The 288,358-nt window shown below is 34.5% G+C and overlaps 3 protein-coding genes and 1 pseudogene across 5 annotated transcripts; 1 reads left to right on the top strand and 3 right to left on the bottom strand.

Moving 5' to 3' along the window:
* Positions 1-45,035: 45,035 nt before the first annotated feature.
* Positions 45,036-67,161, bottom strand: LOC149771580 (uncharacterized). Of its 3 annotated transcripts, none has more exons than XM_089948326.1 (9): positions 66,805-67,161; positions 65,508-65,584; positions 63,527-63,727; positions 58,633-58,891; positions 49,511-49,624; positions 49,113-49,205; positions 48,484-48,663; positions 47,550-47,610; positions 45,036-45,907 (listed from the first exon to the last, which is right to left on the bottom strand). In XM_089948326.1, the coding sequence occupies exons 4-9, from the start codon at positions 58,694-58,696 to the stop codon at positions 45,829-45,831; spliced, it is 591 nt and encodes a 196-aa protein (XP_089804452.1). In that variant the 5' UTR covers positions 58,697-58,891; positions 63,527-63,727; positions 65,508-65,584; positions 66,805-67,161; the 3' UTR covers positions 45,036-45,828. The 3 variants fall into 3 exon arrangements, with proteins under 3 accessions (XP_089804452.1, XP_089804453.1, XP_089804454.1); XM_089948327.1 differs by having other exon boundaries at positions 66,897-67,161; XM_089948328.1 differs by lacking the exon at positions 49,113-49,205.
* LOC149771581 (uncharacterized) lies at positions 49,925-55,434 on the top strand (annotated as a pseudogene).
* A 29,933-nt stretch (positions 67,162-97,094) lies between the features above and the next one.
* On the bottom strand, positions 97,095-99,779 carry LOC149771579 (uncharacterized protein KIAA1958-like). The gene is made up of 3 exons (XM_089948330.1): positions 99,235-99,779; positions 97,445-97,633; positions 97,095-97,149 (listed from the first exon to the last, which is right to left on the bottom strand). The coding sequence occupies exons 1-3, from the start codon at positions 99,777-99,779 to the stop codon at positions 97,095-97,097; spliced, it is 789 nt and encodes a 262-aa protein (XP_089804456.1).
* Positions 99,780-111,494: 11,715 nt separating this feature from the next.
* Positions 111,495-233,971, bottom strand: LOC149771578 (uncharacterized). The gene is made up of 62 exons (XM_089948329.1): positions 233,861-233,971; positions 230,699-230,812; positions 226,475-226,588; positions 225,823-225,936; positions 218,196-218,309; positions 215,418-215,531; positions 214,759-214,872; positions 213,828-213,947; positions 202,284-202,411; positions 200,901-201,233; positions 199,964-200,162; positions 198,121-198,380; positions 196,477-196,690; positions 195,055-195,297; positions 194,067-194,225; positions 193,210-193,404; positions 192,672-192,920; positions 191,938-192,142; positions 190,794-190,966; positions 189,989-190,159; positions 186,836-186,958; positions 183,456-183,581; positions 181,725-181,853; positions 179,269-179,385; positions 178,336-178,590; positions 177,424-177,552; positions 176,699-176,824; positions 175,978-176,109; positions 175,462-175,599; positions 173,853-174,107; positions 173,334-173,453; positions 171,975-172,097; positions 166,432-166,563; positions 165,730-165,852; positions 161,306-161,563; positions 160,282-160,548; positions 159,902-160,018; positions 159,235-159,345; positions 158,736-158,849; positions 155,342-155,455; positions 153,032-153,145; positions 151,861-151,974; positions 149,215-149,450; positions 148,821-148,885; positions 147,008-147,165; positions 145,579-145,692; positions 141,782-141,895; positions 139,224-139,459; positions 138,832-138,896; positions 137,012-137,169; positions 135,882-135,995; positions 135,079-135,192; positions 128,706-128,941; positions 126,239-126,303; positions 122,577-122,734; positions 121,902-122,001; positions 121,429-121,448; positions 120,980-121,121; positions 120,033-120,229; positions 118,147-118,232; positions 116,577-116,627; positions 111,495-113,177 (listed from the first exon to the last, which is right to left on the bottom strand). Exons 1-62 carry the CDS (start codon positions 233,880-233,882, stop codon positions 113,166-113,168), a joined length of 9,033 nt encoding a protein of 3,010 aa, XP_089804455.1. The 5' UTR covers positions 233,883-233,971; the 3' UTR covers positions 111,495-113,165.
* Positions 233,972-288,358: the final 54,387 nt, after the last annotated feature.

Genomic DNA, 288,358 nt, shown 5'->3' with positions numbered 1-288,358 from the left:
TTATCGACCAGCTGATACACGGCGGCAAAATATTGACGTTGATATACTGGGACAGACCGAGAAACAGAATTTAGTATTAAATGATATTATCACAGTTGATGTTGATGTTGTTGAAGATGCATTATCGTTTAACAAATCTTCGTGGACACTAGGATATGCAATGACGATTCACTCATCTCAGGGATTAACTATTTCTCATACAGTTGTTTGGATTATAGATGATCGTATCGAGAGGTCAAACTTAGTTTATCTCGCAGTGTCTAGAGTTAGAAGAATATCTCAGTTGCGGAGAATTGTCTTGGACGAGTCAGTGACTAGTGATGATATTGACAATGATATAATAAGAAAAAAATTAGCTGATTATAAACAATCTGATAAAAAAAAAATAAACGCGACTTTGATCTTGATGTTGAATTTATCAGCACGTTGAAACAACAACAGAATAATCATTGTGCGAGCTGTAATTGCATAATGTTGTGGAGATATTCGAGTAATAATCCAAGACAATTTACCGTGAATAGAAAAGATAACAGTCGTGGTCATACACGCGAAAATACCATGTTAACCTGTCTTGAGTGTAATCGACGTAGAGGTGCTAGTTAAGTGATCACGGTGGTAATTGCGTATCCCCAGGAATTACTTGTAATTGTTCACGTGTAAATCCACGTTGAGGAGCAGTTGAATCTAATCTGTAGATTGCAGGTCTACCTGAGGATCTTGTCACAGTGGATATCTTATGTGTGGTAACACTTCAAATAGAATCAGTCACTCTTTTTTTTTACCACCTTCGAGTTCACCGGGTTCATATAAATACCTTACAGTAACATTACCTAATACTGGCTGCGCTGAAAAATCACGTCATTGTATTGGTATATTTTTTTTTGTAATTGCATTAATAGGTTTTTATGTTGGTCGTTCGAGTTACTTCATTATTTAACGTAGTTATCACACTTGGCAATCTTGCAACCCATTCACGAGATCTCGTCTTGAATAAATTCCTTCGCGTATTGATATCCAAATAACCGCTCAGCTAGCGTTCGATTAAATCGTTCAACAATTACCTGATCACGATGAATTGCGGTATGTCCTCGTCTGATGGTGACATTATGTTGCTTCATCAGCGATGATACTGGACCAAGAAATTCCTTGCCAGGATCAACCTGTAGCAGCTGTGGCCATTGCAAGGGTCCACGTTAATAAATTCGTTTAAACGCAGAAGTTACTTCAGCAGCTGTCTTTGTCAATAATGGTTCTGCTTCCTTATATCTACTTGCAACATCAACAACGGTTAGCGCGTATTTGTATGTTTCTCTGCGTACAGTATCGTGTGGTAAAAATAGAATATCAGCTTGATGAACTTCATTAGGGACGCTGACATCGAAATACGCATACTGAATTTGTTTCGGTGGTGGTAGGTAAATTTGCCATATTGCCTGTTTAGATAACCATTTTTTAGCGGTAACGCGTGTAACTTTTGCTGCATCAGCGAGTTTACTAATTGCTACGTTACCTTTCCTGTATCCTCTTGGGGAATAATAAATTGATTCCACCTATAATTAATTACCAGCACCTAGTGCTAATTTACCTTTCATCGCGGATCTTAATAACCAATTAGCTAATGATTCTCTGATATTTTTATTTTTTATAGAATTTAATGCATGAATTGATTTCACATCTGCAATATGTCTGTCTTGTAGGTGTTTGCTTTTATACGCTACATCATGAACATGACACGCTTTATCAATAGCGTTTATTGGTTCCTCGTCTGGTTTTGGTTGATCCTGATTGTCAAGCCTGATATCAAGTCGAGTCCCAGGACCGCAATAATTATATCCTGGTAGATGTTTTTCTCCTTGGTATTTAGCCCACGGAGTTCCTGGGAAATTTGACATTAATGTAGCAATATCACTACCATCTTTTATAGGTAAAAAAGAAAACGTTTTTCTGTTACATACCGCACATCTTCCACCATATGCTATTCTTGCATTTTTTGTTGTAACTGTGGATAGATCATTAGTTGGGGTTTTAATTCTACAGCGTAAACAATATAGATTCATGTATTTATATGATATGGATATAATTGATTTCTCAGCGACTCGAAAACAAGAGCCAGTTAAACACCATCCTGCGTTGCCAAATTCGATCAGAATGAGAATAATAGGTCTATCTGGATCAGGTAAGACACAATTATTACTTAATCTTATAATGAGATGGTTGAAATGGGATAAGTTGTATTTCGAAGCACCATCAGTTGATGATCAACGATGCTACTATGTGCTTAAAGATTTTAATGAAAACGCGACACCGTTGAATGACGAGAACGTGATTGAATTTATAACTAACATTGATGAAGCTCCGTCCGTTGATGATTTAGATGGATTTATTAATAATTTGGTTGTATACGATGATGTGATGCTGGACAAACAATCAAATCCAGCTAGAATATTTTCTCGAGGAAGACATAAAAACACTGATGTGATATATGTAACACAACGGTATACACAAATGCCAAAAGTGATCAGAGACAATTGTAATGTTTTAGTTGTGTTTAATGGAGTTGATACACACACGTTGTGAAATATTCATCAAACTTGGTGTAGCGGAGATATGGATATAAATAAGTTTAGAAATTTCTTTTCACAAGCGCAGGCTACTCCACACGGATTTATAACGATACATTTACATGATCATAGAACAAGATATCGTGTGGGTCTTGATAAATTTTTTGGATAAATTAATAACAGCAGAGGAGGCACGACCTCAATTAAGACGTAATTGCATAAACAACGTGCATAATAAACTAGAAAAAATCACCAACGACAATAAAGTAATATTAATTAGAAATTTCACAGAGACTCTCTCAGTAAAGTGTCAACGCTTTTTTAAATTTTGTCGATGCTTTTCTTTTTTTCGATCATTTGTAGGAAGGCTTATTTTCGACATTTGGACGTTTTTCGACCATTGGTCTGTTCGCCTCCTCTGCTACTCCTCTCTTGCTGGTAACTGGTTTGTTTTCCTTTAGTAAAAGATGGTGTAAGTAATTCTGCACTACAAATTGTGGCAAAATCATCTCTAAGTGTAAATCCTCTATCACCAAGTATCTGGTCTCCTGGCATGTGGTATTTTGGACCAATAAAGCCAGACTCGCGAACTATTTTAATGTCTGAAGCTCTGCCTCCCCATGCATTAGATTTGTAATTGATGGACCCAAGAGGTGTACAAGAAATAAAAACTTTAATGTGCAGTGTTTCTTGTATGAACTATAACATTGGATCTTGCCAATAAATTTTTGGGCGCTTCAATGAATATTTCAAAACAATCTATTATTGAAGTCAGACGAGGAAATTTGGATTTGAACACTGGCGGTATTGTGCTAAATATTGTCTCTCTATCAGTCCCCTTGATCATGAATCCAATTTTGGCATGCATGAGATCAATCCATTTCCAGAAGCAGTCAATTGTCGTTGATTTGGGAGTTCCTTTTATATGTGCAAGTAACTCGAAAGACACATTATGACGTAGTTTCACAAGTGTTAAAAACAGTTGTTCCTTTAGTGGCAAGCTGGCTTTACTTGACCATTTACTTGTATTGCATGTACTTGAAAAGGTAAACAGATGTAAAAATAAATCCCAACTAATGCCAGTCATCATCTGGCAGCCATCATTGTTTCCTTCTACAGAAGCTGATGAAAGAGAGGTAGCACTAATTATTTGTTCTAGACTTGATGTTTTCTGTAAGGCATCATTTCTTTCTTTTCTGAGATTGTCGATTTCCATATATAGCATTTCTCTCTCAGATTTTTCCAATGGTTGTTTCCTTGGCATAAATTGTGGTGCAGTTGAAACTGACTCAACTTCAGGTGACTTTGTTTCCAGGTGTTGTGATTCCTCTTCTAAAGTGTTATGTCATCTGACAAAGTACAAGATGGTATATCCATTTGTGAGTTGTCATCTATTAACTTCAACTTCTTCCTTGCCTGACAGGGTTCAGCCAATTTCACTGTTAAAAGAAGCAAATATATATAACTCATGGGAACGGTATGAAGTTTCACAAATCTCAATATTTACTGACAAAATTGTTCATCTTGATTAATTTTAAGTTATATAATATATACAAATGTGTACCAATGTTTTGTAAATTTGTGTGCACATTTCATTCAAATCTGTTTAAAATAGAAAATCTTAAATCGGCTGTACAAGGTCATAGTACTAATAGACACACAAGTGAATACATCAAATTATATATATATATATATATATATATATATATATATATATATATATATATATATATATAAAGAGAGAGAGATACTTGCACTACTTGCTTGATCTCTTTGTAGCCCGTTTAAAGCGGTCAACCTTTACTTTTGACATTTCTTTCCCATCATCTTGTCTTCTTGTGGTGCTTAGAAATATGGAGGGCACATAATCTGATGTGTTGAGTCGCTGACTTTCAGACCTGAAAAATTAGAACAGAAACTTATTTCAGATGTAGAACGTTCTTCTGCACTATCAAGAAATTTATTGCAGAAACTCCACTTTAGTGTTGTGAACGGGTACTTAGTGAAACGAAATTGACTTCAGGGTGCGGTAGAACACGTTATATTATAAACATTTTAATTCCATTTCTCGTCATTTACAGTAAATTGGTTAACGGTTTAAATGAAGGGATATAAATTAGCATAATACTTACCAGTAATTAAATGTGCTGAACAAATGTAACAGCGTCCGGATCTTGGAGACCAGCGTTTATTTTTGTTAATACTGCCGTCAGGATTTAGCTTTGCTCTGCTGATTGCATGTAACCATCTTTCTCTTCGTGAGCATTCACTGGGTATTATATAAAACTTTAGTGCCTGATTCTTCCTCTTGCTGGAATGACAACCTGGTACACAACAGCTCTTAGGCATTTTACAATAGATATATGATTACCTGTCTTCCCCCAAACAAATTTGGCGGCCGCGTTGTGATGAATGTCACGTGACAATTCCCCGGATGTCCGACTGCAAGAATCTCACCTGTCCGCGTGGGTTCAAGTCTCAGGCTTGGCCAATGTGGGTTTGTAAGTTGCCAGTTTCCCTTGGGTTGGTGGATTTTATTGGTATTTTTCCGGGTTCTTCCTCCACCAGTTATTCTGTCCGCCATGTATAGCTTACTGTGTGCTGAAAATGATGTTAAACACAAAGCAACATGATCTCGCGTACAAAGCATCAAGTGATATCCGTGTGCCTCAACCTACTAATGTATATTTCAACCACGGCTTCAACACAATCACGAGGCCAGGTGTCAGAAAAAGAATCTCTAAAGTGATCATCAAGGCAGGTATGAAGGCAAAATTTGCACTTTCATTTTACTAGCATGACACTCATTAGAGGTAAAGCATATTGATATAAAAAAACATGGACCCAGTTTACCACTGTACTTGCAATTAGTGGGTGACACTGCTATTGAAAAGTTAGTGGCGTACATATAAGAATTCGTTAATCATTGAATGAAACAAAGCTATTGGCGTTTAAACATTCAGTATTGCTGATGCACTTAATCGTATTTACACACGTTCATCACCAACATAGCCACCGAAGCCATTGCTATGTTCTTAATAAAACATGCATCGCCTTAATAAAACATGCATCGCGATGATGCCATTGTGGATTTAAGTGTACACTTGTGGAACGATTATTCGGACAACAGTAAGCGCATGAATTCTTAATGAATCATAAAGTGATGTTTCGCAACTTAAATCAGTCATAGAAGTGCAAATAATAAAACCACACGCACAATTGAGTTAAAATCCACTGAGACGGCTCGACTGAAGACTGTCACCATTATCTACACAACAAATAGACCACCAACAGTGTTTAACAGTTTATTTCGTTGTTGAATGCACAGGTACCGATTCACCAACGTTGACGAGTTTTGCAAACTTCGGCTTGGCTTCTTAGCCTTGTACAGTAACGAGACTGACATCGATCACTTCGTGTGACTCAGATGCTGTAGCCACAACTGATCAGATCAGTTTGTTTTGGTTACACATGCACCTGTTTGTTGATTTGCATGTGATCCACTAAAACTCAATTAAGGGCATTGGTTGAATCATCGCCCATTCACATAAGTTGTGGGTGCAAGATACTCTGTACAACTGTTTGTGACAGCGAGGTCATATCCATCTACTACCAGATTGTTGGCTTAAACGTAGCAACGACTCACCATGAAAACCCCACCTTGGATTCTATGTTCCAATGTCTCTGACCTGTTCCAACTCGACCTTGCTTTTATAGAACAATGCATCCCAGGACATTCCTTTATGACTTCTGTCTTGCATGGGTGCCTCTTGGCAACTCTGCTTTACGGGCTATTGAGCGCTTGATAAAAATCACGTACTCACTTGTGATTTAAGGGTTAAGTTACAAAGTATAGAAGGCTTTGACCTAGTTCAATAATAAAATTCCCAAAGCCCATAATGATACTAGTGGGTACCATAAGCTCAAATTTCTACAGAAAATAGTGTGCGACTCAGATGTAGCACCTTAGTTTCATAGACATTAAAAACCGATTAAAGTTCAGAAAAGTTCCTAAGGGAATGATGCTCTAGCACCCATAAAGAATTTTCATGTGTTCAAGATGAGACCATTGGTACTTTTTAAATACAGCATGTTTAAACCATTGCTGATATTACTGAGCAGTAAGATTTTCAAATTAGCCACTGTGGTGACCATATTGGATTAAAGATCGGTGCCATTTTCATTTAAGATACACTAGACACCATTAGAAGATTTCTAGTTGAAACTGCATGTTAGTATGACCATCCATTCAGGAAAATTAGTGAAAAGATTTTCAGCATGTTCGCTGTGGTGGCCATGTTGGAAATCTGCTGGGCACAATTTTATTTGGACATGATATCCATACATGCTACCACCCCGTCAGAGGTATAAGCGTAATTGCTAATAAAAGTGACAAAGAGTGTAATTTGGGCATGGCAACTAATCTATATATTACATGCCATAATTACAGCACACTCTACTAAAAGGATACGTTTACTTCTTCTTCTAACCCGGATCTGCAGCTGGTCCAAATTCTTGTCACAAAGGACAAAATCCATGTGGATTAGAATTAGAATACAAACGCAAAATATACTGACAAATTATTTATCTTTAGCACTCACTTTAACTAGTCGATAGTCGACATGTGTTAACCTTCGCTGAATGATCATGAACTTGAAGTTGTCAGTTCTGCAATGAGCATGGCATGCTCAGTCCAAGTGCTGTATTACATTACTCTCATAGTCTTCTTTTAAAGTTTGTAAAACAGTGCTGATTTATCACTTTTCTGATCTGACATGTTTTGAAGTTTGAAAATATCCATTTCTCTAGCATTTTGCGTCATACAACATTCACAACTCACCCAGAGGGGTTTCACTTAAACTCTGTTGCCATATTGGTTAAAAATAGACTGGTCCACTACGTAACTAGCTTGTCAATATAATAATCTGTGAGAATAAGTTCATATTTTAAGAAACCCATCTGTTTTCATGGAAATTGTTCATATAAAGTTGATATAAATAGGAAATATCTGAGGAAAGTACTCTTAAGCAGCAGTCATCTTTTTCAAGAATATTCTCAAATATATGAGTGGAATTAAAGAAATGATAATACAATGATAAAAACAACTTTTTATTGCTTTACTTTCATTTTATTTTCTAATGTACCATAAAGTGTAACCCACATACAAGCGATCATAAGACATAATCTGGTGAAAACATGTAATGATTATGCAAAAAGAGTAATAGCTGGCATGTATGAATTAATTGTAAGAAGTCTTTTGGTGAAAACCTTTGTGGATATGAGCATAAATTCTTCTGTAGTAGTGATAACAGTATTTCCAAAGTTGACACTTTGGTTGTCATATTGATATCGTACTGGCATAATTTACATTCAGGCCTAATTACATGTAGATTCAATAAGATGTATCCGGCTAAGAAACCCAATAAGAGATCTCATTTAAGAGACGTATTGGATAAGATTTTCAGGATGGCTGTCATAATGGTCATATTTGAAGCCAGATTGGTACATTTTCAATAAGGACAAATAGATGTAATTAATCTTATGCCCCCCCCCCCAAGTAAAAATGACTTTCCATTTATGTAGTCATGATAACAAGATAGTGGATAAAGATATGCACCATTTTCATTTAGTTCAACACATTTTTTTTCTCAGGACCAAGTCAACATCTTACAATGTCCTATAGTAAAAACTCCATGGTGATATTCAGAAGTAGCAATAAAAAGAAACGTAACTGTCTTCGTTTAGTTAGTCAAATTTCATTCATGAGGAGTAGCAGTAATATTTTCAAGATGACTGCCACATGGGATATCAGACGTTCATGATTTTCATTCAGGACATAATATGTTTAGTAAAAAAACATACTGATATGACTATCAATTCAAGATACGTTGCAACAAGATTTTCAAGATGGTCACCATGGTGGCCATATTGGATGCATCAGCAGTACCATTCATTTAGGACCATCCATACTTTGGAATGACTGCGTGAAATGGCTATCCAAGTTTCGGAATCTTGTTGACAACCTTGTGCTTTACAGACAGAAGAAAATATAACAGACTATCTTGTTAGCTCTCCTGGTCTATGACTAATAGAGCTAAAATCTAAATACATGTATATGTACTATAAATATATATAAACTACTTAGTATAAATACAAATATTTTGTGTCTTGTTGTTTATGGATTAATTTTGTTAATTTTTAATTTCCAACAAAGATTTTAGTTATTTTGAGTATACACAGCTGAACAGCTGCAGAAACATTAATATGGTTGCACTGGACATCCCATCCCACACTGACAAAATTAAAATCAAGAGCATAAAAAAATCCCCAAAATCTGATTATATGTGTCTATGTGTGTTTTTATCCACAGCATTCTCATGTTCGCCATACACATTATGTAATGACATATGTCTTCATCATCATGGGACCAACCTTTAATTTCTCAGACTATGTCAAAACTAAAACTTTTGCTTCAGCTGCCGGGTACATCATTGCAGTGATGGTGGTGCAATTACTTTCAAGATGGGTAAACTCTGACAAAACAAGTTTCAGATCCATTTCCAGTGATTTTTGTTTGTTTGCAAACCGATAGAAAAATGTATATAACAGAACTGATTCAAGACTGCTACTAAATTCACAAAAATCTCTTATATCAAAAGAGCCAAAACTAATGTCACTAATTAGATACAAGATTCTTATATTTTTCAGGGTTTTCAAAACTATCACCCAAGATAACATGTAAACAACAAATGAATGTGAAGGGGACTTACTCTCCCCTGCATTAGTTTGCAATAATGCGAGAACACTGTTCCCAATTCAGTAACATTAAGGCATCTTATAAGCAACTCAAGTTATGCCATGCAACTATAATGCACAGGTTAATCAAGAAAAATAGGTCATTATAATCAATTTCTGGTGAAGCATTGTCTTATTATACAATTGTAATACAAAATAGTTGTTAAAAGAATTCACTGATTTAATTTCTATGAATGTGAGAAAATATATAAGGCCAAAAACAATGTTTCTTCTTGCACCAGTTTTATTATTAGGGTAGGTATTTTTGTTTTTAAAAAACATATTTATATAACTTTCAAAGCAACCTAATTTGTGCAATTTTATTTTAACAGCCATACCCTTGTAATTGTCAGTCTTTCAAATGTTAACTCAAGTGAAACATGTAAGCCCAAACAGGGACTGCTCTGGTATTATGATAAAGTTGTGAATTTCTTGAGTATTTGTAGATATAGGCCAAAAAGGTCTTTAGGTTACTGATAAATTTTCAGACTGCTACATATATAAGTAAAATCATAACTTAAGTCCTGGAAAAAGAAATTTTGAAAAGTTTCACATTAATCTTAGCAAGATTAAAATGTACAGACGTTTTACCATGAAGATGATTTTTTAACGATATCTTAGTGTTTTAATCAGTCTGACTGTACAGTCTGTAAATGTTTTAATGCTGTTTGTGCATTACAGGTACTGGCGTTCAGGACAAAATATATATAAGCAGTATGAAGTTAATTCCACAAAGTCCATTCCTTAAAGCACCATGTACTGGAGGAAGAGAAAACAATGGTAATTCCAGGAGTATAATAGTTTTTTCATATTTTAAATTATGTCTGCAGCTGTCTCCCACAACAATGTTTATTTGTGTGTTAATTTTCATTATCCTTTATACATTTGTTCTCGCATCTTAAAATGGCTCATATCTTAAACACCGTTTCATTACCATATCAATAATTTAAGGAATAAACAAATTTCAGTATACAATAATGAATGTACTTTTAAGAGTTCAACAAAATCTGAGTATATGGTGAAATCATTCAGTATTTATAGACAGAATATTCAATGTGCATGTGAGAACAGAACATTCCCTCTGTATGGGTTATCCAACACACCATACACAATACATGCACAATGTACACCATACACAACCAAATCAGGCAATTACAGAAATTCCAGGAAATATCTGATCAGTATTGATTCTTGCAAAACAAAATATATAATAATTTATTGTTGTGCATTGTCATTTAATCATACTTCAGTTTTTAATTATTTAAAATATTAAATATAATTTTTACTTTCATTTTTCTTATAACACCCAAAAAAGTTTTGAGTTGTTTTTCTGAAAACATCACATAAATGTATGAAGTGTATGTTGTATCACATGTACTTTGTATGATTGAGTATATTATTGTGTATCAATTACTTGTCATTTACATACATTCATTGTGTATCATGTTTGCGTTACCCATGTTTAAATGATGCATGCATTAACATTGGATTTGTCGAACTAAACTATTGTAACAGTGTAATATTAACTGTACATATTCAATTCCCACAACAAAACAATAATGTTTGAATGTAAAGATTTCAATATTAATTTTACATGTTCACTAAAATCTGTATTTCTCATTACAGTGTTGTTGATCTAGGTGAATCCAGTTGGTCTTGGAGATTATGAAATTGGTGACTGTATGAGCCTAAGTAGAGCTGACTCTTCAAATATAATGAGAATATCAACAGATGAACCAACTAGATATGGTGACAGTGACATGAGTTTTTCATCTGACTCAGAAGAAAGTATCGAGTTTGAATCAAGTTTAGACAATGAACATATCCTCATGTGAACGAAGCAACTCAGTCTGACCCATCCCATGTCACAGATCCCCCACTTTATTCCATAGCCCCACAACAAGATATATACAGTGGAACCCTGCTATAACGCACCCCGCCATAACGCGAATTCGGATATAACGCGGTCGTAGCATGGCTCCCGAAATTTTGTATATTCATTCACACATGGAGAAAAAAAATTTGGAGAAAAGTAAAAAAAACAAAACAAGAAATTAACTTCATTTTGGGCATGAGATTAGTTGTGACTTTTAAAATAATATGATCGTGGCATGGTTCCTGAAATTTGAAATTCATTTACGTGTATTTTTATCGGACCATGAAAATATTTGTTTAACGTACGAGAAATAGTGTGTAAAACGTTTATTATAATTTGGTGGAAGAATTCGCGTATGACTTTTAATAATAAACGATCGGAACTTAACAATTTATCCAGGTTCTTTAAGTGATTTTGGAGAAGTGATCGTGTATGAATTCTAAAATAATACGATATATATAACGTACGAGAAATAGTGTGTACAACGCTTGGCTTCTGAAATTTATCAATTTGAACAGGTTGTGGTGAAGCTCCGTATTCTACTCTAGAAGAGAAAACTGGTTTCATTAGGTTTTTGAATTGTTAAGCCGAAGTAAACATTATCGGAAGTGTTACTTATTACGGATCCATGAGTAAAGCCAGTAAATCGTCTTTGTGATTGTCTTCCATGAAATCTGTATACAGTCATTGCTCAAACAATAGCCGACATGGGCTTCTTATTTAACTGCAATCACAGCCAAGCAGCAGACAAAGCTGTGGTTGACACAAGAGTCGCACAATTTAATAAACATCAAAGGATGAAAGCCGCCAACATGTATGCTGTGCTTGGCGGTGTGATCAAACAACAAACAGTTGAAAGTAAATAATTTCCACTTTATTATCTGTAAATTAAAAGGGTATGAAATTGTACATCCGTTCAGCTTAATTTTGTTTTATATAAAAAGTGATTCGTAACCATTGCAGGCCTTCATTACTTAGTTATCGAGCTTTATCTGTGTACGTTGTTTGCTTATATAAAAAAAATATTTTACTGTTATGGAAAAGCAAGTTCAAAAACGCAAGTCGTTTTCTGCTAAAGAGAAACTGTATGCCCTAGATCAACTAAAGAAGGGCAAACAACAAACTCAGCTTGCCAGAGATCTAGGAATCAGCGAGTCCACTTTGCGAGGGTGGAAAACAGATGAAGGAAAGCTCCGTAGTCTACCCAACATTCTTGAAGAGGAAACTGGTTTACAGCGTAAAAGGGTTAAGTTAGCTAATGACAATGTCCTAGATTCAGCTTTGTACCAATGGTTTGTACAAGCTCGCTCAGAAGGTGTTCCAATTTCTGGCCCAATTCTGAAAGCCCAAGCAGAGAAATTTGATCGCCGTATCAATGGAGATGATTCCAAATTTAAGGCGAGTAATGGCTGGCTAGACAGATTCAAGAAAAGGCACGCTATCAGCCAAGTTCTTGTGTCGGGGGAAATCCGCTCCGCTGACAAAGAGGCTGCCAATTCCTACCCGATTGGGCTTAAAAAGTTGCTGGAGGACGGTTGCTACACAGCCGACCAAGTTTACAACTGTGATGAGACTGGTTTATGTTATAAAATGTTACCCGATCGCACCCTTGCAACCAAGACTGACAGTCACAAACGAGAAGGTTTCAAGAAGAGGAAGGACAGAGTGACTCTCTTATTTTGTGTTAACAAGTCTGGCAGCCACAAAGTCAGACCTCTGATGATTGGAAAATCGAAAGCTCCCAGATGTTTTCATCATGTAAATATGAAGGCACTTCCATTTCAGTACACTTACAGCAAGAATGCTTGGATGAATAGCTCCATATTTGACGACTGGTTTCACAAAACATTCGTTCCAGATGTTCGGGCTCATTTACGAAAACTCAAGCTGGAGGAAAAAGCTCTCCTCCTGCTGGATAATTGCCCTGCCCACCCCCCAGCGGAAAATCTTGTCAGCAGTGATGGCAAGATCAAAGTTTCGTACCTCCCGAAAAACACTACGTCAGAAATCCAGCCACTTGACCAAGGCATAATTTCCGTATTTAAACAAAATTATCGCCGTGAAATGATAAAGGGAATGGTAGCAGATAATAACGCATCCGTCGACACATCATTGGCATTACTCAACTTAAAAGAAGTATGTCACCTTGGAGGTAAAGCCTGGGATGCTATCACTGCACGCTGCATTGAACGATGCTGGATAAAGGGTCTTGGGCCAGCTTTTACGCCTTCGACACAAAATGATAGTGACGATGAGCTTGAATTTACAGGATTCACTGAAGACGATGTACGTTTAGCAGAAGAAGCACTCAAAAAATACGAGCACAATCATCATGATATCCTTAACTGGTATTCAGTAGATGACATCTGCCCTATATACGAACACATATCAGATGACGAAATTGTTACAAATGTCAGCAGGAAGAATGAAGCTGCACAATCAGAACCTGAAACCAGTGACGATAATGATAACGATGACGATGGCACCCCAACTCCCCCACCAAAAGTGTCTGAAGCAGTAGTACATTTAGAAGCAAGTTTAAGGTGGCTGGAAACACAAGATGTTGACAGCGTCAAAGTCCTTCAATTAAGAAACATTCTTGACTTTGCTAGAACCCAACAGTTCGCGGCAAAGAAGCAAACGTGATTGGATATATTTTTCAAGAAATGATGAAATTTAAATTTGGAACCACACTGACTTTGCACTTTGCACAACGATTAATTTAGCAGTTTTCACATGTTTCTTTTGATGTTCACAAAATCTGAAATAAAAGTTATTTGCACGCTGAAATCATGCGTTGATTGTTAATTATTCTTGCAGTTGTCGCATATGATAAAATTTTAGCGGTATGAAATTTGTACAGACACCGTATGTAGACCCGGGAATAGCTGCATGCAATGACCATACGATATCAGACGGCAAGTGAATGGTTTCAATATTTTGTTCATCCTATATTTTACACGACGAATTCAGACTATTACAAAATTATTGAATATTTTAAATCTGTACGATTTTCAATGAAATTACATCCATTATGGATGAACTGCATGCCACGACGGCACGGTAGCATACGGTGTTGATACACTTTTCATGATATAGTGATAGTCTGGTATTATCGGTCAATCTGTATTATCGTTCAAACAAATAAAAATTAGTAAATGTTTTTAATGCACAGTAATAACCTATAAATATATTAGCCATCGATTATTTTGAATATATCTTAATTAATGCATTCCAGTTAATATTCATCTGATGATAAGCTGACTTTTGATCATTGTACATGTATACACGTATATGTTCTCGGAAAAAAAGTTAAATATTGTAAAACCCCGCATTAACGCGACCCCGCTTTTAACGCGATCCGATTTTATGGACCCCGATCATTGCGTTATAGCGGGGTTCCACTGTATTGTAGTAAAATCACAAAGTCTGAACATGTTATGGCCCATGGGGCTTTGGCAACAAGACATAATTTGCCAAATGCTAATAGGTGACTTGTTGGACTTAATTCAGTTGCATCTTCCTTCAGCAAATACAGGTTTGACAGTTGTCAAAGATTTGAAAAAAAAATGTGGACTCAATAAGGAGTCTCTCAAATACAATTTTTATTGTGAGATCTGCAAAAAACTGTACTCAGATAAAGAAGAAATGTGTGAAACTGGGGCTGTACAGGTTCAACTAATAATTATGAGCAAACATCTCTTTGGAATGAAGTTGGCTCCAACAAGAAACAAGACTTCCTTTTGTCATCAAAAATAGTTTGGATTGAGTATCTCCGAGAACCTATTATCATTGTTTAAATTGGAAATGACATTTATGGTGCTGTTCTTCTCAATCATCATGAATAGGACTAAAATGGCTCTCACCATTGCACAGCAGAATTTCATACTTATACACTGTAGTGTCAAGCTCATCTGGTGTATAGATTTGGATATATTTATGATTTTATATTCACCAGATATTTTCTGATCAAGTTTTAACTAATTTTTCAGGATATCTTTTCATACATGTATAGTTCGTGTTACACCAACATTTTTGCATAGTGATGTTCTTTTGATCATGAACATTTAATTACATATGTGGTACATAAAACAGATGATGTACTACTTTAACACTTGTGGTTTGTCTTTTTAAAGCAGGGGTCAAGTGTGTGTGTGTGTGTGCATGGTTTAATTTGTTTATCTCACTTGCTTCCTCTATTTCTCAGTATATATTTATGATAGGTTTGAAATATAAGTTTAGTTTCAAATTGAAAACTCTGTGTTACAGCGCAGTTTAGTCATGATTGCTCTTTCTTTAGGTAATTAAAAATAATTCTAAGTACCAATCCTGAAAATTGACTAAGTTCTTTTCCAGGGTTTTCCATGCTATAATTTATACAAAAAAAATTTGAAGTCCAAAATGTCCATCATTTTCCATGCTGAACAAAAATCAAAGTCCAAAATGTCCAGCATTTTCCATTCACAATGTCCAGGGTTTCCATGCTAAATTCTGCAGAATATTTCATTTTTCCATTGTTTTCCATGATTTTCCATCTTTTTCCAGAGTATACTATGGAAATAGTACAGCAGGGCAGTACTATACACATAAATGTCAGTAGACAACAGTGATGCTGCACCCATAATCTTGCCATCAGTTTCCAACATTGTATTTGACTCCATATTACTGTTCTGTGAATATTGTGTTTGACTCCATATTACTGTCCTGTGAATACTTATTTACATTGTTGTTGTGATAATTGCTAAGCTTTTGAGTAACCATCGTGGAACGCATATGCCTGAAAATACTATTTCTGCAAATTTTGTAGCTATCTTCATTTAATGAAATTGCAAAGCTTATAGCTCAAAACAAATTATCACCTCATACAAATTGCAGAGAGGATGAGAGAGGAGAGGAGAGAGTGAGAGAGGAAATGAAAGAAAAAGACATATAGGAAAAGAGAGGAAGACTGGAGAGAGATTAAAACAGAGGAAGTGAGGCGAACACAAGGAGGAAAACAGAGAAAAAAAAAGAAGAGAGGAAGAAAAGAGAAAGAGACAAGAGAGAGAGGAAGTAAGAAGAAGACAGAGATAAGAAAAAAGGGACAAATTTCAAGAGAGATGCACAAAGACTATGAAGGAGAGAGAAAAGAGGCAGTTTATGCAATGAATAAAATGAGAGGCAGAGAGAGGTAAAGAAAGACAGAGAGGAAGAAAGACAGAGGAGGAGATAGAGGTAAAGTGAGAGGAAGACAAAGTAGATGACTGAAAGGAAGAGATGTTGACATGGTGGAAAAGAGGGGGGATGATATAGAATAAATGAAAGAGGATAGGAAACAGATAGGAAGAGAGAAAGGAAGACAAAGAGCAGAGACAAACAGAGAAAGACAGGAAACAGAGGGGAAGAAAATGAAGGAGAGAAAGAGAGAGGGAAGGAAAGAAGTGGAAGAGAGAGACTAGAGAGAGAGAAGAAGAGAGGGAAAGACAGATTAATTAACTTTACACATGATAACAAAATTATTGGGGACAATCATATTTATTTCAAGTGAGAACTTAAAATAATTATATTTCCTCATTTTATATTCTAATTATATATAAAATCCAAGCAAAGTAGTAAAAACATACAAACCCACTTGATGACAAATGGGCATTAATATTATTTTTGGTTAATATGGTAGTTTCTAACATTAATATTAAATTTAATATGGTTGGTTTTAAAAAACAAATATATTCATTTGCAGTGGGGAATAAGTTCTTATTAAATTCTTAAAATAAGTTAGTATCTAGTTTTATAAATTTTCATCTTTCATTTTTTTTTCATGTATAACATGTTTAGTTGGGGGAAAAATAATTGGCTAGCCAGTTGTTTTTGGAGGGGGAGAAAGAATCACCTAGACAATTCTTTCCTCAGGAGAAAAACATTCAGCTGAAGGTGGAAAGAATTTTTTAGCTGATTCTTTCCCTGTGGGACAAAAATCAGCTGGCCAGTTTCTTTCCCCAAGAAATCTTTCAGAGGGGATACATTTGACTACTACACCTGGTCATCATGACTCATGTGTAAGACTAGTGTATGATGAACACCAACTTGTCATGAAACATATATGAACTCATGGATATTTTTAGACCTCTTGCAATAAACCTTTATAATGTTACAGGTGGATGCATATTTGTCAGTTATACAACCCCTAATGAAAATAAAATGTGAACAGCAATGATTTAGAAAAGCTCTTTTGTCTCCAGCAGCCATTGTAAAAATGAATTGCCTTGTGGAAATTCATTCAGTAACCCATCATTGTAAGTATACATGGTGTAAAAACCTAAGTGGTCATATGAGATGTAGGTTACAATGACCATATTTCTTGAAAGGGTTTGGTACTACCAGAGATGCAAACATTCATTTTGACTGATGATTCTTCCATGATCAGAGCTTGAGAATGACAACATTTAGATAATCAGTGAAGCATGAAACAGAGGCAAACAAAAATGTATGTATAAACTACATTGCTTATATATATATATATATATATATATCACAAATTTATAACTTTCTTAAGGATATGCATGGCAGACATATTTTGGATATTCCACATCTAAGACTCATTTATGATTCCATTATTATCAATATGCAAAATTTTCACTCTGAGGAACGTTGACTTTTATAAATATTGTTGGACTTGCATCACCCCCATACAGGTGTTATCATATAATGAATACATATCAAACCTGCATTTCCTGAGAGTAATTGTCCTGTGATCATCAAGTTTTTCAGACACGGGTTATTATGGGGTAGTTTGATCGATAATAGTGAAACCAATCAAAACTGAAAACACTCCAGACCAAATTAATTTTTAAGGTTTTCAGTTTATTGAGGGTATTACATATTTGTAAAATATACTTTAAATTTATTTGTAGATAATAAGCACATGTTCCTTGACACTGGCCTTTTTAAAAAAGTTATTTACAAAAAAGTTTCATTATAATAAATGCTGGTAGATAATGATTGTACCCTAATGTTAAATGAGAGCAAGATCTGGAACAGAAAACATTATTTGATGTTACCCGATATTCAAACATGTTAATTTTATTCATGAATTACTTGAGCACTTGATAAAAATGTTCACTGCAAGTACATTAAGTGTCCAAGGAAAATATAATGGTATGGTATAATGCAAACCAAAAAGTTAAGGTGGCTAAACTGTCAAATCAAAAATATAATTATTCAATTTTTATAGCACCATTAGTGTCCCATTTTCATAGCATTATTAGTGCATTATTTACTATTATTTTATTTTATCATTCTAAAATGTTGTTTGCAGCCAAATTTGGAGGATGTGTGTGACTGTGTCAGTTACCCATGAGATCTTATTTGACACTGATTAAGTCCCCTTTGTGCAGAACTATATATATATATATATATATATATATATATATATATATATATATATATATATGTTTGTGTTACTACAAATTAAACATTCATGTATTACAAGTTTTATAAAGTAACTTGTTTTTATTCATTTGACAGTAATTACATTCTGCTGTCATTTAAATAATTATTTTCCTTTAGTAGCAACCTTCTAAAAAGAAACAAGTACACAGTAGGATTAGAGAATGGTCTGTTCTATAACCTGGTTCTATAGTGGCACCATTTACCATTGTAAAATGAGTTTCTGAAACTAGGAAGAAATCTAACCATGCCTGCTCAATAGGTTTATTCTTTCTCCAAATGGATATTTTTGAATCTATATTTCTTTCTCATCAGATATAAATTAGTATATATTCAACATGAACATCAATTACTGCATATCTTGCTGTAGGGTTATTTAGTGATCTGTAAATATATACATCAAGAGCTTGTTTGAAGTCTCCTCCAGTAATTATATGCTGTAAATATATGCATCAAGAGCTTGATTGAAGTCTCCTCCAGTAATTATATGCTGTAAATATATGCATCAAGAGCTTGATTGAAGTCTCCTCCAATAATTATATGCTGTAAATATATGCATCAAGAGCTTGATTCATAACTTGAATGAAGTCGCCTCCAATAATTATATGCTTATTTTTAAGTCCTCTATAGCATGCCTCACTTCAGTGTAGAAATTTGGTGTGACATTAGGATGATAAATGTTCATATGTTTTGTGCCTGTAATTTTTAATTTAAATATCTAAAACTATCTTGTTGCCATTTACACCTACTTTTAGTCTATGTATAGTAAACTTAAAAGTTATTGTTCAATACAATGGCTAGTCACCTTGAGTTTGAATGCAAAAGAAATGATAAATTTGTAACCCAGAATGATCTGTCTCCCATCATTTAATAAAATGTGCATCTTGCAATAGATATACTGAGTATTCCTTCTTTTCTTTAGGTAATTCAATATATCCCTACTTTTAGCTGGGTCCTCCAACCTCTGGCAAATAATAGAGGCTGTCCTTATTGTAAAATTCTTGATATTTGACATTGATCAGTACATTACTGTACTTCTAGAATTTGCACATACGTTTTTATCCAAAACTGCCATAGTGAACATTTGATTTGTAAGTTTTTGGTTACATATAAAAAGATAGTTCATATTGTCAGTAAGAGTGAGAAAAAACAGAGAATGTAAACATAGCGAAAGGCAATTTCTGAAACAAAAGGATAAAACTAGTAGCCAAAGATCATTCAATATTACTGATAGAAACAGAAATGCAAAAGTATTAAAGAAATAGTAAAATCATTGTCCAGTAATTAAAAAAAAGTATTTTTGCAATTGTCGTGATTGTTGTTTTGCCACAAAAATGGGTAACTTATCTTTTTCAGACATAAAAACTGTGCTCCACAGAATTTCTTACTTAAAATGTGTAATTGATATGATACGTCATGTTAGTCTGCTTCATTGTCATTCACTTGATCTTCAAGAAAATGTTGCTTTTGGCTTACCGACATATACCCCTAGTCAACCTCCCTTGAATGTATTAAGACTGGTTTTTGTTTTACATGGCGTACATCATAGAAGTGGATTGTATGTGGTCTCCAATCAAGAAGACTTTAAATGATTTTGATTTATAAAAGCAGGCTGGTTTTCTAATGTTTTTTTAAGTACATAATCTAGAACTCAAGATGTGCTAATTATTGCTAAAAATAGGTATGTTGGGGCGATCCTGTATATTTTTGCATGATTAACAAGCATTATCTTGTTCAAGCTAGAATGAAAGATTAATAGTAAATACACTATTCTGCAAACTATTTAGAAATTAAATATCAACACTTCCATATATGATTTTTTAAAAAACTTACTATAATAATAGTTTCGATAGAAAAATCCTTGAAATGTCAGCTTATTTGCAAGATTTTGCAAACTAAACATTTTGTGGAAAGAAGTAACATTTTTATTAGATATTGTTTATCTAAATAAGGAAGTAAATAATCACCTTTATAATTGCTAATTAAACATTAATTTGTTTGAAAATGAGAGAAAGGATATAAACAAAGTCTTTGACAGTCAAATTCTTTTGTAGCTTTTATGTCTTCAAGACATTTACAAATTTTATACATATTGATATAGTAAATTAAATTTAATTTATTGATCAATTAATGAAAGTAATTTTGTGAAGTTAATAATTATTCATTAATAAGTGTGCTTATCAGTATATATAATTCCGTTATGTAGCTAAAGATGTTATATTCTCAGAAAAATGTATGAGAATATGTGAATGAAAAAATATATGAATGAAAGTGAACATATGAAAACTATTACTTATTTTAATTGGTGTGTTTTGGTAAGGACCAAATAAATTAAATAAAATCTTTTTAATACAGTTGGATGACCTATTCAAACTTTAGAAATCTGAAATAAATAACTGATGAAATTTAGAATATATAATGAATTATAATCTTGGGGTAAAAATGAACTAATTGTACAAAATTACACTGGAATAGTTCAAAAGTAAAACAACAATGAAACTTTATGGCAATCAGTTTGCCAAATACTTTTTATTGGATGCATTGTGAACCTAAAAGCTTGTGGAAATATTTACAGTAAATGTACGAATATAGATTACATAGTACAGAGTGCTGGGTGGCATCAGTATCATAATGGCAAAATGTCATGTGATACACACCTTGCTGCACCCATTAAAGCCATGAAGGAAAGGTGTATTACTGGTCTATTTACTATAGATTAAAATGCATTAAGATAGCATGGTCCCATCCCGGTAGACACTGTAGAGTCTAAACAAAGTAGACTACTCAGTTGTAATATGGCTGTAGACACAAAGCGTTTAGCAACAGATGGTTGAAAAGACAAATGTCAGCAAATGCCTGAAGATACAAATGTCATTCACACTTGAAAATGAAGTCATAGTGACCTGTTTTCATATGACAGAATTACTCACTCTGTGATATACCCATATTTTGAATTTCATAAATGTTACAGTTGATAATTATATCAAGTGTGAAGCAAATGTAGAGTTCAAAATACTCTATGTATGAAAGTTACAAAGACCTATCCTTTGTGTGGTTGAGTAACTCTCCCTGGGATGCATATATATGCTAATTGACATGAGTATAGATAAAATAGGGCCCAACATATTCACCAGTTAAAAAGACAAACAGTTCCAAAGCATGCAAACTAGTCAACAGTGACATATTTTTGGCATGGTGGAGTTTATCATCTGTATTACTGATGCTCATGACAATGTGTGAGTGCAGGTGCAATAGGGTCCATGGCATTGAGGGTGTAATGAACAAATAGCTGAAAATCCATATCTCTGAAGTATTAAATTTGGGTCACAATGATTAACTTTTTTAGACAAGACTGAAACATTTTTATTGTGGTATATCTATAAGCCATAACAATTCTATAAACAACTCACATACCAAATTTCCTGAGTGAGTGTGAAATAGAATTTAGCAACGCAAGGGTGTAATAATCACAGCTGAAGCAAATAATGTCATTAAAGCATGAACATTAAGTCACACTGACCTAATTTAAATTTTGGAATTGCTGAACTGCTTGGATTCACCCTCAGATGCATCGATATATACGTATCAATTTTCACAAGACTAGATGATACTAGGTCAAAGATATTGAGGGAATAATGAACCAATAATGAACCAATAACAAGGAATCACATGTCAAGTTATTTCAGTATTTTACTTCTCACAATTTGCTAAAGACAGAATTCAGACCCACATAATTTATTAATTGTACCTAAATGCCCCAAAATCCACTTGGTAAATCAGTTGTATCCTGCATGTGAGTCATTAAACTTATCTTGATTTAGTCTCCCCACCTGCCTACCTATCTATCTTTGAAATAAGTAAAGAATGAATGTTATGATGTTAGTCAGTTCAAGTTTAATTTTTATGTTCTTCCTTTCATGTAGCCCAATGCTAACAGCTTAATTGACATCTAACAAGGGTCATCCTGATTAGCACCATCTCTCAAAATTTCACAGCCTACTTCACTTGGATGAACATGGTTAATTATACATTGTGTAATCTAACATGATGGCAAGGCCTTATAGCCAACCAGGCCTTGATGATGCCCTATGGACTATTTGTTTGCTATTAACAGTCTCTTACCAATGTTATGGTTCCTGGATGATTTGGATTTTGTTTATCTGAAAATTTCTAGAATTTTTTAATGTAACTTTATATGCATGTCACAACAAACTCAAGATCATATTAAATAGGATTTTCATATATCCATATGAACAGACAAAGCAGAACAATGATATAATCTTAATATAGTGATCAGATGTGAGCACAAGTGAAAATATTAAATGTACGTTGTTTGTGATACAGTTCTGTATGCACATAACATAATTTTCACTGGCTAATTGTTTTGTCAACTGAATTTGTAATTAAACAAACTAACTGAATCTTGAATGAACAATATTTAAAAGGTCTGTTAATGTATATTTGAATAATTTTGACATGTACAATCATGGAACATATGTAAATTTAAAATGGGTCTGACAGTGTTATGAACTATATTTTAATAATCTACTTATCAGAATATATCTAAAGTTTGCATCATAGAAAATGAAAGTATCTTGTAGGATAATTAGACATTATGAAATAAATAGTAGAAGCATGTGTAGCTTTTGGAGAAATTGGTTTAAGGATTACTTGAAAAGTGTGCACAATCTGTATGTTATCTTCACCACCTGTTAGGGAAATATAGTATTATGTTTACACCCATGTTTGAATAACCATTGCACTACTCTTCCAGGCAGTCTGTTGATAAATTTTTGTTGCATGTAAATTATAAAATTAATTCCTTTCATGAATACATGTGTGACATTATTTTTTCTCAACTGAACCTGGTATAACAATGCAAACACCAAAATTTACGTTGAGACAGTTTGTGAAAAAAATAGTTTGAATTGTTCATATCATACAAGTACTAGAACTTTATTACAGTGCATCTTACATGTACATGTATATAAATAATACAAAGCCCAGAGCTTTTTCACATCTGGGAAGAAAGGCTGATTTCCCTCCAGGTCAAAGTTCACAATTTAATAAAATAATTATAAAATACTTTTAAACAGTCAAGAGAGACATATAATTGTCTCTGCTTTGCATATAAGATGAATAAATAGGATCATGATATTAATAGTTGTCTTGCCCATAAAGCTAAAGTGCAGCGCAGACATTTTTGTTGTCTAGCATCAATATTTTAAATTGCAAGATTATTTTCATTTTGTTCAGTTTGGGATATCAATAAAAAGACATCATCATGTCCAAGTTTTGAAAATTTTATTGAGCAAAATAGTATGAAATGAATAAAAAAAATATAAATTTCTGGATCAGTAAAAATATATTATTAAGATATTTGATCTAAATTATTATTATTATACAATATGTGAGGACAATCCATCCAAGCTAACTTAAATGATGATTAGTTTGCTATTATTCACAATGATAATTCCTCAGATATATTCTTGAACTTGTAGTATTTCTCTAAATTCATCATGAAGGACCCACAATACAGATTTGATGGAACAGTGGGCACCAGTCAAGAAACAGGTGGAATATATATATATATATATATATATATATATATATATATATATATATATATATATGTATGGGTCTGGCTGGACATGATTGGTTGATAATGAATGCAAGATTTTATTTTTTAAATGTTTTGAAAGCTGATCATATTTGCAACTGAAAAAAGCTGAGACAGTGTTTTGAAAATACAGCTGGGAGATATCACATTGCTTACCACAATTACTCAATAAATGGTAAATTGTATAAACTCTATACATCTGATTGAACTGATATTAACCAGTGTGCAAAACACTCCAACTACCAGTCAAAAATACCCACTTATTAAGATCAACCTCCTCCCTCATTCATGGCAATAATTGCCATATTTTAAAGTTTGTGTAATACCCTACTGAAAGTCACTTTGAAGTATACAAATGGTATTCATTTTGTTTGTTACACACAAATAGAACCATAACTTTGCATTTATGTCAAGTTAATTGCTTATGCATGTGTTGAATTACTGTAGGGCTGCTGTTCTCTATAGGACTGTAGATACTAATTCAACTCCCACAGTAAACCCATGCAAACACCATGATTTTAAAAATTCGATAACTTTAAGTTTCTGAATGTATACGATCATATCTATATTTATCAGCATAAATGCATCCTTAGTTTCTGCTTATCTGTAGAGAAAAACCATACAGGGTTGAGGCATTTTATGGCTCTAAATATGTTTGAAATGTTTTTCAGTTCAACACCAGTTAGGAACTTTAGAAAGGAGTCTTCCAGTCACATTCATCTGTAAAAGGATTGAAATTCCATCAGTTAAATACTGTCTACTTTTTTCAGGTGCAACTAAGATAACCACTCAGAAGATTCCTTTGACTTAAAGTTTATTTTATCAGACAATCATGGCCATCCAAAGCCATTATACTATAAGTATGTTTTGTTCATTAATTCCTAGACTGGTTTCAATTCTTATATATCATTAGTACAGTGAGTCGTGGTACTAATTATGACGGAAGAATGGGAACCAATTTAAAAATGGATGAAGATTAAATAGGTTACACAGGTCTGGCCAGGATTAGTTGATAATAAAAATATGACTTTTTAATAAAAAGAATTGTTTGAAAGCTTATACTATTTGTAGCAGAAAAGAGAGGCTGTCTGCTACTAATGGAATTTCAGTCCGTTAAATATTTGGCTTTAGAAAATTCGTTACTGAAATTAGCACCCAATTATTTAGTGCAGAATTGAAAGCATGTGTTTCAAAATCATGTAGATCCAAAATATGCTGTGACTCATTTGGTTTTCTCTCTACACATGAGCTGGAATTAAGGCTATGTCTATATTGATAGATTTGATCATGAGCATTCAGATATTTAGAGTTATTGAGTTTTTTGTATTACAGTGTTTCCATAGGTTTACTATGGGACCTGAATTAGTACTGCAAGTCCAGCAACATTTTTATTAAGACCACTACCATGGTGTAAATTTTCCTTCTGTCCAGTGACTACTTCATTGGCCTTGTGGTTAGATTGTCCACCTCTGATGTGGGAGGTTGTGGGTTCGAACCCTGGCCAAGTCATACCAAAGACTTATGAAATTAGTACTAACAGTGCCTTGCTAGGCAAGAGGTTAGTGTTAGGACTGGTTGGCCTGATGTCGGGATAATGAAACTGGGTGGAACATGATGCTACATGTCTGCAGCATGATGCCCCAGCACTAGATATCACTATAAACTGCCATGCTGCAGATACCATAGTGATATGACCACAAAATTGTTAAAACTATGTTTAAAATCCAAACCAGACACACACATCCTTCTGTCCTGCAATACCAGGGCCAATACAGCCCATTACACATGCTCAGTGTTAGGCTAATTTTAGCTCATTTTTGCAAGCCATTTTCATCATCCATAAGACTGCTTTTGGGAAACAAAAGTACATGTATAATGGAAGCATGGTGGATTTTATTCAGAGAGGCATAAACCGTCAGAGAGATATCATTGTTATGTTGCAACATTGTGTTGCAACTTTTGCAAACTGTACATAATCCAAAGAATGACCATTTTCTTTCCTGATCTAGAGAGCCATATACCAGGTATGAATAACTTTTATAGCCATATACTGCTTTTTTACAAAAGTATCTATAATGCCACTTCAACAGTGGAATTTTATTCCTTTCACCGTCTTATAACTGTGTTTTGTAATCATTAATTAAAGATGGAATTTTCATACATTCAAGTTGTAGCTTGTTAATTGTTTCCTCTGTTGTGTATGTTTAATAAATATTGTGTGCTTGATTTTTTGTCTATGACTTAGAGTTTAGGCCTACCTGTCTTTTCTCATAGTTTAAAAAAGACGTTTTCTTTGAGTTTAATACCTGGGCTTTTCCTTGGAAACTCTACTGTTTCTTGGGTCAAGTGAAATAGTATATAGAGGGTTTGTAAACAAAGTTCTCAATCCTGATTTTAATATCAGTCTTAGGGAGTCAGTGATCAGAGTTTATAGTTGTGTTCAGATATCATTTGGATGGAATTACTTGAATTATTTGTTGGAACCAACTTTTTAGACCTTTTGATTATTGTGAATTCATATAAAGACATTATGGATTATATAAGTGTGATACATTAAGAATAATGGTACATCTGCACATTGAAGATTATTTGAATTAATTGGTAACATTTTCTGTGTTTGCACTTGTGATAAAATGTTTAGGATTATTGGATATTTAATTTGCAATACTTTAAGTTCTTTTTAAATTTAACTCTTAGCTCAGAGAAATACATTTCTTAGTTTAAGACCAGAGTCATGACATTTCATAAGATATCAAACAATGCTAATTTTTTATACAGGTGCAATGCTGATTTGTGTGAAATGTTTGACGATACAATGTTGTTTTAAGGGCTCATCAAATTGCACTTTACAAATCTGGAAGTCATTGTAGTGATGAAACATGTATCTAAAGAAAGACAACAATGTAACCAATCATGTCTTTATAATTCTCGTAAAATAGTTTCCTTCACAATTTTGTTCTTGTCATCTATCAAATAATTAGATTAAGGAACTTTACACATTTGTATACGGCTATGACAGTTCCATCCTTATTTTTAATGAGATATAGACTTCAGAATAGTATGCAAATTAAAACCAGTTGAAGAATGATATTATTTAACAACCTGACAAATAATTCATTCCAATCTATATTAATACATAATATGAAGTCAGTATAATGGTACTATATTTCAAATATTTGGATAATAAAAGACTGGTAAATCATATAATAAACTACCAAAAAAATCATTGGCCCATTATCCCAGTTGCATCAATTTGTAGTGTCAATTAATTTTTTTCAGTTTTCATTTCAAAATATATATTCTAATGACCATAGTCTACATAAATGTTACTTCTGATATACATTTAGTCACATATATTATTACTATGTACTGATCCTACATTTTTAATATACTCAAAAACAATATCATGCCTTAAATATGTCTTTGTTTATATGCTTTGACCAAGAAATGGTCAACATATGACAAAATAAAACAACATGTACCATATTTATTTTTTAATTTGAGGAGGCTAACAAACCACAGGGTTTAATATTTGGAGAGGATTCTAGTGTTCATTGATCTTAAACTAAGTCAGTACTGAACAGTTAGATGTTACTGTGACATAAAATTCTCTCTCTCTCTCTCTCTCTCAATATATATATATATATATATATATATATATATATATATATATATATATATATATATATATATATATATATATGCTGTATAAATAATGAGCTAATCATTATGCAAAATACTGAATACAAATAATAGTTTTTTTTTATACTATTTCTTCATCCTGAAAATATTGTTTTGGTCACCATACTACATTTTCTGCAAACTGACTATATATTTTTACAAACTGTTCAGACCTCATTGTTGGAGTGATTGTCAAAAATATAACAACAGCAGTCATTGAGTCTCATTTGTTACACAGTACAGACCTACAATGTAGTAAACCCAATACAGTATAGAAATCCAAAAGGCTATCTTGAATACATTGGTAACTCAAATAAAGGCTTTATAGCTGGACAGTTAGCTGGGGGTCTAAAAGCAATTAAATCTGACTGGATTGAAAATCCCACTTGCTGATAACAAGACTGATGACAGATCAAACAGACATTGGCAGTCAAGAGGCAGAATCAGAGATACAGAGCTGTGACTAGTCCTAGGAGTAGAATGGCATTAACCCAGGCTATAAAAGTCCCATTTAACAGCTTGAGCCTATCACATTGTCCAGCTCTCTAGTGTACCTTGAAATTGAACAGGAATGATGAAAGTGTGACACTCCTTGTTGAGAAGTACAGTCTGTTGTTTTATGGTATGTTTTTTTTTATACAGGTTATTTCTATAGAATTAATACACATTTAGAGAGGATTGTCCGGCTCTATAACCTTAAAAAACTAATTAGAAAGTAAGGCACTATAGAATCAGTAGTGTGTGACCAACTTTCGGTTGTTTTCACTCAAAAGAAAATAAAAAAGAATCAGGAAGAGGGACACACCGCCCCAATCCGATCCAAGATCAGGCAGTATTTCCACACCATCATGGAAGAAAACAGGTTGATTGTAAACCACCCGGCTGGGTGCCAGACGGTAGACTTTGAGGGGGCAACAAATCCACCCAGACAAAACGAGGTGCTGATGCCCCTGCATACCATGGGAATCTACATCGGGAAAATTGAAGCGTTACAGAATGGAGGACTAAATAAGTATGTTTTATATCCTAAAGGAGGTGAGGCTTTGTTGGAAGAAGGAGAAATCAACGTAAAGGGGATGGTTGCCAAAGTGTACAAAACCGCGCCCTTCATTAGGACAATGGAGCCCAGATTGACGGAAGTTCATGTTATGGGCCTGCCAATAGAAGTAAGCACACAGGAGTTGATCGAGAAACTAAAGAAAAAAATGGGAGTGACAACAGTAACACATAAGATGGCAACTGTATGGGGATTAGCCCCTATAAAGTCTGGCAACTCTATGTGAGTAGGGAGGATGCCAGAAAAATACCCATCTTCTTTTAGGTCCTGGGTTTCAGACTTAAAACCTGGTACAGGGGGAGTGAACAGGACAGAGTTTGCCCCCTGTGCCACCAGACAGGCCATGGACCCAGGGATTGTCCAGGGGGAAGTGAGCAACCAAAACAACAAGGGCCCACATATGCTAGTAAAACAGCGGGCCAAGGACAGAAACAACAACAACAACATCAACAACAAAAACAACAACAACAAGCAGAAGAGATCCTGAACCTAATAAAACAAGTCAGGGAGGGAAGGGAAGAAGAAATACAAAATCTCCCAGAACTGGACATAACAAAGATCGAGGGACACAGGACCCTAGAATGGGAGGGATACCTGAGCCCTAACAAAACAACCAGAGCTGAAGTACAGAGAGATGAAGACATACCTACAAGAAATCGGTATGATATCTTGGAGATCGAACCCACCCAACAGGAAGATAGCCCCCAGACAGCAACTCCTTTAACGTCAACACCCATGCCTAAGAGGGGGAGGTCAAAAAGGAAGACAGACGTTATATCACCACAAGAAAAGTCAATATCGAGAAAGAAACAAAATAAACAAGAAAGAAAAAATAAAGAAACAGAGATCCGGGAAGAAGAAACGGATCCAGAAAGCCACAGCGAAGGGGAAGGAAAAGGATTAACGGAAACGGAAACGGAATATGACACAGAAATGGAGGATGACACAGGAAACAAAGAGGCAACAGAATTCATTCAAACATGCGATACAGAAACAGAAAGCACAATACAAACGACAGTCACCAGTGCAGCCGAAAATGGAAGCACTATAATTTCATCAGAGGGGGGTGGGGAAACCAGTGCCCCCCCCCCCCCCCCCCCCCCCCCGAAAATTCACTACTAAGTATATAATTTACAATCTAATAACAATCTGTAAAATTAATATAATCAAAGAGCAACACCCTGGTAAGAGACAGGAATGGAGGGAAAAAACTTGCAGCTCCTGTCTATTAATGTAAATGGTATCAATAGGGAAAAATTTTTTAAATTTCTGAAGGATCTAAATTATGATATTATATTCATACAAGAAACACACAATGGTTTTAAAAATGATATGAAAGTCACATTTGAAAGTCACTTGGACGGAATTTTATTAACCAGTAATTATGAACATACAGATATAAAGGGGGGTGGGGTGGCAACATTAATTAAAAATAAACGGGGATTAATATGGGATAGAGTAGAAGAAGATGGGTTTTTTAAAGGTAGGATGCTACATATTATAACTGAAGAAATGCACCTAATTAATATATATATGCCAGCAAATAGAGAACAAAAGAAAGTCTTTTTAGAACATTTAACCAAATATATGGAAAAAATATGCTACTGAGAATGTTATCATAGGGGGTGACTTTAATTGGGTGGGAGAAAATATAGATAGGGAGGGAAACCTGGCACCAAATGACATTAGAATAAAACCAGAAATGGATTTTTTTATTAAAAAGTATAAATTGACAGATGTTCATAGAATACAAAATTTGTTAAGAAAACAGTTTACCTATGACTATAAAATAAAGGAAGTCATCTAGATAAATTTTATTGTAACAACTATAATGTAAATTTGCACAAGGAAACAAACATAACCGATTTTAAAATATCTGACCACAAACTTATAAACATGACCATAAAAACTAAAAGTAAAATAAAATGGGGGCAAGGAAGGTGGATGTTGAACAATTTGATTCTAAAAGATGTAAATTTTATACAAGATATCAAACAGGAGATAGAAAGTTTTAAAAGTAGGGAAAATATATATATAATGATGGAATGGGAAAAACTTAAAGTTAAATTTAAAGAAATAGCTATAAAACACTGTAATCTAAAAAGTAAGAAACTAATAATGGAAAGGGAAGCAATCAGACACCAACTTCAAAAACCAAACACTAATGATCTAGAAACGAAATTAAAAAACAGATTGGAAGAGATACAAAAAATAGAAAGTATGGGTAGGGAAATTAGGGCAGGAAAATTCATGGGCATATACAAAAAAGCAGAGGGGCTGTATAAAAGAGAGGAGAGAAGGATGGGGGGAGACAAAACTTTAGATAAATTAAAAATAAACACAACAACAACAACAACAACAGCATTAACAGAAAAAGGGGAAATTATGGAACATATTCAAGATTACTATGCTTAACTTTATAAATCGCAAAATATAGCAGAGAATAAAATAGATAAGTATTTAGAAAAAATTCCCTGTGATAAAATTAACAATGATTTTAAGAAACTTTGCGATGAATTTATTACATAGGATGAAATTTTAGAAAGTATAAAGAACATGAATAAGGGAAAATCACTGGGAGGAGATGGACTCTCTGCAGAATTCTTCATGAATTTTTGTGAAGAGTCGTTGCCCGCTCTCGAATGGTTGTACAATAATATTCTTTTAAAAAATAATGAAATGTCAGAGACAATGAAAGAAGGAATTATAATTTTGATATATAAAGGTAAAGGGGACAGAGAGGATTTAAAAAACTGGAGGCCCATCTCCCTCCTTAATATACATTATAAAATACTGAGTAGAATTTTAAGTAATAGGATAAAAAAGGGAATAGGAGACATAATTAATATAAACCAAACTTGTGGACCAAAAAATAGGGATATACAAAGTAATATATTAAACATAAGTACAATAATAGATTATTTACATAACAAGGGACAAAAAGCTGCCATGGTACTTTTTGATCAGGAAAAAGCCTTTGATAGAATTGAACACAACTATATACAGAAAGTCCTAAAAAAACTTGGATTCGGGGAAACTTTCCGAAAATGGACCAAAATACTATATACTAATATAACATCTAGAGTACAAAACAACGGAGCAATGACGGGGGAAATTTGACGTAAAAAGATCAGTGCGGCAAGGGTGCCCACTATCTATGCTATTATACGTAATAGCAATCAAAATGCTAAGTATTAGCATAAACTAAACAAAGAAATCAAAGGTATAAAAGTTCCAAATATTAAAGACGAAGTGAAAATGCTACAACATGCAGATGATTGCACCAACTTTTTAGATGATCCGAAATCCTTTGAGCACTTAATAAAGGAATACGAACAATTTGGACAGGCATCGGGATTGAAAATAAATCAGGATAAAACAGAGATATTAGAGATAGGCACCTGGCGTGGTAGGCGCTCAACCATACCAGCCCAAGTATTTAAAGATACCGTTAAAGCACTTGGGGTATGCTTTGGGAAAAACGAAGAGAAAGATAACTGTAAAAAAATGGAAAGCGAGATAAAACGGATTGTTGATATCTGGGCACTTACGCCGTTATGTCTAATGGAACGAGCCCAAGTGGCTAAAACATATATGTAAGTAAACCTCAATTATAATATGAAATCCAAAAACATAAGTAATATAATACTTAATAATATAGATAAATTAATAATTAACTATATATGGGACTTTAAATTACATTATGTTATAAAAGAAACTCTATATAAATCAAAACAATTGGGGGGGATAGGGGTACCGAGTCCCATAATTTTAAAAATTACGAATATTTTAAATAGATTCAAACGACTAAATGACGACCCTAAATTACCGTGGGAAGGGATTTATATATATTGGTTTGGTTTCGTTTTACGGAACAGGGTGGGGATATATAAAAATAATAAAGTTATGAAATTATTAGAAACGCCTAAGAAATTTAAAAGTGTTAAGGACTTACTATTGAAATATCGGGATAAAAAAGAATTTTGGGACCTGGACGAAAAACTCTCATATAAATGGATTCGGAACGACATTACCAAAAATATACAATGTAAAGTAGAAAGGGAAAATCTATATGTCAATTGGAAAAGAGCGTGGGGGCACTGGTCCCAATTAGGTTCTCTTAAAATACAAAGCCTCGCCTTCAAATACATGCATGATGCGTGGTTGACAGGAGAGGCTGCAGCGAGACGGCATATGGTCAGAGTACCGCCAAAATGTCCGCTGTGCAAAATAGGCCCATATACAAAAAGGCATGTTATTTTAAGTTGTAGGAAAACTTTCGATACTAGGAAAATCATAATAAATGAAATCAATTTAAATGATAATTTTAAACCTCAATGTCTATTATAGCTGGATGGTAATTTCAATAAACAAACATTGTACAAAATTTCAAGTTATATAGTTAATACGATTAAAATCTGTGGGCCAATCAATTTTAACAAATAACAGCTCTCAAGAGGGAAAGTACAGATAATGACGTCATGGGGCTATGCCACATGGTGCTACGCGAAGTGAACAGGCCCATGGAAGAGTCTTGAAAAGAAACCTCTTGAGACAGTAGAAAACTTAAAAATATATAGTGAATATCTATCCTCCTATACTAACAACTTTTTATGTAAAAAGAAATCTGTAAATTTTAAAATCTGAAGATTTTAAAATTTGTAAACATTTTTTTTTTTTTTCTTCAAACAAATCATTATCAACTATCACTATTGTGATGAACTTTTGGATCAATTATAGTTAAAACATAGACCTGCTCCATGGGGGAGACACACCAAAAATAAAACAAAAAGTGTGAACCCCTCCTGGAGCTCAGTCTCATCTCATAGATAGAAAGGTGATTTTAATACACTATATAAGAATCACTAAGATTCAAAACATTAAGAGAATATCACCAATCTTCCAAATTCAAAATTAATAAAAATTTCCATTGTATTATAAACACGGAATATAATAGGAAAACTTATACAAGACAAGAATTTGATGGTAAATGCTATCACAACAAATACACATTTATAGCATATATAACATATAGCACAAACATATAACAAACACGGGATATAGGAGACCCTAGCAAGGTCACCAAAATACTAGGGGAAGTAACCCGAGAGGATAATTGAAATCACTCTCGGAGATACACCTCTATAGATACACTAGGGATGATACAAATACCCAAAATCCTAATTCACGTTACAAAAAAAATGATGAAATAATACAATACAACGAATCGGGGGGGAAAAACAAAACACATAAAATAATTTATTAAATTAGGATGGGGGGGCATCTGTCTGGTGCCCCCCCACCGAAAGAAAAAAGGACAAAGCAAACTGATTAGCAGTGTACCAGTGGACAAGATTTATCGTGAGAAGTATTTACATTTATTTACATTCTGATTGTGTTAAGTGTTTTTCACAAACTTTTTTGCGTGCTAGTACCCAGTTTGGGGCTAGTAGGCATCCTACAATTTTGTATTTTTCATCTATATGACTTGTTTTGCCTACGTTAAATAGGTACTTTGTTTCAATAAGTATTCAAAAAAACATATTGACAATCCCCATTGATAAGCATCACTGCCTTCAAAATCTCCAATTACGTCTAGTTTTATAGTTATCCATATAATAGTGGTGTGAGACCCACCTTGGTGAAATTTGTTCACACTAAGACTCCAAACAATGGATACAGATACCATGCCGGTAAGGGCAGCACAGAAGGGATCAAAGCTCGGTAGATTCTTCCATACAAGAGTAGAGGAAAATAATCTCATTGTTAACCATCCAGCAGGTTGCCAAACCTTAGATTTCGGAATTGCACCCATGGCACCCAAAGAGGCGGAAGTACTAACAGCGCTCCATACAATGGGGGAAAATATAGGCAAGATTGACGGAATACAACTTGCAGGGATAAGTAAGTAAGTCATTTATACTAAGGACCAAATACCCCTACTTGACGTTGGAGAATTGGAAATAAAGGGAGTGAAAGCTATGGTGGCGCCCACTGAGCCCTTCATCAGGCAAATAGAGCCAAAGCTCACAGAAATTCAAATAATGGGACTACCATTAGAAGTGGACAACGAAGAATTAATATAGAAACTAGAGAGGAAGTTCAAAGTGAAAATAGTAACCCACAAGATGGCAACAGTGTGGGGTTTTGCCCCAATAAAATCGGGCAACAGAACCATATATGTAAATAGAGAAGACGCAAAAAAAATCCCGATTTTCTTTTATGTATTGGGTTTCAAACTGAAAAGTTGGTATAGGGGATCTGAGAACGATAGAAGCTGCCCCAGATGCCAGCAGACTGGACATGGGCCAAGAGTCTGTCCGGGCCAGGGATCACCAGCTGAAAACACCAAAGAAAAAGAGACCTACGCAAGTAAGGCAGCATCACCCAAGAATACTTCAGGAAAAATGTCGCAACAACAACAACAACTACAACAACAACTTTGGCAACATCAGGAAGAAATACTGGATATGATTAAACAAATAAGGAAAGAAACAAAAGGAAACAAAGAAGAAAAAACATATACAATGCTTCCGGAAATAGATGTAACAGAAATACAAGATCTACAAACAACCCCAGAATGGCAACAAATTTTGAGCCCTAATGGAACTGGGGCAATAGCAACACCAGCGAAAGAAGGGATCACAGTTAAAACTAGATTTCAAGGATTAGAACACAAAGAAATTCAGAAAGAAGAGGAAAAAGAATTAACTGGAATAGAACCCTTAGCACCATTGACATCTACACCGGTACCAAGAAGACACAGAAAGGCTGAAAGCGGAATAGAATCGCCCCAGGAAAAAGAAGAAGAAAGGGAAATGGACAGGACAGATATAACATCACACAAAGAAAAAAAATAAGGGAAACAAAACCAGGCACAAAAGAAAAAGAGGGAACAGCAATTGACGAAAGCGGGACAGAGAATGAAATGGAAAAAAATGTAAACGATGAAGAAGATGAAAGAAATACACAGACGGAAACCGAATATGAGAGCACAGAAGAGACTACAAGTACGATAAGGACCGAGACAACAAACCAAGAGACTGAAATAACGGAAAACATTACAACCCAGAAGGAAAATGAGACAATGGAAATGTCACCAAATGACACTAACAACACCGGGGGGGGGGGGGGGGGGCTAGTACCTCCACCTGAAATATTAAATATAAATAATATAGCCAGACCCAAAGCAAATTACAAACAAATCAAAATATAAAAACCATAATGCGACACCCTGGAGAAGCGGAAAAATGGAAGGAATGAACTTCCAAGTTTTATCTATAAATGTAAACGGCATAAACAAGGAAAAAATTAACAAATTTAGTCCAAACTTAGAATACGACATTTTGTTTTTTCAAGAAACTCACAATGGGTTTACTGACGAAATAAAAGCATGTTGCGAGAGTTACTTAAATGGGATTTTAATTAAAAACGATTATGAAGGTAATGATATGGGCGGGGTGTAGCCATTTTAATAAAAAATAAACGGGTTATAGCTGGGAAAGGGTAAATGAGGGGAAAGAATTTAAAGGAAGAATGATTCATATAAGATTTGGAAAAACACATTTTATTAATGTTTATGTACCCGTAAAGAACTATAAAAAACATAGCTTTATAAAAGATCTATCTAAATATCTAGAACAATACAACATGGAAAATGTAATACTAGGGGGAGACCGCAACTGGGTAGGAGACAATATAGACAGGGAAGGGGAGTTAACCACTAATGACCTGAAATGTAAATTAATAATGAAGGACTTAGTTAATGCACATAAACTTACGGATATATATTGTAAACTAAATATACTAAGGAAAGAATATACTTTTGAATATAAGAATAATAAAGGGAGTAGGATAGATAAATTTGTATGTACTAACTACAATGAAAATATTTATAAAGAAGCAAAGATAATAGATTTTAAGATTTCAGATCACAAATTGATATATATTAAATTAACTGTACCAAATAAAAACAAATGGGGAAAAGGTACGTGGAAGATAATAGATTTTAAGATTTCAGATTACAAACTGATATATATTAAATTAACTGTACCAAATGAAAATAAATGGGGAAAAGGTACATGGAAATTAAACAATAAACTACTTGAGGATCCTAATTTTATTTCAGAGATTAAAACATTAATAAAGAAAATGATAGAAAATGAAAATATGGACATAATAAAGAATGGGATGATTTGAATATAAAAATAAAAAATATAGCAATCAAATTTGCACAAATAAGGAGCATGAAACTAAAACTAGAACAAGAACCCATATAACTACAACTTAAAAAAGATAATTCAATAGAACTTGAAAATAAACTTAAGAATAGACTAAATAATATATATGAAGAGAAAATAAGGGGTAGAGAAATAAGAGCTGGAAAGTTTACACAAATATATAAGAAAGCGAGAGGGCTATATAAGCGTGCGGAAATTAGAAGGGGGGGGGAGAAAGTAATGGATGTCTTAAAAATCAATGGAGATAAAACAACAAATGATAAAAATGAAATTTTAAAGTATATAGAAGATTACTATACCCAACTATACACATCCCAAAGAATAGAAGACAAAGAAATAGATGAGTATCTAAAAGACAATGAATGGGAGAAAATTCCATCAGAACATAAAGACTTATGGTTTCATCTCACAAGAAGAAATAATAGAAAGTATCCGGGACCTTACAAAAGGAAAATCTCCAGATGGACTCAACATGGATTTCTACACAAAATTCTGTGGTGAGCTGTCGCCAATTTAGAATGGTTATATAACAACATTTTATTAAGAAATGAGGCTATGACAGAGAGTATGAGAGAGGGTGTGTGAGTGTGTGATTTTGATTTTTAACATAGCTTTAACAATTTTTCAGTCATGTTGCTACGATGTCTGCAATGTGGCAGTTTATAGTGATGTCTAGCACTGGGGCATCATGCTGCAGACATGTAGCATGATGTCCCACCCAGTCACATTATCCTGACACCAGGCCGACCAGTCATAACACTAACCTCTTAATGCTGAACGCCATGCAAGGCAGCTGTTAGTACCATTTTTGTAAGTCTCTGGTATGACTTGGCCGGGGATCGAACCCACGACCTCCCGCTTCCGAGGCGGACGTTCTAACCACTAGGCCACCGGAACGGTCGTATGAGGGAGGGAATAATAACATTAATATACAAAGGGAAGGGTGATAGGGAAGAGCTCAAAAACTAGAGGCCCATCTCCCTCCTAAATACTGACTACAAAATACTTAGTAAAATTCTAGCAAACAGGATAAAAAAGGAATGCGAAATATAACATATATAAATCAAACGTGTGGACCAAAAGGCAGGGACATACAACCTAATATCTTAAGTATTAAAACTATCAAGAACACATAAACGATACCGGACAAAAAAAAGCTGCCATGGTACTTTTTGATCAAGAAAAAGTTTTGACAGATTAGAACACAACTATATACAAAAAGTGCTAGAAAAATTTGGTTTTGGAAATAACTTTCAAAGATGGACTAAAATCCTGTATAACAAAATAACTTCAAGGGTACCGGTAAATGGAGCCAAAACAGGCAAATTCAAAATTAAAAGATCAGTGAGGTAGGGATGCCCACTATCTATGCTATTATACGTAATAGCCATTGAAATTCTAAATAGAAATATCCAACTAAACAAAGATATTGAAGGTATTAAAATACCGAACATAAAGAAAGAAGTCAAGATGTTACAACATGCCGATGATTGCACTAACTTTATAAAGGATGCAAATTCCTTTAAGCACCGGACTAAAGAATTTGAAAAGTTTAGTAAAGCGTCAGGATCATGGATTAATCATTAAAAAAATGAGACACTTAAAATAGGCAACTGGAAAGGCAAACACCCAGGGCTGCCCCCACATCTAATCAAAAAGCTGGTCAAAGCGAGGGATATATTTTGGAGAAAATGAGGAGAAGGAAAACTGTAAACAAATAAAGGAAGCAATTGAACAAAATGTGAAAACCTGGGCTCTAATGCCGTTATGCTTAATGGAAAGAACACAAGTAGCGAAAACGTATATGTATGTGCAAATGAATTATATTCTAAAATCTACCGATATACGTAATGATATTTTAAATACAATAGATAAAACTATAATAGATTACATATGGGACTTCAAATTACATTATATAAAAAAGGAAATATTGTACAAGACTAAAGGTGGGGGTAGCACTCCCCACCCCCATTTTAATGAAAGCAGCAAATATTTTCAATAGATTTAAAAGAATAAGAACAGACCCGAAGAGTCCATGGGAAGGTATCTACATATACCATTATGGATTCTCCATGAGAAATTGAGACGATATATATATAAATAATAAATTAATTAAACAGTTAGAAGTCCCAAGGAAATATACAAATATTAAAGAGCTTATTTTAAAAGATAGAGACAAAAAGGATATATGGGAAAAAGAAGAAAATCTAACATATAACTGGATTAGAGAAGAAATTACAAAAAATATAAAGAGCACAACAGAAAAAGAAAATATATATGTTAATTGGGATAGGGCATGGGGTAATTGGAAAAAATTAGGATCTTTGAAAATTCAAAGCCTCTGCTTCAAATACATGCATAATGCATGGTTGACAGGAGAGGCTGCAGTGAGACAGCGTATGGTCAGAGTACCGCCAAAATGTCCACTGTGCAAAAAAAGGACCTTTTTCTAAAAATTATGTTATGTTACTATGTAAAAAAAACACTTGAAAACCGTATAAAAATTATAAATGAAATTCAGAAAACTAATGCATGTGTGAAACAGAATATTTTATATTTAGATGGTAAATTCACAAAAAAAAGTCATTGTATGAAATTAGTAATTACATTATAAAAACAATGAGGGCCTGCGGTCAGGTGATAGTTATCCGGACTTAAGGCGGAGGGGCGAGTGCAATGAAAACTATCCATCGGACAGTTACCTTAAAAGGACTTGCACTCGCACCAGCTGCCCCTACTCCCCCCTACCCCTTTATTATTTTTTTTCCATGTATACGGACACTGCTATAAAATCATATTCTGGAAAACTTTTGACTTTGGAAATAAAGAAATAAATATTCGAGAGAGTGAAGTATAAAAAAATTAAAGAAAATATGGAGCTCTCTTGAATACGGCTAAATTTATATAAAAACCTGCGAAGGGCAACACATATATAGCACACATCAAAACACTAACAGCATTTTTTAAAATAAAATGTAACACACCGCCACTTCGCCTAAATTCCCAAATGTATTAAATTAATTTTTGAATAATTTCATAAGATCCGATTATGAGGATCATAGGACAACTGGGTATGATGCGACATAAGGCTATCCCTACACGAAAACATTCATAGCACAAACAAACATATAGCATAAACACCTATAGCAGACACAGGATATAGGGACCTCTAGCCAAGGTCACAAAATAAAAATAGGAGCGGGACTCCGAGTTAGGTGATAGAAACCTACTCGGAAGAACAAACCTATAAAATACACTAGGAAATTAAAATACCCCGTCAAAAATTCATTAAATTTTTTAACAAAATTCTTTTTATAAAAACACATTTCAACATATCGGGGGATATCACAAACCCCACAGGGATTAAAATTAACATCATATAATAAACAATTAGAAAATAAAAGAAATTTATTCTAGAAAGAAATATTGCATGCAACCCTGTCACACAAATGAAATTAATGAGAAAACACTTAAACAAATGGCTAAAATTACTCATTTGGCTTATATAACTTAACAGTTGGCCATTTCGCTATGGAGTAGTCATGTATATCTAGTATTGTAAGAACAGAATCTAGACAATAATCTCCAAACCTTTATCAAATCAACTGCATACTTAGGTTTGGAAAGTACTGCATAGGAATTATGCTAATTTTTAAAGATCAAAATGAACCTGCATGTTTTGACCCTACCAGAACCAAACTAAAGCTGGTATTTGTGCAGCTGCTTTTGCTCATCACAAACACAATTGGGAGTATAAATGCTAACCCCACCCTCTAGCACACATTTAAGATTTTATGAGTTTTTAAATAGTCATTAAATTATATGTTTCATTACATTTGTCAATAATTAGTCACAAGTGATGACACTTGTAAATAATCAAACCACAGCCACCGAGAGCAGACTAAGCACTGATATTTACATGGTAGTGTCAATATCCAGTCTGTCTGCTGCACAGTTAACCTGCCCATTAAACTGACAACATATGAAACAAACTGGACAATTCTGAAAGCCTTGCATTTGACTTTATTTATCTGCATAATAGAACAGAACCTCAGTTGAAAAGCTTTAATGAAAGACCTTGATATCAAACCTAATAATAACTGCAGGAGTTATATTATTGTAGCATGCAACCAGTCTAGATCTTACAATGGACTCTCTTAAACTAACTTAACTTCAGATTTTCTCAGATTTTTCCATCCTCCCTATAACTGTTCCTGACAGTGACATATTACAATCTTCTCCAAGATCACAAGGTCATTAACCTTACATCTGAAGCCTATAACAATATCACTGCCTAGAGAACACCACCAGCCAGCCTCTGTCCTATTCAGATCATCTCTCCATTTTGGCACCATTAGAAAACACACTGACCTAGTGTGACCTCTATCACTTAACAGGCTAACCTTGGGAACTATTTACAAAGTCAGCAAAGATACCTTGCTACATTATGGATACTTAACCATTCTCTCAGTTTCAAACTGGGCATTCCATCCCATGGGGCTCTAAATGTAAACCAAGTGTAACTGATATCCTAATGACCTGTCAAGATTGTAGCAGCACCCCAGCAGGGGACCAGGTATGTCCAGATCCAGGAGCCATAGTCCAGTTTCAAACTGATAATGAGCCACATAACAATTACACATCTGTTAGAAATTAAGTGACCAAGATAACTACATTATTATTATTCCTCCTCTTCCAGGCGAAACATACTTTTACATTATCTTCCCTTAAATTGTATTTATAGAGCAGTATACTCTGCATTCATTAAATTACTGAAATGGTTAATAATACAACATATACTGCAACTTCCAGAACCACAAAAATGAAAAGCTTAGGACAAACACTTCCCTAAATGTAACAACAATTGTCATTTTTATAGACAAAAGCTAGAAGATTTAGGACAGGATGTTAACAAATTAGGTATTCAAGTTAAAAAGAAAAATACCAAGAAAGCCTCCTACCAAAAAATCAAACAATAACAATGAATTTTAGTACATTCCCAGCAAATGGAACATATGATTTTTCTGAACTTGATCTGATACCTCTTAAACTTATAGAAAATAATTCATATTGTATGATTAAAATATGATGTAAACAAAAATTCCTTCACTTTTTTCAGATGTAACATGCATACCCCCACCCATCTTTCTTGATCATGAAGTATACCTGTATTCTACTATAAGATGCGGAGCTGTAGTGGCTCAGTGTTTAGCTTTCTGGACCTGTGAAATAAGGTAGGTTCAAATTCTACCATCAGACCAACCTGGGTTAGCTACCATGGTGTGTCCTTGGGCGAGGCACTATACTTCAAGTGCCTTGGCACTAAATAACTTACTTGTGTTGCTGTACCATAAAAGGCCAAACCAAACAACAACAAAACAAGCTCTTTAAAAGGTGAGTTCTGTCACTGCTAAGTAAAGCAAAATATACACTGGAGAAAATGTTTTTGTTAATACAGTTTAATGGATCTAAAAACCTCTTTCTTCTGCAGGAGTTAAAAAATTAAATAAAAAAGGTCATGGCACTAATTGTTTTGCTCGCACACATCAGGCTCTGTAACCCACATCAAGTTAAGACTTTCAGTAGCGTCTGAATAAAAAATAATTTAACCTGGATGATAATATTCTTTCTCCATTCATATATTACAAAACCAAGATTGATCCAAATAAGATTACATTGGACTGTAACACTGAGGATGAGTATGCCTCTTAACAACTGACTAATGTGGGGAGAATGGAGTTAAACTGAACTTTGATTTCTTTTCAACCATAACACAAGATGATCATGTATTATGAAAAGAAACTGAATAAAGTTGGAGTTTATAACCACGACAGTCTTGATATAATACAAAGTCAGTATATTATTGTTGTCTTGAGGTACAGTTCTGTATGTTACAATCTTACACAATATCAGGGTATATTTTAGTACCATACAGTTAATTCATGATTGTATTAATACATATTCTAGTGAATGAAAATTGAATAAGATTTACTATTTTGGATTCAGGTGCAATACAGTTTACTACAGAAGAGAAAATATGACTTGACTGTATTATCTAAATGGTAAAATCTGCAAAGGGAACACTTGCTTGACTATACACTTAAAATATATCATAATACATATTTGAAATGAATTGATATAAATGGCATTAAAATGGGTTTCAGGTTGGTAAGGACAATGGTCACACTGACTTAGACCCAGGGTGGGAAACCAAAATTGTCACCAACTGCCAAAAGTGGCAAACTGGCTATGTAAATTTGGCTCAGTTTTGGCATGGTATGATGTATTTCACTAGTCATTCACCACACCTGTGGCTACATTGAAAAATAGTTTGTCCACCTCAGACTTAGAGACAACTAGTAAATTATGAAAGAAAAATGTCAATAAATTATGCTTTTCTGGATTTCTAGATTAATCAATTATTGTTGACTTGAAGTTAGAATATTACGTCAGTGAAGATAACACTCACAGTGACTTGGACATTTTGAGCTTTTTGTGAAAATGCTGTTATTATGTGTCTGAAGTGCTAGATTAAGTGTGTGTGTGTGTGTGTGTGTGTGTGATTTGGATTTTTAACGTAGCTTTAAAAAAAATTCAGTCATATCATAAATTAAGAAATGATCAAATTGGATTGCAAATATCAAATCAGCAAGGATAACACAATGACTTGCATGTTCTATATCCCTAAGAACATTTTTGGATCTAAACTTTAAGAAACTGAATCATATATTGCAGCATAAGAAAATTTCTCAGGCATAGAATTAGATTCTTAAATACAGAAAAAAAGTACATACAAAATAAAAGTGTTGTTATGTGAAAACAACACTCACTTGAGAACATAGCCAAGTTCTTATAACAAATGATATAACAATGTGTAGTTTGCTCGTAAAATAAGTTAGGAATGAATATTATTCATATAATTTAGAACAGAGCAAAGCACATTAAATTCCATCAATAAATATTATTTTGTGCTTAAATAAAATCTTAAACAAAAATGCACAAGTCCAAAATATAGTCCTACAATGAAAGACATTGCACATATTGTTTTTGTTTTAGTGCTGTGTCTTACTACCCAAATATTGGCCATGTATATCGTGTCTCAATGTTGACTGACACCGGAATAAGTAGTCAAAGTTTCAGGAATATCTTACACTTTCAGCCTATATCGACACTCTTCCATTAATTTATGTGTAATTAATATACTTACTGTTCTGTCTTTATCCTGGTGGAATGAAAATATGACATTTGCAAATGGACGCATTTTCATGTTCCATTGACAAACATTTGTTGCAATGCGATGGGATGGTAGTTGAGGTATGCTAAAGTATGTTTAGGTAGGTTCATGTGGCGGATATATTTCTTGAATGAAACAAAACGTTGCTTGCATTCCTGGATTTCATCGCTCTCCAGCCAACTGAAATGTAGGCCAACAAAACTTGAAAACTGGTAAATTTCTTTTGTGAGAATTTGAATTTATTTGAGTAAAGACATTAGGGTAAGTAAAGCCTGACAAAAAATTATAACTTTACTTTGTAGAAAAGTGTTGTTATTGGTTGCCAGTTATGTGTGTTATTTCTGAAAATTTGACTTTCATTGCACTGTTACAAAAATCATGAACTGTTCAAGAATTGTTCTTGAACTAGTAAATGGCCACTTCATGAATCTTCAGTTCATGAACTATTCGTGAACAAATCAAGAACTGTTCATGAACAGAACATGAATCTAGTTCATAAACTAATGTTATTGTTCATGAACTCCGTTCTTTAAAGTTTATGGAAGTAAATTTCGTGAAATTCAATAACATCTCTTTCTGTGCAATATTAGCTCAGATTGATGATGCTGATTATGAAAAGATACCCAGGAAAGCTTTTGATAAAGCAAATAATAGTTTTCCTGTGAAAATAACTTTCCCTTCGACTACTAACATTTTTAGTAATAGTCCTTGTGTGCAAATGGGTGTATACAACTTTAGATTAAATGTTGCATTGCAGATTGTTTTCTAGAATCATAAACAAATGTCAAAATACAATTATGCCAATCCTGTTTAAAATTGAAGCACTATTTAAAAATCATTGACAAATATCAAATTTATTAGAACAGAATTTATTAAAATGTTTTATCATTTGACCATGATATTGATCACAATTAGGGTGACCGATGTATATATATATATATATAAAAGAACCCGTTAACTTCTCCTCAGGATTTTTTGTAAGTTTTCAAGTTTCTTGTAAAACAAACCCTTGTCCATTGTGGTACACTGTAAAACTAACAATTCCAGCTTGCTCAGTTTTTGAATATCAAGTGGTGGTCTTACAGTGCCCACACATTTAATGGTTTTTTTCCCTCTTCTTGAAGAATTCGTTAATTCATTATTTGTGAAAATCTTCAGACATAACACTTTAAAAATGTCTTTATCACATTTTATGTGTTGAACACTTTTTTTATGTCATCAAGATTATCTTCCTTTGGAGCAGAAACACTGCACATTCTCCCTCTGCTGCAGGCTGTTTTACTTCTTGAACACTTGATTCACCACTGACTTCCTGCAGAGAATTTCTCTCTTCAAGTTTTCATAATTTCTGTCTTAAATACTTATTATCTTCCTTGAGTGCTTTAACATCATCTTCCAGTTTTCTAATGCGTCTATCCCTGTATAAAATTAGATGCAAGACAATAAACAACAATGATAATATTTTGTTAATGTCTTAATATTTACTAGATGTCATCATGTGTAAACAGTTAAATGTTGCAGATTTCACAAAGCTTAGTTTTGATAAAGCAAAATACAGATTTCTAATACAGTTAGAGCCTATTAAACTCCCTATTTCCATTTCAGCCGAATCTGTCAACAACTTTACCTACCTAGGGTCAACCATCAGCAACACTTTCTCGATTGATATGGAGCTGGACAGAAGGCTTGGAAAGGCAAACACCATCATGGCTCGATTAACAAAGAGGGTTTGGGAAAACAACGCGCTGACAGAGCACACCAAGGTCCGAGTCTACCAGGCCTGCGTTCTCAGCACCCTTCTAAATGGAAGTGAGACGTGGAGTACCTACATGAGGCAAGAACGCCGGCTCAACTCCTTCCATATAAGGTGCCTAAAATGCATCCTGAAAATCAGCTGGCAAGACCGTGTTCCACACAGCGAGATCCTGCAGCGTGCAAGTACCCCCAGCATGTACTCCCTGCTAATTAAACGCCGCCTTTGATGGCTGGGTCACGTCCGACGCATGGAGGATGGAAGGCTGCCAAAGGACATCTTATATGGACAGCTGGCCACTGGCATGAGAACAGTCGGACGCCCCTCACTCCGTTTCAAAGATGTGTGCAAGAGGGACATGAAGGCATGCAACATTTCACCTGATGGCTGGGAAGAGCTGGCTAAGGACCGAGGCACCTGGAGACTGATGGTAAACAATGGCATATCAGTCGCTGATGCGAGGAGAGGCCAGTTGGCGGCAGAGAAACGTAAGAGAAAGAAGAACGCAACAGCAACCACAGTAACGCAGACTTCCCAGTATGTCTGCACCAACTGCAATAGGGACTGTCACTCACGTATAGGCCTGCACAGCCACAGCAGACATTGCCAACAGAGACAGACAACAACCCAAGGGCGCTATTCGCATGGTCTTTCGAGACCGAGTTGCCAATGATGAGTTTTGATAAAGCAAAATACAGATTTCTAATACAGTTAGAGCCTATTAAACTCCCTATTTCCATTTCAGCCGAATCTGGGTAGCAACTAGCTTATCCTAATAAAAATCTGATATGATTATAAGAATACACCAGGAGTACCAATGTGTGTGGGGGGGGGGAATAAAAAAATTACCTAATGGAGAATTAAATGACATTTTGCCAGTTAGTTTTTTGTGCATAGAAGTTTTTATAAATCTCATTGTAAAGATGAAAGGTAGCACCCCACCCACTCCGTAACTTGTGAAAATAAAGACCAGAATACTGTGAAAATTATGTGCATGTTGTCACTGTGTACCAATGTTTTCCTTCATGGCGTCAAGCATAAAGGGGTTCCTCCTCTCACCAAGGGCAGTTTACTATGAAGTTTCATGACCCTGGGTGTTATATATCCTGGCTTATTGCATAGAATGCCCATGTCCACATGAGGTCATAGCAAAGCTTGACCATTGGCCCCCAAAACAATAGGGCTTCTCTCTGGGGCAATATATCTGTCAAGTTTCATGCTAGTAAGTGTAACATGCTTTCAATGTTATTACCCCTAAAGGTCAACCTTGCAAAAATATTCAGTTGATGGAATCTATACAGTTTTACCTGGAGTTGTTGCTCTCACTTTCTTTTCTGAGGTAGTCTATTCCCTCATTTGATCCCTTCACTGCAAGTTAAAGGAAGATAAATTAGATGAATATTTACATGCATCAAAAAAGAATACAAGTTATGAAAAAGAACATTTCTAGAAAACGCAGGGTTCTTACATGAATTCCGATAGTGGCCGACTTTTCCCAAAACTGACTGAACCAAGAGAAGGTGTATTTAAAAGTGCAAGTTAAATACAGGAGTTTATTGGAACTGTCATCACTATGTAATCAGATGTGAAACATCCCTTAAGAAAGCTACTCATTTTAAGTTTTGTTTTACATGTAACTATTATGACCAGGACATTTAATGGCCAACCAATATTGGTTGTACAGATTGCTGTTTTAATGGCCCATTCATATATGTAATGTCATTATAAGCAAATTTCATTATTACATTTCTATTAATTTTAACATGCTCAAATTGTATGTCTAGTTCTTAAGTACATTTCTGTTAAGCGATTAATATTTGATAAGCTATAAACCAACATCTCAAATCTGATGTACATTAAATAACCCAATACACATACACATGTCAAGCTTTAGTCTTATTCACTTTACAAATAGAATCAATGTAAAATATTCAATCACCTGGTAACATCTTGGATATCAGAATATTATGAAACTTACAAATTTAAAGCAGAGTGACCCAAATAACATTCCTGACAAACAGAAATGAAATGATATTTGCAGTTTTGGAAAAATTCAGACTTTGCTCACAGACTGAAAATAATTAAATGGACTTAGCAGTTTGGGAAAAGTTATTTAAACTTGACTCATTTGAAACCAGAGAGCAGAATCCAATTAAATTTAGCAATTTAAGGATATTAAGTTTGTAGGTGTCCTTTAAAAATAATTAAAGACAGAATATAAGACATGGGAGCATTTCATACTTTGTGGTAGCAATCCATCCATTTTGGGTAACTTCTTGTTAGGAGTCGTCTTTTCTGGAGTGATCTTATTTGGAGTGGCCGTTTTCTTTGTTGCTATCTTCTTTGGCGTGGCCATCTTCTCTGGGACTGCAGCACTCTTCTTTAGGGTTGAAAGGTGTGGTTTGTCAGTCATTGATGGAACTGTACAAGAAATATTTTAAAGAATTTGCTGTGGGTTGAATGAAAGGCAGCATTTAATCAAACAATAACATTCTTAATTAAGCTTTAATATGCATAACCATTTTCAGTTACACAACAAGCCAAGGTGGTAGCTTATACCGCTTGATGGATCTTTTGTTTCTGTTCTACTCTTGCAGGACAACAGGGAATTTTCCCAGTCATTAAGTATTAAACTCATTAGTGTTTGCAAATATTGTTGGTAAAATAAATGTGTAAGTTATTAATTTTAGTTTCAACTTTAATCCATATATTCAATTTTTCAGTCATAAAAATGTTCAAAATAAGATTGTCAACAATTGTCTTTTGGCAAGACATTATTATTTTCATCAAGATTTGTTTAATATAAATTAGTTTTTCTTATTTATAGTTAAAGTCTATACAGTCTGTATAGTTTTATGAAAATGTCATACCTTCCGGTACCAATCCACCCAATTTCTCCTCAGTTTTTGGAGTAGCTGTAACCTTCTTGGTTGAAGCAACTGGTGTGTCAGTCATAAATGGGACTGCACGAGAAATATTTTAAAGAATGTGCTAAAAAGTTGATATATTGGAAATAAGAGTACCTAAATCACTATTTAATACAAATTTAGTGTTATTAAAACTTTAAGTATGCATGTAAATAAATATATATATATATATATATATATATATATATATATATATATATATATATATATATATATATATATATATGTATGTGTGTGTGTGTGTTCAATTAAGTTATCATTTATACATCCCTACCTTAAAATAAGCCAAGTTTGGTGCTGTAATGCAAGTTTTAAATATGTATTCACACACACATACTCACTGAATTCATTCTTGATTTTCGTTATCCTCTCTTCTTCTTCATCTACATGTGCATTGACTCCAAGGAGGAATTTTTTAAAATGCACTTCAATCCTCTCTATAGATGCCTTGTTCTCTGAAATTCGATTTTAAAAAATGTGTCCATTAACAGACTGAACACGTTATTACTGTTTCGTTTCTTTAGACCTCAAAAGTATGAAAATTATCCAATGCACGGCTACCATATTAAAGCTAACCACTCCTCCAATTAGAACATTTATACCCAATAGTTAATGAAAATAAACCAAATTCCGCTTCTGATCTATATACATGTACAATTTCACTAGCTTATCAGGTTTCATATATTGCGATCAAAATCTCTTATATCTATACCTATAGCAACATTTATGATTGTATTTTTTTTAAAAAGTGGACGATGGTGAAATGTGACATCAAACTAGTAGGCTGCTTTCTATCGTTAATCGATGTTCATATAGGCTTGCCGTAGACAAATATTTTTAAAAAAATATGGAATGCTAACTTTTAAGTTCGAAAAGATAGATTGACCTCGATTTTGTTGAATGAAAACTTATCCTTATTCAAAGTTCCACTTTAGATCATGATCACAAGAAATGAAACTGTTACTAAATAAAATGATGATTCATGTAAAAGCTTTGATTAGACTTGTGTATTATCACTGCCTTTCCATTTCATTTTGCCATCACTTGCTTTGTTTTGTTAAGTTAGTGTCTTAGTATTTCTTATTTTTTATATAGCTCCAGTCAAACGAATCTACAAACTGCATGTTTTTGACAAGTCAGTCAAGGTTCCTGTTCGTACAGCTTATCGATGGAAGACAAGTTAGTCAAAGGATATGGCTACAAGCTGCAATGAATCTGATAATATGCCATTAGATTGTAAGCGCACAAAGTGTTGTAAAAAGCATATACCCTTTATTTTAGTCATGAAATAATGCTAAATCATAAATTCTACTTTGAAGCGGCACTAGCCAGAAGTATATGATAACATAAGCAAAAACTATGATTGTTTTTTTATAGATCAACTTCATAATCATTAACTGATGAATATTGCCATGTTTGTGATCTTGTTTAAAACAAGTTCAGATTTCACCTAAAAGTTATTTATGTCTGCCTCAGTTAAGTTGTTTATTTTTAGGAAAATTTTATTTTTACAACAGCCACCAGTGGTTATCAGAATAAATTGCTGAATGAAACAATAAAAACACTATCATTTTATGAAATGAAAACAGTATCACTGACTTAGTGTATACATGTATTATTATACTGTTCGTTGTTTACCCTCCCAACATTCATATTTAAATTTATTATAACTTGCAAACTTTTCTCACTAAGGAAAATGGCTAGTTGTGTTCCCAAAGTCAGACTTTAGCTCACAAAATGTTACTTTATTTTAATCCTAGTGCTAAAATCATACCAAGTGTAAACAACATTGCTTAAAGTTGTCTTATTTTTCAGATGATGATAAGAATGCATCATCTTCAGAAAGAAGTCTAACCTATCCTACAGCTGGATCCTCAATAATCCCAGATGATGTAGCTGCCGATGTATGCTACACGGATAATGATACATGTAGCTCTTTATCAACATGCAATTCAAATGAAAGCGAGGTCACATCTGTACTATCAGACTCAAATGACTCTATAATATCGGAAACCTCATCAGATGTTGAATCTTCTGATAATTTTTCTGATGTAGAGACCAGCAGTAAAGAAGATGCACATTCATCAGGAAGAGACAGCAATGATGAAGTGAAAAAGATACAACCACAGCCTCTCTCAGAAAATGAACTGCAAGCCTTAAAAATTCTTTCCCTCTTTCAAAGACATAATTTAACAACCAGTGCCTGTAAAGACATTCTTCAAACTATGTAAAGTGTGTTCCCTAACTCCAAATGTGTTGATGTCCTAGACTTGGATTATATATATTCTTTAGTTGATATCCACCCAATTAAAGAAATACACTATTGTGACACATGTGACAAGGTATTTCCAAACAACTTGGATGAATTTAGATGTAGCTTGGAAAATTGTGGAGGCTTTCATTACAAAGGAAAATTGTTGGATCAACAAAAAAAGGATCAACAACTGAGGAAAAGTTTTATACTGGTTGATACCAAAAAAACAGTTGAAACATCTACTTGAGACACCAGGTATAAATAAATTTATGCTTGTATATTTAGAATCCATAATTGAAGAACTGTGATTACTTTTACATAGTTCTATGGGGAAATTTATTGAGGAGCATTGCACATTTCTTGTTTGATAGTGCAATATCATGAATTGTTTGCATTTAATAAGGCTAATACTGACAAAATTAGTTAAGCAAATCACATGTTCAAATAATGCATATACATTAAATCTAGCTCTATTTTGTTGAAGAACAATTACCTGTAAATATAACCTTCAGCTGAAGTAATTCTATTTCTTGTCTTTTCCAGGTATTTTGAAAGAAATTGAAAATTGCAAGGCAGCACTTGAGGACAGAATAAGCTCTAGAATTTTGACAGACATAACTGATGGGTTTGCGTACAGAAATATGCTGAATGAAGATGGTTTTCTACATCATCCATACAGCTTAACTGCCACCATCAATACAGATGGAGTATATCTGTATTCATCCTCGAAAATAGAATTGTGGCCACTTTTTATGGCTATAAATGAGTTCAGTCCCAAAGCAATATTTTCGAGGGATATGTTATTGGTTGGGTTATGGCAAGGAAAGGGAAAACCCCCTTTTAAACAGTATATGGCAAGTTTCAGTGAAGAAATGAATAGTTTGTACAATGAAGGGGTTGAAGTTAATTGGGACAACAAATTAAATGTTGCAAAAGTTGCTGTTATTTGTGGTGTATTTGATCTACCAGCTAAAGCAGGTACAGTAGTCCCCCTCTTATAAGGCCACCCCTAATGCAGCAGGGAAGTGGCCTTATAATGCGGGTGGCCTTTCTAGAGGGGGATGACAAATGCGAATAGTAAATACATATGAAAAAAGTCACAAGTACATTTAATTTTAAATATTTAATATTTTAAATAAAAAATCACATGCATGATGTGCAATAAATGTAAAACAAACTTTGTCATCATTTGCAAAAGAATGCTATGAATAACCATTGATACAGTTTTAAAACCGTCTTTATAATTATGTTACAGTTCACATCACGTCACTTTGTTGGTAACAGTCTAAAAAACAAACCAGTCTCATCACATTAAAAATATCCTTGCTGTCATATCCCCTGCATATATCGTTTAGGTTTTTGTTCCAATCTTCGACAATTTCATTATTAACTTCAGCTGATTCGCCGCTAATGACAGAACCCTTGATATTGTGTCGCACTTGAAATCTGTGCAACCATCCATTACTTGCGGTAAAGTCGTCATATCCCAGTTCAACTGACAAACGTTTTGCTTTCTCTTGTCTTTCAGATCAGGATACAAACGTCTCCTGGCTCAAACAATCTTCATTTCTCCGTCCATTTCACTTTTCCACTTCCGCAGAATTGTTTCATTATCTTTCACGATATTGTTTATCTGAGTCTTCCCGACGTTAGTTTTCTGCAAGGATCCTCGACACCCCCCCCCCGTTAGTTGAATTACTTTCACGTTCTCCTCTAAACTGAGAATTTTTATTTTCCTCGATGACATGTTGATCTTTTTGCAGTAAGTTATTCATGTTGCCAACTACAATACTGATAAAACAATTTTGTATGTATCTAAACAAATTGTCGAAGGTTTTTAAAGGAAGTGATCTTGTCACGTGATTCGTTAGTCGCAGTCTGGTACCCTATTGTTTTTATACATTTCTTGGAACTAGTGAGAGAAGCCAAAACGGCTTCGATATGTACCATTAACATCATGCAGATTTGACCTCGCAGCCGCTAGGATTCGTAATTTTGACAATTATTGTCAGTAGTAATAGCCACTGATTACCAAAGTGAACAAGCTCAACATCTTACTAAGGGAAGCCATAAAGGCTATTAAACCATTTTCCTGCTGACTTGGGTATTGTACATCAATACTACCACCTCTCAGCTGTTTCTACTGTTCGATAATTGTATTCTTAACAATTATCAGAGTGACTAAACCGGACATCTTATAATAACACAGCAGTAAGGCTAATTGGATTACATATACGTACCCTTTTTTATGGATTAAAATTTGAGTCTTTCTCCGTATTTATGGAATAAATTTGGCTTCTCGTGAGGCGTAAATGATATATTATTAACCTTAGTGGTAAATGTACTTTACTCAACACTTCTTTCAGTAACGAAAACCTGACATCGGGAAACAGAAATCAGATTACTTAACACACGTTATGAATACAATACTTGTTCTGGATACATATTCAAATAAAATGTGGCCGCTTGTGAGGGGTAAATTTTATGATTTTGCACCAATATGCTGGCTGCTGGTCACGTTAGCCGGGTGGCCTTTCGCGAGGGGTACTTTTGAACACAAACTCGTCGGTGCCAACGGATTCTGGCCGTAAGGAGTGGGTGGCTGCTGGTCAGGGGGGCCGTTCAAGAGGGGGACTACTGTATTCTAAATATGACATAATTTAATGGGACGGAGGCATGCATTACCTGTGAAGAGCCTGGTATTGTTGTAAAACAAGGAAAAGGACCATCACGATGTTATCCTCACAGGACTGTTGAAACACAGTATCCACTACGAAATAATCAGGAAGTTTTACAAAACATGCAAAATGCAACAACAACAAAACAGATTAAAGGCTTTAAGGGCTTGTCTGGTCTTGCATTTCTTCAGTCTTTTGACCTGGTTAAAGGACTTGTACCAGATTAAATGCATGGGATTTTATTAGGTATAACAAATATATTATTGAGCAAATGGTTCTCACCAACACAAAGTGGTAAGAATTATTTTATTGGAAAACATATTAAAACTGTTTCCAAAAGACTTCAGAATATTCAACCTCCAATCAGTATTGACAGATTACCCCGTGATTTGGAAAAACATTATGCAAATCTAAAAGCTACAGAATTGCAAGCATGGTTGTTGTTTTATGCACTCCCATGTTTAGATGGCATACTACCGGAAGTTTATCTGAAACATTTTTAATATCTATCAGAAGCTGTGTATATTCTTCTTGGAGACAATATATTGCCAGGACAACTGGACAGAGCAGCTGTTCTTTTTGACAAGTTTTACTCCTCCTTTGCTGATTTATTTGGTCATGGATCAAGTGGTCTCAATGTGCATAATGCTTGGTTTGGTATGTAAAGCTGTGGGGACCAATGTGGGCATGGAGCTGTTTCCCATTTGAGGATAATAATACAATGTTGCTACAGTCTGTACATGGAACGGGTAATGTTATGAAGCAAGTAATGAAGTACAAACAAGCAGTGTCAAGTATGCGCGGAAAGGGTGTTTATTCAGCATCAACAACACTCTGGAAAAAGACTGCTGAAGCTGCAACTTGTGATATATCAGGGAAGGTGAAATATTTTAGAGACAGTGAAGTGACAGATGAAGTTTTGGCTACATTAAATTTAGACTGTCATAAGGATTTGAGAAAGGTTGACAGAATTAGCATAGGTAGCAAACAATTCTGCTCTTCACAGTACTTGAGAATGCAGAGAAGAGTCTGTAATGTTGTGCTATATAACCAAAGCAAAATTGGATGTGTTAAATATTTTGTTTACAATACATCAAATAAGACTGTACATGCAGTTTTGACAAAATATGATGCTGCAAAAACAAAATTTTCACAACTACCAGCCGGAAAACACCTGTTAGCAGTTAAAGCTATGTTGACAATAGATGTGGTACCTGCTGAAGAGTTGATTGACACTTTAGTTTACATAAATGTCAGTCCTTCTTCATCACCTGAAGCAAAAGCATATGTTGCAGTGATGCCAAACTGTCATGGACATGCCATTTTCAAATGATTCTAGCATCAGTAATGTTGACTGAATATATTTGTACTTTATGGGGACTGAATGGGATGCAAATGTCAACACTTTAAATGTGTTGTACTGGTTACTTTTATGTAAAAAGATAATTTACAATTATTTACTCACATCAAGCTTAGAATCCATAGCCTTACTCTTATTGAATAGATTATTTTGGTTCCTCTTTAGCATGTTTGACTACAGTACAGATAAAACACCATCCATTGTAGAATTTATGTCATTGAGGAACAGCACAGACATGGAATTTTACGCACCTTGTCCCCACCTTTACAACAATTCTAATTGAAGTTTTTTTTACTTTTGGAAGGAAATTAAAGGTCTTTATCACAATTTTGGCCCAAAAGTAACAAAATTTCACATAGGGAAAAGACGAAAATGAGATGCACACAAATCCAAAACTTGGCTGGGCTGTTCCTCGATAACAAGTCTAAAAGGTATATATAGAATAATTAGGCCATGTACTGAAACATGAATATATTTAGAATAATACATAATGTATTTAAGAATATGGTACAATGCACTTCCAGTGTGTTCATTTGGACATAATTTGTTGTGAAATAGGTTGATGTATGTAAGCATGTACTGCTAATCTTCAATCACATTTAATTTCAACAGATTAAATCACATTTTGCAAATATCTTCAATTCTTGGAACTTAAAAAATTAGTTACTATTTTGTTCATCGCCTATTAAGTAAATGCAATCAAAATTCTCAAATTGAATTCTTCATAAACTGGATTGCTTCAAGGACAGTTGATGAACTACAAGTATGCATAACAAGTTTCTAAAATTGTAATTTGTTTGCCTATTAGGTTCAGTACTTAATAGTTCATGAACTATTATAAGTTCAAGAACTTAAATTTCATGAACTGATATTCATGAACAGTTCATGAACTCGGGGAAAAGTTCAAGAACTTGAATTTCATGAACAGTTCGTGAATTTGGAGGAAAAGTTAAAGAACTTGAATTTCATGAACTGATGTTCATGAACAGTTCATGAACTAAGGGAAAAGTTCAAGAACTTGAATTTCATGAACTGATGTTCATGAACAGTTCATGAATTAATTTGACTTTTCACAACCAGTTCATGAAGTTCATGAACTTAAGAACTTTTTTCCGCTGGGGTAAAATAGTCGACATCAAAACATGCTACACAGTGCTGTTAGTAAGACCCATCAACCCCCAGAACAAAAATATTGGGTGATGTGTCTTATGTTGTAGGATTAGTCTAAAATATTGCTTAAAGTTCCTAAACAAAATACATAACAGTAAAAAAAACCACTTAACCAAAATAAATAAATTTAAAAAACAGCTCATAGTAATTGCGGCATGACTAGTTAGAAAGCTGCTGAGCTGTCTTCATACACGCAGCCCACAACACCTTATATATATACTCATGACATATCGCATAAAAACCTCAGTTTGTTAGAGCCTTTAAACAAACATGAGACTTAGTATCGCAAAAGTACATTTAGTAGATCTGCACAAGAATTGTATTTAAAAAATTGCCAACTTAATAGTTTACACATTAGTACCTAATGATTATATAGCCAAGAAGAAAATAAAGTTCATTTTTGTGGCACATGCCATGTTTACCGCTGTTGCTCATAGCAATGGTTCGAAACCTGTGTTAAGTTAAGCAATTTTACAATATCACCGAGATAGACCGCATGACAAGCATGTGTTTGTATTAAGTGAAATGAAAGAGAAAATCAAAACTTAAACACAATGACATATAGAAACTTAACAATATTGGTGTAAACACATTGAGTATATATTGTAAAGTCTGAAATGGTTAATTAAAATTAATTATTAGTGAAATTATCAAGGATGCCAGTTAATAGCTTTGATACTTCCTGTTTTCATTAACAAAAAAACATGTCGACTTAAGCCAATAAATGATCCCCATATATATACTGACAATCTCATGGCTGATATACCCCTTTAATTAAAACCTGCAAAAATATGTTGACAATTTTGTCTGCACACATTGCTGTACATTTTATACACTTGTGACTTACCAGTATTTCTCACAGCCGTTGAGCTACCGTTGGCAGAGGAGATCTTTTTGCAAAATGTATAGAATATTTCCAGATCAAATCCTATGTTTGGCGACTTATAAATCGATGTGGAATAGCACAACCCTGTACAAATATTAGTACCCCTACATGTACTTCATAGACACATTGAGGCTATGACATTGTAGCTACTCAACCTTCTGACCTATGACCTTTTTCAATTTTGCACTAGATTCGGCTATTACCAAATACTGGTGTCTAAACAGTACACAGGTGTGTTCTGGAATGATTTGCTTGCATTAAGTTTGCACATCAGATTCACAATATTTCCATCAGTATCAACACAGATTGGGGGGTTGGGGGTTGGGTTGGGGTTATAAGATTACTGTAGACTGTGCTAGGTAACAATTATAATTGTAAACAAAACATCAAATCATAGTAAATAAGAACCCATTTGAAGAATTCACTGGTAATACACAGATTAAAAAATCTGAGACTGAATTGCGCAACTTGTATGCATAGTGCATACAGCATACATGCATGTATATTTCACTCCATAAAAGCAGGTTATGACTCAATCTCTCTCTCTCTCTCTCTCTCTCTCTCTCTCTCTCTCTCTCTATGCTGGATTTATTTTTAAAAGAATCATACTCCCAATGATGGTGAGATAATGACATTTCATTTTTCATCTGTCCCTGCACACAGGATGAAACATTATAAATTGTATCTAAAGAATGCAAAATATATGTGACATTTTTTATCTGGCATGCCTAATTAAAAAGCCTATAAGTTTCAAGTATGGATGTAATCCATCTTGTGTTGATCTCATTTTTACAAATAAACATGGCCACTGCATAAATACCATAAACGTGACAACTGCTATCAGTGATTTCCATAATCTGGTCTTTACTCATAATTTTCTTTAAGAGACATTGTACATTCTGCAGCCAGGAGTCTAAATATTATCATATACAAGTTTCAAAGATTTGGTGTGATTGACTATGTAAATGATTTATAAGATGTTCTATTTACTGCCCTGTATTCCAGTATTCACTCAGAATCTGTCAACTCTGACAATGTTGCTTGGAAAACTTCTGTTCACTGTTATAGACAAACATGCTCCACGAAAACATACATACCAACATAAAGAGCATTACCTTTTATGAACAGAGAACTAAGGAAAGTTGTTGTTGTTGTTGTTGTTTTAGGGTTTAACGCCATTTTTCAGCACTAGATAGGCTAGACATGGCAGCCAGTATAACTGGTGGAGGAAGAACCCTGGAAAACCAGGGAAGAACCACCGACCCACGAGAAGCTACTGGCAAGCCTTGGATTCGAACCCACGCAGACAGAGGTGAGATGGCAGTGATCCGGAACGGTGAGCACTTTAGACCACTTGGACACTCGGGGCCCCAACTAAGGAAAGCAATATATACATATGTTGTTTTTTTTTTTTAAATATACACTCAGTACAGATCATTAAAAAAGCATGGGAAAACTAATGGAAGCAAACAAATTTAAAGTAATATACAGGGGGCATAAATCTAGGAACTTCTGGTCAACTAGAATGCCACATTTTTCTAATAAATATTCAGTTGGTTATGATAAGATCATTATCACTGAAGGTATGCAAATTGTAAACAACAACAGAGAAATATGTGAAATCTCCAATAATTTTATATAAATGTGACATCAGAAATTGGTATGATGTTCGTTTTTACCCTCTAACCCATGAGTATGAAGGCTATTAAAGTCAACAGTAACATGGATTCAATGTTTGAATTTAAGCAGGTTAATCATGACAATGTGTATAACATGACAAGGAGTTAAAAAAATTTAAAAGACCTACAGGAGGGGATCAATCGAATACTTATCCTGATTGTATGAACAAAGCTCAAGTAGTTACAGTTTTCAAAAAGAACAATCTTCTTGACAAAAGGAATACAATATTCTGTCAGCATTTTTTCCATAATATTGAAACTGTTTGAGATACCAGTTGAGACCCAGTTTGCATCATTTTTAGCAAGCATGTGGGTGTTTTTTTTAAAGATCATGGATGCAAGACCACTCTTATGTTTGCTTGAAGACTGGAGGAAAGCTCTTGATGAACACAAATGTATAGCTGCAGTCCTGAACGAAATTTATCCAAAGCTTTTGATGTCTCCCTTATGATATTTTTGTTTGCAAGTTAAGGGCTCATGATATGTTAGATGACTCACTGGGGCTCCTACTGAGCTATCAGTAAAATCATAAAAAGCAAATTAAGTTGCAGGGTGTCTGGAGTAGTTGGTCTAAAATTTAAAAAAAGGGATTCATCGGGAGTTGATCCTTGGACCTTTACTTTCTAACGTTTGTATCAATGATAGCATGTATTTTTGTTAGATGTGACTCTTTATTTGACTATGCATATGATACACTTGTCTTTTTCCCCATAAGATTTTTTTAACACATTTGAAGCAGTCGAACATTCTGATTGACTAGCTCACTGCTAACAGAATAAAAGCTAACCCTGAAAAGTTTCAAGCACTAGATGTGGGTTAAAATACAATTAGTATGAAGCTTGTAAGAAACAAAAACAGTGCATTCATAAATTTTGAAGAAATTCTGCACCTATTTGGAATTTAAATTGTCTGTTAACCACAACATGATACAAATGTAACAAATCTCTGTAGAAAGCCTCAAGGCATCTATCTGTCTTGAGCTAACTAGACTTAACAAACTTATAGTCTTATGTAGATTGATCCTCTCAAATTTAAATTTTGGTCCCTTAGTCTGGCACTGCCACAGTGATATAAACACGGCTAGAACAAATACAAGACTGTTCTCCAAGATTTGTGGATGATGTTTTCACAAGCATCTATCATAAACTGTTGCTGCCAACTCTAAATGAATGCAGTCTTCAGGTTGTGGCTCTATAATGATACTGAGCAATATGCTCCCAAATATTTGAATGATTTGTTATGTTTTAAACTCAATATATATATAATTTTAGATATTTGCATTCTACATTCAAAACTCTTTGAGAAACATCAGTGAAGCGGTAGGCTTAAAGCATTGGTCAAAATTTAAATTTTCATTTAATGCTTTCCTTTCTGCTCCTATACTTTCAAGCAGTTTAGAATGAATGAAATGATCTGAGGTTAAATATATACCACCTCTTACGCATAACGCTTTTTATCCAGTCTCCACAAGCAACATCAGTGGCCAATATTTTGAAGCTATCTTTCACCTTTTTGTTGGTATTGTAACTAAAGAGCCATTTGAGAAAACTTGATGGAACTGAACATAAATTGTATGGTTATCTGAAGTTCTATTATATACCAAATGCAGGAATCAAATTTGGTGACCAATATTATATGTCAGTTTTTAAAATATAAATTACAAATTCTCTGAAAAACAAGAATGAAACAGACTAACTTGTATTGACTATACTTCTGTCTGCATACTACAGTTAAAATGGTATGAAGGTTATTGATCATTTTAACTCATCCTTTTCCCCACTTTGTCCTTATGTTTTAATGCCTTTGAGATAAGAGACTGACTAAAGAGGGATCTTATTTGTTAAACCAAATGTTTTTATGAACAAGAAATCATTGCATACATTGGCATTATTCTTTTTATGATGCAGAAAAAACATGCTTTTGTTAGATTCAATGGAATCACCGATCATACCATAAGAATCTTGACATTTAAAAAACATGTCAGATATTAACATTTTCCCCTGCATGTAATTACTGTGTTTCCTCGCCTCTTAATTTATTGTGTAAATAAACTTCTCACCTCATCATCAGTGTTTTTCTTATATATGTTATGTTTTTTAGTTTAATTGTTATTTACAATATAAACCCTTAAAGTAAAGTTAGGTGTACATAAAGTTATGTGTTTGGTGTACATACATATATATAGCTAATTTTAACACTTGTATTAAAACTCTAGGTTCCATGCATACCATTAGCCATGACTGCTTTTACTGCCTATTATGAAAATGGACATTGCAGTGGCTAGCCAAATGTGGCTAAAAGATACATGTAGGCAAGTCTGGGTTTCTTAGAATCATACCATTAGGCTATACTAAAGGTTACTGCAGACACTAGCCAAATCCTGACTAAGCATATATGCACAATATGGAAAGAGAAAGCAAGTGAATGGCCAAATTTGGCTAATAGTACAGTTTCAAAGATTTGGGTTTCTAACAGTATGGATGTAAGCTATGCAGAATGGCATTGCATACACTAGTAGCCAGATTTTTGGCTATGAATACATGTACATTAAGGAAAGAGAAAGCGAGGTGAATAGCCAAATTTGGCTAATAGTACAGTTTCATAGATCTGGGTTTCTAACAGTATGGATGTAAGCTATGCAGAATGACATTGCATACACTAGCCAGATTTTGGCTAATAGTACAGTTTCATAGATTTGGGTTTCTAACAGTATGGATGTAAGCTATGCAGAATGGCATTGCATACACTAGTAGACAGATTTTGGCTAAGAATACATGTACATTAAGGAAAGAGAAAGCGAGGTGAATAGCCAAATTTGACTAATAGTACAGTTTCATAGATTTGGGTTTCTAACAGTATGGATGTAAGCTATGCAGAATGGCACTGCATACACTAGCCAGATTTTGGCTAATAGTACAGTTTCATAGATTTGGGTTTCTAACATTATGGATTTAATCTGTGCAACATGGCATTACAGACACTAGCCAGATTTTGGCTAAGAATATATTTGGCAAAAATCTGGTTTCTTCCTAAGAGGTAAAATTAATATTCACCAATAGCAACTATAAAATAAATGGCTACATTTGGCTAACAAGCTACATACTGCTTGTTAAGAAGTGACACTGAAAATACTTAGCCAAAATTTGGCTTATTTCAAGTCTGCCTGGTTCCACCAGCAGACAGTAAAATTATACTATAGTTATATATAGGGACTTGACACTGGTCAAAAGGACTACAAAAATCTTAGTATGTGCCTTTACTAAGTCGTGTTAAAAGACTTTAGCCCACAGCAGAGGCCTGTTTTGATTAAATGGAAAAACTCAAGTGAAATCAGAAGCTGTTCTGGGTACTTTTCTTCAGAGAATATCCAAGCTTTAACGCAACACTAGGTTTTTTATATGCATTAGTTTTTTCACTATATTCTGCCATTTTTTTCACACTCTTCACGACTGATTCAAATTGACCTGAATCAAAACATTCTTCTAAAGTTGTAAGACCTACCATTTTGTTCACTTCTTTCAAAAATCAACCAAGTTCATGCATTTTGTTTGAAACAAACTTTGATGTATACTCCTCAATATCCTTTTTGTTCCAAAAGCACTGGCCAGAATTAATTTTGAGAAAGTCATTTTTTACTTTTTTTTTTAATTTCATCATCTCTCATACTGTTTACTACATTAGAGTTAAGTGTTTCCATCATTTTCAGGAATGGAAAGCAATAATTATTATCCCTTTCTTCACAGCACTGCTTCTTTTCTTCTTTAAGCACTCTGAAAATTTGGTAATGCAATACTATTTCCGATGTTCTGCCAGTTCCTTTTCGCAATATTTACCATTGCAAGAAGGGCAAGGAACAAGTTCAGATGGATCATGTTTTCTGCCAGGCAAAGCATAATTTGAACATCTACATTAGGAATCAACATGCCTTTACCTTTTTTATATACATCAAAGTTATGTTTAAAGTCATCTCCATTGCACAGCACTTTCCAACCTTGTTTATGCTCCTGTGAATTCTTTGGAAGTGAAAGGATGCTTACAAACTCTAGTTCATCTGAATGACATGCTTCATAATGACGTGCAATGTTCCCATACTAATTTACCACATAAACTGCAGGCATGCTGTTTGTCCCATTTCTGCTCTTTGGATTATGATTCCAGGTTGGTTTGAGAATCTGATATCACTGATTATGTTACTATAGTCATCATCTGAATTGTCATTAACCATCTCTTTGCTCTAAGCATCTATTGGATATTTTAAAAGAGACTTTACCTAATATATATTTCTCACAGATTTGCAGGGATGGGAATAAAATAAATATGAATGTGCTACCTTATTCTGCCAGTACAAATTCTTTCCATCTCTAAAGTCATATCTAACCGCCCACACCACTGTCAATATATCTGGTTGCAAAGAGACAAAGCCTTGGATAAGAATTATACACCTCCAGTTTCATCCATGCATTGCACGGTTGTGTGCGGTCTGCAACATCATTCACAAATTGGTACACATGTCCTCTTGTAGATGTTGCATCTATAATAAAGAAAAGTAAAATATAATGCAACTTACAAAAAGCAACATCTTCCAATCCTTTAAAAAGATCAACAATCATAGCAAAAATTTGTCCAAGCTACCTACCAAAACAAAGCCATCATTAACCGAAGAGCTGAATGGTAGATGAAAAGAAAAACAGCCACCCCATAATATATAAAAAGATCTTAAATTATAATTACAATGCCCACATGTCTGCATCAAATTTTAAGGGACACATCTGCAAGAAACTAGTGGCCTTTCCTCTAATCTTTGATGCACTGAAATAGTTAAATTTAGTACATACATAATTACATATCGGTGCAGATGTCTTTACAATCTAAGTCTTAGAGTGTTGGGCTTCACACCTCAATGATACTATGAAACAATGCAAAGTGTGAGTTTGTTTACCGAATTCAGAACATCTGAATGGACCTTATAATTTATTCTCATCTCACATCTGCATTTGGCTAAATAATCCTAATATATGCTGAATGGGCTGTAAAAATATTTCATCATCATCCTTTCCAGTGTTAACAAGGAATTTTCTACACAGATGAATGAATAAAGAAATGTATAAGTCCATGGCATGTATTTGGAGAAAATCTAAATACTCATTGATGATAATAATCCCATGATTTCTTCTTCCATGTTCAATATGTGGTGGGATGCGGAGGTCTATTATTGCTAACTCCCACAGCCCTGATAAACTGAAATCAGTCTGTGAACTCTGTCATCTTAATTAAAGTGGTCCTAAAGAAGTGTTCTTTTGAATTCCAGCTAAAAATCAAATGAATGTACCACTAAATGATATTCTTCCTGTTTATTTTCAAAGTCAGTATGTGTTTAGTGCTGAGGTTCCACTAGGAGTAAAAATGGACAGTAACTCTTGTTCAGCTAAATTTTGAGATTATTTAAAAAAGCATTGTATAAACATTCTAGCTACCGGGTATATGAAAATTGCACAAAAAGACTTTGAGTGTAACTTGAAACGTATTAAAAGTCATGCACATAGCCAGTTAATTTAAACATGCAAACAAAAATCTAATTAAAACTGAATTAAAAGATCGCAACTATTACACACACAAAATAGTACACCATTTCCCAAACAATTTACTTTGCTGAAAGGATTTTTTTGTTGTCTTTGATATGATCTCCACTCTATACCATATTTTCAATGGCATGCAATGAAGAAGCCACTTTCACCTAATTGATTGCACAGATTAATGGAGCAACTCAGCTTTTGAAAACACGCGTGTTCATCGCAAGCAAACGTTAATGAATCAAAGCTTAATTGCTGATTGTAGGTTCCATTTTCCAGTCAGCAATTCAACTTTCCCTAAACTACGGGCAGAAATTGGAAATTGTACATTGATTCATTTTTTATTTGCAATTAAAAATAGACAAAAAAGCATGTTTTATGCTAACTACTCTAAGCAATCAATCTAAAAATATTCACCCAGATAGCACTCATATTATCATCAATTCAAGGTTGAAGCTATGTTCTGATTCAAGGGACAATTTACTCTCACCGGGAAAATTTTCAATGTTATCAGCAATTTTCTTCTACCTGAATGTCTCACTGTACTCACTACATGATGTTTTAATTGGAGCATTTTTAGCTCACAAATCCTTGCAGTTTCAAGCCTGATTAAATCTTAAATATACAATAATGATATTGGCTGAAACTTACTAATGATGATATTTAAAGCCAAACATAACATTTGTTGTATTTATGATTTCATTGTTTCTTGCTATATCTTTTCTCCCTTCTCTTAGCTACCTGTCAATCCTTTTTCCCTGCATACTCAAGTGGAAAATCACCTCTGTTGAATGCCACCTTTGCAAAGACACCATAACCTATAATGGGCATAAGGCAAAAGCAATAAATTAAAAATTAGAATAAACATGCAAAGATGTTCCTAAAAACCAAAGCTTAAAATCAGAATTTTATGAGGATATGTCTTCAGTAATTAAATGAAGCATCAGTTTGTAAGGATGTTATACATAGTTTCAAAAAATCAGCCTGAAACCTGGGACCTCTCTAATGTTTGATAAGTACCGAACCTGTCAGGATTATCGAAAAAATATAATTTACCTGACACAACTCTTGATTGTGCTGATGAAATGAAGAAATGTACGAGATGTTGACCTGCTATAACACAGCATGTCATGCTTAAAACAGGATTTCTATTCCAAAAACCTCTGACACTTTGCATTTAGAAAAACACAAGTAATCTTTGAACATTGAATAAAAATAAACTCTTCAGTATATGCCCCTAACATGTAGTATGCCGTGTTTTCAATAGACACATACCCTCAGGTTTTGATGTGTCAAATTTTAATATGACCTACATTTCTGACATGCAGAAATTATCCTTTGTGCATCTTTTGAATGCACATAGATTCCAAGCTTAACTACCCTTGATTCAACTCTGGCTTTGTTTCTTAGTTAGGATATGTTCTCCGTGACAAATTTATTCTACCTATATGAGGCGCTGATTGACATCTGCTCAACAAAAGTTTAGACCTTGATGGCCAATGGAAGATATATATCATCTGGGTGGAGCTAGCAGTTCTCTGAGGTCAGGCTTAGATTCAACTGTTTTGAGACTAGATCTCAAATTAATAATAGAGGGAGAGGAAACAATTATGACATGAATTGACTGCTTTTTGATCAAATATCAGCAATGTTTGGACATCAAATTGTAATCATCTAGTCAAAACTGGAGCATATGGCAGCTTGTGAAGCCGGAGGTCAATGCAAAGGGACCAACTTTAATTGTTTTATTGACAATTTGCTTTGTTTGGCAGAATGCTTATAACTTCAGAATCATATATGAATTCAGTGAATTCATTTGAAAAAATATTGGCCTTTGATTGCAGTTGAACTTATAATCAGTTTGACCAAGTATGGATATATGGTTTCTCGTGAAGCCAGTTTTCAGCTTGGGATTCTGCTTAGCGATTAATTTGCTTAAATCTATTTGAAACATCGAACGTTTTAATCAATGGATCAATCAGAAAAAAAAAACTGAACGGACACAACACTCAGTGCATAAATTGAACTTTAAAATCACAATGGCACAAAGAAGTACACCACTCCCTCGATAACTCGCACACATCGGGGTCCAAAAACATAGACCGCACTATAAGCGAGGACGCGAGTTACCGAAGGACCTCAAACAAATCCGCTAGACATCCAGAGAACTGCAGGGTTGGGGGAGGGAAAATTGGGCTGTTTAATGACTGAATCCTCATTTTAAAATCGCGTTGAGAATAACTGTCAATAAAGTTCTTTTTCCGCTGAAGTTGTTCGTTATGCTGTATAAATTCATTTATTTTCAAAATGTCCAACATCTGAACCACAGGGGCTCGTTACAAAGAAAATCAAGGGATGGGGGTTCTAAGCTGTAATAATAACCCCCCATCCCTTGATTTTCTTTGTAACGAGCCCTTGCGATCTGAACAACCAACAAGGTACACGAATGTTTTTGTGTATTACGTCACGGCTTTTGTTTTGTTAAATAGCCTGGATCCTGGAGCGTTGTTCATTGTTTTTTGTGAAACAATAATCCTTCTTTGCAAGGAGCCAGACTAACTATTGATACCCTATAAAACAAGATTCCTTTTTAGCAAAAACATGCAACATTTATTTTGTGGGACAATCGTGTACGTCAAAACTCAATTTTTGTATTGTTCAAGATATGATGCTGTGATATCAATACAAGTAATAGTGAAACTTCTTATCATCCTTGAAGATATATCCATGTGCAAATTCAGGAATTCTCTGAGCACTCGTTTTTCCCCACAATGGTCAGTATCTGTGAAAAAAAATTCTTTATTTTATGAAGTTCTGGAATTTATTTGGTTGCCTTGCTTTCTTTGATTACAATTATGAATGTGTCGGCTATTTTAAAGTAGTTTAATTAGATTACATACACAGTAACATTCATAACAGTGTTCGATTGATCAACTGAAATGAGGTAACCGGCATACGACCGGGGCTGCTGGTTCTTATGCTTGCATGATTTGTATGACCTTTAACGTTTGTTTATATTTGTATTCCATCTCCTTTATGTGATTCAAAAGACGTATTGAACGCAATAAAAGAAAAGTAGCTCAGCTTAGTATTTAGTACAACAATAAAACAAATGCTTCCGCTAATCTATCAAAATGCGGTTGGAACTTAATTAGGTTTACATAGAAACGCTCGCGGACATTTCAGACCTCTTATTTGACGAAATTTTTTATGTGAAGCATGCCAGCAAAAAGGGGGAATATGAGTCTGGGTACGTACGGCAAACAACATATAGGTATATGTCATTTATGTGTATACTATGTTTGTCCTAACAGAAGACCACCTGCATGTAAGATATTCGACAAGCAGAATTGAAACTTCCAATAATTAATTGACCTATGTTTTTCATTATTATTTTAGCCATGGAATAGATTGACTGGCAGTAATATGCACACACTTGTGTCTTGAACAGTTGATTTGTGTTGATAAAGTGTTACTGCTCATACTCTACAGAAGCATTTAATTACAGCCAGGGCTTGTGGAATTTTAGTCGGTGCTTGTGATTTTGTATAGTCACCAGCCTGAACCTTTGTTGTAAAGTATATTTCTTTGAGCACCGTTACAAGTATAGGCTTCAATACAAGCAATAATTTAAGAAAAAATAAAAAGAAAGAAAAAAGTGTTCAAACTTGAAATTGGGGTCCCACCATCCCAGACACACAAAGTTTAATTTGGGATCCCACAAACACTGTTAAAAATGGGGTTCTAAATGTTTAAAGTGTTTGCATATGCTTAACACGGGTCCCCATAATACATTGACACTAAAACCCGATCAACATTAACAGGGATAAAAAACATGATTAGTGCTGAAAGAACAAAAGGCCTTAAATGACTCCTGGAGTTTTATATTATTTTGTCTTTGTCTCAGCCACATAAAATATATATTTAAATTACTCACAAACATAACCGAATATGTATTTTTTTTTCGAACCCATCTTGGTCCAGCCCGTTTCACACCAATACGGGCTCATTTTTTGGGTGACATGTTTCTCTTGCCAGCCTAAAAAATAAAATAAAGGTCCAACAAAGAGTTAAACTTGACCTAAAACTTTATAATGGTCAGAAGCGAGAATTATCTGCATAATAGACTAGCCCACATTTCTGAAGATTTCATAATTGGTGGCTATAGCACTTACTGGGCTATTACTTACTGTATATCATAGGGTCCTCCCCCCCCCACTCCATTTCAAATGCGTATTCTGGGCTTATGTTCATCATGTTTATGAATTCAACTTTTTACGCAGCACAAGTAGTGAAGTGGGGCGATTCAGCGTCAAGGGGAATTAGCATTACAAACCACCCTGTGGTTTCTTATATTAAAAGCGAGGGCGTGAAGGAAAACATCCCCCTAAGACCCAAATCTTATATTACCTAGGTCATGACTTAAAACGCGCGGACGTGAAGAAAAACATCCCCTACTTTTCTCTTCTCATATTATCTACTATTCACACAGTAATGACTAGACAAATAACATAACCATAATCTACTATCCACACACACACCCAAAGCAGCCAAATCAAACCCAAACTATACTATCCACACACGCCAAGCAGCAAAAACATAACCATAATCTATTATCCACACAAACTTACTATAACACTTGCAAAATCCAATAATCTACTAGCCCCACATACGTACGTCAGCTAATACAATCACACACACACACACACACACACACACACACACAACCACACCAGGAAAGGAGTGAGTGTTTATTTTCACACTACTCCTCATTCACACATTAACAAATGGATTGCTATTTCTTTTCTAGAGTATTGGATAACCCTGAAAAGGGCTGTTTGTTTGAACTCCAGATGCACCTATCTAATGCTGGCACCTTCCTGGTCTGGTACCGCACACACATCTCCGACTCCAGTCTCCTTGCCAATTCACCCGCAGCGCAGAGAAGGGTTGAGTGGCTTCACTATTCCAATCCTCTGTCTCTGGAATAGTGAAGACTTCCTTTTCTCTTCTTCTATTTCTAATTCTAGGATGAATTGTCATCCTTACCTCCTGTTTTGGTTGTGGCTGTGGTGCAGCAAAGGCTGGGGAGATGTCCTTGCCTCAGGTATCACCTTGCACACAGGGTTCAACATAGGGTGACACCTGATCTCTCTCTCTCTTTTTCTTCCTCTTCTTTCTTTCTTCTCTCTTCCTCCTCCTCTTTCATCCTTCCCTCTTCGACGATGGCCTCCGCGGCCAGTTCATTAAGTAAGCGCCTGGAATATTCCAGGTGCATCTGGAGTTCTAACAGTTTAGCTAGTCTGGTGTTAATTCTCTAGTGTTGATCAAACAACAAGGGTAGCTAGACTGCCGAGCGATTTTCTATTTATACAAAAAAAGCGCGCACGTGAAGGAAAACATCCCCCTACGGCCCAAATCTTACTTACTTACTTACTTACTTGGATTAAAGTGATGTTCGCTCCAATGGAGCATGTATCACTGTTTAATGCACGCACAACATGCTATTTAATTACTCCTGGGGGAAGGAATGAGAGTCACATCCCCCAGGCTTTTATGTGTTCATGGAACACTTGTTAATTAGGCCGTCAGATCGAGGTGCTATTTAGTTCCTAGTGATCTGGATGTATGGCCGAGGTGAGTGGGATTGGACCCAGCACGCACTCATTGCTTAGGTTGCATTGCTTTGTTGATTGAGACGAGTGGGATTGGACCCAACGCGCACTCGTGTATATTGCTATGGGGGTGTGCACTGCACGCGTGATGTTTTGATGTCCGGTCGTGGTAGAGGAGGAAGAGGCTTATGGATCGGGAGGCGGATCATGGCACATTTTTGGCGTTTCTAAGTTCCAGTGTATAGTTTCTAAAAGTGTCGTCCTGCATAATTTGGAGGATAACTCTGTGCTGTTTTTAGAGTAGGTTAAGGATAGATACCCAGGTTGACAGCCATGGGTTTTGATGTGGCCACCTTGTGTAGCGGGCCCTGATGGTCTTGGGTATTTGAGACCACCTTGATTGGTATTGGTTTTTAGTGTCTTAGTATTCTAATTAGTGTTGTTTTTCGTTGCTGCTTTGTGCTGCTGAATCTGATGGTCCTTGGGTTTTAGACCACCTTGTACGTGTTAATTTGGGGTTATACTTCCTTAAACAGAGAGTTTATTATTTTGCAGCCTTGTGCTGCGGGATCTGATAGTCTTTGGAGTTTAGACCACCTTATATATTGATAATTTGGGGTCGTATTGTTCCTGATCTGTTTTAGTGAGGACGATCCTGATGGTCTGTGTTCAAATCCACCTTATATGATCTGATTTAGGGACCTGTCGGTAATTCTAGTTATTTGTTGATTGATGGCTGTCACCTGGGTTAGAATGTGGCGGTAGAGGTGTTAATTTTCATGCTAAGAGACTATAAGATGGTTAAAGAGTAAGGTAGGAAGAAGGTATATAAGAAAGAAAAAAAAAATTTTGTTTAAAATTTATTAAAAATTTTTGTTAGTTCTTTATATATTTAATTTTCTTTTTCTTTCTTTTCTTCAATTTAACGTCTTGAATTCCTTATTTATTATGATTCCTTGTCTTATTGGTTTGGAGTGAAAAATTGTTTTATAGTTATTTGTATGTTATTATGTAGTCCTGTTTTAATTAATTCCTGTTTTCCTATTTTAAGTTTTTGTGGTCTTGATTGGTTTTAATTATTAGGGCTATGAACGGCTGTGTCATTCTGTGAACCCACGAGACCTAGCTTGCCGTCATAATTCCCAAACAGTGATTTTGTATTATTTTTGACTAGTCTTGATTTACTTGCATTTATTTTTAATTATAATTAGATTTGATACGTGATTAGTTGGTTTTTATTATTCGGGGCTGTAAACGGCTGTGTCAGTCTGTGAACCCACGAGACCTAGCCGGCCGTTATAATTCCCATACAGTGATTTTGTAATATTTTGGACTTGTCTTGATATGCTTTTTTTTAAAAATGTTTAATTAGGTTAGATTCGTGTATAAAACTTATGATGTTTTCGAATGTTAGATTGATATTGGGGTTTGTGTTCATCAAGAATTCTGGGTACGTGACTGGGGATTCAATGTTACGTTGTTTAATTTTAAACTTAGTCCTTTGTTTTTCAGGTGTGTGGCAGTTGTTACTTTGGTTTTCATCAGCTCATTATGGTACCTATGCTTTCTTACCACAAAAAGGAATGTATATTAGTGTTCGATGTATTTTATGCTTGTTGCGAGGTCCAACATTTTGTCGGTCCCGATCATTTTGGATCCTGGAGACTATGGAAAACCTTGTTGAGGCAAGCTATGTAATCTGTAAATATGACGTTGTTCTTGTAAAAGAGTTTGTGTAGGTCAGTAAAAATACAAAATTGTACCTTTCGACGTTGCCGCGTGTTGTTTATAAATGGCAAGGGACGAACTGCATCGTTTCAACCTGCATCTTTTCACCTCAGCAACGCACAGTCACGATGATGATTTTACCTAAAGTTGGGGGACCTTTGAAATCATTATAAATGGGGGGTGGGGGGTGGGTGTGAAGTAAGAAGAGTCATTCATGTCTCTGAAAATATTTGTACAAATATCAGCGATTTCCTTACGCATAACCATAAAATACCAGAGACATTCTCTCTGTATGTCTGTCTTTCTGTCTGTCTCTCTCTTCTAATATCAATTCATGAACTACAAATCTATAAATAGTTTGTAGCATAGCAAGAAAGCCTTCACTAATGCTAAAAGCTTACTGGTGGGACCTTTTCTTAATGAAATGATTATTGTTAGCCTGGTACCAGTTTTGGAGGATTCCGTAGTTGCCACAAACTTCGAATATATAGACCTATATATGAAGACAATATACCTCTTGACAATCAAATTTATAAACTGAGTAAATCCACATTATTACTGGTAGATATATATTTTTTGAAGTGTGTTTCTTTCATAGGTAACGGCAATTTACTGATAACCAGATACAAAGACCAGTTCAAAATTCAAAAACTAACTGTACTCTGTAACTGATTTTCTATAATTGTTTACAATGACTTCTGTTTTGTGTATTGTGCATCTTCTTAAACTAAATAAATAGATTAAGAAATATTTTATTCCACTGTTCTAAATCTACATAAATTCGAGTTACAAACATCCTTTTATATATTTTTACATCGTACTAACCATATGCAAACAGAGAATACGTTGCAGTTTTTCCGACATCACTTATTCGCATTCAATAGCAGTTACTTGCATGATGGGCAACATTGCTTTATGAGATACACTGAACAATTTTTTGCTGATGGAAGCAAACGCTCGAATATCTTTAAAGCTGTCATTGCGTATGGTTCGTTACGTTTTTTAGCAAATATATTTGATAAATATGTGTTTGACGTGAAGGTTCCTTAGTAGGATTCGTAGCCGTTTTTAAGAAACATGATTAGTCAACCGGCTGTGCGGATGGCGCGAAGATGAAACAATTCCGATGGTTAGTTGATCGCTAGAAAAAGCATTTGTATTATTCATATTTTTGTATGTAACTAACGTTAGATTGTTACGAATACAAATTCGAACAGGAAACATAAATTACTGGCAGGCTTAATGAGTTTCAATCTATTTTTCTTTCGATAGATGGCGACATAAACAAGAATCAATGTTTTCTCTCAAATAGAACATAAATGGAACATCGGTGCGTCATAGTTTCCAGTTATACGTTAGTTTGATATATTATAATGATGCCACTAAAATGTTTGTAATGAATATTGTTAACTGCATTTAAACTTTACCGTTATCGTTAACAACGGTCGAATGGTATGGTATATCACCTTCCTCTATAATGGCATTTACACTAAACTTCGATTTGAAACTAATTGAAACTAATTAAAAATGAAGCGTGATCACGTCCTGACGTGATTCCGAACCAGTGACCTGATTATTCAATTTTGAACCCATGATGTCACATATTAGTGCTTGAAAGAAAGCGTCTGGTGTTGAAAAAAAAACGATTACAAAGTCTATGCAAATACTTTCGTTGTTTCAGTTATGTGTGTAATCTGCCTTAAGTATATGAATCTATCATTTGGCTATATATATATATATATATATATATATATATATATATATATATATATATATATATATATATACATATTCATATATTATTTTCCAATATTACACTAGTTTAATAACACCCAGTGATATAACGAATTATGGCATGATAATATATAATGTTAGGGAATATAATTTAAAGTCAGTTCTTTATATTATTTGTACGGTCCTTACTGAGTAATATTGGTATTTACATGTAATACCATGGTACATTTGAAAAGATTTTAAATGGTTTAAGAGTCCTTAATAATTCAATTCGTTCAATACATTTTATTTTACATAGAAACTCGTGTAAGACCCTCCACCCACTGAATCAAATATAATTGTTTACATTCCATTATAATGCTTTATTGATAAACGCTTTGCTTAAATAAAAGATAAGTTCATTCTGTCCTGTCCTAAAAGTCATCTGCAAAGTTAATGCTTAATTTTGTCTGTTACACCAGTAGGACCCGTAAAATGCAGACAAGCTTGACCTCTCTTTCACCTTTTAGTAACTGTACATGGAGATTAAATTCGTTTGGGCGTAGCTATGGAAACGTTCTTTCCAGGCACTCCTGATCAGCATGGAATGCTTAGATCAGTTCTGATCTCATCAATGTTATATAATTTGTTCTGCCAATTATCTCATGTTTAAAGCTGAGAGAATTGTACATGAAGAATACAAATTTAACAAAACCCCACAAAAACACAACAACAACAACAAACAAACAAACAAAAACAAACACTTGTGTAAAATGAGAAAACTCGTATTATTACATTTTCGAACCAAAGTTTCTGTTTTACGTCTTTATGGATAATTCAAAATGTGCGAATTATTAACATAGAATACATAAATTATCCAGCCCAATATTTATATTTCATTTTCAAGAGTGAAGACGTTATATGCTTATGCTTCCCATACTAAGTATGTCAAGATAATAAAAATAAAATAAAATAAACTTTAGTCATTTTATTGTAAAATCACAGTGTTATTTGTGTTTTTTTTAAAATACATTTTATTTTGTTGATAATGCGATAGACAGAAAAGCTACATTATACAGGTAAAAAAAAAAACCAGCGTAATAATGCCTAATGCGTTCTTTGCACTTTAAAATGCATACCATTATCTAGGTTTTATTGTTCATGTGCACTCTAGTCAGGAACTAAGGTCATTGCATTGTCAAAACCTCGCAGGCGTTATATCAGACTCAAATTAACCCCGAATAGTAAGTTTCAGTTCAAAGCCATGAAGTTACAGGTGACTTACATAAAACCAACTCCAGCACCTAGGTGTAAATACCATGATTTTTATGTACTCCTTGTTGCACAAAGACCGATATTGGGAAACTGATTATTTATCGATAAAGTAAAACTATCGTTTTATATGCACATTTTTAAAGGGAAATGGATACTGTCAGAAGTGATATGACTTTCATTTTGCAGATAACTGTGGCATTTTGTAAACATATAACATATACGGGTCCAATTTAGTAGCCCACAGTGGCCCACTGGTTAGCTTTCCGGAATTACCTCCACTTGTGTGTCCCCGGCAAAGCGCTTTACCGTCAGTATTAAGTATCCTACATAGCTTGCTTTGTCGTAACATACCTAACATAGCTAAACTGGGTTGGATCTTCTTCAGAATTGTGTAATGACCATGAGTGGAATAAATGCCAGCTATATAGTGCGTTTACAATATCAGTGTACATGCAATAACTATAAAAAGGATGTCAACTCTTGAAGTTAATAGTGTAATAATATAATTAATAAAGTTATAAAAAATTTTTTTAGAAGTAAAGGTTTAATTATGGGAAAGTAATCCACTGCTATGTTACACAAATATACAGAAAACGGATACTCTTATGATACTGAAAAGCAGTTTTGCTCGACCTGTATTATATAATACGTCTAGATCTGGATTGGAGTTTCATGTACGGTACTATACGACTAACTTTGTCATAGGAAATTAACGAAATGAAATACCGTGTTAGATACGGATTATAATAATTATCCATAATGCATACTAGTATTGATCGCTGTAGTGGCCAAGTGGTTAGAGCGTCCGCCTCGGATGCGGGAGTTCGCGAGTTCGAACCCCGGTCGAGTCATACCAAAGACTTATAAAAAAATGGACATTACAGCTGCCTCATATGGCGCTTAACATTAAGAGGTTAGTGTTAGGACTGGTCGGCCTGGTGTCAGGATAGTCGGACTGGGAGGGACATCATGCTACATGTCTGCGGCATTATGCCCCAGTGCTAGACATCTCTATAAACTACCACACTGCAGACATCGTAGCGATATGAGAGAAAGATTGTTAAAGCTACTCTAAAATCAAATCCAAATCATACCAGTATTAGGTAACTGTAAACTAATCAATTTATTGATTGACTGATTGTCCTGCAATTAGTCTTTATTACGACGTTACACGCTTCGGACTAATCCACCGCTTTGGAGATCATACCATTTGGCTGGATAAGAGCATTTGTGGCAGGAAACTCGCCTTGTCGGCAATGATTGTGCGCTTTTTGACAAATTAGAGTAATATCTTCGCTTTAATACGAGTACGAATTCTCTCTCTCTCAGCAGCAGAGAGGGCGAACAACCTCTAATTGGTTCACCCGTATTTTCGCAACTTAAGCCTTCCTACGAGTTCACAAAGATCGTAAAAAAATGCGATATCCAGCGTAAGACAACTCCGTCGATGACAAATTGGCTTACCTGTTATCGCCTATATGTTTTTTTTTTCTTTGCGATACCCCAAAGGAAAATGCGCGATAGTGTCGGTGACAATTTGGAGGCGCGCCCTCCCTGCTGCTATTATCCAAAAATCGTATCAAGACCGACTCGATATCGTGTTCGAGGATCATGTAAATTTATTGTTATAAATCCATGGGGTTTGACTGAGCCTGACTAAATAAATTTCTAAACTTAATTATGTCCATATCACCGCTGCACCAAGTCTGATGAATATTTCGTAACGTGTGAGTATCAGCTCCGTTAAACACAGCAAGAATATTACAATTATCTCTGATCACTTTTGGTATTTGTGTATACCGCTGGGTTACATAAATCACATCAGTGTTTTTGTGTCTGTCCCTGGAAAATATCCTAGCAGGATTGGACTGTTTGTCCAGCATGACATCGTCGTACACAATTAAATTGTTAATAAACCCATCAATGGAATCAATACTTGGCGCTTCATCGATATCAGTGATAAATTCAACAACATCGTCTCCGTTCTCATTTAACGATTTTGCATTTTCATTAAAATCCTTTAGTGCATCATAGCAACGCTGGTCATCTACAGACGGAGCTACCAAATACAGCTTATCGCACCTAAGCCATCTCATTATCAAATTAAGTAGCAGTTGTGTTTTACCCGATCCAGATGGTCCAATTATGATCATACGGACATAATTTGGTAGCGCAGCATGATGCTTGACTGGTTCTTGTTTTCGTGTTGCAGAAAAATCAATTACATTCATGGTATATATAAAAAGAATATGGATTTATACTGTGTGAAATGCAGGGCGCGTACCCCAACAGGTGATCTAACAACCATTACAACAAAAAGTAACAGATCAGCGGTTACGGGTAAGTGTGAACGATGCGGTACAAAAAAATTTAAATTTATTTCCTCGGGCGATAAGCCAAAGTCAAGTAACAAAAAAAAAGCAACACGGAGGTGATATTGCAGCAAAATTAACAAAATTACCAGGAGCTCCGTGGGCTAAATATCCAGGAGAAAAACATCTTCCAGGATATAATTACTGTGGACCTGGAACCAGACTTGATATCAGACTTGATGACCAAGATCAACCAAGACCAGGCGAATATCCAATAAACGATATTGATAAGGCGTGTCATGCTCATGATGCAGCTTATAAAAGAAAAAATCTACAAGATAGGCATCTCGCAGATGTGAAATTAATTCACGCGCTAAATTCCATCACTGATAAATCTTTCAAGGAGAGGTTAGCTAGTTGGTTAAAAAATCCGCAATGAAAGGTAAATTAGCGCTAGGTGCTGGTAATTAATTATAATGGAGTCGATTTATTATTCCCCAAGAGGATACTGGAGGGGTAGCGCAGCAATTAGTAAACTCGCTGAAGCAGCAAAAGTTACACGCGTTACTGCTAAAAATTGGGTATCCAAACAAGCAATATGGCAAATTTACCAACCACCGCCTAAACAAATTCATTTTGCACATTTTGATGTTAGTGTTCCTAATGAAGTTCATCAGGCTGATATATTATTTCTGCCACATGATACCGTTAAAATCCGAAGACGTCAAATTACATATAAATACGCGTTAACTGTAGTTGATGTTGCAAGTAGATACAAAGATGCAGAACCGTTAACGACTAAAACAGCATCTGAGGTTGCTTCTGCTTTTGAACGAATTTATCAACGAGGTGGTCTACGATGACCACAGTTGTTACAAGTTGATCCTGGCAAAAATTTCAGGGTGCAGTATCATCGCTGATGAAGCAACATAATGTCAACTTCAGACGAGGACATACTGAAATTCACCGTGATGAGGAAATTGTTGAGCGATTTAATCGAACACTTGCTGAGCGGCTATTTGGATATCAATACGCGAAGGAATTCATTCAGGACAAGAGATCACGCGAATGGGTTGCAAGATTACCAGGTGTGATAGCTGCATTAAATAATGAAATTACTCGAACAACCAACATGAAACCTATTAACGCAATTACCAAAAAAACATATACCACAACGACATGATTCTTCAGCACAGCCAATACTGGGCGATGTAACTTTGAGATATTTATATGAACCAGGTGAACTTGAAAAGGGTAAAAAAAGAGCGACTGATCCTATCTGGAGCATCACGACACACAATATATCTAACATAATTAGATCTACTGGTAGACCAGCAATCTACAGGCTGGATTCAACTGCTTCTCAACGTGGATTTACACGTGAACAATTGCAAGTAATTCCCGAAGAGACACATTTACCGCCCAGATCACTTAACTAGCATCCCGACGCCGATTACACTCAAGACAGGTCAGCATCACATTCTCTCGTGTATGATCGCGACTGTTATCCTTTCTATCTACGGTGAATTGTCTTGGATTATTGCTCGAGTACTGCCACAACATTATACAATTACAGCTTGCACAATGATTATTCTGCTGTTGCTTCAGTGTTATGATAAATTCAACATCAAGGTCAAATTCTCGATTATTTTTTTTTGTCACTTTGTTTATAACCAGCTAATTGTTTTCTTATTATATCGACTTGACATTTATCGTTGTCATCAGCCATTGACTCATCCAAGACAATTCTCCGCAGTTGAGATATTCTTCTGACTCTGGACACAGCCAAGTAAGCTAAGTTTGACAGCTCGATTCGATCATCAACGATCCAAACAACTATATCAGAGATAGTCAGTCCTTGTGATGAATGTATCGTCATTGCGTATCCTAGCGTCCACGGGGATTTATCAGCGCGCAGTGCATCTTCAACAACATTGACATCAACTGCAACAACATCATTCAACACAATATTGTTTCCTCCTTGACGGTCCTGGTATATCAACGTCAATATTCTGTAACCGCGAATCAGCTGGTCTATAACACAATGGCACTGGCAGTGTTGGAAATTCTTTCTTGTGTAATTGAAATAACTGCTGCTGAAGTGCGTCTCTGACTATCTTTCTACTTGCCACTATTAAATCGTTTGGTCTCCACGTTTTCCAAAAGTCGCTCATTGAAGTCTCTGAAATTATTTTACGCATTATTTCACATTGAATTTTATTCGGTTGTAGTCTGATTACTGTTTTAAATTCCTTTAATTCTGCATCAAGAGATATGTGATCATCAGCCAGTACTTCGTAATAATCAACAAAATTCTTCAACCAATCGTGTGGAGATGGTCTAACAAACGGAGGTGGCTGACCATGATAGCCGCACATAACTATTGCAGTATTTTTTGTTAATAGCCAATCAAGAAATGTTTTTAATGTTTCTAACGGCAGTGTGCACACTTCATCCCAAATAATAACTTTTGGAATATATTTCTCTCCCATTCGGTCAGGAGTCCACACGCCACCGCTGTATTTGAAAAAGCTGTGATAAGTACAAGAATTGACTCCTCGTTGTTTCATCTCCCTGGCAAGTCTGTGTGTTGGTGTTAGCACAATTATATCTGAATTCTGTCGAAATAATTCGATCACTCGAGTTGTCTTACCAGAACCTCCCGCCCCGTTTAAATAAACGGTTTTGTGTCTGGATACTAGATATACACAGACGGCGCCAACGACAATTCTGATAATTCTGATTTGCAATAACTATCTTTAACCGCAACATCAGCGGATTCACAATAACAATGTAACATTTCCTTTTTTATTCTCCACAAACTCCATGATTCATGATTGCTTGTGAAACGAGCCAGTAATTCTAAATATCTTTAGTCAATATAAAATGAATCCGTTGCAACTCTAACTGCAGTGTCAGGAAATCTATTTATCATCGATAGCAAATTTATAGAAACATAAGCCAGCATCGAAGATCTTAGATGTGTGTACTGAGGTGATTCTCCATTAATGTAACTAACAAATGTGCCCAACCGTGTTCCGTCAGACAAGTAAGCGTCTTCCCGATTACAAAATATATTTCTCGCAGCGGCATCAGCAATTATAAAATCTAATTCAACATCATCCATAATCAATCGTGAGTGATGCCGTTTATGATCATATGCACCATCTTGAGTAAATTTACTGATTATTCTTCCACCAAGATCTTTTGCTGTTTTCACTGTTGTTGAGTTTAATCTTAAGAATATTAGGAGCATCATTAACAATGACATCAGCAGAAGTATTTGGACATTCTCGCGCATATTCTTCTATGACTTCATCGAGACTGATACGTTCCGGTGTTGGTAACCAAACCGAAGTCTGTGGCCTATATGATATAATTGCTTCACCGACAACCAACGATGTCAGTATTTTACTGTCAAGCATATATCGTAATAACACTATTGGCGCCCAACGTTTCTCCAAGAAATGTCTGCCAAACCAAACGTAACAAATCGGATGAAGATTTTTAGCGAATTCAAACGACGTTACACGAGCAAATCCTGTCAGATCAAAATCGGGAAATGGACCATTAATTGATACTCTTACCATCTCATGACAAAGATGACCAAATCTTTTAAAATATCCAGCACACTCGCCCATCCCGAGAAAACTTCCCGGATAACATGCAACCATGTCCACAGAAATGACATCCTTGTGGTTATATATGGTATTCCACAAACCGCCATGTACGTATTCGATACAACTTAACTGAACATCTTCAAGGAACTCAGCGCGTGTTGGTCTCCATGAATTTCTCTCTCTCGCGGCATGGGCAGCAACTGACGGAACTGTAAAACAATTAGTTAATAACTGTTCAGTGTTTTCTGAATATCTCTGTGCGAGTTTTCTCATGGAGAGATTCTTTACGATATAATTCGCCATTAGGTCTTACAAACTGATCATACTCGCTATCTTCGGAACTTTTAAACAACCACACCGACACAGGGTCGTTTTTGCTTATCCGGCTGATAGCATCGAAAATTCCACCCGACGAGTAATATCTCACAACACGATTTCGTGGAAATATTGTTACTGCGTTAGTCCAAGCGTTATGGTCAATAAATTCAATTGGTGTTCCTTTTCCTTTATTCGCTGATTCATATAAGACCTCTCCCGTTAATGTTTTTACTATCATTGGAAATTTTAATTTACTTGACAACTCAACGGCATCGTTTATTGACGCTCCTGTATCCTTAACCGATTCAGCCCATTTGTTTATTTTTTCACTTCGCAGATCAGTTAAACCGTGTCCGCGCTTCGCATTTGTAAAATATTCCATTACTCGCTCGGCTACACAATTCAGCCTTGACAAAGTCAAGGATGAAAATCTCATTGGGGCAAGATCATTAATGTTGTTTTTTTTTTATCGGATAGATTCCATAAATGACCGCTGTTACAGGATATGATCGAGTGTAATATGGTTTATCAATCCCAGTTAACATTCCTGGTTTGGAATCTTTACTTAACAGAGCGGTTTTTCCATTAGCAAGGACAGGGACACGTTTGCCACGGATAATCCATCTGTCATCATCTGAACGCACAATAAAATTTATTCTGAAATGATATTTCTGATCACTTTGATGAATATCAAAGTAATCGATGATCGTTTTCGCTCGTGCATCGCTCATTGTAGCGTCAATAACTTCGTCAACGCTGACTTTGTCAGTGTCGTGTATAATTTTGAATGTAGACCACACGTGAGATGCTCCATCATCACGAAATTCTTTTTTGGCATCCCTGATAATATCAAACAGACGAGTCAGGGGTTAGTCTGTCAAGATCGAATCTAGAAGCTTTCCAGGGCTTGACCGCAGATAATCTTTCAAACTCATCCATATTATATTTAAGACAAACATTTAAATAAGAAATATATATATATATATATATATATATATATATATATATAGACTGGTCAACAGTGAAATCATTACTGACTTGAAAAGGCCCTAATCTGTAGTATTTTGGTGTGCCGAACACGAATATAACCGTGAAAAATTTGTATTGGCTCTCGTTTTGAAGATATTCATATACCTCATTTTCTATGTTTCACTGTGTAAATTTCTCCAGTAGGACTGCAGCAACATCCGGAATAATGATGTAACATTGCATAATACCATCATGCTCACATCATCCACAGTTGATTGCATCATTTTCTGATGCAATGCAATACTAATGCCATGCGGCTGCTGAAGTAAGTTGACGTCAGCAGTGTACTATACATGTGTAGGCCTATTATACTAATGCCAGGCGGCTGCTGAAGCTGACGTAAGCAGTGTACTATATAAAGCCCAATCAGATAGGTTCAGCATTTAAAATATTTTAGACGTTGTGCGAGACAGTTCAAGCTACTGTTACATAAAACTTATTATTTTATCCATTTACGTACAATAAAGAACAGTAATGCCTCGAAAGTGTGTTAATACCGCGGACAATTTTTGCTATATTTGTGGGGAAGTGACATTTGCCAACCAGAAGAAAAGTATCAATTCTCAAGTGAAGAAGGCATATCATCTTTACTTCGGATGCAAGGTTGGTGACCAAGACAAGCCTTGGGCTCCGCATATATGCTGTGCTACATGTACAACACAGCTTTCACAGTGGTTGAATTGCAAAAGGTCATCAATGCCGTTTGCAGTCCCAATGGTGTGGAGAGAGCCAAGCAACCACCTAAATGACTGTTACTTCTGCTTGGTTTCTCCTCTTTCCGGCGGAATAACGAAGCGAAAGAAGTCGAGAATAGTCTACCCAAACATTCCGTCTGCATTGAGACCAGTTCCACATGGTGAGGGACTTCCTATTCCAGAACCTCCAGCAGAATATTCTCTTGATTCATCTGACGAAGACAAAGGTGAGTCGACCTGTTCTTCTCCTGGTCCATCAGCATGCAGTGATCCAGATTTTCACTGTGGTGCATCATCAACCCCACACAGAATAACACAGGAAGAACTAAATGACCTGATTCGTGATTTGGACTTATCAAAGAACAAGGCAGAATTGCTAGGATCAAGACTCCAACAATGGAATCTTCTAGAAGAAGATGTCACAATTACTGCATATCGAAAGCGCCACCAGCAATTGGAGCCTTTCTTCAGAAAGGAAAGTAATCTGATATTCTGTTCCGATATTGAGGGCCTCATGAATGCTTTAAAAATCACTCATGACCCACAAGAATGGAGACTATTTGTGGACTCTTCGAAACTGAGTCTCAAGGCTGTGCTTTTGCACAATGGAAACATTCTTCCATCTATTCCAGTAGCGTATGCTGTCCACATGAAAGAGACATACGATAACTTAAGGCAGCTACTGAATTCCATTGAGTATAACAAGTACAGCTGGCACCTCTGTGGTGATTTGAAGGTAGTTGCCCTTTTAATGGGACTGCAGCAAGGATATACAAAATACATGTGTTTCTTATGCGAGTGGGATAGCCGAGCAAGGGAAATGCACTACATGAGGAAGGAATGGACTCATAGGCAGAATGTAGCTATTGGAGAGAAGAATATCCAACACCCAGCTCTGGTTGAGGCTCAGAAAATCTTGCTACCACCCCTTCACATCAAACTAGGTTTGATGAAGAACTTCGTGAAAGCCATTGACCGGACTTTGCCAGCATTCCGATACCTGCATGAAAAATTTCCTCGACTCAGCGAAGCAAAGATTAAAGAGGGAGTTTTTGTGGGTCCTCAGATTCGAGAGCTTTTCAAAGATGACCGGTTCAACAACTTGCTGGAAGGTGACGCGAAACAAGCATGGAATGCTTTTCGCCTAGTTTCTACAAACTTCCTCGGAAATGTTAGGGCAGAAAACTATAAGGAACTAGTAGAAGACAAGTTGATGAAGTATAAGAAACTTGGCTGCAATATGTCTCTAAAGATTCACCTCCTTCATTCCCATTTGGATTTCTTTCCTAGCAACTGTGGTATTGTTAGTGATGAACACGGCGAACGTTTTCATCAAGATATCGCAACAATGGAACAAAGATACCAGGGAAAATGGTCCACTACAATGCTGGCTGACTACTGCTGGACACTCCTCAGAGATGCTCCCGAACAGCTGTACAAGAGACAGGCGAAGAAATCTAAGATGTAGTCAATGACTTGATTTTTTATAGGTAGGCTATTACAGTTGACCTTTTACTATTGGAATGCATTTCGTTATGTAAACATTAATTTCTTGCAGATTACAAAAAAACTAGAGCCAATTTTGCAATTTGACTGTCATATTCGTGTTCAGCACATAAAAATTGATAAGAATTGACTAATTTTATTTCAGTAACATGACTTTTGTAAAAATTTGTTTTCCAGTGTATATATATATATAATGTCTCAAACCAATCAGTGCAAATGGTTTAAAGTGGGATCTGTAACTTTTTGTAATAAATCCTGCAGAAAAGAATTCTGCGGGGAACATTCACAAAGTATTCGAAGAGGGAGTTTAGGAATAATACCGTGTTTGCGATGTGGTATTGGGGTCAGTGGTAAAACACAGTTATGCGCAAGTTGCGCGGAAAAAGATATCGTGAACTTAAGCTATATTATGATAAAAAAAATAATAATGATAAGCTGAAATGCAAGTTGCGGGGGAAAGAGATACCGTGAACTTAAAAGGTATTATAACAAAAAAAAAAGATGTTGCGCTAAAATGTGAGCGCGATTATATAATTAGGTTCTCAGGCAAATATAAATTAGACAAATAACATAATTATATAAAATGAACCAGGAATTTGTCAGACACCCCATCATCAAGAATTACGAAGCGTCTCGTGATGGAATAGTTAGAAATTGCAGGTTGAAAAAACCAGTTGGTGTAGTTGGTAATGCTGGTTATCTTAGATTTGCCGTTGGGAAGAAAACATATCACTATCATCGTTTCGTATTTGAGGTTTATCACGGAGAGATCAAAGACGGTCTTGTGATCGATCATATTAACAACAACAAACTCGACAATTCTTTATCCAAAATGAGAGCTGTCATGCATTGTAAGTCTGGTAATACTGGCTTTAGTGATAAGAGCGCCAAGAGAGTTGCATCCATAAATTTAGATACGAATGAAGAAATAATATTTCAATCGATGAACGCAGCTGGCAAATATTTTGACATTTGCATACCCTCAGTACGAAGAGTCTCAGAAAATATAACCAAATCCGCACTCTCACGGAAATATAACCAAAATTTTTTTTTCAAATATCATTAAGTGAGACCTATGATGTGGATTCACTAACTACTTATTTATTTTTGGTCACAAAATTCTATTTACATACCGCTCATCATAGCTACTGTTTATATTTGGTCTATTTAAATATATAATATCGGTATATATAATAATATGAATTACGAAAATATCAATGATGTGATTGTTGCTATTAAAAAATTAGAAGAAAACGGAATTAATATATCTGATGAATTAAATCCTGAAAAAATATTACTGATTTTGAAACACTACATGAGGCTAAATGCGAAGGGCGGTATATTTTGCCTGCTCAGTACAGATTTATAAAGAAAATCCAGACGGAGTTATATAATTCACTGGCTGCAGTAGAAGAAGCACAAATAAATGAATTTGTTTCGTTGTCTTGTGCAATTGAAAAAATTAGATCAGCATTGTCTCAGGATACGAATCAAAAAGAATAATTAGTACTCGCGTAAGGCAACTAAACAAATTTATGTCAGATTGTGAAACGATCGAAAGTTAGGCGATTGGGAAATGAAATCGAAAATAAAAAAAATATTTGACTTGTTAGATTTTTTTTTACTTGTATCAATCTGACCTGAATCAATCTGATGAGTTATTTTCACTTGTATCAATCTGACATGCATCTGATGAGTTAGATAATATTTCCCTTAGTCGATCAGATTTAATGCAGGAATGCGCGTAATTTAGAATCTGATCTTTATCACACGTGACCATAGAAATATGTTCTCGCTTAAGTTTATCCAGCTGCGATTGTGTCAATAAAAACTCATCGTTACCGTACACATCAATAACCAGATCAACTGGGCGGACTAGAAACTGTGTAAATATTTTTTTGATGTAGTACTTGCTTGTCGTGTTTGAAAACCATCACGTACTGGTACATTATATAATTACTCGCTTGATTAATTAGAAATCAGGGTCTGTCAGTAAAAAATAAATTTCTTATAATTCTTGAAAATCATACATATTTAGGATCGAAAATCTTTACGATTTCACAAGTAAATTAATATTGACTATTTCATTCCTCAAATCCAGAAGGTGATCAGATTGGTCTGTTATTTTGAAATTTATTTTGATAACAGCGGATTATGACACCGCAAATAAACCTGATTGATCGGCTCTTGCACAATCAGATATACAGGTAGTTCTTTTGGTGTAAACGAATAAAGAACAAATCCTTGCTGGGCTTGATTTGATAATGTCGTGTCCGTGCTGTAGCTGCCATCGATTACATCACACACAAGATTGACCGCGACCACTGGGGTTATATTTATGATTTCCGGGGATACATGTCGGCCTTACTCCGTTGGGTCATTGTTGTGCCAGAGAAAATTTGCCGGTGGTAGTATCTTTCTCCATGCAGCGAGTATTTTAAGGAAGTTTTCATTGATTAGATCATTGACGGATTTTTTTAGTTTGTCGATTCCAAGGATGGGTATCTTAAATGTTGGTAAATCCGCCTCGGTTATTTGTTTAAGCGTCATTGCTCTGGGTCGTGTATGATGGTCAACGTGATCATCACCGCGTTTATCCTTGTTCAAAATAATAACATAATTGATGAATTCAAGATCCGATATAACACGATTGAAATGGTGTATCATTTCAATGATTCGTTGCGCAATATCATCGCTGTAGTATTGTGCCGCGCTGGAAAATAAATTTTGTAGGTTGCTGATTGATTGTTTGGCTTCAGCGGCAGCAGGGATTGGAAAATAATTGACTAAATTTTTCATCGATGATGGGATCTAATTTATCTTCATGGGTATACAATTGTCCCACTATTCGGGGATAACCTTCTGTGTGTGTTTCTAAAGGACGCCGTTCTCCCTCTGGTGTGAACCACCGATTAAAATTCCCTCCCGCGCTCCACGGGTATTTATTTCGATATTTGGGAGTTGTTATAAAATTCTTCTCAGGAGTCTTAAATTTATACAGAGTTGGTTCAGGTGGTATCGGTGGTGCCTCGGGTGGAATTTCAGGCCATCCTAACACTGTTCTGATCGAAGATTGATATATGTCCACGGCGTATTCAGGAGAGTTTATCTCAATTGCAGAAGACAGCGTTGGTTCATGAGCAGTTATTGTTATCTTGGATTCTTTTCCTGTGATATTTTTTATTCGACGTTGTAATTCCTCATTGATTTCTTCGATTTGATAAGACCCGGTTGGTATCCCAATGACGTTCCAGTCGGGTGTGCCATCTTCTTTATTTTTATTTGCGAACACAAACGAATTATTCGCTGGTAATCCACCAAATGATTTTGATCTGGTATTTGGCCAACTGTGATATGTTCGTAATTGTGCTAACGCGATCTCATTCACGGGAATCGCAGTTGGAAAATTAATACTAAATTCTAGTTTAGTCGAGCTTACTGTTATCATCGAAGTTTTCTTCCGGTTTGTATTTTCGACTATGTCGAGCAGAGCATTGTAATTCCGTCATTATTGTTTTTTGTTGTTTTTAAATGGCGGGTGCAGTCTTCGTATATCTTAACCATTAGAGCGAATTCGGAATCTGATATTGTTTCGTCGTTTAGGCTTGATGATATCAGCGAAGATAATTTTGAGTATGCGATTGTTGCTGTGTTTAGTTGTATGACATAATCGTGCAATTTTGTGCTCGTGCATGAAGATATTGTTTTGCGATTATATTAAAAACACCTGCAATTGTTGCTGATGATGAAACGCATAGTGTTACTGCGATTGCAGTTGTTAATGGCGTTAGCGCTAATAATAGTACTCCAGTGGATGCAACTAACGCGGATACTGAGTATACTATAGCAACCAACACGATTACACGCCGCTTGTATTTTTTTACTCTCAGCGTATACTCGTTGATGGTATTTTTTTTAACTCTGATTGCCATTCGCGCACTTGATCGTATCTATATTGCTGCGCATCTAAAGTTGTTGTTGATGCTGTCATTGACTTTGTCATTTATTATTTTACGCAGTAACCAATTGAGGTGTTTCAGCTACAAATTCCAAACACCACCAGTAAGATGTTGCGGTTAATATCTTTTCAGCTGCTTCCAGTATAAATGTTTCTTCGGTTCCGCTATTTAATATGATAGTCACAACCCCGGAAAACTTGTAGGTGGAATGTTGCCAGGGATACGTTGTAAATATCTCAAATTTTTCAGCACTGATCACAGACAGTCTATACACACCAGTGACTGTTGCGGTATATTTGATAGTATTATTTTGTTTTGACCATGTTGCGAATCCAGATGATACCGTGTATACGATATTGGTAATATGCGTTGGAGTAACTCCAGGTGGGATTTTAACCAGACTGGTTTTGTTAACGATCTAAGGAATTCCACTTACGACATCTTCTTGTGTTTTCTTGATTGTGTCAATGTTAGTTTTGATATCAGAAAGTTTTATGTCAACAGTGTGCGGAGTGCCAAAGAATTCCTCTGCGGTTTCATTCATTTTTCTAAAGTTTCTACGGAGATTTGTAAACGCGTTTATGTGAACGTCATACTCGGCCCGCAACGTGGATAATTTACCGTCAATGGCGCTGTGGTTAACGTCAACATATTTTTTCGTCGCGGCATCTTCGGTGGATGTTGGATCTCTTAAAACCACTATTTTGTTTCCGTTCATGTTGCGTTCACCTGTCATTGTATCGCCCGTAATTTTTAAACGAGTAGCAAATATGGTTCCGACGGTTATAAATAGCGCGTAAACATACTTTTTTGTCGCGGCATCTTCGGCGGATGTTGGATCTCTTAAAACTACTATTTTGTTTCCGTTCATGCTGAGTTCACCTGTCATTGTATCGCCGGTCTTTTTTACGCGTTCCCGTGCAGCTTTCTGCGTATCATCTCTTAACGCCGCGATTGATATCAGCGAATCTTGGATTTTTCCCCTGTCAGTGAACACAGGGATGTTACCCGGAGTAGCTCCAATAACCCTACGAATTATTTCATGCCATTTGATATCGCTGGTTTTTAGCTTGCCATGTCGGTCCTGAAAAATAACAACCTAATCTGGGTCTATCCCGGATAACGTTAAAAGAATGTCGATTTCATCTTTAGTCGCATATTTTGATAAATCCACGTCGTTGTGTGTTTTTATTTTTTGTTGATATCATCACGAGATCTCCCGTAAATATCAACCATTATTCTTTAGGGATTGTTTAAATCGAGCCGCGGTATACTCGTGCACGATTTTGTGAGGCTGTTTGGTTGATTTTGATATCGCGTCAAATACATTAATTACTTCACGGCCACATATCGGAGGATCAGTTAGTATTTGTGTTGGTAGCGTTGAGTACCAAACTGGAATGGGAGTTGGAGTGCTTTGCACTCTATGTACGTATTTGAGAAATTCAACTGGCGGTGCTAACCCATACGAATCGAAATAGATAATTCCACGTGGATGTATCACGTAAGCATCCCAGTGAGTTCCAGGGCGTTCGCTGGTATCGAGATTAATAATTCCAGTTTCTGGATTATTCGGTTGTTGTGGTAGTTGGTCTCGCATGAAGACGCCTTTGAAATTTTTTATATTTAATTGTTTAGCAACATCGAGTAAATCAAAATTTGACATCGGTGTTAAAACACTCTGTGTTTTCAATAACGGCGTTTGGGAAACCATGAGGGGTGAGTTCCTGGAAGTCTTAGACCCTGTCCTTTTTTTGTATCCAGATCCGCGGGATCCACCAGTTGCTTTCTTTAATGCCATTCCAGCAGCGGTTCCAACAGCTCCTAACGCGGCTGCTTTTGCGACAGCTGGGGCATCAGCAGCTATCAGTGCTGGTATTGCTGCGAGAAGAGGAAATATACCACCGGTTTTAACCATTTCCTTGATGGCTTTTGGAGCGAAATCAGGTTGAGTTCCAGTTTTCGCTTGCTTCGCTTTATTGAAATGTTTTAGTTGGGTTTTAGTCAGCGATAACTTGTTTGGGCCACCATTAGCAATTTGATCTTGTTTTAGTGTTATCGTTGCGCTACATACACTCGCGTTTATTGATTGTAATTTTTTTCGCCTGACTAGGAGTCAGAGTGACATTAACGTGACTATATGACATTTGTATAATAAACGCGATTGATCTAATTGTCTACATGTTTTCCACTGGTGCATCAACGACTCTCATTCGACCACCAACACCCTCAAGTAACATTGCCTTATCGCTGAGTATAACAGCAATTGCTCTGTACTCAGCTAAAACCCCTTTATTCACATTAGCTCGAAAGTGCACATCAACGACAGACTGTTTAGTTAAATCAAGATGCTCTAGGGAAAAGTAATAGATTGATAATGTGCCATAAAATCCAATTGTGATATTTGCAAACCATTATCGATATTTATATCATGCGCGAGATATTTCGTCAAACGTTGATATACACTTGCAACATGATAATTATCAAAATTTAATTGTATATTTTCAAATGGTTCTTGATGCCCGTTTATTTTTAAAGAAACGTCAGTAACGCCGAGTTTGTCAAATATCATATGACTCCGTGTTTGTGAGTTTATTCGTGTAACATCTTGAAGAGCAATGAAAATATGTCGCGGTGCAGAAACTCCCTGCTGTGATGCTACATGCCAAGTAAATACACCATTATTATCACTTTGAATGCTATTTGTGGTTACTGTAAGCCATGATAACAGCAATTTACCACCTTGATCCATAAAGGAAAGCAGTCGCTGTTCTTCAGTGATTGCTGGAGTCATTACTGGCATCCACAATAAAAGTTTTGTCAGCTTTACTTTACCAGCGTCGCATATAGGTCGCCATAAAGCATCATTGTCATCACCTTTTCTAAAAAGCACAATCGTATATTTTGCTCCGAAAATTACCTTTCTGACATCTCTGCAAAATCCAAAGATATGCGATAGTGGAATCACACATGAAAAATTTCTACGACCAGCGCTTAACATTTGTCTGCGTGTAGCGGAACCTAAATTAAATTCCGGATTCGCATTAATAATCATGTCTTCCACGTCAATATTAGCAGGATTAGGTGCGGCGCGGTATTTTGGTCGTCTAATAATGTATTGATCACTGTTAGGTAAATTAGAAGTGTCCTTGGCAAACATCATTGACGGGCCAGTTGCTCTTGTATAATCATCAGAGTATCTTGCTAAACCTATTATTGTTGTAGCAAAGTCAACATTGTTCTCGATTGACTCATTTTTTTGCGTCAATGAGATACGCAGCACTTTCAAACAAGGCCATAATTCCGTTATTGACAAAACCGATTTTAACCGCATCCCCGTATACTGTATCATCTGTTTTTATAATTTCATCTGCTACTTCAATAAACGCTTCAGCGGGCAAGAAATATCTACTTGTATCTTGAACCTGTAATTCAATTCGTCCTCGTTGATTTGGTTCTCGTGCGTCATAGGAATAGTACTGAAAATCACGCACTGATTCATTTTTAAGAACCGGTTCGTCTATGTCAAATGCCGTGTCAGATTGATGTTTAAACATTTTATTATAATTTGTTATCGTCTAAAACGAAGACCGCTTCCCGCCGCCAGACTTGTATTTATTCCTTGATTTATCAGCGCCGATAGTCTTTGATTTGCGGCTTGATTTATTACCTTGCTAACATCGGTGGGCATCACTTCGGTGCTCGGTAATTTCTCCGGTGGTGGTGGTCTGCGTATTAATCGTGCTAGTCTGTCCTTGATTGCCAAGAATGCTTTACTGGCAGCGCTACCAACAGCACCAGTAGCTTTATCACGAACAACGTCAAAAGCTTTCATTGATAATTGTTTTGCGATCGGTATTGCTTTAGGAGCCATCCTCGCAAATAATCCCCAAACAACATCACCGAGTCTATTTCCATAAAACATTCTGTATACAGGCAATCGTGAATTTACAACCCTGACCATGACTGGTCTACGATGAGAATTGTGTAGGATCATTTTATAAGTTATTCATTTATCTAATAAATAGTCACTGTGGTAGTCATCAACGAGCTCACCAATAAGTTCTCGGTATATACTAGCATCCATGATACCACCTTGAAATAATCGCTGACAGATATCAGCTGCTTCATTAATTATTTACGGTGAATTATTTCCAGCTCGCTTTCCTCCTATGAGAACTTCTAACCGTTGCACGTCATTGACGATATTGTTAGGACAGGGGATAAGACCACTTCCCAAACCACTGCCAGTTGCTCCTTCTTCTGTTGTCTCCGTGCTTTTCTTAAATAGTCTTAAGGGCGATCTTTCTCCTTTTGCTTTTTTAAGTAGCTCCTCAGACCTTTTAAGTTCCGACATCAACATTTGCTGCGGTGAAGAAGACTGTTGTTGTTCTATCTGTTGCAGAGGTGGAGGAAGTTGATATGAAGGTTCCTGCTGGGAGGGTTGTTGTTGTTCTAGTTGTTTCAGTGTTTCTTTATAAAATCTCTTTACTTCTTCATCAAGACTTCTGTATTCTAAATCATCATCTCTGGCTTGTTTTTTGTTTTTATGTATGCGATATATCCATTTAATAAGATTATCATCAGTTACTTTTTCAGAACCGGGTTTTAAGATACTAGATTTATTAAATATACTAATTAATATTTTTTCGGGTAATTTTTCTTTTTTAGTATTTCTAATATCTTCGACAAAATCCTCCCTAAATTTTGAATCAGCCCAATATTTTCCTTTATTGGTTTAGACGCAAGTTCTTTTTTCACGTCGGCAACTTCAGTACGAATTTGTCCAATACCTTCACGTATTTCTTTGCCGACGGGCGGAGGTTGAGCTGCAGCTATATCAGTTGGAAGATCTCGTAAAATCTTTTTTGTTTTTTAGTTCTCGCTGCTATTTTTTCAGTCTGCTCAGCGGTCTGTTTTAATATTGGAAGAATACCTTTTTCTTTTTCTTCGTCCTTGATATCTCCCAATAAAGCTCTTTCAGTGACCACCGCAGCTTTTTCAGTGGTTGGTGTAACGGGTTTAAATAATTGTTCTATGCCTGTAACATATTCAACTTGTGCTTGTTGCCGCGCTTGTAATTGTTGTCTCACATAATCTCTCACGGGAAGAAATTTTTTTATTGCTTCTAGTCGCTCTCGAGCTACTCTAGCGGAATGTGCTTCTCCGATATTTGCCATTATTTATATAATGATGATTTAATTCATAGCAGCAGGGAGGGCGCGCCTCCAAATTGTCACCGAATAATCGCGTATGTTTCCTTCGATGCAACAAAGAATAAAAAATCATATCGGCGATAACAGGTAAGCCAATTTGTCATCGACGGAGTTGTCTTACGCTGGATATCGCATTTTTTTACGATTTTTGTGATCTCGTAGGAAGGCCTAATTTGCGAAAATACGGGTGAACCAATTAGAGGTTGTTCGCCCTCTCTGCTCTCTCTCTCTCTCTCTCTGGCACGTGCAGATTTAATGTTGAAAATAGGAACGAATGTTTGTGTTAACCATATTTTGTATTTCACGGAGACTGTGTTTTTCAAGTCACTTTGGCTTAATACATCGATCAAGCATACAACAATATTTCTGATGTAATCTGTATAGTGTTTTATATCAACTTCAACACAAAGAAAAACGATATACTAAAGACAACAACAACAACAACGTATATATGTTAACTAAATTGAAGCCTCCCAAATAGCTATACAGTTTCGTAATTCCAGACGTGAAGTACAGAGTTCTATGAGAGCACATGTATGCACAGAGTTAGTGAATGGGGATACATTTCTAATACCTTTTTACAAACATTTTATCCCGTTTTGTTGTTTTGGCGCCATGATTGAACAAGAATATACTTTAATGGTACAACACAACACTCTCTTGGTTCACCTTCCAGATCACTTAGTTTATACATTTGCTAATTCAAGGTACCTCGCAAAGGTGTTTACAACAGATCTATGGATACAAACACAATTCATAACATGCTAATTAAAGTCATCAAATTACCAATTGAAGCAATTATCTACATTTAAAAGTAAATTGAATGCATTCAACAGTTTATGATTATGATTGCTTGCACGTGCATTAGTAGGTCTTAATAGCGCGATAATGAAAAACATATTGTTGCAATTAAATGTTTCATTTTAGGACTGATCATCTTGATGATAAATATTTGACCTCTACATAAAATAATTATATTTCGATATATTTACTGAAGTTCTGTGAATTCCAAATTCGGTTCGTGATATTTCGATGTCAAATGATGAAATAGGGGCAGATATATAGAGGATACAGTGGCGTCGCTAGAAGATTGCGGGGGGTGCGGACCGCACCGGGTGACACCATTCCAGAGGGGTGACACCAAAATGAAAAACTGCAAATTTTACAGAGCACACACTGCTCGGTCTAGTCGGATTTCATAAGCGGATAACCGATGATAGTTAAATACATGACTAGCAGGCACAGCAGTGGCGTCGCTAGGGGGATGCGGGGGGTGCGGACTGTACCGGGTGACACCATCAGAGGGGGTGACACCAAAATGACATTACTAAGGATTCTGTATGGTCTGTTACGGAAGGAGGACCATGGGGGTGACACCATGAGCTACCGCACTGGGTGACACCAACCCGAGTGACGCCACTGAGAGGATATTTGCTTGAAACGAGTGAATGACAGATATATTTCATCGAGTGGATGAAATGTATCCGTTATTCACTTGTTTCAAGCAAATATTATTTTTATTTTATGCTCACACATTTTGGATACCTAAAGTTTGTGACACAGTGAATTAGCAGATTTCTTACGGTAATGTCAGCTGCTTACCGTACATATTCTGCTGTGCTATGTGCACCTGCGCACAAAATTAGTTCCACATCAGATTTATAAAAATTAACTGATATTTCCAGAATAACAAACTACAAGTTTCAAGGATAACAGACAGGGATTATTAATAAGAAAACAACCACAAGTAATTCATCAATGTATAATTGTTTTATTAGTAGCGCGCAAGAAAATATTAAAAAAGTTAAACCAAAGTGAAATTGACGAGACGCCATTTTTTTAACATTCTAATCGGTGATAACGGTGAGTGAATGAAGCTGAATTTGGCTAAAATAACAAAATACAGGATCATGTGAGAAACTTTAAAACATATATACAGGATCTAGTGGATATTTCAAGTGTATTTTATTCACTGTCGATGTCACTGGAAATAATACGTTTCCATCTCCTTGGCTGTGAAGACACACTCCCGCTGCTCTTCGCATTTTTACCACTGACTTACTGTGTAGTCTGTGAAAGAGACTTACTGTGTAGTCTGTGAAAGAGACTGAGTTTCGCTTCTTTGCTGAATGTGTATATGGATGTCGCCGTGAATAATTGCATTTGTAAGAATACAAGGGAATTCATGTCCAGGAAATGATTGACATTCTTTTGTAAAGGAGCTGACGGTCGCTGGTGCTATTGGTGGGGCCGTTTCACGTGCTACCTGGTCGTTCCGTACCCAAGTCGTTTCGTACCCAGTGGAAATTGGTCGTTTCGTACCCAAGGTGCTTGTCGTTTCGCACCAATTAATTCACAAGTGTACAAGTATTTTCATATTTACAGCTCCCTTTTCCTAACTTAAACAAAACATATCTGGGCAAAAATTTTACCAAACACAGATAATTACGGTAATTGTATTGTTTTCACTGTATAAGAGCATCTATGTACAAAACGGAATTTAAAAAATATTCACATTGCCAGTAAGAAGAAGAAAAAAAAAAACGCTGGCAGGTTTAAATAATTGAATAAGTCCATTATTTTTGTATAGTTCCAATTAACAATTACTTGTCATATTTCTTGGTATTATTTAGTAATGACTAACGTGTCCGATAAATTACAAATGGTTATCCCCTCAAAACAACTTTACATTTTGCGATCTTTTGATAATGGGCTGAATGCAGCAACAATAGTGTCGTTTGTGTAAGCTTCTCTTCTCCAAGACCCAATACTGGTGTTAATTTCAATTTTTGTCGCCTGCTTTTAAAGGTGTTGAACGTGGTATATTATATGAGCAACCTAGCCATTTTTGGGGGAGGGGGAGACAGCCGATCGCTTTGGCATACTTGTGCACATTTTTTCTCACTTTTATTATCCTCCACATAAATATATGAGAGAGAGAGAGAGAGAGAGAGAGAGAGAGAGAGAGAGATTTAATTTGGCACTGCATTTTACATATATTTACTTTGTTGTTTTAAAACAGATTTAAATATTTTAATAATCGAAGATATGTATGCATGATTTGGGTACGAAACGACTCATTTGGGTACGAAATGACCAGCACCATGGGTACGAAACGACCATTGTTTTGGGTACGAAACGACTCATTTGGGTACGAATCGACTTGGGTACGAAACGACTTGGGTACGGAACGACCATGAGCCGTTTCACGTATGGCATGCTGTAGGACATATGATAATGCAGGTACGTTAGACAAAATGTTTGAAATATTTCTGCTTTGGGCGGGGTTTAAGTTACTGTAGTTATTTAATGAGGTGATGCTTTTGTGTCTTGATATTTGAACTATTTGATTCGCTGGAATTCATCATTGAGCTTCAGGATGAGGTGTTTCCGAACACTACAAATAGAAAGTGTAAATTGTAAATAATATAAATACATGTACGCGGTATGTACATGCAGGTGTTCATAGCTGACAGTAGTTTTACATTTTTCTTTACGTACACAGTTTCACCTAAGTACTTGCTATGATACAGGTAAATTGCATTATAACTGTATTTCTTTAACTTGTTACAACGGTCTTCATATTATGCTAAGGTGCAGATGAGAATTTCAGATTAGCAAAGGTTATATATGATATTTTGAATTGAAATGTGATGACATTTGCAGATGATAAATAAGTATTTAGAATTTACCTGTAAGGAGTTATACGCTTGTCAGTAGGATAGAGACCTGTATCAGTCATTTTCTTTATGATCCCATATAACTTGTTGATCCCCATTGGTGTCTGTTTGTACCAGCACTGTCCAGGTTTGGGGTGTGCCACATTTATTGAGAGAAAAAAAGGACTCTCAGGGCCAGTCATATCTACAGGACGCTTGTTTCTATAAAGGGGACGTCCATTAATTATGTCAACAATTTTTAGGCAATTCCCACCCCCTTGTCAACAACTGTCAAACTTTCAGTGACCCCCCCCCCCAATAAAATTTTACTCCCCCCCCCCCCCAACAAACTAACAGTATTTTATACGGCTTGCTTTTATGCTAAAAATAGAATTATGGAAATTAAAAGGTCTACAAAAAATTTTAATACATTTTTTTTTACTTGTTTAACAGATTTCAAATTGACTATAACACTTTGAATTCATAAAAAAATCGAGAGTTTATATTCTAGCTTCTATCATCTTCCCATGGGGAAGCCAAATGTTCCTCAATTGTTATAATGGGCATAGTGGCTGATTCATTAATTTTCGTATATAGGCTACAGCAATTTTACAGCACATGCAAATGGGGGGTGGGGGGTGGCATTTGCCTGAAATGAACAAGAGTCTGTTATCAAAGTGTACAATATTTGTAAGGCATTAAGGTTACTGCATCTGGTTGAAGAAGTTGTATGCTTGTGCAGGCTACATAATTTATTTTATGTATTATGTTAAAGATGACTGTATAATAGTCAAGCTCTCAAGTTTCCTAGGCTCAGTTATCCATCCTTGGAGGGATAGCTCATGGACTTCAGTATATATAGCATCTATACATATAACATAGATGCTATTTAATAGAAGTCCATGGATAGCTATACCATTTAGATGTCTATGGCTCAGTGCAGTCTTTGAATTTAGTAACAGCTTTCCTTAAAAATCTGTCTACAGTCTACAATCTACACTGAATAAAAATAAAATATGATGATGCAAGACTATGACGTCCTTGGCAAGAGCTCAGCCGGTTTAGGATTAAACTGGTGGGCTGTTGACGGGCGAGCGAGTGTGTGCCATACCAACGCACCGACTAATTTCCTATTTTTTGATTTATTAAATTTATTGTAAAAAAAAACATTGTTGACGTCAATTTATCTTGAACTCCCCCTCCCCCATGTCAACAATTGTCAAACTTCTTCAAACCCCCTCCCCCCTATTTTGTTGACATAATTAATGGACGACCCCAAAGTTTGTAAAGACCTACAGGGTCTTTCTGATGGTGTCAAGTATGGCATATGCTCTTGGTTTTGCAAGTCATTAGATTTTATTCACTTGTACACATGTACAATCATTTGTCTTAATGACAAATTAAAAACTTGATTAATTCAAGGGCGATGTATTATTTTCTTTTCAGATCTCTTCAACTCGTTCAGGTTTTACAAGGATAATGAACTGAAACCTATGCTTGCTAACTTGAGTTTTTTTGGGTTACTTTGGTATTTGATTTGAAGTATACCAGGAACTCAATAACCAGCATAGTGTTTATTGTGCAGCACTGGCAATGAGTTTTGACACTTCTTGTTACATCAGAGTGGCGGAAGAAAATAAAAGGTTACTTTTGTTTTCTAGCAGGTAAAACTTTCCAAACTGGCTTACTTTATACACTAAGCAAATTTCCAGAAATGTATGACATTCATTATTTTTACATCATGCACTTATTCATGGTAATTCTATGTTTTTATTATTCTGACATTATTCAAAGTATTGGCAAGGATCCATAACATTCATTACCTTATATTTCTTTCATTCACTCCGGTTTTTGTTTTTGTCTGTCTTTCAGTATTATACACAATATACTCCTGGTTGCTGTCATCTACTTGCAGGGAGATGTCACCCCACTGCAGGTTGTGCTTTACCTTTCTTGTCCGCATTCCAAAGTGCATGGTACAGATGAGCCACACTGAATGTAAAGGAACAGTCAGATTGTCAGCACCCAGAGTCTTAGCCTCATGCATCTTTTGTAGGTCCTGGTCAGAAATTGGGTCAGCTGCCCTCAGTTTGTTGCCTTTTCCCAACTGTTTTAGATCCTTCAGTTTCATTTTTAGAACAGATCTACTCCTGTCAAATTGAATGTCATTTATTATGGAAACACCATACGACTTTGTGCATAGATAGAGATCAATTGATGATATCATACCTCTAAGTGATGATGGTTCAAATTCATCACCTCCTTTTTTCCTGACAGATAAGATGAAATGAGAAATTTGTTGGATTAGATCTGATGGTGGGATAAACTCTGGGAATCTTTGTTCCCCCTCACTCTGAAGAAAAGCCATGAACAATTTCAAGTCACCTTAAATTTTTTTCTTGGTGTTGATATTTGCATGTTTATCCAAGAAAACATCCACATCTTCAGAAGTCACTTTCTTAAATCCGTCTCATTGAAAGAAATTTTGTGGCTGTATCATTTGAAAATCTATTTCTTGAAGATTTTCATCATCACTTGTCACATCTGACAGTAATATTTCTACTGCAGTTTCACCAGTACTCAGTTTTTCCATTTTAATATTGGTTGCAGATGCCACAGAGATGACAATGACATGTACATAAGGAAAAAGTAGTTCATTGACAGAAAATCAAAGGGAAGTAAGTATGTTCTGGCCCAAAAAAGTAGTTCCTGTAGTGAAAAATATTATTTTTTCACTACAGGGAAATATCAATATTATTTTAATTAGAAAATTAATTCACTGCTTAGCATAAAATAAAGCTCAATTACTAATCATAAAATAAATGTTACTTATCAAGGACGTTTTTTCAATATCTTCACGTGTGTAAAACCTTTTAACTTTATAAATTTGTCGTATAATTAGGCAATTTCACTACAACTCTACAACGAATTCATGCGTATTTCCAATAACATTTTGATGTACTTATTTTGTACATGTCGTAGATTTATATGCCTGTATTGGACGTATGTAATATGAATATGTCGTGAATTTCCCAACATTATTGTCTCAAATGCATGAAATATTACTAAAAATACAACGGACTGTTATATGCACCAGATTTTCTTCTTATAGTTTAGCTAAATAGTTTGTATTTGATGCTTGGATCTAAAGGGATAGAATACGTTTTTGCAACGTGTAATTTGATGGCCGAGATCTATCTACAAGTATTCCACCCGGCAATGGAGGACATGGTTTTGGGGCATTTGTATCGCCAGCTTTGGAAGAAAGATACACCTCAAAATCGTGAACAAGCATCAAGCTTGTAAATGGGGACCTTCCTACAAATCATGACTGTACGTTTTTCTAGGATAAAATAGTTGCTAGTAGCAAGATTTTACCATTTTTCCCACTGAGGACGTCCTTGGGTGGAGGTGTGTCCTCGGTATGTTGGTGTGTAATCTCATGAATGTCCTCGGTTTGCTCAAATACACACACACACACGCACAGATTTACTGTTTTCACATTAGATAGGCAAGGTAAAAACCTAGGGAGGCAACATTCAGGCAAGGGCAGATTTTGAAACATGACAATCTTAATTTGTTAAATGAATGTTAAAATCAATTAAAACTTGTGATTTATTTAAAGGCGCAAAAGTCTTTAAAGGGTACAGTTTTATGGCTTTATTTCGGATGGGGGACGGGGTTCTGCATATGGTAACTCTGACCGTAACGTTGGCAATGTAAATTAAAAACAATCGGGCACCCACTTGTACACAGTCTTCTTTAATTGGAAGTATTATCAATATTTCATTCAGTATGACCAATATATAAAGGTGTGTTTGACCGGATATTTTTGTACTGATATTGTTGTTATAATCGTCATCTTCTTTGTCCTTTAGTAAAAAGCATGCAGGTGCCTTAGTATATAGTACCGCTTTATTATCTACCTCCCATATAAGAGAGTAGATTACGCAAACGTTTTTCTTAGATGTACGAAATGTCTCTGTGAAACACACTTACGAGGTAGCATAAGATTTTCTTGCGTTTAAAACTTGCGAAAAGTGTATTCGTAGACTTACGTTGAGTCTTAAAAATGGGACTGTGTCTGCCGACAGTTTTGATATATTACAATGACATTGTCCAGAACTCCTCTGAATAAACTCACAGTAGGTCCAAAATAATATTTCAGTCAAATGAACACTTTATATTTCCAGTGGATAATCCTAAAACGTAAACTTCTCTCAAATTATCTAAACACAACATTCAGTCCGATATTTAACACAACAACACATGAAATAAGAACCCAAAATAGGAGTAAATTAAGTTGCTCAGCTCCCTTCTTATATATAAGCATGCGGCACTAAAACTCATTTTCACCTACTCACATTGTGAAATCTAGCAAAAAAAAAAAAAACAAAAAAAAAAAACAAAATACACATCGAACAAGAACCCAATTGACCCACCCATTCAATGCAAATAGCTAATTCTTTAAAAAATCCACCTGATAGACATATTTATCTAATAAACAAGTTTATTATTAATATTATTATTAATGATCTTAAACACATACCTTATACTTAAACACCTTTTATCGTTTATCGATCCTACGCAATCTACAGACACTCTTAATATCTTAATATATATATATATATATATATATATATATATATATATATATATATATATATATATATACAAAATCTAGTTAAGTACTATCTTCAGTAGTTAGTTTAAAGGCGGTATCTACGCCAAACCCCTATTTTGTATTACGACGACAGCATGACTAACCTCCCGACCCCACCTTGTTTATCTAAGAAAAATACGAAAATAACTTTATTGGGCCACAGCGTCGATTTCATTACTGATTACCTGTCAAGGACCTACCACTGAATCATTCATCGTCGTCATACAAAATAGGGATTTGGCGTAGATACACCCCTTCAAGATAACTAGTATGGGTTTTTGTTTGAAATCGCTAGCGAATGATATTTATATTTCACGCAAAATTACTATACATATCATTGTCATAAAATTCAAATCTGCTATTAATAACTGGCTGGGATTTATTTAAAAAAATCAACAATTACATATTTCATAAATACACGCTCTGAAGATGGTCTTGTATAACGTTTAGATCATTTGCGAGTGTCTGATTTCACGATTTTTTTTTTACACAGCCACCTGTTGAGATCTTTTTAGTCTAAGCTTTCGCTATTATAGAACTCTCGTCGTCATGACGAAACAGGTACAGATTAACTTTACCACTAATGAGAGAACCAAATTCTAGCATTTTGATAAAATTTACCTGTGAGACTATTAATTTATCGACATAACAATTTTTCAGTTCATTATCCACTGTGAGCTTTGTGTATTTGTCTTGTGATATTGGATTGTAAAGATTATCAACAGAATCAGAAAGTGAGTCTGTAACCCAGGTTACTAAAATAATCTCAGTTTTCTTGTGAACGAGAGACAACTTTATCTTATTTCTGTTTTTAAAATACGTGCTGTACTTTTCATTGTCAAGCATAATCGTCATACGCTTACCTCGGAAAACAATTATTTTCATATTTAACATGGTATCTTCCACTGTAATATCTTGCATTGTTTTTTATATTTCACACAAAACTTTACTATCCTTATTTTTTTAAAAATTAACCCACAATTTTACGATCCTTAATTTTTGAAATTCGCACAAAATTTGTACAGTCCTCATTTTTGAATGAAATTGTTTGCGATTTTACATAAAATTTAATGATTATCGTTTTTTATGTCGCAACCCTGTTCGTTATCATATCTACGAGTAAATTGTCTTTGACTCGCAGTTCCATTATAAACCTTTCACCACGCAGATAAGCTCGAAGTTGGTTAAGAATTTTATTAACAGTCGCTTTTGTTTTTTACAAGACCTATTTTTGTTCTCGCATTTTGGCCCGATCTTCGACCCTTGTTCAGGTGGCATCCTTGCTCCACATGATTGGAATTGCAATATTTTGCAATATTCAGTCAATAACATTTTTATTATATGCATAAAACAAGCATATTAATCCGCACGGCGTTCAATTAATGAATGATACCTTAACACATTGCAGAAAAATACACTATTTAAGTGCTATGGAGGCGAACACATATATATGGGGTGATTCTAATTAAACGCTGCCCAAAACTAAGTTATCTGAGTTAAACATAGTCAACGAAACGCAACGAAATAGTAACATTAACAATAACAATTTGGTCTACTGTTACAGTATCGTTGAAGATTGTCTCAGTCGGTTATCGCTGTGGTGGGTACATTTGAATGTACAGTGTACATGATGTTTGTTGCCAGGGGATAATAATTCACTGTCTACGTGAAAAGGAATGTTTTTGACTGAGACATTTTATCATTGTATCAAATGTCAGTCTAACTTTCGCTCTCTCTCTCTCTCTGAAACAGAAGATGCTAGCGATCAAAAGCCGTCCAATTTCAATATTTGTATAAATCATTTTTAATTTCTAGTTGTTTACATGTAATTTAAATCTTTAGATGTATTCAAATTTTATCTATTTAATTTAATCTACTTAATTTCATTTAATCTATTTAGTTTTGCATGATAAATTGTTTTGTTTCTTTGAGTGATATATTTACCGATATCCCAACACTGATGACATTTAGAAAACGTTATTGTCGACTTCCCGTGGCCATCAATAGTATGAAGTGGTAAGCATTCTACTTTTCTTCTCCGTTTTTAGTTACAAGCAGCCAGAAGTAATTCATCGAACCCTATACAGAGGCTCTAAAACCGTTTTTTTTATATAACTGTCTTGAATGCAGATGGGGTTTGGCCGGTTGCAATTCCATTAAACATGTGGGACTATCGATAAAGTATATAATAAGAAAATGTATCGTACTAAATCCCTTTCTGATGAACCCTAGTATGCATTCGCACCCAAAAAGGTCCAAGAACCATTCTGAAATATCCACCTGTATGCAGGGTTGAATTAGCCCTTAGGTTAATAAGGCTATATAGCCTTAGTCCATCCAGCTGAATAGGTCCTTCTTAATGGCCTCTGTTCCATATGGAAGTTACCCAGTACCCTACGCTTTAGGCCCCTCATACCCTTAAGTCAACCATGCCAATATTGTTTTATGTATGTAGAATAAGCAAAGAGACATAAATGCATCAAATTACCGCTAGCTTTTTCCTATCGTGTGAACTGGTATGAAAACTACACAAATTAAACAATCAAGTAAACCATGAAAATATAAATAAGCCTACCTTCTAAAATAACCCTTATGTTAGCACTAAATGTTTCTAAAATACCCTCTTGAGAAAAGAGAAAAATACAATAAAAAGTATACAGTCACACGTTCCTTTAAAATTACCTGTATTAAGCAATCACATACCTTAACAACCATTTTCATGAGATTCTTTACACCAAGGCGGCCACATTTTACTAATACCCAGAGAAGTCTTCATAAGATAGATTTGAACTATATTGAATGATATAATAAGAGTAAAAATGATTGCATTTTTCATGTAGAAAATTTTGAAGTCCGAAACCTTGCTTGGATTAGGCCGATGTTCCTTGTTTAGAAAGTAAGTTTTGAAACATGAATTTGTTTTTCCCATTACATGCAAAATGTGTTCTCGTACGTTTCCATATTGTTATGTCACACTATATGGAGGTATTTTGGTGATGATAATGGTGGTGGTGTTGGAGTCTTAAACTGATATATCACAGAGAAAGAGGTAATCCACCTTATTCGCAATATTCGGTCGTGTTATTTGTATAATTCCTTTGGAAAAAAATAATGGAACTTTTTCTTCGAAATACCTGACATTGTGAGTTCATTTCGTTTCATTACGGGAAGAAAATAGAAACAATAGGCCCGAATTAAGAAATTTCATGTAATATTTTTATGTTTAACAAAAAATTTCATTGTCAGTTCATCTTTTACACATTTATTATACAAGCTTTAATCTTTTTACTTTCTTACTGTTTACCAAGAAATTACTTTTTGTGTCCTTAAACGTTCAAATTTCCATAATGCACAGCAGTTATAAATTGTTTAGAATTTCTGATTAAATTCATATATCGTTATTAGGCATCCCATTGTTAATGTTATCACTGGCGCTTCACCTTGTCACAATCATGATGTGGCTTACGCTTCACATTGTGACGATCATGCTGTGGCTTACACTTCACAGTGTGACGATCATGCTGACAAAAAACACACTAAAGCAGGAGATTTGAGTATTTTTCCGATTTTTTTTTTATCCTGTTATGTTTTATCAACCGAGACTCTGAGCTCATTACAACATACGATGACATACAAAGGGTAAATGGCCCCTAAGGCCAGTGACATAAATGGTACCCAGGGCGATGATGAGGGCCCAGAGGGGCAGAATACGAGCTCTAAGGGCCGAAGTCGGGGGAGGGTTCTTGGTAGGATGCTAGTAGTGCCCTCTCCCAATGGCTATGGGTTTTGGGTGAGCGCTGTGGGCTCCCCAAGCATGGCCAATGATTTTTCTGCAATTTAATTCCATGTAGTGTTTTTTATACTGCCATCTAAATTGCTTCTCACCAAGACCTCTGGCGCTAGGTGCAATGCCCCGTCCGACTAATTCGTCAGTACGCCACTGATATCATAAGAAACATTTTTTTTTTTTTTCTCGTGGTATGGATGAACGTAAAAGAAACGTTACCCAAACTAATCAGTTTCAATAACAGCTTTTGAATTGTCTCCCTTGGTGCCAATCGCCTAAGTGTTAGTGTAACCAGATAAATAACAACGGTTGACTACACAGAATGAAATTCTGTGAATATAATATAATTCAGAAATAGACCATCAGGTAATAGTATGTACCATTTTCTTTAATGCAATGTAAAAAGGAAGGATAGAAAGAAATACATTAAGACCAAAATAAAGAATCGTTATAATATTTTAATACCATTTTAGACTGACTCGCACTTTATTACTGTACAGGCTTTTCATAAAATGACTGTAAGATCTCACTGGGAAGTATTTTATCTAAACACAAATTAAAAACAAAATTCCAAACAAAAAGTAATTAAAGCAACCCCTGAAAAACCCACCAACCAATGATTTTTGCAGGAATTATGCTTTTATGATTTTTGTGGTAACTGAGAACTCACTATGGTTCGTATCATAATGATGCAGCAAGAGTATTGGTACATCGGCACATTCAGTGCTATTTTACATCATCACATTATCAATATTGGAGTTTATGTGGAATATTCTGTATTTTTGGTTTTGTGATAGAATAGTGGAATAGTGGACATTCTTTTGGATAAAGCTCAGAGTGCAGTAAGTTTTTCTCATATTTTAAATTTTTAACCTGGGAAATTTACTGATTTGTTGAATAATACAAAACTTGTCATTGTTGTCTTTTCTGTTACTTGGTTGAAGGCTACAGATTCGTGACAAGAATCATCACGAGACAGCTTACAACTTCTTGTATGGCTGGAAATGGATTAAATTCAGAACAAAATCAATTATTGTGACATGGGCATATCTATAAAAAAAAAAATTGTGCCTCTAAAATGGATAGCAAACATTTGTATTGATTTTGCTTTCTGAATCTTGCTAAGGATTATTCCGATTAATATCCTTTCTTAAAAAATAATAAAATGTCTGTTAACAGTATCAACGTAATGTACAGAATGTTGAACAATTATGCGAGTAACATACCATCGAACTTGAAGCGGAACACCCACCCACTTTTAGTGTTTGCTTTGCGTCTCCACTCCATACATTTACTGTGGTATATATTTGCAGTTTTCAGAGACACCAGTTACCACTCCGTCAATCCCTCTATTTCACTTTATGTGTATATTTATATTGTTATGTCAGTCTGTCTCCCTCGTGCCAGTTGCATATGAAGAATTAACTGGGTTGATTATTAATTCTGCATGTCAGTATTATCAACTTAGTCTGTGTTGATCATTTTGAGAGTGTTCTACATATTATATGTACATGCTTAATGAAGATGTTTGATAAGCAGAGGATTGTCTAATATTATAATATTATTAATATTACTAATATTATAAATTTATAACCTATACATGCCAGTGTTGGCAAACTTAAAGTTATATAGGAACGTTGTTGGTAAATTGCCATGACACAAATTGACATGGACATTGTTGAGCTGTTTGATTTTAGTGGCGTGCGCACAATTGTGCATGTACCACCTTTTTTCTGACTCCACCGCAGCCTGCTAGTTGTTCCTGATGAAGGGAATGGTGCCACCTCCCCCAGGCTTTTATGGGTTCAAGGAACCCTGATAGTTTGGCCTCAATCTGTGGGTCCATAAAGGTCCCTTACAGTTGAATGGTTGGCTGTCATTATTGGGAAGGAGAGCTCGGGAAAGGCCTGGTTGCTTCACATCGCTGGTTTCTTGTTGCATTTGCCTAGTGTTTCTTGTGGTTTTTTTTTGTTGTTGTTCTTTTTGTTTTCAAAATGTTCTAAAAAGGAGGAGGGTGTTCTATGCTGTTTGTAGAGGTTGTATGTAGAAATCATGTATGAAGAGAGATCTTCAAGGTTATTATGGTATTACTAGTCGAGGTGTTTAGGGTGTGCTTCCTACGTTGTGTTATTTATAAGGTTTTAGATATTGCCTCTTTAAGTTATTTATTTATTAATGTTTTTGGAGATTGAATGCTATTTATACTTTATTTAGCAAGAGACCGGAGTCCTAGCCTATTACACGGTTCGTTAAGGACATCTAGGACCGGAGTCCTAGCTGATTACTCAGTTCGTTAAGGACATCTAGGACATCCGATTTTGCAGTTTCCTTAGTTTTTTATAGGTGCTTTGTAAGTGAATTATTTATTAATATTTTTATAAAATTGAATGATATGTTATGGGTTTTTATGTGGGGGCTTCTAAATTTATTTAGCTAGTTACTGGGTCGTTTGTTTTTGTGGGGATAGTAAATATATTTTGTTCCTAAGTCCTGCTGAGTCTATGAATTTATTTATATTTTTATATGCTGATTGTTTATTTTTATTAGAGTCCATAAGAAACTCTGGGTATGTGTGTGGTGATCCAATCTCTTTTTGGTTTTTGATAAATATTTTCCTAGCGGGTTGATATTTTGGGCACATATTGAATACGTGGTGTAGATCTTCGGTGGTGTGGCAGTTAAACCAGTTAATGGTTGCTGGTTTGGGTCCTAGTTATTATCCAGTTTATGGTTTTCTGTTCTAAATAGGTACCCTTAGGTAGCTATATGTTCCTATCTACGTTTTTTTTTGGTTTCATGGTACTTTTTACCTTTCGTGGAGGAGTTCCAAAAATCTTGCCATGTTTGTGCGAAGCTTAGTGCTTCTGTAGAGGTCTAGTTAAGCTTGATAGAGTTTTGATCTCCAAGTTTGGTTTGTGCAACTTTGTCTGCTGTCTCGTTGCCAGAGATTCCAATGTGCGACGGTACCCACATGAGCTCGACTAATTGATGTGCTGTGGCGATATCGTCGATTAATTGGCATGCTCTGTCGATGAATTGTTCCATTGAGTGTGTATTGCGATTTTGGATCGATTTGATAACGCTTAGGGAATCGCTTATAATGACTGCTTTAGGTATTTGGTTGTATTTGATCCATTGTAGTGATTCAAGTATAGCCCAGAATTCAGTGGTGTAAATGGAGCAATAGTCAGGTAATCTGGATCCCGTTTGTATATCGAATTCAGGGATGACTATTGCTGCTGCTATTCTTGGTGGATTGTTTGTTTTTGATCATCAGTATATATGTTAACATAGTCCGGGTAGTTTTGGTTGATTTCGTTTACCAGTACAGGTTTTATTAAGTTTTCTTGTCCTTCTTTATTGCCTAATTTGGTAGCTTCAGTGTTAATCCTTGGTGGTTTTTGTAACCATGGTGATTTGTTCTGGTCTGTATTGTTTGTTACCTGTTTTTTTAGTAGAGGTATCGTTTCTCTTAGATCAAGGATTACTTTGCCACTTGGTGTGGTGGGTATGATTTTGGGTTTGAAGACAACTTTACACTTGTTTATAGCTATTTTGGTGGGATGATTGTCTGGGTGGGTGTTTAATCGAATGGAGTTTCGGAGGAGCAGTTCTTGCCTACGTAATTTTAAGGGTAGTTGTCCTGTTAGTGTTTCTAGTTCTTCTAATGATGTTGAGGGGAGTATTCCTATGCATAATAGTAAGGCTTTTCTTTGGATAATGTCAAGTTTTTGTAGTACAGGTTGCTTAGCCGAGTTATATGCTTGGCAACCGTAATCCATTTTTGATCTAATTAGAGTTTTATATATCGTGAGTAGGATTTCCTGGTTGGATCCCAGTCAGTCCCTGTGATGTTCCTGAGTAAATTGAGATCTTTGTTACAATTCTGGGTGAGTTGTTCAATGTGCTGTTTCCATGTGAGGTGGTTGTCAAAGAACATTCCTAGGAATTTTACTACTGTTACGTATTTGATTAATTGATTTTGTATATAGAAGTTTGGATACACTAGGTTGTTATTTCGTTTGGGGGTGAATATGATTGCCACAGTTTTTTCATGAGATACTTTGAAACCCCATTTGTCCACCCATCTCCCTGTGTTGTCTAGGCTCTGCTGGATTTCTTTAACTACTGTGTTATTGGCAGGATTTCCATTCCTCCATATGCCACTATCATCTGAAAATTGTGACAAGTTTATTTTTGTAGAGGCTGCATTGAGGTCAAGGTCGTTTACCATTAGGTTAAATATTAGGGAACTTATCACACTGCCTTGCGGTGTTCCATTTTCATGTGAAAATTCTTCTGAATGGGTGTTGCCTATTCTTGTGGTAATTTTCCGGCCTGTGAGGAAATCGCCAATTCAGATGAACAAGCGTCCAGTTATTCCAAATTGGTTTTATTTGGCCATTAGTCCATTGGCCCATACTAGGTCGAACGCTTTTTCTAGGTCAAGAAAAACCGCTATGAGGATGTGATTGGTTTTACTGTGTGCATTAAAAGCGAGCTTGATGTCTGTTTCCAATCTGAGAAGTTGGTCAATGGTGGACCGTTTGTTCCGAAAGCCACATTGATTTATGGAGAGTAGGTTATTGGTTTCTAGGTAGTGTTTTAACCTATTTGCGATTATTGTCTCCATTATTTTGCAAATATTGTTTGTAAGGGAGATGGGTCGGTACGAATTTATGTTGTTGGGATCTTTACCTAGCTTGGGGATTGATATTACAATGGCCTGTTTCCATTTGGTGGGTAGTTGGTCTTTATTCCATATCCTATTAAAGAGTTTGATTATGGCTATTGTTAGATTGATAGGTAGTTTTTTTTATCGATAGTGTAACAGAACTGATCTTTACCAGGGGAAGTTTCATTTTTGGATCGTAGGGTTATCTCCCCTTCATGTAATGTTATGTCACTATTTAGGTGAGATTCTTTTGTTCCTTGGTCTTGAAACATTTGAGGTTGGGTTTCTTCCATTAGTTTTTTTGTGCTCTTGCATCATTAAATTTATCTCTTTCTGTTGCGATATATGCTTACGTATAAATTGCGACAGTTAAAATTTCTATGATATTTAACATTAGGAGAAAGCATGCACCTGAATCTAAGTTTATCACACAATTTCCTTTATCTGACACAAACTGCAAATGGACCGGACCTCATATCTTCTATTTACAAATAATAATTATGTTAAACAACTTGTCGCGGGTGATGGCCTGGATGATACCAACGTTTTAACGTGGCCATAGAGAGTCGCACAGATTCATGTCTATTGATATCATTGTCATAATTTACCCTTTGATAGTTCTGTGTCTCGTTCTCGCTTTTTTCTGTTGATATTTTATAAATTCTTCTCTGTTGCTGTAATATAACATGGGAAAAAACAACGAAGCAATCATTGATGTGAAGTTTTGGTATGTGAACATCTTTGCACTCATCGACCGCCATGTTCTTCTCCAATGTTGTTTCTCTCCATCGTAAAGGTCATTGAATGGAGGAACTCATTGAAGGCTAGTTTTGTACTTATGATGGATGACCGTAAGGCTGCATTACATGAAACTATCTACGGGTTTTCTTTGGGATTGTTATAGCTACTTTTTGGCTTTATTTTCGCTTCTTTAGGAAAGAATAAAAGCACATGCTACTTTCATTGACAGTTTGATAAAAAAAATTTATTAAAAATATAAATATTTATGTTAATAATTAACGTGAAACAAAGGTATACATACTAAATAAATCATGAATAAATCACATCGTGGTGAAATGCTCGTCGTTATGAATATGGTGAAGGGTGTCCACAACTGTAACTATGTATCTTTGATACATCGTATGACTGATGCAAGGCACGTGTATTTCTAAGAACAATTAAAATATCGTATATCAGATGTTTAAGAATATAGAGTATGTACACTTGTAAAATGGTTGATTATTGGCTATGCTTTGCTGTGTGAAGATTCTATAATTGTAGCGACACCAATGTGTGGATTATAGCCATATAAAATGCTTTATATTTATAAGTTTATGGTATATTTCTCAAAGTGTAAACGGAACTAATTGTATAGTGTTACAAAACTAATATTCATATACATTTGTTATTTTTGTTGCTAAAACGAAATGACATTCAAACTTGTTTGATTTATCAACCATTTTCGACACATTTGAGATAATTATTAGATTGAAAAGCTACACCTATTTATTATCTAATTCAGACGGAAATATAACATGTTTAAGATATAATTTAAAACAAAAACTTAGTCTTTTGAGTAACTAATAATCTTTGTCACAGAATGAATGTATTCCTCTTCTAAGGACGAATACTTATCTATCCTGTATCAGTGTGAATGTGCATATGCACTAGCGAATACACAAATATGTCAGTAAATATTAGACATAATCACTAAAAACACTACCAGTAAATCGAACCACTTTTGCATCCTAGAATGATTGAAATACATCGTAATACAACTATTGATATAAAGTAATACAAATATACATGTAAAGTATTAACAATATAGACATAAAATGAGATATTTGTATATAAATAAAGTAAAAACATATAGATACATATAATTATATAAATGTATATATATATATATATATATATATATATATATATATATATATATATATATATATATATATATAAAGTGAAAAAACTATAGATGTTAAGTTATTAAAATATATATATACATTTACACAATATAGAATTAATCTTAGGTGCCTATATTAAATTTTCAGTTGAATTCCATGAATATATCTCTAATTTCAAAAATATAAGTTTCAGGCTTTATTTGCTGATGTAAATTTTTAAATTCGGATTTCATTTGTTTGTTATGAAGATATTAAGTTTAATCAAGGGCAAATGTAGAATGTGTCAAACGTATATATATATATATATATATATATATATATATATATATATATATATATATATATAAACAATATGTATTTAAGAACACAGGCAGCTCAGTATTTATACAGGCTTATGTAGGAGTGTTGAGTTCCCAGTGTCATGCCGTTCGTAATTAATGTTCCTTTTACCAATACGTTCAGTTAAATCATCTTAGCTTTTGTCCTCTGTACAGTAAACCTCCTTTACTCATCAATGTCCTTTGAATAAAAAATGATAAACATCTTATTCATACAATATATATATATATAAATATATATCCTTGAAATGCATCAGCCATTTGACGAGTTACATTAATATAGTTTGACCATGCCATCAGTTTCTGTTGTGCATTGTTCGCAGTCCGATGCATCAATTTCTCTTGCTGCAGAGATTGATGAAGTTTATGGTGAAGGTTACATGATGTTTACACATCAGTCTGTAAATATAAGAAAAATATTATGTCAAATGAGAGAAAAGCAGTAGCAAATTTTACGTAAATCTATTTCAACACACAGTACTTTGTCAAGTAATTAAGCATGTATTGTTTATCAAATATTAAAACCAGTTATACAGTCCCATATCATTCGTCAGACATTAAATAATGGAAATCCAGGAACGTATATGCAAACAATGCGTTTTGGCAAAAGTCACATAATTGTGGTCAGCTTTGTGACTGATTTATCGAGCCTAGTTTATCTGTGTTGGATAGATTACCGAACTAAAAAAAAATGTTTAATCGTGTATAAAGAAAGTTTTATAACAGCAGAAGACTATGACAGCTGACAGATCATTGAATATTAATAAGAAAACACTAGGCTGTCATGTTTCAGAGTTTGACCTTCAGCTTGTGATCAATATTTCTCAACTTTGCACAGTTATTTTATATGATGGTTAATACAAGTCGTAAAAGAAGGGCTGAAATGGAACATCGGTGTTATATGATGGTAGATACATGTATGAAAGGAATGAGTGAAAAGGAAGAGCGGCTATATATGATGGTTAGTTAATACTTGTCTTAAAGGAATGGCTGAAATGGAATAGCGGTGTTTTATGAAGGTTAATACATGCGTTAAAGGAATGGCTGAAATGGAACAGTTGTGTTATATGATTGTTAATACATGCCTTAAAGGAAGGGCTGAAATAAAATAGCGGTGTAATATGATGTTTAATACAGGCACGGCAGGAATTGTTAAAATGGGACAATGATGTGAGAATATTAATTGCTTGCATATGATACAGCCCACAGTGAAAAAATCGTGGAAATCCTACGTGAGTGATGTGGGCTGCTTGATAATGAAGAAAATCGTAATGACCTGTTACTATCACGCGAATTTTGGTTAGACTAAGAATGAAGCTTTTGAGCTAAGCATTATCAACTGACGTTGGGAAATATGGATCTCCGTAATGATCGTATTAGTAAGCCAAGAGGAAACAAAACATGAATCAAATAAACCCATACAAGACCAAAGCTAATTTCTTAAGAACATTGCCATATTTGTAAAACATCTTATATCTGTGCCTTGGTTCTGTTCAAATATAATTGCTACAAGAAGAGTTAGTAATTCTTTCATTTTTGTAAATTACCAGAATCAATCGACTGATGGTTGATGCTGTATATTATTTTATTAAATATTAATGGCCTGATTTCATAAAACTTTCTGGAATATTGACTGAATATGTATGCTTTACAGTCAGTCGTAGCTTTCCTCTGGTTTAAACACTTACAGATAATATTTCAGTTTAGGTCATTTTGTCAGACATTATAACTTGTAGAGCTTAATCATCTGTTATGCAATTGTTCTTTTTTGTATATTTTCAAGTCTTGACAACTGATGAGGAACATATACTTTTACCAGTATATGCTTGGATAATTTACAGCCATTGACCAGATTCAATTTGCAACGTTTGCTAGAAAACCTTCTCTGGCATACCTCTTTGTAAAGAAACGTAAAGTTAATTACTATCACTATTGGCAGATACAATCATAATATTTGCTGCTTCCTGTTGGGTGAATGTAATAAAGATATAAAACTATATTCCTGCATAAAAAAGCGCGTCTATCATTGTGCCGATCACTGCATACATGTTTTCCCCCCTACGTATCAACATCGAATGTTCACTCTGGAAAGATTACTTGATCTATTGTGATATATTTATGCGCTATTCTGGCCATCACCCAACGAAGACAGCTTCTAATTCGGCACCGGGTTTGTATTGTAATGGAAATCTGCGTTTATCTTATGCTATCTGATGTCATAAAACAGATACATTTGTAGGGTAGAAAATTAAACTGCACTGAGGAATTTCACATTGTCAACATCACAATCACCAGTGTATACTGTAATTTACCAATCAGTTAAAATACAGCGCCAAATATTCGTAATTGTGTCCATTCGTTAGAGCAAAACATGCAGTTATTTCATTTCTATGATTTGGCATATACTTGGAAAAACGATGTACCAGTATACTTTCGAATCTGATTGTCTTCGGGTACGGTTATGCGCATCAACCGTTTAAGATTACGAATGGGGAGCAAGCGACGCTGGGATAAAATACTAAGTGAATACCACCGGTTAGACCTAATACCTATGGGAACTTATAAATCTCATGAGACGATGTTATCATGTTTATAAGAAGAGAAATCATTCAGGCTTTTTTTCTGGTATTAACGCTAGCTAAATAACAGGGCCGTTTTAAAACATTCGCACGTCAGGCTCGCGTTTCAACGACAACCTCGTTGTCTGTGAAAGTTGGTCCATTAACCGAATAATGATGTATGTATGTATGTATGTATGTATGTATTTATGCACTAACAATTAACGAAATTCAGAGAATATATACAGTATCTTCATGTTTTGCAAAACTTGTGTTCAAATATATATATATATATATATATATATATATATATATATATATATATATATATATATATATATATATATATATATATATATATATATATAATATTGCGAATCTATGGTCACAATTTAATTATTAAAATCGTAAATGAAAAGTATGAGAGGAACGTATAGTATAATGAAGTGAATTACAATTTATACTTATAAAAGTCTTTAAAAGCCCGAAATGAATGAAAAGTCGCAAATAATTTCAATACCGGAAATGTACTGGTCCGCCAAGATCCGTGACGTTGTTAAGATGGCGTTGATAGAAACAATTTCAAATAATTTATAACAGTTCCAGAATAATATTATTGTCCTCATCATGAGCACTTTATGTCACCACCGAACAGTCCAAACAAATGATTTTCCTCTCGAAAAATATATAAGTACAATATTAAATAGTCTGCAGACTGGCATCAGGAGCAAAAAAGAGTGAATTACTTCAGAAATCATAATGAAATTAAATGCTTAACTTTCTTCTAATACGCACAGTAAATTGCTACTGTATTTAGCAATGGACCCAATATGACAACATACACTTCTGATTTACAACGTACAAAGTCACAACGTACTATATTCACATGACCTCACTCAACCAGTGGAGAAGCAGCATAATTCCTTTCCAAACTTCCATAGCTATTCAGTCAATGAGTAACTACGCCATAGGCGCGAGTGTTGCTATTTCGATTGTTATTACTATTTCTCAACTCTTACGTAAAGAAATATACACAGATCATGCATGATTTGTGTTTCCAATAGAGCCAAATTACGCACCCAATTTATAGCAAAATATATTCTCTACAGTTTATGTCCAGGAATATAAGTTCAGAAAATTAAAAAAATCATATACCAGAAGTTACAGACTATATATATATATATATATATATATATATATATATATATATATATATATATATATATATATATATACTTACATCATATAGTGGATTCGGCAATCTGTCTGTTTGAGGGCGCCTGATTTCATACTGAAAGATCAATTGCTCAGAATTAGTATGCATATGTAAACATATTAACTCATATGCATGTTATGTTTGTGTGCATATATGGATGCATCAATATATGCGTGTTTGCTTTCATCAATATTAAGGATACTACTTGATACAAACTTTCTAATAAACCACTCCAAAAAAGATATTCCAAATTAATTTAATATCATCGATTTAAATATATGTACAATATAAACATCATGTACATCATAAATGAGGGACCAGTTGTAAAGTGTATAATACATAAGGATAATGTATATTTAACAAACCATATCTTCATTTTGTATTCATTCTTATATGCGTGTTGCCAAGGTGGCGTATAATAGATAGGTCACACTATTCTCTTCATCTTGATGTTATCGGACACAGGGACCCAGTTTTCACTGCTGAATTACAAATATTTGCACTGAAGTTCAAACAAATTTAATACGTTTTACTAAAATCAATGCGTATGTCATTCATTATTTGGGAATATTGGCTTGAAGCAGACTATTGGCGTCCAACAGGAAGTATGAAAAACATTAGTGTTGTTGCATAGCTTTTACAAAAACATGATGATGATCGTCATGTTTCATTTGGTAGTTAAAGCAGTATAAGTTACTGGCATGGTCTAAATTTATATGTTGAATATTTACATTGTATTACACAACGAGTGTATGCCTTTTCAATAATATCAGGTATGTAAACTAAACGTTATTGAAGTATGAAATATATCTGGACAAATAAAATGAAATTGAAACATTGCAAGACATTTTAGGGAAATTTTAAAAACCTTTTTGTTCCAATACTCATTAGTATACATTCATGAAGATTATATTAAGTCATGCAGTCTATGAAAGTTTCTTTTGAACAAAGTTAATATCAATAAAACGCATATTTAAATTACGGGCTCTGGGCATATATTTCATTAAAAGCATGGATATTTTGTAGTAAGCTAAGTCATTCTGTTTTATTTGTGTGTCTTTTATTTTATGAAAACATTTTAAAATATCGTTTTAATTGATTTTATTGGTTTTTTAAGCCCTATTTATTTTTGTTGTGCACTAAAGGGCATATTCATATTTTGCATTGGAACTAGTCAAATATATTTATGATCAATGCCCATGTTAACTAAGTCAATACAGAAATCATACTGTGCTTAGAAAGTGGTACAAGTCAACAAGAACTGTAGTGTGTTTACAGAAATTTACTACTTTCATTGTTATGGCTTTGATTTCAATGGATTGTATATTCAGTAGGGACACCAGATGCATGAAATTATGTTAAAATAGTTCTGTAATAAATCAGTTCGTTTTAAAACACAAAAAGAAGAAAAAGATGAAATAATTCAGGTAAATAAACACGAATGCATTACTAAAATGTTAATAATTAATTCAAACAGGCCCCCAAAAGAAGAACGTTATTTTAGTAACTGCCGTTGTACTTTACTGCAAGGTCATATATTTTGGTAAGTCTTTCAAATATTTACAATTATTCAATATAATAAACTTTCACCTACCTTTTGATTACCAGGAATATAATCAAACATGAAATCCCAAGAAAAGTTTGATTTTGGCTGGTTGTACTCATAACCGTCATCTAAATCTAAATGCAATAAAGAAAACGCAAAGGAAATATTACAGTTAATTTAATGGAGCGTAACCAAAAGTATGAGTTCAAGGCACAAATACATTGTTTCGTAACGTTTCAAGGATTACAGGTTATTCTGGATCTGTAAACAAGATTAAAGATTGGATCTATAAACAACACAAAATGCTGGATCGTTAACAAAGATTAAATGTTAGATATGTAAACAAGATTAAAGGATCGATCTATAACCAAGATTAAAGGTTGGATCTATAAACAACACTAAAGGTTGGATCTATAAACAACACGAAAGGATGGATCTATAAACAAGGTTAATAGTTGCATCTGTAAACAAGGTTAAAGGTTGGATATATAAACACTATTAAAGTTTGGATCTATAAAAATATTAAAGGATGGATCTATAAACAACACTAAAGGTTAGATCTATAAACAACACTAAAGGTTGGATCTATAAACAACACTAAAGGTTGGATCTATAAACAAGATTAAGTGTTGGATCTATAAAAACGATTAAAGGTAGGATCTATAAACAACACTAAAGGTTGGATCTAAAACAAGATTAAAGGTTGAATCTATAAACAAGATTAAAGGTTGGATCTAAAAACAAGATTAAGTGTTGGATCTATAAAAGCGATTAAAGGTAGGATCTATAAACAACACTAAAGGTTGGATTTAAAACAAGATTAATGGTTGAATCTATAAACAACACTAAAGGTTGGATCTATAAACAAGATTAAATGTTTGATCTCTACACACTATTAAAGGTTGGCTCTATAAACAATAATACAGATTGGATCTATAAACAATAATACAGATTGGATCTATAAACAACACTAAAGGTTGGATCTCTAACCATGATTAAAGGTTTGATAAATAAACAACATTTAAGGTTGGATCTATAAACAACAACAAAGGTTGGATCTATAAACAAGATTAAATGTTTGATATATAAACTGATTAAAGGTTGGCTGTGTAGACCAGATTAAAGGCTGGATCGATAAACAACATTAAAGATTGGAACTATAAACAAGACTGTTCTGACATAATTCCATGGAACAAAAGACAAAAACCATGCATACCGAGAATGGAATGTAATGTACAAAATTTACTACACGAAAATTTATATCGATATATTTGTGCACGGAGGCTCCAAGAGAAATAGGTCATGGGAATGATAAAGCGGTATTATGGACAATAATAATAATAACAATAATAATAATCATGACACATGAAAAGAATTACATAATATTTACTTGGGACAATATTGTAGGCAGAACTGCACGCGTGTCATAAACTGATGCTAGACTCTACGTTGGATTATCTGTATTTGTGTGCGTTAGTTTGTTTGTGCAATATATATTTACTGTGCCTGTAGCTCTGTATTAATTTATGTAAACTACTTAAAATCTGCTTACGGTTACAACAGTAAACAATGAAAACAAATATTATAATTATATAAAACATTTATTGTACTTTCAGAACAGTACAATATATATATTCCTCATGTATGATAATTTTATGATCTGTTATAGCTGCGTTGTCCTTATATTGTTATTAAAACGTTGGACTGATATTAATTTCTTCTAACCATGGTCTTTACTTAAATATGTAACAGGGAGTATTCACCAAAATACTATTTTAGTAACATATATGCTCACTGATTACTCTGTTGGTTATTTACTATTAAATAAGCCTACCAATAAAATAGTATTAGTTTTACAAGCTTGTATTGTTCGTTTTTATATATTTTATATTAAAATATATGAACTCTTTTGCTACTAAACATTATGTACGTACTGTCCTGATCACCCGTGTCAATGTCTGGATGAGATTGTTGATCTGATGTAATGTTAAGATCACGACGATTACCGGCTGATGGCATATTCACATATGACTTCCATTGGTGTGGTCCAGAGAATAGCTGACTCTGAGTTGGATTGTATAGTTTTGTGGGAATCCCAAAAGGAGAGAAACCGTGTGATGAAGCTCTGGATCTATAAGAATAAATATTGAAGAAAACAACAATTGCTCTGCCGAAACTGAATTTATTACACCAACAAAAGTTAATGCAACTTACCAGCATATATAGACTTTGAAACGCTGCTCCACGATACCTGTAAACCAGGCTTGTACAATGTACTTACTCTCCAATCAGAAAAGGTGAACCTATCTTTCCGGCGTATCTTGTTATTACACAAATATAACCGTAAACAAAATTGCAAGAAACCAATCATGCCTTTGCAAATATGGAGCACATGCTAGTCTTGATGCATCTCTACAACAATTTAAATGACCAATACATACATATTAAGGCAATAGTAAGCTGTTCAAGTTTTAACATTTATAAGGCAAGTAAAATGTAAACATTGTTTTAATTTAATGAAATATAGGCATACTCTACTTCGTAAACCAAAGTAATACAGGTATCACTATAGTCAGTTTACTGTTTGTGTTCAGTTCCCTGTTCGGATAATATCTGTATAATATTGTATTGCTCGAAACGCAATAGTCGAATGCAGTCTCTTTTCATTAGAATTGTAAACTGCTTGACAATAGGTGACTGTATCGAGATAAATTATGAACGAATCGTGTCATCACATATAAACAATAATACGACAGGTACATAGGAGCATTACATTTTTCTAAATTATTGTTATTATAGACTATGAATTGATTACGCAAAATAAACACATAAAACAAGAGAGCTAACTCAACGCTTTCTATAATATATAAAATGACAGTACCTTTCGTCGTAGGATGAACTATCTGCGGAGTCATTCCTGTGTCTAATTCTTCTACGGTAGATGACTAATACAATAACTATCAGCAATAAAAGTGCCCCAAGTGGAATTCCGACTCCTAAACCGACGACAAGTTCAAACGTATCTGAAAATACGGAAAGTATACGACTATTTGACTAACCTTTGATGCTTTGAATTTATCAAATTATACACAGAGTTTTCATAGAATATTGTCATTAAAAGGAACATGTTTTATTTATCTAAATATAAGGTTCCATTAGAAATAAGCAATATTTAAACTTCATTATCGCTACACGATAATGTAAAATTCATCAACTTTATTCAATTAAGAGCTAGAGGCTTTCATGAATGTATGTTTATAAGTGGATACTTTAATTTTAATATATTTTTGTTGTTACTCATATGATATAAAATAATTTTATTTAATTTACCTGTGGGTTTGTAAACTTGTCTGAAATATAAAAGATAACTGATTATTATACTTAGACAAACGTTTCACAATGCGGAAATATGACCTTCAACATTTATTAATAACAAAACATTATTCCATTGTACAATTTTGATGTAATGATTGAAATAAACATAAAAGATTATAAGAAACGACCAGCTAACCTCTATTCCATATGTTATTAAATATTTAAAATGATAATATAGTTCATAACGGATATTAAACATAACATAATATAAGTAAGACAATATCCAACTTGAAAAAGTATACTGTATTCTTCCAAACTGATATTTAAGTTTCAATCTATTGTATTCAAACGCATACATGCACGTATACACACATGCAGCCAATGAGGAAATGGAGAGTACGATAAGAACTAATATAGTTTTAAACATATACGTGATTTCACTGCTTATAAATTTGTATTATAATAGAGTAATTATTTTATTTGTTTACCGACACACAGGACCATTCTCTTCAACAACGCATTTGTAGTCATTTGGACATGGGTGTTGGATTATAGTATATAGCACACACTGGTCATCATCTTTATTTACTGTTGGAATAAAACAATAAATGTATTTACCTAAACAACGAGACCAGTGCATATTCAACAATATGTAAGGGACGCTAACATAAATAGGTAAAACACAATTTTTCTGTGTAAAGGAATAACTCAAGGTAAATATTTCGTGTGAGGATATATTAGGTTAAAATAAAACAAAGACAATAGCTAAATGTTCTATTTCGCTTTTAGTTACTTATCTGGATCACTTTACTTATGTCTGTGATATACATTTCTTGATTTCTTTTTTATCTTGATATATTTGAGATTGTCAGTATCTGTACGATTAACCAACACACACGAAATTGTGCTAATATATTTTACAATCATTTGCAAACAAGTAGACAGTGTTACAATTGCCACAAGTGTTAACAGTGACACAAGTGATTTAGATGTCAAAGCTTTTATTTCGAGAAAATTAAAATGATGAAAACATCTGAAATAATTTACTCTATGTCATTATTTGTGTCACTAAGTTCCAGATAAGCCACATAAAGTCCTGTATTTTCGGAGCATAGTATCATAACTATATTCTTAGTTTTGTTTTAGGCTGACACTGAACTCACCTTTCTGGTTACCGAGTTGAGCGGAAGAAACTGTAGCATATTTTCCGTCTATCGAAAAATTGGCATTATAGCTTTCTGCTACAGCTTTAATAAGCGACCCATTGGCTGTATTGGTGTTTTGGGTTATTACGATTGCATTCACATTCAAACTCCCTATCCTGTAATAAAAAAAAGTATTGTGCTTTTGGTTATTACGATGGTATTTACATTCAAACCCCTTATAATGTAATAAGAAAATATTGTGTTTTGGGTTATTACGATGGTACTTACATTCAAACCCCTTATCATGTAATAAGAAACTATTGTGCTTTGGGTTATTACGATGGTATTTACATTCAAACCCCTTATCATGTAAAAAGAAAATATTGTGCTTTGGGTTATTACGATGGTATTTACATTCAAACCCCTTATCATGTAAAAAGAAAATATTGTGCTTTGGGTTATTACGATGGTATTTATATTCAAACCCCTTATAATGTAATAAGAAACTATTGTGCTTTGGGTTATTACGATGGTATTTACATTCAAACCCCTTATCATGTAAAAAGAAAATATTGTGCTTTGGGTTATTACGATGGTATTTACATTCAAACCCCTTATCATGTAAAAAGAAAATATTGTGCTTTGGGTTATTACGATAATAAGAAAATATTGTGCTTTGGATTATTACGATGGTATTTACGTTCAAACCCCTTATCGTGTAAAAAGAAAATATTGTGCTTTGGGTTATTACGATGGTATTTACATTCAAACCCCTTATCATGTAAAAAGAAAATATTGTGCTTTGGGTTATTAGGATGGTATTTACATTCAAACCCCTTATAATGTAATAAGAAAATATTGTGCTTTGGGTTATTACGATGGTATTTACATTCAAACCCCTTATAATGTAATAATAAATAATTGTGCTTTGGGTTATTACGATGGCATTTACATTCAAACCCCTTATAATGTAATAAGAAAATATTGTGCTTTGGGTTATTATGATGGTATTTACATTCAAATCCCCTTTCATGTAATATCACAATATTATGATTTGGATTATTACGAGGGTATTTACATTCAAACCCTTTATCCTGTAATAATAAAGTATTGTCATTTGGTTAATTACGATGGTTTTTCACATTCAAACTGCATATTATGTAATAAGAAAATATTGCAAAACTACCGTTGGTAATTATACTGTTGTAATACATGTACTATTTCAAATGCGCGAGATTTGAGCGATATCGAAATAAACAATTAATTCTTGCATTAGTTATTCAAAAAATGGCAGAATTTTATAAACTTATCATTTTGGGGTTCGATGAAAATGGTTATGATTTTATAAAAAATGTTAGGGGCATAACTCAGAATCTTAGTAGTAAGGGCATGTTGCTATACATTGTTTATGTTTTTTGCGAAGGTAACTTCAATCAGCAAAAGAAAGGAACCATTTGCAAAAATTGTGTCTTAAAATACTGACACAGTTGCACTAATAATACAAAAATTGGGTTTAGTTCTCATGTGGTAATGAAACTGAATAATGCTTCAGCATTGGTAAATACACGACGTTTTATATACAATTTCCGTTTTTACGATTGCATGTGTTAAACAATTGGTTAATTTATTTACAAGTATACTTCATCAGGTAGTGTTCTAAAGGCGAAGTTCGGAATGACACTATATTTCAAGCAAAATATCAAAGTAGGAAAAGAGTGACAAGCAACTGATGATGTTCAATATCAACCAATGAACCACATAGCTTGCATTTCTTGTTTTAACTGATTCAAAAGTGGCACACACACACACAAACACACTCACACAGACACACACACACACACACACACACACACACACACACATATATATATATATATATCTCGTCCAGAATAACGTTTCTTTAAAAACAAAACAAAACAAAGTCTGACTTTCAATTAAAATATGTCTTTTTTAAGGAATCGGTAGATTTCATATTTAAAATAGTAGTAAATAGTTCATTAAAAATATTATTATGTCGTGTAACAGGCCGGTAGTTCGAAGTGTTGTATCAAATGTATATACCTTCTGTATTTTCCCCACAAAACAAGATTCAGGAACAATGCCCTAACCCAAAACATGATTTGAAAACGAGCGATATAAATATTCAAACAGAGTCAGCATATTTTATACACTCAGTAGGTTTTATATAACCGTTGCTTTATTGATCATCTTTCAACATTTGCAATAGCCTTTCGTAGACTTCAAAGGATGTAATAGTCATGTATTGCCTCGTTTTCAGATGATTTAATTTGGAGCAAAGAACAGTTAAAATTGCATTCTTCCCGATTTTCAGCGTAGTTTTGTATTGTAAACCTTTCAATTACTTTCATATATTGTTTGGTTTTGACTTACAATTGTTCTATGTTCAACATTATTGTAACCCCTGTTGGGCTGTGATTTACAATGCACATGCCACATATTACTTAAACTATCTATATGTGAGATTTATTACGTAATAAATTGTGCGTTAAATCGTCAATAAGTCTAATGTTTGCTTAGACAATATTATATTCAATGTTGTAATTTCGGTGTCTCCCATCTCATAAATAGTTTTGCAATATTGTATGTTGTCTAGCAAGTAAAATTAGTATTTTTAATAAAAATCTCACACTAATTGGCGGATGATAATAAGATAATACTTTTCATTGATACACATTCACGTTGGATATATTGCGTAGAGCTATAATTGATGATATAGCACATTCAATAACCGGTTCCATTATGTGCGCAAAATGACCTATATATCTCGTCCATTAAGTTTGGTTAGAATAAATAGATTCGGAGATACTTCAAGTGATATGTCTATATCAGATTTGTTCGTTTCTTTATTTCTGTTTGTAAGGAATATACCATCCAAGAAATGTCAAAGCAGAATTGGCACAGAATCGTCTGTTTAAAAAATCGTTTACTCATCATGATTTTATCAAATTAAAATAAACATTTATTCCTCTTCGTGCAATATATTTGCAAACCAGGAACATAGATATACAACTTACAACCCAATCAGTGGTTTCTAATTTTCACTTATGACCCTATTTGCTATTTTGAAAAAGAGAACTTTCCTCGGGTATATAAACATTCTTTGATGTACCAAAACAACGTTTAGATAACTTAAATCAAAGGAAATATTTGCTATCAATCTGTTTTCCAAAGACAAAGTATTTCCGAAGAGAATAAATGTAATAACGTCGGAGCATTACATTTCTTTTCTTGCATACGTGTTATGTTATTTAATCTGTGCAATACTAAACTTTAAGATTATGACCAATCGTCTATAGATATTAAAATTCATATGATGAGCCATGAAATCCTATTTCAAGTCTTGAACGGCAAGTAAAATTAATTGTGGGAAGGCTCTAAATAAGAAAATAAAAACAACCAATGGGTACCAAAATAATACTTTGATGATATTGAACACTAACTATTTTCTCATGTAAAAACATTCAGTTTAATGCTGGTAACATCTGAAACATGAATGTCTAATATTTCGAAATAGGACAATTGGCGTTTGAACAAATATACTGTCAACAATTAACGCGATCAAACGATAATGGTACATTTGCATTTTGACCAAAAACTCTTTGAGAATATGTTTATAATATTTATGGAAAGTTATGTTTGGAATTACCTAAACTACTTACGTAATTAGAAGGATCTCAACGCTGACAAAATCGCTCCCAAGTTTTCGATGAAAATACTCCCAGAGCTGCAACGTAAAATGTATTGGACTTAACACTGAAACACATGCTTGTATTATGTACATTTTATTTAATTTGTGTATCTGATTTATTGTTTGTAAGTTTTAAAATCTTTATGTTTTATTTATCTCATTATATGTCAAAATAATGTAGTTCTGTATATTATGAACTTATACTTTTTCCAGAAAAAGGTTGACCTTGACTGTTCATTTTCACAAACACAAAAGGCTGACCTGGTTCCCGACCTTAATTAAAAATTAGTAACAGGCACGTGAAGAAGCTATTTTTTTATTTTCTTATTATGGGACTAATAAGAATGAGATCGAAGCTGTATTGAATACATCATCCTCGATTTGCAAATAATTTTTAGTGAAGTAAACAACTTTCATTCTCTGAGTAAAATGCTTGGTTCTTATTAAGGACATACAGGGGCTAAGTGATTTTTTTTTTTGTAAACATGAACACGTGGCCTTTACCTGTGGCGTAAAATTCTAATTTTAAATCATCATTAGAGAATTATTAACTGTTGGGAGTTTACACTGGAAAGTGTCTGTTTTGTCGTTTGGAGTTATTTCTAATATTTTGGATTCAAAAGGATAATTTTCTTTATACTGGAAATATACGTGTGCTGATACGAAATTCATGAACAAAGAAATTCCTTATAAAAATTTATTCGGATTTCCAAAACCGGAGTGATATTTATTGTTTCTCCAAGGAACTGTAGACTTCAACACAGTACAGGTTACATTATACGTCATCACCTTCCATCTTGGATTCTTCGTCGGGACTCGAACTTGAAATCATTAGAACATTTTAGTATTAGGATTTCTAAATTTTATTCGTGAATTATTGTTCGATTATTTTTGGATTTGATTTTTAAAACCTAAGTTAATATTTTTTCATTTTTACAGTATTTTTCCAGGGAAATAATTTATTATATTTTTTCAAAGCTTGTTGTTTTCACTGTCTTGCATTAGTATGTATTTGAGCCTAAACAAGTAACACTTGCTTTATTCAGTAATCCAGAGGCAGTCATAATAAATAAGATGAGAAGTTGATAGTATTAGAAAGTTATCGTTGTACATGCATGACAACCATTTCTTCAACAAACCAGGAGACTTAAAGTGTTTATTTCATTAAAAGTAATAATGTTGAAGTAAAATAATTGTTTTCTCAGTTGGTTCTGTAGATATTAATAGCTTATCGAATACCTTGTATTGAACATATCTATAAAAGTCTTGCTTATGCATTTATTTGATATGGTTACGAGTTTTAGCTATAAGTTCTAATATATGTAAATTTAATATTGTAAATGTGTGCTGTCATGAATAACTTACGAAAAGTGTTCTTAGTCGACCAATCTACGATATTAATCCAACTATTGATTGTGTCTTAAATATATTCATAATTTTCTTTGACATTCATTATATTTAGATATGCCCAAAAGTAGACTTTGCCTTTAAATCAAACATTTCAATCGATAGAAATTCTCATGTTATTCTCGTATTGTAACTAGTTTTCAAAAGAGAAATATATAATGTAATTAGTTTAGGTATCACACTTTGAAAAGTGGGATTATACTAATTTATTGTTAATCGAAGCAAAGGTACTCGAATAATTTTATGCAACATATTTTACATTATTGTGCATGAGGAACATTGACTGTATTGGCTCTAATTGCACTGCATGTTTCAGCTGTCATCTATGTTGGCACTAAATACATCTTTACGATCAGATAGCCTCAAGGCTTATTCAATATAGGCCTGCCCCTGAAACGTATATACTAAAAGGAGAATTTTGTACAAGAGTGCAAACTGTACACATCTGTCGACATCTGTCAACCATTTGCCACCTCACTTTTGAATCTATAATGCCAATAAATCCAATCCTATCCTTTAAAATCCCGTTTTCAAATGGATCATAACCTACTTATGCATATGCTAATTTATCTGCAGCTTAAATTGTCTTCTGTTATCACATAACGTATTGTTTAATCATGAGCATGTAGCTTCACGTTATGCTTGACACTCTCCGAAGCATATCGGAGTTAGGATTTTTCTGGACAATATAAAACCACTACATGCGTTTAAATTTGGTGTTGTTGTCAGTGTGATGTACATTCTTTAAAGCTCAAGAGAAAGTTATTTTATTTGATGTTAAATAATAAATCAAACAGAAACATACAAGAGCAGAATAAAAATGATAGAATATCAAGTAGAGTATTGCTATATCTTGAATGAACAAAATGCACATGCACGCACAAGGCAACAATTGTCCACCATTTCTCATTATTTAAAATAACAAACTTGTTAAAAGATAATATTTTTACTTGAGTGACTATTAGTTGGAAAAATGCGACAATACAAATCGGTTTTGTATGCATTTTTCCAATAATACAAAAGTAGCTTACCGTAGTATTGACAGCCCTGTGGTATTTGTAGTAGGTAGTGGGTAGGTCCAGGCTTTCATTAAGCATTGGCGTAAACGTGAAGTTTAGCATTAATGTCACCGAATATATTGTCTCATTAGACGTACAATTGTCACCATTTTGATGAAATCCCAAGAAACATGAACAGCTGTAACTTCCATTTGTGTTCATGCAAGTATGTTGGCATCCAGACGTTCTCATGAAACACTCATCGATATCTGAAAAAATCATGATCATCAACAGTATTGATAAATAAATCCACTAGTGAAGGACTGAAACAACGTCTTATTTGTTCTTAGCCTTTAATTGACGGAATTTACGTCCCATTTGTTCATTATATTCGTTATAACTGTATTTGAAATAAATAATTTGCAAATTAAGAATTTGAAAGAAAATGGAAAACAATTAGTAGCACTAAATGCTGTGCTGTCGACATAAACATTACTAAGGAAACCTAAAATATGTTCAATACTGTCCATTTGCCAGCAAGTTCAACACATTATATTTTAAGAATGAATAAGCCCATATTCTTATATGTTAACTTTGTACACTGTATGTTTTGCTAAGTCCAGTGATACACACATGGTTCATCACTGGCACCGTGTACTACAAACAATTAAAATATCACAAAATTGGTTTTATGCCACAGCTATTGTATCGAACCCACAATAAATTTATATTATGCCTATTTCAGTTCTCTGTTTTATGTACGCTTAGAAATCTCAATATAAAGACAGAATGTTAATTTCTCTGAATTATGCATACTATTATCGTCCATAGATATGTTGTTTGCCCCTTTCCCTATGGAAACTAAATTTTTGTTTGCAACGCCTCATAATATTTTCAGTCTGTATATGTAGCCCTTCAAACCATATTATAGCATAATATGATCAATGCTTGAAGCACTTAGCATAAACGGCAAAAGAATATAAACTGTTTAGAAAACTCCTTACGTACCATCCCAGCAATGAGCTTTCCAGCCAGGGTTCATTTACATAGTGCCATTTATGATTATACTTAGTCTTAGTATCCGTACCAATGGAACAGTAGTTTATTTACCCATCGAGGGTACTCTATAATTAGTAGGCAGTGACCTAATGCGAGATAAGGTTGTGGTTAACACTCATTAGCCTTGTTCTGATCAACAAGTCGATCATGTTTACATCCTGCTTTTGCAGTTTCTAGGGCTATGGCAACCTGCTGAGAATGATCTTAATCAGGAACCTATTCATTTGATAATAATAATAATAATAATAATAATAATAATAACGAGGACTTTGTATATCACCTAATCTTTAGAAGCGCTCAGCGTTTTACAACATTAAACACCGATAACATAAAACACATATATAATGCTATGATTACGAAACGCAAACACTGTGAAATTAAAAAAAAAACATATAAACATGCTGAAAGTATTTACGGTAGGAAATATTATTAGGCCTTTACGTTTGTTCTCGCTATCGAAATAAGTTAGTTTTAAGAGCACTCTTGAAAGGGGTCAATGTGTCATTGTGTCTACGTTCAGTGAACAATTCATTCCACGTTGTTTGGCCCTGGTATGCAAAAGAAAGTTGTCCAAATGACTTCGTTTTCATAGTGGGAATAATGATTATACGATTGTCAGAAACAAGCGTAAGTATCTTGCTGGTGTGTACATATGGGTGTGGTCGAATAGGTATGTTGGACTGGAAACTGTCAGGGAAACGTAACACAGAGAGCAAATTTTGTTTTTTATTCTGAATCGAAGGTATATTTAGTGTCGGTTACAGAGCAGCGTGGAGGTGAGCTCTGATCGTGGTACTCTAATTATGATCTGAACAGCAGTGTATCTGAAGTAAATATTGAGATGAACCAGACATAATTGAGTTACAATAGTCCAGTCTTGGAAATACTAATGAAAACACAAATGTCTTAGTGTCATCAACTGAAAGATATTTGCGAATGGAGCTGATGCGTCTCAGCTCAAGATATGTAGTCTTGCATATGTTTATGATATATTTGTGCAATGTTAGGGTACTGTCCAGAGTTACACCTGGGTTTCGTACTGACTGAACTTAACGTTGGTGCCTCCAATATGTATTGTTTGAGGGAGAGGATGTGAATGAGAAAGTCTTTTTGTTGTGATCATGATAGCCTCAGTTGTATCATCGCTCGTCTGCAACTTGTTACATGTCATGCATGATTTCACATAAAACACCTTGGATGGTAGCATCAGCTTCAGTTGGGTGGCTAGATTTGCATATTTGGGTGTCGTCAGAGTGCAACTGTTACGAAACTGGCTGATGGTCAATGACACAAGAGAGGGGCTGAGTGTATAGAATGAATTGAACAGGTCCAAGAACAGTCTCATCTGGAACAACACAACATAGATTAACTGGGCTGGAGTGTATTCCATTTGCAGACACGATTTGTGTCCTGTTGACCAACTAGTACTTGAACCACATTAAGGCTGTATCATGAATGCCAAATACATGCTGGGGACGGTGAAGTAATATATCATGGTCTAGTGTGTCAACCGCTGTAGACAAATCAAGGAGGGTTATGACTGTAATCTTTCTGCTATCCAATGCAGAGAGAATGTCAATAACTACTTTTAAAGAGTAGTTTCCGTACTGTAGCAAGGGCGATATGCATATTGTACATTGGTGAACAGACTGTTTGAATTCAGATGAGATGCAAGCTGGGATAGAACAACCGTTTATATGATTTTATATATGAATGAGATATTAGAAACTGGGTGGTAGTTATTTAAAACGTTATGATCAAGTGTTGGTTTCGTCCGCAGAAACTTTACAATGGCAGCTGTGAACAATGATGGGAATTCTAGTGAAGGCAATAGGGACTGGTTCAAATTCTGTATCCCAATCTGTCTGGTGACGACGAGTCAATTTAAATTGTGCTGTCAAGCTTATCTAGAATGGTTTCTACTCTGTCACGGAATAAGTTTGAAAACAGGTCCGGAAGGTCGACTGGAAGAAGGTAGTTGGATGTAGTGTACATTTGTTCCTTGACATTAGCTTGTTAGTAATATCGAATAGCTCTTTGCAGCTGCAACTTTCCATGATCTTAGTATTGTAGTGGGGTATTTTCTCTGCATGGCCTATGTTTTTGACGCACTTTATAGCGGCTTCATAGATTTGCTTATGCATAATGAGTCTGGTGGAAAGTCAAAGCCTCTCAGCTGTACGGCGATCTCTTTGAACAGTGCGAGGCTGGTAGATAGCATTGCTATACCACGGAGAACACCTTTTAATTGATACTCTGCACTTGGTGGCTGTTGCATTTTAGTCGAGTAATGAACGCAGGCAGTTATCTAGTTTTTATGTTGTAGGAGGTAAGCAAGTTGTTAGATTTGCTTGGATGTCCTGCATTAGTTTGGATCTATTTATCATACGGATGTTTTTCTTTGCAGACAATAAAGGTGGAGGGTTAGGGAATCATACGTCAAGATGGTATATAATGCATAGGTGATCTGATCCAAGTTCGTGGGATTCCAGGGGGAACCGTATAATGTCATCATGAGGTCTATAAAGAATCCACTCTAAAATGTGACCATATTTATGGGTGGGTTTTTAACTGACTGATTGAAGTTAAAAATATTAATGGAATCTAGGAGTTTTTGTATGTGTTTGAGTTTCAGGGACAGCCAAAGTGAACTTTAAAATCTGTAATAATAATCAGGTTGCCACCTATCGAAATCCCCTTCTCCAGTGGATTCTGAAACTGCTAACAGATTTATTGGTTACGATTATGCTGAAGTTTTGCTCTCAGTACTGATGAATCAAACGACATTGAACACAGTGATCCACTTTTGCCTACTCTTTATTTCAATCCGTTACCAAAATGAGCAAGATACTTATATATCATGTTTGTTTCAGGGAGTTAATTGGGTAATTGAAATAACACATATAGCAGTTGGCTATTTAATGACAAATGGGTACCTTATTAGAAACTAGCGATTATCTTAGGAACACGCTGGTGACAAGTGGGAAGTGATAATTCACATTGTTGTTACTAAGTCATTTCGACAGAAAACTTAGTTTAAACCTTGTTACGCGAGTGGTTGGTAATTTAGGGGTCAACAAGACCTATCAGAAGATGCAGGTTAATTGGTATTGACCGCGAGGCGAAAGAATTGTTTCAAAATGCAGTAGATCCTGTCACACATGCCAAATAGTAGCAAACCTCAATCAGAATATACTAAAGCTCATTTACAACCTAATCTTAAAGAATCGTTTAGCAGAGTAATTGTAAAATGTATATGTCCCTTACATAAGACCTAGTCAGTCAGCCTATACTTGTTAACCATAAAGTGTACATCCACAAAATCTGCAGCGGCAATTTATTTGAGGACAAACAAAACTAAAACTATACTAAAATCATTGATGGATGTTTTAAACACTTGTGGCCATCTAACACCTGTCCGGTGTAAACAAGGATGAAGTTATATATCTAAAATGTTCCTGCAGTTGTGAATGCATTATGCATCCGACAGTCGTCAGTCGTCTACCTATCACACTGAAAGTTAAAAGAGTTAGAAATATACGGTCGGTCATAACTGGTGCAGATCTGAGATAGCTCCGAGTGATATAGAGCCCATTCCTTATGTACAAGTTGATTGTTCTGTGGCAAAGAGTCGGCCAGGAGCTCGAGGGGTCCCGGGATATAACGGACATGTATGTGTCTTTGTAGATGAAAAACCCAATTCGTAAAGTCCCACACCATGACAGAAAGGTCTTGGGACATGGTTCATACTTTTTGTTGGAGTCAAATCACATTTGTGTGATTGCGTTGTTTTAGATACGTCACCACTGAAGAGTTGTCAGACAGAATGGGAAAACCATTGCCAAGCAATTATTTTTGATACTGGTGAAAGGCTTCTAAACTTGCCGTCCTCACCAGAAGTAATGATCTGATGTTGTCCTTCCTGGGGAGAGCATGCACCACTGACGTCCCGAAAGGATGGCAGTAAGTGGGCTCTCCAGACTTCCGAACTCGCATTGGTGCAAGCTGTAATCTAGTGCGGCTTCCAATCTACATATGGCGCCTCAATTGTTGAGAGCATGGTCAAATTGGAGGACTACGTTCCTTGCAGAAGAAATAACAGAAATGCAGTACAAAGCAACATAAGACAATGAGGTCCATTAGTAAGTAAGCCAAGTAGGTCAAGGTATTCTCGAGCTGATATAATTCCTCGAAAGTAACGTGTTAACATTGATGGATTAAATACTCGATTTTAGAGGACCAGCACATGTCTTTAAAACGCAATAAATGCGCAGAGCTAAAGGATGGAACGTTTGACCCACATATTAATACGAGTCCATAAAAAGCAGCGAATCATCCAGGTAATATATAATGACAATATTACCTACATGAGGAAGAAGGTATAACTTTGTGGGCCTCAACATGATGTTAGAATTCCGTGTGGGCGCAGAGTCATACCAAATGAAGGGTACCTGCATAAAAGTGATAGCAGAAGATCGCAATATATTGCTCAATGTATGGAAGGTCAAATATGGCCTGTAAGTATCGAATCATTGAAGGATGACACTCCACTGATAAGGATACCATGGTAAATTAAACTCATCTATATGTGCAAGTACAGATGCAATTATAAAAATGTAAAGAGTTCTTTAAGAGCATAGAGACATGCATAAATAATGTAGCCATAATCTAACTTGTGAAGTGGCATAGGCTACCAATGCGAGCTACGAAGGGCTCGTTAAACATAACGAAATGTTTATGAAGATAAAAACACGCAATGCGCCTGAATACAACAAGCATATATTACAGACCTGTACCTATCCGACTAAAGCGGAAGAAATACAGACATGTACACGAATGTCTAAATTACACAAAAAACGTACACAGAAGAAAAGGGATCTGAGGCAAAGTTATAGAGACCTATACAGTAGGTGTTTATATATATATATATATATATATATATATATATATATATATATATATATATATATATATATATATGCTGCTACACCATACATATAAGTATGAATTCTCCTTGCCTCTCATAGAAATCATCAGTTGAAAATGTATCTGCTATATTAATATCATGTCCAAAGTGCTAATGTAAGTGTAAATGTCATACGTTTTCCTGTTTACACAAATGTTTCTAACTGACGCAAGGTGGAAATTATCTCATGCCTCTTCAATATCGAACTTAAATTAATTTGGATCGAATAATTAATTTTATTTTCAGATTCTATAGGTAGCTCCTAAGACAATATCAGGACAAGTAATGAAAAGATGCCTAAGCAGTCAGATCGTTGAAAATGTATTTTATACATTCTCATAAATGCTTTAGAAGTAGTCATAAAGAATGACCTTTACTTACCATACGAGCAATTAATTCCTTTCCATCCTGATGTACAGTTGCAAGTATAGGAGCCATTTGAATTTGTACATGTTCCGCCATTTACACATGGATTAGTGGTGCATTCGTCAACATCTGCAAAGATCATGACATAAAAAAATCTATATTTGTGACCTTGATTAAACTATTTGAACCTTCGAACATTCTGGGAAAAAATAATCTGATCGGTATTTGTATGTTTAGAAGCTTGCTACGATTAAAATCTCTTCATATGCAGTAAATGAATCAGAAAGGCGTCAAAAAGAACGTCTTGTTTATACGTTGACTTTTTATAACCGTTGAAAAAATCGTGCAGGTTAAATTGTACAGTTAGCGTGCTTGGAAAGATATTAATGCTCAGTTTGTAAGGTGTCTTGTATTGAATAATGTCCGAGAAGAGGCAGTTTTACCACATTCTTAGACTTTACACAAGAATTTATACACTTTGTTTTGCTTTCCACTATATGTATTGTATTTGTGATCGATTTGATTATGTTTCCTTACAGAGAGAAAGCCGTGTTATAGGTATTCATATCGGAAAACAACCTTTAGTTTTAGTTCTCCAGTGTGCTTGTTATGTAGCTTACTACAATTATCATTGGCTCACCCATAATAAAGTACGACACGTATTAGACTTTTTGATATATATATATATATTTATATATAATCACAAATGCCGTTCGCACTCGGCCAAAATGATGATCCAAAAGTTAATGTATTGACTCTATTCATCAATTGTTCTGAAAAAACAGTATAATACTGTACTTAGAACTCTCCTTCCTTACCAACAGAACAATTCTTTCCACTCCAACCAGTTGGACAGATGCAGTGATAAGTACCATTAATATTCGAACAACTTCCACCATTTACACACGGATCATTGGCACACGGATCAATGCCTGTAAATAATGGCAAAATAAATACATTTTACTGCTACGTGCGACATGGGCAATAACATTAAAGAAAACATTATTAGGGGAATCAGATGTTTTCGAGATCTAATTCCGCATAAACAGTGAAGATCATATTATATACAAACTTTGAATTCTATCAATCAAGAATGAGATATATCTTAAAATTAATTTAAAAACAACAATATTTTGATAGTAAAGTATATTCACATTAAAATGCAAGATGATGTTCTAATAAACTTGTCTGATATGCATTCAGCGAAGACTTAAGCACTATAAACGATGCTATTTTTATACTTCTTGGTTCCTAAGAAGTTTTTCATTACTTTAAATACATGATTAGTTAAGTACCAACATGAAGAAAACTAATATTTCTTTCATTAAAAGAGAACGAGCCTTGCCGAGTTTCCATTTAATTAAACATTTCTACAACGAGTGGTATGTCAGTGATACAGCGTACATACTATACTTATATTTTATCTATATGACATACAACGACATATATTTGAACTTGAAATTACATTGGAGTTACGATTTTCTACAGGTAACTGTATTCACCGTGTCAGCTACGAAATATAGTTCTACGATTTATTTTATTACATTCATATATGCATTAAGTCTTAAATTACTGTTTAATTTCGTACGTTCATTATATATATATATATATATATATATATATATATATATATATATATATATATATATATATATATATATAAGTATGCCGTCTGCACCTTAAATAGATACATATTGAATATGGTCAATAAGTCTCCTGGGAGTAAGACATTGAAACTTCGCTTCAGTCTGACCATTGAAATAATAAAAGAAAAGCTACTCTAAAAATATCTTAGAATTTCGCTATGTAACGGCATTTTAAAATTGACAATTTTACAATTATTGTGAACAGTAATATGTTCTCCGTGAATGATTAGCCGCGTCCTTTGTAATAGATATAATACCATTTCGCAGTTAATGACACTTACGTTTGCATTTCTTATTTTTACCTGTCTGATTGCCGATTGTGACGGATGAAACTGAAACATTTTTGCCTTCTATAAGGAAAGTCTCATTGTAACTTTCTGTAACATATCGAACAAGAGAACTTCTGGCTGTGTCTGTGTTCTGAGTGATTACGTTGAAATCGACCTTCAAACTCCCATTACTAAAATATACAATATTAGAAAATTACAGTGTTAATGTTATACTGAAAAGTCAGCTCGATTATGAACATACACGAGACAATTAATGTCCTCCGTTTCCATGGACTGCAAAGTACTACTGAAATGCAGAGATAGTCATAACTAAATGTTTTCTCGCGTAATGGCGACGAAAAATAGTCAAAGCAGATAACAAAGTACACTGTACAATCGTCAGTGTAAAATGAATGGACTAGACATCTTCACATTTTGCTAAATGTTTGATAGTGGATCTGAAGACAAATTCTAAAGATGAAATAATATAGCTCGAATGTTACAGGAATATACCGACCTAATTGCCATGTAATGTAGTATTTGTAATAAACTTATTTAGAGAGGCATGCCTTTAAATGCCCAGTTTAAATACATACGTCTTGACATATTACGTGGCGATGAGACTTCAATTACCCACCGTATATTCCTCTGTCTTTACTTATTATGTGACACTGAAACTAGCTTGAAATTTTTGACGATTCCTTAGATCATTTGAACATGTACAACATTATAAAGGTTCGATCTGTTAAATATTATTGCATTTGTTTGAAACTATCTTGCATTTATAATGGATGATCGATATATTTTCATGTTCCACTTCATTGCTGAGTGTATCACCTCGTAATCAATACATATTTGTATTTCACAACGAGTACTTAGATCCATAATATGATATTAATGGGATATATAAAAAATTGGTCAAAAGTAGGAAAAATAATATTGGATGGAAGGCAATCTGTTTGTGATTGAAATTATGCTATAATTGATTTTACTTATGCAGCAAAAAAAAAACACCCATAAACTCTTAGGAACACAATACTGTCTCACAGTCATATTTGTTGTAGAATGAATGAAAGATAAATCGGGGGCTTGCCCATTATTTTAGGTCTCTATCCTCTGGTTCAGATGTTAAGAATAATCTAGAAGTTTTGTTTAAGCCACAGATTAAGCTTGTAAAGTTTCGTTCGTTAAATTAGTCAGTGAGTTCTTAATGATAAACTGGGATATTACATTAACATTTCATATTTATACACTTTCGACTTCCCTTTTTATTTAACTGTTTCATTTACTACATCAGTCAACAATGAGGAACATATAGTACTGATTACGAGTTGCATTTAACAAAAAGCCAACATATCAGTTTGTTTTTCAGTTGCTCCAAATAAACAACGATGCATCACTTGTACATATTTCTAAATCGACGCTAATGAGCCCAAGTGGAAAATATATGGGAGAGCTATTGTTCGTAATCTGGACTTTTTAATTCCGGCATATATTCAAACGGTAGATAGCTGACAAAACACAAATCAAGATACGACTCATTGACTTGAACAGCATATAGGTTGTAATAGTATGAACCACCTGAATAAAATGGATTATTGTTTAACAGGGTAGTACTGCTGCTTCTGCTGTTCTAAAAAGAAGCACAACGTTCTAATATTTACAAATGTGTGAATATCACAAGAACATGTAACTGACGGTTAAATATTTTGTCGAATATTACAAGTGTTTGCAAATTTATTTAATCATATTAAGTGGCGAGTTATGTTTTACTTTTATGAAAATATCTTTCACAAGCAAGTGTACTTTGCAATGCATACAGAAATATGTCAGAAAATATATAAATTACTTACGTAATGTCTATGATCTCAATGCTGACAAAATCGCCTTTAAGCTTTTCTTGAAAGTATTCCCAAAGCTGAAAGATACAGTGTATTCGGATTTATATAACGTAACATGCAGAAGCTTAATTTACAAGTTATCAGAAAAAATTCTAGTATTGCTGGAAACTCACATTATACTTTAGCAAATGCATAATTTTTGTAAAGTTCATTCCAACTTGTTTGTATGAAATATGGATGTATAAGCACTATGAATTATGACTCGATCATTTTCCATTGGTATTTTAATACTACCGCATAAAGTAAAAGGATGCCATCAAGTGTGAGTCCTAAGGACAGGACTTAACACATGTTTCCACCTGATTCATATCGTTTTTCATGTAAGTGAGATTTATATAGCTTACCGTTATGTTCAATGCTCTTTTATATTTGTAGTAGGTATTGGGTTCCGTCAGGCTCTCATTGGTCAGTAGGCTATAAGCGAATACGAGCGTTAATGTTAGAGAATTTTTCGCCGCATCAGGTGTACAATTATAACCGTTTCCTTCAAACCCAGTATAACATGAACAGTTGTAACTTCCATTTGTGTTCCTACACGTCTGTGGGCAATCTGATATTCTCTCGAAACACTCATCGATGTCTTAAAACAATAAAGAGAATCAGTAAATGTAAGGCATCTCTATAGCAGTCTAACATTCCATCCCAAATATAATTAATTTAAAAACATTATATAAGCTGCAATTTGAGGTAGCATGTATGAAACTGTCACTGAAAAACACCTACTAAATAGGTATTTCACAGTATAAGAATATGAGCAAAACGGTATTCATGTTTAAGCAGATCGTATAACTGATATTGATATATCCTATTGTAATAAATGCACTCTACGTCAGAGTTTTGACTTCATCGATAAGATTACAAAGTAACATTTTTAAGACAAAGAAATTCCTCGCAAAATATGTTTCATAGAGAATACTTATTCAGTCATAGTAAATTAGGATAACTTCTACTACATCGCATATCCAACCTTTCTAGATACAACATTTATATAAGGTGCGTTAATGTTGCCTGCCGGCTTATGTGGCGGTCAGACAGAACGATCTCCCTTTAAGTACAGGACTTGACGACAAAAAATATGAATCTCCCAGTTAGTACTGAAGCGAGAGAAACGCTATGTATATAACTACGGGGGACTGGGGAGTATATGTGTATTTAGATTGGGTACGTTTTCTTTATTTATTCTACGAATACGTTACCCAATCGCAATACCTTATAGAATAGGTGAGAGCTGTCGACCAGTGTGGAAGAATGATCAGTTGAACTGCGTTTATAGGTCCTACCAGATCGATGCGGATCCTCTAGGATGACAAATATCGGAGATAAAAGGAAGAAAAAGTAGACTAAGTGCGTAATAAACTCACTTGAGCTGGGATTATTTCCCTATATGCGAAGCAAATAATGCCATTAATCCCAGAGGTGATAGTCTATTCCGATATATCCTCCTATCAGCGTTTGAGAAAAAGAAAGATAGGCGGTCTTCCTCGACGCGACGCGATGTTTATGAAGATAAAATCACGCGATGCGCCTGAATAAAACATGTTTAGAGTACTGACCTTTACCTGTTCGACTAAAGCGAAGAAATACAGACATGTACACGAATGTCTACATTATACAGAAATCCGCCACAGAAAATATATTTGAGGCACAGCTATAGAGACCTACACGGTGGGTGTGGTTAAATATATGATGAGGTAATAGTTGTAGGGAAAGAGTTCCACAGATCGTGCGTAAAAGTTAAAACATTAAAGTGAGCTCCTTGACGCTTCGGATGCCTTAAAACAGAAATTCACATATAAGTGCCCGTTCGTAATGGAATTACATATATATGGGAATTATATAAGCCATTGAAACTTGCGTGTATAAATTAATTATAGTCCGAACTAATATGAAGTCGCTTAGGGTTCACGTGTAAATACCCAGATGTGTGAAGACAACAAAGTATTAGCAACTTGCACAGGCAGAACTATGATGTGATTGAAAGATAAAAAGCTGGAACTCTATGTCTTCCACGTAGATTCCCGCTTCGAGATGTCTCTCGCGTAGAGAGCTTGGTTCTTGGCACAAGCGAATGTAGTAACAGATACGTTCTTAGAGTTTGCCGCCATTTCTTATACCTCAGGGGAGATCGCACTTCCTGACATATACATAGGACGGGAGACAAGTTATTACTCCATTTAGGTAAAAGTAGTATCTGGGAAGTTTGGATTTGCAAGATAGTTGTAGTTCTGGCAAGGTATTAAGTTAGGATAACTTATTAGAAGAAGAATTTGTCTTTGATTCATTGTTTTGGACCTATATTCTCTTGCATTGTTCCATTACAAATCGTAAATGGCCAAATCAGAATACATAGTGAATTTTTTTTATAACAAACTGCGATCTTTGAGGAATTGATGAACTGTTTAATCGCAATCCCTTTGTAACAAATTTCTGAAAATGAAATGGTGTTCTAGATTAACTTTAGGAAAATTGAAGGAAGATATATTCTACACTGCAGAAGGGAAGTTGTATTTACTAGTACATAATAAATACTACTAAATGCAACTACACTATACATACAAATAAAACTCTCTTTGTCCCTCGTTGAAATCATCAGTTGAAAATGTATCTGCACTCTTAATATCATGTCCAAAATTGCTAATGTAAGTATAAATGTCGTACGTTTTCCTGTTTACACAAATATTTCTCACTGACGCAAAGTGGAAATTATCTCATGCCTCTTCAATATGTAAACTAAATTAATTTGGATCGAATAATTAATGTTATTTTCAGATTCTATAGGTAGCTCCTAAGACAATAGCAGGACAAGTAATGAAAAGATACCTAAGCACTCATATGACTCTAAAGTATTTTTAAAATCTCATCAATGCTTTAGAAGTAGTCATAAAGAATGACCTTTACTTACCATATGAGCAATTAATTCCTTTCCATCCTGATGTACAGTTGCAAGTATAGGAGCCATTTGAATTTTTACATGTTCCGCCATTTACACATGGATTATTGCTGCATTCGTCAACATCTGCAAAGATCATGACATAAGAAATCTCTTTTTGTGACTTTGATTAAACTATTTGAACCTTCGAACCATCGGGGAAAAAATAATCTGATCGGTATTTTGTATGTTTAGACGCTTGCTATAATTTAAATGTCTCTGCTTGATACACTCTAAATGAATCATTAAGGCATTAAAAAGAAGGTATTAATGTTTCCATGTAGACATGTGATAACCGTTTAAGAAGATTGTGCAGGTTAAACTGTACAGTTAGCTTGCTTGGAAAGACACTAATGGGAAGTTTGTAAGGTCTTTTGCATTGAAAGTTTTCTGAGAGGAGGCTATTTTACCACGTTATTAGACTTTAAATAAGAAAGTATAGACTTTGCTTTGCTTTCCACTATATTTGTTGTGTTGATGATCGATTTGATTAAGTTTCCTTACAGAGAGAATGCCGTGTTATTGTAGTTATATTAGAAACCGTCCATTAATTTTAGCACTCCAATGTGCTTATTTTAGAGCTAACAGCACGGATACAATTATAGCATCAAATCAACATACACTGACTGCAGAGTCCTTTCAGTAATACAACAGCGTTTGTGATTGATTTGGATACGGCAAAGTAAATTACAATTATCACTGGCACACCCATAATAAATTACGAAACGTATTGGACTTCTTGTTGTATAAATATATAACGGTACGCATATTGTGATACATTCCGTTCGTTATGTACATAAAGTTTAAATAAGAAATTTAAAAATATTTTTAAAAACCTATTTATTGATTGTGTTTTGGTCTCCGATACAATGAGATCATGGTCAATTAAGTTAGCAAGAGAACATTACAAATTTTATATTTTGATATTTTAGGAAATATTGCAATCATATAGTGTTCATATTATTCAGTGAACTAATGTGTTCAAAGGTATCGATATCACATTTATATTCACGATGCCGTCAACACCGATATAACTACTTTAACCTTTAAATAGGAAATATATTTGCCGTCAAGCATGTTATTCAAAAAGACATTTTCATGTCTATGGATGTTTGATATTTCGTTTGTGTTCTGGTCGCTCACAAGTTATTGTACAAACCCTCATCAATGTTTTAAAAACAGTAATACAGAATGACATTTTCTTAACGTACGAACAATCAGATCCCCTCCATCCAGATGTACATGTGCAAGTGTAGGAGCCATTTTGATTTGTACAATTCCCGCCATTTGCACATGGAGTAGTGACGCACTCGTCGATATCTGGAATGATTTATGACTGTTGTTGTTCTTGTTGTTGTAGGGTTTAACGCCATTTTTTAGCACACGATAGGCTATACATGGCGGCCAGTATTAATGGTGGAGGAAGAACCCGGGTAAACCCGGGAAGAACCACAGACCCACGAGAAGCTACTGGCAAGCTTTCTCACATACCCACATTGGCTGAATCCGAGACTCGAACCCACGCAGACAGAGGTGAGAAGGAAATGATCCGTAACGGAGAGCGCGTTAGACCACTCGGCCACTCGGGGCCCCGATTTATGACTGAAAATTAACCTTGTTGCGACCTTGATTAATCAATTTAAATCTCTAAAGTATTCTGAAAAAATAAATGATCTGATCGAACATTTGTACTTTTCCACGGTTGCTGGAATTGTAATCTCTCTGCTTGGTCTACATTAACTAAACCAGAAAAGCACTAAAGAGAACGTATTAATGTTTCTATGTAGATCTTCATTCAGAAATATTTGACATTATTGCTCATCTTCAACTGCATCAATGGAAAGGTTTTAACGTCTCTAGCATATAATGCTATATGTGAAGAGGCAGATACTCACATTCTTAGACCGTACAATAGCGTGTGTACTAGAATGTTTTGGATTCCACTAAAAGTCCTTTGCTTATCATGGATTTGTTTACATTTCCTTTCTGAGAGAAAACCCTTGTAGAAGTATTTGTATCAGAAAAATACCTTATTTACGCATTGTTAGGATCCTGTAGTTAATTGCACTTAAGAATCGATACCATTTCTTCCACATATACTGGCAATATAAAACTTCCGCAATACACTGCAATCGTGATTAAAGTTGAATACGACAAAAAAAGTAACATTTTGCATAGGGTCACCTATAATAAATGACGAAAAAATTAGACTGCTTGTTGTATATGCCTGATACAAAAGTCAGGCTTACCACATGGCAAATAAAATTTGTTTCTAACCGTGTGAATATGAAGAGACACTAATATTTATTATGACTTGCATCACCTTTATTACTCAAATAGGAAATATATTTGCGGGTGGGCATGTTATTCAGACATAAATGTTCATGTCTATCGGTATTTACTTTTTTTTTAGTACCTTATCTTGCGTTACCTCTTTGCTCTCTTTCACCATCGGGATTAAAATTTCTTTAGAACGTACATATATTGATGCAGATAATTAATTGGATATCGATACATTCACAGAAAACTAATTTCAGACAAACAAATCAAGAGCTTCTATGTACATACTTCAAACAAAATCGATTTCGACGTGAATCATGCACATTTTCAGCTATTGAACCGTACATGAACCTGTACTGTTTTGATATTTAGTCAATCCATTACGTTCATATTACATTCTTTAACAAAAGACATGTTACAAAACATGTAACTATAAGATTTTACTAAACTTCTTTAATTAAAGATTGTGACTCACATCTCAATTATATGCAGGCTATTAAATAATGTTTAAAATTTGGTTTTTGATTGAAAACTTAAATCATGTGAAAATTGAATTATAAACACGATCTTTTTCCGAACGAGTATGCAAGCATATCAATGCTACATAATTCACGTTTCAATGTAGGCATGAAGCGAACATAACGTTTAAATTAAAGATGTTATGCTATGATGACTATTGCATGCAAATGCGTCTAGAAGGTTCTACTTTAACCCTAGCACATCAATGTTCATCGTATGAATCCGTGAAAGAAAAGTGTCATTGAAAATAAAACCCTCATTTTCATACAACATTAATCATTAGTTTAGCTAAATACGCAATTGAAACCATTACATTTAGGAGCTAAACAAGTCTAAAAAAGCCAATGTCCTGAAACTTTAATAAAAGCATTGATGAATTTATTAAACACTTGTAGCCATCCAACAGCTGTTTAGTGTAAATAAAGGGGAGGTTATATGTCTAAAATGTTCTTGCAGTTGTGCATACATTATGCATTCGACAGTCGTCAGTCATCTACCTATCATCCTGAAAGTTAAAACAGTAAGAAATATTTAATAATATTTTGAAGTTCTATTCTTCTTTTAATACAAGAAACGATTGGGATGACGGTGTTCATTTGCTGTAGTCTGCCGTTAGGGGATCTGTTGAACAATCATTCGGTTTTCATCCTTTTGAACTAGTTGTTGGACATGTCCGTGGAAAATGGAATATATTAAAAGAGGAACGTATTTTAGCTTAAGAATCGGAAATTAATATCTTTGAGTTTTTCTCTGCTTTCAATTTAAATTGTAAAGTCTTGTTTAAATATGTCGTGATTTAATGGCGGTGTGTTGTATCGTATGCAGTGATTAAAAAAGGCACTGGACATTGAATCACAAATGCACATCGCACTCAGCCGACATGATAATACAAAAAAGTAATGTGTTGGCTCTATTCATCAATTGTTACCAAATACCAGTATAATACTGTATTTAGAATTATCCTTCCTTACCATCGGAACAATTCTTTCCACCCCAGCCGATTGGACAGATGCAGCGATAAGTACCATTAATATTCGAACAATTTCCACCATTTACACACGGATTATTGGCACATTTATCAATGCCTGCAAAAAATGGCCAAATAAATATATTTTACTGCTACGTGCAACTCGGGCAATAACATTAAAGAAAACATTCTGTGGGGGAATCAGACGTTTTCGAGATGTAATTTTGCATAAATAGTGAAGATCATATTATATTCAGACTTTGAATTGTATTAATCAAGAATGAGATATACCTTTAAATTATGTTCAAAATAACAATATTCTGATAGTAAAGTATGTTTAATTGAAAATACAAGATGCATTGCGAATAAACTTGTCTGATATGCTCTCGGCGGAGACTTAATCACTATAAAATATGCTATTTTTATACATACTTCTTAGTTTCTAAGAAGCTTTTCCTTACTTTAAATGCATGATTAGTCAAGAAACAGAATGACGAAAAGCTAATATTTCTTATATATATATATATATATATATATATATATATATATATATATATATATATATATATATATATATATATTATGTAAGCAATGACAGTGATATTCCACGAGATGTTTATCTCTTTCATTAAAAGAGAACGAGCCTTACAGAGTTTCCATTTAAATAAACATTTATGCAAAGAGTGGAATGTCATTGATACAGCGTACATACTATACATATATTTTATTTATATCACATACAAAGACATATATTTGAACTTGAACGTTCAATGGAGTTACGACTTTCTATGGGTAACTGTATTCACCGAATGACTGAACTCCTGATATCCCTGCGAGTGTGTCCGCCAGGAAATGTAGTTCAAAGATATTTTTTTTTTTCACAATCATATATGCATTGTTGAGTCTTAAATTAATGTTGAAATTCGTAGGTTCATTTTATGGTCGTAGTAATGAAGCTTACTGACTTTGGTTCGATACACAAATTACAGGCATGTTAACGGTATTTTTGTCATTCAAAATATATAATAAAATTAACGAGTAGAGTGAGCAAAGTTATTAATTCTGTATTTTATCTATCTATCTATCTATATATATATATATATATATATATATATATATATATATATATATATATATATATATCGTCTGGACATTATATAGATACTTATTCAAGAGTAAGACTTTGAGACTTGTCTTCCGGTTGAATATTGAAATAGTAATACAAATTTACTCTAACAATATCTTAGTATTTCGCTATGGAACGTCATTTTGAAATTGACAATGTTAAATTTATTGTGAACAGAAATGCGGATTATATATAGTAAACCCTCAGTTAGTAGTGTTCTCCAGTAAATGATTAGGCACGTCCTATGTAATAGTTAGATTACCATTTCGCAGTTAATGACAATTACATTTGCATGTCTTATTTTTACCTGTCTGATTGCCGATTGTGACGGATGAAACTGAAACATTTTTGCCTTCTATAAGGAAAGTCTCATTGTAACTTTCTGTAACATATCTAACAAGAGAAATTCTGGCTGTGTCTGTGTTCTGAGTGATTACGTTGAAATCGACCTTCAAGCTCCCATTGCTAAAATATACAATATTAGAAATTGACAGTTTTAATGTTATACTGAAAAGTAAGCTCTATTATGAATATACACGAGACGATCAATGTCCTATGTTCAGTTGGACTGGAAAAGTATTACTGAAATGCAGAGATTTTCATAACTAAATGTTTTTCTTGGGTAATGGCGACCAAAATTAGTCAAAGCAGATGACAAAGTACACTGTCTATACAATCGTCAATGTAAAATTAATGGACTAGGCATCTTCACATTTTGCTAATTATTTGATAGTTGATATGAAGACGAGTTCTAAGGATGAAATATAGCTCGAATGTTACCGGAAATTACCGACCTAACTGCCGTGTATTGTAGTATTTGTAATAAACTGATTTAGAGAGGCATGCCTACAAATGCCCAGCTTAAAAACCTACGTCTTTACATATTACTCGGCGTTGAGACTTCAATTACCCGACAAAAATACGTATGTCTTTACTTATTATGTGGCACTGAAACTAGCTTGAATTTTTTGGCGATTCCTTAGAACATTTAAACATCTACAACATTATAACGGTTCGATCCGTTGAAGATTATTGCATTTGTTTGAGACTATCTTGAATTTATAAGGAATGATCGATATATTTTCATGTTCTACTAATTTGTTGTGTGTATCACCCCGTAATCAATACATATTTGTATTTCACAACGAGTACATAGATCCATAATATGATATTAATTGGATATAGAAAAAATAGGTCAAAATTCGGAAAAATAATGTTGGATGGAAGGCAAACTGTTTTAGATTGAAATTCTTGCAATAATTATTTTACTTATTTAGCAAGTAACATAAACTCTTATCGACAGAATACTGTCTCACAGTCATATTTGTTGTAGATTGAATGAAAGATACTTTGGGGGCTTGCTCAATATTTAAGCCTCTAACCTCTGGTTCGATGTTAAGAATGACCTAGAAGTTTTGTTTAAGCCACAGATTAAACGTGGAAAGTTTAGTTCATCAAATTAGTCAATTATTTCTTAATGCTAAACTGGGATATTACATTAACATTTCATATTTATACACTTTCGACTTCCCTTTTTATTTAACTGTTTCATTTACTAAATCAGTCAACAATAGAGAACATAGATTATTGATTACGAGTTGCATTTTACAAAAAGCCATTATATCAGTTTGTTTTTCAGTTGCTCCAAATAAACAACGATACCTCACTTTTACACATTTCTAAATCGATGCTAATGAGCACAAGTGGAAACTATATGGGAGAGCTATTGTTCGTAATCTGGACTTTTTAATTCCGGCATATATTCAAACGGTAGATAGCTGACAAAACACAAATCAAGATACGACTCATTGACTTGAACAGCATATAGGTTGTAATAGTATGAACTACCTGAAGCAAAAGGAGTATTGTTTACCAGGGAAGTACTGCTGCTTCTGCTGTTCTAAAAAAAAGCACAACGTTCTAATATTTACAAATGCTTGGATATCACAAGAACATGTAACTGACGGTTAAATATTTTGTCGAATATTACAAGTGTTTGTAAATTTATTTAATCATATTAAGTGGGAAGTTATGTTTTACTTTTATGAAAAAATCTTTCACAAGCAAGAGTACTTTTCAATGCATACAGAATTATGTCAGAAAATATATAAATTACTTACGTAATGTCTATGATCTCAATGCTGACAAAATCGCCTTTAAGCTTTTCTTGAAAGTATTCCCAAAGCTGAAAGATAAAGTGCATTTGGGTTTAGAAAATGTAACACGCAGAAGCTTTAATTATAAGTTATGAGGATACATTGCTAGTACTGCTGGAAACTCAAATTATATTTAGCAAATGCATATTCTTTGTAATGATCATTCCAACCTGTTTGTATGCAATATGGATGTATAAGCACTATGAATTATGATTCAATTATTTTCAATTTGTATTTTAATACTACTGCATAAAGTAAAAGGATTCCATGAAGAGCATGAGTTCTAAGGACAAGACTTAACACATGTTTCCACCTGGTTCATATCGTTTTTCATGTAAGTGAGATTTAGATAGCTTACCGTTATGTTAAATGCTCTTTTATATTTGTAGTAGGTATTGGGCTCCGTCAGGCTCTCATTGATCAGTAGGCTATAAGTGAATACGAGCGTTACTGTTAGAGAATTTTTCGCCGCATCAGGTGTACAATTATAACCGTTTCCTTCAAACCCAGTATAACATGAACAGTTGTAACTTCCATTTGTGTTCCTACACGTCTGTGGGCAATCTGATATTCTCTCGAAACACTCATCGATGTCTGAAAAAAAAAATAAAGAGAATCAGTAAATATAAGGCATCTCTATAGCAGAGTCTTAAATTTCGTTCCAAAAAATAATTAATTTAAAAACATTATATAAGCTGCAATTTGAGCTAGCATGTACGAAACTGTTACTGCAGAACATCCCTAAATATGTATTTGACAGTATAAGAATATGAGAAAACAGTATCCATGTTTAAGCAGATCGTATAATTGATATTGATGTATCCAATTGTAATAAATGCACTTTACGTCAGAGTTTTTATTTCATCGATAAGATTACAAAGTAAAATTTTTAAGACAAAAAAATTCCTCGTAAAATATGTTTCATAGAGAATACGTTTTCAGTCATTGTACCTTAGGATAATTACTACCACATCGCATATCCAACCTCTCTAGATAATACATTTATATAATGTGAGTTTAATATTGCCTGCCGGCTTATGCGGCGGTCAGACATAACGATTTCCCTTTAAGTACAAGACTTGACGGCAAAGCCTAAGAACCTCCCAGTTAGTACTGAATCGAGAGAAACACTGTCTATGGATATTACTATGGGGAGGCTGGGGGAGTATATCTGTATTAGGATTGGGTAAGTTGTCTTTATTTATTCTGCGAATACGTTACCCAATCGCAATACCTTATATAATAGGTGAGAGCTGTCGACCAATCTCGAAAACTGATCTGTTCTACTGCGTTTATAGGTCCTACCAAATCGATACGGACCTTCTAGGATGACAAATATCAGAGACAAAAGCAAAAAAAGTACACGAAGTGTGTAATAAACTCCTTTGAGCTGGGGTTATTTCCCTATATTCAGAGCGAATAATACCCTTACTTCCGGAGGTGATAGTCTATTCCGATAGATACCCCTGTCAGCATTTGAGAAGAAGAAAGATAGGTGAACTGCCTCGAACAGACGCGATGTTTATGAAGATAAACGCACGCGATGCGTCTGAAAAAACATGTTTAGAGTACTGACCTTTACCTGTTCGACTAAAGCGGAAGAAATACAGACATGTACCCAAATGTCTACATTACACAGAGATCCTCCACAGAAAATGGATCTGAGGCACAGTTATAGAGACCTACACGGTAGGTGTGATTATATATATATATATATATATATATATATATATATATATATATATATATATATATATATATATATATATATATATATATATATATATATGATGAGGTAATAGTTGTAGGGAAAAAAGTTCCACAGATGGCGTGTCCAAGTCAAATCATTAAAGTTGGCCCCCGGACGCTTCGGATGCCTTGAAACAGAAACTCACATATATGTGCCCGTTCGTAATGGAATTACATATACATGGGAGTTATATAAGCCATTGAAACTTGCATGTATACATTAAATATAACCCGAACTTAATGTGAAGTCGCTAAGGGTTCACGTGTAAATACCTACATATGTGAAGACGACAAAGTATTAGCAGCTTGTAAATGCAAAACTCTGTTGTGATTGAAAGAGAAAAAGCTTGAATTCTTTGTCTTCCGCGTAGATTCCTGCTTTGAGATGTCTCTCGCGTAGAGAGCTTGGTTTTTGGCACAAGCGAACGTAGTAACAGATACTTTCTTAGAGTTTGCCGCCATTTCTTATACCTCAGGGGAGATCGCGCTTCCTGACATATACACAGGACGGGAGACAAGTTATGACTCCATTTAGGTAAAAGTAGTATCTGGGAAGTTTGGATTTGCAAGGTAGTTGTAGTTCTGGCAAGGTATTAAGTTAGGATAACTTATTAGAAGAAGAAATTGTCATTTTTTTTTTTGACCTATATTCTCTTGCATTGTTCCATTACAAATAGTCAATGGCCAAATCATAATAGAGAGTGAATATTTTTATAAGAAACGGCGATCTTTGAGGAAATGATGATCTGCTTAATCGCAAAAAGAGGAAATTGTTTCCCTTTGTATCCTATTTCAGAATATGAAATGATATTCTATATTAACTTTATGAAAATTGAAGGAAGATTTATTCTACACTGCATAAGTTGTATTTACTAGTATATAATAATTACCACTAAATGCTGCTACATTATACATATAAATATGAGCTCTCCTTGCTACGCATTGAAATAATCAGTTGAAAATGTATCTGCTCTATTAGTATCATGTCCAAAATTGCTAATGTAAGTGTAAATGTCATACGTTTTCCTGTTTACACAAATGTTTATATCTGACGCAAAGGGGAAATTATATCATGCCTCTTCAATATGTAAACTAAATTAATTGGACACAAGAATTAATTTCATTTTCAGATTCTATAGGTGGCTCCAGAGATAATACCAGAACAATTAATGAATAGATGCCTACGCACTGAGATATATTTTATAAATTCTCATCAATGCTTTAGAAGTAGTCATACAAAATGACCTTTACTTACCATACGAGCAATTAGATCCTTTCCATGCTGATGTACAGTTGCACGTATAGGAGCCATTTGAATTTGTACATGTTCCGCCATTTGCACATGGATTAGTAGTGCATTCGTCAACATCTGCAAAGATCATGACAGAAAATAATCTTTTTTCTGACCTTGATTAAACTATTTTAACCTTCTAACTATTCTGGAAACAATAATCTGATCGGCATTTGTATGTTTAGACGTAGACTTTTTTAACCGTTTAACAAGATCGTACAGGTTAAACAGTACAGTTAGCTTGTTGGGAAATACATTAATGGGGAGTTTTTAAGTTCTCTTGCATTGAATTTTTTTCTGAGAGGATGCAGTTTAACCACATTCTTAGACTTTGCGAGACAAGTATACACTTTTGTTTGGTTTCCACTATATTTATTGTGATTATGACCGATTTGATTAGGTTTCCTTACAGAGAGAAATCTGTGGTATAGGTATTTATATCAGAAAATATCGTTTAGATTTAGTTCTCAACGTGCTGATTATGTAGCTTACTGCAATGACGAAATTATAGCGTTGAAGCAGAGTCCTTCCTTAATACAATAGCATTTGTGGTTAATTTGGATACGGCAAAGTAAATTACAATTTTCATTGGCTCACATATACTAAATTACGAAATGTATTGGTCTTTTTGTTGTGTATATGTTATATATACACAACAAAAAGACCAATACATTTCGTAATTTATTAAGCAGATTGTGACTAATTCCGTTTCATATGTACTTCATGATTAAATAAGAACTTTACAAAATATTATGTTTAAAAATCTATTTCTAGATTGTATTTTGGTCTTCGATCCAATGAGATCGTGGTCAATTAAGTAAGCAAGAGCTATATTACAAATTTTATATTTTGATACTTTAGTAAATATTTCAAACATATAATGTTCATATTATTCAATGAACCAGTGTGTTCAAAAATATCGATATCACGTTTATATTCACGATGCTGACAACACCGATGGAACTACTTTAATCTTTAAATAGGAAATATATTTGCCATCAAGCATGTTATTCAAACAGACATTTTCATGTCTATGGATGTTTGACATTTCGTTTGTGCTCTGGTCGCTCAAAAGTTATTGTATAAACCCTCATCAATGTTTTAAAAACAGTAATACAGAATGACATTTTCTTACCGTACGAGCAATCAGATCCCCTCCATCCAGATGTACATGTGCAAGTGTAGGAGCCATTTTGATTTGTACAATTCCCGCCATTCGCACATGGATTAGTGACGCACTCGTCGATATCTGGAATGATCATGACTGAAAATAAACCTTGTTGCGACCTTGGTTAATGTATTTTAATCTCTTAATCATTCTGGAAAAATAAATAATCTGATCGAACTTGTATAAGTTTCCACGGTTGCTGAAATTGTAATCTCTCTGCTTGGTCTACATTATCTAAACCAGAAGGCACTAAAGAAAACGTATTAATGTTTCTATGTCGATCTTCATTCAGAAGCATTTGACATTATTGCGTATCTTAAACTGCATCAACGGAAAGTTTTTAAAGTCTCTTGCACATAATGCTATATGTGAAGAGGCATATAATCACATTCTTAGACCGTATAATAGCGAGTATACTAGAATGTTTCTGATTCCACTTAAAAGTTCTTTGCCTATCATCGTTTTTTTTTACATTTCCTTTCTGAGAGAAAGCCGTAGTAGAAGTATTTATATCATAAAAATACCTTATTTACGCACAACATTGTTAGGATTGTGTAATTAATTGCACTTAAGGATCGATACCATTTCTTCAAGATATACTGACAATATAATACTTCCGCAATACACTGCAATTGTGGTTAATGTTGGATACGATAAAATAAATAACATTTTGCATTGGGTCACCTATAATAAATGATGAAAAAATTAGATTGTTTGTTGTATACGCCTGGTACAAAAGTCAGGCTTACCACATGGAAAATAATATTTATTCTGATTTGCATCACCTTTATTCCTCAACAGGAAATATATTTGCGGTTGGGCATGTTATTCAGACATAAATATTCATGTATATGGGTATTTATTATTGTTTTTGCACCCTATCTTTCGTTACCTCTTTACTATCGTTCTCCATCGAGATTAAAATTTCTTTAGAACGTACATATATTGATGCGGAAAATTAATTGGATGTCGAAAAATTAACTGAAATCTAATTTCAGGCAAACAATTCAATAGCTTTTAGCTATGTACTTACTTCGAACACAGTCGATTTCTACGCGAATCATGCAAATTGTCAGCTATTGAATTTTACATGAACCTGTAATATTTTGATATTTAGTGTTATCCACTCCGTTCATAGTACATTCTTTAACAAAGTACAGGTTACAAAACACGTGCTTTTACGATTTTAATAAACATCTTTAATTAGAGATTCTGACTCACATTTCAATTTTATGCAAGCTATTAAATAATGGTAAAGAGTTAGTTTTTGATTAAAAACTTAATTCATGTGAAAATTGAATTATAAACGCGATTTTTTCCGAACTAGTATGCAAGCATAACAATGCGAGACATAACGTTTAAATTAAATATGTTATGCTATGATGACTTATGCATGCGAACGCGTCTAGATTATTCTACTTGAGACTTAACACGTCCATTTTCATTGTATGAATCGTTTTCATGCAATATCAGTCATTAGTTTAGATATATACACAAATGAACTAAGCATGTAGAAACATTTCAGTGTCCTAGATTGTTGTAAGTTTTTAGACATTTATCGGAATTATGTCCGACACGAAACCAAATCCGTGCATGATCACCTTACTTGTCATATTACATAAAAGGCCGTTTATGGAGGAGATATAATAACACTCTTTATGTAGAAACATATCATATTCTCACTCAGCATCACCACTTGTGACAGCATAATGATTGCACTCCACTTTGAAGTATACCTTCTCTCTACATCTCCCTTTGCACATTGATTACATTCCCTATCTTATGTTTTCATAACGGACAATATTGTAACCAAAACAATAATGTGTTTTAGAATATGAAATGCCCTTATGGAATATCGTTGATGAAAAATGAAGGGATATATCCACTAGATTGCATTATTTCTATTTGTATTGTAATTTGGAATAAATTTTGTTAAATATTATATACTAAATCTGGAAGCAAATGTTTGACGGTAGTATTGCGTAAACATTTAAAAGAAGAACTTAGGTTACAATATTCCTTATCTTTTTTATTGTAATTCTGAAATGTCCAATAGAAGGAAAATGTTTTCTGGTTCAATTAAATATATTGTTAGTTACGAGGACTAGCAATGGCTACATACATTTTCCATATGGAACTAGAATAGTTTAGATCAAATGCTTCTTATCATTTTCAGGCAGCTTACATAGCATACATACACATGTCGCTCAAAATGTTGTGCATGAAATCGCTCTTAACTATTTGTGGCAGCATCACTAAATCATATTCTGTACTTACCCTGTGAGCAATTTGTGCCTCTCCATCCGGGCGAGCAGTTACAAGTGTAGGATCCATTTGTATTTGAACAATTTCCCCCATTTGCACATGGGTTCGTGACACATTCATCATCGTCTGTAAAGATCAAGATTGACAATAATCTCTAAAGCTACACGATCCTGTAGTTGCCAAAACACTATTTAAGCCTTCAAATCAGTCTGGAAAATTAATACCCTGAAAAATGAATACTCTGATTAAAAGGTTGGAGTTCTATATAATTGAGATAATCGTTTTATTTGATGTTTATAAATCGAGCACTAAAGAACAGTATTTCAGTTTTAGTGTAGACTGTTCTTATAAACCTAATACAAATTCTAACATACAATTGTAGTAATTACTTGGTTCAAAATGCAACGGAGATTTGTAATGTCCTGATTCATTAAGTGCAGTCTAATTTGCGGTAATATGCAAAGTAAATAAAGCGTTCAGATCCGTTCTGCGGTTTACCATATAGACTAAATAAAGATTTGTGTTGATCCACAAGCATGTACTTTGTTTAATGACGATTTGATTAGGTTATTGAGAGAAAGCTGTTGTATAAGGTTTTGAAACAGAAAACGGTCTTTTATGTTTAGCCTCCACGATGAAGAGTATCTAGATAATTGCACTGACTCAGCAACATCATTGCACCAATACATACCGAACATAGATCGTTCTTTAATAGAAATGCAATGGTAGTTAGATGGGATGCGATGAACAAGATCACATTTTGCATTGAAGAACCGCTAAGAAATGAAACAAAATGTTTAGAGTTTTTATGTAACGGAATACCGCTTGATATAAATTGATTTTGCAAATATATAGGTCAATTACTTAACTATGAAATACCTTGTACGAAGGATAATCTATATATTTATTTTCAGAATCTATTAATGTATTATATTAGCAAACGAAACTTGAATAATCCGGATGTAAAGGGTCCTTTATCGGACTTGATAATAATGGGGACACATATCGTATGCTAATGTTCTGCAATTTGGGAACCAGACATATTCAGAGGTGTTAAAAGTAATCAAATGCAATTCTGACGGCGATATATATATGTGTATTTCAAGTAACTTGAAGGATTAGGTTTCGTTTTAGGGATTTGTCACGCTACCGTTCCACACTACATATTAATGGAAATGTCTCACATATTGATGAGAACTGTTATGCACTCATATGAGATAATACCCTGCAGAATGCTACAACCTTTTTAAGTTATTGGATGATAAATGAGGGAATACACGAACATTATTTGTCATAGACGTATTATTAAGTTAAGGTATATATTCTAACTTTGTATGTATATCGTAACATGTTGACAGCGTTAGAATGTTTAAGTTAGCGTTTTCTCAAACGCGTGAAGAATTGTATGCATACAAATATCAAAATGGTTTCAAAATTATACTATTATCAAAACCATAAGACACTTCTAAATGTTGAGAAGTATAATTATTTAGGATTAAAATTGTATGTCGGTACATGTATTTGAAGCTAGTAGTACATGCACTGGTAACGTGACAGTGTTGCTACTTAGTATCGATTTTGTGTGATTGTCCATTATTGTAGTAACGTATATCTTGTAGCAGACGGATATTATGGAGTTTGTTTACTAATCCATCTCTAGAAAACCTGTATGGCTTTCCCTCAGGACATATTAAGTTTGTTATTTTCAGAGTTTTATAATGCATAAATATTTGCTATGTAGTAAAGAAAATATATAGAAGAAATATTCATGATCTTGGATTTATTTATGCATATATTCGCTAGTTAAACATCCAAACATCAGCAGTTCTTTCCTCCCAATATGAAATACTGTAAAAAATCAAATATGTCATTCTTGGGACGATTATCACTATTGTCCCATTCTTGCATCATATCGTTTATTGTACGTTTCACAACCACAACAACAAATGAATTCATTTGTTTGTTGTCCCAAGTTAAAATATTGCTTTCCCCAGCAGAGTTGTAACACGTAAGTGGGCTCTAATGTAGCACAATCGCTTATATATGTTTTAAACTCAATTAATACAAAGTCATATTATGCACACACAATATTTTGCTCCAGGATTTGCTCAATCGGTATAACTTACGACATATTTAGAAATAATTGAAAAAGTATGAATATTTAGGTGAGTAGCCCAAGTAATAAGGTGCCTTACAACACAAAACAACAATTATACCTCTTTGTCAGATATGTTCAGTATGCAACACACAAGCATGAATACTTTATTAACAAGCCTGCCAACGTATATTAATAAAGGTACGAGATAAGTTAATATTACGGGCGTTTTGAAAAACCTGTCTTACTACACTCCGTGTAATCTGCTATTGGAAACTTAACGGATATGTTAAGCCATGTCGATATAATCGATAGAAAGGATGGGACAAGTGTATTTATCGAAGGCAGAGCGTTGACATTCTGTGCCGTTTTGCTTTAAATACAGTAGTGAAATTGCAGTAACCAGCTTAATTGCTGGGGATATAAGTATATTGCTTTGGTCAAATATTGCATCCATGAAATATCTTCAGCAACTAAATGTTGCTTTTTCTCGGTCAATAGACGCGCAATGAGTAAAGCAGTGCCATTCGTTTTGAGCGCGACCCTATGAAAGTATGGCATACAAATAAATCAGAGCATCACTATATAGTTATAAGCCACTTTCGTCTCAAAATGATGAGCACTCTTTTGTGAATTAACTGAGACGTGAGAACATATTACAAACGGATAATGAGCGTTTGCCAACTACAATATCGATTACATCGTAGTTCTTGAACAGTTAATTTATCAAAACAACTTGTTTGGTACTAAATCACTGCATAGCGTGAGGAACATATGCACTGTTCTGGACCAAGTACTAGCTAATACTTGTTCATGTAAAATAATAATCACTAAGTTTTCGGTCAAGACAGATTACCAGCTTGTTAGTTTTGTCTTCAATGTTGGAGATGGGTACTTGAAAAACAAAGTACGATACGCATGTATTTTGATATACATATCATATTCGTATGGCTGACAAAATGGATCAATCCCACCACATACATTAAATAGTCATATGTATGTCATATCTGATTTATATTATCCATGATTCGTTTGATCATACGACAGACATGCGGATAGTAATTAGCGATCATTAGGCAATTCTGTAATTACGTGTATTTTGGAACTGAAATGCTATATAATGATTCAAGGTGCACTGAAATCTGAATGATCTTTAAAAAAAACATTTAATCGTCAATTTGTTCCGTCAAGATGATATCCTTATCATATGCAAGAAATATCCGATTACAGGAGACACGACATGCGTGACGTTTGACTAATGCCCTCAAAATGTTATGAATTAAAATATCCTTGTGCTGGTTTACTACTTACCAATAGAGCAGTTGATCCCATGCCAACCGACAGGACATATGCAGATGTAGGAGCCATTCGTATTTGTACAATTTCCGCTGTTTTCGCAAGGAGATGTCTTACATTCGTCAATGTCTGAATGTGTACATATTGAAAAGACGTACATATTTCAAAAACAGGATGAAGTGCAAAGTTTCCTTAACAAATGGAGGAAAATAGCTCAAACAATAAAAATCCACATGTTAACATGACGATAATTTCAATGTTTGACAAGTATTATATTTAAGGTCTTTTCCTGTCGAATGTTTAATAATAACGGGTGGATAAACGTTTTCTGATCTTGGAGTTCATATTAATGTAACATAAAATAAAAAATAAACTATAAAAGGAAACACCGTAATATACCTAGAAACAAGTTTTCATACTATATCTAGATTGAAATCAGCGCCAACAACTTTTATTCTAACTTCTGCTTGCTATTCATTTATAACAGGCCACAAATATGGCATGTTTTCCTTACCCGCTGAGCAATTAATTCCATTCCAACCATTTAAACACTGACAATGATAGGAACCATTCGTATTCGTGCAGGTCCCTTGTATACATGGAGCAGATGAACACTCGTCGATATCTGGAATAAAAACAACGCAAGGATGCAAGTAATGCATTAATGCAAATCGATTTTGATTTTGATAGTGTGCTACAGTTTATATATATATATATATATATATATATATATATATATATATATATATATATATATATATATATATATATATATATATATATATATATATATATGCCATTCTATTTATAATTATGTCTATCTATCTATATATCACCATATTATTATTTTAAAATATTAAACTACTTTATTGAAATACTACAACAGATAATACAATTTATTTCCAGCTATATTTCTGATTTCTGAACTGCATTTTGAATAATGACATCACATATTCGATATAGGCTATTGCTTTCATGTTTATAAGCTCAACATGTATTATCATTATTTTCTTTCACCGTGTAGCTAATGGCATGGAATAATGTATTTGCTGCTTTACATTCCTTCTTCCACTTAAATATTACCACCAATTATCTTCACTTTCCTCTTTAAGTGCGGTAATATCTACGTAATATAACAAAATGCATCCGATACAGATTAACGATATTTTACAATGACTTACCAACACAGTTAATTCCATCCCCAGTATATCCTGGGTTGCATACACATGTATAATTTCCGAGCATATTTGTACAACCTTGTGGACAAGTATCGATCCCCTCAAGGCATTCGTTGATATCTAAAAATGAAACGGAAAAATGAACCGAAAATCAAAGCATTATTATAAATATACGATTCTCTTGGATTGCTTCCCAAGTTTCGCCTAATGTTCCCTACAACAATATAAAACTTTAAAATTTGTATTTATTTATTTAATGTGTAGTTTGTTCTGAAAATGATTTTGTCCTATTTAAAACCATTCTGCAATGGTCAATATTTGTTTTGAAGTATGCGGTACCCTTACTAGTTATACATAGAAATAAATACTTTAAATCTACGTACCGACACACCCGACGTTAGCATCAAGCGAAAATCCAGCCGAACAGGTACATATGTAAGAACCGGGAATATTGCTGCAAATCTCGTGTACCCCTGTGCATATGCTAGTGCTGGTTGATTTGCATTCATCTACATCCTCGCTGCAATTTTGACCTTGCCATCCGGCTGTACAGTTGCACGTACCATTGACATTGTCACAAGTGAGGGTATTGGAAGGAACACAGGAACAGTTTGTCTCACAATTAACACCATAACGATTTCCAGGGCACGCTGGCAAATTGAAAGGAAAATATGGATGAAAGCACAATAAAAAACATAAACATTGTTTAGCTTCTGACATTCTTCTGTGTATTTCCTTACCCGATGTTTGAAATTTAGAGGTACACTTCTGGTTAATTCTTGAGTGATAAATTGATAGGCATATACTAATATACACAGTAAACCATCATATATAAGGTATAAAAACGCGACATAAATTTTCTTTACTAGTTTGTTACCTTGCCGAAATTTTGAATTTTTAGGTAGCGCGTCTGGATATGTCAGCACTACCAACTTGTATGAAGCGAAAACATTGATATACACAAATTTAACTATTATTTACATTCCTTGCCTGACAAAAGCGAATAAATAATACCTACAATTCTGGCTTGATCATTTTACTAACAAATTTATTTTAGGTATAATCTGATCGATTAAGTTTGTGTCCTTGCTGCCTTATCTTCAATAATAATAATAATAATAATAATAATAATAATAATAATAATAATAATAATATACAACTTATAATAATACTAAGATAGCAATGCGAATGATATATTAAACTGTTATCGTTATTAGAAATACTTACGTAATGATTTGAACATACGATTACCGAATAGAAAGTATCATATTGCTAGGTGTACTTAATCATAATGTAGACAACACATTCTAAAAGTAGCCATTGATTGTATGACTACCAATTGTTGGAAATAGTCAACCACTGAAAATATTAGAAGTAATGAATCATTTATTTAGGTCTGCTACATACGTGCGCAAAGCCCGTCGCCTGTTTTACTGTAACCAAGGGAACACTGGCACAAGAAAGATCCGGGCAACTCAGTACAGCTAGAATGTTCAGGACAGATCGTTTGGTTCTTGCATTCCTCTGTATCATTTTGGCACGTAGGACCTTCCCATCCAGATTTACAAGTGCAGTTGCCATACAATGTATTGCATTTGTCTGTGTTGTCTTTATTGCAAGAACAGTTTTGCTCACACCTGTTTCCATACTTTCCTTCCTGGCAATCTGCAAAGTGTAGTATTTTTCTAGTAAATAAATTCATGGAAATACCGGACAAAGTATTGGACTGAACCAAGTAATAAAGCATCAAAAGAATAGCTCAATATTTGATAAATTTCATGCCATGAAACTCATTAAAGGCAATACAAATGTTAAGCGTGTATATAACTATGAAGAAACTACATTAAGCATTTAAAATAGCTTGAATGATGGGTTCGAGGTGGGGTGCTGAAAATGAGATTAAAGCATTAACATTTGACATATATACACTATTGGTAACCTATGTAACATAGGTTAGGAAAATTTGCTTCTCTTTGCACTTTTTGTAGGATGTAATCCGTGCACAATATGAACAAAATCCTTATTCATTTGATTAAAACAAATGAATCTTTTAAGTTCTGTATATATTATCAATGCGTTTTTCCATGTTGTATGCATATATTATGATGCTGTCAATCTTTCAGTCTGTGTGACTGTCTTTCAGTGAGTCCAATATCACGTTTCCCCTTATAGCATTGACGAGGACATATTTTAAACTTTGTCAGTATCTGATGGAGCTATTAAATATTTGCACTTTAAGAATGTAAGCCATGTTTAAATGTATCAATATGTCAATTAGAATGATATTATGGGCGATACTTTATTTATGGAGTCACATAAATAACATATGAAACACACCATACGGATTCGGATGTATGATACTTGAGAAAGCAATATCTTTGGATGGGTGAGAAGTAATATGGAATGCAGATGGCCATAATTAACATTGCGATCAATATTTGTAGTTCTATTTGTAGATGTGTTTCTTCATCTCCTTGTTTTAGAAACGAGAACAATTAGACTTTTTCTCAGCTGTCTTGCGCCACTGCTACAACTTCCTTTGTTCTTGAACAAACCGCCATCACGTGATACTTGCCAGTCAACTCGTTTATGCTATGATGGAATCTCATTAATTGCTTTAAATGACCAATCCTTGGCTCTGCATGCTACATTGTGCTCTAGACTAAATGAACTGGGACTACATTCTTCATTACTTAAATGTAAACAGAAGCGAAAAAAGAAGAGTTGTTTCAAAGCTGCCGGCGTAGAACAGGATGAAGAATTCCATTTATCCCCATTATGCCCTTTCCGAATCAACAATTTAAAATTTTGACCGTTAATTTAGATAATCTAGTTCAAATCCCTATTAAATCGTCAACCTTTGTGTCAACTATCCAATAGATGCTTATGCGTATTACTTTATTCAGTGCCCAACCAGTAGGACCACCGGAAAAGCGCACATAAAGAGTTAATTTAATCAACAGTCAGAATATCTTTTCCTGATAGAAACATGGCTAAAAATGCCAGGCGATGAGCCCAAGTACGCGGATCTAACACACACCGGTTACCCCATCAAGTCACCACAACTTTCAATTTCTACCACACATCGTTTGAACTAGTCCAAGCCACACTTACACTGAAACAAATGTCAGTCCATTTTTTTTGTCTATGGCGCCCTCCTCTTAGTAGAAAAAACAAACAAACAACAACAACAAAAAAAAAAAAACAAGCTGACTGAGTCTCTCTTTTTGGAGCAGTTTCTGAATCTCCTGGAGTATGGAAATTCGAAAGGTGGCAACCGAAATATTTCTTGGAGATTTCAACTTTCACTTTGAATGTCCCGGTAACACAACACAACAAAACTACTAAATTCCATTAATGTTTTCAACCTCAAACAGTCAGTTAACCAACCGACCCATACGTATGGTCAAATTTTAAAATGGATTCTTCATAGACCTGATGAAAATATTCTACGTTCCTCCCTGGTATCCTACGAACTTGCATCAGATCACATCTGCATTATGTGCCATCTTGACATATCAGTCCCTAACCCTCCACTATTATTTGCCACTACGTGAAACCTCCGTATGATAAATATAACCAAACTAATGCATGACATCCAAACAAACCGAACAACTTGCCTATCTCGTACAGCAGAACAACTCGATAACTGCCTGCATTCATTGCTTAACAAAGATGCCCCAGCCACAAATTGCAGAGTATCAATACGAAAGTGTTACCCATGGTATAGCAGTGCTTGGGACCAGCTTCGCACTGCTAAAAGAGACCGACGTAAAGATGAAAGGCTATGGCTTTCCACAATACTCACTAATCATAAGCAAATGGAGAAAGCCGCTAAGAAGAACGTCACAAACATAGTCCATGCAGCACAATCAGCTCACTACACTAAGATCATGGAAAGTTTCGGCTGCAAAGAGCTCCTCGAGATTACTAACTAGCTAATGTCAAGGAATAAATGTACACCACTTCCAACTACTTTCTCTCTAGTCGACCTTAAGGATCTGTTTGCAAATTTATTCATGACAAAGTACAAACCATTAGATATAAGCTTGACAACAATTTCAACTGACTCGTCGTCACCATACAGATGGGATACAGAATTTGAGCGGCAACTATTAGCATCATTTGAACCTGTCTCTATTGATTTAGTTCGTACAAACGTGATGGAGAGTGCACCAAAGTTATCTGAACTTGATCCGATTCCAACATCACTGCCGCTTGCCTACTTAGATCCAGTATTGTCGTGGCTAACTGATGTTAATAATACCTCTCATTTATCCGGGGAATTCCTATCATATTTCAAAACCGCCATTGTAAAGCCCTCTGCTGAAGAAAACAACACCTGATCATAACGATCTAAGAAACTACCGCCTAGTTTCTAATCTCCCATTCATATACAAAATCTTAGGAAAGGTTGTTCTATCCCAGCTTGGTTTTCATCTGAATTCAAACATACTTCTTAGCAATGTACAATCGCCCTTGGCACAACACTGAAACTACTCTTCCAAAATTAGTTAATGACATTATCTCTACTTTGGATAGCGGAAAGATTACAGTCTTCACCCTCCTTGATTTGTCTGCAGCATTTGACACAACATACCATTGTATATTATTTCACCGTCTCCAGCATGTATTTGGCATTCATGATACAGCCTTATTGTGGTTCAAGTCCTTACTGGTCAACATGACACAAATTGTATCTGCAAATGGAATACACTCCAGTCCAGTTGATCTATGTTGTGGTGTTCCACAGGGGTCTGTTCTTGGACACGTTCTCCTAATTATATACACTCACCCTCTCTCAGGTGTCGTAGATCATCATCCAGTGCCTCACCCATTGTTCGCTGACGACACCCAAATATTAAAACCTAGGTGTCATTCTGGACAGTACTCTCACGTTGCACCAACATGTCATGAATATATGCAAATCTGCATATCTTGAGCTGAAATGCATCAGCTATATTCGCAAATATCTTTCAGTTGATGCCATTAAAACACTTGTATGTTCATTAGTACGTTCAGGACTGGACTATTGCAACTCAATTTTGTCTGGTTCATCTCAATATCTACTTCAGAAACTTGAAAAAGTGCAAAACACTGCCGCTCGAATCATACTAAGAGTAACACGATCAGAACACACCTCCCCGCTGCTCTGTACCCTACAGTGGCTATACATTAGATCCAGAATCAAATAGAAAATGTGTTCTCTGTGCTACGTTACAATGACGGACTCTATTCCAACACACCTATCCGACCTCACCCATGTGTACACACCAGCAAGATACTTACTCTTCTCTTTTGACAATAGTAAACTCATTATTTCCACTACGAAAACGAATTCATATGGACCTGGTACTTTTGCATACCTGGGCCCAGCAACAAATTGCCCACTGAACTTAGACACAAAGACACAGTAATCCCATTCAAGAGTGCTCTTAAAACTAACTTTCGTCGACTTCAAGAACAAACTTAAAGACCTAATAATGTGCCCTATCTTAAATATTTACAGATGTTTGTATGTTTTCTAATTTCATGGTATTTGTTTACTGTAATACTATCATTATATATGTTTTTATGTTATAGGTGTTAATGTTGTAAAGCGCTTAGAGTTTCTAAAGATTAGACGCTATAGAAAATCATTAATATTATTATTATCTTCATTATTATTATTATTATTATTATTATTATTATTATCATCATTATTATCATTATTATTATTATTATTATTATTATCATTATTGTTATTATTTTTATTATTATATGAATATGTGCTTCAATGAGGTAATGAACCATTCGTGTAATACGTTTGAATATTAAATTATATGCCTCACCAATGCATGTCATTCCATCAGTATCAAGTCCCTTTCCAAGGTCACAAGAACACTCGTAACTGCCATTCGTGTTCGTGCATATTCCTGAGCATGGCCTGGTATGTAAACTGCACTCGTTAATATCTATAATAATCCGAAATCAAGTTTAAATCGTTATAACATCAACATGGTCGGAAGCAAGTTATGAATTGTATGTGTGTGTATTTGTGCGCGGATCTGTATGTATGTATGCATGCATGCATGCATGTATGTATGTATGTATGTATGTATGTATGTATGTATGTATGTATTTATGATGTATGTATGTATGTATGCATGCATGAATGTATGCTTGTATGTATGTATGCATGTATGTATGTATGTATGTATGTATGCATGTATGTATGTATGTATGTATGTATGTATGTATGTATGTATGTATGTATGTATGTTGTGTAAAGTTAATATAAGTGTCAAACGTATGTTGTCTGTCAAAATTATTTCACAGAAATGTAAGAGTTTGTTCTTGGTTCCAGTCATATTTATATGGAACTCAGATGGTTACTTAGTGGTTGTGTAGTATGATATGTGAGGAATATACAAAATTAATAACGAAAGCTATTCTTTTACTCATAGTTTAACTTCATCACTACTCATTTTCAGTAAATATCGTTTACTGGGAAGATTTAGTCTGTGAAAGAGACAAAAATGATAAATACGTACCAATACACGCCCCTGTCGCATTTAGCTCGTATCCTTTTGGGCAGTAACATTGTGCTAACTCGTTACGAAACACACACAACGCATGTTTTGATGTACAGTCTGCTACTTCAGATTGAGTGCACTGTTCATCGGCTGCAGAGAAACGCATCATGTATGTGATTAAATGATATGCTACATGGTCGATTGATCTATTTTAGTAGTATGATTTTATCAATTTCGGAATTTTGTTACTGATTCAATGCCTTCTATCCCTATTACATTGTTCTCACTTTATTCGCCATGCCACGCTACTACGAGGTGCACCTGAGAGGAACTACATTTGTGGTAGAAGAATTCGACACACCAATAAACAGGATAACACGCCTGTTCGACATGCTTTTTTACTTCATTAGGAAAGTACGTGCTTGATGGATATGATTCCAAATCTGGAAACCATATGAGTGTAGCCCCATACGTGAAACTATTATGAGTACAGCGTTTGATAGGCACTGGCAAAACGTGCTGGCAAAATGCCAAACATTTACTTTATTTTCACTGCCTGACAATCAGGTCTGGGTTCATAGAGTCCACTTCGGAGGTGTTTTTAAATTTCTGCCATCAAGTCGTCAATGCTAACAATGCTATTTTTTTGTCGTTAGTTGCCATCGAGTACAGCTAGGCATAGCATAGTACATGTTTTGAGTCTGCTCTGTGCCGTCTCTATACTGTCTGAATATACATGTATTTATATCTGCAAAAGTAGCGATATTTTATCAGGCGTCGAAATTGTTATAAATAGCTATCCGACATGAAATACATTTGGCGTATCTATGATTTCTACGTGTTCGCTGGCAGCTTTACCACGTCTCTGCCTAAATTTGTTTTTCTCTCATTCCTCGATACGGTGGTGCGAACTAGAGTCATATGCGATACATATACGATACGATACATATCTTGAGTACAGGATAACACATACAAATATTGTATCACGAATATTCAGTAAAGAAAACCAATAACATAAAGCTGAACATGTTTTAATCTAAAATTAGCAAACTTACAGGTAACCCAGCGTCTTACTCCGAGTCTTTGTTACTAGCCTTTGCCACATAAAAGCAATTCGAATAATACTGGTTTTCGTTAGAAGAGACAAGCATATGAAGCTCTGGTTTGAGAGCTGCCTTTAGGGCAGTTAGTATGTCTCTTGCAGTACTGAATTGGTAAATGGTGTACACAAATGATGCTAGGCGATATTGCTTGGGTAGGCGCAGGTGTAGAGTTGGTCTTTCTGCCAAGATACAGGAATGTAATTGATGTCAACTGAATATACTGTTTTGCACCTAATGAGTCATAAATCGCATCATTGGAAAATGAAATTGATTTGAAATATTTGTCCATAAACGCACAACTATTGATAAAATAATTATCATGAAAGGTAAACAATTTTAATTAATAATCCATTTTACATTATTTTAATGTCACACTCATAATAAAATTGAGACTGAGTATTCCAAGTCCCAGAATAGACAATGTTTAATCCGTCTCTAAGGCGACATAAATAGCAGATTATGCTTTAAAAATGAATGGTTGTTTGTATTGTGAAATATGGTTAGTATTGGACTCCTGTGTACACGTTAAGATCTATGTTAAAGTATTTCTATTCAAATATATTCGAATAACGGTGCCGTGAATACCTAATACAATTCTAATGTGGGACACATGCAACACGTGACTGACATGGGTCGGGAATCGTGGTTTATATTGTTACTAATACGGCGGTACTAGGTCGCGGAGCATCTTCTTTGTAACGAGTGACGGCTAACATTGCAATCGTAAATCCTTTACGCACACCACTTGTTATAGACACTCCAAGGTTTAGCTGATTTACAGTCGGCATTATGGTATGTTCTTTAGTTGGAACAGAAGTTGCAATCGCTTCAGTCCTGAATATTATTTCATTAACATCTTTTTTTATTCCATAAACGTCATCGTTATGGGGTTTGTTTAACATCAATAGGTTCAACGAGGCTTTATCCTCGCGCGATATTACTCGCTAATAGTGTCATGCGGTCGCAAAGCGGGTTATGCGATGGTACTCCTATACCACATTTAAGGCATAATGGTTAAAACATAAATCTGCAAACTTATGTAAAATATGTATTTTTAGTCGATTTATGCCTAAATGTGATAACATTATTTACCTATATCTCGTAGGTCAATGCGGATACATTTATTAACAACGTAGAATGCAATACATCTAAACGTATAGGCGTGTTTGCATATCAAATATGAGTTAGGATCATCTGGGTATTGAACGTATTTCATACGTCACCCCCACTGATTAGTGTGTGATGACGCATTTGTTATATTAAGACTGAAACTATTTCATTAATTATGATGACCTTGGTTAATTGTATTATAGCTGGTTACATATTACCTGCGTTAAATGTGTTAGTCTCTAGGGTCGCTCACCAGTGACTAGGCAAAAATCAGACAATTTACATCAGTTGTTCTTGCTATAGAATTCATTACTAAACTAATGTATGAAGATCTTCCGACTACGTTTTCGAAATATCCTACTGTAGCTCTTTAACCCATTTACCTTTTTACTGTTATAATAAAACACATACCAGTTGGGGAAGGACTTAACAACAGAGGGACGGGGGAGATATACAGGACAAGGCTGACAAGAGTCTCACAGAAGACAAAGAGGTTCTTAAGAGATGAATTAAATTCTGCTCAGAGTATTGCAACCAGAGGACGTCTGGAGAACAAGCTGTACTAAACTTCCCACGGACCACAACGGAGCTCGATCATCCGATTATCAGGGAAGATGTTGAGGATGCAGTAAAGGCACTAAAGAGAGGGACGTCAGCAGAGGTTCACACCATACCAGCAGAACATGTTTAAGCAGGAGGACCCTCAGTGATAAATGTTCTCACACACCAACAATCTGTGAGTAAGTCTGGCAAACAGGACAATGGGCCATGTTTCTGATCATCACTCTTACTAAACTATCGAATATTCAGCTGTACTATAACTACCATACACTCAGCCTCATCAATCATCCGAGCGAGTTTATGTTTGCTATCATCAGTAGAATGAAACTCCAAGCATAACATGTCATTGATGAAGAACAGGCTTTTTTCAGGGCAATACATAGCCATGTCGCTTATCATCCCTCTTACTAAGAAATTGAATCTGCAGCTGTACTATAACTACCGTACAATCAGCTTCATCAATCATCCAAGCGAGTTTATGTTTAATATCATCCTCAATAGACTGAATCCCCAATCATAACATATCATTGACGAAAAACAGGCTGGTTTTAGAGCAGTACATATCACTAAAGAACATATCCTCAGCCTTGGAATCCTCTGGGAATATTATATAGCGGATCCATTGAACCTCCACCATGTCTTCATTGCCTTCAAGAAGACCTTCGACAAGGTATGACATGCAGCTTTGGGGCCACTATGCAGATATATAGAATTAAAGCAAAACTATCAAAACCATAAAGAACCTGTCTGAAAAATCGACTTACGCAGTGCTGGTCATGGCAAATTGATTATTTGTTCAGAACCACTGAGAGAGGGGTGTCTCCTCTCACCCACCCTCATCGATATATACCCGTAAAGGATAAGTCTGTTAACTTAGAAGACCATGAGGGTAGTGTCAGTGTTGGAAGCAGAATAATAACCATACTGTGCTTCGCTGATGATGTATATTATGCTTAACATGTGACGAACGAGTACTGAAAGGCTTATTGAACCGTCGCAGCCAAGCATCACCAATGTATCGAATGGAGACTAGCGCTGAAAAGACCAAACAATTGACAAACAAACGAATAGATTTCAAACGAAAATAAGAGTGAATGGACAAATGATTGACAGAGTGACACATTTCAAGTAACTAGGAGCCATGGCCTCTGACGAAGATTCAAATCCTGGGGTTCTGTCCAGGATTGGCAGACAAAAGCTGCACTGGTGAGACTAAAGCCCGTATGAATGGACATCATTACAGTCAGGTCCAAAATCACGCCTATGCGCTCTCTAGTCATGTCCATATTCATTTATATATGCAGGATAAGGACCCAGACATCAGAGGTAGAGAGAAACATCCAATCAATATAGATGATATGCTGTTGCTCCTGAAAATCTCACACTTTATGAACGTCTCTAAACAGGAGGTGCGCATTATAATCCAAGGTGCAAATATGCCATATGAAGATCTGCTCACCACTCTAAAAGAATGCAAACTAATATAGTATGGTCACTTCGTACGCTCATATGGCCTGTCAATTATAAACTTACAAGGCACAATGAGAACACTTAGATAAAAAAAGCTGACAAAGTGGCGAGAAGATACGACCCAAGAATGGAAAGCTATGTCCCAAAAACGGCAAAAGGGAGAGACATTATCGCAAGGTCATCATTGGTCACTGGCGTCCCTGCTAACAGCGAGGTTACAGGTTCAATGAAAATAAAGTGAATTGAACTAATCATCACGAACATTTGAGATTTTACATAGAACCAATAACAATCAACACAATCTGCTAATAACCTAATCCTATTTTATTCAACTCAATACTTGAAAAGTAGGATAGGTATTATATTATTGTATCTAAATTGAACCGTAATGCATCAGTTATAAACATATTTTTTCTTCGATGTACCTTAATATTGTAAGAATCTGATTTGTTTTCTTCAATGAATAATATTATATGAGGACGGTCGGAACCTTTTACAGCTGTAACAGTCTTGGAAATATAAATTGGTTTGACATAGATGACAATTGTTTATCTGTTTTGTTGATAGAATCATTTCTACAAGAATATTGGGTCTTTAAAATTGTTACAAATTATTGACTCAGTATATCGTTTTTACAAAAAAAAGATATATTAGTATTAAATTAAGCAAACTGTCTATCAAGCACTAGCAGGAAATGTAACTTTTGCTCATTTTCAGAAGTATTTATTATCCGATTATAATTCATTCTAACCAAATATCACTAAAGCAGTACCACTATTCAGCGGGTTTTATAAACGTAAGAACGCAATAGTTTTGGGTGTCTGAAGCGTCACAAAGTCTAAGGTATATTACTTGCAGCTACACATAATTTCTAAATGGATAATTATAATGGAGTCTACAGAAATCATCATTGGGACACGGTACATATAAAGCAAACCTTCCCTTTCATGTAGCACGATTATAATACAATTAATGAGTATTGTGCTCGTCTCACCGTTCCTTGTATTTAATTAAATGATGCAAAATGTGTCTTGTCGTTTCCATTATATAATTTCGCATTACTTATTTTATTTTTTGTATTTTGAAATGCTATTAAAATCTGCCTGAAATAGTTAAAAGTAAACTTAATCTGAAATATGCACCAGGTTATTAATTTGGAGGAAATAAATGTTGACGCTGTCGTCATAATGAATATAACAAAGCCAGCATTTTCGAGAAGCATTTGACTTTATGATACATATTGTTACTCAACACAGGAAATATTTTCACTTTACTGTGCGATCTAAATCATTGTTCCATATGAAGACTGTCACTTACGAAGACAGGTACGTAAGTCAGTGCCATTCAGTCGGAAGCCCTCGTTGCATGAGCATCTGTAGTTGCCAGGCGTGTTCGTGCAGATTTGAGAACAGTTATTCTTGCCTTCGCATTCGTTTATGTCTGAAATACAATTAAATGCTCATTTTAATTCAATCTTTATAACAAAATCTACAAACTACATTTGTTCACTGACTTAAAATTGGTCCATTATAACCGTAGCAGATTAATCTTTTTCTAGAATTATCATTACTTCAATTTAAAGCTATGGCAAATACAACTAGAAAACGGAATCAGCAGCATAACTGTTAATGATGGCGACAATTATTGTTATATACAATTAATTAATGTTAATTTAGTAGAACATGGAAGAAAAGAGTACAACGACCGAACGAATGAATGTGTATCTAACACCATCGAGCTAAAGGTGATTACAAAATATACACATTTTACCATCTAGAACTGATTACCTTATGTTGAATCATACCGATTATCGACAAATATGACAGAAAGAAAAACGAATAATGGCTGGGCTATCCCAGAAGTAATTACGATAAGATATGTAATTGCGGTATTCTGTGATGTGTATTGATACATATGCAGCGAATGGAGCAAGAAATTTGCTAGAATAAATTATTTTAGTGAAGATTTCAAATGTCAAGTTATTAAGACATCACATGAGATTGGAACAATTTGATCGAAGATCTGATGAAATTTAAAGTATCTGTATTATTCTGTTTACGTTAGAAATTAAGCATGCATCAAGAGAACTAATGTGGAACAGCCACGCGCTAATACAATTATTGCATCTTCAAAGCTGGCTCAAAACTTTCCTTTTTCAAACAAAATGTCAGGTTTCAAAACAAATTACACGTTTTTTTATACGCTTATATATACCATACTAGATCTTAATAATAATAATAATAATAATAATAATAATAATAATAATAATAATGAGTATAATAGTTAAAACTAATGTCGTTATTTCAAAATGGACACTCAATTAGCATATATATATATATATATATATATATATATATATATATATATATATATATATATATATATATATATATTACAGAGATTTAGTGTATAGTGGATATACCCAGATAATGATTACACGTTGAGGAAAAGACCAGTGTTAGTATCCATGTCCTCTTGCTCTACGTGAAATATTAAATGCATAATTTACCATAATAACTACCGCTATCACAATAGAACTGTCGCATACATAACAATTCTACTCACCTTGACAAACTCTAAATTCACCAGGAACTTTTGTAAAAATTCGAACTTATTGTTTTAGTACTTAAAAATAAAAGAAGGAAATGAATAGCCTGACATATCTGAAATACTTACCTTTACACTCTGTTCCGTTTTTGAGAAAACCTGGATGACAGCTACATACATAACTTCCATTTGTGTTCGTACATATTTGTTGACAATCGTTGAGAATGGTGCTTGCGCATTCATTTATGTCTAGAAAACAAATTTAGAAAAAAGAAACAAATATAACGCGAAACATTTTACGCTTTGCTAACCGGTAAATAAAATATTTTTTTGTTTTACTCAGGCAGACACAATCCATATTATCACTTGTTTTGCTATTAAACTGTCTGGGCACCTTTGCAAAATGTCGTTGGTTAGTATATTGCGACGAATTAATAATAAATGAAATTGCTTAGATCATTTACTTGCATCTCAGTCCAAAGGAGTTCATTTAGATGTATTTAAATTAAAACAAGAAATAGTTTCATTTGTCCTTACATAATCATTTCACATACACATACTCACAAATACACATACACACACAAATATATATATATATAAGTATTGTAAACAATTCAGTATGCTATGCCTATTACGTGCACATTTTACCTTGACATAAACCTGAAGCGTCTTTTGCATAACCAGTTTTACACACACATTGGTATGATCCTGGGGAATTACGGCAATATATATTCTCTCCGGTGCATATGCCCTCATAACTACACTCATCTCGATCAATGTCGCATTTATCACCAGTCCAACCGTTTTTACAAAAACAGCCGTTTACTTTGTCACACCTTTCGGATCCGACCCCACAGTTGCATTCTTTGGCGCAGTCAATTCCATAATGGAAGTTGTCACATTCTAAAATATATATGCAATAACAGAATATGTGTTCAAAATGTTTATTTTACTGTGTATTTCAAGATATCAGGCTTATTAGGATGAGAAGAGACAAACAGTCTAAACTGTAATGTATTTCTAACTTTTAAATGCAGGTAATTTTGCTCTGGCAAATCATAGATGGGACATAAAATGGCACACGAAGGATGGGAAAACAGTAGACATAGCGAGAGACAATATAATTTAACTTATGATCACATATGACGGGCTCAGAATCAGGTAAGGACTATCAAAAATACGTTGGGCTACCAATGTAGAACTCAGTCAAGAGCTTGCGTTTAGAGTCTTTCAGTAAAATTTAGCAAACCGGGAGCTATTGTATATGTTCTTAGATGTTATTGTCCCCATCTTTCTTGTTGAAGTTGCTGCAAATGTACCTTGAGAAGCATTAGAGACTACCGACTTGTTTAGAGGTCAGAAAATATGTACATTTGCATTCTTTATGTCATAATAAAAAGCGTGTTTGTGGCTTGAAATGCAATGTTGCTTTAAAAATTGTTCAGTCATATCGTTACGCTGTCTGCAGTGTGGCAGTTTATATTTAGGTCTAGCACTGGGGCATCATGCTGCATACATGTATAATAATGTCACACCCAGTCACATTATCTTGACACGAGTCCTAACACCAACCTCTTAATGCTTAGCGCCTAGCGAGGGAGATGTTTGTACCTATGTTGTAAGTCTTTGATAGTAATTGCTAACGCATTATATATCACATCCATCGATATTTCGACTGATTTGGCATCTAACGAATTGGAGTGTTTTATTGCATTACCATCTGCATGTTTTCTACCCTGAATAGGTTTAAATGAAGGCGAAGGAATGTGCTACATAACATTTTCCGTTAGTTCACCTCTGCTATTAAATAGTGTGTACTCAATAATACATTCCATCTCAACAGCTTATTTATATATATTATAATCGTATTACAAAATCGCTGGTCAACGAATATTTCAATATTAAAGCGTTGTTACATTTATTAATTAGGTATATGTAAAATCAGCATCTATAAACTATAATGACAGCTACAGTCTAAAGTTAGGTACATTTGGACAGAACGAAATTCAATTACGAGCACTAGTTAGTAATACCTGCTGACGTTAATGTACAAAATCAATGTCTAATGGACCAGTTGGGTTACGGTAGACACATACCTACCAAGGGAAGGGGGTGGTAAAAAAATCAATTTCGTTTGATCTGTTTATGGAAATTCATGAATATAGTAGAATATCTTATTATAATAGTCAATAGATAGGTGGCGAGGTTGTTGTTAGAGCATCAAAATGACTTAAGAAAGAACTAAAGCGACCTTTACCTGAACAGGACCGTTTATCATTTTCCAACTTGAAACCAATATCACAGGAACATACATAAGTGCCATTCGTATTCTTACAATTTCTTTTTGTGCCACAATAATTTAGAGTACCATTAAAGTCCGTGCATTCGTTAATATCTGAAATAAGCAAAAGATGAAAATTATGTTAATTTTAATCTTAATGAAGGGTCATAGTAACAATAATAATAATAAAACTATTACTAATACTACTACCACTACTACCATTGCTACTAATAATAATATCAATAACAAGAATAATAAGAGGAAAAATAAGGAGGAGAGGAAGAAGAAGAGAACACAAATAGTTTTGAAAAGAGAACTTATATATATATATATATATATATATATATATATATATATATATATATATATCCTCTCTTTTGACAGGTTAAAATCACATATGATGAATATTAGCTTAAAATTATTTTACGTTAAACTTTACCGCACATAGTGCAAAAACTGATTTATTCAGGGACATTGTAGAGCAAAGTTTACCTATGCAAGTTTGGTTATCAACCCCAAGTTTAAATCCTTGGATACATCCACACACAGCAGTCTTCTTCACAAGATCGACACGACAAAAGTGGCTGCAATGCAGATCAGAATACGTCTTGCACGGATCTTCATCTGAAAAAAATATTGAAGCTAATTTGAAAAGAACACTCCAATGCAATTTATTCTCTTTTGTCTATGTAGTTTCTGATCCGCTCTGATTAAATCAATAATTTGTAATCTTTAGTGTTTAAAGTAATATCTTTTGTTGTGATAAAATACATTTATCACACATACTTTCCTTGAAGAAACTTGAAATGAACATCAATAACATTTTATATATGCTAGGGTAGTGTTGGTTATATAAATATCTAACACATATCATTGCATTATGTGAAACTGTACCATGATATACACTTTAACAACACTATCTCACTGTTGTGAAATTTGGAGCGTTAAGACAGAAGTTTATATGGTCTATTTATTTTAATCGGATGAAGTCTTATTTATCAAATAGTAGAATACTCCTAAAACGAAGAAAAGTGAGCAAGTGAACGTATTAGTTTAACGTTCTTTGATATAAATAGCTTTGCGTCAAATGTAAAAATATCCTTAAGTGAATCTTGTTCAATCTGTTTATACTAATATTATCACAATGGCGTTACTACCGTTGACTCAAGAAGGCCAGCATATAAGTGTACATAATAGGAGAAGGTTTACAAACCTATTTCACAAGCTCTTCTATCTGTTTGGAGCTTGTACCCAAAATAACAGGAACAAGAGAATCTTCCAACAGAATTTTCACAGACCTGTTCACATCCTGACTGCCCTGTTTCACACTCGTCTATGTCTAAAAATCAACAAACAATACGTAATTATTACCTGCGGAAGCCACTGAGGCAATATACATAAGCTTTTATTTTCCATGCTGAGAACGTATATTTCATATGTAAATGCTAAACACAATGTCATTTATTGCACACCTCTGTCGGGGCATTCAATTATTAAATTAAAATCCATTAAGTATACGAACAAAATACAAAGTCTTGATAATTATTTCTTCTCGTGGTTTATCAATTCATGTTTTAGGAAAACATTGATACCTTTTGAAATATCGATGAAATATACTGAATGGTTAATCCATGTTATTTCAAGAAAATGTCATTTTGGTTTAAGGCAAGACATTGATTGGGTCTGTAGTGAATTTATTTTTCTAATTTAAGGAGTCATCGCTGTGTGTTCTGCTAGCATCTTTACTCCTTCTTACTGTTATTGAGTAATCACATATGCATGTGAACATTTCCAATCTAAAAATGTAGGCAATTTGTTTAATTTTTAAAATTGTTCTAGCGGTAGTGCGGATTTGAATCAGAAACAAGATTGTAATGCATGGCTAGTGAAATGTATGATATCTAATATTCACACTGTGACCCATAAGTCAGGACATACCTTTGCATTTTGTACTGTTATCTACATCGATGTTGTATCCAGACCTGCAGCTACAGGTATATCCGCCCAGTGTGTTGGTACATATTTGCTCACAGTCGTTTAGAGTAGGATTGCTACATTCATCGATATCTGTTGGGCAGTGTTAGAGAAGATCTGCTTTTATTATTTCGTTTTGCAGTTAAAACTCTATACTTTACAAAATTATATTACGGGTTTAAAGTTTCTTGTCAGAGCCAATATACTATATGACTGAAATGGATCATCTAATATCTAAAAGTAAATTCTTAAACAATTGTAACCATAAATTTACCTAAGTATTATATAATATCTCATTCAATTTACAGATGAGGGTCTATGCACATATTATTTGCCAGGGGTGTCATATTCCAAACATGTCACCCTAGTAAAAATTGTAAACTTTGCAACGTATGTTGAATTAAAGTACAACTACAGGAAGTTAATCAAACATATTGTATCTAGCAAGACACATAAGTAAATGTATATATAGCCATTCATTTAGCTTATACCTAGCGAGATATATATGTTGATTCAGCTTTCATTAGTACAAACATTTTGAACAATTCAGATATCATTTGTGAAGTGTCTTTAACTAGTCCGAAGGTCATCAGATTTGCACATCGTCTCGTGACTTAGAGTTACGTGCTGATCATTAATCTTATAATAGGCTAGCTTAATGTCGCCATAACATTTGTATGTTGGCACCATTTTTTCTGAAATATGTGCCAACATATATTTAACTTTTTCGGAGTTAAATTAAGAGTTTGACAATCACAATTCTTAATGTCATTTTAGATTTAATTTTGTAATCAACATTTATTTTGCAATCAACTACATATTGCTAGTTGTGTATTCACCGATAACATTTATGAATACATATATATGACAGCGCACCTATGCATGTGTTGTTTACTGCTTGGTATCCTGATATGCACGTGCATGTGTATGATCCAATTGCGTTCGTACACGTTTTTAGTGTATCGATACAAATATTTGGATTATTGGTGCATTCATTGACGTCTTGGTCGCAGTTGCTTCCCGTCCATCCCGGTACACAAACGCATCCTCTGACTGGGTCACATCTTTCGGCTCCTCGGCCGCAATTACATGTGAACATACAATCCTTCCCGTAGAATGGGTACGAACAGGCTAGAGAAAAATTGACGATGAATCAAACTAAGAACTTTCGCACTTGCAGCTCATAATTCGACAAAATAAAATATAACAATTTGCTTACGCTCAAACTATATCTATGTTTATGATTAAGACATTTCAACGGATTGACATTATATTTGAGGAGGAAAAAAATCCCTATGCTGCAAGCTTTGAACATTTATATAAAAATGTCCCATACATAACAACATAACCCGTTGAAGAATCATGAAGATACAGCAACTGTGATGAAACAAAGATATTAGTTGTAACATATTATTTAAAACGATCAGTCTTAGAAAATAATGAGCAACTACAAATGCAAATAGTACAATCACGCATTAATCAATTCAAATAATATACAATCAAGGAGCTCTCTAAAAGAAAGTGGTTTAATACTTTCAATCGCGAAAATTATATTATCAGTTAGAATTTAAGCAGCTATGAACGATTTTAAAACTCCTTAAGGAATGTGTTAAATAGATCATGCATAGAGAACGTGAAAGGCAATATCCAACAAAACATAATGCATCAAAATAAATATAAAATGTAGTGTCTTCACGTTTAACAAGATTCATGAAACTCCAATTGGGTGACCTAATCTGAATTTAGAAGAATCCTCACGAACTGTCTTTTGTCTAACAGGCAGTCATTTACGGTGTATAATTTATTTACCATCGCAAGATATTCCATCGTTCCCTTGGGTATATCCTGAGAGACATTTACATTTGAAACTGCCAATACTGTTTTCGCATGTTTGAGAGCATATGTTCTGCGTACATTCGTCGATATCTAGAAAAAAAGAAATATAATTATAATTTCAGGTCTCTGTTAATACATAGCAAATAAAAAAAACAACGAAGTACACACACAACCATTATCAACAATATGACTGACTTATAATGCAATAATTATGTAGACTTACTTTCACAGAATGCAACTTTGATAGGCCCAATTGATTACAATGTAATGGAATGTCAACAACATACACGAATTTTGACTGACATGATCCATGCGCATATGATACTGCATTTGTTTCTTTTTCTCCTGGACAAGTTGCAATCACTCTGTCAGTGTTTATTAGTATGAAATGGTAGAGGGAAATGCACATTTATCTCGTATTGACCGGTTTATTTCCAGTTATATAATTTTATTAAACCGGTTGGAATTAATATGGATGAATGTGAAAGTCAGCGTATTTAAATACGTGCCATACTCTATTCCGTTTGCCATACTCTATAGGTATGGATATGGGAAGGCAGCTGGAGTAGACAACATCCCAACTGAACTTATCAAGAATGGGGGAGAACCAGTGAAAGAGCTACTAACAAAAATCTGCAATAATATCTGGAGACAGGTGAATGGCCAACACAATGGACCCAGTCACTGATTATAACACTTCCCAAAAAAGGCAATCTCCAGCTGTGCCAAAATTACAGAACTATCAGTTTGATCAGCCATGCCAGTAAGGTACTACTGAAGATCATCTTGAACAGACTGAAACCACAAGCAGAAGACATAATCGCTGAAGAACAGGCCGGGTTCCGGAGTGGAAGAAGCACAACAGAACAAATATTCAATCTCAGGGTTCTGTGCGAAAAGTACTCACAACACCAACAAGACATCTATCATGTGTTCATAGATTTCAAAAAGGCCTTTGACAGAGTGTGGCATGAGGCATTGTGGGCCACAATGAAGAAGTATAACATGGGTCAAAAGTTAACCAATGCCATCAAGCAGCTGTACGCCAAGGCTACCAGTGCAGTAATTGCCCAACGTGCTGTGGGGGACTGGTTCCAGACAACAGCGGGAGTGCGTCAAGGCTGTCTCCTGTCACCCACGCTTTTCAACATCTACTTAGAGCGCACGATGAGCGAAGCCCTGGAAGACCACTGTGTGACAGTCAGCATTGGAGGGCGCAACATCACCAACCTCCATTTTGCAGACGACATTGATGGGCTGGCAGGCAGTGAAGACGAGCTTGCCACCTTAGTGAAGAACCTGGATGAAACATCTTCCAGATTTGACATGGAGATAAGCGCTGAGAAGACAAAACTGATGACAAATAGTGGCAAACAAATCTCAGCCAAGATTAAAGTCAGAGGACATGAATTGGAAACAGTGAGCCAGTTCAAATATCTTGGTTCCATTATCACCGAAGAGGGATCAAGAGCAGAACATTTGTCAAGAGCAGCACAAACAATGGCAACTATGTCAAAACTAAGACCCATCTGGAGAGACAAGAATATCTGTCTGAAAACTAAAATCAGACTATTGCAAGTTCTAGTCATCTCAGTCTTTTTGTACTCATGTGAGGCCTGGACCCTGACAGCAGAGTTACAAAGAAGAATCCAGTCACTTGAAATGAGATGCTACAGAACCATCCTTGGCATTTCTTACATGGACCACATCACAAATGAAGAAGTGCGTAACACCATCAGGCACGAAGTAGGCCAATATGAGGACCTCCAAACCACCGTCAAAAAGAGAAAGCTGAAATGGTATGGTCATGTCACTAGAGCCAACAGTCTATCCACAACAGTCCTACAGGGCAGCGTCCAGGGTGGCAAAAGGAGAGGTAGACAGAGAAAGAAGTGGACTGACAACATCACAGAATGGACCAGGAAAAGTTTTGTGGAGACACAGGCATTGACACATGATCGAGACAAGTGGAGGGAACTGGTCAGATGTTCAGCAACACAGTACCTCAACGACCACACTAGGTCATGAGACTGATGATGATGATGATGTATGGATAACAGCGTTCCGAATCGTTGCAATCTTTTCTACAATTTTTAAAAATCAAATTATTTTGACAGAGGCTATTAGCTCCTTAAAAGATTAATATATGTGTCCGAATGCAGGAACAAATAAAGTGGTATTCAGGTATGACCTTTTTAATTTTAGTCAGAAAATATTCTTCCCAAAATTCTTGTAAATGTGTGATATCTGATATCAAGCAAATTTGCATAAGCACTCGTCTCATTTGATAAATGTCACATGTGTTTTGTATTACATAAATGTAATCCTGGTAAAATAGAATATCAGATTTAAGTGTCGTCAGAAACAATTTGTGTTTGGTGAACATATTCAAACTGATTAACATGTTTGAGGGATTAACACTTTGTTACCTTTGCATTTTCCCTCATCTGTAAGACTGTAACCAGCACGACAGAAGCATGTTGCATTCCCATATTCGTCTTCTGTACAGCCCTCTGCTAGACTACAGTTCTTGTTATCACATGCGGCAATACGTTTGTCTTTCAAAGACACAAATATTGAAATATAAAAATAAGTTTGTTGAATATGTTTGTACGACAATAATAAAGGTTACAAACAATCGCAGAATGGTAAAAAATGTTCCGAAAAACTCAAATGGTGAGCGCTGACACAAATAACATTTCAGTGTATTATGACTCCTTTTCATTAATAATAATTTAAAAATTGTATCTTCTCTTAAAAGACAGTTATGTACACCTCTAAATGCACGTCATCGATTTATCAGAATTGTAAAAATATATGTGCTACTTCATCTATCTCAAACAATTGTTGGTCTTTTTAGACCGACAGCAAGGCTCAAATGTCATTAAATAATTAAAGATGGACTATAATGCAGCTACAATTTATACGACATAGAAATAACTTTCAAATGAATAAGGAATTGTCAGTTAGATACGCAAAAACTGCGATAAGTGATTGTGAATTTGATACATCAGAACCTGAAGATACGTTATTGTCAGTTTGATAGCAAGGTGTTTAGAAGTTAAATTAAACCTATGTATTTAATCTCTTGACAAGTGATGACGTAAGTTCTCTTTGGCATGTGAGGTCAGTTTGGCTTTTAGAATAATGAAGTTGTTACCTATTGGATGGGTCTGTAATGTGGGTTCTTTAGCGACACGAAGTATTATGAAATATAACGTAACGTAAGACTGCATGTTAGGGTGTATATCAGTAAGTACAGATTGATAATTATTTAATTTGTTTGCACGTGTCTTTAATGCTGTGATTAGAAATTATGTCGGAGGAAACATTTATTTGGATTATTCGCTGGAAATACCAATATTAATTGGGCTAAAATATCATTCTGGGATTAGTATGAATTTATTCACACGAGCTCTGAAAAATGCAATTGTGATATATGAAGGTTGTTGGCAGAACAACACTTTCAATGACATGTAAATCGTTTAGAACTCTCGCTTCCTTTCGATACGTGTAGACGTTTAAATGACTAATTTGGATTTAATTCATAACACAAGTTCCTCATAAAGCCTCGGTTTTTAAATCAGATTATTTTGTTATTGGTTACTGTTTACAAACTTGTAGCTTTATCTAGTTTACGAACATACATCTTAAAATCTCAAACAATTGTTTTCCTCTTCAGACCGATATAAATGATGTAATCACATTAAGTTATAAAATGGAAAGTCTGATGCAGCTCAAGTTTACTTCAACAAAGAAGGTTTGGACTAAATAAAGTTCTGTTATATTTGTATATATATATATATATACATATATATATATATATATATATATATATATATATATATATATATATATATATATATATATATATATATATATATATATATATATATATATATATATAATTTATTTTTTATTTGGGATATTGCGTCACGAGTTCCGCCGAGTTACTACAATGTACATATAGCCAATTATTAAAGACAAACATTTCCGTGACATTTTATTATATTAAGTACACTCCAAAAGTACTTAAGACTTTTTTGGCAAGTAATATATTCTGTCTTTATATTTGTAGATGCTTGTCTAATTTCATTAGTGTAATGCATTGCCTTTTAACATTAACCACGGATTCATATTAATAATACAAGTGTCCATACCAGCTACGCATTGATGAATGGTGATATTATAGGTGTATCCAGCTTTACAGGTACAGATATAGCCTCCATCTGTATTGTTACAGTCCTGATCGCAGCCTGATGTGCCCTCTAAACACTCGTTGATATCTGAAACAGAGTAAATGCAGAAATGCTATTCGTGGACGGGAGGGGAATTTAACAGGCGAAAATGTAATAAATCATGTTGGCTTTGACTTGGTCAAAGTTATATTTATTTCATGTAAGATAGTTGCATTACACGCACTATAAATTATAATGAAAATGATACAAAAATATTGGGTTTAGCGGAGACAAACATTATAAATGTGAGGCTATCTTATATGTAGGTAAATATGTCAGTAAATAAACACCGTTTTTAAATCCATCATACTGTTGTTTGATTCTGTAAAAGGTTGACATTTAAATACGTCGAGAGACTGTACGCTATTTAAATGACTATTACCTGATCCCTTATTGTACTTCCCAATAACATCAATTGACATTTAGTTTTCTTCAAAACGGATCATAAGTAGTTCACCAAGAAACGGTTCCGAAATATTCTGGAAATACTACTATAGACATACACATTTTCCGCCACCGGCCTCAATTCTCCTTGCAAATATATATCTATATCTATATCTATCTATCTATCTATCTATCTATCTATCTATCTATCTATATATATATATATATATATATATATATATATATATATATATATATATATATATATATATATATATATACTCTAATTTGACAAAAGAAGAAAAATATGCCCAGCACTAACTGAAAAGCAGAACAGACATCATAATTAAGCATGCCTGTAGATAAGCGTTCCAATGTGGTCGTTTTGAATAGGGATGACTACATCAGAGAAGCAATTGGACAACTATGTGACGGAAGGTTCTACCAAAAACTAGGGCATGATCCAACACTGGAACATGCAAAAGCCATCACTAATATTTTTGGCAATGCATATCAATGTGGGCACATATACCAGCAAACGAGAAAATAAGTAAGCCCAGAAAACTCAAGGGCAGGTAGATTTTATCTTCTACGTAAAATCCACAAAAAATAAACCTAGACTGACCCATAATCTCCGTAACGGGCATCTTACCTAAATGATGTTAGAATATTTCGATGATTTTATGAGACCACATGTCCAATAATTTCCATCATATATTCAGGACACGACAGATTACCTCATAATAAGCCAAGCATCCGAACAATTACTGCCAGATACATTGCTTGGTTACTTAGACGTCACATCTTTTTTTACTAACATACCTCACAAGGAAGGAACACAGGCGTGTAGAGAAACATGGGAAACTAGAGATGTAGTTGTCCAACTGCTGGAGCTTGTACTAAAACTCAATAACTTTGAATGTAATGAAGGAAACTATCTCCAAATTAATGAAACCGCAATGGGTACAAAAATGGCCCCTTCGTATGCTAATATTTTTATGGGAAACCTTTAGGGTCAACTTTAAGAATCGGTTGAACGTACACCATTCCAGTGGGTACGCTCTATCGATGAAATAGAAATGAAATTGCAACATGGAATAGAAAGTCTGGATGATTTCGTATCAAAGGTAAGCAACTTCCATCCCCCAATACAATTCACTGCAGAAGTCTCGAAATCAAACCACGCTTTCCTGGACGCAACAACCAGACTGGTAGAAAACAAACTTCATACAGACTCGAAAAAAAAAACCGACAAACACCAGTATCACCTCCCAAGCAGTTGTCATCAAAACCACTGCATTAGGAACATCCCATAGAGCCAGGCATTGAGGATACGCATAATTTGATCTGACGATGAAACATTCCTAAAAAGGTATAAAGAGCTATCAAAACATTTAGTTTACCTAGGTTACGATAAAGATCTGATTACCGAAGCAGCCTAAAGGATTAAACAAGCAAAGCGTGATAACGTACTAAATATGGAAAGAAGGAAAAGGCTGATAGGGTATCATTTATCCTGACCTACCATCCAGACAACCCCAAAGTATATAAAATCATCGGGAACCACTGGCCCATCGTGGAATCGTCGGACACTCTAAAAGAAATCCTCCCTAACAAACATGTAGTAGCCTACCGGAGACCAAAATCATCAAGGACATCCTAGTCAGGGCGAAGCTAACTCCAATCCATAATTAAGACCACCCGAGTCAACCTGGCCTCTGTAGCGATAAAAGATGCAAATCCTGTCAATACAGGATATAGCCCAGGACATTTTCCAGCACAGTGACTAGCGAAAAACTAATCATACATGGTCCAAACAAAACGTGCAAAACAGAGAATGTAATTTATCTCATCACATGTAAGATCGGTAGCCTTCAGTATGTCGGAAAAACTGACAAGCTAAACAAAAGGATCAACCTTCAAATATCAGATTGGATGATAAAGAAGCCGTACAGTTGCCCAGTAGAAGAACACTTGTCCTCCCCAGGCCACACATTCAGTGAAACAACACTTATTGCAATTGCTCACAACCCGAACTGGAGTTCACAAACCAGGAAAGAAAAGGAATCTTACTGAATACGCCTCCTTAGAATATTGAAACCGAGAAGACTAGATAAACAAAGCCCTGCACAAATAAATACATTTGCTTCATAGTCCATTATGACTACTATAACAATGAAATACCCCGGAATATATATCGTGCTTACATAAATTGACATAAAAAACATATGTAGTTATAGCTCATCGATTTCTAGGTCAATCAAACTATTTTCCAGTACCAGCAACAAGTAGAAATTAAAAAGGTGAAACATAATACATTAAAAGATTGCATTCTTGTACAAACAGCCTTGTAAAAATTTTCAAAACATAACCGTTTCTCTGTTTTATTTGTTTGTCTTGTATATGTCTTGTATTTGCCTTTGAAAAAGACTCAGGCTAGATATATACTATTTCCGCACTCTTCGTTGTCAGTTTCTTGCGTTTATCTTAATCAATTTCTAAAACCTGCGATTTCGTGCTGTATCCCATACTCATATATTAATATATTCACGCTATAAACAATTATGAAATTAAATGTTCATCATGAAAGTTTCAGGGACCCTAGAACTGCGTGATACTGTTTACCGTTGCTTATTTGGAAAGGATAATTGCTACTGGCTTGCTGACTGTAATAAGCAGTAATAGTCCATATTGTAGTGCCTGTAATAATTTTCTTTATCATGACCATTCCTAGAAGTTACAAACGCGACTCAGTCTTGTAAATTGTTTACAAAAGTGATTGAAATATTATCATATGGATTAGTTATCATGCTTTCTGTAGGCCTTGGTTGTGGCAAAGGACGAAAATATAACACATTAAAATAATTAAATTAGTTTCAATGATTAATGCATTTGAGCTGTAAAAGAACTGTAAAAACCTTGGCAGTCCTTCCCATTTGAATGTAACCTAAAAGTGTTGTTGCATGAACAGTGGTAGCTTCCTTCTGTATTGACACAGGTTTGGGAACATCCATGTGAAGATGTGTTGCATTCATTTATATCTGAAATAAGAGATATTGCAATTATGTCTGCTAAATGCATCACAAGAAGATAGTGTTGAATTTCTGTGTTATCATGATTAAAATTGTATGTATAGATATGACCCACACACACAAACAGATATATATATATATATATATATATATATATATATATATATATATATATATATATATATATATATATATAGAGAGAGAGAGAGAGAGAGAGAGAGACATATATATATATATATATATATATATATATATATATATATATATATATATGTCTATATTGTCTATATATGTCTCACTCTCTATCTGGTCGGTTTGAATTTAGAGCTCTCTCTCTCTCTCTCTCTCTCTTGATCTCTCTCTCTCTCTCTCTCATCCTTTCGTCGGTTTGACTTAACTGTTACCATTTTTCATAAGTCCAGAGACATCGTGGTATGACACAAACGGAAATTCTTTACGTTCGGCATGTCATATATTTTAACTCGTATCTTGCTACATTTGTCCACAGAGAGAGAGAGAGAGAGAGAGAGAGAGAGAGAGAGAGAGAGGGGGAGGGAGAGAGAAAGAGAGAGAGAGGCCTATGGACATTTTATTATTTAGCTAATAATAATCGATATGTATAACATCATTACAATGCTTAAACAACAACAACAATAAGAAAACATTCAAATTCATCACAGTATGTGTTCCAGGGAACCTAGACATTTACCGTATAATGTCGACATGGTTTGCAAGTTTGTATCAGTGATTAACACAGTTGATAAATCCCAAGGATAGTGCTCACATATCATTACGATGAAGAATAGTCCTGTATGTTACTTGGTGTAATTTACATTTCAAGGTTTTAATCCAGCGCAAATTCTTTTTATCTCTCAGTCCAAATATCTGCTTAGTTGTCCGTAATACATCAGAGGAATGTGGAACAGAAAGCTTAATGGTTTGCGAAGAAAATTTCTACTGTATTAAAATCATTTAGAAAACAAAGATTATGAATACGTTTTATCGTTACTTTCATACGTCACTAGTGATTAATGCGTATAAATTCATCATTGATCTAGAATCAACTGAAGACAGTCTCAATATTGTTTTTATGTGCGTGTTATTGCGCTATGGGTGGATCGCAACTTGATATACCAATAGTACTGGTATATCAAATTGCTTTATACCAACACTTTTTAAAGCCATATTTTGTATGTATGTGGAATAAATAAATAATATATATATATATATATATATATATATATATATATATATATATATATATATATATATATATATATATATATATATATATACTATGCGGGATCACGTACTCCAACAGGATTTGCACTAGGACGAAATATACCTAGTTACCTTTACACTGGATAGGCACTACCACTTTATCATTGATAAACTTGTCACTTACCTATACACTGACGTGGGCCAACCACCTTGCGTCAAAAAGTGTACCTACTTGCATGGGTGTACCATCCCCATCTTCAGCATTCATGATGATCTTCAGCATTACCTTACTAGCTGATGAAGATCATCTTGAACAGACTGAATCCACAAGCAGAAGAAATAATTGCTGAAAAACAGGCCGGGTTCCGGAATGGAAAAAGCACAACAGAACAAATATTCATTCTGAGAGTTCTGTGTGCAAAGTACTCGCAACACCAACAAGACATCTATCATGTGTTCATAGATTTCAAAAAGGCCTTTGGCAGAGTGTGGCATGAGGCATTGTGGGCCATAATGAAGAAGTATAACATGGGTCGAAAGCTAACCAATACCATCAAACAGCTGTACGCCAAGGCTACCAGTGCAGTAATTGCCCAAGGTTCTGTGGGGGACTGATTCCAGACAACAGTTGGAGTGCGTCAAGGCTGTCTCCTGTCACCCACGACTTTTAACATCTACTTAGAGCGCACGATGAGCGAAGCCCTGGAAAATCAATGTGGGACAGTCAGCATTGGAGGGCGTAACATCAGCAACCTCCGCTTTGCAGAAGACATTGATTGGCTGGCAGGCAGTGAAGACGAGCTTGCCACCTTAGTGAAGAACCTGGATGAAACATCTTCCAGATTTGACATGTAGATAAGAGCTGAGAAACAAAGCTGATGACAAATAGTGGCAAACAAATCTCTGCCAAGATTAAAGTGATAGGACATGAACTGGAAACAGTGAGCCAGTTCAAATATATTGGTTCCATAATCACCGAAGAGGGATCAAGAGCAGAAATTTTGTCAAGAGCAGCACAAACAATGGCAACTATGTCAAAGCTAACACCCATCTGAAGAGACAAGAATATCTGTCTGAAAATTAAAATCAGACTATTGCGAGATCTATTCATTTGAGTCTTTTTGTACTCATGTGAGGCCTGGACCCTGACAGCAGAATTACAACGAAGAATCCAGTCACTTGAAATGAGATTCTACAAAACCATCCTTGGCATCTCTTGCATTGATCACATCACAAATGAAGAAGTGCGTAACACCATCAGGCGCGAAGTAGGCCAATATGAGGGTCTACTCACCACCGTCAAAGAGAGAAAGCTGAAATGGTATGGTCATGTAACTAGAGCCAACAGTCTATCCACAACAGTCCTGCAGGGCAGCGTCCAGGGTGGCACAATGAGAGGTAGGCAGAGAAAAAAGTGGACTGACAACATCACAGAATGAACCAGGAAAAGTTTTGCGGAGAGACAGACATTGGCACATGATCGAGACAAGTGGAGGGAACTGGTCAGATGTTCAGCAGCATAATGCCTCGACGACCACACTATGTCAGGAGACTGGTGATGATGATGATGATGACCATCCCTATCAGTACGAAAAATGTCTACTTACCTAAGAACTTGCAAGAGTGTCCCGCCGAAACTTATAAAAGCGTGCTTACGTACGTATACAGTTACTAGACACCAACACACTAGCATGAGAAACGTGCCTACTTGCCTATACACTTTCTTGGATCTACAAGCTCACTGGTACGGAACATGTCCACTTACATATAGACTTGCTAAGAGCAACGACCCTTGCAACAAAAAGCGTGCCTACTTACCTATACACTTGCTGGGATCAATTACTCCATCAGTGTATCCTTTAGGACAGGAGGAACAGTTATAGGCTTGGCCATATCTTTCATGGATGGGAGCTGGATTGTCTGTACAATTCCTTAGTGGAGAACATGGTGTGGAGGCACAACCATCAAAATCGGTTTCACAATTTTCGCCTGGAATAAAAACATTAGGAACTTTTTACATAGACGTAGCTTTACTATAAACTATGTATTATCTGTAATAATCAGAAATCAAGTTTAAATCGTTATAAGATCAACATGGTGGTATGCTAATTCTGAATTGCATGTGTGTGTGTATTTGTGCGCGGATATGTATGTATGTATGTATGTATGTATGTACATCATTCTCTGTCTGTCTGTCTGTCTGTCTCTCTCTCTCTCTCTCTCTCTATATATATATATGATTTAAGCAGTCGTATATTACATTTGATCTTAATGTTTATATGCACATATATATATTGTTATACATTCGTACATTACTATTAAGTATATTAATGTATAACAGCCATCATCTACTTACTTCGGTCTAGTTGATCAGTTCAATCACAAGTTGTATGCACTCCGGCATATATATATATATATATATATATATATATATATATATATATATATATATATATATATATATATATATATATATATATATATATATATATATATATATATATATATATATATCACATTATATATCACATTATATATTTATATATTGTGCAACAATGAAGGAGTAAAATTGAATGAATTAGGAAAGAAGCTATTCTTAGATATATGCATAGGCAAAGTCTACCTTGCCAATAAGGTCTGCAAATACACACAGCGTATTTAAATTTCGGCGTTGACCTGCTGTCTGCTCTTTGTTGTGTGAAATCACAATACCCATGATTTGTACAGTTATTACATAGGTATATATCAAAGATCAGCGCAGGAGACTGCACTCCTAAGTTATCTTGGGCTGTTATGCTGCAATGAAAATGATGCTTTATACACATATCATTTACTCATAATTATTAATGGAATGAGTAGTTGATAACACATTGATGTACAACTTTAACCGTCTTAGTCATGATATTATATTAAACAAACATGGAATAAAAAGGCAAAGGGTCTTATTGTTTCGATAAGTGTATTAATGCTGGAAAGCATTGAATATACTTGTATTATTGATTATAGATGAGTTCACAACTTCCTATTCAGATAAACTTATCTATAGAAACATCGTTATCGGAAAGAAAAGTCAGTCTATTTTGTGAATACAAAATGAAAAGGCTAAAATATTTGGATGATACCATACTATATAATAATTTAGTTCACAGATTTAAAATCCCATCCGAGAAACAGTCACAAATATTTCTGTTTTCCTATATAATTATGTTTGTGTGTGATAATGTGAATAAGATCTGAATGATAAAGTGTTAATATCAATACTGAGAGAAATCATCTGCTATTCAAATCAACTTGCTGATGTTAATCGAGATATCCACGGTTTACGTATTTTAATATTAACTTGTGACTTTTTATGCATTCCGATTAATGTTCATGCCATTTTATAACAAGCGGTAAATATATATCAACGATATAGTTTCATATTTTTCAATGTGGCAATGTAAACTTGGTATGGGTGGTTATTCTATCAGAATGCTATGTAGCATACATACTATTTTGTTGGAAATAATCAATCACAAGAATATAGCAATAAACATGTTTACTTAAGTGATACCGGTTCATTATTTTTAACAACAATGGAAATGATGGTCAAATTGACGTGGCATTTGCCATATTATATAACAGTTTATGTGGCAATGTAAACTTTTGCTATAATATGTTCATTAATCAAACTGCGTAATATACATAGTAGAACATACTTCTTACACACACACGCACACACACACACACACACACACACACACACACACACACACATAGATATTTACCTAACTGATACCGGGTCATCATTTTTAGCGACAAAGGAAATGATGGTCGAATTGCCTGTCTGGTCTGTAGTTGTGGCATTTGCCGTATTATAAAGCAGTTTATAGGTAATCGGTCCATCATCAGAAGCATTTACTTGAACAGAAACCTTTTGGCCAACGTTCACATACACTGTGCTATTGCCAGTGATCGTAGGAATCTTATTTTCTGTAAGAAGTATTTTAAATAAGTGGCAAGTGCTGTCATTCAACATCTTAATATGCACGCTGCAAACGACCAAACATGAACAGTGTTACAGTAACAAAACTGTCCCAAGTAGGATTACTACATTGACGCTCCTGTTTGCTGCAGTAACGGTTCGTCATACTACTTCTACTACAACTTGTAAGACTATTCCTATAGATTACTATTATTATAAACATTACGTCTGATGTAAGATCTTAACAGTAAACACGTGTTACAACCAGCAAACATAAAAATAAAAATGATATTACTTGTTTTAAACAGATACCATTAACATGATTCATATTGATTCAAAAGTGAAATATATATGCATCCCTTATTCCATTTTACAATGTTTATCTTCAAACATACTTGTTTAGCAATTATTTTTAAGAACTATTTTGATTAGTTATATATATATATATATATATATATATATATATATATATATATATATATATATGGATGTATGTATAGCCTGTACTATGATTGAGAGAGAATATGATGCAATTACCGATTTCTGTTTGGCCAGTTGAAGCTTGTAACTCTAGGTGGCGAGTGTTGTTAGCAACGGCCTCATTTTCTGTGAAAACTAAATCAAATATGCATTCTTGATTGTCTTCTCCGCACTTTGCCTTGGCATCTGCAACTTTTTCCTTATTCGCTTCATCCAAAAATTTTGGGACAAACGTTTTGAAGTGAAAGTCTGTGTGGTTCTTCCCAACCGGATATAAGAAAACTGACTTCGTTTCATTTACCTCCCCTAAAGTATAAAACATATTATGATATTGTATAGGTCTTTAAATGTATGTAATCTTATATTGCAGTATGATTAAAACCATTATGACTTCGGTATTCAGTGATTATATTTATATGTTCCTTGTTCTTTCAAGCTTTACACAATATCAAAGGATAGATCCAAATACACATTAAAACACATTTCGCAACCAAAGCCAGTAGTAGTACACCTGTCTAAATAACTTACGACTAACTGAGGCTCCTATGAACATTTAACATTTACAAATTATTTGAATGATGGAAACAATACTTACACATTTGGCCGTAATTGAAAATTTCACGCTCAGATATATTGGAGGGCAGGGATGTGCCATTTGGGAACACAAAGTCATTATCAGGATTTCCATCGAAATTTCCAAGGAGACCTCTTGTATGACCCTTAAAATCTGTAGGTAACACCACACTAACAGATAGCATCCGAACACCAACTGACACATTGAACGATATACCTTGAATGTGAAAACATAAGATAATTTAGTGTCTGATCTTTGATAAATTGAAAAGGCAAACGTTATCTTTGAACTATCATAAATATATAAAATATATTTTCTCATTGATATAAATCCAAAGTTCGTTATAAGCGCATTAAAATTAGACATTTTACTTTTGATTTGCTTAAAAATACAATTTGATGTAAACATATTTTGCTCTGGATAAAAACAAGGGTTTTAATATTATATTGAAACACTACAAGTGTTATGATCATCCTTGATGACGTTTGACAAAAATATACGTTTATTTTGAATGCTTCCTGCTGTTTATTCGAACCGATATGTCATGCAAGATATCATCTAAAAGCCCTTAAAATGAGTCGCCACGTGTAGAAAATAAATTATAGGTTTCTAATCGTTTTTATTGGACAGGATTATATAAAGGAACACTACAAACAAACATCAGTGTGTATTACATGCAAAAGTAATCTATTATGACCCTATGTACGTAAAGGAAAGAAATGTATAGCAATAGGCCCTCGTATAGCTAATATGAAATAGTTCTTGACGGTTGGGACATCTCAGGATATTTGATGGAAATAGAAGATGGATGTACATAATATAATTATATTGATATCATAACGAAGTCAATGAGATATAAATGAATTTATGTTCGAGACCATTAGAAAATGCGACCGTTAATGTCTTTGTAGCATCGTCTCGAGAAAGCGAAATATATTCATCCTGCACTTCAAATTTGTTGGTCATATTGGCAAAGTCCGTTGTAAAATCATCAAAGGAAGACACATTCTCATTGGATTTTGCATATATGATTAGACCTGTAAGACAATAGGACAAGGGTGAGCACGCATTCATTCGTGATTGAACATTTATGTTGTATGTCTGTGTTATATTTGTTTTCATTTTGTGATATATTCCAGCTATATTTAGAACATAATAGAATAAATAAAAACCAACGTGTGCGTTATCTTTTACGTGTGTACTTAAGTAAGATAGAGGCAATCAGATGTTATAAGCAACCAAAGCAATACTGATTTCGTATATCACAGGAGCATAATCTGAATTAATATTGAAAACATTCATATGATATTTAATCTAGTTTTATAAATTTCATGGTTTTGCTGGTTTAATGGTATCAGAAGGTTAATGTTTGTATTTTGAATCTAAATATATGATCAAGAACCTCTTTCATACAAGATAGTAAGTTTAAACCATTTATGTATCCCTGAGTTAGAAGTGGCTTTCACAATGTTATGCTTTATATTACTTCATAATTATGCAAATAGAAGCAACCCTATAACAAACTAGGATGTCTCCTCCTAAATAATAATCAGATTATTACTGAATGAAAACAATTTTAAAGATTTTAATCTAAACAATAGAAATTAGTATTTTGACGGTGTTAAGATAATTACTAAATAATTTTTTGGTTTTGTTTTGCAGCAAATCTGCCATAATATAAACTTTTTCAAGTCGTGATGAAATAACTTACAATATTAAGAGTTAACAATTGACATAATACGGCATTTACTTGTCACAGCCTAGAGGCGAAATAATTAGACAAACGCATATCATGCAAATTTATAGTATATTTCGGGTCAGCAAAGAAAAACATGAAGATAAAATATAATATTTACGAAATCTTACCATCTTTCCTTTCATTGAGTTCTACCTGTACATTGGAGCCTAAGTTATCTTTCGCCGCAAAAGCAGAGAAAATTGTTGCGTCTGTCAGATTGCCATTAGCTTTCTCTGCTCGGGATGTGCGTGACTGCAGGTAGAAAGTGACGTTGGTTGTCTCCAAGGATACAAGTGTGTATTCTCCCCAACCATTGAATGTAAATTTCTTCTTGTCGAGTGTTTCAATGTGAGGATCACCCCAGAATATAGCTACAAAATGAATGATGTATTCAAAGCTGTTATTACATTTCTTGCTATTTCATTAAACTTTACAATTTTAGCTATTGGCTAACATAAGAATGTCGATATTTCTGTAAAAATATATGTATTATTATTTTCAATATTTATATGTTACTTAAGTAGAGATTAATGGAGTAGTCCAAACATGTATAGAAAATAAAACATGCCATCGAAGTTCTTGAGACAGAGTAACATCAATGGTGTCCATTAATACCCTAATTCAAGATCTATTAGAATCGTCATTTGATGGTAAATTCTGTTGATCAGTAAAAATCAAAAGAAATTCACATCATTAGGAGAAAAAGACAGAAAGTTCCACAAATATGTTATAATGCAATGAATATGTACCCTATTAAATTATATATATACGTACATACATACATACATACATACATACATACATACATACATATGTAAGTTAGGTTTGCAAACTGTTTACAAGATCTCTCGGAATATTTTATATCCACTCGGTAGATAATGTATTCATAGATTGGGTGAGAAGGTATTCCAACGATTTCACTTCAAAGCACCATGGCAAACCATATAACTATTTCAATGTAATGTCATATTACCATATATTATGATGTTTGTCTTCTTTTCTTTACTTGTGTCCACGTAATAGCAATGGAAGTGTTGACTATACTTCACATTTATTTTAAATGATAAGCAATGAGTATGAACACCGATATAAATCTCGTGTCACTATTACAGTAATTATTCTGCTTGACAAAAATTGACTTTTACATGTCAGTAGACAATGTTAACCTAAAGTACACAACGTTAATCTGTATTCTAATGCTGTCCTTATTCTAAGTGACCTCCGGGTTAAGCAAGATGTCACTTGCTTAGGATGTTTCAATCCAGTTGTATATGTAGAAAAGTGCGCGATGCCAAGCCTGGCTATTATTTGCGTTATCTCGTACGGCCTGTTTGCTATCACACCTCAAATCTTCCTCATTGTATACCTCGAAAACATCATTAAAGTATTATCAACACATATGGCTGTTTCGTAATCCGATTGGTGCGTGGAAATATTTTTATATGTACAATAATATATACTGTATTCCAAAGCACGAAATGCAGTCCGTAAAATGGCAAACTGAAGTACCTCTGATAAAATCAATCTCGGGAACACAAATCGGTACTTACCGAAAAAGAAAGGAAAAATATTGTAGCAGCGGCTGACAGGTCGCAGCTCATAGTACAAGTGACAGAGTTTGGTTCTGGTACAACAATAGTCCTTCATCCTCACGTCCACAGCCTGATATTGCTTAGAGCTTGTTATCTTGTGATACTGAATAAACCCGCCTGCTGTTGGTGCTGTTTGCTGATACTGTCCAGTCAGTATATTATAGCAACACGTCTGATAAAATAAAATAAAATAATAATAATAATAATAACAATAATAATATTGTCATTATTATTGTTATTGTTATTATTATTATTATTATCATTATTATTATTATTATTATTATTATTATTATTATTATTATTATTATTATTTTAGCAGTAGTATTAATAGTATTACTTAGATTCATAAAAATGTACTTGTTGTTCAGCCTTTCGAATTATTTTTTAGACTTTTAGATACTGGTGTCATTGTAAAAATCAGATCATGACTATTTAGTACGTATTCCAGTCTTTAATTAACAAGGAACTTGGTATCTCTTTTGTCAGAAAAGGTCTCTGATATACCAATTTATAATATTAATTTGTTTGGTCGTCTTCTTTAACATATATATGTTTGATTTTTTTGTCAAAGCCTTAAGTTTTATGAACCTCATTACGTTTTACTGTAATATAATTGGGCCTCGAGTGGCTGAGTTGCGCTCTCCGTTACGGATCACTGTCATCTCACCTCTGTCTGCGTGGGTTCGAGTCTCGGATTCAGCCAATGTGGGTATGTGAGAAAGCTAGCCAGTAGCTTTTCGAGGGTTGATGGTTCTTTCCTGGGTTTTCCCGGGTTCTTCCTCCACCATTAATACTGGCCGCCATGCATAGCCTATCTTTTGCTGAAAAATTGCGTTAAACCCCAGAACAACAACAACTGTAATATAATTAATATTTATCAGACACAATAATGGCCATAACCACACAAAAGCCAACTTTGTCAAATAAATACAGGTTTTCATGTGATTGTCATGTCCAAGTAACTTAATAAACTTTATAAAACACGTATGCATTCATAGTTACTGGCGTTTTGTGTGTGTGTGTGTGTATTGGCAAATTATAGAAGACATGCATGTATATTCCATTTTTGTTAGGTCTCACTGACACATTTCTCTTTTGTCCCCAACTAACATTAAAATAAACAGAACGATTCCCACATTATATCCATATATTCAATCCAATTAGAAAAATAAAACTTCGTTTGTGCTAATATATACATGAAACTATAAATATGTATCCTCTGACACAGAAAAATAAAAAGATGCTTTGCAAGACAACTAAAATGTTCTATCCCGTCATCTTTAAATCGGTGACTTTAGCTTGATTGAATTACATAAGATGATTGCCTATTGCCACGTGAATGATCGTCACTCAATATCACCTATATATGTCCTTTGCGATGGGATTCGTGGATAATCTTGCATGTAAATTAGGAAAGTGTGATTTCACTTAGGCATGTTATGTTCGCATGCACTGCGGAAGCATGGGCATGATTAACACTTCAGCCTCACTGATCAAACGAAAGTCAAATGTTATATTCTAATTATAGAGGTTTCAACATACTTCATCGTTTCAACCAAGATCGCCTACGAATATTGACCGCGGAAATGATATTATATTTACCTTTCCATGAGGGCTGTACCACCAACCAGGTCGAACCACAGCACAGTAAGTAGAGGCATCCTGAAAATAGTAGCTTCCAAAGGTATTGTCCCACCAGAGCCAGTTCATTGAGCAGGGACATGATGGCATGCCGTTGTTCATCCATTCATAGTAGTCCTTGTTGTCGAGATTTTCTGACCACCAAGACAGGCACACACGTTGATCATTGCTGGGTTGGAATTCTAGTGGTGTCAATCGGTAGTACAATACACCCTTAAGACCTATAATGGATAATACAAATGTTTTTAGGGAACATTATCATTTTTTCAATTATTGACACCTCTTATCATAGTAGTTTATCTATTTCGGAATAATCTAACAATGACCACATTCACAATATTGCAGTATTATTCTAAGGTCAAGTGTACATCTCCAAGCTATGGAATTAATATGAGTAATTTATGTTGCTTTTGGTAAACCTTTGTCATGTTTGTTTTATGAAGGTCCCAGGATAAAAACCTGTTGATTTTGGGTTTGAAATAGGATATGTTAGAGTAAGAGATGCCGAGTAATTTTTCCGGACCCAGTTGTTGATAACATTATTATTCACACTTGGAAAATGTAGTGTATCAATGCATGAAACGCTGTGCTATTGCTTTGCATTTGATGTTTCATATTTGTTTCCAAGACTGGTTTCCCAAGTGTAGCACCTTGTAAAGGCTGTTCCATTTATCTGGAAACGTTTTAACACATCAAACTTTATAATTTAGTACTTTTTTTTTAAAAGTGCGCCAATGGAATTTCATATTCTCTGGAAAGGGTGTTTTTTTTGTAGACAGTCGTTACATTTATTTCATGAGAGTAATCATTAGTCATAACTACCAGTTACGGGCCACCAAAACAGCAACGAGATATCACTAGTACATACGGTCTTTCATATGTACACTGTTCTGCTATAGTTTTAACGCCGACAGGGTATGTTTTCATCCGAGTTCTTAAAGGTACACCACTCTTAAGACTATTTAACAGTTAGGACAGTTTGGGACTAGAGGGTATCAATGATCATTTTACTCACTCTGATAAAGTTCTTTCAAAAGGATTTGCATTCAAAATGTTTAGCCCAACGGCCACAGCCTAATCGAAATAAACTACATAAACCCTTAGAAGTGTAACTAGAAAAGTCATGCATTGATACAATCGTAGTATTTACCGGGCGATGACATTCACTATGCTGACACATGTGAATTCTGGCGGAGCAGAACATTTGAAGCACCTTTTGCTATGTTTTGTTTTTAAAGACTAATTATGTTGTACTTGATTTTATTTGGTGGAGGAAGATGTAAACTATTTTGACATTTTGCATGCAATACAGATCTTGACATATTAAGAGAGCAGTTTATAATATGACTAAAGGACTAAACTAAATTAGTGGAACTCCTATCAAAATTTAACGAAATACAATATGAACTCTGTTGATATTTTAACACTTATAAACCTTGAAGCTCCTGCTCTTCATGATTCTTACCTTATTAATTATGTAAAATATTAATGTTATAATGATGTTTCTAATATATGTCGGTATTTATAATTACATTTCAAAATACGATTAAGAAATTATGACTTCATGGACAAAAAAGTGCCTAGACGTATGAATACGTCATTTATATTACTAAAGATGAAAAATAAACACCATTTTCAAGAAATACATTTAAAGTGCCGATTACGCGTGCTCTCGATACAACCAAAAAAAATTAAATATAAAAGATTTGAAGAAAAAAAGATGTTATCAGAGAGAGAGAGAGAGAGAGAGAGAGAGAGATAGAGAGAGAGAGAGAGAGAGAGAGAGAGAGCGAAACCACATTACCACTTGTTTCAACATTGTTATCTATAGTTAGTGCTCTGGTTGTAAAAGAATTCAGATCTTTCTTCAACGTCTGTGTTATTCTAAAGGCATATCCAATGAAAACATCATTATACTGCAAGAGCATTTGTCCTCTGAGGTATACGTAAAAGGCAAATGTGTTCAATCCATCCGTCACCAAGATCACATGAAAACTTACGTTCTGAAAGATAAAGAGGTACGATGTATTCTAGTTTAATTACCAAACGATTAGAGCCATTTAATGTTGCGAAACCTCAACACTTTTATCTCCATGGGGCTCGATATAGCAGCACTGTTTTTTTTTTAACTTATGTCCATATCTGAAACAAAGATAATGGATAGTTCATACTTGCATATGGAGTATATCAGGATTTATATAATATCAATGCACATTACGCTGACAAGTTAAATGAATTTTATGTATTGAAGCGATATTTTTGAACTTACATTGTTGATCCAAATATACTAAGAATATAACCTTATATGATTATATAGAGTATATACGTAACATAAAAGTGAAGATGGACGAATTTAAATCATTTAGAGCAACAATAATAATAAGGATTGATATGCGAATAACATCACTAAGTAAAACTAATAATTAAAGGGATAAAAATAATTTCGATAAAGAAATTTCAAAGGAAATGTCAAGTTTCAAAAATGTGGTTTTATTCTTGTACGTATCCTGGGTACCCTGATCATACGTCAAATTCACTCAACAGTATAAAGAGCTAAAAATCATTTAATCATGCAAGAAAAGGATTTGTGAACACCTTTCCAAAATATAATTGTTTTATAGTGCCTTTTTATATCTTAAAATGGAACCTGTATTGTAATAATAACCAAAAAGTAAATTATTTCATTAAATATTCATATATTTTATACAATTAAGGTCACTGACGAAAATACAAATATGTACCGCATTTTTAGACGAAGAAGCAGGGTACGCCTGTACCCTATCCCACGTGATAAGTAGAAGAAATGTTGGATTAAATCTCGCTTGGTCACTTTCTGTTTTGCGTACGAAATCTCGTGCTTGAACAACGTTATTGGTTGTGCCTAAGGTTGGATTTTTGATAATATCGTATGCATGATAGTAAATTATTCCTCCTCCAGACGTTGCTTTATATCTAAGGTCAAAGTCAGTAAAATAAGGAGCTAGATATGAATGTCGCATAAGATCCTCGTCATAACGTGAGGGGGTGGGCGTGGTTAATTTCTCGGAGAACGACACGATTCCATTACTGCAAACCTGTAAAAGAAGTACGTAAATAATTACAAAGACATTCTGCATATCTCATCAGCCAGAATGAACGCTAGTGTAACTATATATATATATACATATATATACATATATATATATATATATATATATATATATATATATATATATATATATATATATATATATATATATATATATATATACATATACATAGACACACACACATATATATATATATATATATATATATATATATATATATATATATATATATATATAGACAATGCCATGAAAGCCATTACCACTCATAATTTCAACTGGAAAAGTTACACCTGTTTACGTTTTTCCACTTACAATATTACATTATATCGGTATTATAACTGGAACTCTTAGGTCTCATTACTGGCAAACATTTCATAATGACGTGAATAATTAGTCATATATCTTTAGAACTTTATAGCATCATTATTTGCATAAGTTTCGTTACGGTTAGCTAAGTTTGCACATACTTTTGTAAGTTAACATATACCTATTGTCTTGTATAAAATCAGCTCTTGATATAAATATTGCATTAGACTGTATAAATGTATGTAGCTGTTCTTTGGAACTGGAGGCTCAACAATGTATTTTATGATTGTATGTTCTCTTGAGCTAAACTATAACGTGTTCAATGTGCTATGTTGATATTGTTAATAGTCATGTTCGACTTTAATATTTGATTCAAGTGAATTGAATCGAAACCGCGAATATTAGAAATGAATATCACAGTTATCTTTAATTTTGTACAGATATTATATATGTTAACAATCGTAATCTTTGTTTTCTCTACGTCATATCATTTTCTGAGCAACACTATTCGCTCGTTACTGGCTGGCAACAATTCGGCTAAAATACAATATGAAATCTTACAGTTATAAATGTGTCAACGGCATTATATCGTAAATAGCATATAATTCATATATATGACTGGATCTATCTCTAGTTCTTTTCCTCGTTTCATTCCCTATAGGTTGATCATACTTAATAAATTTAGATAACAAAAACAGCTGAGACATAGGCAATGAGCGCTATACTTACGTATATTTCCCTGTAAAGAATTCCGTACATTGGGAATTGTAATGAAGAGGTTATGACAGGGCTGCAATCATCATCAACGCCAGTTAGCACTGAATCTCCTGCGGCGGGGCCATAGACGAATGAGAAGGCTAGTTAAATAATAAACAAATACATAAGTAAATAAACCGATGAGTTTATGTATGCAGGCTTAAGGAAAGATGGATTGATTGACCGAGTTTACTTTTTAGGTGCACCAGCGCTATACTGCTATATAGCGCCATCGAAAAGGTTATATGTACAAGTATGTACAGTTGATGAAAGGTTTTTCTATCAACCAGCGACAATAAATTGAATGAGTTGAAATCAAAATGATGAGATTGCGAGGGCAATATATAAACCTTCCCAATCAAAGGGCAATGTAAATGTGTATATCATTGAATATTTAGATGAAAGATGAAAAGGCACTTAGTATGAACGAAGATATATATACATTACATAAAAATACTCAAAGTGATAGCGTAACATGTTATATCTTAGAATAAATGTTTACTTCTTTCATGAATTGGAAAATGCAAGAGACGTTTATTGTTTTAAAAAGTTCCTTCATCTAATAAATATCGTAGGAACAATCCAGCGCAGGTCGGAGATTGAAACAGTCTACATTAAGTGCTTAACAGTGAATGGTTAATTGCAAGAGACACACTCGGCCGAATTGATCTTCACCTTGTAGCATGTAGGTATGGGTTATATAATTATGCACAGCTCTAATTCTTGCAACCACGATAGGAACAACCAATTCTCCTAGGTTTGGCTTAATCGCACGGAGTTTGTTAATCACTGCATCAATCCATGATGCCTGCCACTTTAGGCGCAAAGACTTTTGATACTAGGTTTAAAATCAATGTAAGGTATTTTCAAATCAGATAGTTCTATGGATCGAGCCATGTTTAGATTTTGTTGTAGTTGTCTTTCGTTGGTATGCATGTGCATTGATTGATGACATATTTGGAAATAATAAACGTATACGGAGCACACTGTTATGTATATTTATTTTAGCTGTTTGTTAATTAGTTATATTATTTATTTTTACATCCTATTGTAATGTACCATTGTATGTTGGACTTGACATTGTCGAAAATTGAGTTGATTTCTGCCTGACCCAAGTTGACTATTTCATTTCAATTATTGGAAACAACTAATACGTAGATAAATTTGTCTCTCCGTATATGGGCTTAATATCATGATCATTATTATTAGAAGAGATAATTAAGTTTATCTGGGTCAAAATTTTGAAGTTTCCTAAGTGAATTATACATAATTTAGGTTAATGTTTTGTAAGCATCAGGATCATTTTAGAGGGTATTTTTTCATTACGTAATGGTTCCTGTTTTTTTTAGAAATGCTCATTGTGACCTGAGGTCAGGTAGAAAACTATATAAGCTTGTGATTGTGAGAATTCGGTCATTTGTGCTTTAACATGTATCACTTATGACCAGTTGGGCTGTATTAATTTCTTCTGAAATTGTTGAATTTAAGTGTTTATTTTCCTCTGGAAACATGAAAGTGCTCTGATACAATTGTTGGATAAAGAGTTTATACTGAATTTAAGCCTGGAATTATAGTCCTATGATTCAACAAACGACTGATGACACGTCAACACGCTATAAGCCTTAACAAACACGTCATCACCTTCAGTTATTGGATTTCTTCGGGCCTTGAACCTAGTTTTATTCAGGACTTTATATTACTAGGAGTTGTGTCTGTAACTCTTGGATTATTTTGAGATTTAATTCACAATACCGTACGTTCGAACTTCTCTTTGTTTTCTGAGAAATAAATTATTTGATAAATTTTACAAAGCTAGTTGACTTTCACTCTTTTCTGTAACTTGCTTTTCGATCATAGACTCGTAATAGAAAATCAGGCTCTCGATCTTGGGATACGAGTTTCGGAAATCATTGTTTATGAAATTTTGATTCACTTTGTTTTGGAATTTTTAAAATCCTATGTATTTTTTCACATTTTAAAAATCTTGAGCGAAAGCAACAAGTGTTTTACAATGTCATCTAATGTGGAGATCTTTATTTCAAATCCTATCCATCAATAGCTAGATTCCTTGGTAAAATATGAATTGCATTAACTTTCCAGAAAAGAGTGTTTAGGAAAAAAGTGCTTTGGATTTGATTAGTAAGTCTGTATTAGACTCAAACAAAAAGGTAAAGGGATTAAAATTAAAATTCAAGATGGAATTATAGTTCAGAAAGCTTGAACTTCAGAAAGAGAAAGAAGAGAAACAAATGCAATTAGACAAAGAGGACGCAGGAAAATGCAACTGGAGGAGAAGCAAATACAGTTAAGAAAAGAGGAAAGAGAGAGAGGAAAATGCAATTGTAAAAAGGGAAGTAACCACTATAAATGCAATTATAAAAAGAGGAGAGAGAGAGAGTGACAAATGCAGTTACTGGAAGAAGAAAAACAATTGCTATTGGAAAAAGAGGATATAAACAAATACAAATGCAAAGAGAAAAGGAAGAAAGAGAATATCAATTTAGATTAAAAGAATTAGAACTAGCGAGTGAAAAGCACCTCCCCTTTTTACAAGCGAATTCAATTTTTGACGTTGCTAAGAATATTAGGTTTGTGTCCCTTTTTTAAAAAAAGTAGTAGATACATATTTCCTCATTTTAAAAAACAACTACTGAAAATGTTTAACGGCAAAGAGAACATTTGACTATATTATTGCAGACAGCAACTTTTAGCAAAGCCCGATACATCTGCGCTTCCCTGTCAGTACAGCAAAGTGCTGACTATGATCTGGTACAGGAATGCATCTTGAAAATCAATGAGGCATATCGGCAAAAATTCAGGAACTATACATAAACGCTGGTCACAAACTCAGGGCGCAATTTGAAAGAGAAAAAAAGTGATTTGATAGGTGGTGCTTAGCCACGAAAGTTAGTCAAGAATACGAAAATCTCAGATATCTCGTCTTACTTGAATAGTTCAAGAATTGCGTCCATAGTCACGTTAAAACTTATCTTGACAAAAATAAGGTCGAAACTTTAGACGAGTATTCCTTAGCTAATAAAGTTTCCTTTTAAGTTTTCAATTCAGCAGGCTTCTTTTAATAAATTATTTCAGCCTGGTTCTAGCCCTTCCAAATCTCAATTTGGCACAACTTTCAGAAACTAAGTTTCTAATAAGATTTATCGCAAGTCCTTGTGTCCTCCTCAGTGTACCTTTTGTTAGAAGTAAGGACACGTTATTTCGGATTGCTAGAAAATGACAAATAAGCAACAGAATCAAGACAGATCTATTCCAATGCTCTTTTTTTCTACGAGGTCAAGGTCACGGTTATGTATTGAAAGCAATACATTTATTGGGTCTAATAAACTTCAGTCTGATTCTATTATGGTGATTTATAAATCATTAATGCCGAAGGGTTTTATATCACTCATGCATGATTCGGTCAATCATATTCCTATTTAAATTTTAAGTTATAAAGGAGCTTCTCAGAATCTTTTATTATCAGGTACTTTTGGAAACGTCTTCTAATGAGAGTGTTCTTATTCTGGGAGTAGAGTGGGGCGTTGGTAATGTTCCATTGTGTATATTGGTCATCAGACTTAATCTTGAGACCCTTGACATACGGAACATGGTATTCTTTACCCAATAAGGGCATTCAGTTATTAGCAGGCAATGGTCCAGCTGGAAATAAGGTTGTGGTTAATCCACTTGCAACTGACAAGCCATGTTTGGAACAAAATATTGATCATATTGAAGCAGAAATCCCTGGTTTATACCCAGCTTACACAGTTCCTAGAGCAATGTCAAGGAATACTCTTGAGAATGATGTTGATCATGCAAGTAGTACTTTAGCTGATACATGTATCGGCTTTTGATGAGAACACTTTCACTCTTTGTTTGGACCAATCAAAGGGTATTGATCACAGTGATCCTATTTTAAATGGTCATTCTCTTTATTCTAATCAGGATGACAAACGACAATCACAATCATTTGTCGTCAAACGGGTAAAGGATCCTTAGATCTCATGTTTGTTTGATAGGGCCATTTAGTGAAACTGGAGCCACAAAAGTACTAGTTTGCTGTTTCGTTCAAACTGGAATTCTTTTGAGAAACTGGTGATCACCCGAGGTACGTGCTGGTAACGATTGGTATGTGAACTGTAATATTGTAATTCCAAAATCGTACGAACAGGAAATTCTTTGTCTGGCCAAGGAAACTACTTTGGCTGGTAATATAGTGATTAATAAGACTTTTCAGAAGATGTTGAATCACTTCTATTGTCCGAAAATAAAAAGTGATGTCTGTAAATACTGTAGATCTTGTCACACTTGTCAAATGGTAGGAAACCCGAATCAGAAGATACCAAACGCTCATCTGCAACATATTCTTGAATTTGACGAACGATTTAATAGAATAATGGTAGACTGTATAGGACCCTTACCTAAGACCACGTCAGGTAACCCAAATGTGTTGAACATCATGTGTGTGTCAACATTATTCCTAAAGGCAATATTTTTGAGCAATATTAAAACAAAAACAATACTAAAAGCTCTTTTACTCAACTTCATCTTCCCTAATCTGTCCAATCTAATCAATGTTTCAGTCCCTTTGAACTAGGTTTCGGACAAACTGTGCGTAGACCATTTAATATGTTAAAAGAGAAACTTCTTTATACTCCAATACAGAAGTTAATCTTCTCGATTATGTTTCCAATGTTAAGTATAACGTGTCAAAGGGCTATGATGTTGCAAGAACTGATATGCACTCTACTCAGTCGAAAAAAATTACGGTATGATTAAAATGCAAAGGAAAGGATTTTTCAACCTGGTGATATAGTTCTGGCTCTCTTGCCTGTACCTCAAACACCTCTTTAAGCTAAGTATTATGGTCTTTCCACAGTTGATAATAAAGTAAATGATTTCAATTATATCAATACTCCTGCGGGTGGAAAAAATAAACACCTTTGCCTTATAAATATGTTAAAAGGGTATGTGGATAGAGATAGCCAGGTTAATCATGCAATTTAGTTGTTATTGTCCGACACACTGAGGATTTAAGTGAAGAAATGCAAGTGGACTGTATTGACTTTGGAGTAGCAAATCTTCAGAATTCAGACATTATGAATAATCCGGACCAGACTCTTTCATATTTTCAGCAAGAAGAAAATAATGAACTAAAACAGTTATTACTAGAAAATGAGCACTTATATCCAGATGTTCCTGAAAGTACAAATAAAACCTACCATGATGTTGAAATTGTAAATTCCACACCTGTGAAATAACAACCAAACTGGATGACGACTCTCAAACAGGAATGTGTGAAAAAATAAATTCAGTATCTGCTAGAGAATCATTTTATAGAGCCGAGTAAAAGTGACTGGAGTTCACCATTTATACTTGTTCCGAAACCAGATAATACTCTCCGCATGTGCACTGATTATAGAAAGGTGAACAGTATGACTAAATCTGATTTACTTCCATTACCATGAATCGATGATTACACTGATAAAATTGGAAAAGCAAAGTATATGACCTAATTTGAGCTTCTGAAAGAATTTTGGCGAATTCCACTGACGGAAAGAACAAACTAAATTTCGGCATTCGTTTCTCCAGATGAACTTTCTTAACATAAAGTGATGCCTTTGGGATCAAAGGTTCACCAAGTACTTTTTAACGTTCAATGAACATGATTTCATCTGGTTTAGATACTTGTGTTGCTTATATCAATGACGTCAGAAACCACAACGACATATGGAGAGATCATTTAGCAACAATTCGGAAATTCCCACGGATGCAAATTTGACAATTTATCTAAAAGTGAGTTTTGCCGTGCTTGTGTAACATTCCTGGGACATGTCGTGTGATATGGACAAGTTAAACCTATTGAAGATAAGGTCAAGGCTATCTCTCAATCCCCTGTGCCTGTCATCTGATACGATTGTTCGGTATGGCTGGACATTATCGGAAATTTTGTTCCAATGTTTTCATAATTGCTAAACTCCTGGTATATTTATTGAGTAAGAAATCCAAAATTCCTTTTGTCCGAAAAATGTCAAGAGAGTTTTGATAAATTAACGGTCATACTTAGCAGTGCACTAGTTCTTACGCCTTCAAATTTCAGACAGTGATTTTGTCTAATGATGCAAGTGATGTTAGGGTCGGAGCAGTATTGATTCAAGAAGACTAAATCGGTGTAGATCATACAAGGTGCCATGTTTAAAAACAATTAAAAAAGCACCAGAGAAATTATTCCATAACTGAGAAGAGCTTTTTGGCTTTAAGATTGGCATTAGATCACTTTGAAATCTGCATTAGTTCAGATCCTTCTCCGATTTTTGTGTATAGTGATCACATACCCCTTACTTTCATCGGCAAGTTGAAAAACAAAAATCAGAGTTTATTAAGATCGAGTTTAATGTTGCAGTAATATAATATTGACACCAGGCACGTTAAAATAGAAACACTTTAATAGCAGATACACCTTTGCGTGTATAGTAATATATTGTTTCATATATGATTATGTTATTCATAAGAGTTCATCTTATATTTTCGTTACACATGTACATATAACCTATGGTAAAAAGGAAGCTTTATTGAGTAAATCTTTCTTTTCTCGTTATGAGGGGAAGTCTTGTATATATTTAATTTATTTGTAAGTTAGTTAATTATATTTTATTTTTTACATGCTGTTGAAACGTAACCTCGTATCTGGGACTTAACCGATTAAGTTCATTTCTGCTTGACCCTAGTTGACTTTTTTATTCATTGTAAACAACTAATATACAGCTAAATTATTTTCTCTGTGCATGGGCTTAATATCAGGATCATTATTAATAGAAGAGGAAAATATGTTTACGTGAGTCAAAGTTAGGAAGTTTCCTACGAGAATTATAAATAATCCAGGTTATTGTTTCTTAAACATCAGGATCATCCTAGAAGGATTTTTTTCTATTAGGTAATAGGTTCTTTTTAGACATTGCCAATTTTGACCCGAGATTAAATGGGGACCTATATAATCTTGTGATTTTGAGGACTTGATATTTCGTGCTTTACCATCTAGCGCTTTCAAGGTTTATTATGTTGTGACCAGTTGGGCTGAATTTTTTCTTCTTCAAATTATTGAATGAAAGTGTTTGTGTTCTTTGTAAAGACAAAAGTGTTCTGAAAAAAAATAGTGGATAAATGCAGTCTCTGGAATTTGTACTAATATTCAAAACTTGAAATTAAATTACTGTGGTTTCACCAAAGACTTTTGACACATCAAAACTCTATAAACCATAGCAGACACGTCTTCGCCTTCAGTTTTTGATTTCTTCAGGAATTGTACTTAGTTTTGTTCAGGATTTTAAATTACTAGGGCTTTTGTCCGTAATTCTTAGATTAGTTTGGGATATAATTCGCAATGCTGTAAGTTCCTTTTTGCTCATTTTCAGTTTATGTTCTAGGGAAATATATTTGTTAAATTTTACAAAGCATGTTGTCTTTCACACTTATATGTTACTTAATTTACGAGCATAGACTCATAACAACACTAGGAGTCAAACACTTGATAATACTATTAAGTTTGATGTTGACAAGCGTTACAGTTAAAATGCTGCTCTGGACACACCCATCTCTTGCTCATACATATCAAAGAGGGTGGAACCCTATCGTACCTTGAATTCCCCGTTTGGGAGAAAGTTCGATATGAAAGAGGCATACAGTCATTTAGACCCAGATCGTGCAAATCATTCACTATTGCTTACTTTCATAAGCCTTTTCTTAATCAATGAAAACCGCTACTAAATGTCCTTTCGTTATAAAAGCATCGCGAATAAACGTTTTCGGTCTAACGAGGTGATCATTCGTGCTACGACCATATCGAAAGCCACTTTGAAAAGGAAATATGAAACTATTAGTCTCCAAGTAACAAACAAACTGAGCAATGGAACGATAGTTGGTAGGATCTGCATTATCTTAACCTGGTTTCGAAACCAGTATTGCCACTACTTCTTTCCGAATCTGTGGTACATTTCTAGTGATCCATATATCATTTAAGATTTCCAAAAGTGCTGTTAAAGATGGCTCTGGCAGGTGTTTACAAAACTGGTAATTCAATGCTTCATGCCAAGTGAATGTTTCAATGGCCTCGCTTAATGCTTCCATAAGCTGCAATAGTGAACATGGTTAATTATAATTTTCTCAATTATTGGATGTAAATTGCAACCGTGTATTTCCTTTTTTCTTTTTAATCTTCGGAAGACTTCTGAATAATTAGACGATAGGGAATGTTTACAGACAATATCAGCAATTATATTTTCTGTGTCATGCTTGGAATTTCACTTGTTATTGTTTAATTTCGGGAGTAATTGTGTTTGTTCGTTCCATTTATTTTGCGGTTCGTGTCAAATACTTTCTTTAAAGAGGAAGGAGAATTTAAAGTAGGAAATATTTTTTCATGATGCTCTTTAATTTTTTAATCGTGCTTCGAGCTTTGGCCCAGCAATTATAGTACTTATTGCAAATTTCTGGTGTCTGACAATTATTAAATTTCTCTGTGCATCTCGGCGTTGTCTAATTGCTTATTTACATTCTTTAGTGAACATGGTTTCTGGGTTCTTTTATAGATCGGTGAGGACTTGGAAATGGATGATTCAGCAATATCGATATATACTGAAGTTAAATGATGAATAGGGTCAGTAACGTTTAAAAAGGTATCCCTGTTAAACCTAGATTTACAGAATGTTTCAAACTTGGTCAAATCGGCTTTTTTTAAAATTCCATTGTGGAATTGTTTAATCGGTTGTGCATTTTGTGCTTTTAAGATAGACTGGAATGTGATCACTGCTATGAAAGCCATCAGCGACCTTCCATTCAGAGTCCAAAAGCAACGAAGGAGAACAAATTGTCCCATCGATACACGCGTATATACCCATTTATATGTTTAAATATGTCGGTGATTTTGGTGTATATAGACACAAATCGTGTCTACAAATTAAACCGTCTATCTTCTAACCTCCGTCGCTTAGGTAATTTGATAAAATCCCCAAGTAGAACAAAATGGGGTTGGTCGTTTTTAAACAAGGTTTTCTGATTCGTTTGTTAATAGATTGGCGTTTGCTGGTATATGAATTGAACGAAAAGTATTTACTCGATGTAGAGTGACGCTTACAGGATTGGCTTGGAAGTTTGTGTTTAAAGGCATGACATTGTGAAGAGCCTGATTGTCCACAACAGCGGAAACTCCTCCTGAGGCCCTGTCAACATTTTTAGAGTGAGTGTTAAAAAGAAGTGAGTAGTTTTTAAGCGTGATGTTGTCCGTGTCTTTAAGAAAAGATTCATGCAAGCGTAGTTCTTCAGGATCATGCTAGTTTAATAGCAGAAGAATGCCAATGTAGTTTGATTTTAGTCCTTGACAATTCCATTATATGTTTGTGTCCTTCATTGTTAACTTAAAGCGGTGATGAATTACTTAGGCTAGACCTTTCGCGGAGAAAATATATGTTCTTATTTATCTGGAGGAAGTATGTGGTTAATTGATTTGGTGTTAGGCTAAAGCAACCTTGAGTCCGTGGATCAGTTTCATCTGTCATCAAAGTCGCGAAACATGCAGTTTTATGTGGTCGTCAAACAATGTTAGCTGTCTTTTTGTTTGTGATCCGGTTTTAATGCTGGGAGGCTGTGGTGCTGTGCTGTAGAATGTTGTTTGGTTGGATATATATTGTATTATTCTGGTATTTGTAATGTGGAGTTGTGGAGTGCTTGTGATTGATGGTGAATGAGGTGGGCTTGTTTGTGTTTGTGCGTCTTTAGTTTTTTCGGTTTGTTTTTAACAATAGTTGAGAAGGCTTAGCCAGGTAGTTTGTAGATGCTTTCTGGCGTCTGGATAGTGGAGGTTATAATGTACTTTAAACTCTGTTTCCTTTTCTCGTTTCTAGCTTCACATTCCTTGGAATTGGCGTGCTGCTCCTTTCCACAGCTGACGCAATGCGTAGTGGCTTTGCTCTCGGATTGCAGATGATAAAGGTCTCTGCATCGGACACATGCTAGGCGCTTCGAGCATCTGCGTTCATGGTGGTCGTATGTCTGACACTTAAAGCATCAAAGTGGATTTGGTATGTGTATATCAACCTTGACTTGTACAAATCTGACTTTGACCACGTTAGGTATTGGTGGCTTGTTTAAGGTGATTAAAATGGTGTTGGTATCCTGCAAAATTGATTTCTTGTTTAATACGAATCCTACGGACGTCACTGACACATTCATGTCTTATTCGTTCGATGATTTCTGTTTGCTGACTTCGACCAAGTCATGACATACAATGAAGCCTTTGGATGTTTTTAATGATGTTTGGGATAAGCAGGTTAATGGAATGTCGTCTAAAGTCTTAATCATTTGTATATTCTTAGTATCCGCTCTCCGATCGCACTTTATAAGTAAACCACCTGATTTTAGATTTTTTCCTTTACAATTTGGGTTTGACGACTAATTCAAGTGTAGTGTTTGAGACTATAAATGTGATAGTTTTGCATTTGCTGTCAACTTTGGATTGGATGACCACTAAGCTTGGAACTTTTTCCACACCACATGGTTCATCTTTATAGTATGATATAATTTTGGTTCTCTTGCGTTGACGTTTGTGTTTGGATTTTCCATTTTTGTTTGGCTTGTGTCATCGCCAGTGCTCGCCCACTCGCATACTGCCCAACAGTGTCAGGGATACATATGTGGTACACTTAGGAGGTATAATTACCTCCCGAATGACCCGTTAGGCCACCGCCTTCTATGAAGTCTTCTGAGAGTAAGATAAAGCAAACATAAAGGGGAGAAAGAAGGTGTTACGGTGGTATTAATAAACATACAAAGATAAGATAGAGAAAGTGAGCGAGTGAATTAAGATCTATTAGGGCTTGGTGTGACAGCCAATTTATCGAGATCACCCATCTAGAAGAAGTAGAGGCCAGACTAATATATTGCATTGGAAAGTTTCTGCTCAATTACAAGCATCCTTTCCTCCCACGACACGGGAAACAACCCACGAGAAACAGGCGAAAGGAGAGAAAGGTACGAATGCATATGTCGACACAAAACATGTGAGCTGCACGTGTGCAAAACAGTGTCCAACTGTTTCGAGGTGATCCAAATATTCCTTAAGTCTAAATAACAGCTATAGTGAATGCTCACATCAAAATAAAACATTGAATATTTTATGTCTGAACAATACGTGCATCCGTGTCTGTGTGTAAGAGATTATGAAAAGAATAATTTTAGTAAATTAATAATGGCTATTGGAATCGGTTAAAATAATTAAATGAGATAAACAGTTTGCTTGTAGCTAGGTTAATGCCGAGTCTGATATGAAATACATTCTTAAGTCTTTAATTTTAGTTTGTATGCTTTAAATTCTTATAAAAATAATAATTTAGTAAAATGTGCCTACAATGTGGTAATAAGTCTACTTTAACTGTAAATGACAATTTATACGTACTCACGATGTGTAATATCAAACTGCAATCTGTATATATGCCTAATCAAGAACATAATAAACCTTAAATGTACCTTTATATTCTGAACATGTCAACCCCCTCCACCCTGTAGAGCAATTGCACATAAATGTCCCAGCTGTATTTATGCAAGTGCCTCCGTTTGCACATGGTGACCCGATACATTCATTGATGTCTGAAATACAATACAACATGATTATTGAACATTGTTTATAAACTATTGTTGAACGGGTTAAATACGAATATGTAGTTTTACAGAATGTTTTTCAGTCAAAATGTACGAAAGAAGAACTCTGATATCATTGTAATATTGTTAATGCAGTTTAAATATTTTCTTTGGTTTTCTATTCTCTCAGTCTCTCAGTCTCCATTGTACCTTAGCATGGTGTCTATGTATACAGAGATTCGAGTTTTGGTAATATATACACTTTCCTGATACAAGAAGATCACACAGAACTAAACTGTAAATGTCTATTCTAACGTCAACCCCTAAAAACGTTGTCACGAAGAATTGCACAGTAAAGAGTTGACATTTTTTAAAGAAGTCAAAATGAACAATAAGAGCATATTTTCGTCACTAAAAAAATCGATAATGTTCGAATTAAATAAAATAAATAAAATACGTTGCATTTCGGAACTGTGCGACAAATACTTTTGCTTTTCAAAAATTAAGAGTTGATTAAGGTAATAATAATAATAATAATAATAATAATAATAATAATAATAATAAAAGCAGCGCCACCGGTGGTGTAAAATAATATATTCAAATGTGCTTGCCTATACATTTATTTGAATAACAAAAATTAAACTATAGAAGGGAGTGTGCGTGTTATTATATATAAAAGCTACAATTTAGTCAGATGTAATATGGTTTATTTTTCTTTTGTTTTACAAACGGCGAAAGGTATTGTTTTGCCATCAGAATGAGAATGACCAGTTTCTTTTCTGGCTATAGTATCTTTAACAAATGCAGGTAATAATAGTACCTTCTGAACAGTTCTTTCCCATCCAACCGCTAGTACAGTTGCAAGCGTATGAGCCATCGTTGTTTTTGCATGTAGCATTATTCATACATGGTGAACTCATACATTCATTAATGTCTGAAACGAAATGTGGATCAATACATGATAAAGAGTCGCATAAAGTATTATTTACATTATTCCTCTTCCAAATTATATAACACACGATATACCAAATACTATTTCACGCACTGAAAACATCTTAGCACACTTTAAATTTTACTAACACGTTTAATGTCAATAATTAAACGAGTAACAGAATAAAAAATCAATTTTATTTCGTATCAAACCCCACCTTATGAGGAAACACAAATTGTTTAAAAGCTTTAATACATTAATAAGCCATGTAATTATAGTAATGAAGAACAATTGGAAGAGACATTTAAATATTGTTTCTGACGCTAAGTGGGTGTATGTCTGTGTTTGCAGTGCGAGCGGTTAATCGCAGATAAGGCATATTATAAAGTACAATCGGATATAAGAAACTCAGAGGACATGAAACACGATCTAGGAAGATTCGACGTTTCGATCTTTTACAACCAAACTTCTATTTTATAAAACAGAATGAAAAGTACACACATGACATATTTATATCTTTGAATCGATATTACAAATATAACGTATACCTTCTGCGCAGTTTCTTCCCATCCAACCTATCGGACAGTTGCACACGTATGAACCATTGGTGTTTGTGCACGTAGCATTATTTCTACACGATGAACTAAGGCATTCGTTAATATCTGAAAAAAATTAATACTTAGATTTCAATTTGTAAAATCATACACTGATTCTTACTTCATGTATGACATTTAACCACGTAGCTATATAAGCTGAGCATTCACATCTAGCTGCGCTTACATCAAAACAAACACTACAGCTATCAAGCGTCTCTAAACTCTACTTGAACATGCCGCAAAAGCACTCAAAGAAACTACGGTTTAATGTCATCTCCAACCGTGACAGATTGATGTAATCAGCCGTGGTTAAAACTAAAATACTTGATGTGCAGTTTCTGATTACCCAGGCATTAGTACACATGCATCCCTATGGACTATTGCTAAATGTACAGGTAGTGTTATCTCAGAAACAAAGCACACATATCTCAAATCCTTTTAGGGAGTGAGGGTATTTTTTTATTCGGTATTCACATGGCAACACAATTTGGTACGAGAAATAGTAAGATTATTCAAACATAACGATCATCACAGGATTGTATAAGCCCAATTATTCATTAAATACGTGTTCTTGGGTTTCATATTTTGTGTACAACGATACCCGAGGGTGATTTATGTATATTGTACAATATTTTAAAACAGTGAGTTCGGTTCATCCATCCTATGCCGCACGTGTGACGTGCATTCGATGGGGGAAATCGAGTACTTCCGGCGGACAGACGATGTATAACTGCATAGTTTGTGTATAAATGCCTCACGGTAAGACTAAATCTTCACATTACGGACCGTCTTCTCAGTGAGCGGTCTACTTAAAGACTTGCTCATCTTCAGATGTAGAGGTATTTGAGTTATTTATTAATTTCCTGTGCATAGGTTATACATATTATACTACCACGTTAATTTTGTATATTTTCTATGTAGCTTCGGCTTATGTAGTATAATGCAAATATTTTCTTGTCTTGATTGTGACTTAGCAAGAGATTAATTTTAGCAATATATAGCTGCATTTCACGAAACGTATTGTACCGTATGATTCTTGTTAGGCATGGGTAGGTTCACTTCTGAACCTGTTGATTCTTTTGTAATTATAGCGCCGATAATGTAATCTGTATAGCTTACCGGTTATAACGTTATTACGTTTTATCCTACATGCCCGTGTTATGCATAATACACGGCGTTAGATGTATTTTCAGCTGATCGGAGTTGCGTCTGTAAAGCTGATATGAGTCGACGTCGTACCAGCTGTAGAGCTAACCATAGAAGTTGACCATAGTAGCTGTAAAGCCGAACCATATCAGCCGTAGAGCTGAGTGAACATTGTTGCTGGTCGAGTAGCAGGTGATCAGGCGTTGCTGACCAATTGGTGGGCGCTGGTTCCTTGATTGACGAAGGAATTGAATAGTGGTCGGTGACTACCTGGAATACCGACTGCTTGATTGATCAGTGTTACTGGTAGCCAAGTGTGCTGGTGACGGAGTGTGCAAATCCATACATGTAATCTTTTAGGCGTGGGCTAATTTTGGAGTTTGTAATACCCACGGTATTTGGTATTGTAAAGATATTCGATATGATATATGTTCCTTTGTTTTCATCATTTTACTTTATGGGTAGAACACCCCATTTATCACGATTTGTGCAAAATCATTTGTGCTATTTGAGAAAACACATAATTTGTTTTGTCGTGTGAAATTACTGTGAATCATTCACCTCTGTCCTTATACTGTGTATGGTCATTTATTTGTATTTTCATTTGTTGCGATTTTGGGTTCGTGCGGATTATGTTAATGTGTCCAATATTATGATCTCTTACACGCACGCATTAATCCTAATTTTGTTTTCTCATTCAAATTATTCATCATGAAACATTGTATTTGTATCACCATCGCATGTGTTCTGTTATAAATCCGAAATGTAACCCGTTTATCTTGTCACAATGATTGTTCTTCATAGTTCTTAATTTGTGGCCCTGATATTTTCTGAAATGAAAAAGTAGTATCTACAAAAATTAAGTGATGCCGATATATATTCGCCCAGTAGGTACAACTTTGTTTCCACAAGTTGAATTGAAGATTTAAGAAGTTTATGCTTCTCATTTTGAATACATAAGTCTAATAATGTTGGAAAACCAAAAGGTCAAGTTGTCCGTCCCAGATAGGCTGATGAAATCGGTTTTTCCCATTACAATCTTTCACCGCCATTATTTATATCGCATTCATGAACCTGTACAGTTAGAAACGCAATGACCAATTGAGCTGTGCCTAATAGCGATCTAAAGTTACACAGTTTGCTACCTTAAATAACAGAATTATGTTGTTTCGTGCAATGCAATAGGATGTAACTGAGTGCGCTGTTTTCGTTCGTTTGCAAATATATGCTTCTTACATTTTAAGTAATTCATTCCGAACAAAAAAGATTTTGAAGTTGAAACGTTATATTTCTCGTAACACAATGATGGAGATCGTAATTTCGAGAACGTTCCTGGCACATTAAATTCTGCTTATACAACTTCAATCGAAGGAAGCATTTGTGTTAATCTATTTGATGTTCAGCATCAATTTACCCTGCGGAACCGAATTCCATTCCAGGAGGCTCTATGAATTCTATATGCAAACTATTTCTACATATTCCATTAATGTTGTAAATAATGCAATTGTCTAGGATTACGGATCTATCTGATAAATGTTTTGCATAACAAATTGGAGTAAACTTTGATGAGTTCAATAAGAGTACCTTCTGAACAGTTCTTCCCCATCCAACCGCTCGTACAGTTGCAAGTGTATGAGCCATCCTTATTTGTGCACGTAGCATTATTTCTACATGGTGAACTCATACATTCATTAATGTCTGTAACGAAATATGGATAATAGACGATAGAGGCCCATTCAGTAACATTTACATTATATATCTTCTCTAATTATATAACACGTCATTTAACAAAAAATGTTTCATAGTAGCACATCATTTCACACATTACAACTTAGCAGACTTTTTAACGATCTATCATGCTTAATGCAAAGAAGAAAATAAAGCGTCATAATTGAAATTGTATTTGGTATTACTCACCACACAAAAGCAAATAATAATTGTTCAAAAGATTATAGGCATTAATACTTCACGCAATTATAATTATAAATAGCAATTGGAACATACATTCCAATAGTGTTTCTGACGCTCAGTCAGTGTATGACTGTACTTGCATTGCTAGCAGATTGCGAATAAGGCATGGTGTCAGGAAAGTACAATCGGATATAATAAACTCAGACAAAAGAAAACACCATCTTGTACGATTCAACATTTCACTCGTTTACACGGCCAAATATTGTCTGTACAACATAAAGAAACATATGTACATGTCATTTATATCTTCGAATCGATGCTATAAATATAACGTGTAGTTTCTATGCAGACCGTTCTCATCTAATCTCTTGAGCAGTTGCACATATATGAACCATTGGTTTTTACACATGTAGCGTTATTTCTACAATATGAAATAATGCATTCGTTAATGTCTCTTTAACAGGTATCTTTAAACTCTACCTCAGTTATAACAATATATAACAAAGTTATTGCTAACCAAAGAAACAGTTAAATCCTAAAAATGCCAGTTAATGATCTACATTTAAAGAGAAAGAAGTTCATATTAACGCCTATATTTTGCGTTGGAGATTGTGTTATGTGCTCACAATGAAGACTCGAAATAGCCCATTAAATCCTTTGGACATGGCGACTGTGATTGGCATTGAACATTAACCTCATTTTGACTGATAGTACGGTTTAATGTCATTTACATCCATGACAGATTGATATCAGCAGCCGTGGCTAAAAACTAAATACTATGTGGCCCGTTTCTCATTATCCAGGCATATTTATTACTTGCATCCCTATGGACTATTGCTAAATGTATAAGTAGCGTTATCTTCACTGGTCAAACTAGTATACTAATTGATGTCAGAAACAAGGCAGATATATATCAAAACTTTTTTGGGAGCGAGGGTAAATTTTATTCCGATCATCGTTGGTATTCATATGGCATGACATGTTTTGTCTACAAAAAACATCATTTCTTATCGTAAGTTTATTCTAAGATAACGATTGTTCTTGTTAATTCTAAACAGTTGTTTGGCCCTGATATGTTCTTAAATGAAGATAACTACTTTAATTAAATGATGCCGATATATATTCAGCAAGTGGGCTAAGCCATGTTTTCACAAGATGAAGTGATGATTTAGGTAGATACTGCGTATCATTTTGTAATCCATAAATGTTTCATTGAGTCTAATAATGCTGGACGACCAAACACATATGAAGAATCGTGTTGGCTGTCTCACACTAGCTATGTTATTAACGGTTAAATCGGTTTATCCCATTGCAATCTTTCATGGCCATTATTTTATTGCCTTTTTTCATCTACTACAGATTGAAACGCAATAGTCATTTCAGCTGTTTCTTTTAACGAAATAAAGTCAAACAGTTTGCTACCTATAACGACGGAATTGTGTTATTTCGTGCAAAGCACTGAGATGTTGAAAATATTGGAGCGTCATAATAGAGTGCCTGTTTGTCGTTCGTTTACGAATACATGCCTTTTAAATTGTATATCCCTTATTTTGGTATTGTGTTCATCAACATATTTTGGGATTTAGAAAACATAACAGAATAGCTTAAGAACATAAAGTTATATTTCCATTAACAAAGTAATATAAATTGTCATTTCAAAACGTTCCTGGCACATCAAATACTGGCTTTACAGCGTCAATTGTTGGAAACATTTATGCTGATCTGTCTGAAGTTCAACGTAAATTTATCAGGAGGAAACGAGTTCCATTTCAGAAGACTCTTTCCATGCCATATTCAAGCTACTTTCATATATTCCCTTACATGTCTGCCTCGTTAATGTTGTAAATATAATTGTGTTGGATTTTGGAGTTGTGCGAGAAATGTTTTCGCATAAAATATTGTGAGTAAAAATTGATGGCATTGAAATGAAGACCTCCAAAAAGTGTACATTCTGGATAGTTCTTTCCCATCCAACCGCTAGTACAGTTACAAGAGTATGAACCATCCCTATTCGCGCATGTAACATTATTATATCTGAACCAAAATATGGAATAATACATGATAAAGAGACCCATACAGTATTATTTACATTATTAACCTTCCAAAATTAAATAACACTTCATATAATAAGACATGATTGGCACATTGACACATTTTAGAACCGTTTTAATTATAATACCGTGCTTAATGCCAACAAGAAAAATATTTACATAATAAAATGCAATTTTAAAGCCCCACCCCAAGAGGAAACAACTCGTTCAAAGGGTTTGATACGTTAATAGGCCATGACGCTATAGTTATGAATATCAATCGGAATATACCTTCAAATATTGTTTCTGACGCTCAGTGAGTGTATGTCTGTGTTTGCATTGTGAACTGTTAATTGCACGTATGGCATCTTATAAAGAAAGTATAATTGGACAAAATAAACTCGGACGATAGGTAACACCATCGTGGAAGATTCAAAAGTTCGATCTTTTAAAATAAAACATGTATTTTATAAAACAAAAAGAAAGGTGTACACATAATATATTTATATGTTTTAACCGATTTTCCAAATAAAACGTATATCTTCTGTGCAGTTCCTTCCCATGCATCCGCTTGCACAGTTGCAAACGTATGAACTATTGTTGTTTGTACATCTAGCGTTATTTCTACACAATGAACTAATGCATTCGTTAATATCTGAAAATAAATTAATACTTAGATTTCAATTTGTAAGTTCATATACTAATTCTTACTTCTTGTACAACTATTAACCACGTGGCTGTATGAGCTGAGGATTCACCGCTAGCTGCGCTTACATATAAACAAACATTACAGCTATCTACAGTATTGAACATAACGAAAATGCACTCTAGAAATAAATCTGTTTCAAGAAGCAAACAAAATGAAGTAATATTACACCTTTCTCATTGTGTCAATATGTGTGTCATAAATGCATGAGACGAAAACAAAACTATAAACGTTTAGGCGAACCAGGCATCCCAAAAAGTTATAATGAGGCACGTTTCTAGATACAGGAAACGAAGCAGAAAATATTAATGTCCGTAAAGTTGTAGGTCACACAACAAAGGGATAATTATTGTAATTTTGAGGCAGTTTGTGCCATGTCAGCGCTGATGCAGTTCAACGCATATAAACTATATATGTCAATCAATAAAGTTAAACAAATCAGATTCAGACGGAACCAAATTCCATTTTCGGACACAATTGTTGCGTAAAAAACATTTCATTAAATACCGTCTCAGATACAACATTCAAGAACTGAGATATTGCAAGCCAACGAAACAGAGATAGCCTACAATTGCCAACTAATGAACATTTAGAAGGACAGAAGTTCATGTTCACGCCTGTATTTTCTTTTGTGAGCGCGTGTGGCATCTGCTCACAAGGCAGGATCAAACTCAAACATTAAATCCTTGTAGACATAGTAAATATAATAGGCATTGGAGATTAACCTATCGGAAACAAGACATATATCTCAACACTTTTTAGGGAACGAGGGTAAATTTTATTCCGACCATTAAGGCTATTCGCAGAGCATCACAATTTGGTACAGAGATCCTAAGATTATTCACATATAGCGATTGTCATTGATAGTTGTTAACCATTTCTGGTCCTGACACTTTTTGAAATGAAGAATTAGTCACTGATATAACTAAATGACGCCGATATATATTCAGCCTGTAAGAAAAACTTTATGTCTACGTGATAAATTGATGATTGAAGAAGGCTCTGCTTCTCATTTTGTAATACATTCAAACTTAAACGTGTCTAATAGTACTGGAAGACCAATGATATATAAAGAGTCCGATTGTCTGTCCCACACTAGCTGATGTATTATCAGTGAAATTGGTTTTTCCCATTGCAACCCTTCATCGCCATTCATTCACATCTGTATATAATAGCAACCAAATTTTAAAGAGTTTGCTGCCTAAAGTGACACAATTTGCTGTTTTAAGATATTGGAGCGGCATAATAGAGTTCGTTGTTTTCGTTCGTTTGTGAATATATGTCTCTTAAGTTCTATATAAATAATTCTAGCATTATGTGCCGAGGTACTTGTTTTGAGATTTAGAAAAATTAACAGAAAAGCTAAAAAAGATGGAAGTTGTATTTGACGTAACAAAGAGATATAGAAAGAAATTTTCAAAAGGTTCCTGCCACCTTAAATTCTGCTTATACAACTATAATTCCAGGAAACATTTGTTTTGATCTTTTAGAATTTCAACATCAATTTTTCAGGCGGAACCGAATTCTATTTCAGATGGCTTACTTACTACCATATCCAAGCATCCTTAATACATTTCCTTCACTGTCTGACTCGTTAAAGTTGTGAATATAATTCTAGTGGATTTCGGAGCTGTGTGAGAAATGATTTTGCATACACATTTTGGAGTAAACATTGATCACTTTGAAACGAAGGCCTACAAACGAAACCCTTCTGGACAGTTCTATCCCATCCAGCCGCTTCAGTAGTTGCAAGCTAATGACAGTGAAATATGAATCTCGCACAACAAAGGTATCAGCATTGAACGTTCGAAGGAGTTCATTGTATATCAGTGCTTGTGCTGTTTAACGCAAAGGAAATACATGTGATTACTTAATTAACCAAAACATCATTGATTCAATCGGAATCGTTATTGTTGTAAATAGAACAATTGCGATCGATTTCAGAACTGTTCAAAAGATGATATAGCATCAAATTTCTTGAGTTAAAGGTGATGACGTTGAACATCAAACATATAATTAAAGTAGCAATATTGATCGTATAAGATGGATAATTCAATCTAACAAACCGGTTAATGAGCTTGTTACGTTTGTAAAACTCACACTAATTAAGACGTAAAGTTTTGCGCAAACAGCAGTTTATTATTTTCATTCTTATAAAGCGTTAGTAAATCCTGAAATACAATGAGAAGCGTTCTCCTTGGTCACAATGTTTCTCACAGAAAAATAATGCGCAGAAACAATCCTTTCATTAGAATTTTAACTTTAAAAGTTTGTATTATCTGCATGGAAGGTAGTGATCAAACAGAGCAAAACAATAACTAGCCTTAAAAGATCATTGAGTTAAAACGAATTCGCAGATGACCTTACAAATCATAAAATATGATGAGTATCGTAAAAGATATATCCCTCCAGTTGACCTTTCCCTATATTCCCTGAGTACACACACATACACATCAATATATGATAGTATATAATATTTTATACAATTAATACTCATGTAAACCATATTAATACTACGATATGAACCGTATTGAAACTGGACTTTAGCATACCGAAAAAGCACTATGTGGCATAAATGCACGAGAAGAAAACAAAGCATGTAAGTGCTTGGTTGCTGTGGCTGATCATATTATTCCTAATTAGGTAGGTATACACCAACGTAAGCAGTACAACTTTAATATCAATTCGTACTGTTGAGTGTCGATTTATCGTTATTCCCAAATCGATGCAGCATCAATGAGTGTATATGACTTTCAATTCCCAAATTTTTTTTGTATCTTCCACATTTCATAGGGCAATCAAAGGAATAAGAAACGAAGGAGAGAGTTAATGAGATTGTTTGTACAATCCAATATGTCGCTCCTTTAGACGCAAATAAACACATGTTATGTACAACGTAAAGAAACATAGCTACATGAAATAATTATATCTTTGAATCCATATTAGAAATATAACGCGTACTTTCTGTACAGAAGAAGAGAGTAAATGAGATTGTTTGTACAACCCATTTTATGGTACACACACAGTTCCGAACGTATAAAACAATGGTGTGGTACATGTAACATTAAAAATGCACAATGAAATAACACATATGTTAATGTCTTAAATAAACAATTCTCTAGAGTTTGATTAGTAAAATGATATCACTAATCATTGCGTTTTAATCACGTATAAGTATGTATGAGCTGATCATTCCTAGTTAGATGCGTAATATCCAAATCAAACATTAAAACTTTAATATCAATCCATATTGTTGAGTGTCACCTTATTGTCAGTCCAAACATCGATGCAACATCATTAAGTGTATATGACTTTTAATTCTCAATTTGTTTTTGTATATTCCACATTTCATAGGACAATCAAAGGTATAAGAAACGAAGAAGAGAATAAATGAGATTGTTTGTACAACCCACTTTATGGTACATATAATATACGGAGCACAAATATGGGTACAAAACAAACAAACCACTGTATATAATGTGTAGTTGCTTCCATCAGTCCAACCCATTACTCAGAATTATTGCTTTGATGGGTGTTACATTTAGCTGTATGTCCATCTGACAAACCGGCGAATTCCCTTGCGACGTTTGTAAAACACATACAATATAAAATTTTAAGAGTTTTAGTGGAAACAAACCTTAATAAATATTTGGTTAAAAGAAAGCATTAGAAAATTTTTAAATTCATTGGGAAAAGTTCTCCTCGTACATACCATGTCTTACAGAGAAATAATGCATGAAAACAATGAAGCCTTTTATTAGAATTCCAACTTTAAATGAGTGTGGTCTGCCTGGCAGGTAGTAATGAAACATAGTTAAAGACAAGCAACGTTGTCAAGATCTTCGAGTAAAACCCAATGCTCAGAAGATATCAGAAATGATAAATAATGTTGAGTTTTGTAAAGGCCGTATCAATTCAGATGTGGCTTAACTTATTTTCTATAATTATATCTAACTGTATCTTGCCATTTATTATTTGTATGATAGTGTAAAATATTTTAAATGTTTAATTATCATGTAAACCACATTTATGCTACCACATCAACCGTTTTTAAAATGTACTTTAGCATACCGAAAAAGTACTCAGGGAGTTCATCGGTTTCAAAAGATCAAAATTAATGAAAAAAATATTCAACATCTAAGCGTTGTGAGAATCTGCTTGTCATAAGTGCATGAGCAGAAAACAAAGCTCTAAACTATTGGGCGATATAAGCATGCAAAAATGTTCAAATGCAGGAGGTGTTTGCGTTTGTTTCCATATATTTTTAAGATACATAAAAACAACAACAAACAGCTAATGGCCGTTAAGGTTGTATATCGCACAACGAAGGAATACGGCTTGAAATTTCGAAGCAGTTTCAGATATGTCAGCGCTGCTGCACTTCAACGCGATGAAAACACATGTGATTACTTAAGTAACGAAAACATCTTTGTTGAAACGGAGCTGTTAATGTTGGAAATATTACAAGTGGGATGGATTTCAGAGCTGTGCATGAAACGATTTGGCATACAATTTTGTTAGTAAAGGTTGATGATGTTGAAATGAAAACATATAATAAGAGTACCTTCTGAACAGTTTTTTCCCATCCAACCGCTAGTACAGTTGCAAGCGTATGAGCCATCGTTGTTTGTGCATGTAGCATTATTTCTACATGGTAAACTCACACATTCATTAATGTCTGAAACGACATATTGATCAATAAATGATACAGAGGCGCATACATTATTTACATTATTCATCTTCTAATATTATATAACAAATTATATACTAAATAATGCTTCACGCATTGAAAACGTCTTAGCACACTTTTAATTTTACTACCATGTTAAATGTTAATAATTAAACGAGTAACATAATAAAAACAATTTTATTTCGTGTCAAACCCCACCTAAATAAGAAACACAAATTGTTCAAAAGCTTTGATACATTAATATGCCTGGAATTATAGTTCTGAAGAACAATCACAACACATATTCAAATATTGTTTCTAACGCTCAATAGGTGTATGTGTTTGCATTGCGAACTGTTAATCGCAAAAAGGCACAGTATAAAGATAGTACAATCGGATATAACAAACTGAGCCGATAGGAAACACCATCCTGGAAAATACAACGTTCCGATCTTTTATAACCAAACATATATTTTCCAAACAGAATGGAACGTACACACATATCATATTTATATCTTTGAATCGATGTTACAAATATAACGTATACCTTCTGTGCAGTTTCTTCCCATCCAACCCCTTGCACAGTTGCACACGTACGAACCATTGGTGTTTGTACATGTAGCGTTATTTTTGCACGATGAACTAAGGCATTCGTTAATATCTGAAAATAAATTAATACTTATATTTCAATTTGTAAAATCACATACTGAGTCTTACTTCTATAACATTGAACCACGTGGCGTTATGACCTGTTCATCACGTCAAGCTGCTCTTACATCAAAGCAAACATAACAGCTATCAGCCGTCTCAAAACTGAATCGAACATAACAAAAATGCACTGTAAAATAAATCTGTAACAAAAAAGCAAATTTATTGAAATACTATTACACCCTTCCTCCTTGTGCCAATATGTGTGTCATAAATGCACGAGATAAAAACAAAACTATAAACGTTTAGGCGAACCAACTGTCCAACAAATTCTAATTAGGCACGTTTATAGATACAGGAAACGAAGCACACATAGTTAAAGACAGTGAAAGATGTTGGTCACAAAAAGAAAGGGATAAGTATTGTACTTTTGAAGCAGTTTGTGCTATTTCAGCGCTGATGCAGTTAAATGCATATAAATTACATCTGTTAATCAATACATTTAAACAACTCAGATTCAGGCGCTAACAAACTCAACTCTCTGATGCAACTGTTGCCCAAAACACATCACATCTCACTAAATACTATCGCAGATACAACATTCTAGAAATGAGATACTGCATGTCAAAGAAACAGAGAAAACGTACAATTGCCAGTTAATCAAAATTTAGAATGAACTAAGTTCATGTTCACGCCTGTAGATTTTTTGTGAGATCGTGTTGCCTCTGTTCACAAGGAAGGATAAAAGTCAAACATTAAATCCTTGCAGATATAGTAACTATAATAGGCATTGAAGATTAACCTGTCGGAAACAAGGCATATATATCTCAACTCTTTAGGGAGCAGGGGTAAATTCTGACCATTATCGGTATTCACAGTGCATCACTATTTGGTATGACAAATCTTAAGACTATTCAAATATAACGATTGTTCTTGATAATTATTAACCAAACTTTCTGGCCCTGATACCTTCAGAAATGAAAAATTAGTCACTACTATAATTAAATGATGCCGATATATATTCAGCCAGTAGGCGATACTTTGTTTCAACATAACAAATTGATGATTAAAGAAGTTTCTGCTTTTCATTTTGTAATACATACAAATTTAAAGGAGCCTAATAATGCTAGAAAACCAATGACATACTATTGGTCAACCTTTTATCGCCATTATTTATATTGCATTCATGGATTTGTACAGGTAGAAACGCAATCATCTAGCGTGCTGTCTCTAACATCACCTAAGTTAAATATTTTGATACCTAACACAACTGAAGTATGTTGTGTCGTACAAAGCAATGGGATGTTTAAAATATTGCAGCAGCATAATATAGTACCTTGTTTTCTTTTTTTAATGCCCATTAATTTTATATAAATCATTTTGACATTATGTGTCGACGTAACCGTATTAATAGTTTGAAAACATGATATAAAATTTGTGAAGTTGAAATTTGTATTACTCTTGACACAGTTATAGAGACCGTAATTTCCTAAATGTTCCTTTCACATTAAAATCTTCTTATACATTTATGAAACATTTGTGCTAATCTATTTGAAGTTTAACATCAATTTATCAGGCGGAACATACTTTCAAAAGGCTCTTTCAATGCTATATTTAAGTTACCTTCATACATTCTCTTACATGTCTGCGCGTTAATGCTATAAATAGTGTCAATGTGTTGAATTCTGGATCTAATCGAGAAATGTTTTGGATACATGTGTTTGAGTAAAATTTGAAACGAAGGCATAAAAAAGAGTACCTTCTAAACAGTTCTTTCCCATCCAGAGCAAACATTAAAACTTTCAGTATTAATCCGTGTTCTTCAGTGTCGACTTATTGTCAGTCCGAAATCGATGGAGTATTATTGAGCGTATATGACGGTTAATTACCAGTTTGTTTTTAAATCTTCCACATTTCTAGAACAATCAAAGCAGTAATAAACGAAGAAAATTGTAAATCAAATTGTTTGTTTGTACAACGCTTTTTGTGGCAAATGTATATACAGTAACAAATATGGTACAAAATAAACAAATCACTGTATATTATGTGCAGTTGTAGACAGTTTCAACCCATCACGCAGAGTTATTGCTTTGATGGGTGTTGCATTTATTCGTATGTCCATCTTACACTCTGTCGAATTCGCTTGCGAATTGTGCGAAACTCACACAACTTAAGATTTAAAGTTTTATTGTGATATGCCCTTTATCAAATTTCATTAGTATAAAGCTTAAGAAAATCTTGAAATTCAATGACAAGCGTTCTCCTCGTACATAATATTTCTCACTGAAACATAATGCATCTAACCAATCAAGCCTTGTATTAGAATTTCAACTAAAAACAATATGTGGTCTGTTTGGCAGGTAGGTACCAAATAGTGCTAAAGAAAAAGCGAACTTCTTATGATCACCGAGTTTAAACAAACTTGCAGATGACATCAGAGGTGATTTTAATATAATGCATTCGGTAAAATCTATTTATTTCAATCCAGATGTATCTTACCTTATCTTCTCTGATTATATATATATATATATATATATATATATATATATATATATATATATATATATATATATATATAACATGTTCGAGCAAAACTTTCTTGTCAGATATTACTTGTATGATATTATATAATATAATATATGTTTAATACTGATGTAAACCATTTTGACGGTAGGATATCAATGTCAGAAATAAAGTCCGAGAATGTCTGAAATAAATTATTACTTAGTGTTTGGTTTGTAAAAAGGTAGACTAATCCTAACGTTTTAATCGTATCAAAGCACGTGGCGACAGGAGCTGATCATTCTCATGTAGATACGTATTCTCCAAAAGGAACCATTCAACCTTTTAATATCCATCCGTGCATGTGATTGTTAATTTATCGTCAATACGAAATCGGAGCAGAAGTATTGAGCGTAAATGATGGTTATTTCCCACTTTCATTTGCATCTTCCACATTTTATAGACCAATTAATGGAAAAGAAACACAGAAGAAAGTAAATTTGATTGTTTGTTTGTAGAAATGCATATACAAAGCGAAAATATGATACAAAATAAACAAATCACGTTATGTTATGTGTAGTTGCAGACAGGCCAATTCCTCATGCATACTTATTGCTTAGAATGGGGTTGCATTTCCTCGTATGTCAGTTTGACAAAGTGGCGAATTCACTTGCGAATTTTGTGAACGACATACAAGTTGAGATTACGAGGGATTTAGTTGAAACTGTCCCTTATTAATTTGGATTATTAGAAAAAAAGTTAGAAAGTCTTAATATTCAATGAAAGCGTTCTCCTATTACATACTATTCGGCTCAGAAAAATAATGCGTGTTGTCTGCCAGGCAGGTAGCAATCACATAGAGTTACAAAAAAAAACTTCTCTAAATCATCGAGTTATAACCAATTCGCAGATAATACAGAGATGATATAATATAACGAGTTTCGTAAACGCTATTTCCCTCAGGATGCATCTTTTACTGTATCATCTCGGATTATATATAGATATATATATAAAATATGCGCAAGCAAATCATTGTTTTCTTGTCAGGAATTACTTGCAAGATGGAATAGAATATTTTATACGGTTAACCATTATGCAAACGATATTAATACTAGGATATGAACCGTATTTAAATTGTACGTTAGCAAAACCGGAAAGAGATAAAACAATCCACCAGTTTTAATGAACAAACTTAATGAAGTAATATTCAAACTATCCTCGTTGTGCCGACCTGTTTTACATGAATGCAAAAGGAAACAACACAGCTATACAAGCGTATGCGAAACGAGCATCCAGGAAGGTTCTAATGCTAGTGCTTTTCGTGGTTGTTTCCACGTACACGTCTTAAGATACATGAAAGCAAGAACAATACGGAAATGCCGATGAAAGTTCAATTGTTGTTTCGAAGCAGTTTCTTCTATGTCAGCGCTGCTCCAGTTGAATGCAAAGGAAATACATATGACTATTTAATTAACGAAAATATGTTTGATTCAATCGGAACCGTTAATGCGTAAAATGATACGATTGGGATGGATTTCTGAGATGTGCAAGACATGATCTGCCAAATAATTATTTGAGTAAACCTTGATGAACAGGAAAAGAAAACATATACTAATGGTACCTTCTGAACAGTTCTTTCCCATCCAACCGCTTGTGCAGTTGCAATCGTACGAGCCATCATTGTTGGTGCATGTAGCGTTATTTCTACATGGTGAAGTCACACATTCATTTATGTCTGAAACGAAATATGGATAATACATTATAGAGGCCCATACAGTATATTTTACCTTACTCATATTCTATAACGTTCTAAAACATTAAATATAAAATGAATGATTAATCCTTAGCAACGAATTATCTCACATATTATAACCTACTTAGCAGACTTTAAACAAACCCAGGGTGCTTAATATAAAGGAGAAAAAAGATAGCATCATAATAAAATGACAGCATTATTTCTTAGTAAACCTAATCCATGCAGCAACTCAAATGTGGTCGAAAGATTGGATGCATTAATCCATAATGGAATTATAGTTAGAAAGAACAATCGGAACATACATTCAAATATAGTTTCTGACGCTCAGACAGTATTTGACTGTTTATGCATTATGAGCTGCAAATGGCGAATAAGAGATCGCGTAAACAAATTACAAAATGAAAAAATATACCTCTGACGACATATAAGAATTGTAAAGATCAGTTAGACTCAAACAAGCATTTTGTATGTACAACATAAAGAAATATGGCCACATTAAATATTGATATCTTTGAATCTATTTTATTAATATAATGCATTTTTTCTGTTCAGATTGTTCCCACGAAACTGCTAGCACAGTTCCAAACGTATAAACCATTATTGTTCTACATGTAACTTTAATTATGCATGATTGAAGTAAATTAGCATTTGGAATGTGATTGGTAAAAATGATAGACTAGTGTTTACTTCTTAATCAGATTTGAGCACGTGGCGTAAGGAGCTGATCATTCCCATTTAGATACGTGTACACTAAAGCAAACATTAAACGTTTGAATATCAATACCAGCTGTTGAGTGTCGACATATAGTCAATACAAAATCGATGCAGCATTATTGAGCGTATATGACGCCTAATTCCCAATTTGTTTTTTGTATCTACATTTCATTGAGCTATCCAAGCAATAAGAAACGAGAAAAAATAAATGAGATTGTTTATATGTGCAACTAGCTGTTATGCATATTTGATTTAACTTATATTTGATTTAATTTGTGTTTGATTTGAATTGATTTGATATTTGTAGGTTTTGAAATATTTTTATTTTCTTTCCAAGCCAATGTAATTTAATTTTATTTACTATGATTTTGATATTTTCCTGAAAATTCAGTTGGACAGGAATCCGTTCATAAATACCTAATAACAAAAACACTGTTTCTATTTTTGACTTAGTTCCTGGCCTTGATCGTTGGGGAATTAAACAACTTTTGTTCTCGGAGTAAACTGATTGATTCATATCAAGGACATACAGGGGCTACGTGATTGTTATATGTAAACATGATCACATTATCCTCTATTTCGCAATTAGGCATTTCCGAAATTGCGAAATACTTAGTATTAATAGTCATGTTTATAGTGAGATCTCAGAGTTATGGGGCTTTTAAACACTTGATGTCAAATTGTTTTCTTCTGTTGTGACTAGTTTTGAGTTTTTGAGTTTTATTTTAATTGTTGGGGATTCTAAAATATTAATTTGTTTCTATTAAAATATATTGTGCTCATACATAAGTCTTGAACAAAATCAGTTCTTAAAAACTTTATTTGGATTTCCAAAATCGATGAATTACTTATTGATTTTCTACAATGAACTGTATACGTTAACATTGTACAGGATACTGCATATGTCATTTGCTTCCATCTTACACTCTTCGTCGCGACTCGTACATAGTCTCATTTTAACATTTCATTAATAGGACTTCCAAAATTTTATTCTTCGATTAATTTTGCACTTAATTCTGAAGACTGCATCTTCTTATTTTGTTCTCTAATTTTATAGTAATTTTCAAGGGAAATAAATAATTTGTTATATTGTTCAAAGCTTGTTGTTTTCACTCTTTCTTGTCTTAATGTTTATTCTAGCATGACCCGTAACATAAAAGAACATTATGGTAAATGTATGTACAAAGCACAAATATGTACAAACTAAACAAATCACGGTATATTATGAGTATAATGAGAGAGTCAAACCACTCAACTTGAATTATTGCTTTGAAGGGTATTGAATTTGTACATATGTCTAGGTGATGAACTTTCGAATTCGTTTGATACTTTTGCGAAACACATGGTACTTAAGTGTTTTTGATTAAAACAGCCGTTTATTACTTTTGAATGTTAGGGAACATTTCAAAATCTTGCAATTCGATGACAACCGTTCTCATAGTGCATACTATTTGACAAAGACAATTAAGGCGTGGAAGCAAACAAGTCTTTTATTAGAATTCAAACTATAGAAGAGTGTGTGGTCTGCCTGGCAGGTAGTAATCAAAAAGAGTTAAAGACAAAAAGAAAATTCTCAAGACCATCGAGTTAATATAAAGTCGCAGATTTCATCATCAGTTACATAATATATTGAGTTTCGTAAAAGCTATTTCCCTCCAGATGGCTCTTACCTTATCATTTGTGATTATATGTAGACATATACAAAAGATGCGCATAAAACTGTTTTTGCCCGTCAGGCATTATTTGTATGATCGTAAATAATATTTGCTAGGATTAAGTATCATGTATTCCATATTGATGCTAGGATAAGAACTATATTTAAAGTGTAAATTAGCTTATCGGAAAAGCACTCAAGGAATCCAACAGTTTCAAGGAAGTAAATTAATGAAGTATTGTTTAAACGTTCCTCGTTATGCCAATCATTGTGGCATAAATGGAAGAGAAGAAGACAAAGCTATACCCATTTAGGTGAACCAATCATCCAAAAATGTTCCCATCCGGGAGGTTTTTGCTTAGTTTTACATGAACACGTTTTGCGATACACGAAACCAAGAATAAAAAGCTAATGCCCCTGGAATTTGGATTGTACCTTCGAAGCAGTTTCTGTTATTTCAGCGCAGCTGCACTTAAACGCACGCAATGGAAATGACTATGATTACTTAATTAACGAAAAAATGTTTGATTCTAATGGAACCGTGTATGTTGTAAATGGTACGATTGGGATTGATTTTAGAGCTGTGCAAGAAAGGATTGGCATACCATTTTTAGAATAAATGTTGATGAAGTTGAAATGAAATCATATAATAAAAATACCTTCTGAACAGTTCTTTCCCATCCAACCGCTTGTGCAGTTGCAAGCGTATGAGCCATCATTATTAGTGCATGTAGCATTATTTCTACATGGTGAACTCACACATTCATTTATGTCTGAAACGAAATATGGATAATACATTATAGAGGCCCATACAGTATATTTTGCCTTATTTATATCCTAAAACGTTCTAAAACAGTATTTTGGAAATGAATGATTGATCCTTAGCAAAGAATTATCTCACACATTACCACCTACTTCGCAGACTTTAAACAAAGCCATCGTGCCTAATATAAAGGAGAAAAAGACATGATTAAAAGACAAAATAATTTCGTAGTAAACCTAACCCCTGAAGCAACTCAAATTTATTCAAAAGATTGAATGCATTAATCCATAAAAGACTTACACTTGGAAAGAACAATCGGAACAAGAATTAAAATATAATTTTTTACGCTCAGGCGGTATTTGACTGCTGTGCATTATGAGCTGCAAATGACGAAAAAGGAATCGCGTTAACAAATTACAAAATGAAAAAAAAAATAACTCTGACGACATTTAACATTTTTAATGATCGTTCAAACGCAAAACAAGCATTTTGTATGTACAACGTAATGAAATATAGTCACATGAAATATTTATATCTTTGAATCAATATTATAAATATAACGCGTTTTTTCTGTGCAGATCGTTCCCATGAAACTGCTAGCACAGTTTCAAACGTATAAAATATTATTGTTCTACATGTAACTTTAATTCTGCACGATCAAATAACACATCTGATAATGTCTGAAGTAAATTATTATTTAAAGTTTGATTGGTAAAAACGATAGACTAATGTTTACCTCTTAATCAAATTTGAGCACGTGGCTTAAGGAGCTGATCATTCCCATTTAGATACGTTTACTCTAAAGCAAACATTAAACCGTTGAATATCAATACCAGCTGTTGAGTGTCAACATATAGTCAATAAGAAATCGATGCAGCATTAATGAACGTATATTACGCCTAATTCCCAAATTGTTTTTTGTATCTACATTTCATTGAGCTATCCAGGCAATAAGAAACGAGACAAAATAAATGTGATTGAAGTGTGTGCAACCAGCTGTTACGGATATTTGATTTAACTTATATTTGATTTAATTAGTGTTTGATTTGATTTCATGTTTGTAAATTTGGAATCTTTCTTTTTTCGTTCCAAGCCAATGTACTTTAATTTTATTTACTATGAATTTGATATTTTCCTGAAAATTCAGTTGGACAGGAATCCTTTCATAAATGCCTAATAACAAAAACACTATTGCCATTTTTGACTTAGTTTCTGACCTTGATCGTTGGTGAAGTAAACAACTTTTATTCTCATAGTAAACTGGCTGATTCGTATCAAGGACATACATGGGCTATGTGATTGTTATATGTAAACATGATCACATTATCCTCTATTTCGCAATTAGGCATTTCCGAAATTGCGAAATACTTAGTATTAATAGTCATGTTTATAGTGAGATCTCAGAGTTATGGGGCTTTTAAACACTTGATGTCAAATTGTTTTCTTCTGTTGTGACTAGTTTTGGGTTTATGAGTTTTATTTTAATTGTTGGGGATTCTAAAATATTAATTCTTTCTATGTAAATATTTTGTGCTCATACATAATTCTTGAACAAATTTCGGTTCTTAAAATCTGTATTTGGAGTTCCAAAACCGAGGAATTATGTCTGAAACGAAATATGGATACTATATTATAGAGGCCTATACATTATATTTTACATTATTCAACTTCATAACTTGCACAAATGTTTGGAAATAAATGAATATTTCTTATTAACACATCATCTCACAAATTACCTGCTTCTTGGCAGACTTTAAAAATAGCCATCGTGCTTAATATAAATGAGAAAATATAGCGTCATAATTACAAGATGATATTATTTCATATTAAACCGCAACGTAGAAAAAATTCAAATGTGTTTAAAGATTGTACGCATTAATAATTAATGGAATTATTATAAGAAAGAACAATCGTAAACACACTCTAATATTAATTCTGACGCTCAGTCAGTATATGACTCTGTCTGCACTATGATGTTCAAAGGCATTGCGTAAAGACATTACAATATAAAAAATAATTTACTCCAATGAGAGGTAACAAGAGTGTGAATTATCATTTAGACACAAGCATATGCTATGTACAACGTGAAAATAATGGCCACATAACATATTTACATCTTTGAATCCGTATTAAAAGTATAACGTGTTCTTTCTGTGCAGATAGTTCCCACTGAACTGCTAGCACAGTTCCACACGCATAAACCATTGCTGTTGTACATGTAACTTTAAATCTGCACGGTGATAATGTCAAGAACATGTCTTACTAACGGAGGAATAACTAAGATGAATACAAAAGGGGAGGTAAATCTTTGAATCTTTATATTCCGGTCGTACAGTTTCATTCTCAAACCTCCGTATTAGGCAGATATTTATTTTATAAGACATGTAAAAGGATCAAATCAATGAGCAGTACTATGATTCTGTCTTTACGAACTGTACCATCGGAGCCAACCCATGTCCATCACCTTTTTGCAGATGCAACTGTATAAGCCATTAGTGTTTATGCAGGTACCACCGTTTACGCATGAAAAACTGACATATCACTAAAAACGTTTCCAAGCATCAGTTAAACATAAAGGGCGCTATTGTCAATAATGTGAAGTAGGGAATTTTCAGGTATGTTTTTTTCAAGCAAAATGAATACCATCAAACTAAACAACCATTCAAGACTATTCTTTCCACAGCAAATTACCTTAGAAAAATATTAGTTTATGGCATGACAATAAAAGAATAAATATTATAATATCAGCAAGTTAAGAAAGACATTTGGTGACTAAAGCACTGTAGTAACGCTCATATAACGGGATGATAAAAGTGGTAACACATACGTGTTACCACCAGAGACATACGACTCGTGGACAATTCTGGATATATTTCCCATATTTCAAGCTCTACCATAGTGCGAAAGATGTTTCATATGACCTACAAATGTATGAAGTCTGTCGACAATACAAATAATGTTTTTTTACCAGTTGTACAATTTTCGCCTGTCCATCCACTTGTGCAGATGCAACTGTATGAGCCGTCAGTGTTGGTACAGGTAGCACCGTTTTGACATGTAAGGTCGTAGGTACATTCGTTGATGTCTGAAATTCAACATCAAACGCTGTTTGAATGGTACAAAAGAAGTCCCACTAGTCTTCAAAGTCTTGTGGGGAAGACAAACCCTATGATGACATTTACAAATTTTTCTACCATTCCTGGTAGTAGCCAATTGCGTCATGCTTACGGACTATTAGTAAATAATGGGTTGATTGAAAACCTCATACATACATGAAAGGAGCATTCCCATATCAAACGTAAAGACAACGTCACATTATTAGTTTTGCATACAGACACATGTTTTCGAAACTGTAAGCTATTTAGAGGGAAAATTAATATCATCTACAAAAGCTTTACATCTGTCATCATCAATATGAAAATTATTTCTTTACCTGTTGTACAGTTTTCGTCTGTCCATCCACTTGTGCAGATGCAACTGTATGAGCCGTCGGTGTTGGTACAGGTAGCACCGTTTTGACATGTAAGGTTGTACGCACATTCGTTGATGTCTGAAATTCAATACGAAACGTTTTATATGTGGTAAACCGTAAAGAAAATATACGCGTTCCCACTAGGTTTCTCGTTTTTTATATACAACATTACCATATGATCACATTTTTAAAAATACGTACCATGAAACTTTGCAGTGATTTCATGCCTACTGATCTATTATTTGTAACTTAATACGTAAGAACACTGCCTCAGGACTTTTTCATTCGCATATGATCTTTCTTTAGTCATATTAAAACCGAACCCTTAAACATCTGCATCCCATTTTTGTAATAAATACTTCATATCATAAAGATGTTTCCTTTTTTGCATTAGTATAGTTTGATGAAGTTCAATATATTAATCATACTGCATTGACACGTATACTAGTAACTTTGTTTAAGCAAATTTCCATGAAGATTCTTTATTCCATTTTAGCATCACATAGTAAAAACGCTCCATAGTTTCAACCGAGTTTAATTTTCCTGTGCGATTACACGTTATGATCAGAAAGAAACCATATATATTGTCATTCAAAATAATTTGAGAAATTATTTTCACTTTACTGCATAAACATTGGGCAAATTTGTTTAGAGAAGAGATTGTTAGAAATGGTTATCTACTCATGCTACCTACAGGAAAAGAAATACTCTGCAAAAGGCTCATTGCAAATTTGTATATAGACATACATTTCAGCGGTCCTTATCTGAAAACATGACATATATAGATGTGTAGGTTTTGTGCGTGGTCCTAGTGGGGTGTATTATATGAATTGTAGTAGGAGTGTCTCTTTACCAGTTGTGCATGTCTGCCCTGTCCAACCACTTGTGCAAATGCAACTGTATGAGCCATTATTGTTTATGCACGTACTGCCGTTTCGGCATGCAAGGGTGTTACATTCGTCGATGTCTGAAATTGAATATGATCAGCGTTATCTTGTGTAAATTTAGAGTAACATCTTAGCCCTGCTCCACGCCTTTTCGGTCCCTATGCAACATCGGTGTCTTTCAAGCAAGCATACCAGTTATGTGTAACAATAACTCATATAAAAGGAATCCTGATGGTGCTATTTTCTTTGTTAAAAGGAATATTGAGGCTTCACAACAACATATTCTAAACGTGAAGTTTCCTTTTGGCAAATCTCTATGCCACAAAGCATCAACTACGCTATTTTCGCTCGATAAATAAATTACGGAAATTCCGAACGCATCCACTTATCTACTACACTTCTTCTAGCATATACCACTAATACAATCATTGTGATAATTTTTATATCACCAATTATAAAAACAGGAAACAGATGACAACTATACCTTTACATAATCATTTCTCTCTTAATAAAGGTTGAAAAGGCAAATAGGTAATAAAGAAGTATTTTATCGCTAGAAAGCAAAGACATTACTTCAATTGTTTGTTTTACCATTATCAGTCTGCAAGCATTGCAAAGGTCGGAATATTGGCAAATAACACTTCTTACAAAAGGAAGAGTAACAAAGATGAAGAGAAAAGTGGAGGTGGATCTCAGACTATTCATAAACCGATCCCACAGTTTATTCCTCTATATTCCGTATTAGGCAGATTAATGCTTCATAAAACATGTAAAAGAATCAAATCAATTTAGCAGTAGTATAATTTTGTTTTTACCAGCTGTACAATCGAACCCTGTCCATCCAGTTGAGCAGATGCAACTGTATGAGCCATTAGTGTTTATGCAGGTACCACCATTTGCACATGTAGAACTGCTACATTCATCGATGTCTGAAAAGGAATATGAACAGTTTAATGTTTGATACAGTCATACTAAAAGATAGCCCTTCGATTAATCTTTGCAATTTTAGAACTAAACTTTTCTCAGACGACCACATATATGGCTTATTTCTAGCAATGTTGGTGCAATTAAAGATAATTTCTTGATGGACTCGTTGTAATTGCAGCAAGAGTAGTAAAGAACACATTTATGTTTAGCGAAAGATCATTTTCGGTTTAAATCTAAAGTAGTGTTCACTATCAACCCTGTTTATTAAGAACCTATACAGTAAATACAATATCCAAGTGTGCAGTATTATGTTACCGTACATTTCCTAACACTGGACAGACTTCACCGATACCTGCGTTTTTACAAGAGACATTCTTGTAACAAACATCAATCAATTTGAACCTGAAAACCTAATTAACAGCCACATGTTCTGAAAGACATGTTACTTGTGGAACATTGTGCTTGGTAAGATGACAATGCATGTGCAAAATACTAATCGTATAGACAATTAAAACCACGTTTCCGTTGAATAGTATCAGATGTATACACATTAGTTACAATCCAATCAGATGTATACACATTAGTTACAATCCAATATGGTTATAAATGTGTCGCACACCTGTAGCCAGCGGAGAATTAATAATCGTCGCAGACGAAGCATGTAGGAACTTGGATTATGCATTTTCGATACGTTCAAGTTTAATGTCGAATTCTATGCTGTGTCAATAATCATGTGTTGTATGTGTCTTAAACTTTGAATGATACATAGTAGGTCACACTAGGCTTCTCCGTCTTGTGTAGATGTCAGAGTCCTATGATGACATTTACAAGCTTTCATACCATTCCAATTAGTAGCCAATGTCGTCATACTTACGGACCACTTCGAAATAAAGGGTTGCTAGAAGTGGTCTTATATACGTCAATCAGCGGTGGCATATCTAACGTAAAGCCAACTTCACATTACTAGTTTTGGATACAGACACATATTTCCTATCTTTTATTGAAACTGTAAGCTATTTAGAGGGAAATTTGATATGATCTGCAAAAACGTTAATTATATCAGCAATATTAAATTTGTTTCTTTACCAGTTGTACAATTTTCGCCTGTCCATCCACTTGTGCAGATGCAACTGTATGAGCCGTCAGTGTTGGTACAGGTAGCACCGTTTTGACATGTAAGGTCGTGGGTACATTCGTTGATGTCTGAAATTCAACATCAAACGCTGTATGTGTGGCAAACATTGAATGGTACAAAAGAAGTCCCACTAGTCTTCAAAGTCTTGTGGGGAAGACAAACCCTATGATGACATTTACAAATTTTTCTACCATTCCTGGTAGTAGCCAATTGCGTCATGCTTACGGACTATTAGTAAATAATGGGTTGATTGAAAACCTCAGACATACATGAAAGGAGCATTCCCATATCAAACGTAAAGACAACGTCACATTATTAGTTTTGCATACAGACACATGTTTTCGAAACTGTAAGCTATTTAGAGGGAAAATTAATATGATCTACAAAAGCTTTACATCTGTCATCATCAATATGAAAATTATTTCTTTACCTGTTGTACAGTTTTCGTCTGTCCATCCACTTGTGCAGATGCAACTGTATGAGCCGTCGGTGTTGGTACAGGTAGCACCGTTTTGACATGTAAGGTTGTACGCACATTCGTTGATGTCTGAAATTCAATACGAAACGTTTTATATGTGGTAAACCGTAAAGAAAATATACGCGTTCCCACTAGGTTTCTCGTTTTTTATATACAACATTACCATATGATCACATTTTTAAAAATAAGTACCATGAAACTTTGCAGTGATTTCATGCCTACTGATCTATTATTTGTAACTTAATACGTAAGAACACTGCCTCAGGACTTTTTCATTCGCATATGATCTTTCTTTAGTCATATTAAAACCGAACCCTTAAACATCTGCATCCCATTTTTGTAATAAATACTTCATATCATAAAGATGTTTCCTTTTTTGCATTAGTATAGTTTGATGAAGTTCAATATATTAATCATACTGCATTGACACGTATACTAGTAACTTTGTTTAAGCAAATTTCCATGAAGATTCTTTATTCCATTTTAGCATCACATAGTAAAAACGCTCCATAGTTTCAACCGAGTTTAATTTTCCTGTGCGATTACACGTTATGATCAGAAAGAAACCATATATATTGTCATTCAAAATAATTTGAGAAATTATTTTCACTTTACTGCATAAACATTAGGCAAATTTGTTTAGAGAAGAGATTGTTAGAAATGGTTATCTACTCATGCTACCTACAGGAAAAGAAATACTCTGCAAAAGGCTCATTGCAAATTTGTATATAGACATACATTTCAGCGGTCCTTATCTGATAACATGACATATATAGATGTGTAGGTTTTGTGCGTGGTCCTAGTGGGGTGTATTATATGAATTGTAGTAGGAGTGTCTCTTTACCAGTTGTGCATGTCTGCCCTGTCCAACCACTTGTGCAAATGCAACTGTATGAGCCATTATTGTTTATGCACGTACTGCCGTTTCGGCATGCAAGGGTGTTACATTCGTCGATGTCTGAAATTGAATATGATCAGCGTTATCTTGTGTAAATTTAGAGTAACATCTTAGCCCTGCTCCACGCCTTTTCGGTCCCTATGCAACATCGGTGTCTTTCAAGCAAGCATACCAGTTATGTGTAACAATAACTCATATAAAAGGAATCCTGATGGTGCTATTTTCTTTGTTAAAAGGAATATTGAGGCTTCACAACAACATATTCTAAACGTGAAGTTTCCTTTTGGCAAATCTCTATGCCACAAAGCATCAACTACGCTATTTTCGCTCGATAAATAAATTACGGAAATTCCGAACGCATCCACTTATCTACTACACTTCTTCTAGCATATACCACTAATACAATCATTGTGATAATTTTTATATCACCAATTATAAAAACAGGAAACAGATGACAACTATACCTTTACATAATCATTTCTCTCTTAATAAAGGTTGAAAAGGCAAATAGGTAATAAAGAAGTATTTTATCGCTAGAAAGCAAAGACATTACTTCAATTGTTTGTTTTAACATTATCAGTCTGCAAGCATTGCAAAGGTCGGAATATTGGCAAATAACACTTCTTACAAAAGGAAGAGTAACAAAGATGAAGAGAAAAGTGGAGGTGGATCTCAGACTATTCATAAACCGATCCCACAGTTTATTCCTCTATATTCCGTATTAGGCAGATTAATACTTCATAAAACATGTAAAAGAATCAAATCAATTTAGCAGTAGTATAATTTTGTTTTTACCAGCTGTACAATCGAACCCTGTCCATCCAGTTGAGCAGATGCAACTGTATGAGCCATTAGTGTTTATGCAGGTACCACCATTTGCACATGTAGAACTGCTACATTCATCGATGTCTGAAAAGGAATATGAACAGTTTAATGTTTGATACAGTCATGCTAAAAGATAGGACTTCGATTAGTCTTTGCAATTTTAGAACTAAACTTTTCTCAGACGACCACGTATATGGCTTATTTCTAGCAATGTTGGTGCAATTAAAGATAATTTCTTGATGGACTCGTTGTAATTGCAGCAAGAGTAGTAAAGAACACATTTATGTTTAGCGAAAGATCATTTTCGGTTTAAATCTAAAGTAGTGTTCACTATCAACCCTGTTTATTAAGAACCTATACAGTAAATACAATATCCAAGTGTGCAGTATTATGTTACCGTACATTTCCTAACACTGGACAGACTTCACCGATACCTGCGTTTTTACAAGAGACATTCTTGTAACAAACATCAATCAATTTGAACCTGAAAACCTAATTAACAGCCACATGTTCTGAAAGACATGTTACTTGTGGAACATTGTGCTTGGTAAGATGACAATGCATGTGCAAAATACTAATCGTATAGACAATTAAAACCACGTTTCCGTTGAATCGTATCAGATGTATACACATTAGTTACAATCCAATCAGATGTATACACATTAGTTACAATCCAATATGGTTATAAATGTGTCGCACACCTGTAGCCAGCGGAGAATTAATAATCGTCGCAGACGAGGCATGTAGGAACTTGGATTATGCATTTTCGATACGTTCAAGTTTAATGTCGAATTCTATGCTGTGTCAATAATGATGTGTTGTATGTGTCTTAAACTTTGAATGATACATAGTAGGTCACACTAGGCTTCTCCGTCTTGTGTAGATGTCAGAGTCCTATGATGACATTTACAAGCTTTCATACCATTCCAATTAGTAGCCAATGTCGTCATACTTACGGACCAGTTCGAAATAAAGGGTTGCTAGAAGTGGTCTTATATACGTCAATCAGCGGTGGCATATCTAACGTAAAGCCAACTTCACATTACTAGTTTTGGATACAGACACATATTTCCTATCTTTTATTGAAACTGTAAGCTATTTAGAGGGAAATTTGATATGATCTGCAAAAACGTTAATTATATCAGCAATATTAAATTTGTTTCTTTACCAGTTGTACAATTTTCGCCTGTCCATCCACTTGTGCAGATGCAACTGTATGAGCCGTCAGTGTTGGTACAGGTAGCACCGTTTTGACATGTAAGGTCGTAGGTACATTCGTTGATGTCTGAAATTCAACATCAAACGCTGTATGTGTGGCAAACATTGAATGGTACAAAAGAAGTCCCACTAGTCTTCAAAGTCTTGTGGGGAAGACAAACCCTATGATGACATTTACAAATTTTTATACCATTCCTGGTAGTAGCCAATTGCGTCATGCTTACGGACTATTAGTAAATAATGGGTTGATTGAAAACCTCAGACATACATGAAAGGAGCATTCCCATATCAAACGTAAAGACAACGTCACATTATTAGTTTTGCATACAGACACATGTTTTCGAAACTGTAAGCTATTTAGAGGGAAAATTAATATCATCTACAAAAGCTTTACATCTGTCATCATCAATATGAAAATTATTTCTTTACCTGTTGTACAGTTTTCGTCTGTCCATCCACTTGTGCAGATGCAACTGTATGAGCCGTCGGTGTTGGTACAGGTAGCACCGTTTTGACATGTAAGGTTGTACGCACATTCGTTGATGTCTGAAATTCAATACGAAACGTTTTATATGTGGTAAACCGTAAAGAAAATATACGCGTTCCCACTAGGTTTCTCGTTTTTTATATACAACATTACCATATGATCACATTTTTAAAAATACGTACCATGAAACTTTGCAGTGATTTCATGCCTACTGATCTATTATTTGTAACTTAATACGTAAGAACACTGCCTCAGGACTTTTTCATTCGCATATGATCTTTCTTTAGTCATATTAAAACCGAACCCTTAAACATCTGCATCCCATTTTTGTAATAAATACTTCATATCATAAAGATGTTTCCTTTTTTGCATTAGTATAGTTTGATGAAGTTCAATATATTAATCATACTGCATTGACACGTATACTAGTAACTTTGTTTAAGCAAATTTCCATGAAGATTCTTTATTCCATTTTAGCATCACATAGTAAAAACGCTCCATAGTTTCAACCGAGTTTAATCTTCCTGTGCGATTACACGTTATGATCAGAAAGAAACTATATATATTGTCATTCAAAATAATTTGAAAAATTATTTTCACTTTACTGCATAAACATTGGGCAAATTTGTTTAGAGAAGAGATTGTTAGAAATGGTTATCTACTCATGCTACCTACAGGAAAAGAAATACTCTGCAAAAGGCTCATTGCAAATTTGTATATAGACATACATTTCAGCGGTCCTTATCTGATAACATGACATATATAGATGTGTAGGTTTTGTGCGTGGTCCTAGTGGGGTGTATTATATGAATTGTAGTAGGAGTGTCTCTTTACCAGTTGTGCATGTCTGCCCTGTCCAACCACTTGTGCAAATGCAACTGTATGAGCCATTATTGTTTATGCACGTACTGCCGTTTCGGCATGCAAGGGTGTTACATTCGTCGATGTCTGAAATTGAATATGATCAGCGTTATCTTGTGTAAATTTAGAGTAACATCTTAGCCCTGCTCCACGCCTTTTCGGTCCCTATGCAACATCGGTGTCTTTCAAGCAAGCATACCAGTTATGTGTAACAATAACTCATATACAAGGAATCCTGATGGTGCTATTTTCTTTGTTAAAAGGAATATTGAGGCTTCACAACAACATATTCTAAACGTGAAGTTTCCTTTTGGCAAATCTCTATGCCACAAAGCATCAACTACGCTATTTTCGCTCGATAAATAAATTACAGAAATTCCGAACGCATCCACTTATCTACTACACTTCTTCTAGCATATACCACTAATACAATCATTGTGATAATTTTTATATCACCAATTATAAAAACAGGAAACAGATGACAACTATACCTTTACATAATCATTTCTCTCTTAATAAAGGTTGAAAAGGCAAATAGGTAATAAAGAAGTATTTTATCGCTAGAAAGCAAAGACATTACTTCAATTGTTTGTTTTAACATTATCAGTCTGCAAGCATTGCAAAGGTCGGAATATTGGCAAATAACACTTCTTACAAAAGGAAGAGTAACAAAGATGAAGAGAAAAGTGGAGGTGGATCTCAGACTATTCATAAACCGATCCCACAGTTTATTCCTCTATATTCCGTATTAGGCAGATTAATACTTCATAAAACATGTAAAAGAATCAAATCAATTTAGCAGTAGTATAATTTTGTTTTTACCAGCTGTACAATCGAACCCTGTCCATCCAGTTGAGCAGATGCAACTGTATGAGCCATTAGTGTTTATGCAGGTACCACCATTTGCACATGTAGAACTGCTACATTCATCGATGTCTGAAAAGGAATATGAACAGTTTAATGTTTGATACAGTCATACTAAAAGATAGGACTTCGATTAGTCTTTGCAATTTTAGAACTAAACTTTTCTCAGACGACCACGTATATGGCTTATTTCTAGCAATGTTGCTGCAATTAAAGATAATTTCTTGATGGACTCGTTGTAATTGCAGCAAGAGTAGTAAAGAACACATTTATGTTTAGCGAAAGATCATTTTCGGTTTAAATCTAAAGTAGTGTTCACTATCAACCCTGTTTATTAAGAACCTATACAGTAAATACAATATCCAAGTGTGCAGTATTATGTTACCGTACATTTCCTAACACTGGACAGACTTCACCGATACCTGCGTTTTTACAAGAGACATTCTTGTAACAAACATCAATCAATTTGAACCTGAAAACCTAATTAACAGCCACATCTTCTGAAAGACATGTTACTTGTGGAACATTGTGGTTGGTAAGATGACAATGCATGTGCAAAAGACTAATCGTATAGACAATTAAAACCACGTTTCCGTTGAATCGTATCAGATGTATACACATTAGTTACAATCCAATCAGATGTATACACATTAGTTACAATCTAATATGGTTATGAAGTGTGTCGCACACCTGTAGCCAGCGGAGAATTAATAATCGTCGCAGACGAGGCATGTAGGAACTTGGATTATGCATTTTCGATACGTTCAAGTTTAATGTCGAATTCTATGCTGTGTCAATAATGATGTGTTGTATGTGTCTTAAACTTTGAATGATACATAGTAGGTCACACTAGGCTTCTCCGTCTTGTGTAGATGTCAGAGTCCTATGATGACATTTACAAGCTTTCATACCATTCCAATTAGTAGCCAATGTCGTCATACTTACGGACCACTTCGAAATAAAGGGTTGCTAGAAGTGGTCTTATATACGTCAATCAGCGGTGGCATATCTAACGTAAAGCCAACTTCACATTACTAGTTTTGGATACAGACACATATTTCCTATCTTTTATTGAAACTGTAAGCTATTTAGAGGGAAATTTGATATGATCTGCAAAAACGTTAATTATATCAGCAATATTAAATTTGTTTCTTTACCAGTTGTACAATTTTCGCCTGTCCATCCACTTGTGCAGATGCAACTGTATGAGCCGTCAGTGTTGGTACAGGTAGCACCGTTTTGACATGTAAGGTCGTAGGTACATTCGTTGATGTCTGAAATTCAACATCAAACGCTGTATGTGTGGCAAACATTGAATGGTACAAAAGAAGTCCCACTAGTCTTCAAAGTCTTGTGGGGAAGACAAACCCTATGATGACATTTACAAATTTTTCTACCATTCCTGGTAGTAGCCAATTGCGTCATGCTTACGGACTATTAGTAAATAATGGGTTGATTGAAAACCTCATACATACATGAAAGGAGCATTCCCATATCAAACGTAAAGACAACGTCACATTATTAGTTTTGCATACAGACACATGTTTTCGAAACTGTAAGCTATTTAGAGGGAAAATTAATATGATCTACAAAAGCTTTACATCTGTCATCATCAATATGAAAATTATTTCTTTACCTGTTGTACAGTTTTCGTCTGTCCATCCACTTGTGCAGATGCAACTGTATGAGCCGTCGGTGTTGGTACAGGTAGCACCGTTTGGACATGTAAGGTTGTACGCACATTCGTTGATGTCTGAAATTCAATACGAAACGTTTTATATGTGGTAAACCGTAAAGAAAATATACGCGTTCCCACTAGGTTTCTCGTTTTTTATATACAACATTACCATATGATCACATTTTTAAAAATACGTACCATGAAACTTTGCAGTGATTTCATGCCTACTGATCTATTATTTGTAACTTAATACGTAAGAACACTGCCTCAGGACTTTTTCATTCGCATATGATCTTTCTTTAGTCATATTAAAACCGAACCCTTAAACATCTGCATCCCATTTTTGTAATAAATACTTCATATCATAAAGATGTTTCCTTTTTTGCATTAGTATAGTTTGATGAAGTTCAATATATTAATCATACTGCATTGACACGTATACTAGTAACTTTGTTTAAGCAAATTTCCATGAAGATTCTTTATTCCATTTTAGCATCACATAGTAAAAACGCTCCATAGTTTCAACCGAGTTTAATTTTCCTGTGCGATTACACGTTATGATCAGAAAGAAACCATATATATTGTCATTCAAAATAATTTGAGAAATTATTTTCACTTTACTGCATAAACATTGGGCAAATTTGTTTAGAGAAGAGATTGTTAGAAATGGTTATCTACTCATGCTACCTACAGGAAAAGAAATACTCTGCAAAAGGCTCATTGCAAATTTGTATATAGACATACATTTCAGCGGTCCTTATCTGAAAACATGACATATATAGATGTGTAGGTTTTGTGCGTGGTCCTAGTGGGGTGTATTATATGAATTGTAGTAGGAGTGTCTCTTTACCAGTTGTGCATGTCTGCCCTGTCCAACCACTTGTGCAAATGCAACTGTATGAGCCATTATTGTTTATGCACGTACTGCCGTTTCGGCATGCAAGGGTGTTACATTCGTCGATGTCTGAAATTGAATATGATCAGCGTTATCTTGTGTAAATTTAGAGTAACATCTTAGCCCTGCTCCACGCCTTTTCGGTCCCTATGCAACATCGGTGTCTTTCAAGCAAGCATACCAGTTATGTGTAACAATAACTCATATACAAGGAATCCTGATGGTGCTATTTTCTTTGTTAAAAGGAATATTGAGGCTTCACAACAACATATTCTAAACGTGAAGTTTCCTTTTGGCAAATCTCTATGCCACAAAGCATCAACTACGCTATTTTCGCTCGATAAATAAATTACGGAAATTCCGAACGCATCCACTTATCTACTACACTTCTTCTAGCATATACCACTAATACAATCATTGTGATAATTTTTATATCACCAATTATAAAAACAGGAAACAGATGACAACTATACCTTTACATAATCATTTCTCTCTTAATAAAGGTTGAAAAGGCAAATAGGTAATAAAGAAGTATTTTATCGCTAGAAAGCAAAGACATTACTTCAATTGTTTGTTTTAACATTATCAGTCTGCAAGCATTGCAAAGGTCGGAATATTGGCAAATAACACTTCTTACAAAAGGAAGAGTAACAAAGATGAAGAGAAAAGTGGAGGTGGATCTCAGACTATTCATAAACCGATCCCACAGTTTATTCCTCTATATTCCGTATTAGGCAGATTAATGCTTCATAAAACATGTAAAAGAATCAAATCAATTTAGCAGTAGTATAATTTTGTTTTTACCAGCTGTACAATCGAACCCTGTCCATCCAGTTGAGCAGATGCAACTGTATGAGCCATTAGTGTTTATGCAGGTACCACCATTTGCACATGTAGAACTGCTACATTCATCGATGTCTGAAAAGGAATATGAACAGTTTAATGTTTGATACAGTCATACTAAAAGATAGGACTTCGATTAGTCTTTGCAATTTTAGAACTAAACTTTTCTCAGACGACCACATATATGGCTTATTTCTAGCAATGTTGCTGCAATTAAAGATAATTTCTTGATGGACTCGTTGTAATTGCAGCAAGAGTAGTAAAGAACACATTTATGTTTAGCGAAAGATCATTTTCGGTTTAAATCTAAAGTAGTGTTCACTATCAACCCTGTTTATTAAGAACCTATACAGTAAATACAATATCCAAGTGTGCAGTATTATGTTACCGTACATTTCCTAACACTGGACAGACTTCACCGATACCTGCGTTTTTACAAGAGACATTCTTGTAACAAACATCAATCAATTTGAACCTGAAAACCTAATTAACAGCCACATGTTCTGAAAGACATGTTACTTGTGGAACATTGTGCTTGGTAAGATGACAATGCATGTGCAAAATACTAATCGTATAGACAATTAAAACCACGTTTCCGTTGAATCGTATCAGATGTATACACATTAGTTACAATCCAATCAGATGTATACACATTAGTTACAATCCAATATGGTTATAAATGTGTCGCACACCTGTAGCCAGCGGAGAATTAATAATCGTCGCAGACGAGGCATGTAGGAACTTGGATTATGCATTTTCGATACGTTCAAGTTTAATGTCGAATTCTATGCTGTGTCAATAATGATGTGTTGTATGTGTCTTAAACTTTGAATGATACATAGTAGGTCACACTAGGCTTCTCCGTCTTGTGTAGATGTCAGAGTCCTATGATGACATTTACAAGCTTTCATACCATTCCAATTAGTAGCCAATGTCGTCATACTTACGGACCACTTCGAAATAAAGGGTTGCTAGAAGTGGTCTTATATACGTCAATCAGCGGTGGCATATCTAACGTAAAGCCAACTTCACATTACTAGTTTTGGATACAGACACATATTTCCTATCTTTTATTGAAACTGTAAGCTATTTAGAGGGAAATTTGATATGATCTGCAAAAACGTTAATTATATCAGCAATATTAAATTTGTTTCTTTACCAGTTGTACAATTTTCGCCTGTCCATCCACTTGTGCAGATGCAACTGTATGAGCCGTCAGTGTTGGTACAGGTAGCACCGTTTTGACATGTAAGGTCGTAGGTACATTCGTTGATGTCTGAAATTCAACATCAAACGCTGTATGTGTGGCAAACATTGAATGGTACAAAAGAAGTCCCACTAGTCTTCAAAGTCTTGTGGGGAAGACAAACCCTATGATGACATTTACAAATTTTTCTACCATTCCTGGTAGTAGCCAATTGCGTCATGCTTACGGACTATTAGTAAATAATGGGTTGATTGAAAACCTCATACATACATAAAAGGAGCATTCCCATATCAAACGTAAAGACAACGTCACATTATTAGTTTTGCATACAGACACATGTTTTCGAAACTGTAAGCTATTTAGAGGGAAAATTAATATGATCTACAAAAGCTTTACATCTGTCATCATCAATATGAAAATTATTTCTTTACCTGTTGTACAGTTTTCGTCTGTCCATCCACTTGTGCAGATGCAACTGTATGAGCCGTCGGTGTTGGTACAGGTAGCACCGTTTTGACATGTAAGGTTGTACGCACATTCGTTGATGTCTGAAATTCAATACGAAACGTTTTATATGTGGTAAACCGTAAAGAAAATATACGCGTTCCCACTAGGTTTCTCGTTTTTTATATACAACATTACCATATGATCACATTTTTAAAAATACGTACCATGAAACTTTGCAGTGATTTCATGCCTACTGATCTATTATTTGTAACTTAATACGTAAGAACACTGCCTCAGGACTTTTTCATTCGCATATGATCTTTCTTTAGTCATATTAAAACCGAACCCTTAAACATCTGCATCCCATTTTTGTAATAAATACTTCATATCATAAAGATGTTTCCTTTTTTGCATTAGTATAGTTTGATGAAGTTCAATATATTAATCATACTGCATTGACACGTATACTAGTAACTTTGTTTAAGCAAATTTCCATGAAGATTCTTTATTCCATTTTAGCATCACATAGTAAAAACGCTCCATAGTTTCAACCGAGTTTAATTTTCCTGTGCGATTACACGTTATGATCAGAAAGAAACCATATATATTGTCATTCAAAATAATTTGAGAAATTATTTTCACTTTACTGCATAAACATTGGGCAAATTTGTTTAGAGAAGAGATTGTTAGAAATGGTTATCTACTCATGCTACCTACAGGAAAAGAAATACTCTGCAAAAGGCTCATTGCAAATTTGTATATAGACATACATTTCAGCGGTCCTTATCTGATAACATGACATATATAGATGTGTAGGTTTTGTGCGTGGTCCTAGTGGGGTGTATTATATGAATTGTAGTAGGAGTGTCTCTTTACCAGTTGTGCATGTCTGCCCTGTCCAACCACTTGTGCAAATGCAACTGTATGAGCCATTATTGTTTATGCACGTACTGCCGTTTCGGCATGCAAGGGTGTTACATTCGTCGATGTCTGAAATTGAATATGATCAGCGTTATCTTGTGTAAATTTAGAGTAACATCTTAGCCCTGCTCCACGCCTTTTCGGTCCCTATGCAACATCGGTGTCTTTCAAGCAAGCATACCAGTTATGTGTAACAATAACTCATATAAAAGGAATCCTGATGGTGCTATTTTCTTTGTTAAAAGGAATATTGAGGCTTCACAACAACATATTCTAAACGTGAAGTTTCCTTTTGGCAAATCTCTATGCCACAAAGCATCAACTACGCTATTTTCGCTCGATAAATAAATTACGGAAATTCCGAACGCATCCACTTATCTACTACACTTCTTCTAGCATATACCACTAATACAATCATTGTGATAATTTTTATATCACCAATTATAAAAACAGGAAACAGATGACAACTATACCTTTACATAATCATTTCTCTCTTAATAAAGGTTGAAAAGGCAAATAGGTAATAAAGAAGTATTTTATCGCTAGAAAGCAAAGACATTACTTCAATTGTTTGTTTTAACATTATCAGTCTGCAAGCATTGCAAAGGTCGGAATATTGGCAAATAACACTTCTTACAAAAGGAAGAGTAACAAAGATGAAGAGAAAAGTGGAGGTGGATCTCAGACTATTCATAAACCGATCCCACAGTTTATTCCTCTATATTCCGTATTAGGCAGATTAATACTTCATAAAACATGTAAAAGAATCAAATCAATTTAGCAGTAGTATAATTTTGTTTTTACCAGCTGTACAATCGAACCCTGTCCATCCAGTTGAGCAGATGCAACTGTATGAGCCATTAGTGTTTATGCAGGTACCACCATTTGCACATGTAGAACTGCTACATTCATCGATGTCTGAAAAGGAATATGAACAGTTTAATGTTTGATACAGTCATACTAAAAGATAGGACTTCGATTAGTCTTTGCAATTTTAGAACTAAACTTTTCTCAGACGACCACGTATATGGCTTATTTCTAGCAATGTTGCTGCAATTAAAGATAATTTCTTGATGGACTCGTTGTAATTGCAGCAAGAGTAGTAAAGAACACATTTATGTTTAGCGAAAGATCATTTTCGGTTTAAATCTAAAGTAGTGTTCACTATCAACCCTGTTTATTAAGAACCTATACAGTAAATACAATATCCAAGTGTGCAGTATTATGTTACCGTACATTTCCTAACACTGGACAGACTTCACCGATACCTGCGTTTTTACAAGAGACATTCTTGTAACAAACATCAATCAATTTGAACCTGAAAACCTAATTAACAGCCACATGTTCTGAAAGACATGTTACTTGTGGAACATTGTGCTTGGTAAGATGACAATGCATGTGCAAAAGACTAATCGTATAGACAATTAAAACCACGTTTCCGTTGAATCGTATCAGATGTATACACATTAGTTACAATCCAATCAGATGTATACACATTAGTTACAATCCAATATGGTTATAAATGTGTCGCACACCTGTAGCCAGCGGAGAATTAATAATCGTCGCAGACGAGGCATGTAGGAACTTGGATTATGCATTTTCGATACGTTCAAGTTTAATGTCGAATTCTATGCTGTGTCAATAATGATGTGTTGTATGTGTCTTAAACTTTGAATGATACATAGTAGGTCACACTAGGCTTCTCCGTCTTGTGTAGATGTCAGAGTCCTATGATGACATTTACAAGCTTTCATACCATTCCAATTAGTAGCCAATGTCGTCATACTTACGGACCACTTCGAAATAAAGGGTTGCTAGAAGTGGTCTTATATACGTCAATCAGCGGTGGCATATCTAACGTAAAGCCAACTTCACATTACTAGTTTTGGATACAGACACATATTTCCTATCTTTTATTGAAACTGTAAGCTATTTAGAGGGAAATTTGATATGATCTGCAAAAACGTTAATTATATCAGCAATATTAAATTTGTTTCTTTACCAGTTGTACAATTTTCGCCTGTCCATCCACTTGTGCAGATGCAACTGTATGAGCCGTCAGTGTTGGTACAGGTAGCACCGTTTTGACATGTAAGGTCGTGGGTACATTCGTTGATGTCTGAAATTCAACATCAAACGCTGTATGTGTGGCAAACATTGAATGGTACAAAAGAAGTCCCACTAGTCTTCAAAGTCTTGTGGGGAAGACAAACCCTATGATGACATTTACAAATTTTTCTACCATTCCTGGTAGTAGCCAATTGCGTCATGCTTACGGACTATTAGTAAATAATGGGTTGATTGAAAACCTCAGACATACATGAAAGGAGCATTCCCATATCAAACGTAAAGACAACGTCACATTATTAGTTTTGCATACAGACACATGTTTTCGAAACTGTAAGCTATTTAGAGGGAAAATTAATATGATCTACAAAAGCTTTACATCTGTCATCATCAATATGAAAATTATTTCTTTACCTGTTGTACAGTTTTCGTCTGTCCATCCACTTGTGCAGATGCAACTGTATGAGCCGTCGGTGTTGGTACAGGTAGCACCGTTTTGACATGTAAGGTTGTACGCACATTCGTTGATGTCTGAAATTCAATACGAAACATTTTATATGTGGTAAACCGTAAAGAAAATATACGCGTTCCCACTAGGTTTCTCGTTTTTTATATACAACATTACCATATGATCACATTTTTAAAAATACGTACCATGAAACTTTGCAGTGATTTCATGCCTACTGATCTATTATTTGTAACTTAATACGTAAGAACACTGCCTCAGGACTTTTTCATTCGCATATGATCTTTCTTTAGTCATATTAAAACCGAACCCTTAAACATCTGCATCCCATTTTTGTAATAAATACTTCATATCATAAAGATGTTTCCTTTTTTGCATTAGTATAGTTTGATGAAGTTCAATATATTAATCATACTGCATTGACACGTATACTAGTAACTTTGTTTAAGCAAATTTCCATGAAGATTCTTTATTCCATTTTAGCATCACATAGTAAAAACGCTCCATAGTTTCAACCGAGTTTAATTTTCCTGTGCGATTACACGTTATGATCAGAAAGAAACCATATATATTGTCATTCAAAATAATTTGAGAAATTATTTTCACTTTACTGCATAAACATTGGGCAAATTTGTTTAGAGAAGAGATTGTTAGAAATGGTTATCTACTCATGCTACCTACAGGAAAAGAAATACTCTGCAAAAGGCTCATTGCAAATTTGTATATAGACATACATTTCAGCGGTCCTTATCTGATAACATGACATATATAGATGTGTAGGTTTTGTGCGTGGTCCTAGTGGGGTGTATTATATGAATTGTAGTAGGAGTGTCTCTTTACCAGTTGTGCATGTCTGCCCTGTCCAACCACTTGTGCAAATGCAACTGTATGAGCCATTATTGTTTATGCACGTACTGCCGTTTCGGCATGCAAGGGTGTTACATTCGTCGATGTCTGAAATTGAATATGATCAGCGTTATCTTGTGTAAATTTAGAGTAACATCTTAGCCCTGCTCCACGCCTTTTCGGTCCCTATGCAACATCGGTGTCTTTCAAGCAAGCATACCAGTTATGTGTAACAATAACTCATATAAAAGGAATCCTGATGGTGCTATTTTCTTTGTTAAAAGGAATATTGAGGCTTCACAACAACATATTCTAAACGTGAAGTTTCCTTTTGGCAAATCTCTATGCCACAAAGCATCAACTACGCTATTTTCGCTCGATAAATAAATTACGGAAATTCCGAACGCATCCACTTATCTACTACACTTCTTCTAGCATATACCACTAATACAATCATTGTGATAATTTTTATATCACCAATTATAAAAACAGGAAACAGATGACAACTATACCTTTACATAATCATTTCTCTCTTAATAAAGGTTGAAAAGGCAAATAGGTAATAAAGAAGTATTTTATCGCTAGAAAGCAAAGACATTACTTCAATTGTTTGTTTTAACATTATCAGTCTGCAAGCATTGCAAAGGTCGGAATATTGGCAAATAACACTTCTTACAAAAGGAAGAGTAACAAAGATGAAGAGAAAAGTGGAGGTGGATCTCAGACTATTCATAAACCGATCCCACAGTTTATTCCTCTATATTCCGTATCAGGCAGATTAATACTTCATAAAACATGTAAAAGAATCAAATCAATTTAGCAGTAGTATAATTTTGTTTTTACCAGCTGTACAATCGAACCCTGTCCATCCAGTTGAGCAGATGCAACTGTATGAGCCATTAGTGTTTATGCAGGTACCACCATTTGCACATGTAGAACTGCTACATTCATCGATGTCTGAAAAGGAATATGAACAGTTTAATGTTTGATACAGTCATACTAAAAGATAGGACTTCGATTAGTCTTTGCAATTTTAGAACTAAACTTTTCTCAGACGACCACGTATATGGCTTATTTCTAGCAATGTTGCTGCAATTAAAGATAATTTCTTGATGGACTCGTTGTAATTGCAGCAAGAGTAGTAAAGAACACATTTATGTTTAGCGAAAGATCATTTTCGGTTTAAATCTAAAGTAGTGTTCACTATCAACCCTGTTTATTAAGAACCTATACAGTAAATACAATATCCAAGTGTGCAGTATTATGTTACCGTACATTTCCTAACACTGGACAGACTTCACCGATACCTGCGTTTTTACAAGAGACATTCTTGTAACAAACATCAATCAATTTGAACCTGAAAACCTAATTAACAGCCACATGTTCTGAAAGACATGTTACTTGTGGAACATTGTGCTTGGTAAGATGACAATGCATGTGCAAAAGACTAATCGTATAGACAATTAAAACCACGTTTCCGTTGAATCGTATCAGATGTATACACATTAGTTACAATCCAATCAGATGTATACACATTAGTTACAATCCAATATGGTTATAAATGTGTCGCACACCTGTAGCCAGCGGAGAATTAATAATCGTCGCAGACGAGGCATGTAGGAACTTGGATTATGCATTTTCGATACGTTCAAGTTTAATGTCGAATTCTATGCTGTGTCAATAATGATGTGTTGTATGTGTCTTAAACTTTGAATGATACATAGTAGGTCACACTAGGCTTCTCCGTCTTGTGTAGATGTCAGAGTCCTATGATGACATTTACAAGCTTTCATACCATTCCAATTAGTAGCCAATGTCGTCATACTTACGGACCACTTCGAAATAAAGGGTTGCTAGAAGTGGTCTTATATACGTCAATCAGCGGTGGCATATCTAACGTAAAGCCAACTTCACATTACTAGTTTTGGATACAGACACATATTTCCTATCTTTTATTGAAACTGTAAGCTATTTAGAGGGAAATTTGATATGATCTGCAAAAACGTTAATTATATCAGCAATATTAAATTTGTTTCTTTACCAGTTGTACAATTTTCGCCTGTCCATCCACTTGTGCAGATGCAACTGTATGAGCCGTCAGTGTTGGTACAGGTAGCACCGTTTTGACATGTAAGGTCGTGGGTACATTCGTTGATGTCTGAAATTCAACATCAAACGCTGTATGTGTGGCAAACATTGAATGGTACAAAAGAAGTCCCACTAGTCTTCAAAGTCTTGTGGGGAAGACAAACCCTATGATGACATTTACAAATTTTTCTACCATTCCTGGTAGTAGCCAATTGCGTCATGCTTACGGACTATTAGTAAATAATGGGTTGATTGAAAACCTCAGACATACATGAAAGGAGCATTCCCATATCAAACGTAAAGACAACGTCACATTATTAGTTTTGCATACAGACACATGTTTTCGAAACTGTAAGCTATTTAGAGGGAAAATTAATATGATCTACAAAAGCTTTACATCTGTCATCATCAATATGAAAATTATTTCTTTACCTGTTGTACAGTTTTCGTCTGTCCATCCACTTGTGCAGATGCAACTGTATGAGCCGTCGGTGTTGGTACAGGTAGCACCGTTTTGACATGTAAGGTTGTACGCACATTCGTTGATGTCTGAAATTCAATACGAAACATTTTATATGTGGTAAACCGTAAAGAAAATATACGCGTTCCCACTAGGTTTCTCGTTTTTTATATACAACATTACCATATGATCACATTTTTAAAAATACGTACCATGAAACTTTGCAGTGATTTCATGCCTACTGATCTATTATTTGTAACTTAATACGTAAGAACACTGCCTCAGGACTTTTTCATTCGCATATGATCTTTCTTTAGTCATATTAAAACCGAACCCTTAAACATCTGCATCCCATTTTTGTAATAAATACTTCATATCATAAAGATGTTTCCTTTTTTGCATTAGTATAGTTTGATGAAGTTCAATATATTAATCATACTGCATTGACACGTATACTAGTAACTTTGTTTAAGCAAATTTCCATGAAGATTCTTTATTCCATTTTAGCATCACATAGTAAAAACGCTCCATAGTTTCAACCGAGTTTAATTTTCCTCTGCGATTACACGTTATGATCAGAAAGAAACCATATATATTGTCATTCAAAATAATTTGAGAAATTATTTTCACTTTACTGCATAAACATTGGGCAAATTTGTTTAGAGAAGAGATTGTTAGAAATGGTTATCTACTCATGCTACCTACAGGAAAAGAAATACTCTGCAAAAGGCTCATTGCAAATTTGTATATAGACATACATTTCAGCGGTCCTTATCTGATAACATGACATATATAGATGTGTAGGTTTTGTGCGTGGTCCTAGTGGGGTGTATTATATGAATTGTAGTAGGAGTGTCTCTTTACCAGTTGTGCATGTCTGCCCTGTCCAACCACTTGTGCAAATGCAACTGTATGAGCCATTATTGTTTATGCACGTACTGCCGTTTCGGCATGCAAGGGTGTTACATTCGTCGATGTCTGAAATTGAATATGATCAGCGTTATCTTGTGTAAATTTAGAGTAACATCTTAGCCCTGCTCCACGCCTTTTCGGTCCCTATGCAACATCGGTGTCTTTCAAGCAAGCATACCAGTTATGTGTAACAATAACTCATATAAAAGGAATCCTGATGGTGCTATTTTCTTTGTTAAAAGGAATATTGAGGCTTCACAACAACATATTCTAAACGTGAAGTTTCCTTTTGGCAAATCTCTATGCCACAAAGCATCAACTACGCTATTTTCGCTCGATAAATAAATTACGGAAATTCCGAACGCATCCACTTATCTACTACACTTCTTCTAGCATATACCACTAATACAATCATTGTGATAATTTTTATATCACCAATTATAAAAACAGGAAACAGATGACAACTATACCTTTACATAATCATTTCTCTCTTAATAAAGGTTGAAAAGGCAAATAGGTAATAAAGAAGTATTTTATCGCTAGAAAGCAAAGACATTACTTCAATTGTTTGTTTTAACATTATCAGTCTGCAAGCATTGCAAAGGTCGGAATATTGGCAAATAACACTTCTTACAAAAGGAAGAGTAACAAAGATGAAGAGAAAAGTGGAGGTGGATCTCAGACTATTCATAAACCGATCCCACAGTTTATTCCTCTATATTCCGTATTAGGCAGATTAATACTTCATAAAACATGTAAAAGAATCAAATCAGTTTAGCAGTAGTATAATTTTGTTTTTACCAGCTGTACAATCGAACCCTGTCCATCCAGTTGAGCAGATGCAACTGTATGAGCCATTAGTGTTTATGCAGGTACCACCATTTGCACATGTAGAACTGCTACATTCATCGATGTCTGAAAAGGAATATGAACAGTTTAATGTTTGATACAGTCATACTAAAAGAAAGGACTTCGATTAGTCTTTGCAATTTTAGAACTAAACTTTTCTCAGACGACCACGTATATGGCTTATTTCTAGCAATGTTGCTGCAATTAAAGATAATTTCTTGATGGACTCGTTGTAATTGCAGCAAGAGTAGTAAAGAACACATTTATGTTTAGCGAAAGATCATTTTCGGTTTAAATCTAAAGTAGTGTTCACTATCAACCCTGTTTATTAAGAACCTATACAGTAAATACAATATCCAAGTGTGCAGTATTATGTTACCGTACATTTCCTAACACTGGACAGACTTCACCGATACCTGCGTTTTTACAAGAGACATTCTTGTAACAAACATCAATCAATTTGAACCTGAAAACCTAATTAACAGCCACATGTTCTGAAAGACATGTTACTTGTGGAACATTGTGCTTGGTAAGATGACAATGCATGTGCAAAAGACTAATCGTATAGACAATTAAAACCACGTTTCCGTTGAATCGTATCAGATGTATACACATTAGTTACAATCCAATCAGATGTATACACATTAGTTACAATCCAATATGGTTATAAATGTGTCGCACACCTGTAGCCAGCGGAGAATTAATAATCGTCGCAGACGAGGCATGTAGGAACTTGGATTATGCATTTTCGATACGTTCAAGTTTAATGTCGAATTCTATGCTGTGTCAATAATGATGTGTTGTATGTGTCTTAAACTTTGAATGATACATAGTAGGTCACACTAGGCTTCTCCGTCTTGTGTAGATGTCAGAGTCCTATGATGACATTTACAAGCTTTCATACCATTCCAATTAGTAGCCAATGTCGTCATACTTACGGACCACTTCGAAATAAAGGGTTGCTAGAAGTGGTCTTATATACGTCAATCAGCGGTGGCATATCTAACGTAAAGCCAACTTCACATTACTAGTTTTGGATACAGACACATATTTCCTATCTTTTATTGAAACTGTAAGCTATTTAGAGGGAAATTTGATATGATCTGCAAAAACGTTAATTATATCAGCAATATTAAATTTGTTTCTTTACCAGTTGTACAATTTTCGCCTGTCCATCCACTTGTGCAGATGCAACTGTATGAGCCGTCAGTGTTGGTACAGGTAGCACCGTTTTGACATGTAAGGTCGTGGGTACATTCGTTGATGTCTGAAATTCAACATCAAACGCTGTATGTGTGGCAAACATTGAATGGTACAAAAGAAGTCCCACTAGTCTTCAAAGTCTTGTGGGGAAGACAAACCCTATGATGACATTTACAAATTTTTCTACCATTCCTGGTAGTAGCCAATTGCGTCATGCTTACGGACTATTAGTAAATAATGGGTTGATTGAAAACCTCAGACATACATGAAAGGAGCATTCCCATATCAAACGTAAAGACAACGTCACATTATTAGTTTTGCATACAGACACATGTTTTCGAAACTGTAAGCTATTTAGAGGGAAAATTAATATGATCTACAAAAGCTTTACATCTGTCATCATCAATATGAAAATTATTTCTTTACCTGTTGTACAGTTTTCGTCTGTCCATCCACTTGTGCAGATGCAACTGTATGAGCCGTCGGTGTTGGTACAGGTAGCACCGTTTTGACATGTAAGGTTGTACGCACATTCGTTGATGTCTGAAATTCAATACGAAACATTTTATATGTGGTAAACCGTAAAGAAAATATACGCGTTCCCACTAGGTTTCTCGTTTTTTATATACAACATTACCATATGATCACATTTTTAAAAATACGTACCATGAAACTTTGCAGTGATTTCATGCCTACTGATCTATTATTTGTAACTTAATACGTAAGAACACTGCCTCAGGACTTTTTCATTCGCATATGATCTTTCTTTAGTCATATTAAAACCGAACCCTTAAACATCTGCATCCCATTTTTGTAATAAATACTTCATATCATAAAGATGTTTCCTTTTTTGCATTAGTATAGTTTGATGAAGTTCAATATATTAATCATACTGCATTGACACGTATACTAGTAACTTTGTTTAAGCAAATTTCCATGAAGATTCTTTATTCCATTTTAGCATCACATAGTAAAAACGCTCCATAGTTTCAACCGAGTTTAATTTTCCTGTGCGATTACACGTTATGATCAGAAAGAAACCATATATATTGTCATTCAAAAAAATTTGAGAAATTATTTTCACTTTACTGCATAAACATTGGGCAAATTTGTTTAGAGAAGAGATTGTTAGAAATGGTTATCTACTCATGCTACCTACAGGAAAAGAAATACTCTGCAAAAGGCTCATTGCAAATTTGTATATAGACATACATTTCAGCGGTCCTTATCTGATAACATGACATATATAGATGTGTAGGTTTTGTGCGTGGTCCTAGTGGGGTGTATTATATGAATTGTAGTAGGAGTGTCTCTTTACCAGTTGTGCATGTCTGCCCTGTCCAACCACTTGTGCAAATGCAACTGTATGAGCCATTATTGTTTATGCACGTACTGCCGTTTCGGCATGCAAGGGTGTTACATTCGTCGATGTCTGAAATTGAATATGATCAGCGTTATCTTGTGTAAATTTAGAGTAACATCTTAGCCCTGCTCCACGCCTTTTCGGTCCCTATGCAACATCGGTGTCTTTCAAGCAAGCATACCAGTTATGTGTAACAATAACTCATATAAAAGGAATCCTGATGGTGCTATTTTCTTTGTTAAAAGGAATATTGAGGCTTCACAACAACATATTCTAAACGTGAAGTTTCCTTTTGGCAAATCTCTATGCCACAAAGCATCAACTACGCTATTTTCGCTCGATAAATAAATTACGGAAATTCCGAACGCATCCACTTATCTACTACACTTCTTCTAGCATATACCACTAATACAATCATTGTGATAATTTTTATATCACCAATTATAAAAACAGGAAACAGATGACAACTATACCTTTACATAATCATTTCTCTCTTAATAAAGGTTGAAAAGGCAAATAGGTAATAAAGAAGTATTTTATCGCTAGAAAGCAAAGACATTACTTCAATTGTTTGTTTTAACATTATCAGTCTGCAAGCATTGCAAAGGTCGGAATATTGGCAAATAACACTTCTTACAAAAGGAAGAGTAACAAAGATGAAGAGAAAAGTGGAGGTGGATCTCAGACTATTCATAAACCGATCCCACAGTTTATTCCTCTATATTCCGTATCAGGCAGATTAATACTTCATAAAACATGTAAAAGAATCAAATCAATTTAGCAGTAGTATAATTTTGTTTTTACCAGCTGTACAATCGAACCCTGTCCATCCAGTTGAGCAGATGCAACTGTATGAGCCATTAGTGTTTATGCAGGTACCACCATTTGCACATGTAGAACTGCTACATTCATCGATGTCTGAAAAGGAATATGAACAGTTTAATGTTTGATACAGTCATACTAAAAGATAGGACTTCGATTAGTCTTTGCAATTTTAGAACTAAACTTTTCTCAGACGACCACGTATATGGCTTATTTCTAGCAATGTTGCTGCAATTAAAGATAATTTCTTGATGGACTCGTTGTAATTGCAGCAAGAGTAGTAAAGAACACATTTATGTTTAGCGAAAGATCATTTTCGGTTTAAATCTAAAGTAGTGTTCACTATCAACCCTGTTTATTAAGAACCTATACAGTAAATACAATATCCAAGTGTGCAGTATTATGTTACCGTACATTTCCTAACACTGGACAGACTTCACCGATACCTGCGTTTTTACAAGAGACATTCTTGTAACAAACATCAATCAATTTGAACCTGAAAACCTAATTAACAGCCACATGTTCTGAAAGACATGTTACTTGTGGAACATTGTGCTTGGTAAGATGACAATGCATGTGCAAAAGACTAATCGTATAGACAATTAAAACCACGTTTCCGTTGAATCGTATCAGATGTATACACATTAGTTACAATCCAATCAGATGTATACACATTAGTTACAATCCAATATGGTTATAAATGTGTCGCACACCTGTAGCCAGCGGAGAATTAATAATCGTCGCAGACGAGGCATGTAGGAACTTGGATTATGCATTTTCGATACGTTCAAGTTTAATGTCGAATTCTATGCTGTGTCAATAATGATGTGTTGTATGTGTCTTAAACTTTGAATGATACATAGTAGGTCACACTAGGCTTCTCCGTCTTGTGTAGATGTCAGAGTCCTATGATGACATTTACAAGCTTTCATACCATTCCAATTAGTAGCCAATGTCGTCATACTTACGGACCACTTCGAAATAAAGGGTTGCTAGAAGTGGTCTTATATACGTCAATCAGCGGTGGCATATCTAACGTAAAGCCAACTTCACATTACTAGTTTTGGATACAGACACATATTTCCTATCTTTTATTGAAACTGTAAGCTATTTAGAGGGAAATTTGATATGATCTGCAAAAACGTTAATTATATCAGCAATATTAAATTTGTTTCTTTACCAGTTGTACAATTTTCGCCTGTCCATCCACTTGTGCAGATGCAACTGTATGAGCCGTCAGTGTTGGTACAGGTAGCACCGTTTTGACATGTAAGGTCGTGGGTACATTCGTTGATGTCTGAAATTCAACATCAAACGCTGTATGTGTGGCAAACATTGAATGGTACAAAAGAAGTCCCACTAGTCTTCAAAGTCTTGTGGGGAAGACAAACCCTATGATGACATTTACAAATTTTTCTACCATTCCTGGTAGTAGCCAATTGCGTCATGCTTACGGACTATTAGTAAATAATGGGTTGATTGAAAACCTCAGACATACATGAAAGGAGCATTCCCATATCAAACGTAAAGACAACGTCACATTATTAGTTTTGCATACAGACACATGTTTTCGAAACTGTAAGCTATTTAGAGGGAAAATTAATATGATCTACAAAAGCTTTACATCTGTCATCATCAATATGAAAATTATTTCTTTACCTGTTGTACAGTTTTCGTCTGTCCATCCACTTGTGCAGATGCAACTGTATGAGCCGTCGGTGTTGGTACAGGTAGCACCGTTTTGACATGTAAGGTTGTACGCACATTCGTTGATGTCTGAAATTCAATACGAAACATTTTATATGTGGTAAACCGTAAAGAAAATATACGCGTTCCCACTAGGTTTCTCGTTTTTTATATACAACATTACCATATGATCACATTTTTAAAAATACGTACCATGAAACTTTGCAGTGATTTCATGCCTACTGATCTATTATTTGTAACTTAATACGTAAGAACACTGCCTCAGGACTTTTTCATTCGCATATGATCTTTCTTTAGTCATATTAAAACCGAACCCTTAAACATCTGCATCCCATTTTTGTAATAAATACTTCATATCATAAAGATGTTTCCTTTTTTGCATTAGTATAGTTTGATGAAGTTCAATATATTAATCATACTGCATTGACACGTATACTAGTAACTTTGTTTAAGCAAATTTCCATGAAGATTCTTTATTCCATTTTAGCATCACATAGTAAAAACGCTCCATAGTTTCAACCGAGTTTAATTTTCCTGTGCGATTACACGTTATGATCAGAAAGAAACCATATATATTGTCATTCAAAATAATTTGAGAAATTATTTTCACTTTACTGCATAAACATTGGGCAAATTTGTTTAGAGAAGAGATTGTTAGAAATGGTTATCTACTCATGCTACCTACAGGAAAAGAAATACTCTGCAAAAGGCTCATTGCAAATTTGTATATAGACATACATTTCAGCGGTCCTTATCTGATAACATGACATATATAGATGTGTAGGTTTTGTGCGTGGTCCTAGTGGGGTGTATTATATGAATTGTAGTAGGAGTGTCTCTTTACCAGTTGTGCATGTCTGCCCTGTCCAACCACTTGTGCAAATGCAACTGTATGAGCCATTATTGTTTATGCACGTACTGCCGTTTCGGCATGCAAGGGTGTTACATTCGTCGATGTCTGAAATTGAATATGATCAGCGTTATCTTGTGTAAATTTAGAGTAACATCTTAGCCCTGCTCCACGCCTTTTCGGTCCCTATGCAACATCGGTGTCTTTCAAGCAAGCATACCAGTTATGTGTAACAATAACTCATATAAAAGGAATCCTGATGGTGCTATTTTCTTTGTTAAAATGAATATTGAGGCTTCACAACAACATATTCTAAACGTGAAGTTTCCTTTTGGCAAATCTCTATGCCACAAAGCATCAACTACGCTATTTTCGCTCGATAAATAAATTACGGAAATTCCGAACGCATCCACTTATCTACTACACTTCTTCTAGCATATACCACTAATACAATCATTGTGATAATTTTTATATCACCAATTATAAAAACAGGAAACAGATGACAACTATACCTTTACATAATCATTTCTCTCTTAATAAAGGTTGAAAAGGCAAATAGGTAATAAAGAAGTATTTTATCGCTAGAAAGCAAAGACATTACTTCAATTGTTTGTTTTAACATTATCAGTCTGCAAGCATTGCAAAGGTCGGAATATTGGCAAATAACACTTCTTACAAAAGGAAGAGTAACAAAGATGAAGAGAAAAGTGGAGGTGGATCTCAGACTATTCATAAACCGATCCCACAGTTTATTCCTCTATATTCCGTATCAGGCAGATTAATACTTCATAAAACATGTAAAAGAATCAAATCAATTTAGCAGTAGTATAATTTTGTTTTTACCAGCTGTACAATCGAACCCTGTCCATCCAGTTGAGCAGATGCAACTGTATGAGCCATTAGTGTTTATGCAGGTACCACCATTTGCACATGTAGAACTGCTACATTCATCGATGTCTGAAAAGGAATATGAACAGTTTAATGTTTGATACAGTCATACTAAAAGATAGGACTTCGATTAGTCTTTGCAGTTTTAGAACTAAACTTTTCTCAGACGACCACGTATATGGCTTATTTCTAGCAATGTTGCTGCAATTAAAGATAATTTCTTGATGGACTCGTTGTAATTGCAGCAAGAGTAGTAAAGAACACATTTATGTTTAGCGAAAGATCATTTTCGGTTTAAATCTAAAGTAGTGTTCACTATCAACCCTGTTTATTAAGAACCTATACAGTAAATACAATATCCAAGTGTGCAGTATTATGTTACCGTACATTTCCTAACACTGGACAGACTTCACCGATACCTGCGTTTTTACAAGAGACATTCTTGTAACAAACATCAATCAATTTGAACCTGAAAACCTAATTAACAGCCACATGTTCTGAAAGACATGTTACTTGTGGAACATTGTGCTTGGTAAGATGACAATGCATGTGCAAAAGACTAATCGTATAGACAATTAAAACCACGTTTCCGTTGAATCGTATCAGATGTATACACATTAGTTACAATCCAATCAGATGTATACACATTAGTTACAATCCAATATGGTTATAAATGTGTCGCACACCTGTAGCCAGCGGAGAATTAATAATCGTCGCAGACGAGGCATGTAGGAACTTGGATTATGCATTTTCGATACGTTCAAGTTTAATGTCGAATTCTATGCTGTGTCAATAATGATGTGTTGTATGTGTCTTAAACTTTGAATGATACATAGTAGGTCACACTAGGCTTCTCCGTCTTGTGTAGATGTCAGAGTCCTATGATGACATTTACAAGCTTTCATACCATTCCAATTAGTAGCCAATGTCGTCATACTTACGGACCACTTCGAAATAAAGGGTTGCTAGAAGTGGTCTTATATACGTCAATCAGCGGTGGCATATCTAACGTAAAGCCAACTTCACATTACTAGTTTTGGATACAGACACATATTTCCTATCTTTTATTGAAACTGTAAGCTATTTAGAGGGAAATTTGATATGATCTGCAAAAACGTTAATTATATCAGCAATATTAAATTTGTTTCTTTACCAGTTGTACAATTTTCGCCTGTCCATCCACTTGTGCAGATGCAACTGTATGAGCCGTCAGTGTTGGTACAGGTAGCACCGTTTTGACATGTAAGGTCGTAGGTACATTCGTTGATGTCTGAAATCCAACATCAAACGCTGTATGTGTGGCAAACATTGAATGGTACAAAAGAAGTCCCACTAGTCTTCAAAGTCTTGTGGGGAAGACAAACCCTATGATGACATTTACAAATTTTTCTACCATTCCTGGTAGTAGCCAATTGCGTCATGCTTACGGACTATTAGTAAATAATGGGTTGATTGAAAACCTCAGACATACATGAAAGGAGCATTCCCATATCAAACGTAAAGACAACGTCACATTATTAGTTTTGCATACAGACACATGTTTTCGAAACTGTAAGCTATTTAGAGGGAAAATTAATATGATCTACAAAAGCTTTACATCTGTCATCATCAATATGAAAATTATTTCTTTACCTGTTGTACAGTTTTCGTCTGTCCATCCACTTGTGCAGATGCAACTGTATGAGCCGTCGGTGTTGGTACAGGTAGCACCGTTTTGACATGTAAGGTTGTACGCACATTCGTTGATGTCTGAAATTCAATACGAAACGTTTTATATGTGGTAAACCGTAAAGAAAATATACGCGTTCCCACTAGGTTTCTCGTTTTTTATATACAACATTACCATATGATCACATTTTTAAAAATACGTACCATGAAACTTTGCAGTGATTTCATGCCTACTGATCTATTATTTGTAACTTAATACGTAAGAACACTGCCTCAGGACTTTTTCATTCGCATATGATCTTTCTTTAGTCATATTAAAACCGAACCCTTAAACATCTGCATCCCATTTTTGTAATAAATACTTCATATCATAAAGATGTTTCCTTTTTTGCATTAGTATAGTTTGATGAAGTTCAATATATTAATCATACTGCATTGACACGTATACTAGTAACTTTGTTTAAGCAAATTTCCATGAAGATTCTTTATTCCATTTTAGCATCACATAGTAAAAACGCTCCATAGTTTCAACCGAGTTTAATTTTCCTGTGCGATTACACGTTATGATCAGAAAGAAACCATATATATTGTCATTCAAAATAATTTGAGAAATTATTTTCACTTTACTGCATAAACATTGGGCAAATTTGTTTAGAGAAGAGATTGTTAAAAACGGTTATCTACTCATGCTACCTACAGGAAAAGAAATACTCTGCAAAAGGCTCATTGCAAATTTGTATATAGACATACATTTCAGCGGTCCTTATCTGATAACATGACATATATAGATGTGTAGGTTTTGTGCGTGGTCCTAGTGGGGTGTATTATATGAATTGTAGTAGGAGTGTCTCTTTACCAGTTGTGCATGTCTGCCCTGTCCAACCACTTGTGCAAATGCAACTGTATGAGCCATTATTGTTTATGCACGTACTGCCGTTTCGGCATGCAAGGGTGTTACATTCGTCGATGTCTGAAATTGAATATGATCAGCGTTATCTTGTGTAAATTTAGAGTAACATCTTAGCCCTGCTCCACGCCTTTTCGGTCCCTATGCAACATCGGTGTCTTTCAAGCAAGCATACCACTTATGTGTAACAATAACTCATATAAAAGGAATCCTGATGGTGCTATTTTCTTTGTTAAAAGGAATATTGAGGCTTCACAACAACATATTCTAAACGTGAAGTTTCCTTTTGGCAAATCTCTATGCCACAAAGCATCAACTACGCTATTTTCGCTCGATAAATAAATTACGGAAATTCCGAACGCATCCACTTATCTACTACACTTCTTCTAGCATATACCACTAATACAATCATTGTGATAATTTTTATATCACCAATTATAAAAACAGGAAACAGATGACAACTATACCTTTACATAATCATTTCTCTCTTAATAAAGGTTGAAAAGGCAAATAGGTAATATAGAAGTATTTTATCGCTAGAAAGCAAAGACATTACTTCAATTGTTTGTTTTAACATTATCAGTCTGCAAGCATTGCAAAGGTCGGAATATTGGCAAATAACACTTCTTACAAAAGGAAGAGTAACAAAGATGAAGAGAAAAGTGGAGGTGGATCTCAGACTATTCATAAACCGATCCCACAGTTTATTCCTCTATATTCCGTATTAGGCAGATTAATACTTCATAAAACATGTAAAAGAATCAAATCAGTTTAGCAGTAGTATAATTTTGTTTTTACCAGCTGTACAATCGAACCCTGTCCATCCAGTTGAGCAGATGCAACTGTATGAGCCATTAGTGTTTATGCAGGTACCACCATTTGCACATGTAGAACTGCTACATTCATCGATGTCTGAAAAGGAATATGAACAGTTTAATGTTTGATACAGTCATACTAAAAGAAAGGACTTCGATTAGTCTTTGCAATTTTAGAACTAAACTTTTCTCAGACGACCACGTATATGGCTTATTTCTAGCAATGTTGCTGCAATTAAAGATAATTTCTTGATGGACTCGTTGTAATTGCAGCAAGAGTAGTAAAGAACACATTTATGTTTAGCGAAAGATCATTTTCGGTTTAAATCTAAAGTAGTGTTCACTATCAACCCTGTTTATTAAGAACCTATACAGTAAATACAATATCCAAGTGTGCAGTATTATGTTACCGTACATTTCCTAACACTGGACAGACTTCACCGATACCTGCGTTTTTACAAGAGACATTCTTGTAACAAACATCAATCAATTTGAACCTGAAAACCTAATTAACAGCCACATGTTCTGAAAGACATGTTACTTGTGGAACATTGTGCTTGGTAAGATGACAATGCATGTGCAAAAGACTAATCGTATAGACAATTAAAACCACGTTTCCGTTGAATCGTATCAGATGTATACACATTAGTTACAATCCAATCAGATGTATACACATTAGTTACAATCCAATATGGTTATAAATGTGTCGCACACCTGTAGCCAGCGGAGAATTAATAATCGTCGCAGACGAGGCATGTAGGAACTTGGATTATGCATTTTCGATACGTTCAAGTTTAATGTCGAATTCTATGCTGTGTCAATAATGATGTGTTGTATGTGTCTTAAACTTTGAATGATACATAGTAGGTCACACTAGGCTTCTCCGTCTTGTGTAGATGTCAGAGTCCTATGATGACATTTACAAGCTTTCATACCATTCCAATTAGTAGCCAATGTCGTCATACTTACGGACCACTTCGAAATAAAGGGTTGCTAGAAGTGGTCTTATATACGTCAATCAGCGGTGGCATATCTAACGTAAAGCCAACTTCACATTACTAGTTTTGGATACAGACACATATTTCCTATCTTTTATTGAAACTGTAAGCTATTTAGAGGGAAATTTGATATGATCTGCAAAAACGTTAATTATATCAGCAATATTAAATTTGTTTCTTTACCAGTTGTACAATTTTCGCCTGTCCATCCACTTGTGCAGATGCAACTGTATGAGCCGTCAGTGTTGGTACAGGTAGCACCGTTTTGACATGTAAGGTCGTAGGTACATTCGTTGATGTCTGAAATCCAACATCAAACGCTGTATGTGTGGCAAACATTGAATGGTACAAAAGAAGTCCCACTAGTCTTCAAAGTCTTGTGGGGAAGACAAACCCTATGATGACATTTACAAATTTTTCTACCATTCCTGGTAGTAGCCAATTGCGTCATGCTTACGGACTATTAGTAAATAATGGGTTGATTGAAAACCTCAGACATACATGAAAGGAGCATTCCCATATCAAACGTAAAGACAACGTCACATTATTAGTTTTGCATACAGACACATGTTTTCGAAACTGTAAGCTATTTAGAGGGAAAATTAATATGATCTACAAAAGCTTTACATCTGTCATCATCAATATGAAAATTATTTCTTTACCTGTTGTACAGTTTTCGTCTGTCCATCCACTTGTGCAGATGCAACTGTATGAGCCGTCGGTGTTGGTACAGGTAGCACCGTTTTGACATGTAAGGTTGTACGCACATTCGTTGATGTCTGAAATTCAATACGAAACATTTTATATGTGGTAAACCGTAAAGAAAATATACGCGTTCCCACTAGGTTTCTCGTTTTTTATATACAACATTACCATATGATCACATTTTTAAAAATACGTACCATGAAACTTTGCAGTGATTTCATGCCTACTGATCTATTATTTGTAACTTAATACGTAAGAACACTGCCTCAGGACTTTTTCATTCGCATATGATCTTTCTTTAGTCATATTAAAACCGAACCCTTAAACATCTGCATCCCATTTTTGTAATAAATACTTCATATCATAAAGATGTTTCCTTTTTTGCATTAGTATAGTTTGATGAAGTTCAATATATTAATCATACTGCATTGACACGTATACTAGTAACTTTGTTTAAGCAAATTTCCATGAAGATTCTTTATTCCATTTTAGCATCACATAGTAAAAACGCTCCATAGTTTCAACCGAGTTTAATTTTCCTGTGCGATTACACGTTATGATCAGAAAGAAACCATATATATTGTCATTCAAAATAATTTGAGAAATTATTTTCACTTTACTGCATAAACATTGGGCAAATTTGTTTAGAGAAGAGATTGTTAGAAATGGTTATCTACTCATGCTACCTACAGGAAAAGAAATACTCTGCAAAAGGCTCATTGCAAATTTGTATATAGACACACATTTCAGCGGTCCTTATCTGATAACATGACATATATAGATGTGTAGGTTTTGTGCGTGGTCCTAGTGGGGTGTATTATATGAATTGTAGTAGGAGTGTCTCTTTACCAGTTGTGCATGTCTGCCCTGTCCAACCACTTGTGCAAATGCAACTGTATGAGCCATTATTGTTTATGCACGTACTGCCGTTTCGGCATGCAAGGGTGTTACATTCGTCGATGTCTGAAATTGAATATGATCAGCGTTATCTTGTGTAAATTTAGAGTAACATCTTAGCCCTGCTCCACGCCTTTTCGGTCCCTATGCAACATCGGTGTCTTTCAAGCAAGCATACCAGTTATGTGTAACAATAACTCATATAAAAGGAATCCTGATGGTGCTATTTTCTTTGTTAAAATGAATATTGAGGCTTCACAACAACATATTCTAAACGTGAAGTTTCCTTTTGGCAAATCTCTATGCCACAAAGCATCAACTACGCTATTTTCGCTCGATAAATAAATTACGGAAATTCCGAACGCATCCACTTATCTACTACACTTCTTCTAGCATATACCACTAATACAATCATTGTGATAATTTTTATATCACCAATTATAAAAACAGGAAACAGATGACAACTATACCTTTACATAATCATTTCTCTCTTAATAAAGGTTGAAAAGGCAAATAGGTAATAAAGAAGTATTTTATCGCTAGAAAGCAAAGACATTACTTCAATTGTTTGTTTTAACATTATCAGTCTGCAAGCATTGCAAAGGTCGGAATATTGGCAAATAACACTTCTTACAAAAGGAAGAGTAACAAAGATGAAGAGAAAAGTGGAGGTGGATCTCAGACTATTCATAAACCGATCCCACAGTTTATTCCTCTATATTCCGTATCAGGCAGATTAATACTTCATAAAACATGTAAAAGAATCAAATCAATTTAGCAGTAGTATAATTTTGTTTTTACCAGCTGTACAATCGAACCCTGTCCATCCAGTTGAGCAGATGCAACTGTATGAGCCATTAGTGTTTATGCAGGTACCACCATTTGCACATGTAGAACTGCTACATTCATCGATGTCTGAAAAGGAATATGAACAGTTTAATGTTTGATACAGTCATACTAAAAGATAGGACTTCGATTAGTCTTTGCAATTTTAGAACTAAACTTTTCTCAGACGACCACGTATATGGCTTATTTCTAGCAATGTTGCTGCAATTAAAGATAATTTCTTGATGGACTCGTTGTAATTGCAGCAAGAGTAGTAAAGAACACATTTATGTTTAGCGAAAGATCATTTTCGGTTTAAATCTAAAGTAGTGTTCACTATCAACCCTGTTTATTAAGAACCTATACAGTAAATACAATATCCAAGTGTGCAGTATTATGTTACCGTACATTTCCTAACACTGGACAGACTTCACCGATACCTGCGTTTTTACAAGAGACATTCTTGTAACAAACATCAATCAATTTGAACCTGAAAACCTAATTAACAGCCACATGTTCTGAAAGACATGTTACTTGTGGAACATTGTGCTTGGTAAGATGACAATGCATGTGCAAAAGACTAATCGTATAGACAATTAAAACCACGTTTCCGTTGAATCGTATCAGATGTATACACATTAGTTACAATCCAATCAGATGTATACACATTAGTTACAATCCAATATGGTTATAAATGTGTCGCACACCTGTAGCCAGCGGAGAATTAATAATCGTCGCAGACGAGGCATGTAGGAACTTGGATTATGCATTTTCGATACGTTCAAGTTTAATGTCGAATTCTATGCTGTGTCAATAATGATGTGTTGTATGTGTCTTAAACTTTGAATGATACATAGTAGGTCACACTAGGCTTCTCCGTCTTGTATAGATGTCAGAGTCCTATGATGACATTTACAAGCTTTCATACCATTCCAATTAGTAGCCAATGTCGTCATACTTACGGACCACTTCGAAATAAAGGGTTGCTAGAAGTGGTCTTATATACGTCAATCAGCGGTGGCATATCTAACGTAAAGCCAACTTCACATTACTAGTTTTGGATACAGACACATATTTCCTATCTTTTATTGAAACTGTAAGCTATTTAGAGGGAAATTTGATATGATCTGCAAAAACGTTAATTATATCAGCAATATTAAATTTGTTTCTTTACCAGTTGTACAATTTTCGCCTGTCCATCCACTTGTGCAGATGCAACTGTATGAGCCGTCAGTGTTGGTACAGGTAGCACCGTTTTGACATGTAAGGTCGTAGGTACATTCGTTGATGTCTGAAATCCAACATCAAACGCTGTATGTGTGGCAAACATTGAATGGTACAAAAGAAGTCCCACTAGTCTTCAAAGTCTTGTGGGGAAGACAAACCCTATGATGACATTTACAAATTTTTCTACCATTCCTGGTAGTAGCCAATTGCGTCATGCTTACGGACTATTAGTAAATAATGGGTTGATTGAAAACCTCAGACATACATGAAAGGAGCATTCCCATATCAAACGTAAAGACAACGTCACATTATTAGTTTTGCATACAGACACATGTTTTCGAAACTGTAAGCTATTTAGAGGGAAAATTAATATGATCTACAAAAGCTTTACATCTGTCATCATCAATATGAAAATTATTTCTTTACCTGTTGTACAGTTTTCGTCTGTCCATCCACTTGTGCAGATGCAACTGTATGAGCCGTCGGTGTTGGTACAGGTAGCACCGTTTTGACATGTAAGGTTGTACGCACATTCGTTGATGTCTGAAATTCAATACGAAACGTTTTATATGTGGTAAACCGTAAAGAAAATATACGCGTTCCCACTAGGTTTCTCGTTTTTTATATACAACATTACCATATGATCACATTTTTAAAAATACGTACCATGAAACTTTGCAGTGATTTCATGCCTACTGATCTATTATTTGTAACTTAATACGTAAGAACACTGCCTCAGGACTTTTTCATTCGCATATGATCTTTCTTTAGTCATATTAAAACCGAACCCTTAAACATCTGCATCCCATTTTTGTAATAAATACTTCATATCATAAAGATGTTTCCTTTTTTGCATTAGTATAGTTTGATGAAGTTCAATATATTAATCATACTGCATTGACACGTATACTAGTAACTTTGTTTAAGCAAATTTCCATGAAGATTCTTTATTCCATTTTAGCATCACATAGTAAAAACGCTCCATAGTTTCAACCGAGTTTAATTTTCCTGTGCGATTACACGTTATGATCAGAAAGAAACCATATATATTGTCATTCAAAATAATTTGAGAAATTATTTTCACTTTACTGCATAAACATTGGGCAAATTTGTTTAGAGAAGAGATTGTTAAAAACGGTTATCTACTCATGCTACCTACAGGAAAAGAAATACTCTGCAAAAGGCTCATTGCAAATTTGTATATAGACATACATTTCAGCGGTCCTTATCTGATAACATGACATATATAGATGTGTAGCTTTTGTGCGTGGTCCTAGTGGGGTGTATTATATGAATTGTAGTAGGAGTGTCTCTTTACCAGTTGTGCATGTCTGCCCTGTCCAACCACTTGTGCAAATGCAACTGTATGAGCCATTATTGTTTATGCACGTACTGCCGTTTCGGCATGCAAGGGTGTTACATTCGTCGATGTCTGAAATTGAATATGATCAGCGTTATCTTGTGTAAATTTAGAGTAACATCTTAGCCCTGCTCCACGCCTTTTCGGTCCCTATGCAACATCGGTGTCTTTCAAGCAAGCATACCAGTTATGTGTAACAATAACTCATATAAAAGGAATCCTGATGGTGCTATTTTCCTTGTTAAAAGGAATATTGAGGCTTCACAACAACATATTCTAAACGTGAAGTTTCCTTTTGGCAAATCTCTATGCCACAAAGCATCAACTACGCTATTTTCGCTCGATAAATAAATTACGGAAATTCCGAACGCATCCACTTATCTACTACACTTCTTCTAGCATATACCACTAATACAATCATTGTGATAATTTTTATATCACCAATTATAAAAACAGGAAACAGATGACAACTATACCTTTACATAATCATTTCTCTCTTAATAAAGGTTGAAAAGGCAAATAGGTAATAAAGAAGTATTTTATCGCTAGAAAGCAAAGACATTACTTCAATTGTTTGTTTTAACATTATCAGTCTGCAAGCATTGCAAAGGTCGGAATATTGGCAAATAACACTTCTTACAAAAGGAAGAGTAACAAAGATGAAGAGAAAAGTGGAGGTGGATCTCAGACTATTCATAAACCGATCCCACAGTTTATTCCTCTATATTCCGTATTAGGCAGATTAATACTTCATAAAACATGTAAAAGAATCAAATCAGTTTAGCAGTAGTATAATTTTGTTTTTACCAGCTGTACAATCGAACCCTGTCCATCCAGTTGAGCAGATGCAACTGTATGAGCCATTAGTGTTTATGCAGGTACCACCATTTGCACATGTAGAACTGCTACATTCATCGATGTCTGAAAAGGAATATGAACAGTTTAATGTTTGATACAGTCATACTAAAAGAAAGGACTTCGATTAGTCTTTGCAATTTTAGAACTAAACTTTTCTCAGACGACCACGTATATGGCTTATTTCTAGCAATGTTGCTGCAATTAAAGATAATTTCTTGATGGACTCGTTGTAATTGCAGCAAGAGTAGTAAAGAACACATTTATGTTTAGCGAAAGATCATTTTCGGTTTAAATCTAAAGTAGTGTTCACTATCAACCCTGTTTATTAAGAACCTATACAGTAAATACAATATCCAAGTGTGCAGTATTATGTTACCGTACATTTCCTAACACTGGACAGACTTCACCGATACCTGCGTTTTTACAAGAGACATTCTTGTAACAAACATCAATCAATTTGAACCTGAAAACCTAATTAACAGCCACATGTTCTGAAAGACATGTTACTTGTGGAACATTGTGCTTGGTAAGATGACAATGCATGTGCAAAAGACTAATCGTATAGACAATTAAAACCACGTTTCCGTTGAATCGTATCAGATGTATACACATTAGTTACAATCCAATCAGATGTATACACATTAGTTACAATCCAATATGGTTATAAATGTGTCGCACACCTGTAGCCAGCGGAGAATTAATAATCGTCGCAGACGAGGCATGTAGGAACTTGGATTATGCATTTTCGATACGTTCAAGTTTAATGTCGAATTCTATGCTGTGTCAATAATGATGTGTTGTATGTGTCTTAAACTTTGAATGATACATAGTAGGTCACACTAGGCTTCTCCGTCTTGTGTAGATGTCAGAGTCCTATGATGACATTTACAAGCTTTCATACCATTCCAATTAGTAGCCAATGTCGTCATACTTACGGACCACTTCGAAATAAAGGGTTGCTAGAAGTGGTCTTATATACGTCAATCAGCGGTGGCATATCTAACGTAAAGCCAACTTCACATTACTAGTTTTGGATACAGACACATATTTCCTATCTTTTATTGAAACTGTAAGCTATTTAGAGGGAAATTTGATATGATCTGCAAAAACGTTAATTATATCAGCAATATTAAATTTGTTTCTTTACCAGTTGTACAATTTTCGCCTGTCCATCCACTTGTGCAGATGCAACTGTATGAGCCGTCAGTGTTGGTACAGGTAGCACCGTTTTGACATGTAAGGTCGTGGGTACATTCGTTGATGTCTGAAATTCAACATCAAACGCTGTATGTGTGGCAAACATTGAATGGTACAAAAGAAGTCCCACTAGTCTTCAAAGTCTTGTGGGGAAGACAAACCCTATGATGACATTTACAAATTTTTCTACCATTCCTGGTAGTAGCCAATTGCGTCATGCTTACGGACTATTAGTAAATAATGGGTTGATTGAAAACCTCAGACATACATGAAAGGAGCATTCCCATATCAAACGTAAAGACAACGTCACATTATTAGTTTTGCATACAGACACATGTTTTCGAAACTGTAAGCTATTTAGAGGGAAAATTAATATGATCTACAAAAGCTTTACATCTGTCATCATCAATATGAAAATTATTTCTTTACCTGTTGTACAGTTTTCGTCTGTCCATCCACTTGTGCAGATGCAACTGTATGAGCCGTCGGTGTTGGTACAGGTAGCACCGTTTGGACATGTAAGGTTGTACGCACATTCGTTGATGTCTGAAATTCAATACGAAACGTTTTATATGTGGTAAACCGTAAAGAAAATATACGCGTTCCCACTAGGTTTCTCGTTTTTTATATACAACATTACCATATGATCACATTTTTAAAACTACGTACCATGAAACTTTGCAGTGATTTCATGCCTACTGATCTATTATTTGTAACTTAATACGTAAGAACACTGCCTCAGGACTTTTTCATTCGCATATGATCTTTCTTTAGTCATATTAAAACCGAACCCTTAAACATCTGCATCCCATTTTTGTAATAAATACTTCATATCATAAAGATGTTTCCTTTTTTGCATTAGTATAGTTTGATGAAGTTCAATATATTAATCATACTGCATTGACACGTATACTAGTAACTTTGTTTAAGCAAATTTCCATGAAGATTCTTTATTCCATTTTAGCATCACATAGTAAAAACGCTCCATAGTTTCAACCGAGTTTAATTTTCCTGTGCGATTACACGTTATGATCAGAAAGAAACCATATATATTGTCATTCAAAATAATTTGAGAAATTATTTTCACTTTACTGCATAAACATTGGGCAAATTTGTTTAGAGAAGAGATTGTTAGAAATGGTTATCTACTCATGCTACCTACAGGAAAAGAAATACTCTGCAAAAGGCTCATTGCAAATTTGTATATAGACACACATTTCAGCGGTCCTTATCTGATAACATGACATATATAGATGTGTAGGTTTTGTGCGTGGTCCTAGTGGGGTGTATTATATGAATTGTAGTAGGAGTGTCTCTTTACCAGTTGTGCATGTCTGCCCTGTCCAACCACTTGTGCAAATGCAACTGTATGAGCCATTATTGTTTATGCACGTACTGCCGTTTCGGCATGCAAGGGTGTTACATTCGTCGATGTCTGAAATTGAATATGATCAGCGTTATCTTGTGTAAATTTAGAGTAACATCTTAGCCCTGCTCCACGCCTTTTCGGTCCCTATGCAACATCGGTGTCTTTCAAGCAAGCATACCACTTATGTGTAACAATAACTCATATAAAAGGAATCCTGATGGTGCTATTTTCTTTGTTAAAAGGAATATTGAGGCTTCACAACAACATATTCTAAACGTGAAGTTTCCTTTTGGCAAATCTCTATGCCACAAAGCATCAACTACGCTATTTTCGCTCGATAAATAAATTACGGAAATTCCGAACGCATCCACTTATCTACTACACTTCTTCTAGCATATACCACTAATACAATCATTGTGATAATTTTTATATCACCAATTATAAAAACAGGAAACAGATGACAACTATACCTTTACATAATCATTTCTCTCTTAATAAAGGTTGAAAAGGCAAATAGGTAATAAAGAAGTATTTTATCGCTAGAAAGCAAAGACATTACTTCAATTGTTTGTTTTAACATTATCAGTCTGCAAGCATTGCAAAGGTCGGAATATTGGCAAATAACACTTCTTACAAAAGGAAGAGTAACAAAGATGAAGAGAAAAGTGGAGGTGGATCTCAGACTATTCATAAACCGATCCCACAGTTTATTCCTCTATATTCCGTATTAGGCAGATTAATACTTCATAAAACATGTAAAAGAATCAAATCAGTTTAGCAGTAGTATAATTTTGTTTTTACCAGCTGTACAATCGAACCCTGTCCATCCAGTTGAGCAGATGCAACTGTATGAGCCATTAGTGTTTATGCAGGTACCACCATTTGCACATGTAGAACTGCTACATTCATCGATGTCTGAAAAGGAATATGAACAGTTTAATGTTTGATACAGTCATACTAAAAGATAGGACTTCGATTAGTCTTTGCAATTTTAGAACTAAACTTTTCTCAGACGACCACGTATATGGCTTATTTCTAGCAATGTTGCTGCAATTAAAGATAATTTCTTGATGGACTCGTTGTAATTGCAGCAAGAGTAGTAAAGAACACATTTATGTTTAGCGAAAGATCATTTTCGGTTTAAATCTAAAGTAGTGTTCACTATCAACCCTGTTTATTAAGAACCTATACAGTAAATACAATATCCAAGTGTGCAGTATTATGTTACCGTACATTTCCTAACACTGGACAGACTTCACCGATACCTGCGTTTTTACAAGAGACATTCTTGTAACAAACATCAATCAATTTGAACCTGAAAACCTAATTAACAGCCACATCTTCTGAAAGACATGTTACTTGTGGAACATTGTGCTTGGTAAGATGACAATGCATGTGCAAAAGACTAATCGTATAGACAATTAAAACCACGTTTCCGTTGAATCGTATCAGATGTATACACATTAGTTACAATCCAATCAGATGTATACACATTAGTTACAATCCAATATCGTTATAAATGTGTCGCACACCTGTAGCCAGCGGAGAATTAATAATCGTCGCAGACGAGGCATGTAGGAACTTGGATTATGCATTTTCGATACGTTCAAGTTTAATGTCGAATTCTATGCTGTGTCAATAATGATGTGTTGTATGTGTCTTAAACTTTGAATGATACATAGTAGGTCACACTAGGCTTCTCCGTCTTGTGTAGATGTCAGAGTCCTATGATGACATTTACAAGCTTTCATACCATTCCAATTAGTAGCCAATGTCGTCATACTTACGGACCACTTCGAAATAAAGGGTTGCTAGAAGTGGTCTTATATACGTCAATCAGCGGTGGCATATCTAACGTAAAGCCAACTTCACATTACTAGTTTTGGATACAGACACATATTTCCTATCTTTTATTGAAACTGTAAGCTATTTAGAGGGAAATTTGATATGATCTGCAAAAACGTTAATTATATCAGCAATATTAAATTTGTTTCTTTACCAGTTGTACAATTTTCGCCTGTCCATCCACTTGTGCAGATGCAACTGTATGAGCCGTCAGTGTTGGTACAGGTAGCACCGTTTTGACATGTAAGGTCGTGGGTACATTCGTTGATGTCTGAAATTCAACATCAAACGCTGTATGTGTGGCAAACATTGAATGGTACAAAAGAAGTCCCACTAGTCTTCAAAGTCTTGTGGGGAAGACAAACCCTATGATGACATTTACAAATTTTTCTACCATTCCTGGTAGTAGCCAATTGCGTCATGCTTACGGACTATTAGTAAATAATGGGTTGATTGAAAACCTCAGACATACATGAAAGGAGCATTCCCATATCAAACGTAAAGACAACGTCACATTATTAGTTTTGCATACAGACACATGTTTTCGAAACTGTAAGCTATTTAGAGGGAAAATTAATATGATCTACAAAAGCTTTACATCTGTCATCATCAATATGAAAATTATTTCTTTACCTGTTGTACAGTTTTCGTCTGTCCATCCACTTGTGCAGATGCAACTGTATGAGCCGTCGGTGTTGGTACAGGTAGCACCGTTTTGACATGTAAGGTTGTACGCACATTCGTTGATGTCTGAAATTCAATACGAAACGTTTTATATGTGGTAAACCGTAAAGAAAATATACGCGTTCCCACTAGGTTTCTCGTTTTTTATATACAACATTACCATATGATCACATTTTTAAAACTACGTACCATGAAACTTTGCAGTGATTTCATGCCTACTGATCTATTATTTGTAACTTAATACGTAAGAACACTGCCTCAGGACTTTTTCATTCGCATATGATCTTTCTTTAGTCATATTAAAACCGAACCCTTAAACATCTGCATCCCATTTTTGTAATAAATACTTCATATCATAAAGATGTTTCCTTTTTTGCATTAGTATAGTTTGATGAAGTTCAATATATTAATCATACTGCATTGACACGTATACTAGTAACTTTGTTTAAGCAAATTTCCATGAAGATTCTTTATTCCATTTTAGCATCACATAGTAAAAACGCTCCATAGTTTCAACCGAGTTTAATTTTCCTGTGCGATTACACGTTATGATCAGAAAGAAACCATATATATTGTCATTCAAAATAATTTGAGAAATTATTTTCACTTTACTGCATAAACATTGGGCAAATTTGTTTAGAGAAGAGATTGTTAGAAATGGTTATCTACTCATGCTACCTACAGGAAAAGAAATACTCTGCAAAAGGCTCATTGCAAATTTGTATATAGACACACATTTCAGCGGTCCTTATCTGATAACATGACATATATAGATGTGTAGGTTTTGTGCGTGGTCCTAGTGGGGTGTATTATATGAATTGTAGTAGGAGTGTCTCTTTACCAGTTGTGCATGTCTGCCCTGTCCAACCACTTGTGCAAATGCAACTGTATGAGCCATTATTGTTTATGCACGTACTGCCGTTTCGGCATGCAAGGGTGTTACATTCGTCGATGTCTGAAATTGAATATGATCAGCGTTATCTTGTGTAAATTTAGAGTAACATCTTAGCCCTGCTCCACGCCTTTTCGGTCCCTATGCAACATCGGTGTCTTTCAAGCAAGCATACCACTTATGTGTAACAATAACTCATATAAAAGGAATCCTGATGGTGCTATTTTCTTTGTTAAAAGGAATATTGAGGCTTCACAACAACATATTCTAAACGTGAAGTTTCCTTTTGGCAAATCTCTATGCCACAAAGCATCAACTACGCTATTTTCGCTCGATAAATAAATTACGGAAATTCCGAACGCATCCACTTATCTACTACACTTCTTCTAGCATATACCACTAATACAATCATTGTGATAATTTTTATATCACCAATTATAAAAACAGGAAACAGATGACAACTATACCTTTACATAATCATTTCTCTCTTAATAAAGGTTGAAAAGGCAAATAGGTAATAAAGAAGTATTTTATCGCTAGAAAGCAAAGACATTACTTCAATTGTTTGTTTTAACATTATCAGTCTGCAAGCATTGCAAAGGTCGGAATATTGGCAAATAACACTTCTTACAAAAGGAAGAGTAACAAAGATGAAGAGAAAAGTGGAGGTGGATCTCAGACTATTCATAAACCGATCCCACAGTTTATTCCTCTATATTCCGTATTAGGCAGATTAATACTTCATAAAACATGTAAAAGAATCAAATCAGTTTAGCAGTAGTATAATTTTGTTTTTACCAGCTGTACAATCGAACCCTGTCCATCCAGTTGAGCAGATGCAACTGTATGAGCCATTAGTGTTTATGCAGGTACCACCATTTGCACATGTAGAACTGCTACATTCATCGATGTCTGAAAAGGAATATGAACAGTTTAATGTTTGATACAGTCATACTAAAAGAAAGGACTTCGATTAGTCTTTGCAATTTTAGAACTAAACTTTTCTCAGACGACCACGTATATGGCTTATTTCTAGCAATGTTGCTGCAATTAAAGATAATTTCTTGATGGACTCGTTGTAATTGCAGCAAGAGTAGTAAAGAACACATTTATGTTTAGCGAAAGATCATTTTCGGTTTAAATCTAAAGTAGTGTTCACTATCAACCCTGTTTATTAAGAACCTATACAGTAAATACAATATCCAAGTGTGCAGTATTATGTTACCGTACATTTCCTAACACTGGACAGACTTCACCGATACCTGCGTTTTTACAAGAGACATTCTTGTAACAAACATCAATCAATTTGAACCTGAAAACCTAATTAACAGCCACATGTTCTGAAAGACATGTTACTTGTGGAACATTGTGCTTGGTAAGATGACAATGCATGTGCAAAAGACTAATCGTATAGACAATTAAAACCACGTTTCCGTTGAATCGTATCAGATGTATACACATTAGTTACAATCCAATCAGATGTATACACATTAGTTACAATCCAATATGGTTATAAATGTGTCGCACACCTGTAGCCAGCGGAGAATTAATAATCGTCGCAGACGAGGCATGTAGGAACTTGGATTATGCATTTTCGATACGTTCAAGTTTAATGTCGAATTCTATGCTGTGTCAATAATGATGTGTTGTATGTGTCTTAAACTTTGAATGATACATAGTAGGTCACACTAGGCTTCTCCGTCTTGTGTAGATGTCAGAGTCCTATGATGACATTTACAAGCTTTCATACCATTCCAATTAGTAGCCAATGTCGTCATACTTACGGACCACTTCGAAATAAAGGGTTGCTAGAAGTGGTCTTATATACGTCAATCAGCGGTGGCATATCTAACGTAAAGCCAACTTCACATTACTAGTTTTGGATACAGACACATATTTCCTATCTTTTATTGAAACTGTAAGCTATTTAGAGGGAAATTTGATATGATCTGCAAAAACGTTAATTATATCAGCAATATTAAATTTGTTTCTTTACCAGTTGTACAATTTTCGCCTGTCCATCCACTTGTGCAGATGCAACTGTATGAGCCGTCAGTGTTGGTACAGGTAGCACCGTTTTGACATGTAAGGTCGTGGGTACATTCGTTGATGTCTGAAATTCAACATCAAACGCTGTATGTGTGGCAAACATTGAATGGTACAAAAGAAGTCCCACTAGTCTTCAAAGTCTTGTGGGGAAGACAAACCCTATGATGACATTTACAAATTTTTCTACCATTCCTGGTAGTAGCCAATTGCGTCATGCTTACGGACTATTAGTAAATAATGGGTTGATTGAAAACCTCAGACATACATGAAAGGAGCATTCCCATATCAAACGTAAAGACAACGTCACATTATTAGTTTTGCATACCGACACATGTTTTCGAAACTGTAAGCTATTTAGAGGGAAAATTAATATGATCTACAAAAGCTTTACATCTGTCATCATCAATATGAAAATTATTTCTTTACCTGTTGTACAGTTTTCGTCTGTCCATCCACTTGTGCAGATGCAACTGTATGAGCCGTCGGTGTTGGTACAGGTAGCACCGTTTGGACATGTAAGGTTGTACGCACATTCGTTGATGTCTGAAATTCAATACGAAACGTTTTATATGTGGTAAACCGTAAAGAAAATATACGCGTTCCCACTAGGTTTCTCGTTTTTTATATACAACATTACCATATGATCACATTTTTAAAACTACGTACCATGAAACTTTGCAGTGATTTCATGCCTACTGATCTATTATTTGTAACTTAATACGTAAGAACACTGCCTCAGGACTTTTTCATTCGCATATGATCTTTCTTTAGTCATATTAAAACCGAACCCTTAAACATCTGCATCCCATTTTTGTAATAAATACTTCATATCATAAAGATGTTTCCTTTTTTGCATTAGTATAGTTTGATGAAGTTCAATATATTAATCATACTGCATTGACACGTATACTAGTAACTTTGTTTAAGCAAATTTCCATGAAGATTCTTTATTCCATTTTAGCATCACATAGTAAAAACGCTCCATAGTTTCAACCGAGTTTAATTTTCCTGTGCGATTACACGTTATGATCAGAAAGAAACCATATATATTGTCATTCAAAATAATTTGAGAAATTATTTTCACTTTACTGCATAAACATTGGGCAAATTTGTTTAGAGAAGAGATTGTTAAAAACGGTTATCTACTCATGCTACCTACAGGAAAAGAAATACTCTGCAAAAGGCTCATTGCAAATTTGTATATAGACATACATTTCAGCGGTCCTTATCTGATAACATGACATATATAGATGTGTAGGTTTTGTGCGTGGTCCTAGTGGGGTGTATTATATGAATTGTAGTAGGAGTGTCTCTTTACCAGTTGTGCATGTCTGCCCTGTCCAACCACTTGTGCAAATGCAACTGTATGAGCCATTATTGTTTATGCACGTACTGCCGTTTCGGCATGCAAGGGTGTTACATTCGTCGATGTCTGAAATTGAATATGATCAGCGTTATCTTGTGTAAATTTAGAGTAACATCTTAGCCCTGCTCCACGCCTTTTCGGTCCCTATGCAACATCGGTGTCTTTCAAGCAAGCATACCAGTTATGTGTAACAATAACTCATATAAAAGGAATCCTGATGGTGCTATTTTCTTTGTTAAAAGGAATATTGAGGCTTCACAACAACATATTCTAAACGTGAAGTTTCCTTTTGGCAAATCTCTATGCCACAAAGCATCAACTACGCTATTTTCGCTCGATAAATAAATTACGGAAATTCCGAACGCATCCACTTATCTACTACACTTCTTCTAGCATATACCACTAATACAATCATTGTGATAATTTTTATATCACCAATTATAAAAACAGGAAACAGATGACAACTATACCTTTACATAATCATTTCTCTCTTAATAAAGGTTGAAAAGGCAAATAGGTAATAAAGAAGTATTTTATCGCTAGAAAGCAAAGACATTACTTCAATTGTTTGTTTTAACATTATCAGTCTGCAAGCATTGCAAAGGTCGGAATATTGGCAAATAACACTTCTTACAAAAGGAAGAGTAACAAAGATGAAGAGAAAAGTGGAGGTGGATCTCAGACTATTCATAAACCGATCCCACAGTTTATTCCTCTATATTCCGTATTAGGCAGATTAATACTTCATAAAACATGTAAAAGAATCAAATCAGTTTAGCAGTAGTATAATTTTGTTTTTACCAGCTGTACAATCGAACCCTGTCCATCCAGTTGAGCAGATGCAACTGTATGAGCCATTAGTGTTTATGCAGGTACCACCATTTGCACATGTAGAACTGCTACATTCATCGATGTCTGAAAAGGAATATGAACAGTTTAATGTTTGATACAGTCATACTAAAAGATAGGACTTCGATTAGTCTTTGCAATTTTAGAACTAAACTTTTCTCAGACGACCACGTATATGGCTTATTTCTAGCAATGTTGCTGCAATTAAAGATAATTTCTTGATGGACTCGTTGTAATTGCAGCAAGAGTAGTAAAGAACACATTTATGTTTAGCGAAAGATCATTTTCGGTTTAAATCTAAAGTAGTGTTCACTATCAACCCTGTTTATTAAGAACCTATACAGTAAATACAATATCCAAGTGTGCAGTATTATGTTACCGTACATTTCCTAACACTGGACAGACTTCACCGATACCTGCGTTTTTACAAGAGACATTCTTGTAACAAACATCAATCAATTTGAACCTGAAAACCTAATTAACAGCCACATCTTCTGAAAGACATGTTACTTGTGGAACATTGTGCTTGGTAAGATGACAATGCATGTGCAAAATACTAATCGTATAGACAATTAAAACCACGTTTCCGTTGAATCGTATCAGATGTATACACATTAGTTACAATCCAATCAGATGTATACACATTAGTTACAATCCAATATGGTTATAAATGTGTCGCACACCTGTAGCCAGCGGAGAATTAATAATCGTCGCAGACGAGGCATGTAGGAACTTGGATTATGCATTTTCGATACGTTCAAGTTTAATGTCGAATTCTATGCTGTGTCAATAATGATGTGTTGTATGTGTCTTAAACTTTGAATGATACATAGTAGGTCACACTAGGCTTCTCCGTCTTGTGTAGATGTCAGAGTCCTATGATGACATTTACAAGCTTTCATACCATTCCAATTAGTAGCCAATGTCGTCATACTTACGGACCACTTCGAAATAAAGGGTTGCTAGAAGTGGTCTTATATACGTCAATCAGCGGTGGCATATCTAACGTAAAGCCAACTTCACATTACTAGTTTTGGATACAGACACATATTTCCTATCTTTTATTGAAACTGTAAGCTATTTAGAGGGAAATTTGATATGATCTGCAAAAACGTTAATTATATCAGCAATATTAAATTTGTTTCTTTACCAGTTGTACAATTTTCGCCTGTCCATCCACTTGTGCAGATGCAACTGTATGAGCCGTCAGTGTTGGTACAGGTAACACCGTTTTGACATGTAAGGTCGTAGGTACATTCGTTGATGTCTGAAATCCAACATCAAACGCTGTATGTGTGGCAAACATTGAATGGTACAAA

This window comes from Sinohyriopsis cumingii, unplaced genomic scaffold, assembly GCF_028554795.1.
Source record: "Sinohyriopsis cumingii isolate HCF-2022 unplaced genomic scaffold, ASM2855479v2 utg001759l, whole genome shotgun sequence".
NCBI lineage: Eukaryota > Metazoa > Mollusca > Bivalvia > Unionida > Unionidae > Sinohyriopsis > Sinohyriopsis cumingii.
The sequence above is the reverse complement of the archived record's forward strand: the minus strand, read 5'-3'. Positions and strand labels throughout refer to the sequence as shown.

Coding starts and splice junctions, on each gene's coding strand:
- LOC149771579 (XM_089948330.1), bottom strand. CDS start 99,779: ATGGCTTTTCTTCAGAGTGAGGGGGAACAAAGATTCCCAGAGTTTATC. Junction 97,634..99,234: donor GTGAATGAAAGAAATATAAG/GTAATGAATGTT, acceptor TCCCCTTTATAG/AAACAAGCGTCCTGTAGATA. Junction 97,150..97,444: donor AAGCGTATAACTCCTTACAG/GTAAATTCTAAA, acceptor TTCTATTTGTAG/TGTTCGGAAACACCTCATCC.
- LOC149771578 (XM_089948329.1), bottom strand. CDS start 233,882: ATGGGAAAGAACTGTTCAGAAG. Junction 147,166..148,820: donor ATTGAGATCATAGACATTAC/GTAAGTAATTTA, acceptor TGTATATTTTAG/CAATGGGAGCTTGAAGGTCG. Junction 137,170..138,831: donor ATTGAGATCATAGACATTAC/GTAAGTAATTTA, acceptor TGTATATTTTAG/TAATGGGAGTTTGAAGGTCG.
- LOC149771580 (XM_089948326.1), bottom strand. CDS start 58,696: ATGGCGTTAAACCCTAAAACAACAACAACAACAACAACTTTCCTTAGT. Junction 49,625..58,632: donor TAGTTCTCTGTTCATAAAAG/GTAATGCTCTTT, acceptor ATCGAATTTCAG/AGAACAAGGCATCTATAGAG. Junction 49,206..49,510: donor GAAAATCAAGAATGAATTCA/GTGAGTATGTGT, acceptor TTTCTCGTGCAG/TCCCATTTATGACTGACACA.